Source organism: Carcharhinus amblyrhynchos, chromosome 2, assembly GCF_965287045.1.
Source record: "Carcharhinus amblyrhynchos chromosome 2, sCarAmb.v2.hapA, whole genome shotgun sequence".
Classification (NCBI taxonomy): Eukaryota; Metazoa; Chordata; class Chondrichthyes; order Carcharhiniformes; family Carcharhinidae; genus Carcharhinus; species Carcharhinus amblyrhynchos.
Window position 1 is genome coordinate 76,662,193 of NC_137325.1, and position 265,118 is coordinate 76,927,310.

The following is a 265,118-nucleotide window of genomic DNA, read 5'->3' on the forward strand; positions in this document are numbered from 1 at the left end:
TTTTCCATACCAGGCAACATCCTGGTGAATCTTTTCTCTATCCTCTCCAAAGCCTCCACATCCTTCTGGTAGTGTGGCGACCAGAATTGAACACTATATTTCAAGTACAGCATAACTAAGGTTCTATAAAGCTGCAACACGACTTGCCAATTTTTTGAACTCAATGCCCCGGCCGATGAAGGCAAGCATGCTATATGCCTTCTTGACTACCTTCTCCACATGCTTTGCCACTTTCAGTGGGGAGACTAGAGAAACTGAGATTGATCTCCAAAAGTAGAGAAGATTAAGAGGAAAATCAGTAGAGTTCTTCAAAATCATAAAAAGTTTTGATGAATAAATAAGGAAAAATTAATTCCAATGACAGAGGCATTGACATTCGAGGGCAAGGACTTAGTGCTCGATAAAAATAAACAAGGACAATATGAAGAAGAAGAAATGTTTGGGCAGAGCTTTGTTAGGTATAATGCAATGCTTGAAGGTGTGGTGGAAAAATTCAATACCTTTCAAAAAGGAATTGGATAAATAATTGAACTGGAAAGAATTTCAGGGCTCTTCCAAAGAACAAGCGAGAAGAAGCACAATTAGCCACCCCAACTGTACTATGCCAATATTCTTAAAATTAGATTACAGCTGATGTCAGACAGAGCTTTTCTTCATATACAGGGTTGTAAACATTTTGGAACTAATTGCCCAAAATGATATTGGGGTTAGGTCAATTGAAGATTTCAAAAAACTGAGATGGATATGTTGGGAAAGTAAAATATATGGTCTAATTGATTGGGGGAACAGGCTTGAGGGGCTGACTGGCCTATTCCTGTTCTTATGTTACTTTGTGTCCTGATTCGATGCTCAAGTCATGGTTGAGTTGTTCATTGGTTTTATATTTATTCTTCATGAATTTTGACACAATTGACTGACTTGCTTATTCATTTCACGAATCAGATAAGGATCAATTGTATTGGTATGGGATTGGAGAAAAATTTAAGAAAGGTTCAGTAAGGACAGTGCATGGCCTCTAAAGGACATTACTGAATCAGTTGGGTTTTCACAACAGTGTCATGGTCATATTTGTTAATACTAGATCTTTCTTCTAGTATTTTTTGAAACTGAATTACTGAATTCAAATTCTCAAACTGCCAAAAAGGAATATTAAACATATTATAAGGCTCCACTAGTGGTTCACGCTGAATGCTTTATCCCTAATCAGTGATTTCCTTAGATGTAACCATTCATGCAAATAAATATAAGTACTTCAGCAAGATGCTCGACTACACTACTGCACACATTAATGACTTTTGGACCTTGAATTTGACAATAATGAATCAGTAACATATATAGTGGTTTGCAGTTTTGCTGCATGCCAAGGGTCAAAAATCATGCATTGTGGTGTGCTGAGTGGCTTGTCAATCATAGGCAATGGCATCCATTTAACTTGTTTCTATTGCTGACAGATATCACTGGAGCAGCAATAATGAGCCACATTTCTAAAATAATTAGGTTGGTAAAATGATTCCTTTATGGCTTGCAGTTTATCAGGCAAACAGAGAATATCATACATCAGAGGAGGCAATGGCCTAATAGTATTATTGCTAGACTATTAATCCAGGAACTCAGCTAATCCTCTGGGGTAGGGGTTCGAATCCCAATGGCAGATGGTGAAATTTGCATTCAATGAAATTCTGGAATTAAGAATCTATTGATGACTAAGAAACCATTATCAATTACTGTAAAAAACCCACCTGGTTCACTAATGTCCTTTAGGGAAGGAAATCTGCTGTCCTTACCTGGTCTGGCCTACATGAGACTCCAGAACCATAGCAATGTTGATTCTCAACTGCCCTCTCACAACTAGGGGTGGGCAATAAATGCTGGTCAGCTAGCAATGCTCATGTCCAAGAATGAATAAAAAAAAGCAGGCCATTTGGCCCATTGAGCCTGCGCCAACAACAACCCTATCCAGACCCTATCCCCATAACCCCATGTATTTACCCTGCTAATCCTCCCTACTCTAAGGGCAATTTAGCATAACATGGTGGCACAGTGGTTAGCACTGCTGCCTCACAGTGCCAGGAACCTGGGTTCATTGTCTGCATGGAGTCTGCACTTTCTCGCCATGTTTTCTCCGGGGTTTTCTCTGGCTGCTCCGGTTTCCTCCCACAGTCCAAAACTGTGCGAGTTAGGTTGTTTGGCATGCTAAATTGACCCTCATGTCAGGGAGGTTTGCAGGTAAATATGTGGGGTTACAGGAATAGGACCTGGGTGGGACTGTGGTCAGAGCAGACTCAATGGGCTGACAGGCCTCCTTCTACACTATTGGGATTCTATGGTTCTATGAAATCTTATCTTTTGGCAAGATAAGCTGTTCTACAGTTCACACTAATTTCAGTTATTCTGCAGAACTGCCGGTACTTACGTTAAATCCTGTCACTTTTCATACACTTATTAATACTTTCATATTGTGATTTCAGTTCCTTGTACCATATTATTAACTAATAAGAAATGAGTCAGCTGAATGAGATTTATTGATATCGGAGGTTAAATTATGCAGCTGTTCCTTGCAGCTTATCAAGATAGCTATCTATTTTGCATGACTTCTATATTGGAAGTTCGGGCAACGAAAGGAAATAAATCATATCTTTAAATCTAAATAAGGCTTTCTCAATCCCTTGACTGCACTTCTGTATGTCACATCATGAGAACTCGATCTTTTTTGATTCTAGTTTTTCATTCCTCACTCTTTGTGACATTGTCAAAGCAGTGCAGCATTCTTTATGCATTGACATTTCCGTTAAATTAGTAAAGACAAAATTTGCATTTATAGAGCATATTTAACATTTTCAAGATGTCCCAAAGCCAAGGTATTATTTTTGAAGTGGATCCCTGTTATTTTGTTGGAAGACATATCATTCAATTTCTATACAACAAGGTCCCACAAGCAGATATGTTTTGGTGGTGTTGATTAAAAATGGAAGTTTGTCAGAACAGGAGAATTTCCTTACTTTACTTCAAAAGATTATTTGTGAATCCCTTACATCAAAAGAAACAGGAGCTTGGTGTAACACTTCACTGGAGTGACAGATTTCCCAAGATATTTGATTTGAGTCAAGAGGAGATCAGGGTCAAATTTCACAATGGGAAATCCTGAACATCTTATGAATATTTTGTAGTTCGTTTCCCACCCAACCTGATTGATAGGTTGGCTGCTTAATTGGCAAAAAGCAAATGGGAAACATATGCCAGTTAAATGGAAGACCAAGGGGGTTTAGAGTTTGATGATGGGAGGATCAGAAAATCGTGCAAATGGTTGGGGATTTGGAGAATGAAGGGAATAGCGAAGATGGAGGTGTCATGCCAAGTATAGAATTCATATTCCTAACTTTCAAGGTGCAGACTTTACACAATGTGGGCATTTTGAAATTGACTTTAAAAACTGGACAATGTAGTGCAAAGATGATCAGGGAGGGGCAGATGACCTTTTATGACTTCCGCACAGACAAACAAACAGCGCAGGTCTCTGGAAAGTTCTATAAACACAAATGACCATGGGTGGAATGCCCTCCCTATAAAAGGACATTCAAAATGCAAAACCACTTGCGAATTTGCACCTGCTATTGACTCATTACTTAGCAAAATTCAAATTCAATGGCCCACCAGATGCAACAACTGCAAACTCAATACTTAACAAAGACAGCTGTAGAGAAACCAGTTTATAACAAGCAGTTGTGAACAACCCATATTTAGCCCTATGACATAACTTTTGACTTTGAATCCTGTGTGTGTGGAGAATAGAAACGCTAATGTTGCGGCCACATGATTGAAACTGACTTCAGATAATAAATCATAATACTCCAAGAAGCCGGAAGAGTTAAGTTATTCTAAAAACTGACAGGAGAAGAGCAAAAACGGAAAATACTGAAAAGTCTTAGTGAGTCGACAGCATCTGTGGAGAGAGAATAAAGCCAATGTTTTGAGTCTGGGTGACCCTTCATCAGAGTTCAAGAAGAGCAACCATTCTTCCAGCAAAATGGCCGGAACCCTACCTGAACAACCAACCAATCCAGGCAATTTGGTCTAATTTGTATTTCCCTGCATAGATCTATGTCTATTGAAATTCAGTATCATAGAATTATCATAGAAACCTTACAGTGCAGAAAGAGGCCATTTGGCCCATTGAATCTGCACTGACCACAAACCCGTCCAGGCCCTACCCCCGTATCCCTACATATTTACCTGCTAATCCCTCTAACCTATGCATCTCAGGACTCTAAGGGGCAATTTTTTTAGCATGGCCAATGCATCTAACCTGCATCTTTGGACTGTGGGAGGAAACCAAAGCACCCAGAGGAAATCCATGCAGACAAGAGGAGAATGTGCAAACTCCACACAGACAGTGACCCAAACCAGGAATCGCACTTGGATCCCTGGAGCTGTGAAGCAGCAGTGCTAACCACTGTGCTACCATGCTGCCCAGTAGTCTCACAACACCAAGTTAAAGTCCAACAGGTTTATTTGGAATCACAAGCTTTCGAACCATTGCTCCTTCAGCTGAATGGAGAGATGAGTTCACAAACATGGCATATATAGGCACAGACACAATTGCAAGATAATGATTGGATGGATAAATTTGAGTCAGGTGGTGCTACACAAAACCAAAGCTTCCATATCTCCTGCCAGTGATATTTCAGTCCCATATTCTTCGGTAGAACCTACGTATATTGGGTAGAATTAGTATTGGGTATATTGGGTAAATTGGTAGAAAATGCATTATCCTCAAATTTGTGTCCCTGTATAAGTCTAACTTCATCCCCTTACCTTTGAACTTTAATTTTAAATTACATATTAAACATCTCCCTAACTCACTGCACAAGTTCTTTGTTGTCAATTTTTCATACTTCCTTCTCCTGGAAACCTTAATGAAATAATGAAATCCTACTCCTCTGTTTCTTGATATTCTTCTACTTACAGAAGCCATTTCTTTTCAGGATGCTCAGGTTTTTATTTTTTCAAATCTCACATAACACAATTTCACATTGTGTAAAACAGTGCCAAATGGTCAGAATAACCATATTTACAATAAACAACGTCAACAATTTGTTTTCTTATAATAGGGGAAACAGAGTTCGAACCATAAAACCACTGCAATGCGTGAAAGAGGCTATATGCCATACAGCCATTGGGTCTGCACTGACTCTCTGAAACAGTATCCCACCCAGGCTGAAATTTGAAATTTGCTGATGACACCAAGATTGGGGGAAAGGCAAATTGTGCGGAGGGTGTGGAGAGTCTGCAGAAGGATCTAGATAGGCTGGGCGAATGGGCCAGGAAATGGCAAATGGAATTTAATGTTGGCAAGTGTGAGGTGGTCCACTTTGGTAGGAAGAATGGTAGGAAGGACTATTACTTACGTGGCGAAAAACTGCAGCAGGCGACGGTGCAGAGGGACCTCGGGGTCCTTGTGCATGAGTCGCAAAAACCCAGCTTGCAGGTGCAGCAGGTGGTCAGGAAGGCGAATGGGATGCTGGCCTTCATAGCGAGGGAGATTGAATATAAAAGTAGGGAGGTCTTGCTGCAGCTGTATAGGGCATTGGTGAGGCCGCAGCTGGAGTACTGTGTGCAGTTTTGGGCGCCGCACCTGCGCAAGGATATTTTGGCCCTGGAGGGAGTGCAGAGGAGGTTTACTAGGCTGATACCGGAGTTGAGGGGGTTGAGCTATGAGGAGAGGCTGAATAAACTAGGCTTGTACTCGCTAGAGTTTAGAAGAATGAGGGGAGATCTCATTGAGACGTATAAGATGATGAATGGGATGGATAGGATAGATGTGGAGAGACTCTTCCTGCTCAAAAAAGACAGTAGGACTAGGGGGCACAGCCTCAAGATAAAGGGGAGGCGGTTTAGAACGGAGTTGAGGAGGAACTTCTTCACTCAAAGGGTGGTGAATCTCTGGAATTCTCTGCCCGTTGAAGTGGTGGAGGCTGCCTCACTAAATATTTTTAAGAAGCGGGTTGATGGGTTTTTGATAAGAGAGGGGATTAAGGGTTATGGGGAGAGGGCGGGAAAGTGGAACTGAGCCACAACAGATCAGCCATGATCTTATTGAATGGCGGGACAGGCTCGAAGGGCTAGATGGCCTACTCCTGCTCCTACTTCTTATGTTCTTATGTTCTTATGTCCCTTACGCCCAATTCACATAACCCTACATTTACCTGGCGAATGTACACAACTTTGGACTGTAGGAGGAAACAGAGCACCCAGAGGAAACTCTTGACCACAACCCAATTTCCTGTAACAGATCTCATCAATTTCTGCACATATTGGGGCAGAAGTTTTATAGGGGTTCCACTAGTTACCCAGTGGAACCTCCAGGCAAACAATTTGGGCTGCATGGCCACATCTCCAAATTTCCAGAGCTAATTTCTTATGGGAAAGAAATTAACTCCTGGACCCAGCCAGGATTAACAAGCCCAGACCGGGAACCGAAACTGCATCTCCAGAGAAAAGAAGCCAAAATTGGGGACAGAAGATCCAAAAAATCCCAAAAGCTACAAGGCATTTGATTAGGGCAAGACTGATTTCAAAGTTGTTGCAGCTTGCAGCAAATCTAAGGAATCAACACAGTTTGATCCCAATATAACCTTGATAGCTGCTATGTGTGTGTAGAGATAATGCATCCCTCAGAATTTATGTTCAGATGAATGTCGTGGGCCCCCAACGAATTTAAGTGAATTTTGCAGATCGGCCTTTTTGCTAAGGGGGAATTTGTAAGGTGGCACAGGCCAATTCATCCTACAGGTGGCTGAGCACCAGAGTCTCTGAGGGAATGGGCAAAGTGAGGCCCAATAATGTATCCCAAGTCTTGCTTAAATCAGGTGACACCTGCTAATAAGATGCTCTCCTACCACAGAAATTTACATTCAGCATGAAACTTGCATTGTCAATGAAAATGTGGGATGGAATTAACCCATTTTCAAAAAACAAATACTTCTATGTTTCTATGTTAAAGAAAATTACAGACCTTTGGCCCTCCAAGTCTGCACCAACCATGCTGCCCAACTTAACTAAAACCCCCTACCCTTTTGGGGACCATATCACTCTATTCCCATCCTATTCATGTATTTATCAAGATGGCCCTTAAAGGTCACTACCCCATCCGCTTCCACTACCTCCACCAGCAACGAGTTCTGGGCACTCACTACTCTCTATGTACAAAATCTGCCCCGTACATCTCCTTTAAACCTTGTCCCTCGCACCTTAAAACTGCCCCCTGGTAATTGACTCTTCCACCCTGGGAAAAAAGCTTCTGACTACCCACACAGTCCATGCTCCTCATAATTTTGTCGACTTCTATCAGGTCGCCCCTCAACCTCCGTCGTTCCAGTGAGAACAAACCAAGTTTCTCCAACTTCTCCTCATAGTTAATGCCCCACATACCAGGCAACATCCTGGTAAATCTTTTCTGTACCCTCTCCAAAGCCTCCACATCCTTCTGGTAGTGTGGCGATTAGAATTGAACCCTATATTCCAAGTGCGGACTAACTAAGGTTCTGTAACGCTGCAACATGACTTGCCAATTTTTAAACTCAATGCCCTGACCGATGAATGCAATCATGTCGTATGCCTTCTTGACTACCTTCTCTATCTGCAACACCACTTTCAGTGACCTATACAGCTGTGTATAGCTGTATACCCAGATCCCTTTGCCTCTCAATACTCTTAAGGGTTCTGCCATTTACTGTATATTTCCTATCTGTACTACACCTTCCAAAATGCATTACCTCACATTTGTCTGGAAAGGTCCTGTGACAGGGATGGAGACAGAGAGTGGTTTCCATTATGGTGGCAGATGGGAAATTGTAGCAATGCACGCTACATAAAGGGTATTTATTAACAAGAAAAACTGCTCAGAGGCCAACAACCCCCTGGATGCCCTGGAGCATCCTATTGGTTGTCTCAGTCCCTATATGTTTTCGGACTGTCTTCTGCCCAAGATTTGTATCCACCCCCAGGGGTGATTACCTACTCTGTTCCAATTGATCTCTCAAGCCAGGTAACCCTGTGTTGTCTTCAAGGAATGATCACCATAGAAACCAATATCTTCAGGCCTTGACCTCATTAATTTTGCATCTACGTGTTTGGTGCTGTACTCCACACAGGTGATACAGGCTTCATTTTGCACTACCCATCATCAGATCTGTATGCCAAATTTAAAAGGCACATTACTGACCCACTGACAATGGACCTCGTGAAAAAGAAGATGAATTTACAGGAACACTCTTGAGGCTGGAAGGTGGATCTCCTCGATGGCACTGAAACCGGAAGATTGGCCCAATAGTTACGCCTCACCACCCAGTGCTGCAGTGTTCCAGTGTGCAGGGTTGTTGGCAGCCACCATCCTAAACTCCAGTCATTCTTCAGGTCAGTCCAGACTTCCTTACACCAGGTTGTTCCAGATGTGTTCTCGGCCGGCATGTCTTCCCAGTGTTGTTGTTGATATCTGGGCATGGAATGAGGGTAGGTTTTCATCTGCATCCTACTAGCGGCTTACAAATTAGTTTCATGCTGGCCAGTGTGCTCCTGAATCCACCATATGGAAGAATCCGCAGGAAATTCACACCAGTGTAAAACCAAATTTCGGACCTCCTGCCTAATTCTTCCCCAGCCCCCAACCAACACCAAACTCATCAGGAGAACCTGCATGGGACAATTCCATTCATTGATTTCTGAGCAAGTATGAATGATCAAAAGCACTTCCTGTTATAAATAATTGCCCTGCTTTAACCTATCTTAGTTGTTAGTTAAAATTTCACTGATACCATTTTTGGTGCTGTTTTAGAATTTGCTCTTTGAAGTAAGTAGGCCGACCTATTTATTTTTGCAGACTTTGTGCAACAGTGCATCACAAGGTCACGTGCCCTGGGGAATGTATGTTTCAAATACCTCTTTGCTAGTGGAATGCCTCCCAATTAAATCCACGCCATTGAGCACCTTGCTTTGAAACAGGAAGCAGTATTAATTTCCATCATGGATTTTCTTTTTGGTTAATAAATCTTTGCAGAACTTACATGTTTTAGTTTTCTGATTCACTCCTCACCACCCCTACTCATGAATAGGAAGAAAGAAAGCAAGAATTTGCATTTCTATAGCCCCTTTTATGAGCTCAGAATCTGAAAGCACTTCACAGCCACTTCACAGCTCTTTTGAAATACAGCTGTTGCTGTAGGAAACTAAAATGGATGGGGTGAACTTGAACTTCCCTTATCAAGGTTACTTGGAGATAGGAAGACAGGTCACATCCCTTCTAAACCAAGAAAATTTTACTTCTGGGGCTTGTCCCTGCATGGGGAAAAGGCAGCGTCAGCACTGCCTGTTAAAATTAATTAATTTGGAAAAGGATTTTCAACTTATACAGATACACACTCACTGATCACTTGCACAAGCCAAGATATCAACAAGAAAAATGTTGCAAACACTATGGCCCATATAACTGCCTGTAGATGACTGTGAGCAGGGATGGGAACAAGCCAAAACTACCTATATGCATCAGAATCTCATCTGTACTAATTGTTCAGGTCAGAAACTCCAAAGTGTGTTATTGAACCCCCTGGTTCATAAGTTTTGCATCTTGAGTTTAGCTAGGATAAGCATGATATGTTTCAGTTCAGATATGATTCAAATGACCCAACGAGGAGCTTTTATCAAACAAAGTTTAATTAAGAATATAGTTAATGTGTATGGAAAAAAATTTAGCAATAACTTTATCAATTACAAACATTACCAAAACAACCTTGATAATGTATAACCCCAAACAAATATATCTAAAATGCTCCAATCAAACCAAAACCTTCCACAAACAAAACCCTTTAAGCAGATTCAACACAGTAAAGTCTAATGCTCATGTGATACAGGAATTGAGTTCTTTGGTTGGAGAAGTGAAAACTCTCAGTCTTGTAAGTTCTAGTGGTCCTCTTGACGTACCCAGAACAGTCTGAAGCCAGAACAGCTTCCCAGAACCCTAGGTAGACTCTGGCCAGCTGCCAACAGATTCTCTATTCCAGGAAGACATTCAGCTAACCTGCAGAATATCCAAAACCAGAGAGAGAGAGTTCTTTTCACCTTGCTTTCCCTTCTATAAACTAAAGCTCAAAACTGCAGCCAAACAGAAAAAAAACATTAAACTCCCTAGGAAGGAAAACAAAACCAGTCCAGAACCCATGACCTTCTCCCTTAACAATGTAGGGCCATAAAACTAATCACATAGTAAACATAAACAATCCCCATTTAAACCACTTAAGTAGCAATAAAAGGACTCCTCAGAAACAGCCTAATAACAATGACATCAACTGAGGTTGAGACCTGGGAGAACATGATTTTTTAAAGGTACACTAATGTACAGAATTAATTCTTATCCCTGAGTTTCCTACCTCCCAAGCTGTGCAGCAGGCATGAGCACACCCACATGGTGCAATCTCAAACTGTATTTAAAGAGACAGGCTCATGCGGGGATTGTGTGTGAAGGTCATGGAGGGATTTGAAAACAATGATGAGAATTTGAAGCATTGGTCCAGGAAACAGCATAGGACAGCAAGCAAAGGGATGATAGGGGAATGGGTTTTGGTGCAAGTTCAGACACTGGCAACAGAGTTTTGGATGACTACAAGTATACAGAGGGAAAAGCAGCACAGACTGTTATAGGGAATAGGGTTTCAGCAGCAGATAAACTGAGGCAGGGGAAGAGTTGGGCAATGTTATGGAAGAGGAATATATGGCCTTAGTGAAGGTGGTGGTGATATGTAGTCAGAAACACATCCTCATCAAGCTGGTCTGCAGTGGAGCGGTGATGTGGTGCTGCTGATGACAAAATCACCAACTTTGCCAATTAGCCTTTTTACCTCAACATGAATTTAAGTCTATTGCCCACTGGGGTGGTTTTTGCTGAGATAGTCGCGACCCCAACGCTAGGCATTATTCAGGGTTGGAAGTCCTGAAGTGACACGGCATCAATCATTATCTTCCTGGAAGCAACCAATGAAGAAGCTGCCTCTGGGAGCTTCACCTCATTAACAATGGCAAACAGGCCAGGAAACAGGTAATGTCCAATTGGAGAAGCTGTTGTGTATGGAGATGGCAACTTCACAGGAGAAGTGGGTGCTGAAGATTTAAGTAGGAATATCTGAGGACCCCAAAAAATGGAGTTATCCTCTGAAAAATTATAAAATTTTAAAAAGCAAGTGTGCCCACAACAGCTGCCACACCATCAGTGTGAAGAGGGAATCCCTCCAAAGGATGACCTGATACCATATTTACAGCACCCTGGCACTTGTGGCTCTGGAGGGTGATGGAGAAGATATTAAAGGAGGCTTCATTGGTGTCCTAGCCTGCCAATGGGAGACTGTTTCCAGGCAATGACAGTTTTCAGCCTCAGGAGGAGGCCTGCCCATCAGCTTCACCTACCTGAGTCCAAATGAGGACTTAATTAGTTTCCCAAGCAACCCTTCAATCAGATATAACATTGCTTGGCTGTTCACTCTGATCCCTGGTGTCCTGCTTCCATCACTGTGCTGTTAACACAGTTACACTTTTGTCAAATTTGGGGGAATGACATTTTTCAACCAATGGATGCAATGGCAGAGCTAATTAATAGGACATGCTATTAGTGGTCTGCTACATATAGTGAATCCCAACCTCCTGACTTAGAATATACCTCATCTGTACATTTCAGTTCTGCAATAGACAATATATCTTCCAATTGTGCCTTTAGAAGGCTCCAAACCTCCAATCAATTAAGAATTAATTAATTTTTGTGCTGTAGTTAATAATTTGAAGCTCATTAAATCAGTGCCGCTACATTTTCTTCACTGTCATCTGGAAACCTTTGATACATTACTTTTATTGTAGAGAATTTCCACAATTATAGATTCAGTTGTCTTATGCATTTATTGATCATCTGAACACCAACTCAACCTTAGTAGCAAAGAATATTCATTCTCAGTTGTGAAGGCATGCCCTTTTCATTCCTCCCTATACTTCTACATGCTCACGCTTATACAGGTTGATAACCTATTACTGATGTTTAAAATTCTGTTGTCTTACATTTAGCTACTTTTTCAAGAAGATTGTGTGTAGCTCAGGTTGAAAGTCATCAAACAATAATATATACTGTTATCACTAGGTGAGGACAAGTGCAGCATCTTCCCTACTTTTCCCTGTTTGTCAGTTAATTATAATAATGGTTTTGAAACTTATAAGACTGAAGATACCAATGTTCAGTGTATACACTTTACAATTTATGTGCTAATGACAAATAATTTAATCCAACAGGCCTGAGTTTAAACACGCAAAGGCTAGTTTGTATTGTACTAAAAATCCACACAGGTAAAGATATTAAAATATTTATGAAGTAAACCCACATCCAAACTGACACATCACACACACACAATTCAAGCTACAAAGCAGAGGTGGTTAACTTCTGGCCATTTAACAATAAAAGAAAAAAAATAAGGTTTTCAAGGATGAGTTCTTTGTTGTTGTTCATGGCTGAGGCCGTTCTTAAATTGGAAACCCTTGTTTTCTTTTCTGGAGACATTGCTTTGGATTTTGAAGTCTTTTTTCAAATTTCTTTATCTGCTGTACACAGTACAATATAAGCAGGCAGGATCCAGCCCAGTTGAGAGAGGAAAACAGCTTTTTCCTGCCTTCAGATGTTCCTTCTCTAGACTGCTTCAAAACCAGTAGGGCTTTATCACAAAAGGTCTTTCAAAAATTAATTCCAAACACCTGACAACTGGCCAATGATATGCGATGGAAAAGAATCAATGGTCCATTCATTTTAACAAAGGACATCCAATTTCCATAGTCAAAACCATTGCCATATAACAGAGGCAAAATTCCTCTTATGCATATTCAATTTCATGGGTTCTCCTTTGTTGCCTGATATTCTTGGAGACAGTAAGTCTGAGACTTTATAATCCTTGATGTTTTGTGGTGAAGTCCTGATAGAGGCATGTGAAACATTGCATAAGACTGTGATCTTGACATGTTCATTGTAATCCACTTATAGAATCTTCCAGTAGTTAGGTCAGCTTGCAGGCTCAACTGTCAAGTGACATGTGGCAGCCATCTTCAGTCATTGGTCTACTTTTAACAATTAAAACGGCCTTTCTAAAAAAATTTCATGTGTGTGAGTCCAGCAGGCAAAATTGAAACTTAGTATTTGAAATCAACAGATCTCCATAACAACGTAAAAGGGCTGTCTTGTCTTGCAATAATCTTATACCATAGAAAAATACTGACAATTATAAAGACATAGAAGTTATGCAATAAAGAAATGAATTATAGAGCTTCCCGTAATATTTCTAATAGCTTTTGAAATACATGCTACAACTGTTAAACTGTTAAACATGTTAAACTGTTCTAATAAATATATATTGCAGATCATACTGTAATCATCATGTTAGATATCAATAAATCCAACAGATTCTGCCAGGAAGGATTGTATTTTTAAGATTATGCAACCCACTTAACTATTCAAAGCATGGGGGGTGGTGGAATAAAACAGAAGTCTGTGTGGAAAACTGGGGATGAGAACCATTCTAATCCAAGTTTGATCAATGCAAACACATCAAATCAGAACAAAGATTTTGGTTCAAAAGATTAGTTCTCTTTGAGTTCAAGGTTAAAAATGATTTCACACTGAAAATAAAAGGTTATCAGATGTGTGTAATCCAATGTAATCCACAAAATACTGGGTGTATTTGAAGTCAGTCAAGAATTGGCATCATACATGTGTTGCAGATCAATATGATCACAATGCAGTATTGTTCATGAATTCAATGTTAGATACAATCACGTCTGTCCCTTCTCAGATAAAGCGAACATTAAACCGGAGTGCAGGTGGCTCATAGAAAAAGAGCTAATAAAAGGCTCAAAGGCCCCTCACAAGTAATTTTATTTTCAGTGGCAAGCACAAATCCTTCCTATTAATGAGACTATTCTCAGTCGTATTTTTCTTTGTTACTGGTATGGCTTGTCAGAATAGCATGAAGAATCACTTATATTCCGAAATGTTTCAACGAATCGTTATTGAAATATTTTAAGATGCATACTGCTGTTAATCTACAATTGAATTATTTTCATTTAATTCCTCTCCTAGTACTGTAGTGAGCAGCAACATAAACCCACTCAGCCATGCTCACGTGGCCGCAGGGAATGTCACTTTGCTGTCTTTGGAGCCTTCCTCATCTGCGGTCACAAAGACTTAATTAATTGATGCTCTGACTAGCCTCATCTTGACAAAAACATATGATGTTCAAATGTTAAACATGGAAGGAGAGATGAAACTGTCAGAAAAAGGTTGAAAGTAGTTATTAATACAGTTTTTGATAAATATCTATGCAGGCTCACACTGTGTCTCATCTGGCTGCATCTCTGAAAGTAGTTAATCTGATTGATGAAGATCCCATTTCAGATTATCTCCCCTGCTGAGTTTAATAACTGCACTTTTGCAAAATTCTCCATCACAATGCAGTGAACTTCAATCAGTCATGTGTTCCAGTCATGTGAGCACTAAGCCCCTGCAGATGCTCACAGCTCTGTCTGTTTCACTGTGATAGCAGCTGCAATTCACACCATAAGGGTGTGTGGGAAGTCATTTCCACCTCCTTGTCATGTACTGTACATCAGCAGACTTCAACACCAAAGTGGTCTGATAAATATCATTCATGTCAAATTCATTGCCGGGAATGCATGGGCATGTTTTGTTCAACTTCCAAAAGCATATCCATTCCTATATTGTTTAGATATTATATATATAAACTTGGGAATCAGTAAAGCAGCAATTACCTCTGTGTACAGCATTGTCAACAACTTTGCATGATCTTGCAATTAAACTCCAATTGCATTGCTGATTCTGCACTGTGGTAATAATATCTAATCACAGCCATTCTCATTCAACAAACATTGGAACTGAAGTAGACCATTCAGGCCATTAAGTATGTTCTACCATTTCAATTAGATCATGGCTGACTCTTTACTTTGACCCCATTTGTAAAATTTGATCATTCTTGAACTCAATTTTTTTAAAAAAAAGAGAATAGCAGCATTCATGAAGTGTGATATGGAATATGAGAAACTGGATGGATTGACAGCATTGCTGTTACTTATAGGCTCATTCGGATCACAGGGCTATATTATGCTGGCTGCTGTGCCTCAGGAGTCAGAGGGACCTCCATCTCCAGCCATTGTGGGAGGTAGAGAGAGGTGTAGAGTTCAATGTGTTCCTTAAGTGGAATTTGAATGTCTTGGTATTAATTAAAACTCGCTTGCCTGTTACTGGATGTATTCAAATCAAATTAAGATTGCATTTAAACTAAAACTGTATCACTTCACCCTGCACTGAGAGCAAAGAGCTGTAGTGTGAATCTATTTCAAAGCCTGATCTGGTCATGGAATAAACTGGAGTGAGAATTGTTCAGCAGGGAATGTTATTCTGCTTTGACCTGTGACTCCAGGATGCCACTACACCATCACATCACATCTTTAGTGCTGATGCAGAGTGAAATTACATTGTGCCGACGCTAGACTTATAGCGTAAACGAACAAAGAAAAACACATTGTTTTGTGAAAGATCTCGCAAAACAATTCACCTATAGTCACAAATGAAACACTACAATCATCATGAGCAAGGTTTTAGGCTGCTGCTGATTCTATTGGCCACTCAATCTGTAAACTGCTATTGTATCAAAGGAAGTGGTTTTCAGTGAGTACAGACAGTAAATTACTGTCAGTAACACTCATCTACTCAACTTCGAAGTATCTCCACATTTAAAGGCCTTTAACCTATTTAAAATAACAAGTATTTGCATTTTTTAAAGTAGCAACAACAGAAATTATGTCTGAGTAGATTAACTATTTATTAAATTGCAAACAGCAACTTTCGCTTATAATGTGCGCTGTTATGACCACAGTATTTTTGAACAAACCTGTAACTTAATGGCAGTAATGAAGCTGGAGATATGAATGTATCAGTGGCTTCATTAAGTCTGTATAATTTCTGCATGTTTGCACTTTCTGTCAAAGTAATTTTTCACTTGTCATGTATCTCAGTAATTTTTATGCACACACCCTTTATTCAATGGCTAAATAATAGGCTTTCTTCTAAGTAATATTCTAGGTCTCATTGTGCTAATACAGGTTATTTACCAAGTCTATTTTATTTTTATTGTATTTATCTTTTAGCGTCACAAGTAGGCATACATTAACACTGCAATTAAGTTACTGTGAAAATCTCCAGTCACCACACTCCGGTGCCTGTTCAGGTATACTGAGGGAGAATTTAGCATGGCCAATGCACCTAATCAGCACATCTTTTGGGCTGCGGGAGGAAACCAGCGAACCTAGAGAAAACCCACACAGACACAGGGAGAACATGCAAAGTCCCCTCAGACAGTGACCTAGGCCAGGAATTGAACCCGGGTGCCTGGTGCTATGAGGCAGCAGGGCTAACCACTGTGTCACCGCACAAAGTCTGCTGAGGTAAGGAAAACTTAAAAAAAACTTACTGTGCCATGAGGTTCAACAAGAGAGAGCAAACTCATGAGATATTGCATCACTCCCTGTGATGATCAAGACTGCGTCATTAGTATATCACTCTGCAGTGATATACTGTAGTGATTTCACTGATCTACCCAAACTGGTTCAGCTCCATTGGCAGAGATTGGGAATTTATGTGCTGTGGGTAATCTCTCACAACCCATTGGGCAATCTGGTCATCATCTGGATCTCTGGCCTGTTTGGTTGTGTGGCTGACTGCTTTCATTATGTAGAAGGTTGCTGTAGTTGACCATGAACTGCTTCATATCTGAGGAGTCATGAATGTTGCTGAATGTTGCACAGTCGTCTGTGAATATCCTCACTTCTCACCTTTTTATTGAAAGAAGGTAATTGAAGAAGCAGTTGAAGATGGTTGGGTTGAGGACACTATCCTGAGGGATTCCTGCAGCAATGCCTTGGAACTGAGATGATTGACCCCCAAACACCACAACCATCTTCCTTCCACAACACCTCAAGGATTCCCATTTTTGAGCTGCTAGATCTGTTCAAAGCCTATTCCATTTAGCACTGATAGTGACTCACAACACAATGGAGGGCATTCTCAATGTGAAAAAGGGACATAATCTCTACAAGCCCTAACCGGTGGTCACTCCTACTGATACTGCCATGGACAGATGCATCTGTGGCAGGCAGGTTGGTGAGGGTGATTTCAAGTATATTTCTCCCTTTTGTAGGTTCCTTTGCCACAGGCCCAACTTAACAGCTATATCCTTGAGGACCTGGCCAGCTCAATCGATCGTGGTGCTATCAAACCACTCTTGGGACATTGAAGATCCCGCACCCAGAGTACACTCTGTGCCTTTGCTACCCTCAGTGCCTCCTCAGGCATGGAAGATGGATGAGTATCGATTCATCACCTGAGGTTGTCTTCAGGAGATTTCCCTGCACATTTTTAACCTACTGCCATGAAACTTCATGAGGTTCGGAGTTGATGTTCAGGACTTTGGTGGCAACCCCCTTCTGACTTGTAGTCCCTTGTGCTGCCACCTCTGCTGAGTCTGTCCTACCGTGACAAAGGGCATATCCAGGGATGTTGATGGTGGTTTCTGGGACATTATCACTGTGCAAGTAGGACATGCAGGGTCAACAGGGTTGAATTTGCCATTGTCATTTACAATGCCTATATCTATGCCCAGTGGTACATCTAGTTTAATTCCTTTTTGTAGCCTTTGTAATAGTTCGAAACAACTGAGAGAGGACACTTAAGAGTCAATCACATCGCTGTGTGTAGGCCATCCCAGATAAAGACATTATATTGCCTTCCCTAAAGGACATTATTGAAACGGATTGGCTTTTACAACAGTGGTTCAATGGATTCATAGCCATACAGTCATACAGTCAATATGATCATAGAATCTCTATAATGCAGAAGGAGGCCATTTGACCCATCAAGGCTGTACCGACTCTCCGACAGAGCATCTTTCCCAGGCCCACCTCCATCCTATCCCTGTAACACCAAGCATTTACCCCACCAATCCCCTAACCTACACATTTTGGGGCATTAAGTGCCAATTTACCATGCCCAATCCACATCTTTGGACTATGGGAGGAAACCAGAGCACCAAAGGAAACCTACGCAGACACAAAGAGAACATGCAAACTCCATATAGACAGTCATGCAAGGCTGGAATCAAACCCAGGTCCCTGGCACTATGAAGCAACAGTGCTAACCATTGTGCCACCGTACCACCAAACACATTATACAGTACAGAAAGAGGCCCCCCTGTGCTGGCCAGCAAACATCTATCTATTCTAATCCTATTTTGCTGCATTTAGTCCATAACCATAAATGTCATGGCATTTCAAATGCTCTTCTAAATGCTTCTTAATTGTTGTAAGAGTTCCCACCTCTACCAGCCTTTCAGGCAGTGAGTTCCAGAGTCCCACCACCCTCTGCAAAAGTTTTTCCTCAATTCCCCTTTAAATCTCCTACTCCATATCTTAAATCCACGCCCCCTGGTTATTGACCCCTGTACTAAGGGAAAAAAATTGCTCACTATCTACCCTTCTCCCTATGTTCCTCATAATTTTGTATATCTCAATCAGGTCCACCCCACAGCCTCTATTCTAAGGAAAACAATCCCAACCTAGCTAGCCTCTCTTCATAACTGGAATGCTTCAGCCCAGGCAAGATCCTGGTGAAACTCCTCTGGACCTTTCTTCTCGTGCAATTACATCCTATTTGTAGTGTGGTGACCAGAATTGCACACAATACTCTAACTGTGGTCTAATGAGTATTTTATACAGCTCCATCTTAACCTCCCTGCTCTTACAGTCTATTGCCATTGCTAATAAAGGCAATATCCCACAGGGATTATTAACCATTTTACCTACTTGTCCTGCTGCCTTCAGGGATCTTTTAGACATGTGCCCAAAGGTCCTTCTGGGTCCTCTGTACTTCCTGCATCTTACAGTTTATTAATTAATCCCTTGCCTTGTTAGCCCTCCCAACATGCAGCACCTCACACTTTTCAGGGCCAAATTCCATTTGCCACTGTCCTGCTCATCTGACCAGCCCTCCATATCATCCTGTAATCTAAGGCTTTCATCACTATTTATCTCACCACAATTCTTGTGTCATCTGCAAAATAACTGATCATTCACATCGAGATCACTCACATCTAAATCATTCATGTACACTGCAACCAGTAAGGGACCCAGCACCGATCCCTCCTGTACACCATTGGACACAGGACTTCAGTTACAAAAACAAACTTCAACCTTTGAGTGAAGAAGTTCCTCCTCAACTCTGTTCTAAACTACACTCCCCTCTACTTATTTTGAGACTGTGCCCTCTAGTTCTGTTTTCTTTCTAAGCAGGAAGAATCTCTCTACCTCTACCCTATCTAGCCCCTTCATTATCTTTTATGTCTCTATAAGACACCCCTCAGCCTTCTAAACTCCAACGAGTACAGACCCAAACTATTCAATCTCTCTTCATAAGTTAACCCCCTCATCTCCGGTATCAGCCTAGTGAACCTCCTCTGCACTCCCTCCAAGGCCAATATATCCTTTCGTAAATAAGGGGACCAAAACTGCACACAGTACTCCAGTTGTGGCCTCACCAGTACCCTGTACAGTTGCAGCAAGACCTCCCTTCCTTTATATTCTATCCCCCTCGCTATAAAGGCCAACATTCCATTCGCCTTCTTGATCACCTGCTGCACCTGCAGACTGAGTTTTTGCGATTCATGCACAAGGACCCTCAGGTCCCTCTGCACAGTAGCATGCTGCAGCTTTTCATCCTTTAAATAATATTCCCTCCTACTATTATTTCTACCGAAGTGGATAACCTCACATTTGCTGACGTTATATTCCATCTGCCAGGTCCTCGCCCATTCATTCAGCCTATCCAGATCCCCCTGCAGACTTTCCATGCCCTCCACGCAATTTGCTTTTCCACTCATCTTCGTGTCATCAGCAAATTTTGTTACCTTACATTCAGCCCCCTCCTTCAGATTGTCTATGTAAATGGTAAACAGTTGAGGCCCCAGCACCGATCCCTGCGGCACCCCACTAGTCACCAACTGCCAACCGGAAAAGCACCCATTGATTCCAACTCTCTGCTTCCTGTTAGACAGCCAATCCTCAATCCACACCCGTGTGCTACATTTAGCACCTGTTGCAGCATTTAGCCTGCTTGACAATGGCATTCTTTTCAGATTAAAGAAGGCATCGAGTGCTTTAATTACTTCACTGTATGTGGCTTTTTCTTTGTCGAACCTCTACCTGCTTAAAATATCATCTGCTCAGCCACTCATCATGTATAATAGCGTACTGACCTGCTCACTGTTCTCTTTCTCATTGTGTCCAAATGGTGCAGTATCTGCCAATCATCAGCTGCACTGCAGCCTTCCTTCCCTTTGGTTGAGACATGTAACCTGCTTGAAGCTTCCTGATAATAGCAGAGACTTTTCCATACTTGTTCTTTCACTTGCCGTCTCTATATATTCTACTTCACCTTATTGTACATGTACAAGGCAAAATTTTCCCAAATAATGACTAAGGATTTTCCGGCTGCATCACTTCAAAACCGGAAAGTTTCACCCGAGGTCAATCGACCTTTCATGGTCCACTATCCCGCCTGCTATGATTTCCGTGGTGGGCGGGACGGGAAAATTCCTGCATAAGTGTCATTTTGGGTGAGAATACTGGTGTGATCCCTGTCAGCATGTCCAATGCTAATCAGATAGCAATTTTCTCACACTTAGAGAGGGGCAGAGACTAAACATGCTGGCAAGCCCAGCTACAAAGAGATCAGGCACCATTTTTAAAGAGCGCCCCAATCTTAAAGTGAAATTGACGATCTCTCTCTCTCCCCCATGGGACCCCCTGCCCCCCATCTCCTCCCCCCATTGAAGGCATGTTTCCCCATCACCCTCCCCAACATAGATCATCGGCATAGGCGCATGGAAGCCCTCCCAATGGGTCTCCCTTCATGCTCCCCCCTTTATGTCGCCCCCTTCCTGCCCCCCCTCAAGCCCCACCCCCTCAGATCCCACCCCCTTGGCACTGCACCCGACACTCTGGCAGCTCCCATCTGGCAGTGCCAACCTGGCAGTGCCCCAGACACCCTGGCACTTCTAGGTGGGCACTGTTCAGCTATGTCCCCAGGGCTTCAATGGCCCTGGAGCCCCCCCTCCTCTGGTGTGGCCATCATACCTGATCACCATTTTTTGAGATCTGTAGTGATTCTTGCTGGGTTCCCTCTGTGACCCAGGTCCAAAGAATTCAGGAGCAGGAAGAATATGGCATCAAACAGACAAGACATCGTTAAAGACTTATTTAAATATGTTAATCTGGTTCCTGCTCAGATTATGTTCTGGCATGGAGGTCGGGAAGATTGCAATAGGGTTTTGCACCAGTGCAGAATGCACTAGACCCATCACCCGCCATTCTCCGACCCTACGCTGCACCATCGCGATCTGCGCTGAGCGTGACGTGAAAATGGCAGCCAGAATACTTACAGAACTGCTGATATAAGAAAAATGTTAACTTTATTAAGAACTATCTTATTGTAGCTTCACCTTGCTATGATGTTCTACAAGAGAGAGCAGGATCATGAGACAATGGTGGTATTTTATGACCTTGCCCACCCAAGGCTCTTGAGATCCGTCTTGAGAATGTTGTTCTGAGAGTCTCATCCGCCCTGATTCTGGGGAAGGCAAGGCAGTAAAATTCCGTCCAATGTGCCACTTCCTGTGACGATGTATACTGTGTTTCACAGGTATGTCACAGTTACAGTTAATCATTTGTAGTACACTAACCTGTACTGAGAAACGACAAGTCAATTTTCCTATGGTGTTGTTTACAGCTCATCTAATTGGTTCGTATTTGGCATGGTCCAGCTAGTTAAAGGATAGGATACTAAAAAAAAATGCGGGTGAGCAGGGAGATAGGACAGGGAGAAGGAGGAGACATATAGGGAGAGGTGCAGGTAGAGAAATGACTTTAGACTCAAAGGAGGGAAGCAAGAAGATGGGCAAGAATAATGAAAAGAGTGGGGGAATATAAGATGAGGAGGTGAAGGTGGGGGGTGGAATGGCAGCACAAAGGGGAAATTGAGGGAATTGAGAAAACAGTGGGAGAGGATGGGACTGAGGAGAGGAAGGGAAAAGTGAGGAGGGGAAGGAGGGGAAGAAGTAGAGAAGGTTGAAGAAGGGGCAGTCAGATAGAAAGCAGAGGGATTAAGGCATAGACTGGTCAGCCATTGGGATAAGGAAAATCCAGCCAGTAAGTGTGAGAAAGTTAAATACCATCAGAGAGCAGTAAGGGTTTTTTGTAAAGAGGTGAAATGAAGCAGGGTGCAGATAACATGTGAGGGGCAACACAGCATACTGGGGATGGGGGGGCAGGGGAGCTTCACAGCCAGAAGGTTATATCTCATAGGGACAGTATTTATACAGTCTGACTTGGTCATGTGTGAAATCATCTAAAGACTAAACAGCCTTCCAAATAACTATGCATTGTACTACACAAAGAATGATTTATGGGCTGCTCTATCTGTGTTAATAAACTGCTTTGCTTCCTCCATTTGTCCCTCATTTAAACCTAGTGAAAGTGCTGTGTGGAACATAACTGCTAAATGTTGACATAGTCTTACACAAACTCCTTTTAAATACAATTTACGTGCCAGTGACCTTTGCACCATATGTTATGTGAAAATCAGGCCCCAGGTTTCCATTACAAAAGTAAAATACAGAAAATGCTAAAAATACTCAACAGGTCAGGCAGCATTTGTGGAGAGAGAAACAGAGGGCTAAATCTTAACAAGAAAGGCACTGTTGTTTCCAGCAACAAAACCAACATTCAAAGAAATATGTTGTTGTTTTCCATTCCCTAGAAAGGAAGTAGCAGCCTACTACAGCCTTAGATATTTTCAACAATGGAGTATTCACAACTTTTTTGGGTAGGAGAATTCCAAAGATTCTCAGTCCTAAGTGACTGTACCCTTATCATGCTCCCTTGTTCTTGGTTCCCAAGGCATGGGAAATAACCTCTTGATATCTACCCTATCCATGCTTTTCAGGTTTTCTTTGTCACAATTGTAAGCTTCTTTTTTATTTTAATCCTATCCTTAACTTACTTTGTACACTATCGATGAATCCTTTCAGTTGAGTTTTTGTCTTTTTAAAGAAATTCATTTTTGTTGAACAATTTTAATTGCTTCTTTACGTGACTCCTGCTGTTTATTAATTTTAGCTTTTAGTCTATTTAGCCAATCAATCTTAGCCAGCTCTCTCATCATAGGTTTCGCTTAAGTCTAAGAACTTTGTTTAGGCCTGAAACCTTTTGCTATCAAACTTAATGTGGAATTCATTTATATTACGATCACCTTTTCCAATGGATATTTAACAATGAAATTATTAATTAATCTTGCCTCAGTACAATCCTAGATCTAAACTAACTTTATCCCTAGTTGATTCTACAAAGTATTATTCCAGAAAACTGTCACAATAACATTCTACAAACTCATCTAGACTACCTTCGCCAATTTGATTGGTCCAGCCTATATGAAGATTAAAGTATAAAACATGTTGCATTTTCTTTACTACAAGCTCTAGTAATTCCTTGTTTAATGCTCTGTCCAAAGGTATTTCTCCCACCAGCATTTTCTGACTCTTGTTATTCCTAATTTTCACACTGGTGCAATTTCATTGCTAAACTCTCTGCTCTGTCCTGACACAACATATTTGCCTTCACCCAAATTACTACACTGGTCTGCTGCTTTGATTTTTTTTCTTTTCAATTTCTATATTTCCCTTCACCTGAACCCATATCTTTTAGTTTAAAGTTGGGGGGGGGGTGGATTCCAGCTCTGATCATGAAGGTGGCGGGGGGCTGGGAGGGCAGGGGGATTTGCCGGCTCAGATCACAGAGGGGGATGTTGGTTTTCATCATGGGGGCAGCCCCTGAGACCTCTATGATTGGGGGTGGTGGGGGGTGGGAAACGTTATTCTTTCCTCTGATCAGGGTGTCCTCTGTGTAGCCAGCTTTATGGGCATGTTTAGGCCTCATCTCTCAGCATGACAGCATGAAACACACCCCACCTGTTTTTTTTTTTGACCAAGTGGCGTAAGATTTGGGAAGAAAACGGCTTGATCTGCCAGCTTTCAGTCAGACCTTGACAGTTTGTCAATTTTTGATAAGATTCCACTCCAAATATTGACTTAACTAAGGGGTATGACTACCTTCTGGAATAAAGCACCCAGTTATCTCCCTCCTCTCTGATGCCCTGTAATGCCTATAGCTTGGCAACCCTGAACTGAATTGTTCAAGCTGCATACACTGAACCACAGTTATCATTATCCAGGACTGCAATGCACTCCACAAACCCCCATATATAGCAACCATAGCACAATACCTGTCCTGTAATGTCTGTCTCACCTTATTTTTTGTTTGATTCCTTAACTAAATTAAATCCTTAATTAGTATGTTAGTATGACACAGGGTCTTCTTTCTCCTTTCTCTGCAGCTCCATGACTGTGATGCATCTGAAGGAAACGATGGCAGATGTTGAAGAAGGAGGACTTTCCCCTCTTTCTCTGGTTGAAGAGACATCAGCTTTCTACATTTCAGCAGTCAGAGCTAGTAGACTGACTGAGTGTGTCTGCTTAGTTACTCACCTGCTGCTTGGCACAGCAACGATCGTGCACGTCCTCATGAAGGTCACAGTTTTATCCTCCCGAGAATCGAAGGGTCACATTGTAGTGATGCAACTTCCAGTGTGCTGCCTTTGTCTTCTTCTGCCAGTTTCTCTTGCAATGACTGCTTTGCCAGGCTTCCATGAGCATTATGCAAGGAGTTACATCACCTCTGTTCCAAATTGTGTCACTGTTGTTGTGCCATGTATTCTGCATTGTTGTCCATGAGCTCCAGTATCAACCGTATTGCCACACCACCGCCAATATAAAGATGTGGATTAGAGATATGGTGGAGAAGTTTGATCAGAAACAGTTGTTGCAGCCTATTGATCGCCAAGGCTTGTGCTGAGCACAGAGGTCTGCAGAGTGCTTTTAACCAATTATACTGTTATTGCACTCACATTTTCGTGGGGTTCAGTCAATGGTTAATGTTGCTGTCTCACAACGCCGAGGGCCCAGGTTTGATTCACTGTCTGTGCGGAGTTTGCACATTCTCTCTGCGTTTGTGTGGGTTTCCTCTGGATACTCTGGTTTCTTCCCACAGTCTGAAAGACATGCTTGTCAGGTGCACTGGCCATGCCAAATTCTCCCTCAGTGTATCCAAATAGGCAACAGAGTGTGACGACTAAGGGATATTCACAGCTACTTCATTGCAGTGCTAATGTAAGCCTACTTGTGACACTAATTAATAAATTTTAAACTTTACTTATATTTGTTTTACATGTGAATGATGTCAGCATATACATCTGTATATTGAAAATTAACCTTTGTGAGTAACTCCCTCTGCTGGTAACTTTCCGGTTCAACTACGTCATAACTGACCGAGGAAATTCAGCGTCTGACACTAACAAACGTGCTTCTTTATCAAAACTTCCTCAAGGTTCTAAAATGAATTAACAGAAGACTGCTGTAGTGCTGAAGCCTCTTTACATTATGGATCTTCTGTTCACATTTGTAGTCAGGCTTCTCCGAGACAACAGGGCTATCAGATGGAGCATTACTCAACAGCAGTGAGATAATGAATTAAGCAGAGTAAATAGGAGAATTTACTAAAAATACATCTTTCTAAATAAAAAATAAGCATTGAGAGTTGTTACGAGGCAGATCTTGCTTTCTCTAGGGACTGTTGGAGCAAGAGCTAATAAAATCATACTCAATATTGTGAAAGCAGTATTTTTAGATTTGTGATTGTCCTTTAGAATTTACAGGGTTTTTTGTAGAGTATGGTAAAATTCCCACCAGACATTTGTGGTGATGGTATACCTGGCTTTCATCACACAGGGAAACGCACATTTCCATTTTTTACAGATTCCACAAGCTCCAGAGATTTCTGATATTCCCCCAGGCTGAACTGAAGCTGTAATTGTAATGAAGTGGAGTGGAACATTCCCAGCCTCCTGTCCTTTCTCCTGTCATTCCACCACGGGGCATTCAAGCTTCCAGAAGTCCTCACTGAGCTTGTTGCAGAGATCTCCATGGAACTAAAAGGTAGGAGCAGAAAATGCATTTTACATTTTGAATGCTCACATAACAGATCTGTAATTTTAGAGGTTAATAGTAGTAGTCAGAAAGCCCCAAACCATTGATCAGGAATACAGCCAACTGCTGGCTTTCCTGTTGTCAAGAATAGACAGGAGATTTTACTACACAGGAGCCTGGCTAGGTGCCCTTCAATGTAAAGAGCTCAGAAAATGACTATGACCTGATAATTCAAATAAGAACTGCAACAAAACAGTTTTATTTCCTGTTTAGTCTGTTGTGTTGACTAAATTACCTAACCCACAAAGGGTAAACACAGCAGCCAGAGGCCAATCAATGCAATTATAGTGGCGGAAATGCAGAGATGATAACCAGGTACAAATTCAACAGTCACTTGGACAAATGTGGATTAATTAAGGAAAGCCAGCATGGATTTGTTGAAGGCAAATTGTGATTAACTAACTTGACTTAGTTTTTTGATGAGGTAAGACAGAGGGTTGATGAAGGTTGAACTGATGTATATGGACTTCCAACACAACAACGTAACAGACTTTGTCCAAAACATTGAAGCTCCTGGAATAAAGGGGACCATGGCAGTACAGATATGAAGTTATGTGAGTGGTAGTGAATTGTTTTTTTTTACACTGGAGAAAATGTGCGATGAAGTTCCCCATGATTTTGTTCTAGGACCACTGTTCTTCTTGGAGTATATCAATGACCTAGACTTGGGTGTAAAAGCATCATTTCAAAATTTGTGGATGACAAAACTTGGAAGTATTGTGAAATGTGAGGAGGATAAAGATGTAATTCAAGAGGTTATAGGCAGGCTGGTGGAGTAAGTGGACATACAGCCGATGAAATTCAATACAGAAAACTGTGAAGTGATACATTTTGGTCACAAAGATGAGGAGAGGTAATATTAACTCAAATGCACAATTGTGAAAGGGCTTCAGAAACAGACACCTGGGAGTTATATGTGCACAAATCATTCAAATTGGCTCTGGTTCAATCTCATCGAAAGTATTTGCCGGAATTTTACCGCAGCTCGCAGAACGTAATTCTCTGTTGGCCTCAGATGTGAGTTTATGAGCCTCGCCTGAGCAAGGTCAAAAAATACAGGCCATTGTGTTCAGTTCTGGGCACCCCCTTTAGTAAGAATGTGAAGACTTTAGAGAGAGTACAGAAAATATTTTGGAGAATGTTCCTAAGTATAAGGGACTTCAGTTAAGTGGATAGATTGGTGAAGCTGATGTTGTTTTCCTGAGGTAAGAGAAGATTCAGAATAGATTTGATAAATGTGTTCTGAATCATGATGAGTCTAGACAGAGTGGATAGAGAAAAGTTGTTCCAATTGGCAGAAGGGTCAAGAACTAGAGGAGAAAGATTTAAAGCAATTGACAGATGAACCAATGGTGACATGACGGCAATTTACTTTAGTCCAATGATTGGTTATTATCAGGAATAGCCTAACTAAGAGGGTGTGGAGGACCTAACCCAGGCTTTTAACAGGTAATCGAATAAAAACGTGTAGAAAACAAATTTGCAGGGCGACAAGGAAGGTGTAGAGAATAGCCAGCACCGCTGAGATGGATCAAGTGGCCTCCTTCTATACTATAACCATTCTGTGATTCGATGTTCCTAACACAAATGATTGTATTCTGTTTGATATGATAAAAGATCATTTTGAAATATTAAGTGTGAGATATTTTGCAGCATGTTTGATTAAAATGCACACAAAGTTTTTCTTCTTATGTTTGCAGAAAAGTACATTTCTCCCTTATTATCTGGCTAAGCTGAAGCACAATGTCATGGCATCGTCAGTGCACAGTAACAATGTCATAATAATCTTTCAACCTTGTGTGAAATAATGCATGGTACCTGCTGATAAGCAGCTATTTGTGGAAATGTCAAGTGGAATGCTTCCAGTAACTCTTGGAACTAATATAGATTTAATTCGAAAAGCTGATAGTCAGTAATTTTAATAACACTTGACAAAAGCACCTTTTAAACAACTATTTTGAGCTCTTCACTATCTGGTCCTCTGATACAAACTCTCAGCTATTCTGTGTGCCTGAGTTATTTGCACCACTTCTTAGGATTCCAGTCCCTTTTGGCTCATTCATACATTGCTTCCCCCAGAGCTTCTGGAATTCTATTTCTCTTCCTACAGGAAACCAACCTTTTCATAGAGCTTTGCTGGCTTCTCCTCGTACAAATTCTGTGTTTCTCTTCCTATCATCTTCTCTTTCAGCTGGATTTTACAGGGCGCTGTATTCGCCACACCTCCTGATTAAAATGTCATTCTTCTGTTCACCTATCCAAAATCCAGCTACTCTGCTGGGAACAGCCTTAATTCTTCCAAGGTGAGATTTCTGCCCAAATCTGTGAGCAAGTCTCCCTTTCGAGAATTAGTGTCCAATCTGATCTGATTTTCATTTCAACTTCATTTGATTTGCAATAGAAAAAATGTGATGCAAGAAAAACTTTTTCACACAACAAGCAGTTTGGATTTGGTATGCGCTGCCTGGAAGTGTGGTGGAGGCAGCTTCAATTAAGGCATTCAAGAGGCCATTAGATGAGTACTTGAATAGAAACATCATGCAGGGATATGGGGAAAAGGCAGGGAAATGGCACTAAGCCATAATGTTCTTTTGGAGAGCCAATGCAGACATGATTGGCCTTCTTCTGTGCTATACTAAATCTGTGACACTTTCCTTTTCAGCTTGATGTTCCAATATCCCTTTAAAATGAGCAGGCTGAGTTTATGACACTTTCTAACATGTCTAGCCAAAACACTGCACCAGAATTTCCAAACTCCAGTTAGTCATATATTCAATCTCCTGTTTTCTTACCATGTGTTAAATGTATTCTGAGAATGTTGGTATCTCTGGTGCTTTCAGAGGATATTGTTAAATTTACTCTTTCTACCAGATATGATTTAAAAAAGTCAATTTCTGTATTTCTCTTAAGCATCTTTTCAATGTCTTGTTTTGCGTTCTCTTCTTTTACCTCAAGTTTGAAAAACTATTTCCCTTGTTAGCCATTAAAGCTCTAGAGTGCATTGAAATCAATGTAGTCAGTCTTAACTCATCCCTACCTAATGTCAGTTCCCAACACACAATTCAGCAAAGTTTGCCATTTTAATGGACACCAAGGCTGGAATTCTTTGACCTCTCCTGTGGCTGGGATTCTCCAGTCCAGCAATGAATGGAGATATGGCTGAGCGCCAAATTCTCCATTCTGGTTGGCAGAGGTAGCAGGGCATCTGACATCGGAGAATTTTGGCCCAGTCTAAAATCTATTAATTAATATTTCTGGCACTGTTTTTCCTCACTTTAATGAATGCATCAGTCAAGAATGCTGATCTGAGGCAAAATGGTGAATATTAATTTGGTCCAAAATTAAAGAATAGACTATACATATATTTAAAAATATATGTAATTTCTTTTCATGGTGCAAGTGTTTGCGATCAAATTACATTTGTGACAATAAAATCTACTATACAAAAGAGAGGTCACTCAATATATCCTTCTAAATTTCAGCAGTGCCAAGATAAGTTGTAGCAAATGCTAAGGCAGCATTTTTCCTCTTTGTGTGTGAACAATAGAGGTTTGAAAAAAGGCAAGCTCCTGTATTACCATTGAACTACTCGGCATTCCTCATTCTCGGAAGCTTTAGCAAACCATTAAGGCATTGATCACAGGGAATCAGTCCAAATGTTGCAAAGTGGTACGATACAACATTTACTGCAAAGAGGAAGCCTTTGTGCTGCTCCAATAGTCCCGGTTTTCACAGGTTTACATTATTTTAAAAAATGGTGACACTACAACCTGGAACAAAATGTAATTAATCTTAAATTTATCTCTATGATGTCGTGGTCCGTTCCTTAATATTAGCTACCTCAGTAACGGTCGAATTTACAGTCAGTGATAGATCATCATTAGGTGGGTGGGATTTTCAACCACAGCCCATTCTTGACATAGCCTGAAACACAAAATGTACCCCAGCTGGAACTAAGGTGATCTTGTTGCACAACCTACTGCAGAATGAGGGCAAAAGTAGGCCTCCTGATTTTCAAATTCTGTTTTCTTCCTGAAAGCAGATAAAAGAGTGAATCTATTCAACTTTGATGGCCCTTTAGAATCAAAAGTAAAATAGAATTTCATAATCATAAAACAGGGTTTAACCATATTTAATTAACAAAACAACTTTTAAAGGAACAAATACAATATTTTAAGTAAAAGTAAGTACAAATGTCTTCATAAATTATAACGTTAAAAGAACTGGTGTGCACAATTAGTTGTATCCTCTGTGCCTCTTCCCCTGAGAAACTCCAACCATCTGTATGTAATGCAGATGATTAATAACAATCACTCTACAGTACACCACATTGATATATACATGGCAGTAAACTATATAGAGGTTGAAGTATAATACAAAACACTATAAAACTGCTTGGCCTCCCTACCACAAGCAGTGTATGGAAACATGCATCATTTCTTTTCTATATTCAGCGTCCTTGCTGGTCAACTATTTTATGTAAAGCATATCAGGCTGCAGTTTGCTCTACTGGTTATTAAATAAGTGCCTCTGAGGCTCCAGAATTTTCACATGAGTCTCCAAGAATTAAAGATTAATCCCTTGGACACTCCAGCGAGCAACACGTGAGAAAAAGTATGGCAGCATTATAAGTATTTTTTTTATTTTCTTTGACACTTCAGTTCAAGAATCATAAAAAAAATTGAAGTTGGATAAAAAGACTGACAATCAACAGTCCTCCAATTGGATAGCAAAGGATCTGCTCATTTTTCAATTGGTTTTGGAAGGCAACCCACCATTAGGATGGACGTATCAGGTAAACAGTTGCAGAAATGCAAGACAGGACAGTCGGAAGCGGGAGGCTGAGTGATGAAACCTCCAACATTACACCAAATTAGAGCTGGCAACCCTACATCCACTGGGCATGTCACAGACTCAGACAAGATCAGCACTGAAGGCAACAATGGCTCAATCCAGGGTAAATGTTGAGATTGCAACCCGCAGATTTTCAGGACCAGAAAACGTATGCAAAAGAATCTTCATTAGTATTGAGAAAATGCCATTTCACCTTGTATTCTTTAACGAATAATAATCTATGCATATATCTAATGCAATGAAGATATTTTTGCACCATCAAGAATGCAGTACTATGGGATTTTTCAAAGAAAATAATAGGGAGTATCTTAGCAGAATTCTCCATGTTATGTTTTGAATTATTAGATGGAATTGTTGTTGGGCTGATCGTGTAACCAGAATGCCTAACACTCTTTCACAAAAGTAAATCTTCTGTGGAGAGCTTGAGTCTAGAATGCACTCTTATGACAGCTAAAGGAAGTATTACAAAGACACTCTGAAGGCTTCACTTAGGATACCCACGCCAAGTGCTGGGAGAAACCCACTCAGGATCGCTGCACCAGGCATAACATGATAAAAAATGATGTGGCCTCCTTCAGAAAACATACATCAGAGGCAGAAAAGAAACACAAGGAGAAGAAATCCTGAACCAAAAACTAGTCCAAATTCAGTCGTCTATACATCCTATCATCTTGTAGCAGAGACCGTTGGCAGTCATCTATGTACTAACTGTAACCATACCAAACCTCTCAGAATTTGAACATGATCATCTTTGAGTGAGAAAGATTTTTTGCAATTCATTAATTATACTGAATGATACTAACTTTGCAGTTTGGCGTGATCTATCTTGTCTGTATATCTTTCAATCCAAAGAAAAATCAGTGATATGTTTGTGTTCAAAAGGTGAAGGATAGTATTTGGAAGTAGACGTCTTTTCATTTCGACCACCAGCATCAGTCCTCTGATTCTCATACAGGTACATTGAGATGATTAGTAAAGTTGCCTCTCCTTCTCTAAAGACACGCCTTAACCGCAACCTCAAAAGTCAATCTGGTGTACTGAATTGACCATCATTGTGATCTTTCTGGGTCAATTTACTGTAAGACTAAGTAGACTTTTCATTTCGGAACTTATTTCTACCAGGAATTTCGTTGGAGCATATCAAACTCATTAAAAGGAAGCCAGATAGAAAACAAATCATTTCGTAGTCTCAGACTCCTATAATAGACGGCTTCTAGAAAATCACAGGTAGTGTGTTCTCAATATTCTTGTAGCCAAATAGTTCCACATGATCTGGAAGAAATTTCACCCAAAACGAGCAAGACATTTTTGCTAATAAATTTGGCTGTGATAGAAATACTAACAGAGCTTACTGATAAAACAGTTCAAATCTTTTGCAATGTGACAGCACTATAAGACCATGGCATAGAAGTTGGTTTAAGCCTATTCATGCACACAAAATGGATGTTGCTTGAGAACACACATGATCATTTAATGTAACTAAGATCCCATACTGCTTCCCCATACTACTTTAAACAAAATAAAAAAACGCATCAACAAAATCTATCATTATACTACACTAACACACCTTCCTGCATCTTGTAGAAGGAGCGTACGCACAGTAACATGGAGCTAGCAACACTAATGGGAAGAATATTGATCATTCATGTGCTAACCTCACTGGAAAAACAAGTCTTGGTCATTGTCAGCAGGAGTTGGGCATCTGGCAAGATTGGAAGACAATCCTGCAGGGTAATTCTTCATTATTTCTCATTCCTTTATGAAGTAAATCTTTCTTTACATGTTTTGATATTAGTATATCTTTAAGAAAGTTTTTTTCTTTTAAATCATGATTTCTGCAGCTCTCACAGATTCAGTGTTTCTCAGTTCACAGCCTCAGTTTGTTTTTCTCATATTTGCCAGGCTGTCTACGAGGGTTTTTTTTATGGCTGCTTAAATGGGGGTTTGTTTATTGCTCCCGGGATGTTGATGACTCTGCATTGTTAGAGGAAAAGCTGGTTGGCAGGTTAGGTGATGGGAGTTTTTTCTCATTGTCAGTTTGAAGATGCAGGTTTGAGTTTTAGTTTTAGAAAGGGAATCAAGCTGAAAAGAAGTCTCTCTCTCTCTCTCTCTGTCTCTCTCTGATTTTGGAAATTTTGCTGGTCATCTGAAAGCAAGATCTTGCTTTTGTGTATCAGCTGTTGGTGGCTTGCCTTGAGTCCCTGGTGTTCTGGGAAGATATTCTGACTTCAAACTGTCCTGAGTCTCTTCAGAGAACTGCAGACTTCATCCAAAGGTCTCAAGTCCAGTATTATGTGAGCATTAGTCTTTGCTGTGTTAAACACGTGAAAAGGGTCTTTTGTCGATGGGATTGGTTTGATTGGAACACATTAGATATATTTGTTAAGGGTTATAATTATAGTGGTTGTTTTGTTTCTTGTTTGTAATTGATAAGAGTTCTTGCTAATTTTCTTTCCATACATGTTAACTATATTCTTAAATAAACTTTGTTTGAGAAAAGCTCCCTAGTTGGTCATTGGAATCATACCTAAAGTGAATCAAAAGATATCATGCTTATGCAACCAAATTCAAGATGCAAAACATATGATCCAGACAGGTTCCATAAAACACTTTGGAGTTTCTGACCTGAACCATAAAATGTAATGTCTTAGAGCTTGTAACTACTTTCAGAAACCATTCAAGTGTGTCTGTGTGCCCATGCCACTAAATGCTTACTCTTATTTGCTTCTTTCAGTCCAGATCTAGAAGGTCCATACAGTCCTTAGTGAGCAGAGAAAAATCAGATAAGATCTCCGGAATAAAGAACATCATTTAACTTTATACTTGCATGCACCAGCACAGAAACTATTTGTAGTTGAGAGTTCCTTTCACCAGAGTATTTTCACAGTAGGTACACAATGAGTGCAGTCAATGGTTATATTAATTTAAAATCATCAATAGATTTCATTAAATGAATCCTTAGAGGGCATGGAGATTAAGGTTTGAGGAAGATTATTCCAATTTTTAATTTATCTTGGTGAAAAACAATTTCACAAAGGAGACATGTTGGTTTGTATACAGTTAGAGCTGTTGGTAAGGAATTCTTTGAGCTCAATCATTTTAGGCTTAATGTACTGCTTCAAAATATTTAAGTATCCATTCCAACCTTTATAGGGACTGGGGCTTTTCTTTAGTTCTGGAGATTGTGACAGCCTAGCAACATGACCAATCTTGAGTAATTATAAGAAAACAAGTCGCCTGGTGTTGAAGCTTCTCAAGGAGGGTAATGCTTTCAGCAGTATATCGTTCCCAAGTGACTGTGCTGTACTCTAGGTGCAGTCTAACTAGTGTCGTTCCTGTAATTGAAGGGTGATGGAAGTTCTGTTTCACCAACCCAAGTACTTTGGATACCTTGGAGACTGCATAATGACTTTATGCATTCCACTTTAAATTATTTTGGATGTGAGTTCCTAGATAATGGCATTCTTTAATGACTTCAAGGGGATCATCAGGCATGGGGCAGTTGAGGACCATTGACGATTGCTGATTTGCATGATGTTACTTCTCTCTGTGTTGAATTTTGTAACAGTGGATGCAGAAACCCATGCTTTCTGAAACTATTAAAACAAAGTAGATTAGTTTGAAATAGGGACCACGATGTGCCTTATAAAAGGTATCACAGTCTGCCTCACTATACAAAGATATTGTCTGTATAAGCACATATAGAATCATTTTTGAACAAGTATTATAGATTTAGATCATAGATCATAGATCATAGAACCCTACAGTGAAGAAAGAGGCCCTTCAGCCCATCACGTCTGCACCGACCACAATCCTACCCAGACCCTACCCTCATATCCCCACATATTTTACCCGCAAATCCCTCTAACCTAAGCATCCCAGGACACTAAGGGGCAATTTTTTAGCACGGCCAATCAACCTAACCCGCACATCTTTAGACTGGATTTTTGTATTTTCTCGTGAGCTTTGGCCAATAAGCAATTTATCCCTGGCATAATGGGAAATAAGTTAAAAGCATTCTTTTAGAACAATGATGCATAGAGCATATACCCTATTATCAGGGGTAGATCACGGAGCTACAAGTTACCAAGGTTTTTGAAATGAATAGAAGGATTCAGCTTCCAGCTGCAATGAATAGAGATATTCAGCTTCCACTGCTAAGGGAACAAAAAAGAGATGAATCCCTTCTCATCCCCAGGACTGCAGGTATTAGGGGCTACCCTTGAACCTACCAGATTTGCATAGGTAAGATTACTGGGCAATGGGAGGAGTAGAATCTATGTGTTTGGTTGACCAATGAAGCCCTAATTCTGCTGGAAGGTTGAATGCTACTGGCCAAAGTAAATAAAGTGTATTAATGTAATTGGACCATCCAGTTTGGATGACAGGTTGGACAGGAGGATCGAATGTTTGGAAAAGTGTATCTGTTGTGCGCATGTGATGTAATATCAGAAAGACGTTGGATCCTCTGACCATCTCTCTCCCAATATGTGTTGGACAAATAAAGATTGTTTTTAACTGCATACTGTCTTTCACAAGTCTTTGTACTTCCTGAACTCAGCTGATTACAAGACCCCCCCCCCCCCCACCAAGTGGGACACTCAGAGAAAATCCCTTTACAAATCTCATTCCCAATATCTTGGCCTATTTGATCATATTATTTAGATCTTCCTGAAGACAAACCTCATCTACTGCTTCAATAATGGCACTAAAAACTAGGCAGCCGTCTGCAAAGAGTCTGATCTTGCTTGATATTCCACCCTGGAGGTCATTTAAAAAGAGAGCACCATGAATGGGCCCAGGATGGTACCCTGGGGGATGCTGCTTAAGACTGGTTTCCAGTTTGAGGCTTCTCCACTCGTTGTGACTCAATATTGCTGCTTAGTAAGAAATGTTGTCATCCATTACTTAGAATTCACTCAATTCCTTAATGATCTTGTTTAAAGGATAACTTCACATGTGGAATGCATTTGAAAGCCTTAGAAAAATCTAAAATAGCTAGATCTGTGGTGATGTGATTATCAAGGTTATAGTCAGAACGTGCATGGTAAGGGTCATTGTGATTCTGTTGATCTAGCTTTATGAAAGGCATACTAGTTGTCAATAAAGATTCATTAATAAGGACCTTACACCCCCCAGACATAGGGCAGAATTTTACGTATCCATTTTGTGGCAGGAAAAGGTTGTAAAATTGGGCATGATATGACTAGTGGGAATGATGCCATTTTCATGCCCATTCCCACCTTACCAAAAACAAATTTAATACAATCAGGAGCCCACTGGAAACAGCCGGGTCATCGGGCCTGATTTTACCATTTTCATTCTAATTGCTAAATCTGGGAGTAATTCAGATCTGACTTGGAAATCTGTTTTCAGGTGCTCCCATACACACTTAGCCTGAAAAAAAATCGCGAGTCCGAATCGCACTGTGGGCGGGGCTTATTACACCTAAAATGATCGGAGCTCTGAACTGCGCGTGCACAGTTAGAAAAATATGTGAAAAAGTGAGCCTATGTCAGATCGCTCCCGGGGCACAGAAAGCAGCTAAAGCGGCCCGGGAGCGAAAAGCGGGACCGATGGTCCCCACAGACATCACTGTCCCCCTAACCACCTCCCCCACTACCCAGGCCACTCGCAACCCCCGTCCCCTTTCCCTTCCACTGATCACCCGCAGAGTGGCAGTGGACACCCCCCTCCTACCCACCACCCCCGGGAACAATCTGGCCTCACTCCACTCCCCCTTCTCCCTCCCGAGAATGATCTGGCCTCACTCCCCCCTGCTCCCTCCAGGAGATAGATCTGGCCTCAGTCCCCTCCTCCCTTCCCCAAGAGGTGCACCTGACCTGCCTTCTCCTCCCTCCCCACCCCCTCACCAGAGAATGATCTGGCCCTCCTTCCTCCTCCCCTCCCCCCGCCCACCCAGTCAAACAACGATCGGGCCTCTCTCCTCTCTCCCCACACCGATCTGAGTTAGAGAGCAGTTGGAAGCACTGAACTCACCTCTTCAGCAGCTGGACCGCCTGAAACAGACTTTCATTCAGCATATCCATTTCGGCGCAGTTCCAGATTGGCGAATGCAGTGGAAAAAGGGGGAAGTGCTGATAAAGGTGGGCAGGCAGTTCATTAATTCAAATGAAACGCAAGCAAATGCATTTAAATCGCCGTTGCACCTGTTTCGGGTGCAAATCAGATCACGGCCATTCCCGAGCATCGGTAAAGTGGCCATTTGTGCGGACACGGGTGTGAATCGCGTTAATGGCCTCACACCCGACTTTACCATGTTTTTGTGCCTGAAAATGGGCGCAATGCAATGGTAAAATCGGGCCCATCAATTTGCATTCTTTTGTATTCATCACAATGTAATTAGTGAGCTTCACTCCCAATCACCCCAGCTCACCTGCCTTAACCACCTCACTCACTGCAGCTGGATCAGTCAGGAAAACACCTAAGTTGGATCCAGGTGCTTGTTCAGTGAGGGTGAGTGAGGGGATAAGCCTCCGCCTTCAAACTGCTGTGTGCTGCTCAGAGGGGGTTGTTTCATGGTAGCCCATGTTGTGTTTCAGGATGGCTTTTGCTATGCAACCCATTGGTCTTGCTGTTCTTTTGGTTGCTGCTGGAGCTAAGGAGGAGGAGCAGGATGACCGTGCCATTCATTGCTGGACGTGGTGCCTCAGGGCGATGGCAGAGGGGAGGGGGCGGCACCCACTCCCGGTGGCTGTGAAAGTGATGGTTCCTTAAATGTTTATGCCACCAGGTCCTTCCAGATCGCCAGTGGAGATCTCTGTGGTATTTCCCAAACATTTGTCCACAAGTGTGTCAAGGAGGTCAGGATACCCCATATGCCTGGGCTGGCTAGTAAATTGAATTTGAACTGAACTAGGGCCGGGCTGCAGGATTCGCAGCCATTGTGGAGATGCCAAACGTGCAGGGGTCTGTAAACTGCACCCACATCACCCTCAAGACCCCAGTGAAGAATCCAGTAAGACTTATGAATAGAAAGGCCTTCCATTCAATAAATGTGCAATTGGTTTGTGACCATCAGCTGAATATTATGCACGTCTGTCCCAGACACCCCGGGCAGTGTGCATGACAGCTTTATATTGAGGAGTTCTGATATCCTGGAAGCCTTTGAGGAGGAGCCCAGAGTGCAGGGATGGCTCATGGCGGCCATGGGATACCCGCTTCGGACTTGGCTGATGATGTCTATGCAGAGGCCTGAGACTGATGCGGAGACCTGATAAAATGAGGCCCACATCGCCATTCGTTCAACAGTGGAGCAGTGCATAGGGAGGACCACCTGCGCTCTTGCCATGGTGGCCGAGTCCTCAGCAATGGTCCACTGAGTCAGGGGCCATGTGTCAATGGCAGCAGCGTGCCCTCTGAGACTGGACCATGTTCTGCAGTCCCTTAGCCATGATCTGTGAGTGGGCCGTGTTCTCAAAGGCTGCTGCCACAACCCGCTGTGTCTCAGCGCTGCTCCGCTGGGTCTCCTGCAAGCTCTCAACCACCTCAGCCATGGGCCACAGAATCTCGATTAACCTGTTCAGTCCCTCAGCTGTGCCCTGCTTCGACTCGGCTGCAGCCCTCTGGGACTCGCTGTGGCATGCTGTAACTCGGCCATCGCTTGGATACGGCCACTCCATAGTGAGGATCTCCTGCCCCAGGCTTTCCACTGCAGATGCCACCCTTGAAGTGCTGGCCTGGGAACTGCATGAAAGCTTTGGGCTCCTCCCAGCAGCCTCACAGTTCAGTGTTGCTGTCAGCCCCTCCTGCATTCCCTGGCTCTGTTGCTGCATCTCCAGCAGCTGAGGGAGGAGTGATCGCAGAGGACCAGCATGTAGCCCGGGGCCAGCTGAGTCCTCACCCCCGGCAGGCACCAACATGCCAGAAGTCTCGGACGTTCTCTCCTCCACCCAATGTACATCAGCAGATGTGTGATGCCCACCAGTGAGTGACCCAGATGCCTCGCCACTAACTTGACCCACCAGTGTGAGAGTGATGTGAAACTGGTGCCAGCCTCAGAAATCCCTTCATCCACTTCCTCCGAGGAATATTCCGAGCTGTCAGCGACGGGGTGGGTGGGGGCAGCAGTTGGAACCACAATGACAGATGGCCCAGGTACATCGGGATCCCTTCCTGCAACACTGGACACAAGGTTAAGTGCGATGGAGGGAGAGGAATCTGGGCTGCATGCGACTTAACTTCAGGTTTTCTCCAACGGGCTCACTTCTATGCTCCAGCCTGACCATGTTGTCGCTAATGGTCCGCATCCCTCCCGTAAGCTCTAGTGCCCGCTCCTCAAAGAGGGTGAGGACTCGAATCTCGGGCACACAGTTTCCCCGTTCCACCCCCCCCCACCACCCCCGTCTTTGTGCTTTACTGGTGATTATGGACATTCTTCTCCTGTGGGGACAGAAGGAGCCGTGTAAAATCTGATGGCACGAGCCCTGCAGGTATTGGGGGTGGCCCTCAGAGGGCAAGGATTGGGGTACTCTTGGTGGGAGAAGGGAAGTGCTTGGGGGTCAGGGGCTGGAAGCATGTGAGACGGGGGGAGTCTGGGGGTCATTTATGGGGAAGATACTAGATGAGGTTAAACATTCATCCTTGCTGTCTGGATGAGATTATTCAATTTTTGTGGCACTGCTTCCCGGTTCTCCTGGCCAGTGCCCTGGCACTAATGAATGCTGCCACCGCCTCCCAGGCTGCATTTCCATCCCCTCCTCTCGGAGGTGTCCAGCTGGAGGGGAAGAAGGAGTCCCGTTTCGCTCCCATTGACTCCAGCATCCTGGCCTGATGAGCATCTGAAAAACAGGGAGGTGTCTTCCAGGAGGCCATTTCTTCCTGCACTGCCTGTCTGTCTGTCCATCCTAGGGATTTTTATGGGGCTGTCCCTTGTCAGGACAGATCAACGGCAGGCATTTTGGGCGAGTCAGGTGCCTGTTAGAGCATTCCGGCGAGTTTAATGCCATTTGCCTTGTTACCATGGAGGGGAAACAAAGTCAGCACTTGCAGGCGTGCTGATTGCAGGTGGGCGATTTGTACATCTGTGATGATCGAGGCCGGGGGAAAGAGGGGGTCATGTCAGTCAGCCATTGGGCTGGGGGGAGTTGATGAAGAGGCCATGTACAAGAGGGTTTGGGGAATAGGGAGTGGGGTCTGGGGGATTGGCACTGGGGGGGTAGGGACATCGGTAATGCTCGGGGGGACGGAGCGGCTGTACCTGGCCCAGGGGATTCTGTCAGCAGGACTGGTTTTTTTTTGCTTTTCTTGCGCATGAGCAGTTTGCAGCTCAGATCTGAGGTGCTGGTTGTCTGGTGAATTAGGCTCTGCCCACTGCCTCTAGCAGCAAGAAATATACCAACTCATATCTCCAAAGACCATATGCATAACATTGGGAGTGAAAAATCGTCCAAAAAATGGATCAACAACTTCCCTGTTTTCATGCTAACTGGACACTTAGAAAAAATCTCATAAAATTCCACCCATTCTCTCTTCCACCTTCTTTCACCAGGAAAAAGATACAAAAGCCTGAGGCTTTTGATACAAAAGCCAACCGACTTGAATGGACCTATCTCGTAATAAGGATCTCTCTCTACACCCTAGCTATGATTGTAACACCACATTCTGCACTCTCTCCTTTTCTTCTCGATGAACGGCATGCTTTGTCAAGAAACAATACTTTTCACTGTATGTTAATACATGTGACAATAATAAATCAAAATATTCTGCCATTCAAAATGTTTCATTATCTGACTGTCAATGATGTGTTCTAGCAAGTCACAGCAAACAGGAGTAAGCAAAATAGATTGGTACTTTGCTTGGTCAGTAGGGGATATATACAAAGAACAAAGAAAATTATAGCACTGGAACAGGGCTTTCGGCCCTCCAAGCCTGCACCAACCATGCTGCCTGACTTAACAAAAACCCCCTACCTTCTGGGGACCATATCCCTCTATTCCCATCCTATTCATGTACTTGTCAAGATGCCCCTTAAAAGCCACTACCGTATCTGCTTCCACCATCGCCCCCGGCAACAAATTCCAGGCACCCACTACTTTCTGTGTTAAAAATCTGACTCATACATCTCCTTTAAACCTTGCCCTCGCACCTTAAGCCTGTGCCCCCTATTAATTGACTTTTCCACGCTGGGAAAAAGTTTCTGACTATCCACTCTGCCCATGCCTCTCAACCTCCGTCGCTCCTTAATATCTTGTTAATTGGACAATTAGCTCATAACCAGTCGATGAGGAGGTCTCCTGTTTTTATGGATTGTTGAAAGATATACTGTAACATTGATACAAATGCTCCAGTTTTAAGTGCAAAGTTTGGGATGTTATTAGGATCAAAAGTTTTAAATTGGTCAATGTTCTGGAGGAGATTCTCAACACTTTTTGTTGTCATTATAACATCAGGCATTCCTGGAAGACACTTGGAAACTGTGAACTGAGAGCATCAGATTTTCCTTGTCAGCCAATAGTAATTTATCCCCTCAATGCAGAATTGGTATTCCCTTTCCTTTGGTTAATTAATTGCTCGAGGTCAAGTCTTTACAAAATGTGGTGCATGTCACTCAGTTTGCAACAAGAAGGTCAATGAATAATAAATTATATCCTTTTGTATTTACTGTTGAGCATTGTAAGTATCATAAAACAGCAATTCTTTTAATGTATAGCATCCTATTGGAGCACAAAATAGTCCACATGCTGCAACTCAGCAGAAGTGCCAAGCTTTATTTGCCATCTCAACAATTTTCTTGAATCTCAACCTCAGAAGAACATCACACCAGAATATTATTTCCATCCTCCTCAATTCATTCTTAAATCATAGAACTGTGAGTTCCTTCACAAATGTCACTGTCTAAGCAGGATCATACTGATCATACCGTGTTGTCAGAATTAAAGTGACAATTCATGGCTGAAGATGTTGAAAGCATTTTAACTCCCTTTGCTGATACCAGTGTTTGATGAAAGCTACACCACTTTATTCATATTAACCTCTCAGCAGAATCTTTATCCTTAGAAATCTTCCAAGAAATTGTCATTCTCTTCAAGAAGTGATTCAAGGTTTTATTTTATTCATTCATTCACAGGATGTAAGTGTCACTGGCTAGACCAGCATTTACTGTCCATCCCTAATTTCTCTTGAGAAGATGGTAGTGAGTGGTCTTCTTAAACCACTGCATTCCATGTGGTGTAGGTACACCCACACTGCTGTTAGCAAGGGAAATTCAGGATTTTGACCTAATGACAGTTAAAGAACAGCCATATAGTTCCAAGTCAGGACGGTGTATAGTATGATGAGGAACTTGATAATGGTGTTCTCATGCACTTGAAATGTTTGTCCTTCTAGGTGGAGACTGGGGATTTAGAAAGTACTATCAAAGAAGCCTTGGTTAATTGCTGCAGTATCTCGTAGATCGTACACTGCGTCAGTGGTGATGGGAGTGAATTTTGTAAGGAGGTGGCTGGGGCACCAGCCATTGTATTTGCCTGGATGAGCACCATTAAGCACAATGCAGCTCACGAGTTTTCCATGATACTCATGACTTGTGCCTTGTAGATTGTGGGCGAGCTTTGGGGAATCAGCAATTCCTAGTCTCTGCCCTGCTCTTGTAGTCACAGTACTTATATGGCTAATTCAGTTTAGTTTCTGAGCAATGGTAACCACCAGGATGTTGATAGTGAGAGATTCAACAATGGAATGTCATTGAATGTCAAGGGAAAATGGTCAGATTCTCTGTTGTTGGAGATAGTTGATGGGTGGGTTTCTCTGGCCTGATGGAGTACAACGTTAGCAAATGTGAGGTTATCCACTTTGGTAGAAGTAATAGTAGGAGGGATTATTATTTAAAGGGTGAAAAGCTGCAGCATGCTACGGTGCACAGGGACCTGGGGGTCCTTGTGCACGAGTCACAAAAACCCAGTCTGCAGGTGCAGCAGGTGATCAAGAAGGCGAATGGAATGTTGGCCTTTATAGCGAGGGGGATAGAATATAAAGGAAGGGAGGTCTTGCTGCAACTGTACAGGGCACTGGTGAGGCCACAACTGGAGTACTGTGTGCAGTTTTGGTCCCTGTATTTCAGAAAGGATGTATTGGCCTTGGAGGGAGTACAGAGAACGTTCACCAGGCTGATACCGGAGATGAGGGGGTTAGCCTATGAAGAGAGGTTGAATAGACTGGGTCTGTACTCGTAAGAGATTGGAAGGATGAGTGGGGGGATCTTATATGGAATTTAATGTTGGCAAGTGTGAGGTGGTCCACTTTGGTAGGAAGAATGGTAGGAAGGACTATTACTTACGTGGCGAAAAACTGCAGCAGGCGACGGTGCAGAGGGACCTCGGGGTCCTTGTGCATGAGTCGCAAAAACCCAGCTTGCAGGTGCAGCAGGTGGTCAGGAAGGCGAATGGGGTGCTGGCCTTCATAGCGAGGGGGATTGAATATAAAAGTAGGGAGGTCTTGCTGCAGCTGTATAGGGCATTGGTGAGGCCGCAGCTGGAGTACTGTGTGCAGTTTTGGGCGCCGCACCTGCGCAAGGATATTTTGGCCCTGGAGGGAGTGCAGAGGAGGTTTACTAGGCTGATACCGGAGTTGAGGGGATTGAGCTATGAGGAGAGGCTGAATAAACTAGGCTTGTACTCGTTAGAGTTTAGAAGAATGAGGGGAGATCTCATTGAGACGTATAAGATGATGAATGGGATGGATAGGATAGAGGTGGAGAGACTCTTCCCGCTCAAAAAAGACAGTAGGACTAGGGGGCACAGCCTCAAGATAAAGGGGAGGCGGTTTAGAACGGAGTTGAGGAGGAACTTCTTCACTCAAAGGGTGGTGAATCTCTGAAATTCTCTGCCCGTTGAAGTGGTGGAGGCTGCCTCGCTAAATATTTTTAAGAAGCGGGTTGATGGGTTCTTGATAAGAGAGGGGATTAACGGTTATGGGGAGAGGGCGGGAAAGTGGAACTGAGCCACGACAGATCAGCCATGATCTTATTGAATGGCGGGGCAGGCTCGAAGGGCTAGATGGCCTACTCCTGCTCCTATTTCTTATGTTCTTATGTTCTTATTCTTATGTTCTTATAGAGACTTACAAGATAATGAAGGGGCTAGATAGGGTAGAGGTAGAGAGACTCTTCCCACTTAGAAAGGATAGCAAACTAGAGGGCACAGCCTCACAATGAGGGGGGTGCAGTTTAGATCGGAGTTGAGGAGGAACTTCTTCACTGAAAGGGTGGTGAATCTCTGGAATTCTCTGCCCACTGAAGTGGTGGAGGCTGCCTCGCTAAATATATTTAAGTCATGGGTTGATAGATTTCTGATAGACAAGGAAATTAAGGATTATGGGAGAAAGCAGGAAAGTGGAACTGATCCACTTCAGATCAGCCATGATCTTATTGAATGGCGGGGCAGGCTCGAAGGGCTAGATGGCCTACTCCTGCTCCTATTTCTTATGTTCTTTCTGCAGCATGTTTCTCACAGCAGGAGGCAAAGTGCCATTCACTGGTAAGGGATCTTCTGGTCTCATTGCTGTCAATGGGATTTCCCATTAACTCTACCCTATGCTGCCGGGAGATCCATGGCGGCGGTGGCCATTGATAGGAGCAGAAAGTCTCACCGACGTGAAAAGTGGGAAAGTTCATTGTCTTGCACTAATGCTGGGAATGTTATTTGTCACTTCTCAGCCTGAGGCATCCAGTTTTTGCTGCACATGGACAGTGATAGTTTCTGTGTGTGAGTAGCTGTGAATTCTGTTATTATGCTTCTATCATGGGATTTGATACATACTTACCAGAGGCAATGGTCTTTTGTTAAAAACACATTACTTACACAGGAATACAAACAAGATGAAACAAGAATGAAGTATAACTGAAGCTACTCTGTGAGATGCCTGTCAGTCATCTTCCCTCAGTAAGCAACAGCACTGTTAAATAGCTCCTTATACATCAGTAGCTATTATTAGAGTTAATCCTGTACTCTACATGAATGGTGCTAAACATTGTGCAGTCATCAGCAAATATCCCCACTCCTGATCCTATGATGGAAGGAAGGTCACTCATGAAGCAGCTAAACATAATTTGGCCTAGGACCCTACCCTGAAGAATCCCTGCAGCAATGTCCCATGATTGAGGTGATTGACATCCAACAACCACAAGTATCTTCCTTTGTGTCAGGTATGATTCAAGAGAGTCTCAGCAGATGAGAGTGCACGATGGAGGAGTCTGCCTGTGTTCTGCCTGATGCTGTGACTTAATGAGGACCTTGCTCCAGCCAGTTCTGTTGGATTTGCACTAAGCCCTGCATTGCATGGCCCCATACTCTGGTGGGCATCATCAGATGTAGACCACATGGGCATGAGGCACCCTCAGCTCCCTTTAGGTGCCCCATCTCCTGAAAGTATCAGAGTAGGGCTCTTGGATGCCCACAGGGAGGCTGAGTGTTAGTCGGACACGCAGGGGCCTCCACTCAGGATACTCCAAGGACATGCAGTTGCTCACAGTCCCCTCTGCCTGTGACCACAGCAACTCCAGCAGCATAAGCCACCAAAGGTGCTTCTGTCCTGAGCAGTCACGGGCATTCAGCCTCTGATCTTCGGGTAAACGTTTTCCAAGGTGGCCTTCACAACACATGACAGCGCAGAGTTGCGGAGCAGAAGCTGATAGCCAAGTTCCGCACACATAAGGACGGCCTCAACCAGGATCTTGGGTTCATGTCACACTATCTGTAACCTCCATGACTTGCCTGGGCTTGCAACATCTCACTTACTGTCCTGTCTGGAGACAATACACATCTCCTTAACCTATGCTTAATGCTATCTCCAATCACGTTGTCTGCACCTTTAAGACTTGATTAGCTGTAAAGACTTGTATTCTAATCCATATTCTGTAAACTGAGTGTGTGCCTTTATATGCTCTGTTTGTGATCAGAAGTCCCCACTCACCTGATGAAGGGACAAAGCCCTGAAAGCTAGTGGTGTTTGCTACCAAATGAGCCTGTTGGACTTTAACCTGGTGTTGTGAGTCTTCTTACTGTGGCCACCTCTTTCGAGATGCTTTCATCCTTTGACCTAATATCTCCTTAGGTAGCTTAATCATGTTTTGTTTGACAAAGTTCCAAAAAGCATCTCAGGTTTCATGACGTCTTGGTGCTATGGATGCATAAGTTGTTGTTGCTGTTGTTAAAACCCACTGAGCTCCAATGAAAGCTAGTATTGGAACAAACCTTTATCATGAGTCTTATTGTGTTGCATCTTTGTGTGCTGTTAAGGATTGCCCATTTGCAGTCTCCCTCCTAATTACTTCACCAAAAGCAATGGAGACTTATTTAAAGAAAATAAACTGTAGTGAATAAATAAGAATTGTCTTTCCAAAGCTCATTCTGAAATATACATTAAGATTTCATACAAAATGCTTGGGAAAAAAAAGGCACTTTTAAAAAAATCCCTCTCCACTTCTTCAGTGGGGAAAAAGATACAGAAGTATTAGGACACATACCAACTGACTCAAGGACAGTTTCTTCCTGCTGTCATCAGACCTTTGAATGAACCTACCATATATTAAGTTGATCTTTCTCTACACCCTAGCTATAACTGTAACACTACATTCTGCACCCTCTCCTTTCCTTCTCCCCTATGTACTCTATGAACAGTATGCTTTGTCTGTATAGTGTGCAAGAAACAATACTTTTCACTGTACCCCAATACATGTGACATCAATAATTCAAATTGAATTAAAAAAATCTATAAATGCTGCAAGAAAAAGAGCATAAAAATCTGCTCAACCTAAACAGCCCTATCAAATTTTAGGATTTATTTGTATGTATTGATTTGAAGTCAATAAATTGGGAAATTGCACTATCTATTCATTTGAATATTTTTGTATCTACTCCAGGATCTTAATGAGAAAATGGTACAAAATCTGTGTAAGCACAGAAAATACAGTGAGCCAGGAAACCGCCAGCATAGGAAATGTGTGTATGATGTACCAAAGGCTCTCTTGTCCAATTTTCTGATCCCCTGAGATTATTCGGTGCTCATCCATTCTGGAAACTTTACCATCTTGAATAAATTTTACAAATTGAATTCCCAACACAGAGCTATGGCACTGTGACCCGTCAGGAAAACATACAGGGTTCACTGACATCCACACTCAGTCATGGTTGCTTAGGCCTGGGTCTATGGCTGTATATTGATAGCTTCTTTTTCAGTCAGTTCAGTAACTCAGTAAATATCTTACTTCTTAATTTGACTCACCAGTCATCAACGGCACATGATTTTCTCTATTAACCTTGAAATCTCCCCACAAGCTGTTTCTCTCCTATTTTTTTCAAGATATCCATTATTCAATTTTGGAGTGGTACATAGCAAAAGAAAACTCCTGAACAAAATCAATTAGCAATGCTCAATTAAACGCTCTATGCTGGAAACAAATAGTATAGAATCATAGAATTCTACAGTGCAGATGGAGGCCATTCAGCCCATCAACTCTCTACTGACCACAATCCCATCCAGGACCTATCCCTATAACCCCATGCATTTCCCCTAGCAAGTTCCCCTGACATTAAGGGGCAATTTAGCATGACCAATCCATCTAACCCACACATCTTTGGACTGTGGGATTCATTCCGATTCTTTAAGAAAATAAGATTTTGGGAAATGATATATGATCACTTTTGATAAGTACATCATGCTGGAGGTGAACAGGTGTTTCTGGAATTTTCCAATACTTTTTTGAATGTCTGCTTTCTATAAATTTATTGATTGAAGCACTTTCAGTCTTTTATCCCCCCTGAATAACTGAATCATCATCTGTGAAAAAGCACTGGCTACTATCTTAGCACTGTCATAGCAAATCAAATCTATGGTTACTCTCAAGATGTTTCATTACATTCTATTTGTTTGTATCTTGGTCGAGGCAGTGTGCATTTCATTATCTTCAATTGGTGGCTGCACTCTATGATTTGGTCGCATAGATATTGTGATTTACATTCCAAAGAGTTAATTATCAAGATAATATTTTTACAAAGTGTTAACGAAAAATGTTTTTAACAATCTCAACATGGTATTGGATACCCTTGCTGTTTATTTTAGGGATTGAAACAATGAACAGATTTTGTTTTGCACTCTCTGCACACACTGTTGTCTGCCATCTGCTTCAGAAATTGCTTTTCTGAGCCAGCTTACATGAAGCTTCTCGTTTATATTCATTCTGATAGTCTGATCACAGATAAAAGTTCACTCTAAGCAGAATCATGTTGCTTAATATGAATTCAAGTGCAACTTTAAGAAGGCACCACTCACAACAAAGCAAGTCTATTGAAATTATTCCAATAAATATGTTTGGAAACAAACCTAGATTTTAAAAATAATATTCCCGTTTCATTCCTTTATTTATAATGGTGTCCATAAGATTACCTGACTCAAACCTCAGCTCATCCACTGCTGAAACCCTAGTCTATGTTTTTGTTACCTCCAGACTTGACTATCCATATAATCCTGTTCAACCTCCCGTCTTTGTAACTGTTCATACCTGAAGCTCAGTCAAAATTCTGCTGGCAAGGTTAATTTTAAAATGCCTTCAAATCCTTCCAATCCCTCCCCCCCGCAACTGATTGCAGCCATGGACATTGCCCCTTCCCTGATTGTAGCTCTGGTCGATCAACCACACAACCCCCGATCACCGCTCTGGCCAATCAGACCCCCAATCAATGACCGATCATCACCCCCCAATTACTGTCTAGGCCAATCATCCTTCCCACCCCCAGTCACCATGCAGGCTGATCAACCTCCCACCCACCCAATCTCTAAATCAACTGATCCCCACTTGCCTCTGCAGAGCTCTCCCCTTCCTTCACTCCCCTCCGGAGCCTCTCCCACCTCCCTATCATGGCCCCATCCCCTTCAAATCCTGCCCCCTCAGGCCCATTCCCTTGGCACAGCCCAACAGGCAGTGCTAGCATGCCAGGTTGACACTACCAGGATGTAAGGCTGGCGTTGCTCAAGGGGCATTGCCCAGCCTTGCTCCTGATTACCCTGAGGGCTTCAATGGCCTGTATTCTCTCCAGCAAGGCCATCATATCTGGACCCCATTGGTGAGGACCTCAACTAGTGAGCAGGTAAGGGCAAGTGCACCCAGATAATATTGTCCAGAACTCAGTAATGATATTTAAATTAGTTAATGAATATTGAAATCGGCTTTGCGCCCTTCATGGGCATTAAGCTGATTTCACCAGCGAAACAGGGCCATCGTCGAGATGAAAACCAGGCACAAACCTGATTTTTCACCTCTCGCCTGATCTTACCAGCTCACCCTTCTGATCGACCAGCGGAGAATTGCTTGAATTGTTTACGCAATGACTGGATTGGTTCCTCACATTATTCCAAACAAAAATACATTACTAAGAACAAATGCGTCAATTTATCCTTCGATGTTCTGAGACACTCTAGCAGGTAACATCAGCAGGGTTCTTGCTGCTGGTCTCTCTTCTATTGTGGGATTTCTCTGTAATTACAAATGAATGATGAAATTCTAATGTCCATTGCTATTGCAATACAATTTGCCAGTTTGTATCTGAAAGCATCAAGGATGTGCACTGTCTAAGGGGTGGATGCAATCACTATTTTAGCTGCACTTTGCCTGATAGCACCAGAGTCAGATGATTTGCTTGAAATTTGGAATGTTTAAGCTGTCTTATGATTGTTGAAGAAAGGCTAAAGGCCCCCCGAGTGATCAGCATGCATCCATCATGCAGTTGGCTGAGGTGAATGCATCTCATCGCTATAATGTGTTACAAAGCATTTAGTGAATAATTTTAACAATGTTTTGATCTGAGCCTAGTACATCATCATCCCAGCCTGGACAACTGCTTTCTGAGGAAGGTGCTCCAGCATTACTTCCTGTGCTCCATCTTGAAAGGAATTATTCTTTGTTCCCCTCAGTCCTTGGCATTCTCCTCAGCTATCTCTGTTAGGAAAGACTGTAACTTGAGTATAATTATCAGAGGATCACCTCAGAAAATACTATTTGGTCCCCCAGGCTCTTCTGCCAACCGAAGTAGAGGGAATTTGATCACACAGATTGCACTATTAATGTACAAAGAAGTGGAAAATATCCCTTTAGGATGTTTGAACAGCATGCCTATGACAACTGGAAGCATTTTGCTATAAATTTGAATTGGACTTAAAATTTGATTACAAAGTTATACAGAAAATTCAGTGAATTCAATTGAAACACCAAAAGGATCAGGAAGATTTTTAGTTCAATCCCTTACCTACGCTGAGCTAGATTTTCTGATCTTGAGCAAGATAGGAATACCATCGTTTCCTTTCATGTCCCTAGATAGTTCGGGCAAAATCAAACAAAGCCCTTACAGTTGATTCATGGTAAAACACACCTATATCAGGTAAGAACTGAATGGGGTTTGTGATGTGCTTTTCATAAATTTTAACAGATGGTTCTGAGAGAATATGAAATATTTATGTCTTACCAAAGACTTTAGACAAAAATAACTCATGAAATCTATTTGACTATATCTGAATACACAGTCATACACTGGTACTATTGTGACTTCTCAGTCAGCTGTTCATTTTTTTTATAATAGACAACAACAGCAAACAAAAAATAGCAGATATATTTAATGTGTGCACCACTCAAAAGTTCAATTGGATTATTAAATCCTTCTTAAAGAGAACTTTAATGGGGTTGACAATGCAACAGGGACTTGATTCCAACATGCCAAACAAATTGGTTGGCAGTTTGCATAGAATAAATGAAATTACCTGAAGTAGTTTCAAATAGATTATTAGCTATTCTTTGTTTTGCAATTGTTGATATTAATGTGAGGACATATGGCAAAACCATAGTCTGTGTATTAGCAAGAAGTCCTCTTCAAATGAAGATTCCAGTATCAATGCAATAGAAGCGTATTCTTTTAAACTTAATGGAGCACATAATGAACACAACACTTAATGAAGTGACAACCCAGCTGGCAAGGAACCTGATTGAGTCAGGAGGTGACAGTCACAACATTTGCTTGAAATGTGCAAACAAATGCATGTAAAAACAGGCTTTGATTCGCCAAACTTTTACTGAGCCACTAAAAGACATTTTTCTCCAATTTGCTTACAAATAAACATACAGAGATTTTTGCCGAGGAAGTCAGCACCCTATACGTATCACAAATTACAGAAAAATGCATTTTAGCAGAATAGCAAAAGCTTTGTGATTTATTATCTGACTATGGGGTGAAATTTTTATTCATGATAAGACATTAAGTAATCGCAGGCTGCTGTGAAATGCAGTTTAGTTATCTCAGACTTTTCTTGGTTTTTTTAAATAAATAAATATTTGAATGTTATTATTTCATTTATATTGCTCCATAAAGATACTGATGGACATTCATTATCTATGGTACGATTAGAGAATATACCATAGATTTAGATCATTTAATTCTGTTCATTTAGCCCTGCAGAAAGAATGCAATTTATGCAAACTTCATTAAAATATATGCAGTGGTTTTGGTTTTTGGATTTTATACTTCATTGCTACCCATTTCTAACAGTCGAGTTAGTTTACTGTCCATCTTCCAATCCAAAGACTTTGTTTAGATTCAATCTTATATTGAAAAACCTCTGACTTTTCCACCCTTCACTGGATTATAAACTTGAAAATTGACATTCCATCTCTGTTAACCTTTGGCAGTGCTTTGGGGAAATTTTCTGTCCTTCATGAAGAGCTCATCTAATTACTAATCTATAATCCTTTTAATATGCTACGCTTGCCTGATTGATCCGTTGCCAGTCGACACAAGATTGCTAGTAGCTACATTAACCTTTTCAGGACTATGGTCTCACTTTCAAATGCTTTCTGCTGTCTTGTTTGACATGCCTTTTTTGTTTAATTCCCCCTATTCCATATCTACTGAAGACAGAGAGTTGTTTGTTGGTTGCACAGGAGGCAGCTTCCCTCTCAGTGCCCGCCCCAAGTGGCTATTATTTAACATGTGAGCCTTGGCAACGAATGTCAGCAGCCTGCTGAAATGGGGGGAGCATCGCAGCCAAGTCTGATTATATCATCACCTGACATAACAACAGAAGTAATTCCAGCAGGGCATTGCTCATTAGTGACTGGGAACCCTAGCCAATGTTAATTTCCCAAACTCAGATACCAAGACATTTATAACATCATAAATAATTAATCATCCATTTTGCACCAGCTATGAGAAAGAGGGTTGTATTTTTCAATTGATAAAGTAAGAAAGTAAGGTCCCATCTTTCATACGCTGTCACACTGAAAGACATGATCATATTTTTATTGTGCCAATCCTCTAGAGGTTACCTCTTTTATACAGTGATTATAGAACATATCGCTACAGTGCAAGTCTGCACCAACAATCCCACCCAAACCCTATCCCCTTACCCACAGATATGTACCCTGCTAGTTCCCCTGACACCAAGGGGCAATTTAGCATGGCCAAGTCCTACCTACATCTTTTGACAACATAACCTAACTCGCACATCTTTGGATTGTGGAAAGAAACCGGAGCACCTGGAGGAAACACAGGCAGACACAGGAAGAATGTGCAATCTCCAGACAGACAGTGATCCAACATCAGAATGGTGCTGTGAGGCAGCACCGCTAACCACTGTGCCACCGAGCTGATTATAGTTTGCTCCCCAACATTTTTGTTATATTTTAAGCTTTTAGGCAAATATGATAATGCACAGGAATTCTGAGATGGAAAATGGTAGTCGCATGACGTAATGATAATAAAGTTACTGGCCAATCATGGCCATTCATCTCCATCAATGAGTTTACAACAGAGCCAAGAACAAGATGAGGAAGATCCCAGTGTTAGGAAGACTTTGAGAATCAGAAGTCCAAAGGCACCTTTCTCATTCCAAACATGTTACATTTATCACATATGACGTCCAAAATTGATACAACCAAGTTAAAATAAGAGTGGAATGTATTTTAGTAACGTGACATAAATTGATAGAATTTGTTGAGCTGCAGTGAAGTAGCACAATAAAGGTCTTTGGTGTGTCCTGAAGCATAAAAAGTGCTGATAAATGCAAGTTCTTTTTCTTTTGAGCAATAAAGATACATCAAAAGCAAATAAAGAAAGAGCACCAGCAAAGATAACTTTTAACTGCAAAATGAGATGTAGGAGACTCTCTGTAAGAGGAAGAATTCTTATAAAGTGCCTCTCCAAAACCCAAGAATGATAAATAAGAGCCTTTATGTCGTGTAGTCGTCACTTAAGATGCTTGATTTTCCTCATTTTCTCAGTGTATTTTAGCTCAGCTTTAATTTAAAATGGTGAAAATGATTTACATTATTTAATAACAGAACTCAACAAAAAATTGAGACAAGATTCAGCTTCACACTGTTTCAAATTTAGAAACTAACTTTGAATATTGATAAGACATATCAAATTCTAACCAGAACAAACTTTGAACAAGCTCAGTGCATTGAGAAAAAGCCCATATTAGCAGGTGAACAAGTGTCTGTTGAACCTATAAGGGTGACTGTTCATATTCTGCCTGCCACGGGAAACATAGCAGGCAAGGGCAGACCATGGAAAGGTCTTTTGACGTTGGACAGGATTTTCTGGTTTTGGGTCAATCGTGACTGGAAAATCTTTCAAAATATTCATCAGAAGTATTTTTCAGGAAATATGCTTTACTGAAAACAAATAGTAAAAGGCTAACATCCAGCATGTGGTACATCACAATCACAATCACATCACAAAAGTAAAATAGAAGGAACTGTAAATCATTACATAGAGAGCGCAGTTTTAAAATGCTGCAGATCATTGGAGAAAGGAAAGATCATGGCAGGTTAGGAGTTCCATGATTCTGAAATCTTGAAAAATAATTGGTTAAGTTCAGTCAATTGTGCAATGATGACTAATTCTGCAATAGGACATGCCTAGCATGGAGCAGAGCTCACAAAGGGCACAGGTTGGAAGGTTAAGGAAATATAGCCTGTAATTTTCTGTCTATTAATTTTATTGGATGGAAAATCATGGGCATCCTGATTCACAATTCCTCAACTTGATCTCTTCTGAAGAGCACTCAATCCTCGAATCTAATGTCTGATTTCAACGCAGTAGAAATTCGCATTGGGATGGTGCAAAGTGTTGCCAATCCTCCATATAATCTACATTAATGACTAAAGTGAAGATACCGTGAGTAATGTGCCTAAGTTTTCTCTTGATACAGCTAGCAATTAGAAAGGCAAATGGCATATTGGCCTTTATTGCAAAGGGGTTGGAGTATAACATTAAAGAAGTCTTGCTACAATTGTACGGGGCTTTGGTGAACTACCTGGAGAACTATGTGCAATTTTGGTCCCCACATTTAAGAAAAGATATATTAGCATTGGAGGTGGTACAGCAAAAGTTCATTAAGTTAGTCCCTGGGATGAATGCTGTGATGAGAGGAAGAATGAGATGCAATCTGATTGAAACACACAAGATTCTGAAAAGGCTTAATAGGGCAGATGCTGAGAGATTGTTCCTACTGATTGTAGAATCTAAAGCATGGAACATAGTCTCAGGATAAGGGGCCAATCTTTTAGGACTGAGATGTGGGAAATTGCATCACTCAAAACATTGTGAATCTTGGGGATTCTCTGTACTAGAGGGTTGTGGATGGCCTGTCACTAAATATATTTAAGGCAGGGATTTCCTTTAGGAAATCAAGAGACATGAGGAATGGACAGAGAAGTGGAGTTGAATCCAGAGCAGCTCGAGCAGCCATGTGATCTACTTATGCTCCTATTTCTTGTGTTTTTTTTCCCCCGGATTGGCTTGGAGTCTCCAAGAATTAAAGATCCATGACATTGCTGTATGCAACTCTGGAGGAACATCACTGGGACATCAAAAAGCATTGGGTTTTTTTTGTCAATTTCTTTGAACATTTCTCTTTACCAAATACAAAATTATTGAAAGTGATAGGGAGAGAACATGGCAGGATGGAAAAACTGTTTTGCTGACAGTTAAGAATCATTTAAGTGGATAATGAGATCTTTTGCTTTCCAATAGGTTTAGGAAGGCAGTATGTCAATAGGATGGATATTGTGGTCAACTAATGGCTGGAGTCTGAGAGCAAGCCACATGGTAAAATCTCACGAATGCTTTTAATCAAATTGATAACCCATAAGATAGGTATATTTTTTGCAGTTTAAAAGAACCAAGAAAAGTAAGCCCAGAAAAATGCTGCCCATAGTAGGTCAATAAAATATAGAAAGATTCAAGAAAGGTTTTGATCGATAGAAGGAGAGGTAATGGAGGCTAGAGCAAAGAAATGAATCACTTGCCAGTATCCAGTAGTGAGAGTAATGTGTTCATCCCAAGAAGGGAACTTGGAGTTTTCTGTTGACGCACAGACAATAGAATGGTATTAATTGTAAAAAGCAAGTACTATTATTGAAAGTAAATAAAAGTCTTTATAATGACAAATACATTTTAATGATGACAGTTGTCCAAGAATATTAATGAGACAATCTGTGGATAATTTTAGGGGATCAAAGATGACTTCAACATGATTAATGAATGTCTTTGTAAAAAGGCTTCAGATAGCTGCAGGCCTTTTTTGAAATGAGTCAATGACTATAGATCAGTGTATCCCATTGTCTATCTCAGCTGCCTGTCTCTGCCTAAGTAACAATATATGTGGACTCACATATTTCCATTCAATTGCTAAAACTCTACTTCAGCCCCGTCAACGTGGGATGGTTTCAAGACAAGCATTAATATCACTAATGCTTCATGAGAGGGAGATTTGTTCTTGTATTGTGGGGAGAACTGTTGCAAGATACATTTGGTCTGCTGGCTGATACTGGAAATGATGCAGAGCTTAAGAAGACTGAGAAACCCCAACTGATCATGTCAATCCCAAACAAAATGCAGCAAATGAATCAATCATTCTTTTTTCATTATACAAGGGTGAACCTGTGGGTGCCTTTTGAACACAGCAAAATGTAATTTCTTAATGCAGATCATGAAATCAAAACAGATTATAGGCGGATGTTCATCTAATATTTTGTGCAGCTGAGCCCTGAAGAAAACGTACATCATTAATGAGCTTTTGGAAGTGGCGAAACACTTGATCTAGCCAAATGTCATGCAGTAGGTGTGGAAACTAAGCAACAATTCTCCATCAACCAGATAAATGTCAAGCATAAATTATAACGCTCTACAGCACAGTACTGTCAACCCAGGTCAACCTTGATTGTGGTCAAAATTATCCCATTACAGGATATTTTTCAGCAAAGGCCAAGGAATATTGCAAGGGAGGGCAGACTTCAGCCTGAGTGAGACAGAGACTGAGAGAGTATTTTAGGGAATTTGGTTCAAAGAGGGGATTAAGCACAAGGGGGAAAGAACTGATTTAGGTAATGTTTACTGTAAGAAGTGCAACTTAAAGTAGAGTGTTGAGAGTTGGGCAATTAAGCATGTAAGGGAAGGAAGGGATGGCTTCTAGTTTGTTAACTTTCTCAGCCTTTAGGAAGTGGTCTCACTCTGCTACAGGGAAAGAAGCTAGTTATTTGGTGAATATCTGGTAGGTGTTTATTTCTTAGGTTCAAAATAGTCCAGCAACTGGTGATGAGGTTAAAAAAAAGCAGAAGTAAATATATATACTTAGTTAAATAATATTGTTGTGTTAAAAGAAGTCCACTTGCAATTCTTTGTCCACCACATAAGGGTTAAAACAGACTGTGCTGCAGCGCAATAACACATCTTATAGGACAGGGTCTTCGGATTTGATCAGTGGTCAGGAACAGGAGAGTGTGACTGCAAGTGAGGCTGGTAAGAAGACTCAGAGGGCTGGAGCATAGGAGCTACAGCCTTTACAACTGTCCAACAAGGTTAATGATTTTTCAGCCAATTTGGATGAGAGTGGGGGCTGCAGGGTGAATGAGCCAACTGACCACTGTACCATGGTACAGAAAGTCACTCAAGTTGGGGGAGCAAAGAGGAAATGAAGTGGTAATAGGTGGTAGTATAGTCTGAGGGAGTGACACCATTCACTGCAGCAAAAAACATGAGTCCAGATGGCTGTGCTGCGTGTCCAGTGCCAGGGTTCAGGACGTCTGCTTGGATCTGGAGAGGAGCTTGTACTGGGAAGGGGAGGACCCAGTTGTTATGGTCCAGGTAGGTATCAATGGCGTAGGCATGCCATTGGTGCCTACCTGGACCACAACAATAGAAGCAGAATCTCATAATCTCTGAATTATTACCTGAGCCATGTGCAAATTGGCATAGGACAAATCAGATTTGAGAGATGAATGCTTGGCTCAGAGACTTGCATGGACAAGTGGGTTCTGTTTGTGGCGCACTGGCATCAGTACTGTGAAACGTGGGATCTGCACCATTAGGGGTGGTGACACCCTCTGGGGCTGGTGATCTTGCAAGCTGCATAGTTAGGGAAATAGAGAGGGTCTTAAATTAAATAATGGGGTCAAGGGATCAAATTTGGAAAGATGTAGGAAATCAAACAGCGAGGGCAAGGTAAAAGAGAAAAGTGTTAGTGTGAAAAATATAAAGCAGATCATTGGAGGAAGGGATTGAAAGTACCAATCTCAAAGTAAATCAATGGACCAGACTGGAGGTTATAAAATGAATAAAAGGACAAAACTAAAAGCTCTGTATCTGAATGCAGGTAACATTTGAAACAAAACAGATGAAGTGAGTGCATATTGAAATAAATCAGTACGATGTGACAGTCATTATGGAGACATAGCTGCAGGAGGGCATGGCTTGGAACCTTAATATTGAAGAATACAGAACATTTAGAAAAGACAGGAAATGAGGAAAGAGTGAAGGGGTGGCTCTGTTAGTTGATTACTGTATTAGCACAATGCAAAAGACCACCTATGTTCAAGAAACCAGGATGTGAACATGGTTTGGGTAGAGATGAGAAATGGTAAACGCAAGAAGTCACTTGTGAGAGTTTTGTACATGCTGTCTAACAGTAACCACATGATAGGAGCATAGGGGAAGCAACAATTGGAGCTTGGAGAAAGCTATAGCAATAAGTATGGGAGATTTGAATTTACATATAAACTGGAGAAAGAAATCAGATGTGGTAAGCTAGCCTGGATGAGGAGTTCATTGAATGTTTTCAGGGTAGTTTCTTAGAACAGCATGTTTTGAACCCAACTCATGAAACAGGAGTAATTCATCATCATCCCTAGGTAGCAGTGACCAAAACATGATTGAATTTTACACTCAATTTGAAGGAAGGAAGAGTAGGTCTGAGTGTTCTTACACTTAAATAAGGACAGTAAGAGGTTTGAGAGCTGAGCTGGCTAAAGTGAATTGCAAAATTAGGGTAACGGATAGGCCAGTAGAAATGCAGTGACAAATATTTAGGAATTATTTCAAAATATGCGGAATAGGTGCATTTCAATGTGTAAGGAAAGATCCAATCATTCAGCGCTGGAGTCTGAAGCATGTTTTTGGTGTGATGGAGAGCACTCCGAACAGAGACGCCAGTACAAGAATTTTATCTGTTTCAAATGCAGGAAGAAGGGTCAAGTATAAGCAAAACAGGTTGCAGCTGGAAATCCCACTGACAGCAGCAGGACTGCAAAATCCTATGGCAAAACATGCCACAAGAGTGGGAGGTGGGGTGGAAAATCCCACCTAAGGACTAGCAAACACAGATCGTAGGTCTGGGCACTGACTGCAAAAGGGTAAGGGATGCTTCCCTCACAGGTCCTCTTTTCCAATCGGGGATCCCAGAAAGTTTTCCCTGTTTGAGTGTTTCCTCAAATTGCCTGACATTTGCATCCCATCTCTCACACCCTCAGTATCCACAGGCCTTTTTCCTGGCTTGCTGAGAACCCCCATATTTAGCTAGCACACAGTTCCTGGCTCTTCTTCACTGAGATTGAATGCAGTGATGGCCATGGTCCTGGTAGCATTGCTCTGACCAGAGAGCTACCGGATATTCAGATTGCAAAAGCTGTCTGAGTTTCAAACAATGACTAGACAGAGTACTGGAAAGAGATAGAGAATCTGGTGAACTGATGCAATGACTGTAATCTCTCCTTCAATGTCAACAAAAAAAAGGAGATATTCATCGACTTCAGGTAGCGTAGTGGAGAACATGCCTCTGTCTACATCAATGGGAACAAAGTAGAAATAGTTGAGCACTTCAAGTTTTTTGATGTCCAGATCATCAACAACCTGTCTTGGTCCCTCCATGCAGATTCTATAGTTAAGAAAGCCAATGTCTCTACTTTTTCAGGAGACTAAGGGAATTTGGTATTTCTGCTACAATCTCACCAACTTCTATAGATGCATCATAGAAAACATTCTTTCTGATTGTATTACAGCTTGGTATAGCTCTTGCTCTGTCCAAGACCACAAGAAACTACAAGAGGTCATGAATGAAGCCCAGTCCATTACGCAAACCAGCCTCCCATCCATTGACTCTATCTACACATTCCGCTGCCTCAGAAAAGCAGCCAGTTTTATCAAGGACCCCATGCATCCCGGATATTCCACCTCTTCCATCGGAAAAAAGATACAAAAGTCTGAGGTCAGATACCAACTGACTCAAGAGCAGTTTCTTCCCTGCTGCCATCAGCCTTTTGAATGGACCTACCTCGCATGAAGTTGATCTTACTCTACACCCGAGCTACAATTGTAACACTACATTCTGCACACTCTCTTTTCCTTCCCTATGTGTGGTATGCTTTGTCTGTATAACACGCAAGAAACAATACTTTCCACTGTATACTAATACATGAGACAATAATAAATCAAATCAAATCAAAACTCTCAGAGGTGGGATGCCTCCCCAGATATGGGGAAAGACAATTCCTCAGAGCGTTAAATAGCTATGGGACCGTCAGCCAAAGTGGAGGTGATTTCCCCACTGCTGGTTTTGCTGCTGAGATGGGAAATCTTGTCACCCATTAAATTTTGTTTTTTTCGCATATTGATAGGCCCCCTTCATAATTACAGAATTACCCAAAACATTTCACAGTCAATAAAGTACTTTTAAAGTGTGGCCCCTGTCATGATGTGGGAAACACAGCAACTAACTGGAGTGTAGTAATCTCAAACACAGCAATATGATGATGATGATGACCTGTTTTATTTCTCCTTTGTGCTGTTGATTGAAGAATAGCTATTGATGAGGACATCAAGAATAACTCTTCAGCTATTTGGCAAAATAATGCCATGGAATCTTTTAAAGGAAGGACATCAATGCAGGACATGCGAAAAATGAGAAATGGTAGATGCATGACCAGGTCAGAGGAAGGGGAGAAAGAGGAAGGAAGGGGCTGGGGAGAAAGGAAAGAAAGATTAATGGTCCAATAACTTGTGACATTTGTAACATTCAATCATCTTTATGGCATTTGGACAAATAAGAACACTAAACTGAAATAAAATCAGAATCATACAGCAGCATGACACTGACAGATCAGCCCCTTAATATTAGAAAATAGAACTTGGATGAATTTCAACAGCAGATGTCTGAGATGGATTCTAGGAGTGCAGTGGATAGAACATGTGATCAACAAAGGAAAGAGAAAGGACTGAACAACATCTGGTTAACAGTTTTATCGCCAAGGAAAGACTCACATGCCTCAGTAAGAATTAGCAGCACTCGGTGACCCATTGAAGAAAGATCAGGCAGTAGATTGCATTTGAATTTAGTTCATAGAATGAGTCCAACAGTTGTGATAATGGAAACTTGCACACATGCGACATCTTATGTAGCAGAACCTTCACAGCAAGTTGGACATTGAATTCTTTCCCTAATCCTGCTCAAAGAAATGACTGAAGGCACAGTCAAAGAGATAGATTTGTTAATGAATGGTTTTTTATAAGTGAGTCTGTTTAATTGGAACATCTTGAAGCCAAATTACATGTTATGCATCAAGGTCCCAAAACAAAAATGCCTCAGTAGTGATTGAAAACTGTTCACATCCAGAGAGCTGTAAGGTGGCCTACTTCGTCTAATCTTTTGATCTCTAGGTGAACATCTTATTTTTCATATTCTCAGGAGAGTCAGCACCAATAAATTGGAATATTTTGTTATTATCAGCAACAGATACGTAATATATCAATAGAATAAGAAAGAAAAATAATACTAATTACTTCTATTAATAAAATTAATTAATACTATTCCTGGCTTGGGTCACTGTCTGTGCGGAGCTTGCATGTTCTCTCTGTGTCTGCATGGATTTCCTCCAGGTATACTGGATTCCTCCCACAGTCCGAAGAATAAGCAGGTTAGGTCTAGTGGCCATGCTAAATTCTCCCTCAGTGTACTCGAAGTATGGTGACTAGGGGATTTTCATAATAACTTCATTGTAATGTTGATATAAGCCTACTTGTGACACTAATAATTAAACTTTAAACTTTTAATGCTCACATTCAAATTTATAATTTGTCCTTATTTCTTAAGTATTCCCTTTTAGGACCACATTTTGTAAAATATATGTAATATATAAAATATATATTTAATAACAATTTATTCTTTGCAGCACAAAGTTGTGCACTAGTTTTATTTTATTTTGTCACTTATTTTACCTTACCATTCCATCACTGAACGCATTATATCCTAAAGAATAAAGATGAATCACAATGTACTCATTTTGCATTTGTTCTTTTGTAATAAATTATTACACCAATTTGTGGGTGGGGTGTACTGCACAGGGGTCAGTTTAGGCAGAACCAATTCCACTGAATCTTTAGTTGGGAATTTTTCCGCCCTGTTATTTTGAAAAGGTTACAGAAAGAGCGTACCAAGAAAGTTAGATTGGAGAGTGCAAACCCCATTAACGCAGCAGCTATTAAAAGAACTGAGGTTTGCCAAAAGTCAGAGTTTCCCTTTAAGAAGTCCACCTAATGTAGAATTCCATTATGGAGCTGCACAATGAAGAAATTATGGCTTTTTTTTAACGGTTGCCAATGTTCATAATGAAGTTTCTGAGGGAAGATGTCAGCTGAGTATGAATGGAGTGTAAACTCTTGTTTATTGTAGGCTGCACTTAGACAGTACAGATGGATGATATCTACAATGTCTTCCAATCAAGGCAATATTGCCGTCAAAGATTGTGCATCTTGTCCAGCAGGGGAAGCGATGGCCTAACAGTATTGTCACTGGACTTTAATCCAGAATCTCAGCTAATGTTCTGGGGACCCGGATTTGAATCCATGGCAGATGGTGGAATTTGTAATTGAATAAAAAAAAATCTGGATTTAAGAACCTACCAATGACCATGAAATCATTGTCAATTGTCGAAAAACCCATCTGGTTCACTAATGTCCTTTAGGAAGGGAAATCAGCTGTCATTACCTGGTCTGGCCTACATGTGACTCCAGAGCCACAGCCATGCAATTGACTCTCAACTGCCCTCCAGAAACTAGGCATGTGCAATAAATGCTGGCCAGGGACATCCATGTCCCACGAATCAAAAAACAAAATGTGTTGTTCATTCCAGATGCGTATAAAAATGATGTAGACAGCTTAGAGATCCTGCTTCTCTTGATGAGCTCGCTATCTAATTCACAGGTTTAGCAAAGTTATTGATTCATTTGAAATGAAAGTTCCAGGTGCTATTCCTGAACTCATTGAGCACCGGGGATCAGCACTCCTACAGCATTGGCACAACCTTCCCTGTCTCTGCTGGAGGAAGGAAGCAGGGCCATGGACCGTGCATGATGCAAAGATCATGACCCTTAAAAGAACAAGGACAACAACAGTGATTGCAACAATTATCGGGTCATCTATCTGCTGAGGATCATAGGAAATACATTTGTTCATGTTGCTTTTTATCAGGCTGCTGAGTGCATGTATTCCAAATCTCAGTGTGGTTTCAGAACGGGAAGAACTACAATCTCCTCAATCCAGCAGCTGCAGGAGAAATCCCATGGATGAAGGAGATCAAAATATACTTCCATGATGGATCTCTTCAAAGTATTCAACCATGTGAGCAGAGGCAGTCTATTTAAACTATTGGAGTAAATTGGCTGCCCTCCAATGCTGCTTAATGTGATCTCCTCTTTCCATGACAACATAATGGGTAAGGTCATCAGCTATGATGTGATCCAGAGATGGAGTAAAGCATTCTCTTCAGCATAATCTTCTCATTTCTACTGTCATATGGCTTCAGTTCATCCACAGAAGGCATTCACTTACACAGCAGAACTGACAGAGATTGCTCTCCTGAGATCCAAGACAAAAGTATGCCAAGTCCCCATCACAGAGTTGCTATATGCTATCAGTGCCTCATTAACATTCCACACCAAGATCCAATGATAAATGGATTGACTCTCATGCATGAAATGAGTTTGGTTTGACCATCACTATCAGGAAGAAATGGCTTGGTCCACTTCATAATCATATCCCCGTTCATCAACATTAGCAATCCAACACTGGAGGGTGTTGAAAGTTTTACATATCTGCATGCCACATTCATCAGCAATCTCTCACCTGATGCTGAATGGGATTTCAAAGCTGAAACTGCTATGTCCAAACTGAGTACAGTTGTTGAATAGCAACCTGACCGATGACATCATGCTTGTGTCCCCAGTGCATTCGTCTACAATAGCGATAGCAAGAAAACTTAGGCTAGCAGGAGAAAAGGCTGAACAGTTTCCATAATTGGTGTCTCAGATGCATTTTTGGCATTTCTTGGCAGGACAAGGCCAATACATCAGAGGTACTGGAGCATGCTGACTGCATCAGCAGACGGTCATTGCTAATCTATCAATATTCTCACTGTCTCAGTCACTTTCATTAGATGGGTAATGATTTTATATCTGAAGACATTCAATATAATGAACAGGACACTGGGTCATAACTTGCTGGGTGTCCATACCTCCACTGCAAGGACATCTGAGAATGAGGTATGAAGGCGGCAGACATTGACAGTTCTAATAGCCGTGATCTCTGGAGGCTGACTGCCAATGGAAGAAGTGAGCAGAAACAAAAAGCTCAGCTGGCCAAGAAGACGGCCCAGACAAAACCAAGGCCAGTGAATTATGCATCTTTTCAGTTACAATCATAGAATCCCTACAGTGCAGAATGAGGCCACTTGGCCCATCAAGTCCGTACCAACCACAATCCTACCCAGGCTCTATTCCCGTAACCCCACACATTTACCCTGCTAATGCCCCAGACACTAGGGTCAATTTTGCATGGCCAATGAACCTAACATGCACATTTCTGGACTGTGGGAGGAAGCCCACACAACATAGAGAGAAAGCACACTCCACACAGACAGTGACCAAGGATGGAATTGAACCTGAGTCGCTGGCATTGTAAGGCCGTAATGCTAACAACTGTGCTACCTTGCTGCCCATTGTCTTCATCTGAAGCAGAGTTTGCCATGACAGAGTGGGGCTTCTGAACCACAGCAAGTAATGCTTTAAACAGAATTGGCCTCCACAAGCCATCATCTCATTAGATGGAAGGCTGGCAGGATGGCATGGTGCACAGTAGTAAGCACTGCTGCCTCACAGCGCCAAGGACCTGGGTTCAATTCCGGCCTCAGGTAATTGTCTGTGTGGAGCTTGCACATTCTCCCTATGTCTGTGTGGGTTTCTTCCAGATGTTCCAGTTTCCATCCACACTCCAAAGTTGTGCAAGTTAGGTTGATTGGCTGTGCTAAACTGAACCTCAGTGTCAGGGGGATTAGCAGGGTAAATATGTAGAGTTACACTGATAGGATCTAGGTGGGATTGTTGTCAGCGCAAGCTCAATGGGCCAAATGGCCTTCTTCTGCACTGTAGGGATTCTATAATGTAGGGATGCACTCACATTTTCTAAAATGGCAGTTGTCTGTAGGAAAGCTTGGAAGGTTCCAGTGGAATGAAGCTTCATGTTCCGCAGACATATCTTTATAAGGCAAGTTTTTCTTGATCCAGATTTTGTCTGTGATTCATTATAGCCTGAATCCTGAAAATGAATTTTTAAAAATTGTGCAGTAGATGTTTCAGCTCTGCAGCAACCTCTTTTTAAATGGAGATGGTGCTAACACGTCTCCCCTGCTATGTGTAGAGGAGTCTATTTGCAGAGATCTTGATGTACTGACAGTAGTGGCCAAACAGGCCATTCCACCTACATTTATGACCCTTCAAGAGCTTGTCTTGCTCCTAACAGTGCAACATGCTTAAAACTAGACAGCACCTCTCCACAACTCAGATCATGCACTATCAAAGAAAAGTGTCAGGGAAATGATGCAAAAATGCAAAATATAAGAGCATCCAACAAAGAAAAGAGGTAATTACAAAAAAAATGGAAAACACGAATCACAGAAGAACTCTCCAGAGGAGAAATTTACAGAGTGTCACTCCTCCTCCTTCTCCCCATAGCCATGCATGTTATTGCTTTTCAGATAACAATCCAATTCCCTCTCGAATGCCTCACTTGACTCTGCCTCCAGCATAATCTCAGACAGGTGCATTCTATTTCCCAACCACTCAGTGCGTGAAAACATTTTCCCCTCATTGTCATTGCTTCTTTTGCAAATTAACTGAAATCTGTGCCGTCTTGTTCTCGATCCTTTCACCAATGGGAAGTTTCTCCCTATCTACTCTGTATGGACCCCTTGTGATTTTGAGTATCTTCTCTTTTCTCCAAGAAAAGGAATTCCAATTTTCTCTATCTGTCTGCATAAATAAAGCTCCTTATCCCTGTAACCATTCTTGTGAATCTTTTCTCTCCTCCTTCCAATGCTTTAACATCTTTCTTAAAGTGTGGCGCCCTGAACTGGATTCAATACTCCAGTTGAGGCCAAACCAGTATTCATACAAGTTTAATATTATGTGCTTACTTTTATATCCATGTACCTATTAATAAAACCTATGATATTGTATGCTTTATTTGCTACGCGCTTGTCTTATCCTGCTGCTTTCAATGACTTATGCACATATATATCTAGCTCCCTCTGCTCCTCCGCCACCTTTAGAATTGTACACTCTGGGCAGGATCATCTGGCTTTGCTCGCCCCAAGATCAGTGGAGCTTTCCATGGCCCACCCCTTGCTCTCTCCAATTCCCCTGGTGGAGGGGACAGTAAAATTCACCACTCTGTTTCATTTTAGCTCTCTGCTCTCTTCCTACCAAAATGAATTACTGCACACTTCCCTGCATTGAATTTCATCTGCCACTTGTCTGCCCATTTCACCAACCTGTTTATGTTCTTTTGAAGATCTACAATATCCTCCTCACAGTTTACAATGTCCCCAAGTTCTGTATCATTTGCAAATTTTGAATTTATACCCAATATACCAAGGTCAAAGTGATTAAATTGTATTGCAAGAAGAGCAACGATCCTAACACAGACCCCTGGGGAAGTCCACTAAAAGTGCAGCTCAAAAAATATTCATTAACCACTACTCTTTGATTCTTGTCATTTAGTCAATTTCACATCCATATTGCTACTGTCCCTTTTATTCCATAAGCTATAATTGTGCTCACAAGTCTGTCATGTGGAGATCCATGTATACCACTATACATGTATATTACTATACCATGATACTATACTAATATACTTCTGGAAGTCCATGTGTACTATATCAATAGCATTACCTCTATCAACCTTATCTGTTACTTCATCAAATAAGCTCCAGCAAATTCATTAAACATAATTTGTTGACTTTCCTCAGTTGACCCACATTCCCCAAGTGACTATTGTTTTGTCCCAAACTATTGTTTCTAGAAGCTTCCCCAACAGCAAGTGTAAACCTACCAGCCTATAGTTGCTGGGCTCCTCTTTACACTCTCTCCTGAGCAAGTGTGTAAGGTTTGCAATTTTCCTGTCCTCTGATACCCATCAGCAAGACTAAGGAGGACTCAAAAATTATTGCCATAGCCGCCATCATTTCCACTCACACTTTCCTCAGAATCCTTGGATGCATCTCATCTGGTCCTGGTACTTTAACAACCCTAAGAATAAAAAGTCTATACTATAGCTTCTCTTCATTATTTTTAAAGTACTCAAGTGTCTGAATTAACTCTTGTTTCACCATGCAGCATTTTGTTTCTTGGTAAAGACAAATGTAAAGCATTCATTTAATTCATTAGCCATGCTCTTTTTTGGTCCCCCATTGTCCCCATTCCTGCTGTAACCAGCTTTTACGATTTACATGCTTGTAGATGACTTTCTGGGGCAATCTTGAGCCCGTGCTCTCCTTCTGTGGGAATGGTGGCAGGACCTCAAATTCTGGCAAAAGCCTGAAGCAGTGAATCTCACTGGCAAGATTGTGATATCAATTTCTTGCCACACCACAGTGTACATGAACCTAATTTTTAATACATTCGAGCAGTTTGGGGAAGGGGGTGCCAGTCTGATCACAGGCTGACGTGGGGGAAGGCCAGCTCAGATTGCAGTTTTGATCTGGCACCCCGATCTCAGTGTAGCCAGGCTTTTCCAGTGTGTTTAGGCCTCAACCTTTTACATGATGAAATGAAATACACTTAGGGTGGGATTTTCTGGCCACACTCATCCCTAGGCCAGAAAGTTCCGCCTGAGATCAACAGACCTGTACATGTTCAGTGTCCTGTCTGCTATAATCCCTGTTGTGGGCATGATGTGAAAATTCCATCCCAACTGACAGTGTCGGTTTTCAGTCAGGCCCCGACATTTTGCCATTTTTTGTTAGATTCCACCCTTGGAATCTCTCTTGGCTTAGAACATAGAACATAGAACACTACAGCACAAATAGACCCTTCGGCCCACAAGTTGCGCTGATCATATCCATACCTACCAGGCCTATCTATAACGCTCAATCCCATTAAATCCCATGTACTCATCCAGAAGTCTTTTAAAAGACCCCAGCGAGTTCGCCTCCACCACCACCAATGGCAGCCGATTCCACTCACCCACCACCCTCTGAGTGAAAAACTTACCCCTGACATCTCCTCTGTACCTACTCCCCAGCACCTTAAACCTCTGTCCTCTCGTAGCGACCATTTCAGCCCTTGGAAAAAGCCTCCGAGAATCCACCCTATCTATTCCTTTCAACATCTTATAAACCTCTATCAGGTCGCCTCTCATCCTTCGTCTCTCCAGGGAGAAGAGCCCTAGCTCCCTCAATCTATCCTCATAAGGCACGTCACCCATTCCAGGCAACATCCTTGTAAATCTCCTCTGCGCCCTTTCAATAGCTTCCACGTCCTTCTTGTCGTGAGGTGACCAGAACTGCACACAGTATTCCAAGTGAGGTCTGACAAGGGTCTTATAAAGTTGCAGCATTACCTCCCGACTCCTAAACTCAATCTCTCGATTAATGAAGGCTAGTACACCATACGCCATCTTGACCACATCCTCCACCTGCGAGGCCGATTTAAGAGTCCTATGGACCCGGACCCCAACATCCTTCTGATCCTTTACACTGTTAAGAGTCCTACCCTCGATATTATACTCCAACATCTCATTGGTCCTGCTAAAATGAACCACTACACATTTATCCGTGTTGAAGTCCATCTGCTACTTCTCCGCCCAGTCTTATACATCTTATCTATGTCTTGCTGCAACTTCTGACATCCCTCCAGACTATCCACTACACCACCAACCTTTGTGTCATTGGCAAACTTACCAACCTATCCCTCCACTTCCTCATCCAGGTCATTTATGAAAATGACAAAAGGCTTATTCACCCTTTTCTTCTCTTATTTGTTTTATGTTTCCCCTCTGAATCTTCTATATTCAGCCAGATTCGCAGTTATCTACTGGCATCTATCATAAGCATACTTTTTCTTCTTCATATGAATGCCTATCCTTTTACTCATCCAAAGAGTTCTGGATTTGTTCCCACTTTGTGGGAGTATATCTTAAACAATTAAACTTAATTGTTCCCTAAAGTTTAAATACAATTAGGTTTCCCCCCAGTTAATTGTTCTTACTCTAAATTTTTCTTTGTCATTTTCCATAAACAACTTAAACCTTATTATGCAATGATCATCATCCCTGAAATGTTCCTCTCCTGACAGTTGATCCATTTGGTTCACCTTATTCACAAGATCCAGATCTAGCAATGCCTCCTTTCTCACGTGGAGATACTGGCATTGGACTGGGGTGGACACAGTAAGAAGTCTCACAATACCAGGTTAAAGTCCAACAGGTTTATTTGGTAGCACAAGCTTTCAGAGCACTGCTCCTTCATCAGGTGAGTGGAGAGTTGTGTTCACAAACAGGACAGAACTAGACACAGACTCAATTACAAGATAATGGTTGGAATGAGAGTCCTAACAGTTAATCAAGTCTTTACAGCTACAGACAATTCAAGTGGAGAGAGGGTTAAGCACAGGTTAAAGAGGTGCGAATTGTTTCAAGCTAGAACAGTTAATAAAATTTTGCCAGCCCAGGCAAGTCATGGGAATTACAAGTAGTATGACATGAACCCAAAATCCCGGTTGAGGCCGTCCTCATGTGTACGGAATTTGGCTATCAGTTTCTGCTCGGTGATTCTGCGTTGTCGTGTGTCTTGAAGGCCACCTTGGAGAACTTACCTGAAGGTCAGTGGCTGAATGTCCTTGACTGCTGAAGTGTTTCCCCACAGGAAAGGAACAGTCCTGCCTGGTGATTGTCGAGCGATGTCCATTCATCAGTCATCATAGCATCTGGGTGGTCTCCCCAATGTACCATGCCTCAGGACAGTGCTGGCCGAGTCACATGAGTATGTACCGTGTATGTGGTGGATGATGTTCTCATGTGAGATGATGTCATCCATGTCGATGATCTGGCAGATCTTGCAGAGGTTGCTGTGGCAGGGTTGTGATGTGTTGTCGTTGCTGTTCTTCTGAAGATGGGTAGTTTGCTGCAAACAATGGTCTGTTTGAGGTTGTGCGGTTGTTTGAAGGCAAGTAGTGGGTGTGGGGATGACCTTGGTGAGATGTTCATCTTCATCAATGACAGATTGAAGGTTCCGGAGAAGACGTTGTAGCATCTCCGCACCGGGGAAGTGCTGAACGACGAAGGGTACTCTGTCCATCATGTCCCGTTTTTTTCTTCTGAGGAGGTCGGTATTGTTTTTCAATGTGGTGCATCGGAACTGTCGATTGATGAGTCAAGTACCTTATCCTTTTCTTACAAGGGTGTCTTTCAGCATTGGTAGGTGGCTTTTGCAATCCTCCTACTCTGAGCAGATCCTGTGTACACAGAGGGCTTGTCTATAGAGATGGCTTCTTTAATGTGTTGAGGGTAGAAGCTGAAGAAGTGGAGCAATGTGAGGGTGGCACAATGGTTAGCGCTGTTGCCCCACAGCGCCAGGGACCTTGGTTCAATTCCCGGCTTGAGTCAATGTCCGTATGGAGTTTGCACATTCTCCCCGTGTCTGCGTGAGTTTCATCCATGTGCTCCAATTGCCTCCTACAGTCCAAAGATGAGCGAGTAGGTGGATTGGTCATGCTAAATTGCTCCTTAGTGTCAGGGAACCAGCTAGGGTAAATGCATGGGGTTATTGGAATAGGGCCTGGGTGAGATTATGGTCAGCACAGGCTCAATGGGTCAAATGGCCTCCTTCGGCACTGTAGGATCCTATGATTCTATGATTTTAGGTTATCCATGGGCTTATGGTACAGTGAAATGCCGAGGTGACCATCCTTGACGGAGATGCTTGTGTCTAAGAAGGCAACTGATTCTGGACAGCCTGTTGCATTCTTGGACACGCACATCTCCATCGACCTCTGCAAGATGTGCTGGATCATCGGTATGGATGCCATTGTTTCATGTGAGAACCAGGTACATGATACATATTCTTGTGACTTGGCCAACATTCTCTACTTGATACGCTGCAGGAAAGGATGTCATGAGGCATGGTACATCGGCAAGACCATACAGATGCTACAGCAACAGATGAATGGGTACTGCTCGACAATCACTAGTCAGTAGTGTTACCTTACTGTCGGGGAACAATTCAGCAGTCAAGGGCGTTCAGCCTCGATCTTTGAGTAAGTTCTCCAAGGTGGCCTTCAAGACACACGACAACACAGAATTGCCTAGCAGAAACAGATAGCCAAGTTCCGCACACGTGAGGATGGCCACAATCAGGATCCTGGGTTCATGTCACACTACCTGTAACCCCCACAACTTGCCTGGGCTCGCAAAATCTTATTATAACTGTTCTGCTTGAGACAATTCACACTTCTTTAACCTGTGCTTAACTCTCTCTCCACTCACATTATGTGCCCCTGTAAAGATTTGATTACTTGTTAGGACTCACATTTCAACCATTATCTTGCAATTGAATCTGTGTTTAGTTCTGCCCTGTTTGTGAACCCAACTCTCCACTCACCTGATGAAGGGGTAACACTCCGAAAGCTCATGCTACCAAATAAACCTGTTGGATTTAACCTGGTGTTGTGAAACTCCTTTCTCATTGGATTGGAAATATAGAGCTGTTGAAAATTCTCCTGACCACACGCTAGGAACCCTTGCTCCTCTCTGCCTTTTACATTAATACTATCCTAGTCTTTATTTTGTCAATGGCTCTCATTATGACTACGTTAATTCTTGCACCTCTGTAACTTCATTGCAAATTTGTTTCTCTAAATCTTCCCCACTAGTTGGTAGCCCATAGGGTACACCAAAAAATTGCACATGGCTGAACTTGCAACCTCAACTGGGCTCCCTTCCATATGCATTGCATATAACATTGACTTAGAGCACACTCAGTGAGAGTAAGGAATATGTTGTAGGTGAACTCAGAGCACAAAGACAATCCTGCAGTGGACCAAGCTACCAAACAAACACAGCACTTCCCTTGAAATCTTCAAGAGACATCTTTAGATTATTTCCATTTAAAAGTATTCATTATCAGAGCTACCATCTTAGCAGGTCATGTGTGGTTTACCCAGCACTACCCATACAATTGTCGGTGGGAATATGGATATTAGGCTGTGATGCTGACACAGCTAAAGCAGAAGCCCTGTACGAATTCTGCTAGTCAACACCGGAAGGTAGACATACATTTGCTCATAAAGACACCAGCTTTTGTCCCTCATTTTCATACCTTCATTGACTGTCCCCACCACATCCCCGACCACACCGAGGACATTGTGCTCCTTCCCATTTTACTCCTCCATATCGCCAACCCCACTCTACAACCTCTATCATCGCAGACTCACCCTTGCTGGTTCCAAGTCTCCATGCCAGAGTCCATTCTCCTGCTCCCCTTCCTTGGCCATAGGATTAAACAAGGAAGATCACTAAACTTACACATAGCTTTACAAATCACGTCACCTTTAAAGAATCATGAGCCAGGTGCCACAAGATAGTTATGCACCATTAGCTTTCTCCTGAGGATAGGACCTTATTGAAACTATTTCACATTAATTAGTATTCATAGTATGCCAATGTCTTACAAAAATTATTATGCAAAATACTGTGGATGCTGGAAATCTGAAATAACATCAGAAAATGCTGGAAAAACTTAAGCGATCTGGCAGCATATGTGGAGATAGAAACATTTCACATCCATATGATTCTTCTTCCTGAGCTCTGAAGAGTCATTTGGATGCAAACCATTAACTATGTTTCTCTCTCACAGATTATTATAAGTATGAACTTGCTACAGGTTAGTATACTATCCAACACACCACAAACACCACACTGACTTTATCTCTGCATCACAATCTGCTGTTGGGAAATCAAAATTTTCTCTTAAACCACCCCATATGTCATGTTTCCCACTCTTACCAGCCCTTAAAATCTCACTGTCAGCCTCCACTCTCTCCCCCACCCCCAATCCCACTATCCCACTCCCGCGTGAATAAGTGGAAGATTTTAGCCTTTTATTTCAATGCATTCAAAGCATTCTTTCTGGTTGTATCACAGCTTGGTATGGTTCCTGCTCTGCCCAAAACTGCAAGAAACTACAAAAGGTCATGAATGTAGCCCAATCCTTCACACAAACCAGCCTCCCATCCATTGATTCTGTCTACATTTCCCGCTGCCTCAGCAAAGCAGTCAGCATCATTAAGGATCCCACACACCTCGGGCATTCTCTCTTCCACCTTCTTCCATTGGGTAAAAGATACAAAAGTCTGAGGTCATGTACCAACTGATTCAAGAACATCTTCTGCCCTGTTGCCATCAGACTTTTGAGTGGATTTACCTTGCACTAAGTTGACCGCTATCTACACCCAATCTATGATTGTAACACTACATCCTGCACTCTCTCATTTCCTTCTCTATGAACGGTCTGCATAGCGTGCAAGAAACAATACTTCTCACTGTATGCTAATATATGTGACAATATTAAACAATTCAATGCAAATCAATGTTCTTCTCTCCTCTCCTGCAGCCGGTGACTCCTGAAAAGATATCAGTTCATTGTGTCAGCAGCTCTCTAGTTTCTACAGAACCATGCTTCATGACTGAGTCCAGAAAAAGACCTTCTGCAAGCAATTTAAATTTGGTTTCATTCTTCTACATTGTTGCCCCTTTGGACAGTACGTAACATAAGGAGATGGGCATGGCCATTCTTTAGATATTTTTATGAATATTGGGACGGCACGGTGGCACAGTGGTTAGCATTGCTGGTGAACACAGTGCCAGGGACCCATGTTCAATTCCCTGTTTGGGTCACTATCTGTGTGGAGTTTGCATGTTCTCCTCGTGTCTGTGTGGGTTTCCTTCGGATGCTCCAGTTTCCTCTCACAGTTCAAAGATGTGCAGGTTAGGTGGATTGGTAATGCTAAATTGTCCCCTAATGTCAGGGGACTAGCTAGGAAAAATGCATCGGATTATGGGGATAGGGCCATTGTGGGATTGTGCTCAGTGCAGACTCAATGGGCCGAATGGCCTGTTTCTGCACTGTAGGATTCTATGATTCTGTCCATCTGGCAAAAGAAAACGCAGGAATCAATTTGTCTTCAACAGAAAGTGATTCACAAAACTCAGTGCAATATATGTGCAGACTCCCTCCAAAGTCTCCATGTCCTTCTGGCAGTGTGGTGACCAAAATTAGACACATTATCCCAAATGTGGCCTAACCAAAGTTTTATATAAGTGTAACATAATTTGCCAGCTTTTATACTCGATGTTCTGACTAATTTGGTAAACATGCCATATGCTACCTTCACCTCAGTTTCCACCTATGCTGCCACTTTTAAGGATCTGTGGACCTGTACTCCTTGTACTCTTTCTGTGTGTCTGTGCTCCGGTATCTCCACATCATGGCCACCTGATAGTTCTGCCATTTATTTTATAGCATCCACGTGAATTGGTTCCACCAAATGCTTGATCTCGTATTTGTCCAGATTAAATTCCATATGCCATTTGTTTGCCCAATTTCCCAGCCTATCTATATTCTGCTGTATTCTCACACAATCTTCATCATTACCCGCAATTCCAGCTATCTTAGTACCATCCACAAATTTGCTAATCAGACCAGCTATGTTTTCTTCCAAGTCGTTTATATATATTACAAACAACAAACAACAGGGACGGTATAGTGGCACAGTGGTTAGCACTGCTGCCTCACAGCATTAGGGACACAGGTTCAATTCTAGCCTTAGTTTACTGTCTATGTGGAGTTTGCACATTCTCCCCATGCCTATGTGGATTTTCTCCAGGTGCCCTGGTTTCCTTCCCCGGTCCAGGGATATGCACGTTAGGTTGATTGACCATGCCAAATTATCTCTAGTGTTGCGGGGATTAGCAGGATAAATATGCAGGGTTACAGAAATAGGGCCTGGGTGGGCCTTGGTCAATGCAGACTCAATGGACTGAATGGCCTCCTGCACTGCAGGGATTCTAGCTATTCAATAAACGGTGGTCCCCGCACAGATCCCTCCGGAACATCACTAGTCACAGATCTCCATTCAGAAAAACACCCTTCCACCGCTACACTCTGTCTTCTATGGCCAAGCCAGTTCTGAATCCATCTAGCTAGTCCTCCCTTGATCTGTGCGATTTAACCTTTTGCACCAGCCTGTCATGAGGGACCTTGTCAAATGCTTTACTGAAGTCCGTGTAGACAACATTTATGGCCCTTTCCTCGTTTATCATCTTTGTCACCTCCTCAAAAAAACTCAATTAAATTAGTGAGACATGGGCTCCCTCGTATAAAACCATGCTGTCAGTCGTTCGTAAGACCATTCAGTTCCAAATGTGTATGGATCCTATCTCTAAGAATCTTCTCCAATAATTCCACTATCATTGATGTCAAGCTCACTGACCTATAATTATTCGGGTTATCCTTGCTACCACAAGTTGCACTCCAAGGTGCTCCAGTATAACTGAAATACATGTAACGTTCACCATATGCATTCAGTAGTCATTCGGCCTCAGCATTGAATTGCTGCAGAGCAGCCAAGAGGATCGTGGGCTGACTACTCTACCCTCCCACCTTTCAGCTGAGGGAGGTGAGTATGGGATACAGGGATCACAGTACCTTATAAAATCCAGCTCTTTTCAGCATTATTGCAAAGGGAAGTTGTTATTGGTGTCCAGCCAACACTTATGTATTATCATATTGCTGCATGTATGAGCTTGTTGAGCACAAACTGACCACCACATGTCATGCATCACAACAAGTGACTACACTTTAAAAGTACTTCACAGGCTGCAAAGCAATTTGATCATGAAAGGTGCTATGTAAATGAAGCATATTGTTTCTGAGCCACTGGAAGATATGACCAATTAATAACACATAAATATGGTATGAAGTGAATCTGACAAATTGATCATTATCTTTTTGTTCTTCCCCTTCTCACTTATGTTGCCACATTACCACAGTTCATGAACTCACAGTTATTCAAACAAATGCTCAGCCCATATATTTAGTCCTTACACTAACATGAGAAGGACACAGTGGGTCCCAAAGCACAAATGCGTCTAAAACCAGCAGGTGGCCAGGACGTTTGTCATTTTATTTTGCTGTGCAAGGGTTTGCAACAATCTTAATAATTAAGAGTGTGCACCTGGAGGATAACGTGTGAATGGCATATACATCAATGAATAATTCTACACACTCTTAGGATGTCTGCAAGCTCACAATATGTGCAGCTTTCACTTCCCGAGGGGCACAGAGACAAACTGTTCTCCATCATTTACAATTAACCATCACATTTTACTGTTAATTCCTCTTATTATTCAATGTTGGGCTGAAATAGTTCCATGTTATTTATTTTTTGAAAGATTGCCTTTAATAAACCTGCAAGCTAAGTGTCAAGGAGTCACAACCGTACTTAGAATTCTGTTGTGTGCTGAAATAGTCCAGTGACACAAGTAACTTTACTTGCAGGTACAGTCAATACAACATATGGCTTTTTTTATAGATAGGGATGCAGTATTGATAATTAAATAAATGGTTTGTAATGAAACTGTCACTGCACTAATAATGCCATGAATCATTCTTGGTGATCTGTTTCAGGAAAACTGACTGGTAATGACTGTCATTTTGTTGCTGTTTTCTGCTTTCGAATTACTGAAAGTACTGGCTGATTCAACTCAGCAGAAACACTGACATTAATAAATATTAACTGCTGTGTTTCTGAAGGCAAGAAAAAAAATGCTTAGACTATAACTGCAGCACTTTTTTTCCAAGTTATATTCTCCAAGCAGCATGGCTACTGGGGCTTTGACCACATTAGCAAATGAAAGATATGTGATTTTCCACCTATTCCCTGGCATATGTTACTCTTGGCTGGGATTTGAAAACCTGGTCAAACCTCAACTGGCTGCTCACAGCGGAAGGAGACCTTATGGTAATGTAATCGACATGGGAAGTTGGAAAACAATATGACTGAAACTACTTGGACAAAAATCAAATGACAACCTGTGCTTTTTATACAACAGAAAGGGCCATGTTTTCTTTCTTGGTCGAAAAAAATGATTAATTAACTATCTTCTAAGTTATTTTCAGCCTGTTTGGAAAATCACAAGATTTGATTATTTTGAAATAACATAGCACTGAAAAACACTAAAAATGAGTTGTAGGTAAGAAATATTTAGCCAATAATGACGTTTCTGCAATAATAGTCCTTTTCATACTTGTGAAATAATAAGCAGGCCGCTGAACCAGTAAACATGTACAAATGTTTAGCTCTGGAGTCATAAAGTCATGGTCATAGGGTGATATATTATGAAAAAATGACAAGTATTGGATGGTGCCTGTGTAAGTTTTCAGGACAAATCTTACGCCTCATAGGTATTCATTTCTATTCCCACGAGTTTCACACCACACCACTGATACATTCCCTCTGATTCGCCTGCCACTTAACAACTTAACAGCAGCAGGCAGTGGGGAGCTCCTTATAAACGATCCCTAGCAGTCCTCAGCACTTGTTCTGATCTTTTTCATTCTGACTTCACTGCCAGTGAGATTGGAGAATTTGGTGCTCAGCCAAAGCTCCATTCATTGCAGGGGGACCAGAAAATTCCAGCCTCAGGGAAGGTCAGGGATGTCCGATAAGTATTACTGCACATAGCCTGATAAAATGGTGGGGGGAGCCAGGGGGAGGGGTTATTTGCCCCATTTGCTGCTGGCGAGAATCCTGATGGCTTGGTAAATAGGGCTTCTGGGCTAAAACGGGATTACCACCAGACACCAAAGCATTTCTGAATCACCCAGCCCACCCGACCAGCCCTGATCAGGTTCCTGAAAGAAGAGGCAGGAACCTGATGATTATGCCAAAATGTTGATTTAAGTGTCATTAGCAGGCTTGAAACCTGATTTAATGCCCTTCATCAGCTTCCCTGGTGAGAATGGCACCTGGCAGGCTTTGGTGCTGGTCAATGTGTATCAGACGCATTGGACCCCAAGAGGGAATCAAGGATGTAAGTGCAGTACTCATGCACCCCTCAGCGACTGCTATTGCTAGGTTGCAGAGGGAGGGTCCCCCAAGGGTTCTTGGGATCAGGTGAGCTCAGGTGGGGTCAAGGGGTTAACATTGGCACTGTCCTCTGGGGCGAGAATGTAGTGCCTAGATTGTCTCATCTAGCCCTGGGAGGTGATGGCATATTGGGATTACCTCTAGATTATTATCCAGAAACTCAGCTAATGTTCTGGGGACCCGGGTTCAAATCCCGCCACAGCAGATGGTGGAATTTGAATTCAATAAGAGAAATATCTGGAATTAAGAATCTACTGATGACCATGAAACAATTATTGATTGTCAGAAAAATCCATTTGGTTCACTAATGTCCTTTAGGAAAGGAAATCTGCCATCTTTACCAGATCTGGTCTACATGTGATTCCGGAGTCACGGCACTGTAGTTGATTCTCAACTGCCCTCAGGCAACGAGGGATGGGCAATAAATGTTGGCCAGCCAATGACACCCATGTCCCATGAATGAATGAAAAGAAGAAACCTGAGGGGTTTGGTGGTGCTGTCCTCATCAGCAGGGGGGAGGGCACCTCTCTCTGTACTGAGAGATGGGGGCATCCTGTGTGCCTCTCTTTATGCATATTTTTACTTGCTAAATAATAGAGAAATTAGTAGGAGAAAATTTCTGCAAATCAAACCACTTTATTTTAATCCACACTGCTGTATGGTTAGAAGCAGAACTGATGCCTAACACCAAAGCATTGCACTGAACAGAGGATACTGTTTCCAAAACACAAATTAGTTGTTTTAGGAGAGAAAGCTTGCATGTAATGACAACACAGTGCTCAATTCGATAAGTATACTTGTAATGTCCCAGTTGGCATGTTCAGAAAGAAATGAGAATCAAATGGACTGCAAAACAAACTTGAAGTGCACTACTCATTAACACAGCAAGAACTTGATATTGCTATAGTTTAGTCATTCTTCACTCTAAGACCCTGGACTGTTCTTGACATCAAAGTTTTGCTGGCAAACTGTTCTGTCTAATCTTTCTACATTATCATCACTAAAATAAAGAATTACAGTTTGAGGAAGCAAATGCAGGTTTGCAGTCACATTTCCTATGTTACAATAGTGACTATTTAAATCCCCAAAAGCAGATTTGATTTAAGTGGAAAGTTAAATTTTTTTACTCAACATCCTAATTCTAATTTTAATGGAGAAGATGTGAAGGATGGGTGACCACTTAATGGATCAGTCATTGAAACCTTTTCAGAAACTTGTGTGCCTCCATTCTAACAATGATCCTATTTCAAATTATAGACAACCGGCTCTCCCAGGCCTCGAGAAACTCGACAGATAGAAGGAGGCAAGAAGGCCAGTTCCATGAGGTGAGTGTTTTTACATCACTGCTTGTGCATTAGCAGGATCAGGAGTGTTTCTGCCCAGCGCAATAAGTTTATCTATGAAACCCTCACCCCCTCCTTTCCTTCCATCATCTGTCCAACAGCCCAGCTTCATTATCTCTGCTAAAGCCTGCCCTGCAATCACTGCCTCCTTACACGCCCATCTTTCACCCCCCTTCTAAATATTCTTGCAGCCCTTCCTGGCAGACAGGCAACCTGGCTGTCAGGCAGGAAAGCTCATGAAGTTTAGACAAACCCATGCTTATCGATTTCACAATAATAACTCCACCCAGCATATCGACACTGGCAATGCTATGTAAGAACACATCTCAGAAGATATTAGGGCCTAAGTTACAGAAAAAGTACCTTATTGCTTGCAAAACATTATGGGACTACCTGAGGAAATGAAAGGTGCTTTATAAATGCAAGTCCACCTTTCTTTCTTTAACAACCCAGGTGTCTGTTGAACAAAAGCCCTAGTTTGATGGAAGTGTTCTTGTATCTGATATCTCTTGGAGGTTTATAGCATGGAAACAGGCCCTTTAGCCCAACTTGTCCACGCCGCTTTTTTTGCTTAAAACCCCTAAGCTAATCCCAATTGCCCGCTTTTGGCTCATATCCCTCTATGGTCCATTGGAAGAGGTGTAGCTTGTATTTGCATTGTGTGACTCACATTTCTAAGAATCCAACAATGTTGTATAAAAAATGTATGGTGACAAATTGAAGTTGACAGCAGTTTGTTCAGGATCCGATTGATCTGAAGAATATTTCTAGCATAGTTATAAAATTGTTGATAATTTGTTGGATCAGATCATTAATCCAAAGGAGATAGATGACAGTAAAAGAGATCTGAACAAATTAAGTGGGTGATTTAAGAAATGGCAGTGAGATTTCAATGTGAATAATTACAAGGTAATTCTTTTTACTACAAATAACATGGAACATGCATACATAATGAGTATGTCCATTAGTAAAGAAGAGATAGGATTTGGGTGTGATTATTGATTGTTCACTGAAAATATCCAGTTAATGCAAAGCTGTGATAAACAAGATTAATCAAGTGCTAGAACGTGCCTTAAGAACACCTGATTAAAACAGCTTATTCTAAACCTGAGTGACCAGGAGGCCACATTTAAAATGTGTGCAATTCAAGATTGACAACTTTCAAAAGAACATTGATGCATTCAGAATATTCGGTCAAGATCAACATCAGTTAATCTGGGATTTCAAGTCTTAAGCTTTTTTGTTCATAATGTATTCAATAAAATTGGGAAAACAACACTTTTTTAAAAAATGGTGGCCAGTAGCATATTTAATTTAGACTGTGATCAAAAACTAAACAATATGAGTACAAAATTCATAAACTCCTAATCGAACTTGGAGTTAAATTTAAACCAGCTTTTAGGAGAGTTGGAGCAATTAAATGGATTCTCATCAAAAGTAGTTAACAAAATGTCAATTATTACCTTTGAAAGAGATGGGTATCTATATGGTGAAGAATGGGATTAAAGGTTACAAGGTTTACTTGGATGTGCATGATTAAATGCTTTAATGCAATATAATGGTTCCTTTGCTCCTGGGAGCAGGGAAATGTCATCTGTGAAATGAAACTAGTCAGGATTGTAATGTTAAATTGATATCCTGGAGTTTTACCAAATTAATTTAGGAGTCAGGGAGAAGTCGCACAGAACTTTTATCTTGGAAGTTTTATTTATAGTCACTCAGCCCCATTGGAGGTGATAGAGGCCATAATAGTGCATAATTTTCATCCTTTAGTTGAATACACTGGATTTGATAATCAGATTCGTTAACACCAGTTCAAGCTTTTGATGATTTGGAGATGCTGGCATTGGACTGGTATAGACACAATAAGAAGCTCACAACACCAGGTTAAAGTCCAACAGGTTTATTTAGAATCACGAGCTTTCAGAGCACTGCTCCTTCATCAGGTAAGACAATATACTCACCTAATGAAGGAGCAGCACTCCGAGAGCTCGTGATTCCAAATAAACCTGTTGGATTTAAACCTGGTGTTCTGAGGCATCTTACTGAGCTTTCAATGAGACAGTGCATTCCAATACAGATGGTGAAATATTCCTCATAACTAAAGTCAAAGGAATGCTTCCTGAAATAGCTTCATAGGAAGGATTCTCCTAACTGCCCTTGCCAAATTCATATTCCTGAGTACAAAGATCAGGAAAAAAAGGTTGAAACTTATTGAGGCCTATTCACTGCCTAACTTAACTTACCATAGGCTTTCTACTCATGTGTGAACCAGGCTCTGCACCTACAACCTCAGTTTCCTATGATTTTGATGTAGTAGCACCCAAAAAAACCCTTTCCCCCCAAGTTAAAAGCAAATAAGATGAAGAGGACCAAAATTATAAGTCAACAACTTTTCTAAAAAAAAATTGGATTGTTGTGTCTCGGGGCCTGCTAATAATAATACCCAGAGTTTGTCGAAGTTAGTGGCCAGAAGCACAATTGCTGGTTGTCCCCTGTTCCAGGCATAAGGCTGTACCAGGAACAAGCTTGTACCCAAGGTTATATTGATGGTCCAGCCCACCAAACATGAAGATAGTTTGCTCCAGATAGGTGCAGCATGCTTCCAGCACACAGCACCCATCCAGTATCTGGGAGGAGGTGGCCACAAAACAGGGTCCCCTTTTGTGAGCACATTGCTAGAATATGTGAAGAGCTTCAATTACTCAGGAAGTGCTGGAACATTAGACTTTAGTGTTTTAGGTAAATATAGAGGCCCACATCCACATTCAAAACTAGTTATTGCCATGAAGGCTGTGTAATCCTGAGAAAAATCCTAAACCTAAAATATATTGTGATACCAGTATGTGTCATTGATTATGAACAGGAATAATTTTATAAAAGTCATTTCACCTCCCATCTTTCTGTTAAAATTCCACTTTCTCTGTCATTCTCTTATTTTCTCAACAACTCACATAAGCCTTCTCTCATTATTGTCTCCATATTTATATATCTGTTAACCTCTCGTTCTTTGGATCACCCTTCCTCTCTCAATTTCTATAAGAATCTCCTGCTCATTATGACCTCAATAATTTTCTGCATATCTCCCACTCTGTGTAAATAGGTATTGCCAAAACATTAACCATCAAAAGGAAGTGCAATATATTCAACGACTCATACAGCATGGTGGCAGCTAACACAGTGGTTAGCACTGCTGCTTCACAGCTCCAGGGACCTGGGTTCAATTCCTGGCTTGGGTCACTGTCTATGTGGAGTTTGCACATTTTCCTCTGGGTGCTTTGGTTTCCTCCCAAAGATGTGCGGGTTAGGTTGATTGACCATGCTAAAATTGTCCCATAGTGTCCTGAGATGCGTAGGTTAGAGGGATTAGTGGGTAAATATGCAGGGATATGGGGGTAGGGCTTAGGTGGGATTGTGGTCAGTGCAGACTCGATGGGCCAAATGGTCTCCTTCTGTGCTGTAGGGGTCCTATGATCTATGATGACATGTGTGTCCTATGCTTATTGACCAAATAAATTGAGAATTCTGCAAAGGCTACTAGCCTTTAATGAAAGAAGAGTTCCTGTCGAGTAGAAGAACATCAAGATACTAAAATGAAAAATGCTTTCAGTTGTCCCCTAACATTAGTTTAGTCTGACAAAGGCCAGCAAGAACAGAACAAGATTACCAAATTTCTTGGATGATGAAAAAAGCATACAAGTCCCATCACTATATGGTCCATCAAGTCAACTATACCAGGCACATTCACTGGCAAATGATTGAAGGTGAGTGCATTAGAAAGTAATATATAATGAGGGAAGCAGTGACAAAATTGTCTGTTTTCCAATAGAAAGACCAATTGAAAACATTTAATATAGGTGCAACAATTTTAGTGGCAACCCGTGTCATCACAACCCTTAGATTTTATACAAATGTCTTTTCCTGGTTAGGACTTGGAATCTCCATATTGTCAGCCCAATTGCTGTTCATTGATGCACCAGGGAGATCACAGATGTATTATTTAGAAAGGCTATTGTTGCTGGGCAACTGAAGCAGCATGAGAGGGTTGCAGTAGTCTATGCATCAGTGCGATTTTTTGGTTGTCCTGGCAATCATTCTTTGCACCCATATTCTACCCAGGCCCGCATTATGCAGAGGAGCTCTTTGCTCATTAAAGACTAATAGCCTTTGCAGAATTCGCTTCGTGAACCAAACTGGTTTTTACTCTGTTAATATGCAGATATGTTTCCCTGGGGGAAATGTGAACCTAGTCTACTACGCAGGAAACTAACATGTTCAGATTGGCAGGAAGTGTAAAATGTTCCTGGATTTTATTTTTGCATTGACCTCAGAGACCAGAGGCTGAGAGCTGGTTTCCAAGGCTATCTCTCCCCTATTGCAGCAGGAGCTACAGATTGTATATCTGGGGCTAGCACAGACTCCAGTGAAGTGCAACATGCTCTACTGGCACCTGCAACAAAAGGAAAGCTTCTGGATGTTACCACATCCAGATTCCAGAATCATAGAATAAAACCATAAAATGGTTGTGGTACAGGAGGAGAGCATTCAGCCCATCGTATTCATGCTAATCCTCTGCAAGAAGCACTCTGTTAATCACACTACACTGCTCTTTCCCTGTAACCTAGCAATTTGTTTCTCTTCACATGCCAATCGAGTTCCTTTTTCAAAGTTTCTGGTTCCACCAGACTCAGAGGCAGTGCATTCCAGATCCTAAATACTAGCTTTGTAAAAATACTCCTCCTCTTGTCGCCATTGAGATCAGTTATAACACATTACCAGAGAAAAGCTTTGGATACGAGAATGCAAACAAGTGATTCCTTGGTTGAATATCCATAAATTCTAGTCTCCAAAAATCTAAAGAACATAAGAACATAAGAAATAGGAGCAGGAGTAGGCCATCCAGCCCTTCGAGCCTGCCCCGCCATTCAATAAGATCATGGCTGATCTGTCGTGGCTCAGTTCCACTTTCCCGCCCTCTCCCCATAACCCTTAATCTCCTCGCTTATCAAAAACTCTTCAACCCGCGTCTTAAAAATATTTAGCGAGGCAGCCTCCACCACTTCAACGGGCAGAGAATTTCAGAGATTCACCACCCTTTGAGTGAAGAAGTTCCTCCTCAACTCCGTTCTAAACCGCCCCCCCTTTATCTTGAGGCTGTGCCCTCTAGTCCTATTGTCCTTTCTGAGCGGGAAGAGCCTCTCCACCTCTATCCTATCCATCCCATTCATCATCTTATATGTCTCAAAGAGATCTCCCCTCATTCTTCTAAACTCTAACGAGTACAAGCCTAGTTTATTCAGCCTCTCCTCATAGTTCAACCCCCTCAACTCCAGTATCAGCCTAGTAAACCTCCTCTGCACTCCCTCCAAGGCCAAAATATCCTTGCGTAAGTGCGGCGACCAAAACTGCACACAGTACTCCAGCTGCGGCCTCACCAGTGCCCTATACAGCTGCAGCAAGACCTCCCTACTTTTATATTCAATCCCCCTCGCTATGAAGGCCAGCAACCCATTTGCCTTCCTGACCACCTGCTGCACCTGCAGACTGGGTTTTTGCAACTCATGCACAAGGACCCCGAGGTCCCTCTGCACTGTCGCATGCTGCAGTTTTTCGCCACGTAAGTGATAGTCCTTCCTACCATTATTCCTACCAAAGAGGACAACCTCACATTTGCCAACATTAAATTCCATTTGCCAGTTCCTGGCCCATTCGCCCAGCCTATCTAGATCCTTCTGCAGACTCTCCACACCCTCTGCACAATTTGCCGTTCCACCAATCTTGGTGTCATCAGCAAATTTTGACACCATACACTCGGTTCCCTCCTCCAGATCATCTATATAAATGGTAAATAGCTGAGGCCCCAGCACCGACCCCTGGGGCACTCCACTAATCACCAATCGCCAATCCGAATGGCACCCATTGACCCCCACTCTCTGCCTCCTATTTGACAGCCAATCTTCTATCCACGCTAACACCCTACCCCCAACTCCAGAATCTAGAATTTTGAGCAGTTTTCTCTTTCACCTGGAACATGCTCACTCACCACTATGGTTCCATTCTGCTATGTGAATTCTGCTCAGTGCCAAATTTTCTGGGACATTATTCCTCTTTAAGCGACAGCACTTGAGCTGGAACATGGCAATGGTGGTAGGATGAGGTAGAGCAATATGGAGCAGAATCGTGTTCCTGGGATTTTTACAGCCTTTTCCTTAGTATTCTCTTCCTCTTCACCAGCAATTTTTGCATCTGCATTATAATCTTATGATCCCCACAGAGACCGATAACTTTTAAAAGCGATTTGAATTTCCAATGACTGATTCAAATCATCATATGAATAAAATATGAATGTCATATTTTAAGTCTTCTACTGGAATAAACAAACTGAAATCAACATTGGCAAAACGTTATTTCATAAACAACTAATGTACCAAACTGCAGTAAAATATCCCCCTTAATATCCAACATGACTGAAACTCCCAAGCCACATTTATACACTACACTACACTTTCTGTAGAATTGTAATCTTTGCTGAAGCCAATCCAAAGTTACTCCCAGCTTCCAACAGGCCCATTACTCCCTGTTTTTCTGGTTCATTACATCCAATATCTGTCAAAACTTGTTTCCTTCAGTCTTTTGAGAATCCCTGAATCAAATTCCAGCAGCAAGGTCCAGTGATTCATGCTCCCAGCCATGCTAGGGCAACTCTTCAGTGTCTTTAAATCTACACAGCTCCCAATTCTTGAACCAGAGAATACAAACCACCAACTTTCTACCTGGTGGCTAACAGAAAATAACCATTTTTCCTGGTGTACACAGCAATTGTTGTTTTCATGTCTCTCCATGGGACTTCATCTGTATACATTTTCTGAGACAATCTTGCAGCAACTGCCTTTTCCTTTGTCTCAAGGGGTTAAAAATTGGCACTTTGCATTCAGTAGCGCTTAACCTGGACCCCTGTCCACATGGCCAGGAACTCAGGTAGATTTATTGCAAAGGGGAACTAGTAGAAGTTACATGCTGCTCTCCACTGCTCTCATTTTACCTAAAATGAAAGAAAACAATTTAAAACTTAAACTGTTCTAATGCCTTCTAAAACCTTATATTTGTAATAGGCACAAAAAAGAATTTTTTTACCTTCTGCTCTTTCTCTTCATCAGCACCTTTATCTTCTCTGTAGTCTGTTCTTCCCTTTTCTGCATTCCACACCATTCTTCCAACTCTATTGTTGGGTTAGATCTACAGGAACAAAGACATTTTGAATATAACTCCCATGGGATTTAACAGATAAAGAAGCTACAGAAGCTTCTGGTGGTTTGATTCTGCACAGGGATGCGATGGTGGCAATTTAGGTATGTACAATTTGATCTGCCACCTACAATCTCTCACTGATCTCACTACCTCCCATGGCTAGAGCAGATTGTCTCCCCAGAAGATCTACAATCTGTTCTCTAGTATTTGATATCTGATGCGACCCTTCTGAGCACCAAACATTTCTGAAATACTGTCTCACATTTAACAGAATTGAAGAAGTTAGGTGAATTCTAGCATTTAAGGGGTGCCTCCCAGATAGCATTATTTGGCAGGTGTAATAGATCTGCTGGTTCCACCCTGTTCAGGTGCAGCAAGATGTTTTAAAACCCTACATGCAAGTAATTGCTGTTAGGGGGAAATAGTGATACATATTGTATGTTCTTGTGCCTGTGACCCTCTTAATCACAAATAGAGTTATCACAGTTACTTGTGCAGTTATTAATTTCAGAGTGTCACTAGTGTGTTGGTGCCTAAAAAAGAAAAATGAGAGTCGCTGCTGTTACCTTGCCTGCCCTCAGAAAGTCATTGAAATTTTTCCAAAACTGGTCTGCAGTTCTGAGCTGAGAGAGGTGATTCAGAGCTAATGTCCATTCCCTTCACACCATAGAACACACTCCTTTGTAGTTTCCACCCATGGGACCCGGCAGCCATTTTCTCTTTTATTGCATTTCATTCAGTAAAGTATGAAGGTCAATCTCATTGGCCAGAATTTTCCAGCCCTCCTGCTGGTGGGATCTTCCCGTCCAGTGAAGCCAATGGATATTCAAAAGACTTGTTACACCTGCAGCAGGGTAGCTCACCACAGCAGGGCTAGAAAATTCCTGCCATGGAAACTGGCAATTTTCTTTTCTGCCTCATATTCTTCAACTAACTGTTCAAAGAAAGGCGTAAAATCACGAGTCACACATTATAGCTACCGGACCGTGAACTCAACAACAGCAACCTGTTCAGAAAGGATGCACACAATCTAGATGGTTTACTACTGTAAGTATTGGGATGAAGGAAATGTGGGATACGCAAGAAGTCAGAGTTGGAGGAAAATGTATCTGTAGGACTCGAGGAAATTACTGGCTTAGGAAGCACCAAGGCACTAGAAGAATTTGAGAAAGAGGATTGTAGCATGCAGACATTGGTACACAGGAAGTAAATGTACTTCAGTGAATGAATAGGAATTGGTGCAAATTATGATGCAAACAGTTGAGATTTAGATGTGCTTAGGTTTACCAAGGGTAGAAGATGGAAGCTGGACAGGGAAACAATGGAATAGCTGCACCTACAGGTAATAAAAATCTAGCTGGGAGTTTCAGCAGAGAGTAATCGGAGGAAGGATTGGAGACAGACGATATTATGGAAGTGGAAATAATTTTGGTGGTGAACAGGTGAGTGTCAGCAGCTTGGACACTGGTTGAGCTGGGAACGAGGGGCCAGCAAGAGAAATAGTTGTGCTTAGTTGTGATTGTGGGTGGGGGAGGGGGTCGTGTGTGTGTGTGTGTGTGTGTGTGTGTGTGTGTGTGGGGTGGGGGGGGAGCAATGGGGATGGGAGGGGCGGCTGTGGCGGGGAGGGAGAATAAATACAATAAGCTAAAAAATGTCTGCACCCATTTTCAGACACAGGGGATCATGATTCATGATCATGATTCATAATCTGCCCACAACCCACCCTGTTGAGGCAAATGGAACATTGATTTCAATGCTGTCTCCTCATTTTCATGATTGCAGCATTCAGCCACACAGGACCCGCACTGCTGGTTGGTTGAAAGCATCTCCACAACATGGCTGAAAGTTTAACAGGAGGCTTAACAATGTACCAGGGCACGCAGGGGTTCGAGCTAGGGTCCCAGCTTGTCCCTCTTAAAGAGAAGCTGCATGGACAGAAAGGAAGATGTCTGCTAATCGCCAGTAAAACAACTGGCTGCAAGAAAACAAATAAATGCAGCATTTTTAAAATTCTTTCATGGGATATGGGTGCCGCTGGCTAGTCTAGCACTTATTGCCATTGCTGTGGGCATTTAAGAGTTGACCACATTGCTGTGGACCTGGAATCACAGACCAGGTAAGGATAGCAAATTTCCTTCCCTAAAGGACATTAATATCCACTGATGACATGTCTCAACAGGGAGGAAGAGTGAGAACTCCACCGCACTGCTAATGAAGAAACATTATCCCTTAATCCAATATTTGCAGTCTTCAGCTTAGATAGTGGCACAACGCAATCTTGAAGGTTAGTGTAGTGTTGGGCTTCCTTTAAACTTCACCAGTTAAAATTAACTACTTATAAACAAAGCAGTATCAATAATGAAAACGAAGAATTAAACACTGGGCATGATTTTACAGCCTCATTCATCCCAAAACCATAAAATCCCGCCTGAGGTCAACGAACCTTTCCATGTTCTTCCCCTCGCCCACTCCAATCTCTGTGGAGCCAGCCTTGCCAGCTCTATCAGACACATTCTGCCAGAATAACACTTCCATTCATGCCCCCAGATTCCTGTGCACTCAGTCCTAGAGAATCTGGAGGGAAAATTCACCTGTACAGCTGGAGAGCTACACACCAGTCATCACACTGAAATTGACACTGACAAATTTTGGAATGCTTCTACCTCCTGTTGTACAGTCAATAGGTTCTAAAAATCAAACTTCAGCAACATCTAATAATTGATTCTCTGTGTATTTTGTCTAAACTCTTTTTCTTTAGAATTTTGATGATATTGAACCAATGTGAATTGACTCTTCCAGGCTTGGATTTTAGAACAATTGTTTCTAATATATAAAACTACAATTGTTTTTCACAATATGACAACAGGTCACACCACTTTTGGAATCAATTTTGAGTTCACAGTCACAATAATTATTAATATACTGCATTAAGGAAGTCAGACAATGAGGATTAAAGTGGCCAGTGGACATGTTTAGAAACATTGGCGCAGTGCATTCTACAGTGTAAAATGGATGATAGCTAATCAGAACCCCAATTTATTTCTCTACCAATTTTTACTTCCATGGAAGTCAATAGAAATAAAAATTGGGATAGATGTAAAATGGGCTGCCAACCTGCTATCACCCATTTGACTCTCATGTAAAATAAAGCTCTACTCGCTTGGTTCTTTAATTGCAATTTTAAGACTGATTTGTCCTCACAAATGAACAAATCAGTCATGCATTCCATACATAAAAATTAAAATTTTAGCATCCCAAAACTCAATAATACTGACTAGAAGCTCTAGTCTATGCTTATAACTGTTTATAAGAAGTGGCTATTGTGTTCATCATCCTGATTTTAGTGTAATTATTGCAGTTTGTATTTCACTCCATAAGTTAAACATAGCCATAATAGTTCAGCGCACAATGACTGAAACATTAATTGATACACTAATTATGCCACACTGTTATTTTCTGCATTTTTTGTGCTAATCAACTGCACTATAAGGCACAATGAAGTAGGATTTAATACTTCCTACACACTTAAACTAGTCATTAATCTCTCCTGTTCTGTTATACATAAAATTGTTCTGATTTACAGGATGGGTAGGGAAACATTAATATATTCTTTGATGTTGTTGGGCAGGGACTAAAAAGGAGCAGCTAAAGTCTGAAAATTCTACTTCATCTGCAGCAACCTACAACTTGAAACTGGGTTGAACTGATTAAGCTTACTTAGAGGCAAAGAAAATGCTGGAAGGCATAAACCCTTATTTAGCCAGAGAATAATGAGGTAATTCTGCCTTGGGCCGGGGCCAATGTGGGAAAAATACAAGAGCGAGAAAGTTTAAATCAAAAATGAAGAGGCAGCATATCTTGGAAGAAATAAACAACAGGATAAGGTTAGGAGATTCCAGATCAGCAGCAGCAAATCTCCAGAGACTAACTACGCAGAAGAGGAAGACCCTACATCTGGAGATGTGGAGACAGTAGATGGACGTCTGGCCAGTGTAGCTCTTTTTCTTGGGTAATATCCCTCATATTCTGTGATTACTCAGGAATTGCCACGGAAACCAATGGGAATGCATTTTAGACTGTGTAGTTTTGATACAACTGCACGCTTATGTTCTAACCAGACTATGATTTATACCAATAATAAAGTGGATTACTAATAGAGGTGGGACTGCCTCCTCTTCTCTTTGTACCTAATTCATAATTGTTGCCAGTTAAGATATGGACAATTATGTAATCCTCGGGGAAATTTGAAATTTGAAAGTAGTATGCGGCATTTAAAGTGGCAGATACAGTGATTACACTATAGCAGAGAGCTGGCTGAAGAATAATACTAACATACATGAAATTTGTAATATAACTGCATTTACTAAAAAAAGGAGAATCCAAAAGATATAGGTGCAGTTTTAGAGAGCTTAACTGGAAAAAACAGGACTCTGAGTCACAGTGCAGGAATAAATTCCTGTTTTAATTTTTAGCTGTCATGGTCACCACCTATTCAGCGTGGATAAAAGGAATTTAATTACAAGAGTGATTCAAAGTGATACTTCATCTGAAAGAGAAAAAATTTATCATGATTATGACCATAAAATTCTTAAATCTGTTTGTAGCATGAGGCCACTATTCCTGACTGCCGCCCTTTTGCAAGTACTCGGCACTCCCAGCATTTGGCAGCCAGTGCAACATAAATCTTTAAGGGGAACACAGTTAACAAACTGTTATATCTAAATCACTAATTCCTCATCAAGCTGGTTCATTGATAGAAACTATAAACACATTTTCATTATAGGCAAATGCTCAGAAGTGTGTACAAAAGCAAACCAATATGCTTCAGGCAAATTTTGTGTAACTTAATTCTTAAAAAAAGGAGGAATCCATGGAGAACAAAAGCAAAATATCTAAAAGTACAGCATTTTAGATCAACTGAATTTAAATACATTTACTAAGCTAAATTGTCTAAGCTCAGTCAGGTTCCCAAAGTTCACTTGCTGGTTACTAGACTGGGAACCTGACTGAGCTTAGACAATTTAGCTTAGTAAATGTATTTAAATTCAGTTTATCTAACATGCTGTACTTTTAGGTATTTTAGTTTTGTTCTCCATGGATTTGTCCTTTTGTTTAGAATTAAGTTACACAAAATTTGCCTGAAACATGTTGGTTTGCTTTTGTACACACTTTTGAGCATTTGCCTACAATGGAAATTTGTTTATAGTTCCTATCAATGATCAAGTGTGTTGACTTTACAATATTCAGTTTAACTTTGCATTGGATGGTTTAACTTAAAAACTGATTGCATAATTGGCTCCTCTCTCAGATTGCAACAAACACAGATTACCATTCATTTTGATGCTGTTTGTTATATCTTTCACGTTTGCAAACATCATACAAGACTTGCATATCAATACAATGCCATGTCCATGTGCCTGTTCGACATTGCTAGCCTATTCACTAATGTACTCTTCAAGGAAGTCATAAACATTTATGTTGAGTCTTTATATCATGGTGATCCAGCAATGCTATCATCATCTGAATCTGAATTCATGGAACCTATAAAATTAGTAACTCACCTGTTGAGTTTAGTTTTAATCACACCATGTACGCCTAACTAGATGGTGTTGCAAAGTGATTCCCTGTGGGATCAGATCTCGCAAACATCTTTGTCGGTTTCCATGATAATAATGTTTTCAATGCAATGATATCTGCATATTTCCAAGATGTAGATGGATGTGTTGGGATTTTAGCACAAGATTTTTTGGCCTCCCAACTGTGTGTTTCCCATCAGTGGGAGGTGCTAGCAGGTGTCGTTTGCTAGCAGCTGGATTCTCTGACCCCTCTTCTATCAATGGAATTCCCATTAATGTCATTCAATGTCAGCAGGAAACCTGCAGATAGGGGCATACTGTTGGCAGGATGGGAGAATTCCAACCTTACAGTTACACGCATTATAAGATTTGCCTTATTGCCATCCTCCTAAATAGGGCTCAAGCCATGTGCTTACCATGAAAGCTTCATAGAACGTAGAAAACAGAACATTACAGCGCAGTACAGGCCCTTCAGCACTCGATGTTGTGCTGACTTGTGAAACCAATCTAAAGCCCATTTAACCTATACTATTCCAATATCATCCATATGTTTATCCAATGACCATTTAAATGCCCTTGATCTTGGCGAATCCACTACTGTTGCAGGCAGGACATCCCACACCGTTACTACTCTCTGAGTAAGGAACCTACTCTGACATCTGTCCTATATCTATCACCCCTCAATCTAAAACTATGTCCCCTCATGCTAGCTATCTCCATCTGAGGAAAAAGGTTCATGCTGTCCACCTTATCTAATCCTCTGATCATCTTATATGCCCCTATTAAGTCACCTCTTAACCTTCTTCTCTCTAACAAAAACAGCCTCAAGTCCTTCAGTCTTTCCTCGTAAGACCTTCCCACCGTACCAAGCAACATCCTGGTAAATCCCCTCCGCACCTTTTCCAATTCTTCCACATCCTTCCTATAATGCGGCGATCAGAACTGTACGCAATACTCCAAGTGTGGCCACACCAGAGTTTTGTACAGCTGCAACATGACCTCATGGCTCCTAAACTCAATCCCTCTTCATGCTGAAATAGGGATCAAAGTTCTTCCACAAGATAATGGCTACCCTAATTAGACTATTATTCATTGTACCCCTCAAAAATTTACAAATGGGCCTAAGGCTGCTACTTCCAGTCCTGAAAAGTTCCCAGTCATAGAGTCATAGAGGTTTACAGCACGGAAACAGGCCCTTCAGCCCAACTTGTCCTTGCAGCTCTTTTTTTAAACCTCTAAGCTAACCCCAATTGCCAGCATTTGGCCCATCGTACCCATGTAACTATCGAAATGCTTTTTAAAAGACAAAATTGTATCTGCCTCTACTACTACCTCTAACAGCTTGTTCCTGACACTCACCACCCTCTGTGTGAAAAAATTGCCGCTCTGGACATTTTTGTATCTCTCCCCTCTCACTTTAAACCTATGCCCTCAAGTTTTAGACTCCCCTACCTTTGGGAAAAGATGTTGACAATCTAGCTGATCTATGCCCCTCATTATTTCATAGACCTCCATAAGATCATCACTCAGCCTCTACGCTCCAGAGAAAAAAGTCCCAGTCTATCCAGCCTCTCCTTATAACTCAAGCCATCAAGCCCTGGTAGCATCCTAGTAAATCTTTTCTGCAATCTTTCAAGTTTAATAATATCCTTTCCCTAATAGGGTGACCAGAGTTGCACACAGTATTCCAAATGTGGCCTTACCAATGTTTTGTACAACTTCAACAAGACGTCCCAACTCCTGTATTCAACATTCTAACCAATGGAACCAAGCATGCCGAATGTCTTCTTCACCACTCTGTCCACCTGTGACTCCACTTTCAAGGAGCTTTGGACGTATATCTCTAGATCTCTTTGTTCTGTAACTCTCCCCAACACCCTACCGTTAACTGAGTAAGTCCTGCTCTCGTTCAGTCTACCAAAATGCCTCACCTTGCATTTGTCAAAATTAAACTCCATTTGCCTTTTGTCAGCCCATTGGCCCAATTGATCAAGATTTCACTGCAATTGGAAATATCTTTCTTCACTGTCCGCTATGCCACCAATCTTGGTGTCATCTGCAAACTTACTAATAATGCCTCTTATATTCTCATCCAAATCTTTAATATAAATGACAAATAGAAGTGGACCTAGCACTGATCCCTATGGCACACCACTGGTCACAGGCCTTCAGTTTGAAAAACAACTTTTTACAATCACCTTCTGGCTTCTTTCAAGAAACCAATTTTGTATCCATTTAGATATCTCACCCTGGATTCCGTGAAATTTAACCTTATGCAACAAGTTACCATGTGGTACCTTGTCAAAGGCCTTACTAAAATCCATGTAGACAACATCAACTACACTGCCCTCATCTACCTTCTTGGTTACCCCTTCAAAAAACTCAGTCAAATTTCTGAGACATGATTTTCCACTCACAAAGCCATGCTGTCTGGCCTTAATCAATCCTTGCATCTCTAAATGTCTGGAGATCCTGTCTCTTAAAATACCTTCCAACAATTTACCAACCACAGATGTGAGGCCCACTGGCCTGTAGTTCCCAGGCTTTTCCTACAGCCATTTTCTAAAAAAGGCACAATATTTGACACTCTCCAATCTTCAGGCATCTTACCCATGACTATCAATAATTCAAATATCTCGGCTAGGGGACTCGTAATTTCCTCTTTAGCCTCCCACAATGTCCTGGGATACACTTCATCAGGTCTTGGAGATTTATCTACCTTGATGTGCTTTCAGACTTCCAACACCTCCTTCTCTGTAATATATAAATTCCTCAAGACATCACTATTTATTTCCCCAAGTTCCCTAACATCCATGCTTTTCTCAACAGTAAACACTGATAAGAAATATTCATTTAGGATCTCACCCATCTCTTGTGGATCTGCACATTGATGCCCTTGTTGATCCTTAAGAGGCCGTACTCCCTCCTTTGTCTACCTCAGATTACCCTGGAAGGATAAGGTGTCTCAAAAATTTGAGCAATAGGTCAAACTAGCAATTTCATGTTGCTATGTAATACAACACAAATGGTATTTTCCACTGACAGGATGCTGCCATCAAACCAAATACACATTCTGCAAATCCTTTAAATTATCTGGAGGAGAATTAGGTTCCAACATCATATATGCCTGCAGGCCTGCAGATGAAGGAAGTTGGCCTGGGTGCATGCTTTGGTGGACAAGCAGTTGGAGCATAGGAAGCATTTGCTACACTGCCAGCAACAAAAAGGCTTCCCTTCTGTGTGGCAGTGCAATGTTTGTGCATGGCATCCAAATTGATGAAGCCAGCCATTAGAGGTAAGGGCTTCTCACCCACATGAATGCACAGGCAGCTGATCAGGCTCCAGCAGCGTACAAAGGAAGGCTGTACCACTTACGCCGGACTGAATAGACTGTACAGCACTGTGACTTCAACTGTTTTTGTAAAATTCTTTTCCATGATGTAGACATTACTGGCTAGGCTAGCATTTATTGCTCATCCCTAATTACTCTTGAGAAAGCGATGCTGATCCTGAGCCTCTGTTGGTGTACCTATATCACATGGACTGCAGTCTCTGTCATGTAGGTACACCAAAAGTATTATAGATAAGGGATTTCCAAGATTGTGATCCAGCAATAGTGATGGAATGGCGATATAGTTCCAAGTCAGAATGGTGCTTGACTTGGGGGGGACTCAGGTGGTGGTGTTCCCATGCATTTACTTACCCTTGCCCTTTAAGTGCGAGAGATTGCATGTTTAGAAGGAGCTGTCTAAGGAGCCTTGGTGAGTTTCTGCAGTGCATCTTATAGATTTAAAATACTGCTGCCACACTGCATCAGTAGGGGAAGGAGTGCCACACCAGATTGTTATATTTTAATGAACATTTCTGCCTTAAATTTGTAGCTTTGACCTTGATCTCTTCATTCTGAATTAAAAACATTTTATCACTTCTCAAAGGAAAATGAAAAATAAAACTCCAAAGAAGTAGTAAACCCCCTAATTAGGGTATAAGGTCTTTTATTTTTTCAGCCAAGGACAACCATAATTACAATTGCAGGGCACTAAGTAACAGTAGATCTTCACAAAGCTAATTACAGCTCCACTTCATACACTCTGCCATATCACCGGCCTCACATGATTTGCACCTTCCTCAGCCGTATTGTTCAATCGCAGCAGCAGTGTGAGCTGTGTAGTCTGCCTGCCTGACACTGAATCAAATTATACCTTACAGAGAGTTTCAATCACGCTCCAGCAAACCATATTGTACATTTCAGGCAAAGTGTTGGGTGTGCCTTGTCCTCAAAAGGGGCCGATCAGAAATTGGGCTCAGCCCCCTTGTATTGCAATTAGACACTACCTATGGTGTAATGTGTTACATTAATAAACAAACAGATCTTTATGTGCACTGGCAAACATATCAGTCAAGGAGCAATTTATCAACCAATACAATGATAACAGCATTGAAATTTATGCATTCACCAGACATGAGACCTGTGCTAAAGAGATAAGACAAATCTGGAGATAAAAAAAAGTTTCCGGCTACTATGTGACTTGTCATGGATGCGTTTTGCTGTAGCTTTGTCTGCGTGCTGTCAGCTGATAAGTTATCCCAACAATTGTGAAAATTATTCTGTTCTGGGACTCTGAAAGTTTTGGAACATAACTATTTCCCACTTGACATATCCAAACTGGTTATTCAATTCCCATTGACTCTAATAGAGATCTTGATGTGTTGGGGGGATTGCAGAGAAAAGAAGAAGATAGCAGGGAATATGAACTATTAAAACATGAAACTCATCAAATTATAACGTTAAAGAAAATGCAACAGCGTGAATACAAACATTATCACTAATGCAGTTCTTACAATGTAGAAAAGCATCTGAAAAACATCTGAAGGATCATCACAGATGTTTAATCAGTCAAAAGTCAATGCCAAGCCAGAAAGGAGATAGTAGAAGAGATTGGTTAGAAAAGTGAGTTCTGCAAAGCACCTTTCAGGAGGAGTGGAGGAGTTTAGCAGAGTTGTCACAAAGAATGAGTTCTAGACAGCTAAAAGCATGTTGCCAATGGTGCACAAAGTTGTACAAATTATGACAGGTTTAGATAAGGTAAACAAAGGTAGTTGGCAGTCTTTTGGCACCATGAATAATATCCTGGCCTCTCAGCCAGAAAAGCACGAGGTTCAAGACCCATTCCAGGTCTCAGTGGTCAAGGAAGATGTATTCATAGTGTGGCCAAAAAGGGTGAGTATCAACTTGCAAATCCTTCCAACACATGCCAGTGGCAGGTGGTAAGAGCAGAAGAGATTCCTGATCAGCCATGTATCTAAAGTAGGCAATGGCAAATCATTCCAATATCTAGTTAAACATAACCATGGACCATGAAGACCTTTGTTTCCAATATTCTCTTAGAGCATGATGCCTGAAGAAGAAGAAGAAGACAAAGAAAATTTGTTCCCATTAGCGAATGGTACCAGAACTAGGAGACATAGATTTTGGGTTTTGAGCAAGAGATGCAGGCTGAATTTAAGGGAAAACTTTCTAATGTGGAATGCTAATGGTCAGGGAATCACTGCCATCAAGAGTGGTGGAAGCAGAGATGATTAATGATTTCTAAAGGAAATTGGATGAGTACTTGAGGGAAATAGCCTTGCTGGACTAACAGGAACAGAAAAGTTGAATGGAACTGAGTGTGTTACTCTACAAAAAGATGACACAAATGCAATATACCAAAGGATGTTTTCCTAAGGCCCGGATCTTGTGGTCAGCAGGAAAGTGAAGAAGTTTGCCGCCATCTGTTGTAAAAATACACCCCTACATTTTTTGTCAGCCATATCAGGAACTTATTCTCCCAGATGAACTGTAGGTCCATCAGTAAATGAACTGGAGGGGCTGAGTGGCACATTCCCAGCAAAGTCATAACCCTTCTCACATCACAAACTGAAGAAGATCTGCCTTCAGCTCAACATTATGTAAGTGTTCTTAATCACCTGAAAATCTTTTCTTTGATGTGTTTCTAATTACAATTCCCCCACTGCCACTCTCACACCCACCAATTCCCCCTCATCTTCTTGCAACCCCAGCTCCCCACCATCATCCAGCACTTTCGTCTCTCCCAGCTTTCCTCATTCTCGCCTCAATAGATCCAGCACTTCTCCCCCACCCCCTCAACCTTTAGCATCTTGGCTCCCTCAGCAATACCCAGACAACATCTTGGCTCCCCCATACTTACCAGCATCAATCCAAGCTCCCCATAACAACATGCCCAGTTCCCTCAACTCCTTCCCCCTGCATATCCAGCTTTCCACCCCACCACTCCTGACCCTGCTCCCCCATGTCCCCGGATGGTGCTTATGGATGAAACCGAGGTGTTCCACAAAATGGTCACCCAGGGCTGAATTTTTCCAGCCCATTAGTAACAGGAACCTCAGTAGCGCAACTGTACTGGGCGCCCAATTGAGCGACCAAAGTGCCAATTAAGGCCCGCCGGTGGACTCCCAATATGTTTTTGAAGGGGGGAATAGTGTCCTCATTGATGGGCACTCTATGGTTCACAGAAGGGCTACCTGGTAATATTGGGCACCCTTTCACCTAACTGATTACTGTTTCACAGCAAGCCACTCACACCTCAATTACTGGGGCCTGCAAGCCTGGTTCTGGCTTTCCTGGATATACCTACCTGCCCTTTACAGGTGTCTCATCATTGAGAAGCCAACATCCTAGAGCTGCAGCAACAGCAGTGGATACCACTCAGATTGGTACTACTGAGTGAAAATGCTGAAGTGAAATTAAGAAGAAATTTAGGAAAGCAGAGAAGGGCATAAAAAGATAGTGGCAAGTTAAACCTAGGACAACACAAAGATGTTTTAGAAAGATATAAAGAGTAAGTGGACCAATGTAGTCTATTAGAGATCTGAAAGTAACCTGCCTGTGGGGCCAGAAAATACAGGCATGGTTCTTAATGAATATTCTGCATCTACAAAATATTCTGCATTCACAAAAGAGGGTGGAGGAGGAGGAGTGGAAGAGGTGAGCAAGGAGGAGGTGTGTAAAATATTGGATGTATAAACATAGCAAAAGAGGAAATATTAAGGGGTTTACACATGACCAGGCCTAGATTGTGTGAATTAGCTACTAAAAGAGGCAAGATTGGAAATAGAGGCAAGGCTATGATCTATGATCATTATTTTTCAATCCTGTCTGGTTACAGCTATCATGCCAGAGGACTGGCAGACTGACAACACTGTGCCTTTGTTTAAAGTGGAAGGGATAAACTGAATTAATAGAGGCCAGTCAGTTGTTCATAATCCACATCAGTGAGTTAGATCTAAATGTAGGGAACCATGATTAGGAAGTTTGAAAATGATACAAAATTGACCATATAGTTGATAGTGAGGAAGAAAGCTGACAACAGCAGGAAGATATATCAATGAATTGGCCAGATGGGAAGAAATGTGGCAAATGGAATTCAATCTGGAAAAGTGCCATTTAATATTATTGTGGAAAAAGGAGAATACAGAATAAATGGTAGAATTCTGAGAAATGTAAGGAACAGAGGGACTGTCCACACTTCGCTGAAGGTAGCAAGATGGGTAGATACAGTAGTTAAGAAGTAATGCAGGATGCTTTGCTTTATTAACTGAGGTGGAAAATAAGAGCATGAAGATTATGCTATAGCTTAAACTAGTTAGGACATAGCTAGAATACTGTCTACAACTGAGATTACCAAAAGATGCAAATGACATTGGTGAGGGTACAGAAGAAATTTACAAGGACGATGCCAGAAATTGAGTATTTTCCCTATGGGGCAAGATTGGATACGCTGGAATTTTTTCTTGAGAACAGTGGGATTAAAGGTGAGATTTAATTGAGATGTTTAAATTATGAGGGGCCTAGATAAGATGGAAAGGAGGAAACTATTTCCCTTAGCAAAGTGGTCACTATCTGTGGAAAGTAGGTTTCATATAATTTGTAGAAGAAATCAAAGAGAGCCAAAGAGTAATATTTTTGCTCAGATGGTCGTGAGGGTCTGGAACTCACTGGAAGTGTTATACAGGCAGAAACACTCACTACATTTAAAAAATACTTGAATAAGCATTTGAAGTGTTGTAACTTACAGGGCTATGGAACTGGAAGTTTGGATTAAATTAGATAACCCTTATACAGCTGGCAATGACAAAGTGGGTGGAATGACAGTAAACTTATGTTTCATCCCATCATCACCCAGTTTTCAACAGAGAATAACTGGATGGTGACCAGGAACATGACTGCAAAGTGGTCTTCCCTTTCCAGCGACACTGAACTATTTTCCCTGTTTTTAGAAACTTTATTTAAATACAACAAATGCAAATGATAGAAAGGCAAATTAAAAACTCTGTTTTTTTACAAATGATTGCCTAAGCAATTACCTCGCATTGTTTTCCATTCCTCCTACGTTCACCATTAAGCTTCCTTACTGAGTTATCATATAACACCAGAGGCATTTTACTAAGGCTGGTTTTGACACCAGCGTAAATATACCTAAGTACTCCTAAATCATCTGAATGCTGTATAGATAAGTCAGCAGGGGGAGCTCAGCTACATCCCTGAATAATAGTGAAAATATAGAGAATAAAAAAGAATTGTGAAAAGCTGAATGGTCGCATTTGAAATTGTCTGCTATAATGATGAATGAACAATGCTTGATTGCTATTAGAAAGAGAGAAAATGGGGCCAATAAAGTAATAGGAGGTGCCCACAGTTCCTCCATTGTTAAGGCATGTGAACTACATGGGCAGATTCTTGTGGAGCTGATGAGGTCTAGGCCATCAGCTAAAGAGACAGTGAGAAACCCATGTTGCCTCATTTTGGGGAGGCCCACTGACCACATCCTGATCCATCTTGGCACTTGACAGACCAAGCAGCAGACCATCCCCAAGAGCTTCTGGCATGTTAGAATCATAGAAGCATAGTGCAGAAACAGGCCATTTGGCCCATCAAGTTTGCACTGATCACAATCCCACCCAGGTCCTATCCCCATAATCCCATGTATTTACCCTGCTAATTCCCCCGACACTAAGGGGCAATTTAGAATGGCCAATCAACTGAACCCACACATTTTTGGCACATGGGAGGAAACCAGACGAAACCCACGCAGACACGGGGGAGCGGTGCAAACTCCACACAGACAGTCACCCAAGGCAGGAATCAAACCCGGGTCCATGGCCAGCGATCAGAGGAGACAGTGGTTGCTGCCAGTACGACAGCTACCCAAGCTCTAGGGTTCTCACTAGTTCCCAGGCCAGAGGTGAGTGATAGAAGACAGGAAATAGATCATCATGGGGAGATGCTGGCAGCAAGGAGATGTGGTTGACTCTCAGCAAGCCACTCTTCCATATGCCAGATCACATCATGAGCACTCAGCACCTTTAAACAAGAGGACAACCCCAACCCTCCACCCCCAAGGGGTCTGTAGGCCATCCCATATGAGTTTGTTTGTTTGTTGTGCTTCCTGCATGGTGAAACCCCTGCCCCTCATCCCCAGCCCACCTCCCACCCACTGCTGGGTTAATACCAGCAGTAAAGGGATGAGGCCCTTACTTGGGTATTAAGGACCTCAAATGGCAGTGGGGCAGGAAGGTCCTATTACAGACTTAATCAAGGTAGAGATAGTGGATGGGAATTCCCAGCTGCCACCTCCCCCCCCCCCACCTGAGTAAATGCCCCCTCCAACAGCAAATCTGAATATGATGCTACCTCATGTTATTGAGCACAGACACCAGGATTTACTCCATCCCTCATGTCCATATGTAGCTGCTACCAACATTTCAGACCTGGAGCATTGATAAATTTGCACATATTGGATTGAATCTTAACTTCTCAAAAATGTGAGATTTGGGTTTGTGTTAGAAATTAAAATGCAAAAAAAGGGAACTAAAGCTGCCTCAAACCCACTGTCTTCCAGTTTTAACGGAGGCCTGATAAGGAATGGGCAAGCAATCCACACTCAGGAATCAGGTTTGTCATTCAAATATTATAATGAGGCTACATACCTTCATTTTAATCGTCTTTCCTTTTTTAACTGCAGACGTTCGGGTTTCCAAAGCGTCATTACAGTCCAAAGATGTTTGGGTTAGGTTGATTGGCCATGCTAAAAATTGCCCTTAGTGGCCTGAGATGCATAGGTTAGAGGGATGAGTGGATAAATATGTAGGGGTAGGGCCTGGGTGGGATTGTGGTTAGTGCAGACTCAATGAGCCGAATGGTGTCTTTCTGTACTGTAGGATATCTATGATCCTATTTCTATGATTTCTATGAAACATGATAGCTTAAAGGAGGCAAGGCTTATAGAACTTCATTTTCCCCTCCAAACCACACACTAGCTACGAATTGTATTGGCCTTCCTTCACTGTCACTAGGTCAAAATCCTGAAACTGCTGCCTAACAGAACTGTGGGTGTACCTACACCAAATGGATGACAGCAAGGCAGCAGCTCACTACCACTTTTTCAAAGGCAACTAGGGGTGGGCAATAAATGCTGACCTAGCCAGCAATTCTCACATTCCATAAACTAATTTATTTGAATTTGTGCCTTTTACAGCATTGTTTGTGAGCTAGGAGGAGCAGTATACTTCCTCCAGGCCAAATAACTAAGTAAGTACCTTCGCCTATCCCTTCCTCCACCACAATCTGTCAGCTCCTTCCTCCAAATCACCATTGAGTTCTAGATGATCAGTGTCCATTTGGAGTAAGTGCTTTAGGGGATCCTGGGTAAAAAAAACACAATCACTATTTATTGTTGGATGGTCTTTTCCTCCAGAGGGGGCAAAGCTTTGTGCACTATTTTGGATTTGGGTTTTGTTTTATTATTTTAACGGCAGCTAGCAGCCTTTTTAGCAACGGCTGAAGTGTGATAACCTGCCATTGCAACTCTAGTGTTCTTCCAATGCATCAGGTGTGAGGATACCACTGAAACGTATAAAATAGCTAAAACATATAAATGATGCTTAGGGATGGCTATTCCATAATACCTTGTTAGAAGCCCCATGAAGCAGAAATCCAGCAATAAAAAATAATTTTTTCGTAAGAATTGCCAAAATGTTCTTTCAATATCAGTATCAATTGCATTTTAAAGAAATTAACCTAATAGCTTATGCCATAGTGATTCTATACTGCTCTCTCGGGTCAATCTTGATTGTTTGAGGTAATGTAAAATGGGCAACTAGTTTTTACATCCCTACTGGTATTATCCACTGAAGTCAATAAAAATAAAAATAAAATTAAGGAGAGAAGTAAAATGGACTGTAACCAGTCATCACCCATTTTGCAATGTATCGACTGGTATTCTTTTATACTTTTTTTACATGCATATTAAATCATTGATAAATTACAGAATGTGTCTATCCAAAAAAAGGACAGATCAGAGCATTAATGAACTAACTCTAGTTCCACGTTTGAACAGTTAAAGATGTGTGTACTGTTTCAATTGCAATATAAAATGGCATCAAAAAGTACTGCGTTTTCAGCATTTTTCAGAATGGATATATTGAAAAACATGACTGGATTCAGCTTTGGTAGCAGTTGAACATATTTGTCAAGCACCAACGTAGCAGCAGCTAACAATGTGGTATGCGCCACTGATCAAAATAAGTACCCAGTGATAGTAGTTACGTGAGCACTTGTTCTGAATGAAAATTTGCATTTGTTCGGGAGTCTGGCTCACTCTGCAAGATTGATTAGGCTAAGGTCCTGGAGCATACACACACACACACACACACCCATCAAATAAAGAAGCAAAGTCTTACAGAAACTTTCAAGAATTATTGATGTGACATAACTGGAGGGTATCCACATTTTCAAACTGAAATCTTTTAGTATTTTATTCCTATTTACATATCATATCTTCCAGAAATAAAATACTTTAATACAGCGATGAGTAATATGGTATATGTATACCTCTTAAATTGTTCCTTCACCAGTTACATTAATCTTAATAATTTTCTGTACATGAGTTTGTTGTAAGCTATAACGGCTACACAAATAAAAGGTTATTTTCCATTTCATTTGTTCTTTAAACCATAAACAAGCAAGAGAGACAGTTACAAGTTAATGTTCATAGGTAGCTCAAATAACACTGGATAAACTATATACAGTACAAACCATTCATACAAATGAAGACTAAGATATAGAATTCATTACAATAACATAATTACAGTAACTGTTTTCTCAGACGCCAATCATATCGCCCTCAGCCAGAGGGGAAGTATGGAGTGTCACTGTGGTAATTGTAATCTGGACACACTTTCTGCACTAATTTGTAATCTGTACTGTAAAATGAAATATAAATACATATGACTTTAAAGGGTTTGGAGCAGAGCCATGACACATGGCTTTGAGTCTGCTCCTGGTAACAAGTTTTTGATGGATCGTAGTTGCAAAGCGTGGTCTTCTTCGCCTTGTCCACTTTCTCATACTCAATGCGGCAGTTAAATGTCTTTGAATCTTTGGCATCAATCACCGTCTGCTGAGCCAAGTCAAATTCCACAATTTTTGTAGGAGGCACCAGGCTGACAGAAACATTTCCCTGGCCAGTAGAATTGTGGCGAAAGTAGACACTAAAGGTACCATTTCCATGGTCCACTATTTTGCCTGTGATGAGTAGGTTTAGCTTAACGGTTTTGATGTTGGAATGAAAGTCTCCCCAGCCAAACATTTTCTTGAACTTGCCCGTTTTGACTATAGGTCGCCTCTTAAGTCGAGGGCGAGGCTCCTTCTGATCTGAGGCATTTCGCAACCAATCCCATATATCCTGGTCAGAGTAAGGTACTGGCGTTTCATAGTGCAGATCCACAGCAGTAGCATTCTCTTTGCCAGATAATGTCTGTGAAAGCAGGCGGCTGATCGACAAGTCTTTGCTGCTTTCTGTCCATATGTGCTTTTGCGTATTCTTGGGGCTGTCAGTTTTTAGAAGTTCTGATTTTTGAGGATTATTTCCATGAACGCAAGTAACCTGTAAGTATGAAAAAAAAGTGAGATTTTTTTCTCAATAAATGTAAAATTTCTATGCAGATTTGTCAATTTACTGTGTCGACAACAACATTTTACCCACAATAGTAATTATAAAAAGATTAGCATCTATATCAGGGCCTAATCACAATTTTCAAAAATATTTCTTAAGTGTTTCAACCACACTAATTTCAAATATAGAGATTATTATGTAGACAAATGCATGAACCATTCCTCATATAGCAAGGCCCTCAAAGCAATAAGGTGAAATAGCTCTGATGGTGGGAGAGGAATAATAGCCAGGACATGGCTGAGGATCTTTAACATGCACCTAAGTTGCTGGAATAGGCATGTGAAACTTAACATCTCATCCAAAGGAAAGCAGTTCAAACATGCAGTCGTCCTCAATAATTGGGCAGCATTCTTAGGCATTGCTGGGATGGGAGGAGAAGTGGTTGAGAACTAAAATATTGCCACAGCTAGCCTGAATGTTCCCTAGCTCCATCCCACACCCAGGCCACCTTTCCAGAGAGAGAGGCCAAGGAAATGGAGGGTGGGAGGTATGTAGGTGGCAGGGCTGTATACCTGACATGACAGTTAGCCAACTGAACTAACTAAAGGCCTATGAAGGCCTGTTGTCTGAGGCCCTGTGGGATTTTCCACTTGGCCTCCAGCTTCCTGCTGGAGAAAGTACAGGTGCTGGAAAACAGCCTCCAGCAACAAACCAGGAGACCAACACCTCAGGCAGACTCAAAGCACCCAATTAGTCTGTTGGGGTTCAGCAGCAGCCAGAGATTGGCCCGTGGAGGTGTTGTCTTATCCCCTTCCCCCCTCCCCCAACCCACCTCCCGCCCGCTTCCCTAGTAGTGCTCTGTCTGCAAAGACCTTCTTTTAATAATAAACTTTGAAATAAAAAGCTTGTTGCTCTGTTCATTATGTGGAGATGCCAGCGTTGGACTGGGGTAAAACAGAAAGAAATCCTACAACACCAGTTTAAAGTCCAAACAGGTTTATTTGTAGCAAAAGCCGCAAGCTTTTGGGACAGCCTGTCCCTTCGTCAGGTGGCAGGGAGTGCTCTGTTCATTGGCAGCATGTACATAAGAACATAAGAACATAAGAAATAGGAGCAGGAGTAGGCCATCTAGCCCTTCGAGCCTGCCCCGCCATTCAATAAGATCATGGCTGATCTGTTGTGGCTCAGTTCCACTTTCCCGCCCTCTCCCCATAACCCTTAATCCCCTCTCTTATCAAGAACCCATCAACCCGCTTCTTAAAAATATTTAGCGAGGCAACCTCCACCACTTCAACGGGCAGAGAATTCCAGAGATTCACCACCCTTTGAGTGAAGAAGTTCCTCCTCAACTCCGTTCTAAACCGCCTCCCCTTTATCTTGAGGCTGTGCCCCCTAGTCCTACTGTCTTTTTTGAGCGGGAAGAGTCTCTCCACCTCTATCCTATCCATCCCATTCATCATCTTATACGTCGCAATGAGATCTCCCCTCATTCTTCTAAACTCTAACGAGTACAAGCCTAGTTTATTCAGCCTCTCCTCATAGCTCAATCCCCTCAACTCCGGTAGCAGCCTAGTAAACCTCCTCTGCACTCCCTCCAGGGCCAAAATATCCTTGCGCAGGTGCGGCGCCCAAAACTGCACACAGTACTCCAGCTGCGGCCTCACCAATGCCCTATACAGCTGCAGCAAGACCTCCCTACTTTTATATTCAATCCCCCTCGCTATGAAGGCCAGCATCCCATTCGCCTTCCTGACCACCTGCTGCACCTGCAAGCTGGGTTTTATCAGGGATGTCAATATTGCTAGCAACTTTTAAAATTACTGTTCACCTCTTAAAGGATTTGGCAGCAGGCAACAATCACTGCAGATTGTGGGCAATAACATTCAGAACAGAATGTCATTGCCTATAAGGCAAGGGCCTCCCCATTTTCTAAAGCTACTTTAAATATTTTGGTGGAAAAGGTTAGCAAGAGAAGGGATTTCCACAAGACATCAGGAAGATTCCCAGGCAAGCAGCCTAATGTGAGTGAGAAGGGAGCAGAAGCATTGTCCTGTGGGTATAGTCAGAATGCAGGAAGACAGGGCTAGCAAAAGTAAATCTTCTAACTCATAGATGTGTGCCTAGCTATCCACTACCTGTAGCCTCCACATTTTGAAACCTTGCTTCTCCCAATTACTAGCAGTCTCCTCAATCACTACAATACACATCACTCCTTCTGACTCTGCTACAGCACCTGCTGGAGATATGCTCCTCACTGTTACTCACTTTACTTCCTCAATCACTATCATTTTTCACACACCTGCAATGCTAATCTACGTTGACAAGCTCCTTCTCCAAACACATCACTACTCTGACTCACACAGTTCCTTCTTTGCTGTGAGGTGAGCTCTCACACAAGAAGGGAGCAGGTAGCCCCTGAAGAATAGCCACATTTCATCCAAGTTCTGTCACCACTGGAAGAGCAGGTGATGGATATTGTAAACAGGGTACAGACAAAAAGAGTGATATCTGGTGAGGCTGGACGACAAGTCCTGAAGGGTTTTAAACCCTTCCCCTCTTTCCCTTCTCACATGCTTCCTGATGAATTGCTGCTTCTCTCAGAAGCCAGTCATCAGTTTCTGTTTACCCACACTAATACATGCTAACCCATGTCCCTTTTTTCCAACTCAGATCAGAAAGGTCTACACATCCCTCATGGAGCAGAAGGTGAAAAGGGCAGCCCACATTTTCTTGTTTTTAAATTCAAGCAAACATGATTGAAAACCAGCAGTGGAATTGTTCATATGCCAATCTATTAATGGACAATTGCTATGTCAACTCCATGTCAAATGTTTGCAAATATGGTAGAAAGTCAATGTGATAGTAAAATATCAATTACATAAAGATTGATGCACTATGGATATCTGACACTAGATGGCAAAAGAGCATTTTATAAATATTGTACTGTAAAATATTTACAGAACATGACACAGCCATTTTAAGGCGCAATATATTAATTTTTAGTTTTTGTACACTTTGATTTGTTGAATCCAACACTGGACTCCTGAAAATGGGACAAAGAAATCTAATTAGAGAATCAGTTGCAATTTTGATGATCTAACCATTTAATCAGTAACAACCGCATGACAGCCCAAAGAGACTTATATTGAAATCTGCAAGTTATAGAGAAGAAAGCAGCTGCTGTAGAGACAATCTTTAAAAACTACAGGCAAAGGAGGCAGCTGCCATGGAGACACGCAGTCTCACAAAACTGCTGAGATGGTACAGAAGGAGAGGAAGCTGACAATGCAGCAAAACAAAGGATTTGCCTGACCATTTAAAACAATGCTATCTAATAAGGTGTGCAGCGTGTAGATAGATAATTGTGAGCTATTTTAGGAGAACTGTACTCTAGGAGGAAGAAGAGCTATTCTTAAATTGAACTGCTCCCTCCATAACATTTTTGTATTTAATTTCAGTGTATAATTATCCAATCTATGATCCTCTGATCAGTTCTCCAATTTTCATCTAAATTCATTGTTAACAATTGAACATTAAATTATAATTCATTTCTCGCTAGGATACTGAACATATAGAAACTGTTTCTGCTACGATGGCTTAATTTGAGGGCAATCACGTAATGATATACACACTTGCTTGAAATTCTCTTCACTATTTTGCTGAGACAGTAACCACCTAAAACAGGTTTAGATGTTTCTATACTAGAGGGAGAGGAATTCACATTGTGCATTAGAATACAATGGCATCTTTCAGAATACTTGCAGCCACGTCTTGTAGCCAGTAATTAGAATGGAATGCATTTTTGTTTACTTAATTAACATGAAATACCTATTTATTAAAATGAATGTCATCCTTTTTTTATTGCAGATTCAAACTGAGATGAGAAGTTCCCAATTGTAATATTATACACAGACTCCAACCAGCTATGGCATGATCAATTAATGAAAGTAGAAGGAAAAATGGATTTTACACACTGTAAAATCCAAACAGTTCAGTGTATTGCTATAAAACATGTCCCTTTCTCAGGCAATTGAAGTTCATTATCTCATCTAGTACAACACAGAGAGATAGCTACCTTCTTGAGATCTTCTGTAGGGCTCTAGAACGCTGAGTGATTTTAGCAATTGGAAGATCATGAGAAAGCACTTTTAATCTAGAGATAAGTGCTTTGTTGCGGCATTTTAATATTCTTGGTGGTTATTCCAGTGTATATAACAAAAAAAAGTAAACAGCAAAAATAAAACAAATGTTAAATGAATACAAATACTAAGAGAGTGCAGTGATTGAAGCTACTTATAAAATATGCAATGGAAACAATCTCAAGAAATCATAATGCTACAAGAGGATTTGATCAACACAAAAACAACACTACAAGGAGAAGATAAACCAATTGTGAATCACTAAGATTCATTGTTTTTACAGTAATTTTTAAAACCTCTTCTAATAGGCTACACTATAACTAAGGTTGTAACCTTCACTACTCATGTTTAAATTATGTGCATTAAATTAGAATAAAGTGCAATTACTGATCAAATTTGTAAATTTAGGTTTTTTCCAGTAACCACCAAAAATTGTTTCTCAATCTAATCTGTTTTTCTTTCTGTTAACAAAAGTGTATAACAAAAATGTCCAGAACAGTTCAGCTACAATTAATACTTATATTGATGTCTAGCATCTCAGTTCTTGTGTTTTAAAAAAATCATTTCATAATATTATTTAATTCTTTAGGGCTAGCTTCTCATGGAATATTTCCTTCCCTGACTGGAATAATTCTAAATCTGTGCAATATAATTCCAGATATCAATATGGTGAAGAAACATCACTGTTCTCAAAAAATGTTGATCGGATTTTATGGTTAGCAGTGAATAAATAGCATACACAGCTCATTGTGTTTATGTTTGCCCATAGATATCCACAGATTTTTTTTGCTTTCTGTTAGGCTTTTAGACAATAACTTGTAGTTACAAGAGAGTCAAAACAACTTGGCACCCACTGCAAAGGATCTAAAGCTTGTTTTAACAGGATAAGCAACTTCTGTCTGGATTTAATGATCGTGGTGGTAGGCCTAGAAAATCTGTAACTATTCCCAGGCATCCAAGTGTGATTAAAAGCCAATTAGGCATCCACCTGGTTCTGAAGGTTCCCAGGGTAGATGTCCAGCCTCTAAGAGCTGCTCAACAAACAGAGGATGGCCTTACTTCAGCACCAGCAATGTCCCAGGAGCAGTGACAACCGCTGGTACTACAGTTGACCTCTGGAGTAGCCCAGGGAGTCCAAGAACCCAGGTAAATGTAGTAGCCTCGTTGGGACTAGTCAGGCAGACTACAGTTGAGGGGGGGCAGGAACGGTGAAAAGTGGGGTTTAAAGGGTAGGGAGGATCATCCCATAGGTCTCTCTATTGGGCACAATGTAACTGAGCAGGAGAGCTCACCTAAGCTCATGGGAGGCCCACCAGGACCTGGTGGCGTGGTCCCCAGGTTACCTGCAATGGAAGGCTGAGGGCCTTAATTGGCTCTTTATTGGCAAGTGGCAACTTCAGTGGATAGCTCATGGATAAGTACAGCATTTCATACCAATCCATGTATTAATCCTTAGCGACAAGTTCTCCAACAACCTCACCATCATTTGTACTCAAAACCTGGGATATTTATATTTAACAGACCAAAATCTCATCAACAGGAAAATGTTATTACAAAATTGAACTGGAAAACAAATATGCAGCATTCTCACAAAACTGTTATAAAATCTAATGTTTATGATTTTTTCCTTGATAAATATATTAAGGTGTGTGATTCGTATGTTCTCATGAAACATTTATCCTGTGCCTTTGCTGTCTGCATTGCATGGTATCAGCAAAGCTAAGTTAAAGTTTATTTATCAGTCACAAGTATGGCTTACATTAACACTGCAATGAAGTTACTGTGAAATTCTCTTAGTCGCTACATTCCAGTGCCTGTTTGGGTTAATACGCCTAACCAGCACATCTATCAGACTGTGGGAAGAAACCCACGCAGACAGGGGGAGAATGTGCAAACTCCACACTGAAAATAACCCAAGCCAGAAATTGAACCCATATCCTTGGTGCTGTGAGGTAGCAGTGCTAACCACTGTGCCACTGTGCTGCTGCCAGTGCAGACTGCTCCTGGTGCCAATATGATGGTCTCCAAAAGATCGTTCTGCTTTACTTCTTGTTGTTCCAAATTTAAACAATTACTGCAGCAGAAATTGCATTTTTAAACTTAAAATGTTCAAAAATCTCATGCCACAGCTGGTCTCCTTTCAATTTCTACTGATTGCAAAGTGCTGATAGTTCTATCATCAGTTCATCGCAATCAGCAACAACTAGCCAACCTGTTATTTGCTTGTCAGCCTTTCGGCCAAAATCAAGCGTTAGATCAAGCACAGGATGGGGTGCAATGTCTCACTTTGTCAGCTTGGATCTCGTTTGTTTCTCTTATGGGAATCTTGAATTGGATTTGATTGGATTTTGAATTAGGTTTTTTGGAACAAGCAAGGAATGGATTTGGGTTTGCCTGGTCCACTCTGAACATTGACTTTGCAACTTTAAGTATGGAATAAAAAAATTTTAAAAAACAGTGTGTATGTATTGAGATCTATCTTATTGGTGTAATGGTTAACACATTTGCACAACAACTGAAAAGCTCCTGGTTCAAAACAGGGCAGAAACGTTGTGTGGAGCTCTGTCTTGCCATATATCACTGTTGAAGTACAGTTGGCTCTGCAGAGTGGGGGTTTGAGGGCAAACTACAAAAGAAGTTCTCACGGTATTGTATTGTTACCAATAAAAATATTAAGAGATGGAGCTGTGCTATAATTTTCAACTGAATAAATGGTATCATTGCTACTGTTACTTAGATGTATTCTCAGTTCAAATTAACTCATCTGATAATTTATGTGTGGATCATTGATTGCCCCGTTCCATTTCTGGCATTCCATTTATAAGATTTTGGTTTCCATATAATTACACAACAGTCAATTTCCACATGTTGACAAACTACTCAATCGATTTGACCTGTGAGAATTGAAAAGAGATGAGGAAATATTTACTCTCATGATCTTCTGCTAAATGTTGTTGCTCAGTAGCACAGCATTCCCAAGAAAGTCTCTTGCCTGTCTGGCTGCCTCCTTGATAAAAGTGAAGGGCATAAGGGAACCTTACTTATATATTTATAGAACAAAACTGTGATCAATATTTCCACCATATCATTATTCGTCAGTTATTTAGTTAATCAGCTGGAGTACTTTTACTCCATAGGTGTTATCTTTGCGGTATTGATTATTCTACAGTTCTTGAACCCCATGTATTAACAAATTTCAGTTGTGCCTTTTGAAAATAATTGGACATCCATCTACTTTTAGTTGGACAGGATAGAAAAGATTTTAAGTTTTAGAAAGCTGTAATAATCCTAAATAGCAAGGTGAGCTTAAAATAACTTTCAAATCAGTGACTGCGTTCTTACTGTCAGCATGGGCTATCTTCATTCTGAGTGGACTGCTGGCTCTGTTAATAACTCTGAACCTTGTTTAAGGAGGCTGAGGTATTGAATTGAGATTAGTGGTGTCCCTAACTATCATTGACGGAAAGATTGGGACTTCACCTGGTGACAGACTTAAATAGTATTGATTCACCTGTCATGAAACACTCAATCGTGCTGATTTGAGTGAAATATGATCATCTTCATAATTTGCAATATTCCTACCTCCCACGTGCTAATTCATGTCTTGTCTCCTCAGCAGGGCCTTCCAAATAGCAGCCATTGGTGTCATAAGAACATAAGAACATAAGAAATAGGAGCAGGAGTAGGCCATCCAGCCCTTTGAGCCTGCCCCGCCATTCAATAAGATCATGGCTGATCTGTTGTGGCTCAGTTCCACCTTCCCGCCCTCTCCCCATAACCCTTAATCCCCTCTCTTATCAAAAACCCATCAACCCGCGTCTTAAAAATATTTAGCGAGGCAGCCTCCACCACTTCAACGGGCAGAGAATTCCAGAGATTCACCACCCTTTGAGTGAAGAAGTTCCTCCTCAACTCCGTTCTAAACCACCCCCCTTTTAACTTGAGGCTGTGCCCCCTACTCCTACTGTCTTTTTTGAGCGGGAAGAGTCTCTCCACCTCTATCCTATCCATCCCATTCATCATCTTATACGTCTCAATGAGATCTCCCCTCATTCTTCTAAACTCTAACGAGTACAAGCCTAGCTTATTCAGCCTCTCCTCATAGCTCAACCCCCTCAACTCCAGTATCAGCCTAGTAAACCTCCTCTGCACTCCCTCCAAAGCCAAAATATCCTTGCGTAAGTGCGGCGCCCAAAACTGCACACAGTACTCCAGCTGCGGCCTCATCAATGCCCTATACAGCTGCAGCAAGACCTCCCTACTTTTATATTCAATCCCCCTCGCTATGAAGGCCAGCATCCCATTCGCCTTCCTGACCACCTGCTGCACCTGCAAGCTGGGTTTTTGCGACTCATGCACAAGGACCCCGAGGTCCCTCTGCACCGCCGCCTGCTGCAGTTTTTCGCCCCGTAAGTAATAGTCCTTCCTACCATTCTTCCTACCAAAGTGGACCACCTCACACTTGCCAACATTAAATTCCATTTGCCATTTCCTGGCCCATTCGCCCAGCCTATCTAGATCCTTCTGCAGACTCTCCACACCCTCCGCACAATTTGCCATTCCCCCAATCTTGGTGTCATCAGCAAATTTCGACACCCTACACTCGGTTCCCTCCTCCAGATCATCTATATAAATTGCCATTGAACCCTTGGAGCAATTCCTACTGAGGGTTTCGCATGCCTCATCCTTACCATGCAGCAGTACAGGTGCTCACACTTTGCCCAATCAGGCAACTTTTTGATTTGTCACCTGATTCACGGTTAACAAATGTGTGAGAGAAGAGAATGTGAGCTGAAGAACTCCCCAGAGAAAACTGTCAGGCTCTCAGCTGGACATACATTCTGGCACTGGATCCATCAATGAAAAGGATAATCAATAAAGGGCAATCAATAAGGGATAATCAATTGTGACATATAGCCAGACTTTCCAAAAAAGAAGGGCTTCCATGATTACAGACAGAATGGAAAAGTTCACATGAGTGGGTTCATGCCACAGAGCAGTGCGAGGGTGACTTCTTCTTTAGATAGATTGCCAAACTCTATTGAATATCAATCATACCAATCAAATATGGCTATGCTGGCCTTAACCACAAGCTGTGCAGACTCTGGATGCCAAAATATCTTCCACTTTAAGTAGCATGACAACACCTTAGTCTTGATCCCCAATGACTCTCCACAGGACCCTGCAACTATATCCCCAACTACCCGATGACCTCCAATATCCTAGCATACCGCCTTGAACAAACTACTCCAACAATCCCCAACCACCCGATTATCCTCCTGACCCTGACTACCCACACTCCAATTACCTCCACTAACTTCCCACCCTTCACACAACCGACGACCTCCAAACTAATAAACACACTACACAACTGCACTCCTGATCCCACAAATGCCTCCGAACTCTTTCATCCCAGACTAACTTCCAATAGCCTCCCTTCACCACCCCTCAAAACTCACACCTGAGTAAAGCCCACGCCAATACAAAAACCCACCATCACTCTTGACTACCCACCCACACCCTCATTATGCCATACCATCCATTACCCCCTCTATACCTCCCAGCTACCTCCTCGCCCAGATATATTACACATGAACCTTCTGTCTGTTAGCTTTTAAACAAAGGGACATTTAAGTTTACCAGAATGTGGTCATTAGTGCTGTAAAAAAAGGGCTTTGATTGGCCTCCCCAATGCCCCTACACTCCAAGGGAGGGACTCCAGGAACAGTTATGCTCCATAATTCTCAAGAAGCCCAGGTCGGAGGTCGGGGTGAGAAATGTGGAACTTCAGTCTAAGATAAAAAATAGGAGTGAAGTAGCAATCCGACAGTGATTACCACTCCTCAGAGGATTTGGTCCACAGTCCTGAAACTATTTTGCAATTTTGCACTGCTGGCAAGCAGTTATTATCACAATGAGAGTATGTTGAAGATTCAGAACTACAATGTAGACCTATTTCCTGCACAAAATATTTATCTGCTGGAAATGCGTGATTAGTAAAAAGACCACATGCCCTATTGGCCCTCTACTGTGAAGTTCAGCAGCCTGCAAAAACCAAGCACAAAGAATGATCACTTAGGCCAGGTATCAAAAAACTGCTAACGCTTCTGGAAATAAGCATCAAGTGAGCATATTTTAGGAAATGTACGACTCTGACAAATACACAAACCACACAAATGGTAAAACATACTCCGCATGAACAATTGCAAAGACAGACAATGATCGAAGGATTGAGGAAATACAGACAAACTGCAAGCCAAAAAAAATTGAAAGGGAATATATGCAAAATGTTCTCACAGTCACAACAGAAATAACTGGCCAGTTTAGTTTCAACATTCAATCTGATCCGAGTGCCGAGCTTTTGCAGTGGGATGACATGCTAAAGATGATATAATGGGCAAAGTCTTCTCATCTCCAAATCATCGGATACCACAAGTATGACTGAAGACATGCATCAGGATCTTGTGGAGGTCCTGACATTTGGACTTGCGTGGGAATTACCCGAGAAGTTTCAACTTCTGATGGGTAAGTCCCCTACACCCCAAGACCGTCTGCTGATGTCTCCATTTCTGCATTAGAGTGAGAGAATTTGGACAGTTCCATGGTACTCACCTGCGCAGGATTTTCCAGCTGCACTCGCAGCAAGCCAGAAATTCCCACCCGAGGTCAATGGACCTTTGCATGTTCTGCCCCCACCCACTATGATTCCCGTGATGAGTGGGACAAGAGTATTCTACCCTTTGCCCAGGAAATGTTAGACAGTTTCAAACCTAGACTAACATCTGGGTAACTACACATCTGATTCCTCAATCAACCCCTTGACCGCCCGTCCCCACCCCCCCTCCAACAATGCCCAAGGCTAAGCTGATCCAACTAGCTCCTGAAACCAAGCCACCCAACCATCACCCCACCCTCCCCCACCACCACCACCACCATCACCACTCCATCCAGTCTAATCGGACAACCGGACCTGACCTGGCCATCCCAAATGAGCCAACCTCACCAAATACCACTCCCAACCACTCAACTACCAGCCCTCACTACCCACCTCTCTCCCTCCTTCTGACCAGTCTAAACCCAACTATCATCCGCAACCCAGCCTGACTACTCCTCCAACCACCCACTATCCCCCACTGAACCAACCCAACTTGACTAATCCCCAATCTAACCCAATTACTCTCCCCCACTACCCCACAACCGGACCATAGATTCATAAAGGTTTACAGCATGGAAACAAACCCTTCGGCCCAACTTGTCCTTGCACCCTTTTTTTAAAACCCCTAAGCTAGTCCCAATTGCCCACATTTGGTCCATAACTCTCTATACCCATCGTACCCATGTAACTATCTAAATGCTTTTTAAAAGACAAAATTGTACCTGCCTCTACTACTATCTCTGGCAGCTTGTTCCAGACACTCACCACCCTCTGTGTGAAAAAATTTCCCCCTGGACACTTTTGTATCTCTCCCTTCTCACTTTAAACCTATGCCCTCTAGTTTTCAGTTCCCCTACCTTTGGGAAAAGATATTGACTATCTAGCTGATCTATGCCACTCATTATTTTATAGACCTCTATAAGATCACCCTCAGCTTCCTACACTCCAGAGAAAAAAGTCCCAGTCTATCCAACCTCTCCTTATAACTCAAACCATCTAGTAAATCTTTTCTGCACTCTTTATAGTTTAATAATATCCTTTCTATAAAAGAGTGACCAGAATTGCATACAGTATTCCAAGTGTGGCCTTATCAACGTCTTGTACAACTTCAACAAGACATTCCAACTCCTGTATTCAATGTTCTGACCGATGAAACCAAGCATGCCGAATGCCTTCTTCACCACTCTCTCCATCTGTGACTCCACTTTCAAGGAGCTATGAACATGTACCCCTAGAGCTCTTTGTTCTATAACTCTCCCCAACACCCTACCATTAACTGAGTAAGTCCAGACTTGACCATCCCCCCAACCCGACTTAACCATCCCCCCCATCCTACTCTTCTACTTGCCTGACCTAACTATCACCCCAACCAACCAATTACCCCTACCTCACCAAACCAAACTGATTACTGCCCCCTGATCTGACCTATCTACCCACCAACAACTTGACTACCCACTGACAACTTGATCACCCACCAACAACTTGACTACCCCACCAACCAGATCTGACTAACCACCCAGCCCCTACCCACATACCCTCATTTAACACCTTACTCAACTACCTACCTATCTACATTATTTACCTCAGCCATTGACAATCACAGCTATCTATCCCACCCATTCATCCATTCACCCAATCATTCATCCATTCACCTGCAGCAGCTAGTGCCACAAAATGGGATACACCCAGCTCTCCCCTCCCTTTCCCTCACTCAATTCTACTCCGCTCCAACAAACTTTCCGCCTGTATCTGGGAATCCAGGATCGGAAGGTCGCAGTAGGAAAATGTAGCATCATGGAGTAGGGTAATCTTTGTGCGCAAAGTCATTGCCAACACAGAGAATTTAGGACAATATTTATGCTCAGAACCGACAGAAATAAAAGAGACTTTATTTCAAAAGCCAGGAGTGAAATTTGGTTTGTTCGAAATCCCTATCAAACTCACCGTCTAAGGTCAAAACTCCCTTGGGACTTTCATCCACTTTCCATTGTGACAGAGAAAAAGTACAAGCCCACATTCAGTGCATATCTCCTCATATCTCCTCCAAAAATGTGTGGGTTAGGTGGATTGGCCATGCTAAGTTCCCCTTAGTGTCAGGGGAGTTAGCTAGGATAAATGCATGGGGTTATGAGTATAGGGCCTGGGTGGGATTGTGATCAGTGCAGACTCAATGGGCCAAATAGCCTCCTTCTGCACTATAGGATTCTATACATAAGGTTCACAAGCCACTGGCAAATATTTGCTGTGATGCTCAGTTTAGTCACTGCAACATTACCAGACAATAGTGATTTTCACAGACGGAAGCTGAATGTCATTTTCTTCACCTTATGTATGAGAGCTACCTACCTCAGAACCAAAGAAAATCAATAGGTTTCTGGTATTAAATCCAAACCAATGTCTACCTAACATTGTTTCCCAATTGATACAATGCAACACAGCAAAGTGCTTAATGCTGAAACAATGAACCTGTGTTTATTTCACAAAATGTATTAGACCCAGCAGGTTTCGGTGAACTGCATTTGAAAAGCTGAAGTTCAGAACCTTTGGAAGTGGTAGCAGTGCCCCAGAAAGAAAAATATAACATGAAATTGCATGGAAGAGCAACAACAGATAAACAGGTCAAGACAGGGACTCTGTGGGTTGTCCATTCTCCCAAAGACTGTTCAAGTCTGTAGTTTCTCAAAACCATTACTCTTTATTTATAGCAAGTATTAACACATTTGGGCCTCTACACGAGGTTGGAGCTTCTCCTTTCAAATCTCACCTTAGTTATATGATCTGAAATCATTATTATGTCAGCATCATGTATGTTTCTGATACATCACGGTGGCACAGTGGTTAGCACTGCTGCCTCACAGTGCCAGGGACCCGGGTTCAATTCAGGCCTCAGGTCAATGTCTATGTGGCATTTACACATTCTCCCCATGTCTGCGTGGGCTTCCTCCAGGTGCTGAAGTTTCTTCCCACAGTCCAAAGATGTGTGGGTTAGGTTGATTGGCCATGCTAAATTGACCCTAATGTCAGGGAGATTGGCAGGGTAAATGTGTGGTGTTACGGGAATAGGGTCTGGTGGGATTGTGCAGACTCAATGGGTTGAATAGCCTCCTTCTGCATTGTAAGTGCTCTATCCTCACACTTCATCCAGCTTGACCTCATTTGATACTCTCCAACTTTCTAACTAGCATGCTAAACAATCAATAACATGGAAAACTACCAAATGATTGACAAAGATGGCCGATATTCAACCTTTTGAATAATGAGTTATCCTCTCCCCACGCAATTATTTCTGCATTTGTGGCAGATGAAATACCACAAGGGAGTAACAAAGTAATATTATATGATTGGCATGATAAATTACAAGGATTATGAACTTGTACACTATAATACTCAAATGTGTAAATAGGTAATTGAGTATAAGTATTCAAAATGTACTAGCTGCACATGAAACATATTGTGAACAATCCAGTAAAGCAACAGTTACACCAGAGGAGCATTGTTCACCCAAACATCAACTCTCACCAAACTCACTTACTGCAGATACAACGCTGATCTGACCGAAAACAGGATAGTCAGAAGTACCGAGCTCACCATATGTACAATTGAATTCAGTTCCCTTTTTCAAGATGCAGTTATACTGACAACTAGGCATAATGAGATTGCATGTGCATCAACACAACACTGACAGCATAATTCACACCACAGCTTTCAGGAGATTGTAGGAATCTGCAAAGGATGTACTGTAGTTCCAAGTTTAAAAAAACAGTGCATGACAAAATAGCTCACTGCTTCTGGGTGCCTAGACGCTTACGATTGAAAACTGAGGGTAACCTACACTGCCTCTGGGAGAATATTGTAGATTGGGAACTGTACATCTTTATAAACCAGGTGGCACACCTCAGTCACAGATTCCCTGAACTGTGGTAGGCACTTCTCCTTCATCATGTCCAGGGAGCTGAATTAATTATATATGACCCATTGCATGTGATTCCTGTGCTCCTCAAGGCTCTTGTTACTCATCTCCTTCACCACAATGTGGATGGCAACTATGTTAACTCATGCTCACAATCATATCAATGACCAAATAAAACATAATATGTAATAATTCTCCTTCAAGATAAAGATACTTTTAGGTTTCCTCACTAAACAAAGACTAACCTGAATTGTTACTAGAAATTGAACGCCTCTCATAGCATCACCTGCTGACTAGATACAGTATTACAGGAGAAGCCAGCATCCTTGCACTTCCTATTAAATCTCAGTAAAAAAAATCACTTCTCGTTTTAAAACACCGTCCAATGATAACAACCATCAGTTATCTAAAATGTCTCAGTGCCTAGCCACTTCCAAATGCTGAACATACAGTCATACCTATAGCCTCAGCTCACAATCTACATAGGATCTAAAAACTGTGCCAATACTCAGGAAGGATAATAAGAGTTTTCACTGATCAATGAAAGGCAACAGTGTGATCCCTGTACACATTTCACATCAGCAAATGTGCTTTCTATTGGTATATACATTCTCCACCTGCATGCAATGTAAAATACAAGTTACAGTAAATGCACGTATAATGGAGACATTTTAGGTGCAAACCCAAACATTATCAGGAATTGTATCATTTAAGCCACTGAAACAAAATACGTACATGTAGATAGAATACTACACACAACTAAATTAATTACTTGAATTCTCTGCTAAGTAATGCAGGAGAAAACATAATCTTTCCTTAAAAAGGTATCTGTAATTACAAGTACCAACCAAGCAGTGAATTGCACAGATCATTCTTACACTGCAAATACTTGGATCGATCAGCTGTCAGGCTGAAGTGTGTGTGGATGTGATTTAGAAATGTACACTATCCAATACATGACCATAGTTGAACAAAGTACATATATTTTAAACTAGTGATTGAATTTTAACCAAATGAATTTATATTTTGAGGAAATGAGGATTTTTTTTTATGTATCATGCTTTTTGGGATGTAATGTGCACACTTGCATGTACTGGAACAAGAGAGAACATTCTACACAGTTGTATTAGCTTAAAGGATGTGAATGAGAGATTGAATAGACTGGGTCTGTACTTGTTGGAGTTTAGAAGGCTGAGGGGGGATCTTATAGAGACGTATAAGATAATGAAGGGGATGGATAGGGTAGAGGTAGAGAGATTCTTCCTGCTTAGAAAGGATAGCAGAACTAGAGGGCACAGCCTCAAAATAAGGCGGGGGGGGGGCAGTTTAGATCAGAGTTGAGGAAGAACTTCTTCACTCAAAGGGTGGTGAGTCTCTGGAATTCTCTGCCCATTGAAGTGGTGGAGGCTACCTCGCTAAATATGTTTAAGTCACGGGTAGAGAGGTTTCTCATAGACAGGGGAATTAAGTGTTATGGGGAGAAAGCGGGAAAGTGGAACTGATCCACTTCAGATCAGCCATGATCTTGTGGAATGGCGGGGCAGGCTTGAAGGGCTAGATGGCCTACTCCTGCTCCTATTTCTTATGTTCATATGTCCTTATCCTTTTATTCAGCTATCAGTGCATCTCATGATTAACACTATGGAGTAGATTTCCTCTGTGCCAAATGCATAAGGAAATGTTACATGTCTGCTTTATTAATAGGTATATGATTTTGTTCAAAAAGACATTACACAAGTTTCCAACATTGTTTACTGATTTAGTTAAATGATCCTAAAAGTGCCCATATATAGATTATGCATGAAACTGGTGAAGATTTGTAATTGACTAAAAACAGAAGTAAGGAAAGTAAGTTAACCCCTCCTCCCCAAAATTGGTGCAAAGTACCAACATACCCCAAACCCAACCATTTCTGGCTTTTAGGAAGCAGGATGGGTGTGGACAACCAACCAGTTATTGGGAGGCGGGCCCACATTATATTGATCAGGCTGTGCCTATTCTAATAATTGGGGCACTTGGAGAGAATTTTTGAGAGATTATAGTTAAAGCATCGTCAGTGTTCTCACCTACTTCCTTTAAAACCCTGGGGTGGAAACCATCTGGTCCTCATGTTTAGTCATTCTTCAGCACCACCATTATTTTCAACTTTATTGCTGGAGTTAATTCTAGTGAGTCCCTGTCGTTGATTCAGGCTCAGTTTTATTGAAGCGTTTAGCATGCTGTTCTCTTTCTCCCTTATAAACACTGGTAAAAATGTAATAACTCAATGTGGCTATCATTTTCTTATTTTCATTGTTTGATTTGATTCATTATTGTCACATGTATTGGGATACAGTAAAAATTATTGTTTCTTGTGCAGTGTACAGACAAAGCATACCATTCATAGAGAAGGAAAAGTGAGAATGCAAAATATAGTATTAGCGCCATAGCTAGGATGTAGAGAAAGGTCAACTTAATATAAGGTAGATCCATTCAAAAGTCTGACGGCAGCAGGGAAAAAGATATTCTTGAGTCGGTTAGCAATGCTGCTTTGAGTTTCTGAGAGGCCCACATTGCTCCTGACCACCCACCTTTGCGTAACATAATTGCAAGAAGAGTTTTCTGTTGAGTTGTGTATTTCTTGCAGGTTTTCTTTCATACACCCTTTTTGTAGTTCTTATCATCTGTTTTGTCACCCTTTGATGCTCTTTGTATTTCTTCTATTCACCAGGATGGGTGTGTATTTTTGCATTTTTGTACACTTTGTTTTGTCATTTTCACTTTCAATCTCTCTGACAAATATCAATGCACTTAACTCTCTCCTGATAACTTCATTTTGGAGTTTGGGTGATTGAAAACATTGTCTCACTCCCCTGCACTACAATCGCCATTTGATGCTACCCTGTTGGAAAGTATTTGAGCATGACGGCAGCCTAGGGCTGAAACTTTCTCTGGTTTTGGGAAAATCTGACCCACACACTTTCTGATCTCACAATTGGTCTATGTGTGACTTCACATGTCATTTTTATCTTTTTACGTTGGGTTTGTTTACATGGTACAATTTGTGAGCCATGAACCAGCGCAGAAAGTACGTGGTTGCACAGGTGGGCTGATTCAAAGGCCTGCCCCAGTTCTGGAACACAGTATCCCAGCTGCCAACAGTTTCAAGTCTTCTAAATCTCACTATTCAACCACCTCCCCCACAGCTGTTGCCCCTCCCTCCCTTGTCAGCCATGGCCACTCAGATGACCCTTACAATCCTATACCATTCCTTTATCATGTATCCTCTGTGACTTCTCAGATTTTCACATGCCCTTTCTATGCCCCTCCCCATATATCCTCCACTGCCACTCGGTATACATTATGCACAGTGCTCAGAATTAATGACTAGCAATTGAAAATCCCAGGACTTCAGTCCTGTCTTTCCAGCAGCAACCACAATTTCCCCAGTGGCACTGCTGAGCTCAAAAGCTGCCTGCCTCTGATTAACCACCAGCTCTCACTAGGCAAAACTTACATTCCCTGGAGTCCTGATTCCAGGGGGAAAAAATCTTGCTGCTGCCTCATTGACATGTGGTTCAATAGGCATTCTCGAAAAGAGGCAGCGCATGTCTCTCACTGGCTATCCACCTGGAAAGCAAGATGCCTCAACAAGATTCCAGCCCTCTATTACTGGATCTGCCTTCAGTGCTTTATCATTTCTGTGGTCTTTTCAGCACCTTACCTAAGGCATTTATTAACTCACTTATCTTCTGTCCAAATGTTTCTTTAAACCCTGCTGCTCCTCTTGTTTGTCTTTCCATTCTTCCATCACATCTAGATTGTACAGCAGCCTCTGTTGGTGCACTCAACATGTGAGATTCAAATCTTGAGAAGCTTTATCTTCTCAGTTTTGGCTTAGGAATTTAATAATCCAGTGATAACCAATTGACCCCTTCCTTCCCTTCCCATTTTTATCTGCTCTCCTGTCAGGAAATTTTATTAACACCTGTCATTCCAAACTTGAACCCGTCCAGGATGTTTTTCTCAGTGGGTATGGTCACAGCAAATACTTTGTTAATGATTCATGGACAAATAAATGACAACAAATAATCTCATTTTGAGGCTCCAGGTACATGTGGTATCAGAGACCCACACGAATCTTGAAATGTCCAGTTCTCACCCTTCTGACCGTGCACCACTTGCAATGCCCCACAGGGAATGATGGAACTAAAGGGCACCCGGTTCTAATCTTAAACAAGAATACAACCTTGACCTGTGTTTACATGATGTATAGTGTGCACATTTAGCTGAGGTTACAGCTTACAATGATTTTAACCCCTGCCTTGATGCTAGAAGCTGTGTTAATGGTGCAGTAAGCGCTTAGGCCAAAAGTTTATCCCATTCTCTGGACTTCCAACCTTACACAGAGTCAAAATGAAGTTTCCTTTCTCTCAAATTGGCTCAATCACTCAAAATGCTAAAAGAATGTTGTAGATTGTTGTACAGTGTGGATGTGCAGTTGGTAACAAGGATCATTCACATATAGAAGGAAAACTAGGTCAGTCCAGTAAGCAGAGAAGACACGGGCATGATACGATTCATGGGAGGACAGGAAGGCTAAACTGCATCTAATTTACTGCAAGAAGCCTCGCTGGTGAGGCAGATGAATTTAGAAGCTGATATTTTACAACCTCACTCAAGCGAGGCTCATAAAATCTCACCAGAGGACATCAGAGAATTCCATTCTGCAAACTGCACCTGCCCCAATTCTGGGGTGGATGTGGTGATAAAATACCAGCCAGAGTGTTAATCAGCATGTGGAAATATGATATTGTTGCAATCTACAATGACTCAGGAAACCCAAATGGAAAGGAACATAGGTTATTACAGAATGCAAAGTAAAACCACTACCGTGGTGTACACACACTAGTCCCCACCTGGGACTACAGTTCAGCAGACCCAGTCCTGGGCCTGCCTTGTTAAAAGTAATGAGTTACAGCTATACAGAACACTACTTGTTACCAGGGGAAATCATACTGAATGATCCCCATAGGAAGATCAACCAGTGATTCCCCATGGACCATGGGCACAATCACTGAGACATGATTGAAAGAAGGGCAGGATTGGCAACTTAACATTCCAGAGTACAGAGGTTTCAGGCATGATAGGCAGGGATGTAAGAGAGGAGGGGGCATTGCATTATTGGTAAAACAGATCATCCCTGCGGTAATGAGAGAGGATATCTTAGAAGGCTCTTCATGAGGCCATAAGGGTAGAGCTTAGAAAGAAAAAGGAGTAATCATTTTCTGAGATTATACTACTGGCCTCCCAATAGCAAGACAGGGATAGAGGAGCAGAAACATAGGCAACTCATGGAGCAATGCAAGGGGAATAGAACATAACATAGAACATAGAACACTACAGCACAAACAGGCCCTTCGGCCCACAAGTTGCGCCAATCACATCCATACCTACCAAGCCATAGAACTATCTGTAACTCCCAATCCCATTAAATCCCATATACTCATCCAGAAGTCTTTTAAAAGACCCCAGCGAGTTCGCCTCTACCACCACCGACGGCAGCCGATTCCACTCACTCACCACCCTCTGAGTGAAAAACTTACCCCTAACATGTCCTCTGTACTTGCTCCCCAGTACCTTAAACCTGTGTCCTCATGTAGCGACCATTTCAGCCCTGGGAAATAGCCTCCGAGAATCCACCCTATCTATTCCTCTCAACATTTTATAAACCTCTATCAGGTCGCCTCTCAGCCTTCGTCTCCCCAGGGAGAAGAGACCTAGCTCCCTCAACCTATCTTCATAAGGCATGCCTCCCAATCCAGGCAACATCCTTGTAAATCTCCTCTGCACCTTCTCAATAGCTTCCACATCCTTCCTGTAGTGTGGCGACCAGAACTGCGCACAGTACTCCAAGTGGAGTCTGACCAGGGTCTTAAAAAGTTGCAGCATTACCTCCTGACTCCTAAACTCAAACCCTCGATTAATGAAGGCCAGTACACCATATGCCTTCTTGACCACATCCTCCACCTGCGAGGCCGATTTAAGAGTCCTGTGGACCTGGACCCCAAGATCCTTCCACTCTTCAACACTGCTAAGACTCCTACCCTTGATATTGTGCTCCTTCATCCCATTGGTCCTGCCAAAATGGACCAGTACACATTTATAGGTTTATAATAATGGGAGATTTCAACTTTGCAATATTAACTAGAATCATCTTAGTGTGAAAGGATTAGATGGAGTGGAATTTTTAAAGTGTGTTCAGAAGAGTGTTGTGTGCCAGTACATAGATAGTCCGCCATTAGGGATGGGGCAGTGCTAGACCTAATACTGGGGAATGAAGCCGGGCAAGTGGTCGAAGTGCCAGTGAGCATTTTTGGGGGTAGCAACCATAACTCTGTAAGTTTCAAAGTCTTTATGGAAAGAGATAAGGACAGTCCAGAAATCAAGTGTCTGAATTGGGAGAAGGCTGATTTCAATATAATTAGACAAAATCTGACAAACATAGATTGGGAGCAGCTACTAGCAGGTAAAGCTACATTAGGAAAGTCTTTTAAAAATGAAATTGTGAGAGTCCAAGGCCAACATGTTCCTCCAAGCGTGAAGGCAAGGGTGCAAGTTCAGGGGACCCTGATTGTTAAGGGATATTGAGGGTTTGATACAGGGAAAAAAAGGAAGCATATGATAGGAATAAAGCAATAAAAATGGGGGGGAGTATAGTCATCGAGTCATAGAGATTTACAACATGGAAACAGGCCCTTTGGCTCAACTTGTCCATGCCGCGCTTTTTTTTTTAAACCCCAAATTGCCCACATTTGGCCCATATCCCTCTGTACCCATCTTACCCATGTAACTGTCTAAATGTTTTTTAAAAGACAAAATTGTACCTGCCCCTATTACTATCGCTGGCAGCTTGTTCCAGACATTCACCACCCTCTGTGAAAAAATTCCCCTTCTGGACACTTCTGTATCTCTCCGCCTCATCTTAAATCTATACCCTCTAGTTTTAGACTCCTCCACCTTTCGGAAAAGATATTGACTATCGAGCTGATCTATGCCGCTCATTATTTTATAGCCCTCTATAAGATCACCCCTTAGCCTTCTATGCTCCAGAGAAAAAAGTCCCAGTCTATCCAACCTCTCTTTATAACTCAAATCATCAAGACCCAGTAGCATCCTAGTAAATCTCTTCTGCACTCTTTCTAGTTTAATAGTATCCTTTCTATAATAGGGTGACCAGAACTGCACATGGTATTCCAAGTGTGGCCTTACCAATGTCTTGTACAACTTCAACAAGACGTCCCAACTCCTGTATTCAATGTTCTGACCAATGAAACCAAGCATGCTGAGAGACTTCTTCACCATCCTGTCCACTTGTGACTCCATTTTCAAACAGCTATGAACCTGTGTCCCTCGATCTCTTTGCTCTGTAACTCGTCCCAATGCCCTACCATGTAAATGTAAGGTCATCCATTTTGGTAGGAATCACAGCAAAATGGACTATTATTTAAATGATAAAAAATTGCAGCATGCTGCTGTGCAGAGACACCTGAATGTCCTTGTGCAGGAATCTCAAGGAGTTGGTTTGCAGGTGCAGCAGGTAATTAAGAAGGCAAATGGAATTTTGTCCTTCATTGCTAGAGGGATGGAGTTTAAAAACAGCTTATGTTGCAGCTGTATAAGGTGCTGGTGAGGCCACACCTGGAGTTCTGTGTACAGTTTTGGTCTCCTTATTTGAGAAAGGATATACTGGGACTGGAGGGGTCGCAGAGGAGATTCATTAGGTTGATTCCGGAGTTGAGAGGGTTGGCTTATGAGGAGAGACTGAGTAGACTGGAATTTAGAAGAATGAGAGGAGATCTTATAGAAACATATAAGATTATGAAGGCAATAGATAAGATACAAGCAGGGAAGTTGTTTCCACTGGCAGGAGAAACTATAACTAGGGGGCATAGCATCAAAATAAGGGGAAGCAGATTTAGGACTGAGTTGAGGCAGAACTTCCTCATGCAAAGGGCTGTGAATCTGTGGAATTCCCTGCCCAGTGAAGCAGTTGAGGCTACCTCATGGAATGTTTTGAAGGCAAGAATAGATAAATTTTTGAACAGTAAAGTAATTAAGAGTTACGGTGAGTGGGCAGCTAAGTGAAGCTGAGTCCACAAAAAGATCAGCCATGATCTTATTGAATGGCGGACCAGGCTCGAGGGGCCAGATGGCCTACTCCTGAACCCAGTTCTTAAGTTCTTATGTTATTATTAACTGAGTAAGTCCTGCCCTGGTTCAATCTACCAAAATGCATCACCTCGCACTTATCTAAATTAAACTCCATCTGCCATTCGTCAGCCCACTGGCCCAATTGATCAAGATCTTGTTGCAAGATAACTTTCTTTTCTGTCCAGTACGCCATCAATCTTAGTGTCATCTGCAAACTTATTAACCATGCCTCCTATATTCTCATCCAAATCATTAATATAAATGACAAATAACGGTGGATCCAGCACTGATTCCTGAGGCACACCACTGATCACAAGCATCCAGTTTGAAAATCAACCCTCTACAACCAGCCTCTGGCTTCTGTCATCAAGCCAATTTTGTATCCATTTAGCTACCTCAACCTGGATCCCATAAGATTTAACCTTATGCAACAACCTACCATGCGGTACCTTGTCAAAGGCCTTGCTAAAGTCCATATAGATAACATCAACTGCACTGCCCTCATCTACTTTCTTGGTTACCCCTTCAAAAACTCAATCAAATTTGTGAGACATGTTTTTCATCTCACAAAGCCATGCTGACTGTCCCTAATCAGACATTGTGTTTCTAAATGCCTGTGGATCCTGTCTCTCAAAATCCAGCAACTTACCCACCACAGTTGTGAGGCTCACTGGCCTATAGCTCCCAGGCTTTTCCCTGCAGCCCTTTATAAACAAAGGCACAACATTTACCACTCTTAGAGTGTAGTAGGGTGCTTAAAAAATTAAGAGGGCAAAGGGATGCTATGACATATCATTGGCAGATAAAATTAAGGAAAACCCTAAGGCATTTTATAAGTATATTAAGAGCAAGAGGATGACCAGGGAAAGAATGGGGCCCTTTAGAGACCAAAGGGGCAGTCTGTGTGTGGAGCCAGAGAACATGGGCAAGGTCTTAAATAAATATTTTTCATCTGTATTCACTAAGGTGAAGGACATTGTAGCTGGAGAGTTCAGTTGGGACAATGAAGTTCCAAAGCATGTTATCACGGCATTATTCAGGAAACATGTCAACTGTTGATGTATGTTTTCTTAAAGTTCTATGAAAATAAACGTTTAAATAAAAGTCAACATGTGTTTTCAGATTCTCCCATGACAAATTTAGCTCAAATATCAATTTAATAATGAGTATTTTCTGCTAAATTGAGGTTTTGAATGGCATACATTTTCTGATTTAATCGCTTATTTATTTTTCTGAAAATGTTCATTTATGGCTTGGCTGCAATGATAGAAACGACAAAGGTACAAGACACACAGGATGAATTTTTACCTGACAAGCCCGTTAATGTGAGAGAGGCTGGAAGAGAGTCAGGAACTTGATTTTTTTTCCGAGCAGACTTTGCCATGATTTTAATTCAGTCACACAATTAACATCCCCCTTCCAGGTTTCCCAACTAAACACAGAATATAAGCATGACAATGACCTATATCTGTCAATGGATGGATTCCTATTTAAAGGGACCCAGTAGATGTCCAAATAGCTGCATTCTTCATAGGTTCTCAAGAGAGCAGAAGAATGGGAGTGAGAGTTCCTGATTCTCTGATCCTTCCTGATAGGTCCCACTGTTGTCTATGAGAGAATGCGATGGAGTATGTCATCCCCAGGATGGAAGGAAGAGGCTAGTCTCTCAAGCCAAACAGACAGGGCTGAAAGTGGCCAACAAAATGATCAGGAAAATTATCCTTTCAACCTGAATATTGATCACAAGACATATCATGTGTTAGGAAAGGTGATGTCCTACTTCTGGGTGCCAACTCCCACACTCTAGACTTTCCCAGCATTCTCCCACACGATTTCTTGGAGGAACATACCTTGCAGATCCATTCGCTTATCTCCATCAAGCTGCTCCTCAGATATTCATCTGAACAACACTGACGCTCATCTGCATCTTTTTGCCATTTAACACCGTTCTCTCAAAATCAGTCTCCAAAGGTGTTTTCAATCTGGCCTCTCCACAAGTGCTGTAACTGTTTGCTTTCCCTCCTTGCAGGAGAGAGCATGGAATTCCAGGAAAGGCAGAAAAGTGTAACAGCCATCCTGCCTATTGCAGAAGAGAGCAGCAGGGTAGACATCTGTGACAATTAGATGTCACACTGCCACATGATACATGACAATCAATAATGTTGATTTTCTGTCACTACTAACTGAAATGTGGACATCTGAACAATGATGACTTCTAGCTTCACGCCGATATCAATACATGCCTTTCATCTGCTGTAGGTCCGTCAAGTATGACACAGAGTAGGATGAGGCTGACAGGTCCTCCGAGCAGGTTACTCACTATGAGGAACCACCATAATGTGACATGCATACCCTCCACCAGCTTAAACACACACAACAGTGGAGATTCCAAGGGAGATAGCTGGGTCGTCACAAGATGTGGTAAAGGAACAAACAGATACAGTGGTGGAAGGTTCCCGCAGAGAGCACACGACACTTCAAACTCTGCTCAGAGCAACAAGAGAATTACTGTGGAGCAATAGCTTCAGTCACAGTCGCACTCGTTGCATTCTGCCTTGACAGGGAGGCTGTGATGATACTACCACTGGACAAGTAACAGAAATAATAGCACTGTGGACGTACTTACATCACATTCACTGCAGAATTAAAGAAGGCAACACCTTCTTAAGGGAAATGAGGGCTGGGTAACAAATGCTGGGTAACAAATGCGAGCCAGAGAAGCCCACACATTGTGAACAAATAAACAAAAGACTGAGTCCACCCTTCCAAAGTGTCTGTCTCCAGCTCTGTTGATTATGTAGGGGCAGCATTGAGTTGATATGATCAAAAAGTGAAAGAAAGACCTTTTAGTTGCACAAGGGGTTTTAGTTGGTAATTATAAAAATGTGTGTTAATATAATACAAATTGTAGATGTATCATACATATTACTTCACATTTTCTTATTCTAGTCATTTCAGTAATTGCCCCCTGCCTTCCAAATGGACTTTTTATGAGCATGGTATGACCAGAGTGAAAAATAAAGGACATGAATGAGATGGGGGAAAATTGGACTCTGGGAGTGATTTGTATTTGGGGTGTTGTAGCTGGTTGTTGGTGGGTGGGGGGTGGAGGGAGGGATTGTGGACAGTAGGTTCAGCATTTCTGTTCCATGAGAAGTCACACGTACCAGTTATTTGAACAACACCTGGGTAAGCCCATCACAGGCTTTTCTGGCATTGAGCTAAGAGGCAGGTAACACTGTGGCCACATTAGGCTACTCCTCACCCTGCTCTTACTCCTCTCAGGATGCACAGCTGTCATTACCTTCCTCCTCTCTGCAAAGTTACATCATGTAATATACAAACATACAAATTAGGAGCAAGAGTACGCCACTCAGCCCCTCAAGCCTGCTCCCTCATTCAATAAGATCATAGCTGATCTGGTTGTAAACTCAATCCCACATTCTCACCGTTGCTAATAACATTTCATTCCGATCTCCTCTCTCCTGCCCATTGCTTATCTAGGATCTGTCTGGCTCTTCCTTAAATATTCAATGACTTTGCTTCCACTGCTTTTTGAGGGAGAGTTCCAAAGAGTCACGATCTTCTGAGAGAAAGACATTTCTCCTCATGTCTATATTAAATGGGTAACCCCTTATTTTCAAGTAGCAGTCTCTAGTATTAGGTTCTCCCACTCGAGAATTACCCTCTCCATACCCACCCTATCAAGATCCCTCAGGTTCTTAAAGGTTTCAATCAAGTCATCTCTTACTCTTCTAAACTCAAATGGATACAAATCCAATCAGTCTAATCTTTCTGCCCATTCCTGGTATTAGTTTAGAAAAACTTCTCTAAACTGCTTCAAATGCATTTACATCCTTCCTTAAAAAAGAAAGCCAATATATACATAAATGTGGTCTCACATACAACTGGAGTATAGCCTCCCTACTTTGCTTTGATTCCCCTCACAATAAATAATAACATTCAATTAGCTTTCCTAATTACTTGCTATATCTGCATACCAGCTTCTGTGATTCTTGCACAGGGACAGCTAGAATTCTCTGACTACACAAGCTCCACAATCTCTCAACATTCAGATAATACGCTGCCTTTTTATTCCTCCTGTCAAAATGGGCATTTTCACAATAGCCCATATTATGCTCCATTTGCCAGATCTTTGCCCATTCACTTAACCTATGTCCCTTTGTTGTATTCTTATGCCCTATTCACAACTTACTTTCCAACCGATCCTTGTTCGTCAGATAATTTAGCAACCCTATCCTCATTCCCTTCATCCAAGCCATTCATAACAACAGAACCAGTTGAGGGCAGAGCACTGATCCCTGTGGCCCGCATTTGCGACATCCTGCCAGCCAGAAAAATATCAATTTATGTCAATTCTCTGTTTCCTGTTAGCTAGCTAAACTTTAATCCATGCCAATATGTTACCCCCTACACCATGTGCTTCTATTTTCCACAATAATCTTTGATGTGGCACCTTATCAAATGCCTTCTGGAATTCTTATACAGTACATCCACTGGTTACCCTTTATCCCATAGCACATGTGGCTACTTCAAAGAACTCCAATGAATCAGATAGACATGATTTCCCTTTCATAAAACCAAGTTGACTAATTGTGCCTAATTTGCATGAATTTTTCTAAGTGCCCTGCTATAAGGGACCCGATTTAGCGGCCATGCTAGCTGCAGACATAATTCCCATAATGGTTGCTAAATTTTGCAAGAGATCATGAACAGGATTTGTGCCAGTGAGCTTACCAATCACCATTTTCCCAACTCCACTCTGATAATACGATCAGATTCATATCCAGGATGGGCACAAGCCAAATTAGCATATTTTATAATATATGAGACTCATTAAAGGGCTTAACACCATTTCTACACTCAACATATCATCCCACCCAGCCAGCATGGCGTTACACCAGCACAAATCTCTAATGGTTTCCATAAATGATGACCACACGTGGCACACACAGTTAAGTACAGCCTTCGGGTGGTGAGGGATATAGCCTGGTTCCCTGACTGCCCCTTGGCAATGCCAACCTGGCAATGCCTGGGGTGGGCTCTCTGGGGAGCCTCACTGAGGGAGTTCCCTAATGGATAATGGGGATGGCATGCCCTGATGCCTATGAGAGGGGGGGGCTGATGTTTTTGAGAGGGCATGGAGTCAGGAGGGGGACCATTGCATTACCATCACCATCATAAACATCACCATGCCTGGGGTGGGGAGGGGGCTGGGGCTTGCCCTGATGTCAGGGAGTGGGGGTGCCTCAGTGCTTGTGTGGTTGGTGAGAGGGGAAAGTACTTCAATGTCTGTGGAGTGGGCGGGGTGTCGCCCTGATGCTTGCAAGGTGGAGGGCGGGTGGAAGTTTAATTTCAGTGTAAATTGGATGCCCTCTAAAGACGGCACCCCGATCTCCGTGGAGGAGGCCTTGCCAGTTCTCTTAGGCCCCCTACCTGAATGACAGTGCAAACTGCGCCCCCAGATTCTCCATGCACTGAGTGCCAGAAAATCTGGACAGAAAACCCAGCTGTGGATGTGGAGAGATATATCCCAGTCTTCAGTCTGAATTTGCCACTTTGATTTTGGGAAAATTCTGCCCAAAATCTTTAACAAAAGCTTCTAACATATTCCCTATGACAATGTTAAGTTAAATGGTCTGTAGCTTCCTGCTTACTGTCTCCCTCCCTTTCTGTATAAAAGAGTTACATTAGCTGTTTTCTAATCTAATGTATCTTTCCCCGAATCAAGGGAATTTTGGAAAACAGATCCACAGCTGAATGCACTCTCCCAGAACAAATAGAGGAAGCAGCTGTGTAGTTTCACACCTTAAAGGTTTTCCAGCCTGTCCACTTCATTGCAAAAAGAATCCTCTCTGTGCTCTGATCTTGCAAACCTCAACAGATTCTACAAAGTTCGGGAAATCCACATGCTGGATGTTAAAGCCAGAATTAATTGGCTCTTAACATTTTCAAATTACAGATCTGACATCTCTATGGGGGTTTACCAGGCACCTCCAATTGCATGCCAATGAAAATCAGAAATGAGGAGGATCATTCTGGATACTGACATGGGCAGTTTTTGGAAATTTAACCTGCCCACATCTGAACCCGTTCCCCTGTCAATTAAAACTCTGCCCATAATTTCAGCATACTTTAAAATCACTTTGCTTTCTCAGTTATGTTTTGAAAAGCTATTTAGGAGAATAATTCCTTGCGTTGTGTTTAGTGAATTTCAATAAAATACATTTGAGATGTGTATCTAGCATCACTATCACAATGCAAGATTCAGAATGTTCCAGTATATTATTATTTTTCTTAATGTTAAATATCCTGCAGCTTCAACAGAAGGAATAAATCTCAGATTCAATTGTATTTCATTACATTCATAGATTATTGAATTCCCGTACTTTAGAAAGGAAGATTTTTAAAAAATGGATGGCTGTAAATAAAACCTTTGGAGTGAATAAAACATGATTGAAAGTTCCTCCCTTGCACAGATCAACATTCTGAGAAACACATTCCATGTGTTCCTATTGTATTAGCATTCAGAGAGGCAGGTGCCCTTATTATATCCGCATAATTTGGTAAGACAAATCAAGTTTATGTCTACAATCAGTTGCGGCCTAACTTCTTACTGAGCTTGACAGAATCACTTCAACAGCTACAAATTTGCTATGCTGCCACTTATAAGCAAGTCAAATGTTATCAATATTGTCTGTGTGTGTGTGTGTTGGGGGAGGGGAATGTTACCAAAAAATGGCAGAAATGGCCAGTATCCAGTGAGAAAACCCATGTGTTTCTCTCCAGAAATATCAGTTTTCTTTCGAGGTCTTATGACATTCTCCCTAAAGAAATCAAGGGGACATGTTTCACACTGTCATGTAGGAGGCAGGGCCTAAACACATCAGCATTAAGTACAACCCCCCCCATCCCATCCAGTCCACCATGGAAGTCTCAAGGGCTCTCCTCCCACCTTTGATTGGATTGGCACTTCTCTCCTATCCCACCAACCATTGGCCTCTTATCTCTGCCCTATCATTGCCCTCCCCCCCAACAGTTATTGCTGGTATCCCCTGATCCTCTATCTACATCTAGCCAACACTATATGCAAATGATTCAGCACCCCCCAACCCTCCCCCATGAGGTGCAACTGGAGTCTACCCCTCGGCACAGGTTGGCACAGGTTCACACAGGCATGGTGCCAACCTGGAAATGTCAACCTGTGCCAAGAGACAGTGCCAAAGGGCAGTGCCAGGCCACTGCTTGGCCATGTCCCTTTCCCCCCAAGGCTATACTTACCTTCTCCTCCTGCGAGACCGCAATGACAGGTTCACACCTGTTGTAAACCGTGCCGGCGTCAATATATGGTGGGGAGGGGGGTCAATATTTGGCGATGGGGTGTGTTAGTTATATTAAAATGTATTAAAATATATTTTAATCAGGTTTACACCCATTGTGAGTGCAAACTTGATTGCATCACCAGCAGCAGGTGGTGAAAATCGGAAGTCACCTTCTTCTGGTGAGATTTGCAATGCCAGATATCGAGATCCCACCACTGATCCCACAGACGGTGAACATGGGCTCACGACTCTACCCTGTAGGTCTGTTTTCTGTCCTGGTTAATGTTGTTGCAGGCTTTATTAAAATGGCAATTCCGAATTAGTCATCACCTTAATGAAATAACTTAAAAGTTGCAAATATTGGTCAATCAGAGGTCATGCAAATATCACATAGATCCTGATTTTACCATTTTCGTTCTAATTGCTGAATCTGGGCGCAATTCAGATCCAACTTGGGAAACTTGTTCTCAGGCGATTCCATGCGCACTTAGCCTGAAAAAAAAATTGTGGGTCTGAATCGCGCTGTGGGTGGAGCTTAGGGCGCCCAAAACGATTGGAGCTCTGAACTGCGCATGCGCAGTTAACAACAAATTTGAAAAAGCGCGCCTGTGTCAGATTGCTCCCGGGCCACAGAAAGTGGAGAAAGCAGCCTGGGAGCGAAAAGCGGGAGTGATGGCCCCCACAGACATCATTGTCCCCCTTATCCACCCAACCTGCTACCCAGACCAACACGCCCTCCTGCCTCCTTCCCCTCCACCGATTGCCCGCAGAATGGCTGTGGACCCCCTTGCCCCCCCCACCAGAGATCCATCTGGCCTCCTCCCCTCCAACAAGAGAATGATCTGGCCTCATTCCACCTCTCCCCCCTCCAGAGAATGATCTGACCCTTCCCCCAGAGAACGATCTGGCCTCACTCCTCTCCCAACCCCCCCACCTCAGAGGTACATCTGACCTGCCTCCTCCTCCCTCCCCACCCCCTCACCAGAGAATTATCTGGCCCGCCTCCCCCCTCCCCCCTCCACCACCAATCTGAGGCAGAGAGTCGTTGGAATCTCTGAACTTATCTCTTCAGAAGCTGGTGTGCCCAAAACAGACTTTTATTCAGCATATTATTTTATTCAGGGCTGGATGGCCTACTCCTGCTCCTATGTCTTATGTTCTTATTATGTCCATTTCGGCATGATTCTGGATTGGCGAACACAATGGTAAAGGGGGAAGCGCTGATAAAGTTGGACGGGCAATTCATTAATTCAATTTAAATCACTGTTGCACCTGTTTCGGGCATGAATTGGATCATGGCCATTAATGGACCTCAGTAAACTGGCCATCTGCGTGGACATGGGAGACGGTTGCGTTAATGGCCTCAGACCCAACTTTAACATGTCTTCAAGCCCATTATACAATGGCAAAATCGGGCCCATAGTCTCCAGATAATTTTTGACCTATATGCCTCTGCTTTCAGCTACCAGTTAAATTGCTCTCAGGTCAAACAGAGTGCTATTATCTACCACTAGCATGGTGGCACAGTGATTAGCACAATTCCCTCACAGCACCAGGACCCAAGTTCCCGGCCTTGGGAAACTGTCTGTGTGAAGTTTACATGTTCAGCATATGGTGCTCTGGTTTTCTTTCACAGTCCAAAGATGTGCAGGCTAGGTAGTTTGGCCATACTAAATTGTCCCTTAGGTGTCCCAAGATGTGTAGGAGGATTAGTGGGGTAAATACGTGGGGCTATAGGGATAGGGCCTGGGTGGGATGGCCTGTTGGAGAGTCAGTGCTGACTCGATGGGCTGAATGGCCTCCTTCTGCACTGTAGGGATTCTATGATATGTGATGATACTGTGCCTTTAAGGAATATATTTTATACAAAAGTTCTAATGAAGGTTGTGTTTATACTACAACCGGATGGGAAGAGTGTTCAATTATCTGGCCCCACTACTCCCTGGGTAACACCATTAGTTTGAAAGTTTAATTCCTTCACCAAAATGGCTCATTATTAACCTTCTCCTATATTAGACACAAAATAAGAGACTTTAACCAGTCTTCTTTCAATAAGCTCAGAATGATTGATTTATTGTAAAACAACACATTTTTAAAACGGGTTGCAAAAACTGGTTAATGCACAATTGTACCCTGGAAATGTAACAGTCAGCCCTTTACAAAATTACCCAAGCATGCACACACACACACACACACACACACACATACACACACACACACACACACACACGTACAAACAAACAAAAGACAAACAGCCCTCTGCAGAGTTGCGCTTTAGAGGATAGGCTTTATAAAGTAAAAGATAAAGTTAGATAGTTTCAAACATTGTTAATCTGCAGACAGGCATTCTTGATCTGCAGATCCTTTGTGAGAGGCTGGTCCCACTCGATATCTGGCAGTTCTCACCAATAGATTTTCAGCATGAAGGAAAATATAGCTAGATCAGTCCCTCTTATCTCAGCTTGTCAGTTTTGCAAAAGCAGACAAGTTCCATTGAGTGAGGATTCTTAGCTGGATATTGCCAAATGCTTTATTTCAGACAAGGCCAGGAGAGGGTGAAGTAAGCAGCTATTTATTTTCTCAGTTCAGTCCAACTGAATCCAAAGGCATGAGTCTACATGTTAATCATGTGGTAGTATGGACCAGTTAGATTTCATGTTGAAGCTGTATCCATAAATAATTCTTAAAAAGGAAGTGTATAATTAATTGAAAAGACTGAATATTAGAGGTAGAAAGAAAGCGGGAAACTGGGATTAGACAAGATGCCTTGTGTAGAGAAAACACCAATGCCATTTTAACATAATGTATGCAATAATTCTTTGCTGTGAAATTGATTGATTTATACTTTTACATTGTTAGCAAAGACCAGGACCTCACAAATCAGCCACTTTTAATTTTCACTTTGATTCTGATTTTTTGTATCTGACCAAACTACTCTGCCTTACAGAGCTGCCTGCCTTGCTCAACTAACACTGATCCAACTTGGTAGCTTTCTCCCCAACAAATCTCAAATGGCTGCAGTCACCAGCCTTTCCTTTATAACCAACTGTCCAACAGCTTCTAGCTACCTTGAATTGAACTCATTGTCTTGCCTCCATTCCTGCTCTCCCGTGTTCAAAGTAATACACTTATATTTGAGTTCTTCATGACTTGTCGATGGATCCTGCATGATTGCGTATAAAAGCACAAAGGATCATGAAGCATCAGTTTCTCTTAAATTGGCACAGCTTCATATTTTCGCACAGATCATTTTTAAACTCATAATTGGCAGTCCACGAATATTTCTAAAAGAAAATGTGAACATAATTCCTTTTTAAAATAATTTATAGATACAGCTTCAACATGCAATCTATATTGGCCTCTGGTATCACATGATTAACACGGTAATCCAAATGGCCCCCTACAATTTTGCAATGTTAAAATGTAGCAACGAAGTTCAACAGTTTCGGCTTTGAACATAATTGCTGAGTACAAATTGAATTGTGAGTGTGTATCTACATGTTTACGTGGGTAGATATTATTTACAGGTAATTGAGAGAGAGAGAGCTTATGACTGCATCCTGTGCCCAATGGAGGGACTCGCTGGTGGCAAGGTCACCACGGGAAGACATCCCTCTGCCTTTACACAGGCTTTCCCCTTTGCCCACCTCATTAGGGCCTTCTTGACTTGCATCAGTGATCCTGGTGACACTGCCAGTATTAGATAACTGCCAGCCTCTGAGTGGCAGGAAACTGTTAGAGGTGGGTAATTTCCTCTGCAGCAGTTGGGAACTCTGACAGCAGGCAGTAGACTGTCTTTTTGGGAGTTAATCTTGAGCAGGTTCCCAGAAATGTCCGCAGCAGGGTTACCACTGATTTCCCAGCCAAGGGATGGGCCTAGTGCCACAACCATTAAATTCCACCCAATATGTGGACACCTTGTAGATTTCTGCTCACGGCAGTCTTTTCCTCAAACATTACATGGTCCAAATATCCAGATTATTCCTGAATTGTTAAAAAAGCCAATTCAGAACGAGACTACAAACTCTGGGGCTGATACAAAACACTATACTCTACGTGTGTGATCACCCTAAAATAACAAAATATTCTCCTGTAAGTACAATCTGTCAATGCTGTATAATTACTTAATGGAATGTACAAAGATATGCTTAACTTTATTGCAGCAGGATTGTGGAAATAAGTTGACAATTCTCAGAACATATTACAATTCTCGGAAATATGTTGAGGCTTGCAAAACTGTCCTTTCTAAAGAATGGCTGCAGTTGTGTTTTCTCAAATGACCTTTAATGCAGACAATGATTTATAACTTGGGAGCAATTGCACAACCACCATTGAGACAGTTCAATATGAAGGAGACAAAAGGCAACTGCACCAGATGTGCTGTGGTCAAATGACTATGTGTAGGAGGGATATCTGGAGAAATTGCACCACTTATGATAGTTTTTTATTCATTCAAGGAATGTGGACTTTGCTTGCTAGGCCAGCGTTCATTGCCCATTCCTAATTGCTGTCAAAAATCCATAGAATCCATAGAATCTCTATAGTCCAGAAGGACACCATTCAGCCCATCAGATCTGCACCAACTCTCTGAAAGAGCATCCTACACAGGTCCCAGGAGTTCTGGGATTTTGACCCAGTGACAATGAAAGAATGGCAATATCAGGATGGTGAGCGGCTTATACGAGAACTTCCAGGTCGTGATGTTCCCAGGTATCGGCTGCTCTTGTCCTTTTAGATGGTAGTACTCATGGGTGTCGAAGGCACTGCCTCAGGAACATTAGGGAGTTCCTGCAGTGCATCTTTTTGTCGTACACACGGCTGCTGCTGTGCATTGATGCTGGATGGATTGAATCTTGATGGAAGGTGTAACAATTAAGTGAGCTGCTTTGTCCTGGATGGTACCAAGTTTCTTGAGTGTTGTTGGAGCTGACTCAGGAAGTGATAAACATGTGTAGAAATGGAGACTTGTGAAGCGTCAGTTAGAGCACATATACAGGAGATATATTATTCTGAGAGGCGTAAAGGCAGAAAGAGCAGAGCAATTGCAGACAAACAGCAGGTAAATTAAAGTTGTGTAAGTAAAACAAAGTGAGAAGAAAACACGGGCGAAACAAAATTGGAAATTAGAAAGCAAAGAGAAGATTCAAAATATATTGGCAGGTAAAATCAAAGAAAATCCTGGGAGGTATATTACCAGTACATGAAGAGCAAGAGAATTACTAAGAAAAAAGTAGGATGTATCAGAGATGTATGTGGTAACTTGTGGGTTGACTCAGATAATGTCAGCAGGGTTCTCAATGAGTACTTTGATTCTGTTTTCATTAAAGAGGGGGATGATGTAGATATTCTAGTTAGAGGAGTGTGAAATATTAGATACAGTAAGCATAGTGAGGGGAGAACTGGAGGAACTGGCATTACTGAAGTTGGATAAATCACCAGAGCTGGATGGATTATATCCCAGGCTGTTGGAAGGAACCAGGGAGGAAATAATGCTGCTCTGAGAATTATTTTCCAATCCTCACTAGATACAGGTGAGGTCCCAAAGGACTAAGGTCTGCAGATGTCATACTATTAATAAATGGTTTGTGACTGTTACCATGATGGCTGCAGAAGTAAAGTAACAAGTCAACAGATACACACAGGTACACCATGTAAAATAATAACTTTTGCAGATGTGTGTGAAATGGCTCAACATGGCAATCTGAAAATGAAGACCTCAAAAGTAAGCCTGTGGATATATGATCTCAGAATACTCATACCAAGAGAACAATTAATCTGAGAGTTCAATGAAATGGCAAGAAGGAAGATCGAGATTTCCAGATCATAAGTGAGACACAACAGCCACTCACCTCAGCCGAAGCAGGTCTAAAGCTTGGACTGGTAACCCTCAACAGAGGTTTACAATGTGTTGCAGCACACAAAAGCATTGACTGCCAAACAGATCCTAGAGGGATACAAAGGTGTGTTTACAGGGCTGGGACGTCTACCAGAAAAATATTATCAAGAACTAGATGAGAGTGAAAAGCAATTCAAGAATAGTTACTGCTGCCCTCAAGTCAAGTCTAAAAGATGGGTTCGAAGAGCTGGAAGAGTGGGGAATAATCAAAAAAGTGACAACTCCTACAGTCTAGATTAGCAGCATGGTAGCAGTAAAACAACCAGGAAAGGCATAAGTGTACATAGATCCATAGAATCAAAGAATCATTGAATCCCCACAGTGCAGGAGGAAGGCATTCAGCCCATTGAGTGTGCACCGACTCTCTGAAAGAGCAACCCTGCCGCCTATCCCCGCAACTTGCTCATTTACCATGGCTAATTCACCTAACCTCCACATCTTTGGATTGTGGGAGGAAACTGGAGCAGCCAAAGAAAACCCACATAGACACAGGAGAAAATGCAAACTTCAAACATACAGTCACCAAGGCTGGAATCAAACTCAGGTCCCTGGATCTGTGAAGCATCAGTGCTAACCACTATGCCACTCATGCTGTCCTAAAGGATCTAAATAATGCACTGAAGAGGTCATGACACACTACTCTATTCCAACCATCAACAACATTTTTGCCGCAACTTGCCAAGGCAAGTATCATTACTACTGTAGATATGAAAGTTGGTTACTGGTAAGTAAAGATGGATGAATGCAGCAGCTTTCTAACAACATTCTGGTTGCTATCTTGGAGTTACTGACAATTACACATGTTATTTGGCATTTAAGAACATAAGAACATAAGAAATAGGAGCAGGAGTAGGCCAACTAGCCCTTCGAGCCTGCCCCGCCATTCAATAAGATCATGGCTGATCTGTCTTGGCTCAGCTCCACATTCCCGCCCTCTCCCCATAACCCTTAATCCCCTCTCTTATCAAAAACCCATCAACCCGCGTCTTAAAAATATTTAGCGAGGTAGCCTCCACCACTTCAATGGGCAGAGAATTCCAGAGATTCACCACCCTTTGAGTGAAGAAGTTCCTCCTCAACTCTGTTCTAAACCGCCCCCCCTTTATCTTGAGGCTGTGCCCCCTAGTCCTACTATCCTTTCTGAGCGGGAAGAGTCTCTCCACCTCTATCCTATCCATCCCATTCATCATCTTATACGTCTCAATGAGATCTCCCCTCATTCTTCTAAACTCTAACGAGTACAAGCCTAATTTATACAGCCTCTCCTCATAGCTCAACCCCCTCAACTCCGGCATCAGCCTAGTAAACCTCCTCTGCACTCCCTCCAAGGCCAAAATATCCTTGCGTAAGTACGGCGCCCAAAACTGCACGCAGTACTCCAGCTGCGGCCTCATCAATGCCCTATACAGCCGCAGCAAGACCTCCCTACTTTTATATTCAATCCCCCTCGCGATGAAGGCCAGCATCCCATTCACCTTCCTGACCACCTGCTGCACCTGCAAGCTGGGTTTTTGCGACTCATGCACAAGGACCCCGAGGTCCCTCTGCACCGTCGCCTGCTGCAGTTTTTCTCCACATAAGTAATAATCCTTCCTACCATTATTCCTACCAAAGTGGACCACCTCACACTTGCCAACATTAAATTCCATTTGTCATTTCCTGGCCCATTCGCCCAGCCTATCAAGATCCTTCTGTAGACTCTCCCCACCCTCCGCACAATTTGCCTTTCCACCAATTTTGGTGTCATCAGCAAATTTCGACACCCTACACTCGGTTCCCTCCTCCAGATCATCTATATAAATGGTAAATAGCTGAGGCCCCAGCACCGACCCCTGGGGCACTCCACTAGTCACCATCCGCCAATCCGAATAGCGCCCATTGACCCCCACTCTCTGCTTCCTATTTGACAACCAGTCCTCTATCCACGCTAACACCCTACCCCCAACTCCATGCTCCCTGACCTTCTGCAATAACCTCTTGTGAGGTACCTTGTCAAACGCCTTCTGAAAATCCAGAAAGACCACATCCACCGGCTCTCCTCTATCCACCGCCCTAGACACATCCTCTTAGAACTCCAGTAAATTTGTCAGACACGACTTCCCTTTAACAAAACCGTGCTGCGCCTGCTCTATCAAGCAGTTCCCCTCAAGATGCCTCACTATTTCCTCCTTGATGACGGATTCTAACATTTTACCTACAACAGACGTTAAACTAACAGGCCTATAATTCCCCGCCTTTTGCCTGGCACCCTTCTTAAACAATGGCGTAACATTAGCCGTTTTCCAATCTTCTGGCACTTCCCCGGAATCCAGCGACGTCTGGAAAATAACCACCAAGGCATCCACTATCACCTCCGCCATTTCTTTCAGGACCCTCGGATGCATTCCATCCGGTCCTGGGGACTTGTCCGCAATCAGCCCCTCCAGTCTGTCGAGCACCACCTCTCTAGTAACAGTAATGTCATCGAGACCCTCCAGTCCTACCACCTTTCCATAACTCCAGAATAGTATCAACGCAGACAACATGAGATTGTCAGTAATCTTCCTGGAGTGAAAGCCATGGTGGATGATTTACTGATTATAGACGTGGAGACACAGTGGAAGAAGTCACAGCTGACCATGATCAGACTTTCACGCGACTGCCAGAGACAGCTCGCCAGGTGAAACTGAAACTGAATAAGAAATATTGCAACTGAAGATGCCTGAAGTCAAATATATAGATATATATTGACAGCAAATGGACCCTGACAATGTGAGGACTGTAGTAGCAATGCATCAACCAACAGATGTGAAAGCAGTCCAACAGCTTGTTGGTTTCATGAATACATAACAAAACTTTAGCTTAGCTTGTCATCAAAGTGTGAACTGTTACGCAAGCTCACTGCCAAGGCCGTGCTGTGGTATTGGGGAACAGAACAAGAAGAGGTGTTCACTTAAATCAAACAACTAGTGATGACAAGGCCAGAGATGAAGTACCATAATGTCAATGAGGAAGTCATCATGCAGAGTGACGCCAGTGAGAAAGATCTAAGCGCAACCCTAATGCAGCAAGGTCAACCCAGTTGCATATGCACCCAGGGCACTAATGCAAACAGATTGCATTCCTACACTCAGACTCAGAAAGAGTGCCAGGCTATTGCTTTCGTTTGTGAGCAGTTTCATCAGTACCTAGTACCTGCTTGGGAGTGAAGTAACAGTGGGGCCTGACCACAAGCATTTTTCTCAAACTATAATATCTGTTGCAAAACAGAAAGCAAAGAACATTACTGTATTTACTATGATATCATAGGGACTTGCCATATGAGCAAGGAAAACACATGTAGATCAAAGACATGTGCTATCAAGAGCAGCACTCCCCATGAAGAAAGTTGAGGAGCCTACAAGAAAATGCAACTAATCGGTGTCAGAATGCCTAAAAGCATACTTCAGTCAATATAGCACTCCATATATTGTGATGAGTGACAATGTCCCTCAGTTCACGTGTGACAAATTCAGTCAATTCACAAAGGATTAGGAAATTCAGCACTACATATCATCTCTGCGTTATCCCCAGTCAAATGAAAAGGCTTAGGCAGCAGCTAAAATCGCCAAAGAAACTGTCAAGAAATCGAGCAAATCTAGCACGGGCATACACGAGGTAATCCTCCAGTGGAGAAATGCACCAACTGAATGAAGGCATGCCGTGTAGTACAGTAAAAACTAATAGCATGCTACATGCAAACTGATTTGATTTGATTTATTATTGCCACATGTATTAACATACAGTGAAAAATATTGCTTCTTGCACGCTATACAGACAAAGCATACCATTCATAGAGAAGGAAATGAGAGAGTGCAGAATGTAATATTACAGCCATAGCTAGGGGGTATAGAGAAAGATCTACTTAATCTACTTAGAAGTCTGACAGCAGCAGGGGAGAAGCTGTTCTTGAGTCGGTTGGTACGTGACCTCAGACTTTTGTATCTTTTTCCCGAAGGAAGAAGATGGAAGAGAGAACGCCTGGTGTGCGTGGGGTCCTTAATTATGCTGGCTGCTTTGCCAAGGTAGTAGGAAGTGTAGACAGAGTGAATGAATGGGAGGCTAGTTTGCATGATGAATTCGGCTACATTCGCAACCTTTTGTAATTCCTTGCGGTCTTTGGCAGAGCAGGAGCCATGCCAAGCTGTGATACAACCAGAAAGAATGCTTTCCCTATGGTGCATCTATAAAAGTTGGTGAGAATCGTAACTGACATGCCAAATTTCCTTAGTCTTCTGAGAAAGTAGAGGCATCGGTGGGCTTTCTTAACTATGGTGTTGGCGTGCGGGGGAACCAGGACAGGTTGTTGGTCATCTGGACACCTAAAAACTTGAAGCTCTCGACCTTTTCTACTTCGTCCCCATTGATGAAAACAAGGCCATGTTCTCCTTTATGCTTCCTGAAGTCAATGACATTCTCCTTCATTTGTTGACATTGAGGGAGAGATTATTGTTGATGCACCCCCAGTTCACCAGATTCTCTATCTCATTCCTATATTCTGTCTCATCACTGTTTGAGATCTGACCCACTATGGTGGTGTCATCAGCAAAATTCAAAGTTGAATTGGAGGGGAATTTGGCCTCATAGTCATAGGTGTATAAGGAGTATAAAAGGGAGCTGAGATCACAGCCTTGTGGGGCACCAGTGTTGAGAATGATCGTGAAGGAGGTGTTGCTGCCTATCCTTACTGATTGTGGTCTCTGAGTTAGGAAATTCAGGATCCAGTCACAGAGGGAGGTGCTGAGGCCCAGGCCATAGAGTTTGGAGATGAGTTTTGTAGGAATAGTGTTGAAGGCTGAGCTGTATTCAATAAACAGGAGTCTGACATAGGTGTCCTTGTTACCCAGGTGTTCCAGGGTTGTGTGCAGGGCCAGAGAAATGGTGTCTGCTGTGAATGTGTTGCGGCGGTAGGCAAACTGTAGTGGATCCAGGCAGTCCAAGAGGTTGGAATTGATTTGTGCTATGACTAACCTTTTGAAGCACTCATAATGATGGGTGTCAGAGCCACCAGCCGATAGTCACGCTGCTTGGTTTTTCTTAGGTACTAGGGTGATGGTCGTCTTCTTTAAGCAGAATAGGAACGTCAGATTGTTGGAAAGAGAGATTGAAGATGTCTGTAAATACCCCTGCCAGCTGATCCACGCAAAATCTGAGTGCTCGTCTGGGTACCCCATTCAGGCCAGTCACTTTCCGTGGGTTGGCCTTTAAGAAAGCTGCTCTGACATCTGCAGGGCTTCAGGGTGGAGCGCTTGCTCTCACTGACCACTTGCTCAAAATGAGCATAGAACGCATTAAGCTCATCCGGGAAGGGTGCATTAGGGCTGGTGATTTTACATGCCTTCACCTTGTAGCCTTTAATGTCTTACAGACCTTGCCATAGTTGGCGAGAGTTGATGTGGCTAGCCTGGGACTCTAGGTTGGTCCAGTACTTCTTTTGGCATAGAACCATAGAACACTACAACATAGAAACAGGCCCTTTGGCCCTTCTTGGCTGTGCCGAACCACTTCTCTGCCTAGTCCCACTGACCTGCACCTGGACCATATCCCCCCACACCCCTAGAACATAGAACATAGAACATTACAGCACAGTACAGAACCGTCGGCCCTGGATGTTGCGCCGATCAGTGGAATGAATCTAATGACTCCCTAATCTAAACTATTCCAATGTTATCCATATGCCTATCCACTGACCATTTGAACCCCCGTCCACAACTGCTGCAGGCAGGGCATTTCACGCCCTTACTACCCTCTGAGTAAAGGACCAATCTCTGACAACCTCTCATCCATAACTGTCCAAGTTTTTCTTAAATGTCAAAAGCAAACCCGCATTCATCACTTCATCTGGCAGTTCAATCCACACTCCCACCACTCTCTCTGTGAAGAAGTCCCCCCTAATATTCTCTTTAAACATTTTCCCCTTCACCCTTAAACCATGTCCTCTAGTTTTTTTCTCCCCTAGCCTCAGTGGAAAAAGCCTGCTTGCATTCACTCTATCTATACCCATCATAATTTTATACAATCCTATTAAATCTCCCCTCATGCTTCTATGCTCCAGGGAATAAAGTCCTAACCTATTCAACCTTTCTCCATAACTCAGTTTCTCAAGTCCCGGCAACACCCTTGTAAACCTTCTCTGCACTCTTTCAACCTTATTAATATCTCTCCTGTAATTAAGTGACCAAAACTGCACACAATACTCTAAATTCAGCCTCACCAATATCTCATACAACCTCACCATAACATTCCAACTCAGTGCAATACCTCACACTTGTCTGCATTGAACTCCATCTGCCATTTTTCAGCCCAGTTTTCTAGCTGGTCCATCCCTCTGCAAGCTTTGAAAACCTTCCTCACTGTCTACTATACCTCCAATCTTTGTATTATCAGCAAATTTGCTGATCCAATTTACCACATTATCATCCAGATCATTAATATAGATGACAAACAACAATGGACCCAGCACTGATCCCTGTGGCACATCACTAGTCACAGGCCTCCACTCAGAGAAGCAATCCTCCACTACCACTTGCTCGCTTCTTCCACTGAGCCAGTGTCTAATCCAATTTACTACCTCTCCATATATACCTACCGACTGAACCTTCCTAACTAAGCTTCCATGCGGGACCTTGTCAAAGACCTTACTGAAGTCCATGTAGACAACATTCACTGCCTTCCCTTCATCCACTTTCCTGACAACCTCCTCGAAAAACTCTAATAGATTGGTTAAACATGACCTACTACACACGAAGCCTAGTTGACTCTCCCTAATATGTCCCTGTCTATCCAAATATTTGCAGATCCTATCTCTTAGTACTCCTTCCAATAATTTACCTACTACTGACATCAAGCTTACTGGCCTATAACTTCCCGGATTACTTTTTGAGCCTTTTTTAAACACAACAACATGAGCTTCCTCCAATCATCCGGCACCTCACCCATGGATATCGACATTTTAAATACATCTGCCAGGGCTCCTGCAATTTCAACACTAGTCTCCTTCAAAGTCTGAGGGAATACCCTGTCCAGTCCTGGGGATTTATCTACTCTGATTTGCCTCATGACAGCAAGCACCTCCTCCCCTTTAATTTGTATAGGTTCCATGACCTCCCTACTTGTTTGCCTTATTTCCATAGACTCCATGCCAGTTTCCTTAGTAAATACAGATGCAAAAAGCCATTTAATATCTCCCCCATTTCTGTTGGTTCCATACAAAGCCGACCACTCTGATCTTCAAAGGGACAATTTTATCCCTTACTATCCTTTTGCTCTTAATATACCTGTAGAAGATCTTAGGATTATCCTTCATCTTAACTGCCAAAGTAATCTCATGTCTTCTTTTAGCCCTCCTGATTTCCTTCTTAAGTAGTTTCTTGCACTTTTATACTCCTCAAGCATCTTATTTGCTCCCTGTTGCCTATACAGGCCATACATCTCTCTCTTCTTCTTTATCAGATATACAATATCCCTTGAGAACCAAGGTTCTTTATTCTTATTCACTTTGTCTTTAATCCTGACAGGAACACAAAAACTGCACTCTCAAAATTTCTCCTTTGAAGGCCTCCCACTTACCAATCACATCCTTGCCAGAGAACAGCCTGTCCCAATTCATGCTTTTTAGATCCCTTCTCATTTCTTCAAATTTGGCCTTTTTCCAGTTCAGAACCTCAACCCGAGGACCAGATCTATCTTTATCCATGATCAAGTTGAAACTAATGGCATTATGATAACTGGAACCAAAGTGTTCCCCAACACACACTTCCGTCACTTACCCTAATTCATTTTCTAATAGGAAATCTAATACTGTATCCTGTCTAGTTGGTACCTCTGTATACTGATTCAGAAAATTTTCCTGAACACATTTTACAAACTCCACGCTGTCTAGACCTTTAACAGCATGGGAGTCCTAATCTATATGTGGAAAATTAAATCTGCTACTATCTCAACTTTATGTTTCTGGCAGTTGACTACTATTCTCTGCAGATTTGCTCCACCAATTCTCGCTGACTATTGGATTGTCTATAATACACCTCCATTAATGTGGTCATACCTTGACTGTTTCTCAGCTCCACCCATATGGCCTCAGTAGACAAGCCCTCTAATCTGTCCTGCCTGAGCACTGCTGCAACATTTTCCCTGACTAGCAATACCATCACACCCTGCCCCAGAAATCTTTGGCATCATTGATAGATCTCTTTCTTGTATTGGTCAGAGTTGCTTGACATGAATGCCTCCAATCTGGACTTGAGCAAGCAGTAGATATCCTTGTTCATCCAGGGTTTCCAGCTGGAGAACACACAGATTTGCTTCTTTGCCACACAGTCTTCTACACACTTACTAATGAAGTTAGTTACTGTAGTGGCATGCTCGTGCAGGCTGGTCGCAGAGTTTTTAAATACTGACCAGTTTATTAACTCTAAACAGCCCCATAGGAAATCATCCAATTCCTCAGACCAACATTGAACGACTTACTTTGTCACAACCATTCCAATAGCAAAAAACCTACTGAATCCGGAAGTACTAAAGCAGGGGTGAGTGAAAAGATCGAGATGAAACGGCAGAACGCCAAATATCAGTTTGACCTGATTACCAAACTGTTTCCTGAGTTGAGAGCCAGTCAGGGTACAAGCTTCAGCATTCTCAACAGGAATCAACCCAACTGGAAACTTGAGTGCAGAAAAATTGTCACCTTGATTGTACATGGTGGAAGCGAAGAATATAAAATACAAATATACCAGCGCAACTGCAGGCATGTAGGCACAACTAATAAGCTGCTCCTTCACAGAAATCAGTTGGTCAGGAATGGATCACAGCTGGGTTTGATGATGGTTCTATGCTAAGTACAGAACTACTATCAATCCCAGAGATCTATGTGTCCCCACTAACTGCAATGGAACAAAAACCTTTACCACAGCAACATGGGAATGGCAATTTCTGGATAAGGAAAACATCTGGATGAACAGCCAATACCGACGCAAATACATACCATTAAGTGGCCTGACTGGTTTAAATGCAATGTTGGTACAGTGACTGACTAGTAAAACAAACAGTTTTAATGTATGAGAACAGTGGGTGTATAGTGGCTAACTTGGGTAACTCACAATCACACAGGATTATGCAAATATTTTTTCTGTTCACTAGGAAAAGGGGAATGTTAGTATCTTTTATATCTTTTGTTCAATATAAAAAGAAGAGATTTAGATTTTTTAAATATAATCAGTCTGATCTCACATCTGCCTTTACATTATCATGTGATTATGAAATGCAGTCGTCTCTCTGGTAACAGACATCTTAAGGCTGTACATTAAAGGCCTACAATGGTAACACACTGAAGTAGCACAGCTGTCTCTAAACTTGAAACAAGGGGGAGGCATGGGGAGGGGGGAAGGGGGAGGGGGGAGTGGGGAGAGGGAGGGGAGGGGTGAGGAGGGGAGGGGGAGGAGGGGAGAGGGGAGGGGGGAGAAGGTGAGGGGGAGGAGGGGAGGGGGAGGAGGGGAGGGGGAGGAGGGGAGGGGGAGGAGGGGAGAGGGAGGGGGGAGGAGGGGAGGGGAGGGGGGCTCCCATAATCTTGAAAACTCGAAATGGAACTGAATAGGAACATTAGGAAAGAAAAATCCAGAGTGGCCACTTGACTAAGAATACGCTCCCAGTAAGCATGAAACACATTTTGTGCCAATGTGGGGGTAATCCCCATGATTTGCTGTCAAATTTGAACTCTTAATAGGCAAATCTCTCTAAGCAGAGATTCATAAAATCAGCCATCATCTTCTATCACAATTGGACAAGGCAAACTGCAGGTTCCGTGGGAAGTCCCCGAGGCTGTTGTGTGGATGGATGCTTTGAGCTATTATTCAGCCAAAAGACAAAGTCAAGAAGCTGGTCATGCTGTGAGCTCAGGTACACCAGCTGCCACTGCAGCACACAGTTTCCCATTCAGAAAAAGCACTGAAAAACTGGTGAGAAGGCTAAAAACAATCTTAACTATTACCTTAATAGAACAATAAGAATTCATATTGGTTTAGATGAAGCAATGATTGTTTGACCAGGATGGCAAGAAGAAAAATTGCTGACTAAACCAATCAAATAACCAGATCAGCTGCAATAATTATGAACAGAGTGAGTAATAACAGATTGACCCTAATAAAATTGATCAGGATTACGTAAAATTTCCAGACCTCCGTACTGAATAGTTCTCATGAAATAAGCTGAAGCTGAGTTAGGTAAAGCTAGGCATTTGAGGAAGAAAAACACTTCAGAATTCCACATAAACCTCCTGTTTGCTCCTGCCAGTACTGTTTTTTTTAATTCATTCATGAGACATGGCAAGCCAGCATTAATTGCCTATTCCTTGTTTCCTTGCACTGAATGGCTTGCTAAGCCATTTGAGAGTCAACCACATTACATAAGAACATAAGAACATAAGAAATAGGAGCAGGAGTAGGCCATCTAGCCCTTCGAGCCTGCCCCGCCATTCAATAAGATCATGGCTGATCTGTTGTGGCTCAGTTCCACTTTCCCGCCCTCTCCCCATAACCCTTAATCCCCTCTCTTATCAAGAACCCATCAACCCGCTTCTTAAAAATATTTAGCAAGGCAGCCTCCACCACTTCAACGGGCAGAGAATTCCAGAGATTCACCACCCTTTGGGTGAAGAAGTTCCTCCTCAACTCCGTTCTAAACCGCCTCCCCTTTATCTTGAGGCTGTGCCCCCTAGTCCTACTGTCTTTTTTGAGCGGGAAGAGTCTCTCCACCTCTATCCTATCCATCCCATTCATCATCTTATACGTCTCAATGAGATCTCCCCTCATTCTTCTAAACTCTAACGAGTACAAGCCTAGTTTATTCAGCCTCTCCTCATAGCTCAATCCCCTCAACTCCGGTATCAGCCTAGTAAACCTCCTCTGCACTCCCTCCAGGGCCAAAATATCCTTGCGCAGGTGCGGCGCCCAAAACTGCACACAGTACTCCAGTTGCGGCCTCACCAATGCCCTATACAGCTGCAGCAAGACCTCCCTACTTTTATATTCAATCCCCCTCGCTATGAAGGCCAGCATCCCATTCGCCTTCCTGACCACCTGCTGCACCTGCAAGCTGGGTTTTTGCGACTCATGCACAAGGACCCCGAGGTCCCTCTGCACCGTCGCCTGCTGCAGTTTTTCGCCACGTAAGTAATAGTCCTTCCTACCATTCTTCCTACCAAAGTGGACCACCTCACACTTGCCAACATTAAATTCCATTTGCCATTTCCTGGCCCATTCGCCCAGCCTATCTAGATCCTTCTGCAGACTCTCCACACCCTCCGCACAATTTGCCTTTCCCCCAATCTTGGTGTCATCAGCAAATTTCGACACCCTGCACTCGGTTCCCTCCTCCAGTTCATCTATATAAATGATAAATAGCTGAGGCCCCAGCACCGACCCCTGGGGCACCCCACTAGTCACCAACCGCCAATCCGAATAGCACCCATTGACCCCCACTCTCTGCCTCCTATTTGACAACCAATCCTCTATCCACGCTAACACCCTACCCCCAACTCCATGTCCCCTGACCTTCTGCAATAACCTCTTGTGAGGTACCTTGTCAAACGCCTTCTGAAAATCCAGAAAGACCACATCCACCGGCTCTCCTCTATCCACTGCCCTAGACACATCCTCATAGAACTCCAGTAAATTTGTCAGACACGACTTCCCTTTAATGAAACCGTGTTGCGTCCGCCCTATCAAGCAATTCCCTTCAAGATGCCTCGCAATTTCCTCCTTAATGACGGATTCTAACATTTTACCTACCACAGACGTTAAACTAACCGGCCTATAATTCCCCGCCTTTTGCCTGGCACCCTTCTTAAACAACGGCGTAACATTAGCCGTTTTCCAATCTTCCGGCACTTCCCCGGAATCCAGCGACGTCTGGAAAATAACCACCAAGGCATCCACTATCACCTCCGCCATTTCTTTCAGAACCCTCGGATGCATTCCATCCGGTCCTGGGGACTTGTCCACAATCAGCCCCTCCAGTCTGTCGAGCACCACCTCTCTAGTAACAGTAATGTCATTAAGACCCTCCATTCCTACCACCTTTCCATCGCTAACACCCGGCAAATTATTCACGTCCTCCTCCATGAAGACAGAAACAAAAAAGTTATTCAACACCTTAGCCATATCCCCATCCCCTACCACTAGCTCCCCTTTCTCATCCTCTAAAGGACCAACGTTCACCCTAGCCAACCTCTTCCTTTTTATATATTTATAAAAACTCTTGCTATCCTTTTTTATATTAAGTGCTAGCCCAGCCTCATAGCTTCTCCTACCCTCCTTTATCAACTTCTTTGTCAATCTTTGTTGACATTTAAACCTTTCCCAATCCTCTTCTCGCCCACTGCTCTTAGCTACTCTAAATTCCTCCGCTTTTAATTTAACACTTTCCTTCACCTCCTTCGTTATCCACGGCTTATTACCTCTCTTCCTACTGTCCTTTTTAACCATCGGAATAAATTTCTGCTGAGCACCAAGAAAGATCTCCTTAAAGATCCTCCACTGCTCCTCAGCAGACCTACCTTCCAACGCACTCCCCCAGTCCACATTCGCCAATTCTTCTCTCATCCTACCGTACTCCCCTCTGTTCAAACAAAGGACGCGTGTCCGGGAACCCACTTTCTCCTCCTCCATCTGCACCAGAAACTCCACCATACAATGATCACTCTCTCCAAGAGGATCCTTCACCGCAAGGTCCCTAATTCTACCCGCCTCATTACATAGCACCAGATCCAAGATAGCTCGCTCCCTCGTCGGCTCCAACACACACTGTTCAAGGAAATTATCCCGGCAGCATTCCAAGAACTCCTCCTCGAGCCCACCTCGTCCAACATGGGTCGACCAATCAATATGCAGATTGAAATCTCCCATAACTACTGCCGTCCCATTCCTGCACGCCGCACTTATTTGCGTGTTAACAGCCCGCCCCACCTCCAGATCATTATTCGGGGGCCTATAGACGACACCCACCAGCGTCTTCCTCCCTTTGCTGTTCCTAATCTCCACCCACAACGATTCCACGTTCTGCTCTTTGGCTCCGATATCATCCCTTGCTACCACCTTGATACTATCCTTAATCAGCAGAGCTACGCCACCCCCTCTTTCCTCCTGCCTATCCTTCCTAAACACTTGATAGCCCTGTACATTCATCTCCCAGTCCCTGTCACCTTGCAGCCACGTCTCTGTAATGGCCACCAGATCGTATCCATTTGTGTCGATCTGCGCCACCAGCTCATCCACTTTATTCCGAATGCTTCGTGCATTCAGATAAAGCGCTTTCATCCCAGCCTTCACCTGGACCCTATTTGCCGTAACGCCACCAATTGGGACATCCTCGGCCTCTTCCCTTACCTGTACCCTATCCTTAACTTTAGACCTCGTAGCGTCACCTACCCTCGCACCCTCCCCCCCCTAATTAGTTTAAAGCCCTGTCTACAGTCCTCTTTACTCGATTCGCCAACACTCTGGTCCCAGCACGATTCAGACCAACCCCATCCCGCCCGAACAAGTCCCACCTACCCCAATACCGGTGCCAATGCCCCATAAATTCGAACCCATTCCTCCCACACCAATCCCTGAGCCACCCATTCACTTCCTTTATCCTGGCAACCCTACGCCCGTCTGCACTCAGTTCAGGCAGTAGCCCAGAGACGACCACCTTGTCGGTTCTACTTTTTAACTCCATTCCCAGCTTCTCATACTCCCTCCCCAGATCCTCAGTCCGCACTTTGCCTACGTCGCCGGCACCCACATGTACTACAACGACCGGGTTCTCACCCTCCCACTCCAGGTTCCTCTGCAGCCCAGCTGCGACATCCTGTACCCGAGCACCAGGCAGACAACACACCCTTCTGTGCACTTTGTCATTGTGACAAAGGACAGTGTCAATACTCTTCACCCCACTATCTCCAATCACTACCCTGGCTTTGGAGTCACATGTAGGGCCAGACAAGGATGGCAAATTTCTTTCCTTAAAGGACATTAGTGAACTAGATGGGTTTTTCTGTCAATGATTTCATGGTCATCAGTAGGTTCTTAATTCCTGATATTGTTATTGAATTAAATTCCATCAACTGCCTGTGGTAGGATTTGAACCCAGGGTCCCCAAAACATTAGCTGAGTTTCTGGATTAATAGCCTAGCAATAATACCACTCGACCATTGCCTTCCTCACACTATTGTAGGACTTCAATTTGACTTATTAGGGTGAAACCTCTTAAATGCACTTAGTAACTCTCAGTCACACAAATAGAAAATGCTAGAAAAACTCAGCAAAATCTGGCAACCTCTTTGGAGAGAGAAATAGAGTCAATGTTTTGAGTCGCTACGACTCTTCAGATGGATTTTATATTGTATAAAAGTAAAGCAAAATAGAAGAACAGTGATTGGTGGGAGCTGGGAGAAATTGCAACAAAGATGTTGCAACAAACAAGACAAAAAAAGCGTTTACAGCAGTGTGAAGGGCTATTGAATATGCTAATTGTGGCACAGAAGTAAGGTAGCAGAATGTGTTGTTGGGAGAACACAGGTCAGTGCTCAGTGTAAGCAAAACTAAAGAACAAGTGGCAGGTAGCCCAGTGGGGGACAGGGAAGGAGGGGTTTGTGTTGGGACAACTTTTACAGATGCACCACAGAAAGCATTCTTTCTGGTTGTATCACAGCTTGATACAGCTCCTGCTTTGCCCAAGACTGCAAGAAACTACAAAAGGTCGTGAATGTGGCACAATCCATCATGCAAACCAGCCTCCCATCCATCGACTCTGTCTACACTTCCCACTGTCTCGGCAAAGCAGCCAGCATAATTAAGGACCCCACAAACCCCAGACATTCTCCCACCTTTTTCTGTTGGGAGAAAGATACAAAAGTCTGAGGTCACGTACCAACCAACTCAAGAACAGCTTCTTCCCTGCTGCTGTCAGACTTTTGAATGGACTTACCTTGCATTAAGTTGATCTTTCTCTACACCCTAGCTATGACTGTAACACTATATTCTGCACTCTCATTTCCTTCTCTATGAACGGTATGCTTTGTCTGTATAGCGTACAAGAAACAATACATTTCACTGTCCGTTAATACATGTGACAATAATAAATCAAATCAAATCAAAATTGTTTTGGATAGAAAAAAAGAGGTTAGAATTGAGGCTAAAGGTCACAGTCTAAAGTTGTTGAACACAATGTTGAGTCCTGAGGTGTGTAACATGCCAAATTAGAAGATTAAGTGCTACTCCTCTAGTTTGTGTTGGGCTTCACTGGAGCATTGCAGGATGGATTCACCTCCATATGGGCATGAGAACAAGATGCTGAGTTGAAATGGCAAATGACAGGAAAACTGGGGTCATGCTTGTGGCTGAGTGAAGGTGTTCCACAAAACAGTCACCCTGTCCACATTTAGTCTTCCCAATATAGAGGAGATTGAATTGGGAACAGTGAATGTAGCAGACCAAATTGAAGGTGGTGCAAATTTTCAAATTTGATGATACTGTGCTATTGGTATATTTTATTTTTCTGTAGAGTACTTAAAATTCAATTTTGTTCTACAGGTAGCCAGAACTTCTGGAAGGAATACAGCTCAGATGCAGGGAGAGCATGATATTTACGCTTTTTAGCCATGGAGTGTTTACTCAGAATAGGGCAATGAAATCTTGTTTATAAATGAAGATTTCCCCTCGAGTTTTTGACTAAAGAGCTGGAATGTGGTTTTAGGTGATAATGTGTTAATGGGAGGTAGCAGAAAGAGAAACAGCTTTCTGTTCAGTTCTTGGCTGCAGCCGTTTCAAGACAGAAGACTGAAAGCTGCTCTGAAAATTAAAACCTCTCTGAAAGCTTCAAGACTGTTAACCCAAGTTATAGCAAGTTTTCTTTGGTTTGTTAACTATTTTAATGTTGATTTTAAGTCTATAGGAAGAATGTTCCTTATTTGGAACTGAAGTAGTGATAAGTTAGGAATTAGAATTGTTCCATTTCATTTTTTCTAGCCATTGTTCAACTGTAAAAGGTTAAGTTGCCTCATTTTGTTTGAGCTATATTTAATCTATGTTATGAATAAAACTTGTTTTGATAAAATATCCCTAATTTCTTAGTTGAATTACTCCTGGAGCAAAGCATCCTATCATCACATTTATGCTAAAATAAGAAAAATTGTTGGGGTCGAATGTGGTTTCCTAATCTGAATTTGGGTTCTAGCCTGGCACCCGAACAAGCAGCAGGTGTTAGCAGATCCCTTTCAAGACCACTGACTAACAGACGTCAGTTGCTTAAATTAAGGAGAATCCCCTTCTCTGCAATTGGTCACTCAGACCCATTCTTATGCCACAAAATTTATTTCAAGTCTTTGAATGTTCCTAGAGAGCTCACTTTGAAATCCCTTCAAATCCTTTGAAAACAGTTGTTTTCATTTAATTTCAGTCCAGCCCTATTAATTAATCTTTGATTGACAGCTTAATGGTTTTTAGACAGCATGCAGTCAGATTTGTTTATTTATCTTTTCCTTCATGCTTGAATGCACCTCAAGTACCATTTCCCCCCAAATGCCCCCCCCCCATTGTTCCTAACCACAATGTTTATAGAAAAGAGGAACTGAAAGTTGATTTGCAGTTGCCTGTGACATTCAAATCAACAATTTTGCATAATCACCAGGCTTCTGCCCACTCTGATTGGGAACCTAATTGGGACCAGCAAGGCTGGCCAGATAAATCAGAAACACGTTGACACGTGGCAGCAATCCTGTTCTAGCTCCGACACGCTATTCAGTGGGCCATTGGGATTCCTGCTAGAGGTGAATGGGGCCAGAGAATCCACCCCCGCTGCCCCCTTTTACATAGCAAATTTCCAACCATAGTTTAGTGATCCTTGGAGAAAGGAAATGTTCTACACATTGGAGATTTGATTTCAGACCCAGTTAAGTCATCAATAAAAACAGAAAATTTTACCGGTACATAGCGTCCAATTTGATGTCATTTATTATTTTCACATGTATTAATAAGCAGTGAAAAGTATTGTTTCTTGCACACTATCCAGACAAAGCATATTGCACATAGGGAAGGAAAGGAGAGAGTGCAGAATGTTATGTTACAATTATAGCTAGAGTATAGAGAAGATCAACTGAATGAGAGGTAGATCCATTTGAAAGTCTGACGGCAGCAGGAAAGAAGCTGTTCTTGAATTGGTTGGTATGTGTCCTCAGGTTTTTGTATCTTTTTCCCAACAGAAGAAGGTGGAAGAGAATACGTCTGGCTTGTGTGAGGTTCTTAATTATGCTGGCTGCTTTTCCAAGGCTGCGGGAAGTACAGACAATGTCAATATGTGGGAGGCTGGTTTGAGTGATGGACTGGGCTTCATTCAAGACCCTTGGTAGTTTCCTGCAGTCTTGGGCAGAGCAGGAGCCATGCCAAGCTGTGATACAACCAGAAAGAATGCTTTCTATGGTGCATCTGTAGAAGTTGGTGAGAGTCGTACCTTATGAGAAAGTAGAGGCATTGGTGGGTTTTCTTAACAATAGTGTCGGCTTGGAGAGACCAGGTCAAGTTGTTGGTGAACCGTACACCTAAAAACCTGAAGCTCTCGACCATTTCTACTTCATCAGGATTGATGTAGACTAGGGCATATTCTCCACTATGCCTCCTGAAATTGATGACTGTCTCCTTTGTTTTGTTGACATTGAGGGAGAGATTATTGGTATCGCACCAGTTCACCAGATTCTCTATCTCTTTCTTGAGTCCAACTCATCATGTTGCAGCAGTAGGCAAACTGTTGTGGATCCAGGCAATCTGGGAGGCCAGAATTGATTCATGCCATGACCAACCTTTCAATGCACTTCATAATCATGGATGATAGAGCCACCAGACAACAGTCATTAAGGCACCCTGCCTGGCTTTTCTTTGGTACCAAGATGATGGTCATCTTCTTGAAGCAGATAGGGACGTTAGATTGGTGTAAAGAGAGGTTGAAGATGTTTGCAAATGCCCCTGCCAGCTGGTCCATGCAGGATCTGTGTGCTCATCTGGGTACTCCATCTGGACCTGTCACTTTCTGTGAGTCGACCTTCGAGAAGGCTGCTCTGGCATGCGCAATGGTAACCTCAGATTTAGGTTCATCCAAGACTCCCAGGATGGAGGGAGTGGTCTTGCTGACCTCTTGCTCAAAACACGCATAGAATGCATTGAGCTCATCGGGGAGGGGTCTATCTGTCTAATCCCTATGTGATGTTCATGGACCTGAAATGTATCTCCTTCACTTTTTCTTTTATTTCAGAATTTCAGCATGTGCTTTTGATCATCTTTCTTCCTAATTCCATCAGAGCTCAACAAGAATTGTGTACACAATTGCACTGGTTGCCGATCTTCTCTCAGTGGTAGCACTCTAGTCTCTGAGTTTGAAGGTCATGTGTTCAAGATCCATTCCAGAAACTTACGTGCAATGTTGAGGGAGTTATGCACTTTTGAAGATGTTGCATTTCAAATGCTATGTAACACCCCAGTGCACTATTTGAAGATAAGTGGGAATGATGTCCTGGTTAATATTTATCTTTGAACCAATACCCCACCAAACGAAGAATTATCTGGTCACTTATCTCAGTGTTTTTTTTGTGGGTTCAGTTGGCTGCTGTGTTTCCTTCTCTAACAAATAGTTCAAATGAAATTCATGTGCTATGAGACCTTTTCAATATCTCATTACCTGGCAAGTTGTTTCAATTATAATAAATGGTAAGATCTCCTCTGTTTGAGTTGAGTAGGCACATGGCAGAGATCCTCCATTACTCTTTGTAACAACATTGGAATTTTCTATAATTGCCAGAAGTACAAAGAACAAAGAAAATTACAGCACAGGAAAAGGCTCTTCGGCCCTCCAAGCCTGCACCAACCATGCAGCCTGGCTGAACTAAAACTCCCTACCCTTCTGGGGAAAAGTAGAGGCCTATGCATTAAAAAGAAACATAACTAAGCAGTAAAGAGCGCAAGCTGGACTTAAAAATGGATGATATATTACTGCACTTGCAGAACCCATTATCCTCTCTCACTCATCTAACGATTTTAATTCAGGATTATTTCAAGCTTAACTGCGGACGGTTGGGAACCATTTCAGTAAATGACAAGTGCCTACTCAGTGGGGTTGCAGAGTATGATCACAAATGCTTGCTTAAAGGATAACCTAATTGGATATAATAATTTACCAAACCTAATTACTTATTAGATGTTAATGTGACCAGGCACTTGAGCTCTGTCCAAATACTGTCAGATATTAGTAAAGGGCTTGTGAGATGAGGAACTCTCACACTATTATTATTGGATAAAGTGAAAACTCACAATGTAATTCCCAGGAATATCAAACAAGTGCTGGTGAATTTCCTATGAGAAATGAAACCATTTAGATTAAGTTCAATCAAACTGCAGATAGTCAAATTCATTGTGGCAGGAGGGAATATTTAACATACTTAATTCATGGTTTTTCAATGGCTATCCATACTCTAATGGAAGAACAGTTTCCCTACCATGAAGGAGGGAGCTGGAGTAACACAGCAACCAACACCATATATCCAAGGACTTATACTATAAGCCTGTCATAGTTTAAAATGAAAATAAAATACAGTGCTCATGGAAATATTTGATTTCATATGACATAAGGTTGTGCTATATATATTACATAATATGATGGTTCTTCATGGGAAACCCTAATTTTATTATTGTCAAGCAGGTAACTGCATACAATGTAAGAGAATTTCTCCAAATATTGCAACTATTAAATCTGTAATTCAATTCAACAGATTCCTTCAACATCCAACAGTCTGCAACTTCCGAGACAGGTAAACAGCCTGATTCCCTCAGATTCTGAGAACTTTACCCAAATCATCAAATAGTTAGTACAAATTGAGAAATTAGAAATACATGATTAGCAAAACAGAAAAGACCTGACAGGAGAAATCCTGAAAGAGGTTTGACCCTCTAATTTCAATCCACCTACAATGGTCAAACACCTCCAGTATCCTATTAATTAAATCAATTCAGTTAAAGATCTTTCGCAGATTCATTTGTACAAATTGTTGAATAAATTATGTGATGCTACTTACTGGAGAGTAGATCATTGTGACACCAAATAGAGTACCACTTTCCCATTACATGTTTGATATTCCTGGGAATTACATTGTCCAAAAATCTCTCTTTTGTGTAACGGTGATGAGGTTATCAAAAGAGATGAAGCAAGCCATCAATGCTGTTCACAAGGTATGAGATCAGAATGGGGTTATTTGGAGAACTTTTATGAACAGGTGTTCAATGGACCAAATGGCTCCCTTTGTGCTTCAAATTTCTTGATGCTATGTTTATTAATGTTCACGCAGAATTGTTTTCCCAACACTGCTAGTAGCAAACTCATTAACTTAGAGCTATTTCTATATTCACACTGGGTAAATGCAGTCCCCAAAGATGTGAACCTAAAGAGACTTGCATTTGATACCAACAAATCTGTGTAGGGAAAAGGATGTTTTTTGGAGTAAAGAGGTTGGGAGCTTCAATAGTGCAGTTAAGACTCCCTCCTGCATATTAGTTTAGGACTTAATTCTCTTCTTGCTGACAAGGGTATATTAGGGAGCTGTTTTGACTGGGCTCAATGAAGAGTGCAACACTCGCAACTTTTGATTATTGAACTGTTAAAATAGAGCTGGAAGGGTCCAATTATAATCATATGAGAATCTGTGTATCATATTTTAAGACAACAATTTTGTGTATGATTGGCTATGTGCCAATTTCAGTTTGCACATGATTTTTATTTCTTGCAGTTTGTGGTTCCGTCTAAAATAAATAAAATGTAATTGTAAAATAGTTGTAAATGTGGTGCAACAATCAGTGCAGATATTGTTTTCCTCTCATAGTTAGGCCTTGAATTTTCTGTTTCCAACAAGTGTCATGTCAACACTATTTCAATTTTATTAATTCAAAATAACAATTAACCAATCTCTGTTTGTGAGCTGTACTCCTTCACAATGCAATTAGGAACAGAAGAACATGAGTAAACCATCCAATCCCGGAGCCAGTTCCTCCATTCAAATAGATCATCCCTGATCTATACCTCAATTCCAATTACCTGCCTTTAATCCAGATCCTTTCACAACCTTACCAATCAAAAATCTATCAGTCTGAACCTTGAAAATTTAAATTAGCCTAGCAGCCACAACCTTTTATAGCAATAAGCTCCATATTTCCTCAAAACTTTGTGTGAAAAATTGCTTATTGATTTCACATTTAAATGGCCAAACTCTGTTATTAGGATTATGCTCTCTTGTTCTGGAATCCCCAATTAGAGGAAATAATTTCTCTGTACCTACCCTATTGAATTAGTTGTCATTTTAAATGCCTTAATTAATTCAAAAGTAATTGTAAAATATGAATAATGTATGATATGTTATCAATTTACCACCAAAAGAGCTGGTGGAAAGCGGTAACTCATTCCCTCAACTAAAAGATTGCAGCGTGAATCAAAACATCAGTGGGCAGTGGGGAATTGTCTAAATTAAATATTATGAGATCAGGAGGCCAAATTGTAATTTTAACAATATTGAAATGTATAGGTTAAGATTAGTTAAAGTCCTCACTAATCAATCATTTGTGAGGTTTCAACTGACTATGTTGGTCAATGAAAAAAAAATTACACATTTGGATAAATGAACTCCAGTGATATCAAGCAAACTAATCATGAGAAATCAGAAAATTGAGGATGCTGAATTAACATTAGTACAGAAAGTCACAAACCCAGGAAATATCTAAAGTCTTGTCATTCAGTGTACATTAATTCAATTCTGTTTTGTTGCTGAATTCAGCAATTTCTATTAGTTGGTTCTTCTACTATCATTGACCTGATAACTTAAATTTTGTTTTCCAAATTTCGCCATCCGTATCCTCTCCTCTTCTCCTCCCCTTTCTAAGTGCTATCCCATACCAAGCATTCCACATGCAGTTCTAACCCTCCTGTACCTCATTCAAGTTACAATTCCCTAGATGTGAGGTGAAATGTTGCAACATTATCTACCATGTGTTGAGTGAGAATGTGTGTATATGTATATGTGGGTGGGGGTATATTTGCGCCATTTTTAAAAAAAAGAGTCCTGTATTAACACGCCCACTTGTACTAATAATGATTAGTACAAGAGAGCAGCATCCTGACTGATTTTCCCCCTCTCCAACCAGCTGAGATAAATTACAGTGCCCTAATTAATCCAGCACTGACCAAAGAACAAAAATAAGAACTACATATCTTTGTAGCATATGCACAATGAAATGCAATTTTTTAAACACAGCAGTAATAAAGAGATAAACAATAAATTTGTAATAATAGTCATACTTCTATCATTTTAATAGGATGTTGAAGATAAGGTTCTTCGATAAATATGGGATTGACATTATTTTAGTTTTAAACAATTTGCATTCTTCTGCATAGCTTTCCCTTTCATTCAGACTTTACTTGTGACAAAGCATACTAAACTAAACCCATAGCAAATTCTGAGAGACTCTGCTCATGGCAGTGTATAGACCTGATTTCTTGTCAAGGTCAGGGAAGGAATATCTCAGCAAGAATCTAAAATGGGGAGTGGTACCAAAGCCTTCTGAAAAAGGTGCATTAAATGATACTACACACAGCACCGAACAAAATTTTGGCATACACATTATCAGGATGAGGTGAGGTTAAGGTGATGGATTGCTAATCCATTGTGCTCTGCATGCTTGGGTTTAAATCCCATTCTTGTCAGTGCTCAAGTTTCCTCTCAAGAAAGGCCTCTTCTTTAGGTGGCACAGTAGTTAGTACTGCTGTCTCACAGCACCAGAGATCAGAGTTCAATTCCCAGCTTGGGCCACTTTCTGCACATTCTCCCTTGTTTGCATGAGTTTCCTCCAGGTTCTCCGGTTTCTTCCCACAGTCTGAAAGATATGCTAGTTAGGTGTATTGACCATGCTAAATTCTCCCTCAGTGTACCCAAACAGGCGCCAGAGTGCAGCGACTAGGGGATTTTCATAGTAACTTCATTACAATGTTAAAATAAGCCTATGTGTGACACTAATAAAAATGTAAAAAACTAATAAAAAGCTGTAAACCAAGCTCACAGGAATAACTGTTATCTATATGGAAATTAATATATACTCGTTGCATGTCAGACAAATAAATACCAGCTCTTGTTCCACAACTTCCCTTCTTTTTAAGGATTCATTTCTCTGTTAAGTTGAGTACACAGCATGGGATTGTTTTCTATGGTCAGAAAGTATGAGGTGAAACTCCCACATTTTAAAGAAGAACCTGAGGACCCCCTTGTGCTTTCCAGATCCATCAAACAGAAATAAATAGTTCTTTGGATCATAAACTGATCAGATCATCTGCAAAAATGTCAACTGCTCTACTCAAGTAGCTGATGAGCCACCTAAGTGTTGTTAGAACAAGAAGGTCACAGCAACAGCTGTGCAGTGCAGAGATTTGGAGCATTCCAGATGATAGAGCAGTACGTACAATCTATAAAATCCATGTTATAACTGAGCTATGGAGCAAGTTTTGGAAGCTGTCCTAGAAATGAAAGAATAGCTTTCCAGTAGTGATAGCGTTTAAAATAGAAAATTGGCTGAACTTCAATTTGCAGTAGATGGACAATGACCAAAGCTCTGACTCAGCAAATCATTTTGTATCATGTTCTACAAATAATTAAAGTCACGCTGTCTTCAAAATCTTGCTCCCTTACAATTACTCCAACAAAGCAACACTAAAAGGTTTTAGAGACAGATGGGTGGTCAGTTTATAGCTTTATGTTACATTTGCTCAAGTTATTCACCTTTTACCATTTTACTAATCACAGTTTCTGATGACTGACCTCCCTCACAGTATATGCTTTTAAAGCAGAAATTTTCTACTCTGCTTGTGACTGATAGCTGACTTGAGAGAATCTGCTGCTGAGTTCACACAGTTTGGCCCAGCCATTGTTTATCATAGGAGAATCATTGAAACCTTACAGTGCAGAAAGAGGCCATTTGGCCCATTGAGTCTGCACCGACCACAATCCCACCTAGGCCCTACTCCCATATCCCTACATATTTACCCACTAATCCCTCTAATCTATGCATCTCAGGACACTAAGGGGCAATTTTAGCATGGCCAATCAACCTAGCCCGCACATCTTTGGAGTGTGGGAGGAAACCGACAAAGACAAGGAGAACGTGCAAACTCCACACAGACAGCGACCCAAGCCAGGAATCGAACCCAGGTCTCTGGAGCTGTGAAGCAGCAGTGCTAACCACTATGCTACCATGCCGCCCATTTGGTTGGGCTATGGGTCTCTCCAGCCTCAATCCTCACACTCAACCATAGCCATACTTCTGCTGAATCTAGAAACAAGTAGTGGACAGAGTCAATCACATGCACAACCATTGTCGTGCATGTATAGAACATAGAACATTACAGCGCAGTACAGGCCCTTTGGCCTTTGATGTTGCGCCAACCTGTGAAACCAATCTAAAGCCCATCTAACCTAAACTATACCAATATGTTTATCCAATGACCATTTAAATGCCCTTAATGTTGGCAAACCCCTACTTTTGCAGGCAGGGCATTCCATGCTCTTACTACTTTCTGGGTAAAGAACCTACCTCTGACATCTGTCCTATATCTATTACCCCTCAATTTAAAACTATTCCCCTCATGCTAGTCATCTCCATCCAAGGAAAAAGGCTCACACTGTCCACCCTATCTAATCTTCTGATCATCTTATATGCCGCTATTAAATCACCTCTTAACCTTCTTCTCTCTAACGAAAACAGCCTCAAGTCCCTCAGCCTTTCCTCATAAGACCTTCCCACCATAACAGACAACATCCTGGTAAACCTCCTCTGCACCCTTTCCAATGCTTCCACATCTTTCTTATAATGCGGCGACCAGAACTGTACGCCATACTCCAAGTACGGCCGCACCAGAGTTTTGTACAGCTGCAACATGACCTCATGGCTCCAAAACTCAATCATTCAACGAATAAAAGCTAACACACCCTACGCTTTCTTAACAACCTTATCAACCTGGGTGCCAGCTTTCAGGGATCTATGCACATGGACACCAAGATCTCTCTGCTCATCCACACTACCAAGTAACTTACCATTAGCCCAATACTCTGTATTCCACTTCTCCTTCCGAAGTAAATCAGTTCACATTTTTCCACATTAAACTCCATTTGCCACCTCTCAGCCCAGCTCTGCAGCTTATCCATGTCCCTGTGTAACCTGCAACATCCTTCCGCACTGTCAAGTCAAATATAGGCAATAGGCTGTTCTGCCACAGGAGGAAAGCCTGCTAGCTCTAAGTGGCTGTGAAATATTGGGCATTGATGTTGGCTCCACCATACTGTGTATGTGCATGATGTATAGTGTAATCTGTTTAGATTGCACAATGTGTTTAAGTAACTTGTGATATGATGGAAATGCTCCTGCTAAGAGTATGCTAATAATGACAGACAAGCACTAAGATGCTGTGCATGCTCTGTAATTAATGAGAAGGAAACAAATGTAGGAATGTTGACAAGTCAAGCACAGTCTGCCCCACTTGAACTGTCATTATCGACAATGTATTTGCAACCCAGTCTCACACGTTACCACACACTTCTGGGGATCAACGCGGCAATCATCAGGGAAAGGTTCCAACACTAGTAATAAACAGCGGAGAGTGAAGAGATCTTTCAAAGTCTATTTTGTTAGCAGCAGATGCCAGACATAGCTGTTGGTAATTATGCGATACATAGGGATGTGGACTAACTTACAGACATTTTTGAAAGGAGAAGGCTGTAATATTTGCAGAGTGCTGCCAACTTACCTCATTGCCTGTGCTTTATAGTTACTGATGATACAGTGTGTTTGTAAAATGCAGCAACAAGTTATATTTATGTAGCATCAATAACATAATGAAATATCCCAAGCATTGTGAAACAAAACGTGACACTGAGCCACAAAAGGGGATATAAGCTGAGATCACCAAAAGCTTAAACAAAGAAATTGGATTTAAGGATTGTCTATTAAGAAACAAAGAAGTAGAGGGGGTGAGGCAGGGAGGTGGAGGAAAATAATTCCAGAGCTTGGAGCCTAGGTAACTGAAGGCATCGCTGTTGTAGTATGAGGTACATGTACCTTTAAGGAGGTCAATTTTAAACTGCTGGCAATCTCTGCTACCCCAACATGATATGAGGCATGCACCCCATGACTAGTTTTCAGTCTACAGACAGCAGTAATAGGAGGCAAATGTACTATATACAGGATTTTCACTCCTAGTCTGGGAATGCAGAGTCAGGATATTCCCTGGCCCCATCAACTTGACCCGAGAAAAAAAGAGGCCTGGAGATAGGGAATTTTAATCTGAGCAGAGTGGCTGAATTAGAGGTCAAGCCCATCGTTCCTGAATAATTATGGAGGCTGCTGGGTATGGAGGCAGGTTGGCCAGAAGGCCTGTCTCTGTGTTCTGTCACTGTGAAAGATTGCAAAAACCAATAAAACATCACTCCAGCGTTTAGCCCTCACTCCCAAATACACTCTTCATGCCCCAGCCATGTTCCTGTCACTTCCCCATGAATCCCTGTGCCCTTCATGCAAACCTATGCCCCTGTACTTGGTCCCATGGTGCCTCAAATCATCTAGACCACCTTATGACTCATTAATCATACTGCAAGGTCTCTCATACCCACTATGCCCCACTAGCCACTCCACTCACCCCTTCAGCCCTTCATTTATCTATGTCAACACATGCCTCTCAGATCTTCATAGTTCTTCAAAGCCTTTAGACAATTTAGTGTCAACACATGCTTGCCCCCTCCCCACCCTACCCCCAAACACCCTTTGCCATTATCCCCTTCATGCCAATTCAGCTAGTATCCATGATGGGCAAACTTCAGAAGTCAAGCTGACAAAAAATAAAGTCATGCATCGACTGATGGCATCACTATTCGAAAACAGAAGTCCCACTGATAAAAGTAACATCCAATACATTGAAACTGTTCAACTCATCTCAAATGAAAACAAAAATTCACTTAAATACATAATCCCTATCCTAATGAAAATAAACATTTTCCTTAAGTATCTAATCTTTTATGAAAACAAACATCTCTAATATATAACCATTTGTATTTGTTAATCAAACTACTCACTCAACAGGCACCCCACTGTGAGAATGTTAGGTTGGAAAGTTAATCACGCAGTACAAATTCTATAATGATAAACCTCAGGCTTCTGTCAATAAAGTGAAAGGGCTAACATGGTTTTACTTTAACCCTACACTTTTTTAAAAATTTCAAACATAGCAGCATTAAACCCCTATGGTAGCTTTAACAGTTCTAAAGTGTTTTTGGAGTTTCAATGAGTTTTGACAGTTCTTTGACAGTTTTTTTTTACAGCTTTAATGGTCCTGTAATAACTTTGATAGTTCCAAAGAATTTGTGTACTTTTGAAACAAGTTGCCCTTTAACAATCCCAAAGAACATCTGACCACTCCCAAAGAATACATTACCTCTCCCAAAGAGTACCTTCATTCCAACAAAGTGTATGTGACCTCAGGAGAAAAGAACTGATGTGAAAGCGAAACAACCATCAAGTCTCACTGTGTGTAAGTGATTCTGTAGCCTTATAGAAATTGTACACTCTCAGCTATCATTCTGGGATTCTGTCACACCTCACTCCAGCTAACAGTCACCAGGTCCCAGTAATATTGTTCTAATTTTGGAGAATTTAAGCAATATAAGTCTATCTGCACTGAAGCCTAAGACGGAAAGGTAATTAAATAATTGGATCTGGAAAATCTAACTTTAACTGAACTCTCAAACAGGACAGACTCCATTACTGCTATGGAACAGAGAGGCAGGGCAGTTAAAACACTGCAAGCTGGGCTGGGAAGCTAGAAGAAACATGTTTTTTTGTTAGTTTTGATTTTATTTCACTTCTGAAGCCTGTAAAACTCATTTCTTTGCGAGAGGAGCTTCAGTAACCCAGGGGAAAAGTCAGAAAGAGCTCAATCACAGCATCTTTGCAATAACTTATGACTATCTAATGCAGTGGCCACTAAAGGTACTATAAGTCAGGGCTAAATTAACTTTGAGCCATAAAAACAGCTGGAACAGCTGTCAATGGTCCAGATTAAGCTAAAAGCTAATTACAAAATATCCATCAATCCATTGGAAGACAATGGATCTTTTAACTGAGTTTATTTTGACTCCAGCAATGCATGGAGCTGCGTTTTCTGGACCTCAATATTTCTGAACCAGATAAAGAGGTCATAAAAATTAAATTGCTGTAGGCAATGATGGCCTCCACAGACTGTATGTCTAGGCTCTATCCAACGGCCATCTTAAAAATCCAAATCAAATATGGTCAACATTCGAAGGCAGGTTACAAGTCTTCAGAGCACACCACCTAGAATCCATATCCTTTTGATAATGACCTACAGAGACCACTGACCAATTCGTAAGTAGATGCAGAGACAACGGGCATGATTGCAAGTTTACCATGGCAGAGCTAGTCTACAGAATAATCAAGCTTGTTTTACCATCCACCCCAATATAAGTATTCAAAAAGATACATTGAACCAAGCCAAAGGTTACACCATGGAAGTAATATTACAAAGAAATGCAAGTCAAGCTCTACTAATGGGCTTTTAGAATCCACGGGCTTTCATAATTTATCTACCACTGGCATAATAACCAATACAGGTGAGCTTAATAAGCAAAGTGGGCAGTATGGCTTTATATATGCACCCAGAAATTGCCCTGCTTCGAAGCATGTGGCATCAGAGGACATTGGAAGCACGAGTATAGAAAACAAAGCCCAGAACAAGTGGTTCAACATCATGAAAAGCCACAACCAAATGCTAGACAACTACAACATTCCAGTCAGCTGAGAGTGTGTGTAAACAGCATCAAAACAAGATCCATGGAATGTTTAGCCAAACTACATAGTCAGATGATGAGAATGACGAGACCATCGACACACAAAATAAGCCAGTATTCAGCATGGTGAACACCAAAATTGGCATTGTGGTACCAAGTAGGAGCCTTTGGCACCATCAAAATGATATTCCCACAAATGTGGGGTCAGCACGACATATATGGAAAAGTGGATACCAGTGCAAGTGCAAACATTTTTCTATTTCACACACTGAAATGTACAGAAGCGGCATGTGATGGTTTAACCGACCAATGCAAACTCACCACCTACATTGGATCAGAGATTCAATCCCTGGTATCCATTACACTCAAGTGATGCTGAAAAACCCATCCCAGGGTGGAATTTTCCCATCCCACCTGCTACAATTCCCGTGACAGGCAGGACATGGACCATGTAAAGATCCATTGACCTTGGATGGATTTTCAAGTTTTGGAGCGTGTGCGGCTGGAAAATCCTGCCCAAATATTTTATGTTTTCAACACCACTGGTCCAGTGATTATAAGCCATTCAACATGCAAGAACCCGTCCTTGGTACTAATCATTGTCTCACCAAGACAATGGTGAACATCACAGACTAGAAGAAGCATCACTGGAAACCAAATGCCTATGCTGGGAGAAAAGAAGCTCATTCTGCAATGCAGGTGATCAACTAGACTGATTGGCACAAGTTGAGCTGAATATGTGTACCCATTTCAAACCTACATGCCTCATCATACTGTGGAACCAATGCAGAATTATTATTTGGCAGGCAAGTGTGGACAAATCTCCTCAGTCATCACTCACCAATGCTCCCAGGAATATGTGATGCATTACTCGAAAAATAAGGGAGGATGAAAGATGCCTGTGACCAGTATGTGAGTAATGAATTATCCAATCTAAACATCGGACAGAAAGTTTGGGTACTATACCCAACTGATGGCATATATAAATCATCAGAAATCATCAGCATAGGCTCAGAACTGAGGATGTATCATGTATGAATAACAAGCAGCATGAAAAAGAGGCCAAATCAGAGCAATACTGCAACCAGAAATACCAAGTAATCCTGTTGTGACTAAAATATGGTCTAAGATGCAGCATAAACATAGCATCCCTAACAAGTATTCTGAAAATGTACAGCAGCCTCCAATAAAGGTCACTGTGACTAGTCTGAACAAATGAGCAAACTGCTGAAACATTTCGGAGACTAGGAAATGTATTGTTTTGTATAATAATTTATTTAGACAAAATGTTATTTTCCTTTGCTGCCATAGAAACTGTATGATTACTCAAAGGTAAATCATTAGTTTAGAAAAAAAAAGGTGTGATACGAGGCATGTGTACCTTTGAGGATGTGTATCTTATTGCAGTCAATCTTTGTCATCTTCACAGGTTGTGATGTATTAGTCCCATGACTTGTATTCAGTTTACAAACAGCAGGAATAGGAGTCAGATGAACTACATTCTCTCCCCATTAACTATATTTGTATATTGTCTAATCTTCAAATAAAGAACACACCTTATTGTTTTAAGTAATCCAATCATATGATTAGTACATTTACATTGGAGAGACAAAATAGCCACCAAAGGGTGGAATAATTAAAATTGGGTGCAGAAAAGGCCAAAATTAGGTATCTTGGAAGGTTGTAGAGCCAGCAGAGATGCTAGAGATAGGAGCGGCAAGACCATGGAGAAATTTGAAAACAAGTGTGAGAAGTTTAAAAAGGAGACATTGTTTACCTGGTTGCCAAAGAGGTAAGTGAACATAGGTGTGATTGGGGAACCGGATTGCCGTGAGCAAAGACACAGAGAGCAGAGTTTTGGAAAATTTTAAGATCACAGTTTGAAGATTCAGGATAGACCATTTAGGACGGAGATGAGGTGACATTTCTTTGTCCAGAGAGTGTTGAGCCTGTGGAATTCATTACCACAGGAAGTAATAGATGCCAAAACATTGAATGTATTCCAGAGGCGATTAGAGAAAGCACTTGGGGCAAATGAGATCAAAGGTTATGGGGAAAAGGCAGGATTAAGTTATTGAATTGAATGATCAGCCATGATCATATTGAATGGCAGTGCAGGCTCGAAGAGCCAAATGGCCTCCTCCTACTTCTATCTTCTATGTTTCTATATAAGGTAGGTAAAATGAGAGAGAGCAGGCAGAAGTCCATTCAAATTGTCAAGTCCCGAGGGAACAAAGCATAAACAAGGGTTTCATCAGTTGCGATAGGGGTGAAGCTGAGTGAAGTCATGGAGGTGGATATACGTGGTCATTGTGTTGACATGAATTTGAGGTTGAAAGGTGGCTAACAGACTAGCTTCACCTTAGTTTGTTACCAGGGGAAGGAATAGAGCACAAGGAAAGGAATAAAGGAATGGAGTTTGGAGCTGAAATAGAAATAAATGGCTTTAGTTTTGCCAGTATCTAACTGAAGGAAATGCCTGCTGGATGTCATATTAGGCATCTGATAATGTTGCAACAGTGGAGGAATCAAGAGAGGTGGTGGCGAGGTAAAGTAAATAACCGGTCTTCTTAAGGAAATCAGCTTTATTTGCAGTGGTGTCTGAAAGGATTGCAAATTCCTAAACTCCATGCCAGGATAAAATCATCAATTACATCGTAGATTTATATAGTAAGCATATAAAAATTCTCAATTAATACTTGAGGGTGATGAGATGAAAATGATGGTGTAAGACAGCACAAAGTTTGGAACAAGAGTCTTGGAAACGGTTATACATCTGGAAGATCAGCAGGCTCTTCTGGAAAAAAGACTGAAGCTTGCAAGTGGAGATAGTGGATGGTGAGTTCTATAGTTTAGGTGCTTGAGGTATAAAGATGTGCCTTAAGTGTTAAAGTAAATAATTTGCTGAATCATAATTAGTCACATCAATGCACATCTAGAAGTTACAACATTGACGCACACCATTTAACATAGCCACTCCTTGTCTGTGTTAATCCTTCATGTGAATAAATAGTTTTAATCACATTCACAGCCCTAATCCCACATTCCTTGATCCCTTTGCCCTCCACCAGTCTAATTTTGATTGTTCACATTGTTCCTGTCTCAGCCACAAATCCTGGAAATGAATCCACAGCCTCATAAGACATTTCTCAGTCCTAAATCTCTTACATCCAGCATTGTTTCCATGGCTTCTTGAACTAGGCCTCTCAATTTTATTAAAAAAAAGTTTGTTTCTCTGAACCATGTTGCATCCTTTCATAATTTTTTAAACATTTCCATCGTATTGCATAATATTTCTCTTCTAGACTGAGATAGACAGATTTGTAATCAGTAAGGGTTATGGAGATAAGGTGGGAAAATGAAGTTGAGGATTATCATGTCAGATCAGACTTGATCACATTGAACAGTGGAACAGACTTGCTGAGTAAATGGCCTATATTTTACGGACTTATGGTGTCACTGTAACAAAAAGCACTCAATTTGTCAGCCAATGTTTTATTTTGATTTTTATTTTATTTGTGACCTCTTGGTTATTATTTTCTATGCCCTGAAATGAAAGAACTTCTAGAAGTTTCATCGAATTTCATACAGTGCAGAAGGAAGCCATTTGGCCCATCACATATATACTGACCACAATCCCACCCGGGCCTTATCCCCATAACCCCATTCATTTACCCTAGCTAGTTCCCTGACACTGAGAAGCAATTTACCATGGCCAAATCACCTAACCCACATATGTTTGGACTGTGGGAGGAAACCGGAGCACCCGAAGGAAACCCAAGAAGGCACGGGGAGAACGTGTAAACTCCACACTGACAGTGATCCAAGCCGGGAATTGAACTCTGGTCCCTGGCACTCTGAGGCAACAGTGCTAACCATTGGCCACTGTGCTGCACTGAGGCTAGGTGACAACCAGGCTATTCATTATGAGTGATTTTAATCTGTGTGTAGATGGAGAGAGTTAAATTAATCACAGTACAATAGAGGAGGAATTTCTGGAGTGCTTATGGGATGGTTTTCTGGACCAATTAGTTGAGGAAACAAGAAGAGAGCAGGCCATTTTGGACTAGATGTTGTGCACTAAGAAAGGATTAGTTGGCAATCTAGTTAAGAGAACTCATGGAGATGAGTGACCAAATAAAGTAGAATTCTTTGTCAAGGTGCATAATGATGTAGTTGATTCTACAGACCAGAGTCCTGAATCTCAATAAGGTAACTATGATGGTATGAGGGATGAATTGGCCATGATGGACTGGGAAACATTACTGAAAGGAAAGACAGTGGACAGGCAATGGCAGGCAATTAAAGAATGAATAGGCGAACTCCAGAAGTTACTTATTCCTGTTTGGCGCAAGATGTGTAAAGAAATTATGGACAAATGGCTTAAAAGGGAAATTAGAGATAGTATCAGATTGAAAGAAGAAGCATACAAATTGAGAAGAAAAAGCAATAGGCCTGAGGATCAGGAGCAGTTTAAAATTCAGCAAAGGAGGATCAAGGGATTGATTAAGAAGGAAAATATAGTATGAAAGTAAGCTAGTGGGGAATATAAAAACTGACTACAAAAGCTACTATAGATACGTAAACAGAAGAAGATTGACAAAAACAAATGTAGGCCCCTTTAAGTCAGAAACGGTAGAATCCATAACAGAGAATAAACAAAATGGTTGAATAATTAAATTTGTACTGTGCTTCAGTCATCACAAAGGGAGACATGAATAATACACCAGAGGTGCTGAGAGAAACATGTTTTAGTGAGGAGTTGAAGGAAATCAGCATTAGTAGAGAAATGGCTTTGGAGTAATTGATGGGATTGAAGGTGGATAAATATACAAGTCCTGATAATCTTTATCCCAGAGTACTTAAGGAAGTGGCCCTAGAAATAGTGGATCCGTTGTTGGTTATTTTCCAAAATTCTTTTGACTCTGAACTGGTTCCTTAAGATTGGAGGGTAGCTGATGTAATCCCACTGTTCAAAAAGGGAGGTGGAGAGAAAACAGGGAAATATAGATTAGTGAGCTTAACGTCGGTATTAGGGAATTGCTAGTGTCTATTATCAAGGATTTCATAACTCAGCATTTGGAAGGCAATTGTATAATCAGACAAAGTCAGCATGAATTTACAAAAGGGAAATCCTGCTTGACAAATCTATTGGAATTCTTTGAGGGTGTAACTAGTAGAGTTGACTGAGGAGAACCAGTGGATATGGTTTATTTAGTCTTTCAGAAGGCTTTCACATAGCAGACTACTATGAAAAGTTAGAGCACATGGGATTGCAAGTAATGTCTTGAGATGGATAGAAAGCTGGTTAGAAGATAGGAAACAAAGAAGTGGCATAAGGGGGTCTTTTGCTGATTAGCAGTCAATGACTAGCAGGGCTCTGCATGGATCTATGCTAGGACCCCAACTGTTCACATTATATATTAATAATTTGGAAGAGGGAACTGAATGTATAATCTCCAAATGTGCAGATGATGCAAAGTTGGGTAGGAGGGCGAGCTGTTAGGAGGACGAAGAGATGCTTCAGTGTGCATTGGACAGGCTGGGTGTCTGGGCATCTGCATGGCAGATGCAATGTAATGTGGATAAATGTGAGATTGCCCACTTTGGTAGCAATAATAGGAAGGCAGATTATTATTCGAGTGGGTGTAAATTGAGAGAGATGGATACTCAGTGAGACCTGGGAGTCCTCATGCATCAGTCACTGAAAGTAAGCTTGCAGCTTCAGCAATCAGTAAAGAAGGCAAATGGTATGTTGGCCTTCATAGCAAGAGGATTTGCATATGGGTATACGGATGTTTTGCTGCAACTGTATAGGGACAGCACTGGGGTCACCACATTTGAAATATTGCGGCAGTTTTGGTATCCTTCTCTGAGGAAGGATGTCCTTGCTATAGAGGAAAATAGCGAAGGTTTATCAGACTGATTCCTCAGATTGCGGATCTGTCATATGAAGAGAGACACAGGTTTAATTCCAGCCTCAGGTGACTGTCTGTGTGGACTTTGAACATTCACCCCGTGTCTGCATGGGTTTCCTTCAGGTGCTCCAGCTTCCTCCCACACTCCAATGATGTGCAGATTAGGTTGATTGGCCATGCTAAATTATCACTTAGTGTCAGGGGGATTAGCAGGATTATTATGTGGGGTTATGGGAATAGAGCCTGGGTGGGATTGTTGTCGATACAAGCTCAATGGGTCAAATGGCCACTTCTGTACTGTAGGGATTGCATGAACACACTGGGATTTTATTAGGCTGACAGGGGCTTTGCTGAGAATCCTGTCAGTTCCATGGAGATAGTCAGACAGTATCAACTGCTCTTCATGCACTTAATCAGCAGCCGTTGGACCATGATTGTGGTTCCTGATGGTGAAAGTTCCACCTACCAAGAGCTGCCAGCCAATTAGAGGTTGGAAGCTTCTCATTGCTGCCAGTACAAATAGGCAAGGTGGCTATCGGCAGCATTGCAGCTGTTGTCTTATGTGTCTGCAAGCCATTGTAATTTAAAGCTACTCAGCAGAGCAACTGTATATGTGGGACTGGGCAACAGCATTGCCCATGGTATAATGTATAGATTCACATAGTAATAGCCTCTGAGAGAGAACACTCTGAAAGCACCCTGCCTAGAGAAGTAGCTCCATGCATGATAATGTCTTGGATCTGTACATATTTGAAGATTAACAACAACAGTTCATGTTTAAACAGATAAGTCTCCAGATCCCATCATTAAGACATCAAAAGATATCTTATTATGACATGATTGACAACAGTTGCTCCAACATCAAAACACAACATGGTGAACAGCAATGATATGAAAGGCAGCATTTTAAATGAAGAACCCACAGCAGTATCCCAAGATATACAAGATTATAAACAACTGAAGTCAAACCAAAGAGATGAGTGTCCAAAAAGAAAAATTGGAGAAACAATTGAAGAAGCTTCACTACAGACCTAGACACTCAGGAGACCACCAGAGTGAGTAGAAGTTCATTGTAAGACCCTGAGTGATGCAGAGTCAAAGAACCTGGTCGGTTCATGAGACAGTGAGCAATAATTACAATTAAGAAGCAGTGCTTGTCATCGAATAGGTGGTGGTCCCAAGGGCACAGTGGATTACAACACTGGTGGGCCCGCTGCATTGAACTTAAATAAGTTACAAAAAATTAGAAGAAACCCCAGAGTGAGGACAAATTCCAATAAAGTACCAATGGCATCAAAAGACTACAGAGGAAAGCCAACAAGAGACTGCAGAGAAAAAGCAACAAAGGACCCAAGAGCAAGGGAGCCAGAAAACACCAAAGTGAGACAGAAGACCCCAGAGTGAGGACACCACAAGAGCATTATTATGTCTGTGCAATGAAATGCATAAGCCAAAGAGTTTAATACAGAAGAAAGAAATGGCTGAGAAGCAGCAGAAAGGCTCAGTAAGGTTTCTTGAAAATGCTAACAGAGTACCCAATTTGCAACAGTAGGTGTCAGTACAGAGTGTGCAGATGGTTGTGAATGAAGGAAAGCTACAAACAAAAGAAACAAAACATGGAAAAAGTAAATGAAGCTGTTATACAGAAAAATATTCACATCAGAGCAGAACCTGAAGATTTGAACCACAAGATTGAAGCTGAATCAATGAGACAATGCACTGAAATCCAGAGTGAGTCACCAAGAGCTCAACAAAGAAATAAATGGTTGAAAGAACAGTTGACTGTTCTTCAAGATCAAATACAAAATGAATGCATAACCAATCAGCAACATGAAGACAGGAAGGATGTCTTTCACAGCAGAATAGAAGCATAGCAGAAGAAACTCGAGAAAACTTTGTTGAAAAATGCAAGATAAAGCAAACATGCTTTGCAAAGAAAAGGAAAACCTACAGCAAGACCTTTGCACACTGCAAGAATCCGTCATGTCAAAGTGCATTCCTCTGGAATATTCCAGGAGGAAGCCGAAAACTACAAGGCACAGACGAAGAAACTGAATGAAGAAAAGGAGGCATTGAAAGGAAAAGCCATAGAACTTTCCAAACTGCAAGCACACAATGAAGCCATAAGTAGTATGATTAGGGAACTGAAACAAGGTAAGGCATAAGTGGAGACAGATCTGGCCAACAGTGAAACCAAAATTAAGGGCTTGAAAAAGTAAGCAACTAGAAGAAGAAAAAGAACTAGATGTCTTAGATCGAATACTGAGAACTATTGAGTTATTGAAAAATCAAACAGTTAACAAATATTTGGCTGAGATTGTGAAAAAAATGGAAATGAAGGTTCTATTTGCCAAACCTCCAGTAAAAACATAATGGGCACCATGGAAAGGAAGAGCACGAATCCAGTGTCCAAACAGAGCAGGTGAGTTGGTAATAAAGAGATGCGCAGTTCTTGGAGTACAAAAATTGAATTAAGTGGAGATGACCAAGTACCAAAACAAAGAGTACCACTACCATTCCTCCAAGTGTAATAGACCGAAATGTGGAAGAGCTATCAAGAGCTGTCAAGATTGAAGACTGCCTGAATTGATAATGTAAGGGCGGGAGGGTTTCTATTGAGAAGAAAAGGGGATGTTTCATCATGTGCCTATATGCCATTGTAATGTAAAGGTGCATGGTAGAACAAATGTTAATGTGGAACTGGAGGATAGCACAACCCATGGTTTGATATATAGTATTAGATCCTGAATAGATCACTGTGAAAGCATCCTGCATGAAGAAGTAGCTCAATGCATGACATTAACTGGGATTTATATATCGTTAAATATTAACAATAAACTTGTATGTTTCAATACACAAATTTTAAGAATCCAATAGTATGACAATGACAGCACAGGGATCCAGACTGTGTACCTCAAATTTAATCTAATTTTAAATTGTATTTGGATGGATAGTTTTCCTTGACCTTCAGACCTGACAGCTAAAGGGAGAAGGGATGGAGTGCCTTTCCAGTGCTGTTAGTAGGCCAGAAACAGTAGGAAAGCTTCTCCTCTCTCCCCTTGTCATAAACTACAACTATAAATGGCTGACCCACAAAGATAACTCTCTTCACCCCACTCCACAGTCAGCCTTTCCACAATTCCTCCTGCTCCCATCCATGTGGTCAGACTTCTCCATCATACGTTTCCCACTGAGCCATAATCTCCTCCTGACAGATCCAACTTTTCCAGTGCAGTCCTTCAGTCCTCCATGCTCCCTGGCTGTAGCCTCTGATCTCTCCCCCACCCCGAACCTATCAATGTCCCCCTCTATTGACCTTTCTGATCCCATTCTTACTAGCCTCTGACTTCCCACCCCACAAAACCCCAAGCCCCCAACCCTCACCATCACCCTCCATCCATTCCAACCCTAGGTCTGTCCAATCCTGCTGTCCCTCCTCACTGTTACCCAACTACAGTGCGATGCCACAGGCCCACCCCCCAATCAACCTGGGAAATGGGGACAAAAAAAATTTCCAAGTCCAACTGTTATCTTTGGCAAGACCTGAGGGAAAGCTGTTCCACTGGGGTTTCTCAAGAATACAAAAGTCCCCATTTGCCCATTTCCACCTCCCTGTAAATATCCACAGCAGAATGTGGTGAAGGACATATTTTTATAGCCTGATCTTTCCAGACACTGGAAGTAAATGTCATGCTCCAATAAGGAGGCTTAGTCATTGCATGAATGGATAAATCAGCTTGTTAATGATGTTCACGGTATCTTCCCAATGCCTAAAAATAGTGAGGGTCCATATCAAGAACTTGGTTCATCAAAATATTAAACTTGCCTATAATAAAACAATTAGCATATCAACTCAATAATCCTGCAATTCAATTATTACTCAGAGCCTTCAATGTCCTGTGCATCAACAGTGAGTAAATTAAAAGGAATGCAATCATCTGAACTATATTGTCCTCGACATATTTCTCAAGCATCTGAAAATCTGTTGGTCAGTCTAGATATTTATAATCCTTGAGGCAATAGTTCAAATCATATTCCAAGTTCTATACATCACAGAAATTAACTCATAGTTAGTATTTTTTTGCTTGAAATGTTTACAAATGAGCATTTAATTTATTGCTATGGAAGACTGTTCCATCTCTATGTAGATAACAATGCTGTAGATAAGAATGAAGCAAATAGAACAATAAATAGTGTACATATACAAGAAAATAAGAATTACTTTTTTTTTATATTTGGAGTGTTGCATATAAAAGCACTCTTCAAATCTTATATGGAGAAACAATAGTTTGAGTGTTTCAGTTGGCTCTGTACCACTTCATACCAAACACAGGATGGAAAGACTTTAGTCAGATACTTCTTTTCAGCAACAAGAATAAAATTCAAATAATTTTCTTCTGATTTTAAGATCAGGTTCAATAAACACAAATTATATCCAAACATGATTTCAGATACAGTTTCTGATGCCAAAGAATGCGCAAAAAGGAATTTCAACATTTAATGCACATTGTTACTCAAATAAATAAATGGTAAGCATCAATCATCATTGGTTTTCGTACATGAGCTAAAAATAAAGTGGCTAAAATTAATCAAGCATCACTCAGGAGGATTCACAGAAAAAAACTGAAACTGTGAATTGAGCCAGTTGATTTCCCTGAGCAAACAATTAGGATCTCCAGATGTAATACAGATAAATTTCCTGCCTTAATAGGTGAGCAACAGGCTTTGATAATCAGCTGAGTTTACAATGTCTTACTCAGGTTTAATATAAGTGGCACACATAGGGTGGGATTTTGCAGTCCCTTCTGCCAGCAGGATTTTCCTGTCCCATCATTGTCAATGGACTTTTGAACTGCTTGCCAAATTTACCACCGCATCTCACCACGACAGGACCATGAAATTCTGCCCATAGTATCTTGGTTTCTCTGACCAGAAACCAGATTGACAGGCAGCCCTGCAGCCATTTAGCAGCCTGAGGGGTGTTAATTAGCTGAATATAGGACTTCTACTCTCACTCAATTGGAAGTCCCACCTCAGTTCTGCAGTTTCCAGCCATACCAATGGCAGCAGTGGACAGGAATGGGATTACAAGCAGTCTCCAAATTCCAAGTCCCAGAGTCCAGGACCAGGTAAATGATCTTATGGAGCAGGCTCATGAGGTCAAACAGCATGCTCTTGTTCTTTTTCTTACGTTTTAATACCATTCTCAGCAGGGGTCAAAGTTTCAGAGAGATCAGAAATGTACCTGTACATTTCTGATTATAGTCAATGGTCTTAACACACTCCTGTGTCACTGATTCCGGCACCATTCTTAGTCTACTAAGACAGTCATGGAGTCCCTTCACATAAGTGAATTTGCTAATGCAATTAAAGCAAATAACATGAAACAAAAAGTCTCTCCAGTGCCTTCCATCTGACAAGCATCAACACTTTTAAATAAACTGTCAAAACTCATAAATTTATTTAAGATCAAACCAAAGTAACTATGCAGTAATAAATGAAAAAGGCATACAAACAGCTCAAAAATCATCTTGTTTAATAATGTCTTCACACATTAGCTAATTAAACATGGTTAATGTTATCAATGTATATTCTTTAGTTAGCTCTGCTCATAATGTCTAGACTATTGAACACCAAATGAAATATTTTACTGATTGCAAAGCTCCACAAAAGAGACATATTTCTGATTTCCTGCTAATTTCAACAAACACAATGATGATGACGATGTGTGTCGACTTGAGAACTTGTACAGAATTTTACTGACATAACAGTTAGTAAGAAATCCCATCAACTGAATCAAGCGGTAAGGCTACTTTGAAAAGGCTTTATGTCAGTGCCGAAATATGAAATTACAATCTAAAGATGGTGTACGCTTCACTCTTGTTAAAGTTGTGAGCTGAAGTGCAATGCGCACTGGATCAGTGTTCTTAAAGACTAAATTTTCACTGACTTTTAAATGTCAAGTAAAATAAACTTGAACAACTTATCAGATATTGTCCATTAAGATGAGATTTTCACAAAGTAGCAACTGTAGACTACAAACAGTTGTTAAGTAGATTGAGATTCCATATATATGTCAGAAGCAGAAGATTGTGTCTAAGTTTATTCTCACCTTGGAGAACAGGACTGGTTTTGGAATAGTACTGTCAACTACTACACAAATCTAGATGAAAATCCAGTAACCAGGCCTAATTGTTGCTGCAATCATATATCAGGTACAACATCCAATCAGACTTTAAAAACATAAGAGCCCAGGTTTTGCAGTGGTAATGATGGCAAAACTGTCAACGTTCATTGCCGTTACTCCACTGAAACAGATAACAGCTCCAAAGGCAGGATTTTCCAGCTGCACTTTCCCCAATAGGGAAAATCCTGACCAAGGTTAATAGACCTTGCATGATCCACCCTCTGTCCACTATGATTCCCATGGCAGGCAGGATGGGAAAATTCCCTCCAGGAGTCTGTACAGGTGTAAAGGAACATGGAAATCCAGAAGTTTCTGGCAATGACTTAATGCTCCTCCACAGGGTGAGCTGATGAGGTGTTCAGCAGCAAAAATCTGGAACAACCAGTAAATCTATGAAACCTTCAGCTTTCACGTGATCAGTCTTGTTACTAAAATGTTGAAAAGTTACAGGTTGTTAAATGAGCTGCAGTGGGTTTTTAGCAGCATGCTCAGTTCATAACTATTGCAAAACATCTCCAATGGCCCAGAAAAGCTTATTTTATATTTGTGGAATGTCAGATTTCTCCATTATCGTTAAAACAAAGGTTCCACGTTTTAAAATGATGTTTTTGAACTGTGCTTATAATATTTTAGCCCCTATCTTAATCCCAGCATAATCATATATTTTGCTCATTGCAAATGTAGAAGTGTTCTGTCCTTTTAATTTCCTGGTCTGTTGTCTGTGAGAATACTTCAATGTGATTTGCTGTTCATCCTGCTTTCTAGCTACTGGACATCCTGGAATTCTCACTGACATGCTACCATCGAAAAAGACGAATTCTGTACCACAGAGATCTCGAGATCTTTGCAGGCAGCTTTCTTTGAGGTCAGCAGTAAGCACCATTGCTTTGTTGCCAAAGACAATCCAGCCAAGAAAATAGAAGCTGGAGACTTATTGGGCTGAATGAATTATTCCAACTTCTATGATTGTGCTTAACCTTGCTCTCCACCTTAGAGAACAGGGCTGGTTTTGGAGAAAAACTGTCAACTTCTGCATACAAATCTGGATGAAAATCCAGTAACCAAACCTAATTACTGCAATCAAACCAAACCCAGCCCTGTAATCCAAGGTGAGAACAAGCTCAGACACAATCATAATGAGCCTAATGAGTCTGCTTCATCATTTACTAAGGGCTAATCTTCTACCTCAACTCCAGCTTACTTAAAGATTCCCTCGATTCCTCCAGTATCCAAAAATCAATCAATCTCTGTCTTGAATATATTCAACATCTAAACATCCACAGCTATCTGTGGTAAAGAGTTCCAAAGATTCACACTCCTGTGTCGAGATTAAATTTAACCGCCACTCAGTCCCAAATAGCCGACCCCTTTTTCCAAGACTGTGACCTCATGTTCTCCATTTCACAGTCAAGAGAAACATTCTCAATAAACTTTCCTGTCAAAGCTCCTTAAGAATTTTATTTGTTTCAATAAATCATATTCATCCACACTCTAAGGAATCCTGGCCGAGTTTACTCAATCTCTCCACTTTGGACATTTCCCTCATTCAGGGTTCAGTTCAGCGAAATGTTGTTACGCTCCTTCTAAGGCAAGTGTATCTTTCTTAGATAAGGAGACTCAAAACAATATACAGTCTGCAAGCCATGAAGGCTCCTGTATAATTGCACCTAGACTTGGTTATTCTTGATCCATAATCTCTTTGTAATATATTATTTGCTTTTCCAGTTGGGGTCCTAGCATAGATCCCTATGGTAACCCAATAGTTACTGACTGCCAGTCACAAAAAAAACCATTTATGCCAGCTCTTTGCTTCCGATCTGCTAACCAGCTTTCTGTCCATCTTAAGACATTACCCACAAACCCATGTAATTTTACATAATAGTCTGCTATGTGAGACCTTGTCAAAAGCCTTCTGAAATTCAAAATAAACCACATCCATTGTTTCTCTCTGGTTAATTCAGCTGGTTACATCCTCAAAGAATTCCAATTGATTTGTCAAGCATGATTACTCTTTCACAAACCCATGCTTACTTTGGCTGATTATACCACTGCTTATGAAATCCCTTCTAATGGATTCTAGCAACCTCCCTACTACCAGCGTAAGGCTCATTGGTTTATAGCTAGTGGGCTTATATTAGCTACCGTCCAATCTATAGGAATCATTCCAGATTCCAAAGAACTTTGGAAAATTGCCACCAATGGATCTACTATTTCTAGGGCCACTTCCTTAAATACTTTGGGATGAAGTTTATCAGTTCCTGAAGATTTATTTGCCTTCAATCCCATTCATCTGCCTGGAGCAGATGAATCGGCTCCATAAAAACAGAGCTGACTTATAAACACACCCTTCACAAAAAACATGATATGAATACATTTCTTAAAGGCACAATTCTTTTGTCCATGGTTTAATCAGGACTGAATCCAACCAATACCTAAATTCAGGATCAGTTACCAAGTTATTGCTGTAGGACTTCTATCACTTCACCAATGATTGGATAGACTGATGGAGGAATAATTGGCTGAATTGATTTGTCCTGTTTTCTGTGGTCAGGACATGTCTGATTTTCATGACTTGAAGCCAGTCACTTCTTCAAGTGAAGAAGTGTTCAGACTCAGCAGACCTGAGTTGGTTTAAACAGCTCAGTTAAACCCAATTTTTGATCCAAGTCTACACGGGCAGAATAAAAGCGGATCCGCCAACCCCAGAGACAGATTCTAGAGGGTCTTGGGACAGATAAGTGCCAAGGCCAGCTGGCTTAGAAGGGCTGCCTCAGTTCTCTGGAACTTATTCCCAGTTGCTTTAGAAACTGTTACATCCTCCAGCCCCCACCTCTTACATACCCTCAACCCCCCACCCATCCCACCTTATAATCCCATGGGGATAGGGCCTGGGTGGGATTGTGGTTGGTGCAGACTCGATGGGCTGAATGGCCTCTTTCTGCACTGTTGGTTTCTATGATTCTATGATTCCCATGCCACTCATGTCCCTCCATTCCAACTGATATGCCCACCCACTACCCATGCTCCTTCATACCTCTATACCTCCTCCATGGCAACTGATGCCCCCAATCCTATGGCCCTCATACCAATCATGCCAACTCAATAGCTCGTCATCCAGAATCCACCATGGGAAGATCTCAGGAGACATGGAAAAATAAACTTCCATCAATCTAATACAGTTCTCACCAAAGATCTCCCTCCCATTCATGGAACCAATTTGAAGCTTTCAAGTCTCAACCAGTTAATCTCTTAGAAAACATATAAACTTCTATTCAGACCCCACATCAAAGGTAGCTAGTTTTTTAACAGCCTCTTTAAACTGTACATCAAACTGCAAACTCAAATCTACCTGATGAATAACTGATTCTTTTGAAAGCCAGTCAAGCATTCATTTTTATTTATTGATTCGTGGGACCTGGACATTACTGGCTGACCAGCATTTATTGCCCATCCCTAGTTGCACGAAGGAAGTTGAGAGTCAACCACATTGCTGTGGCTCTCGAATCAGATGCAAGCCAGACCAGTAAAGGATGGCAGCTTTCCTTCCCTGAAGGACATTAGTGAACCAGATAGATTTTATCTGACAATCAGCAATGTTTTCATGGTCATCAGTAGATTCTTAATTCCAGGTATTTTTTACTGAATTTAAATTGGACCATCTGCCATGGCGGGATTCGAACCCGGGTCCCCAAACATTAGCTGAGTTTCTGGATTAATAGTTAAGCAATAACACCATTAGGCCATTGCCTCCCAGTGCGGTGACATAATAATAGCCCTTTGTGAATGTCAATGGTAAGGTCTATTAAAACTGCGTAAATATGTTTTTATTCTAATCTTCACCAGATGGCCTGTCAATTGTAACATTCCAGCAGAAGTTTTTTTTTTAAATAATTACCAACAACTTAAGCTTAAGTCGGAGAATGTAAATATCTTCAGGACATGATAATTAGACAAAACTTATCTACATTTCAAGAGCATTTATGTCTACTCGAATCATTTGTGACTCCCATTCGGTGGGTTATGGCCTTGGAACAACCAAAGGTTGGCTCTGACAAAGAGTCATCTAGACTCAAAATGTTGGCTCTATTCTCTCTCCACAGATGTTGTCAGGTCTGCTGAGATTCTACAGCATTTTCTGATTCTATATTAATATCTGTTTACTTAAATATTTTCTAATGTATTTCTAATGTATTCTAATGATTTAAATAATAATGAGGGGTGATTTTGAGCCCTGCATTAGCCGTCAGTGAGAATGGCAATGCTGAAAGAATGTTCAGTGGGAATCAGAAAAGGTAATTCCCTCTGGACAGTGCCCACTACTACCTTCCTGTCACTGGCAGAGTAACGTGAAATATACCATGGGAGTCCAGGAACCTCAATTAAATAAATTGGCATGTCATTAGCCAGCACTCACTTTGCAACTTTCCCACCCACTGAATAATCAGAGGGGAAGTCAGAGGTGAGGTCCCGGGCAGCTATCACACTCCAGGGTGTAAAAGGCACTGGAGAGATGTAGGGGATCCAGATGAGTTGGAGGCCAAGAGTGGGGTTCAGTCTCGGAATCCTGTGACACTACTGTACCTTTAAAAAATGTATTCTCTTTAAATCATGATCTCTGCAGTTTGTAAGTCAGCCTTTTGGTTTTGTTGTAATACTGGCTGCCTGCTTAGATGTCCTTTTATTGCTGCTCAAATGGTTTAAATGGGGTTTTGTTTATTTTTACTCTGGGCCTCATGCAGTGTCTGGGATTTTTATGACCCTGAATTATTGGAGAAAGAATGGTTGACAGGTGAAGTGACAGGAGATCTTTCAGTTTTAGTTTGGGCTGCTCGCTGCTATTTTTACTTAGAAGGTGTTTTACTGGAGGCTGGATGCAGTGTTCTGTCTCTCTCTCCCTGGTATTTTGGGAAGCAGTTCTGACTTCAAGTTTGTCTGTGTGAATGTCAAGAAAGCTGCAGAATCCAACCAAAGGACTAAATTCCAATATCATTTGAGCATTCTTATTTTCTGTGCTAAATCTGTGATAGTTGTTTGTCTATGGGGTTTGTTTGGTTGGAGCAGTAATTAACTGTTAAGGTTTATACAACACCATGGTTGTTTTTTTGTTTGTAAGTGGTAAAAGTTATTGCTAATTTTATTTTTATACATGTTAACTGTATTCTTAAATAAACTTTGTTTGATAAAAGCTCCCTCGTGGGATATTTGAGTTATATCTAAAGTGAAACAGCTTGTGCTTACCTTAGCCAAATTCAAATTGCAAAACGTATGATCCAGATGGACTTCATAAAACACTTTGGAGTTTTTGACCTGAATTATAACATTCCCAAGGGGGAAGGGTTGCTCACATGCCTTACCATCTGTTCACAACTCGGCACTTTAAGGGGGTCTGGCATGAAGGCAGTGCTTCCCATGTCCTTCTTGCTGGGCTTGTGTCTAAATCATCATTGAGCGAGTGTCCTTCCTTGGCGGGAGATTAGAAGTGGGTGGGTGAAGATTATTACGGAGGATGTGTACTAAGAGATCCCTGGGTGTGGTTCTGTGAGAGGCCAGGCTGCAGTGGTAGAGTGGCGATCTCAGGAATGAGATGCTTCCCTGCCTCCTGAGGCATGAGACCCTCTCATGTGAGAGGGCAATTGCAGTGTGTGTTGAACCCCACACTCAGGCAACAGTGTGACCCCAAAGAGGTTTGGCTACATGGAAGTTCAAATCCACTTCTCAGGGAAGTTTGACTGTCAGGAGTAAGTCTTGGTGTGCATGGCTGTGGCTGATGGAAAGCAGGTCAAATCTATAGCCCTTGTGACCTGGGAGAATGAGGGTGCCCTCCAGGAATATGCTCGACATGCTAATTGCAGTCTTCTCATGAATCAGCGGTGCCTTGTCAGCAATAAAAACAAGCTAGTTTCCAGAACCACATTACGTCCCTTCTTACCTGGGCCATACGATGAAGATCATTCATCTTTTAGCGGCACTACTATCCCATCCTCTTCTGTAGTGAGCTGGCTCTCACTTAGAGTGCCATAGCCTCCCAGCCTTCCTTGCTGGAAAGATGTCTGCACAATCATGGACACAGGATATCCCAGTTCTGCTGCACACCATCCAGGAGTTTGGTCAAGACTCCCTCCAAGAAATGTAATGCTGGCTTCCTGGCAGCCGTCCCCCGACATGGATCAGGAACAAGCGCTCAGGAGTGATGGGAGGCAATTATTTGGCGCTCCCCACTGATTGCAAAGATTAAGTTGACCCAGGGCAAGTGAATCAGAGAGAGGACACCACGAGCATGGCATGAATCATGTCGGGGGAAAAATGTTGTCAATGAGGCTCAAAGTTCTGTGTGACTAGCACCATTTTTCCTACTGGAACCAATACTTCGCCAAGTTGTGGTAAGATCTCCCTCATGATCTCTAGTTTTAAATCACAGTCAGTGTCAAAAACATTTACTTAATCAAATAATGTGCTTGAACTGCTTAAACTTTGACCTTCAGAAAATAGTGCGTCATTCTTGAATACCCTGTATCAGCATGTTAGGATCTGAATGCCCCGGACACATTCCCTGACGTATCTGTTTTTCCTCACTGACAGCAAAAGAAATTTGTGGTGACTACTTACAAGCCAGCTAAAGACTACACAAGCAAATTTCTTATCAACATTCCCAGCTGGAGTGGAGGAATGCTATGCCAAGTCCCCACAAAAAGGGAGGGGAAAAAGTCAAGATAATTTGCTCCCAAAAAATATTTTCTATAGTTGAGAAATGACCAGCTTTCAAGCATCTGATCATCATTTTAAGTTGTCCACTGGGATTAGACAGAAAGGTTTTCATAAAGTGCCAGGATTTAGTTTGCATAAATTAAGGTGTTTAGAATCTCCAAGAATTCTTACATCAGCTGCTTCTATTTAATGGGTTATACCTGATCAACACTTTTGGCAATTACCAATTTGCATTAATTGTTTCCCATAGGTGTAACATGAGCTGAAAATAATAAATCATCTGTCTAATTATATTAAACTTCTCAGTAAATCAACCAATCATGTAATTTGGTAATTTATTTCAAATCTACCAACTTCTTCTGTGTTAATAGTTCACCTATGAGTGAATAACTAGACAACAAATGCATACGTATTCCTCAAACAGAAGGAGGAGAATCAGAGCAGCTTGATATGTAACATATGTAAATTGCTAGGCTCTCGAAAATGACTGGAGGACGTCAACTGTGGTTAATAATCAGGCAATGGAGTTGGGGGGATGAAGCAAGGGAGTTGGGGCTGTGTTCCAGAAACTGGAGGGGGGAAGGTGTGATAGAGGAGGGGGAGGTGTAGGAATGAGGGATGAAGATGCAATGGGAGGAAAAAGGCAACTGGGATGAGTGGGGAAGAACTTGGCGGGGTGTGGAGGCTGGTCTTTAATGGGAATGGGGGCATGCAATGGAGACACCTCCCTTCCCACACATCACCCCCCCCCCCTCCATCCCCCCTCCCGCCCACACCCCCAAAATTGTGACCAGCTCATTGGGACGTGGCTAGGGAAGGGGAAAAACACTGGTGAAATTTTATGAGGTTCAAATCCCACCAAAACAGATGGTGCAATTAAAAGCCACAAAACCATTGTCATTAAAAACCCATCTGGTTCACTAATGTCCTTTAGGGAAGGAAATCTGCCATCCTTACCTGGTTTGACCTACATGTATCCCATGAATGAATTTTTTTAAAAATATGATCACAAAACATTTTTTGATTCTATGGCCACAACTTTCTGGCCATTCATGCTGGCAGAATCTTCCGCTCTTGCCGACAACGTACCCCTGTCATGGGTTTCACGGCAGTGAGGCGTGCATTCAATGGGAAACCCCATTGACAACAGAGGGACTGGAAGATCCCAGTGGCTGGCTGCCTCCCACTGCCTTGAAACACTTGCTGGTGGGTTGCACAGTAAATCCAGCCCTTTTTTTTGAAACCTGAATTTCATTTTGAAAGTAATTTCATCTCAGGATTCCTTTTCCAAAATGAGGGTTTCCATTGGAATTCATCTGAAATTAAGAAAACTTGTGAACAAGATCATGTCACTTTAAAAGTGAGTTATATTCAGCTTATATAATGTTTCCTCTATCTTTTGCTGATTTAAAACATTGCACTGGAAGCTAGCTCCACAGACAAAACAGGTCATGCTGCCAAATTGAAATAATGAGCAGCTGAGTTTCTGTTGATTGAGCTCACTGGTGAACCTTCCTGGAGAGTCTTCAAATGAAGCGCATTTTTAGCTGCACAGGCGCTAGTGGGCATATTTTAAAAACATTTTAAATATTTCAAGATAATTTAGTAAGAAACTAGCCTGTGTGCACTAATGAAACTAATAAATGGTTCAGTGTCACTTTTTAAAGTAATTTTCAGCGATATAACATCAGATTGCACACCAAACAAAATTTTGGCATGTTGCTACTGGCTATTTTGGAGAATTTTGACAACAGTTAGTGAGATAATCTAGGATAAATAGAAACATTGAAACTAGAAGCAAAAGTAGGCCATTTGGCCCTTCAAGCCTCCTCCACCATTCATTTTAATCATGGCTGATCATCGAATTCAATATCCTGAACCCCCCTTCCTCCCATATCCCTTGATCCCTTTAGCCCCAAGAGCTATATCTAATTTCTTCTTGAAATCAGGCAACTTTTTGGCCTCAACTACATTGTGCATAGTGAATTCCACACATTTACCACCCTCTGGGTGAAGAAATTTCTCCTCACCTCAGTTCTAAAAGATTTACCTGTTATCCTCAAACTCTGATCCCTAGTTCTGGACTCCCCCACCATTGGGAACATTCTTTCTGAACCTACACTGTCTAACCCTATCAGAATTTTATAAGTTTCTATGAGATCTCCTCTCATTCTTCTCAACTCCAATGAATACAATCCTAACAGACTTAGTCTCTCCTCATATGACAAACTTGCCATACCAGGAATCAGCCTGGTAAACCTTCACTGTATGTACACATAGAGCAACAACCACAATCCAAATTGATCCATGTTTTCAATAATTATTACATATTGAACACTAAATGTTTTTCTCTGTAGAAAAGTTTTTCTCCAAATGCATTTTACTTTTGAGATATTGGCCAGACTGTAGAATGGGTTCCCATCTCCTGATTTGCATTAGGTTGAAATAAAATGAGACTGAATAGATTGAAACTATGGACCATTAGGCAAGTGTCCACATTATAAATCTCTGTCTGAAATTTTGAACATAATTGTCACTAATTCCATCATGATGAATAGGTATTTTTAGTAATTGAAATGTTCTTGTTAACATAATTTATTCACCTGTGGTTGGCTGAACCGACAGATAAATGGTTAGCTCCTGAGTTATGATTTAATGCAGTACCCATTACAAGCCTGCATGATACATTCATTTCTTATACCCAAATCTGCTACTCTGATTTTCAATAAGCACAGTGAAAATCTCTCCCTTGTTTCATTTATACCAACAATGCTGAAGTGAGACACAGTCTCATGATCAAGCAAACATTTATGCAAGATGAGATTGAACAGAATGGTAAGAGGGTTACTAATTTATGTGGTGCCTGACACCATGTTTGGTCTGAGGTGCACAATTTTTTTTTTTCACAATTTGATCCATTTATGCCACAATACTGTTTCATTTATATCAGTAAGAGCTTTACATCTTTGTGCAATTTTTGTCTGCATGACTTGAGTTCTTAGTATCAGTTTAGTCAGACTTGCTGGCTGGAATTTTCAGAGGCCAATGAGAGCTGATAAGAGGTGGGGGAGGACACAATTTCACACTGCTGGCCAGCATGTGAGCTTGCTGGCACTATCCCACCCCTGCACCATTTTCAGGAGGCTGGATCAGGAACAGAACGGCTAGTCGCTTACTAAGCAGGTAGTTTGATGCATAGTTGGCAGAACCAGAACATAAAAGTTGCCTGGAAGCGACCATTCTGTGGCAAACCAGTGGGAATGGGTTGGAGGCAATGATCCAGGAAGATTCAGGGGTCTCCCTCTACTTATCTGGCCACAACCGCAGCAACTTGTGCACCTTCCGCAATTGCATTCCGACAGTTGTAGCCATTTTCTATTTCAAACCTTTTAAAAATGCTGCATGGATACCTCAAGGTAGAGCTGCCCTCCCTCTCCCCTGCCTGAAATGGCAGGTCACAGCTATTCCCATGCTAGAGACCCTCTTATTAATCCTTCAGCTTAGAGAGCCCATCCACTGTCTATAATTGGACAGTTAGTATGCCCTCTGGCCACTAATTGTCCAATCCAGGCAAATTTACTTTGGGTGACTGCTCCCAACACAGTGCAGGATTGGAACCCGCATTTGGCCCCAATGTCTGTGTTCCAGCACAAGATGGAAAATCATGTCCCTGTGGCAACCTTTACCTTTATAATTTTGTTTGTCCTCATTTAGAACGGTGGAATTCTCTCATTTTGAGACAAAGTGCTGTGGTGGGTGATTCTAGTGGTGCCTGTCCCACTGGCCCGAATGGTAGGATCCCGCATTAGATTCAGCACAGGATCCTTATTATTTGCGCACAGGTGTGTTCATTTTGACTCTCTCAGTGAGCTGGCAGCTGATTCATCCACTCCCCCATCCCCTCAGCCCTGCTCAGCTGACAGGTTCCAAGGTGCCACCACCACATTTAAATACCAGTCCAGAACACTTGTATCACTCACCCACCCATCTTCACCAGGCTGTGCAGGATGTCAGCAACCCAGAGGCAAAAGGTCAGCAGCCTCAAGAGGAAGTCTGTTCCTTGATTCAACTACCCTCCCCCAAGCTCTTCACCTGCAAAGCACCATACCCCCTTGGACATTCACCCACTGCATCTGGAGTCTTCATCCATCCCCTTCCAGTAAACAATGTGGTAACCATTTGACCCTTTTGCTTGTGAGCTTTCCTTGCAACCTTGTCAGAGTCCCCCTTCGGTCCCCTTGGTCTTTTCCTCTGCCAATAATTGTTCATTTTCTTTATCTACCTCATTGCCCCTCTGCCTGCCATGGTGAGCTCTCACCTTACCCCCCCCGGTTCTCACTTCCTTACTCAACTCTTCTTCCACATTTCCCCCCTTGTCTTCATCAGGCTACCACCTCACTCCTCACCCCATCCAATCCTCACCTCACACTCCCCCACAGTTGAACTCTGGGCCTATGTTGAGGTGGCTGCATAAGTCCCGTAGTCATGATGTGGACGTGCCGGCGTTGGACTGGGGTAAACACAGTAAAAAGTCTGACAACACCTGGTTTTAGTCCAACCGATTTATTTGATAGTAAACGCACAAGCTTTCGGGTTAGTCCCTTCGTCGGGTGAATGGAGAGTTCTGGCCTCACTTCAGTGGTCACGGGCATTCAGCCTCTGACCTTCAGGTAAGCATTCTCCAAGGCGGCCTTCATGACACACGACAGCGCAGAGTCGCTGAGCAGAGACTGATAGCCAAGTTGCGCACACATGAGGACGGCCTCAACAGGGATCTTGGGTTCATGGCGCACTATCTGTAACCCCCGTGACTTGCCTGGGTTTGGAAAATCTCACTGTACTGTCTGGAGATAATACACATCTCTTTAACCTGTGATCAGTGCTCCTTCCACTCACATTGTCGGCCACTTCAAGACTTGAACAGCAGGTTAGGTGTAAGGATTCGCATTCTAATCAGTAATCTGTAAACAGTCTGTGCTTTATATGCTCTGTCTGAGGCCAGAACGCTCCATTCACCTGACGAAGGGACTATCCCGAAAGCTTGTGCGTTTACTATCAAATAAATCGGTTGGACTGAAACCTGGTGTTGTCAGACTTTTTACTAAGTCCCGTAGCACAATGCTGTCCATGGCACCTGAGTGAAGGAGAACCCTATACCACCCTCGCCCCAGCCCCCAGCCCCAGGCACTGTACTGATCTGAGATGGTGACACAAGAAGGTGCAAGAATCCAGCAGCACGATGCTGTCCATGCAGACCAGTCAGCATGGGGATGGAGGCAGGAACAAGTCTGCATCAGCAGAATGGTGAACAGCGCACCAGAAGCAGCACAGCACTATGGCAGAAAGGTTCTGTTACATTCACCTCAAGGAGTCCGATGAACTGGGTACCACCTTGTGCATGCCACTTTTTAGGAATTGATGTCAATGTGATTTCCCATGAGTGTGATACAAGATTGGAAGGCCTGATGGAACACCAGCAGGATGTTGTCTTAATGAGAATTCATGTGATGCAAATGACACTCACAGCAGCAACCAGTGGGAAGAACAATCCGGCATTAACCAACCATTGGGAGAATTTCTGATTTTTTTGGTATATTCTCTGCTTCCACCTACCACCAAACTGGCCATAGGCACGATGAGAGATTTCACCCAGCGTTTTATCTCTGTCTGAATAGAGTGACAATTGGTTACCAAATGCCACAAAACACTCACAGTATCATAAAATTATTGAATCCCTACAATGCAGATGGAGGCCATTCGGCCTATCGAGTCTGCGCCGACCACAATCTCACCCTGGCCCTAATCCCGCAACCCCACACATCCACCCCACTAATCCCCCTAAGTAGAAAAGGCTTCCTGAATATTTTTTCATTGACTAACCTTTTCCTCAGTAGCTGACATTTCTGTATATCCAAAAATAAGAGAGTAAAGAAAATAAAACAACCAAAAATTACACTTCTAAAGCAGAGGCACAGCTGGGATTATCCGGTCTTGCTGTAGCGAACAGAGATTTGGCTGAGTGCCGCATTCTCGGTTCTTATTGGCTGCGATGGCAGAGCTTGAATGGCTGGAGGATTCTGGCTTTTCTGTCCATTCCACTACCACCCCTTTCAATTTTTCCATTGCCTCTGTTTTATTAGGCTGTTTGTTCATCACCTAATTTTGGTTGAGCTACAATTTCCTCCAGCTAAACATTGCAAAGGCCAAAGGAATCATCTTCAGTCCTTGTTAGAAACATATTACCCTTGCCACAGGTTCCATGCCTCTTCTCAACTATTGTCTCAAGCTGTTCCAGACTGTTTGCATTATATTTTGACGCTGAGTGAAGTTTCCAATCTTATATCCTCTCCATCACAAAAACTGTCAACTTCCTCAGTGAAGCATATTGGGATGCTTTTCCACATGAAAAACATCACATAAATGTTGTTTTAATGCTTGCATTTTTAGCTGAAGCCCGCAATCTCTCCACAAAACCAAGGGTTGGACTTAATGACCCAAAATTTCAGAGTATTTTTGACAGTGGTATGTCAGCATGTACCATCTCTGAATCGGACAGCAGCATCAGGAATTAGCATCAAACAGAAATCTTGAATTTGTGGCTTGGCATTCACTGCTCTGCCATAGGTTTCGCTGTGAATCTCCCAGAGCAAGAAATCAGAAAGATCAATTGATTTGGTATAAATGCCCTCTTTTTTGCCCTCTTGTCACCCCATACAATGTCATATCTTGCTCTATGAGATGTCACTGGGTCTTTACTGGGAATCTTATTGCTGAACAACTGGCCTGGCCCTGAACAAACATTGTTTTGAGTTTTGGAATGTCATTAAATATATCCATTATGATTTATTATTTGCTTTTCTTTACAAAAAAAAGTCCATGGTATTTCAGCTTCTACATTAAACCCATGTGTTTATCTCAATCTTTATATCATTCTGTAAGTTTTTTTAAGAAGTGATTTGAATATTGGTGCATTTCATTTCCTGGGTGGCTGCCTCTGAAGATTATTGAAGAGGTCTAAAGGCATCTGGATGCATGGAATTCTTACTAAACTATGTTGTAATCAATTACATGGCAAAAGGGTAATGTTCTCCCCACTAAGATCACTAGATCTCTCGGCACAGTGTACTTCGAAGTCAGCAGCTTCACCACTGATCGCAAAATCTGTGCCAATATTTTTGCCCAGGCTTACAACACCGTGAACTGAATTTGGATTGTGCAGTCCATGTGGTTACCTCAGATGCATCCAATCTATTTGATCATTTATATTTAGAATTAATTAAAGAAAAACTACAGCACAAATGAGAAAATTACTACTGAGGAATGCCACATTTTCATATACATATATTTCTGTGTCACACTTACAGTAACTATGAGGATATATTTGTTCAGGAAGTGGCACTGTGCGAACTTATGTTGATTCTCCATGGCCAGACACCACCATGGGCCATTACCGCATCAATCTGTCTGAAGAAATCTATACAAACTGCAACATTGGAACAAATGTTCCCCCTGTGCACTTTTTCGTTGCAAATAGCATGGAGAGTTGTGCATGCAAAAGAGAGGAAGAAAGGACAGAATGAGTAAAAGTGAAAGATAAAGAGAAGCATTGAGAATAAGGCAAAATGAGAGAATGAAAAAGGGACTGTGATCTATTGTGACTTCCTCCCAGTTGCTACTCTTCTAGGGTGTTCCCTCCCCATATTTAACTGCAACTCCAGCTGATCTGTACTCAGCTGTCAACTCCAAGCCTAAGTTCTTCACAACTGTCAATTCTGCCTATCTCTTTAACCATCTCTAGCCTGTTCCCAACTATCAAGTTCCCAGACTACCGTTCAAGACACGTTAAATATCATATTTGTTAAATCTTTTTACGTATCTTCAATCTGCCACATGTTGTTTATCATCTTTCTGTGTGCACTAGCTTTTAAAAAGGTTAAGAGATAAAGCGAATAGGTAAAGTAACATATACCAATCACAACATTTATGGAAAAAACAGGAGAAATTTCAGAATTGTATGCCTAATACACTGCCAAACTTTCCACAATACTGTGTGATAAAACTACAATTTGACTCCTTTAGTCATTGTAAATCATTGGTCCTGTTACAACATTTTTACATAGCACATCCACTAGGTTATAAAATACCTATCCTTCAACTCAGCATAAGCAATGGATGATTCACCAAAATGTATGCGCATCACTATTTGGATGCCACATTTTCACACATGTATGTTTCTGTGTCATGCTTAGTAAAGGAGATTAGAAGGATACTTAGCTTTGATGTACAGAAGGGCTCCTGTCATAATAGAAAATACCCTCTATTGTTCAAATCACACTGAAGCAATACAGTTAAGAGGGATAATTCTAAAATTATATCTGAGCACATCTGATGAACTGCATAGGACTTTCTCTGTTTTAGCTCATGTTTTAAAAGAATGCCAAAAGAGTGTTATTCGATTAATAATAGAACTAACAGAGCTACTAGGTGAGGTTGACTACTCTGGAACTTTGCACATTTTACAAGCCTGAGCAGTGATTTGACAGTGGTGTTTAAGATTGTAAAAGATTTGGAGAATCTGGATTCAAATAAATTATTCTGCCAGGAACCAAATTGCTGAATATGAGGTAGTCATAGTTTCAAAACAAAATAGGAAATGGAGATAATGGTTGGAATTCTCCAGTCATTCACACTGCACCACCACTGCCAGCGAGGCCAGAGAATTTGGCACTCAGCCAAATCTCCATTCACTGCAGTGGGACAAGAAAATCCCACTGGTGTGAACAGCCAGAGAATCCGTCCAATGTGTTTTCAATAAAAATTATACAAATTAGTAAGGGTAGTGAAACTAGAAAAGATGACAGAGCCAGAAAATACTAAAATAGTTCCGATCAGTAAACAAGATTCAGGGGTTAGTATATTCAGAATTGCATCAAGGTAATCTTGTGGGGCATTGGTGGGCAGATTTGATGAACCTCTAGCCTATTCCTTCCTGAAAATTGTTCTTATATTGCTATGTAACAGATGGGGAAAAAACATTGGCATTTGCAGCTTTTAAGGACAGTTAGTTATGAGGGATTATATTACACACAACTGTATTTTGTTTCAGAATAATGCTCTAGGATTTCTTGGAACCTTTCTGTGTAGCTCATGTGCAACCACTTTTTTCCAACGGACATTCACACAAAGATTATTGGTGCAGTTTAATGCTGAAAATTCGATGCATATGAATCTCCTCAATCGTATGCACCATTTCTTAGATACACCTGCTGAAACCCTCTGCTGCTCATTCACTCAGCTTTGCCCATATGCAAAAGGGCAGCTCTCACATAACGTTCCTGCATTTAGCAATGCTGTAAAAATTCACCCAAACATTCAGACCCAGCACAGCCTGAAATTACCTAATTGCAGTGCGACTGAGATTGCAGGTTTTGAAAATGATTTTGTTTTTGTTCATTTTTGTTACTAAGATTTGCATCGTCTGTAAGCATCTTAGTGCATCCAATTTGTTTTGCACTGCCACCCCACAAGATCAGAGGAACTAAGCAGCTGGAATTGTCTTCATAGTGAAGGATACATTTGTTCTGTGCAATAATGGTAAAGGAAGAGGAGAAGGCACAAGAGTCTCTGAAATAAAGAGCAGCCCACTCACTGTTACCTAATTAATGATACTGCTTTTGCACTAGTTTTACCTTACAGCAAAAGCAAATAGGCTCTGCAGGAAACTTCAGTTTAAGTTCCTATCAGCAACACCAGTTACAATCAACTTAAACTTCCTGCATATGTGATCCATGGAATTGTGAGGTAATGTATTATGCATAGTAAGGCATAGTGCTTCTCTCCTTATCAAGCTCTATGGGTGGAATTTTACTGCCCCATCGCAGCAGGAATCAGGTTGTAAAATGCAGCGAGCCATTCAAAGCTCCATTGACTTTGGCGGGAACAAAAGATCACACCAGTGGGAGAGGCCGTAAAATTCCACCCACTCCAAACTACCTTGAACAGTGTAATGGAACATCCATTTATAATAGAGAAAAATAATTCTAATTGCCTTTCGAAGTAAAAAGCACACAAATTGTGACCATCAGAATTTGTTCTTAAATTCTAGCAAGTGTCTTCAGCATAGACATATCCATAGATATATATAGTATTGCCTAAAACATAGCATATGCTGTGGGTAGAATTTTAAGGATGGTGAGCAATTGCCACTCACCATTCCGAGAGTCAAACTCCCATTGCTGCTTAATGCTTACTGGAGCATTGTTTGGCAGTGGATGGGGCTTCTGTCTTCCCCAGGAAGCAAGCCCCACTTTTGAGAGTTGTCAGCCAATCAGATTGGCTGACAGCAATTCAGCCCAGTCAGACACAGCACCACAGTGACCAGAAGTGGTACAAAGTCCTGGGACCTTTGAAAAGTTAAGTCCCAGGGGTACTGGATGCAGGACAGTAGGGGATGCCCTGAGGGGCCAGAGCAGAGGTCAACATGAGGGACGGGGGGATGTGTGGGATAAGCAGGGAGGGTGCCCCAGAGCTCCCATCTTCCGGGGATGAGGGCACCCCAAATCTGAAGGGATCTTCAGAGTGAGGCACCCTCCCCTTCCCAACTGAGATAGGGAAAAGTTTCCCCACCTTATGCACACTCACTCCCGCCAGCCTAAAAATTGAGGCTGGGTGGGATAAATGGTATAAATAGGTGAATGAGTGGGCTTCCTGCCTGAAGACCTGCCTGCCCAAGTGTGATATTGCATCTGGGTTTGGGTGGCAAGTTTCCAGAGAGAATCCTGTTCATTCAATTTTACACTCCTTCGCGCTTCAGAACCCATCGTGGAGAAAACATAAAAGTCTGCCCTATGTGTTTGTTGATGCTTCTTCAATCTAACAACTCTACTGCAGCGTGGCCAGATATACTGAACCATGTGATCATACTTGTGATGATATGGTTATAGTAATTATACATATTTGACAGTCCAACCTCCTCCAAATTCCACAGTGTCACATATACAAGTACATGTATTATACTGTTTATTGCTTCCACATACACACTGGTGCACCAAGTTTCCAAGGAAGCTGGAATATCTAATACATGCTGTACATGATTATAACTGCCTACTTCAACACTAGGTATATTGCACAGAGGCTCATACTCACACCAGTAAGTAGATACTGGTAGATTCCATTCAAAAATGTACCAACATTCAAAAACGATTTGCTATAGCACAACATACAAATATTTTTAAAATATTTATCCTTCCTATTTTGTTAAGATGTCACATCCATTTGTTTTTTTCTCCTCAGTGTTTGTCGTGCATGGGTAAAGCAGCATCGACAGCCAATACCATGAATGACTAATCTGTTCCAAACCTCTACACTTGCTGCTCTGAACCAGTTGCAAGAATATGAGTGACAGTCCAACAGGCATGATTGTTCCATGATGATGCGATATTTTCCCAGGGTTGTGCAGCTGTGATTAAAAATTCAGCTATGATTAATCAAGCACACATAGCCCAATGCCAATGTGCCATATAATATTTAATTAAGTTATTACTGTACCAATTACCCTACCAATTGTGAATTTTGCAACTCTATTAGAAACCTCAACAATCAGTCACAAGATTATTGCTGTGCACCAGTACTGTAATTGGGCAAGGTTGAATTGTTTATGGTGTATTTTACTTCACTTATTCCACTTAAAATTATGATGTTTAGAAAATGTGTTACTAGTAGAGATTATACACAGCCATTGTGGAACAAGAAACTCCTCAATTAGACTTTTTGAGCTTACTTGAAGAATATTAATCAGGACATCTACTTACTTTAAATAATGTCATGGGATCTTTTAGATCTGCTGGTACAGGCAGACAGGAATTAGTTTAGCATCTCATTGAAAGGATGACACCTTTGACAAATCACCCATCAACACTACGCTGGAGTGTCAGCTTGGATTGTGAGCTGAAATATCTAATGTGGTCTTGAATTCACAACAGTTTTGACCTATAGGTGAAAATACCACTAAGTAACAAGTTGGCACACATTAGACTCATGTATGTGATTCTGCACAGTGTATTTACAATCTGAAATATATCACCAATGAAGTGTTAAAATGCATCCCAACAGGGAGAAGAAAAAATTGAAAGCTAGTCATCTCAGGCTTTGCAGGATCCAGTTATGAAATGAAATTGATGAAGGGTCTGGCAGGAAATTTCAAATCTCTTCTCTGGAGAGGGATGCATTGTAACAGATTTCGTGAGAGAAAAGAACATGAAAAATGCACGCACAACTATTTTCTGTTTCATGAAATCAATGCATTTGCTCACCAAATTTGTGTATTAAGAGTTTGATATATGAGTGCAGCATATACCTAATTTTCTGCCACCTATAAATTCATATTTCAATGTCCATGCAGAGAAAAATAATTTAGGCACGATCTATTTAATAATGGTACCCACTCTAATGTGACATCTGACAACTGTACAATAAATAATAGGTTTAGTGAAAAAATAGAAACTACATATGATAATAAAATAGGATATCTATGAAACGTACTTGAATTACAGGTTCCTTTTAAACTGCAAAGTAGATTATTTATCTCTTCAATAATCTTCTTTCTGTTCAGAGACAGTACTGATTTTGCCACTTTGATGAACTGTGATGGTAGATACAATTCATGAATGTGGCAATCTGATTGGCCAATGGTAAAAGCCTTTATTCATTAAATTACTGTTATCTACTAATGGCAATATTGAAAGTTTCAGCATGTTTTATGATGGAACAAAAGAACTTGAACTGATTAAAGCACACGGCTGTGCTTCATTTTTAATCATCTAGCTGTCCCCCTGCTCCGCTATAAAGCTGAAGTATTCATTATGTAAAATCTATCCACTATCATAGCATCCCACTGTAACATTTTGGTACCTGTGATACATACCTACATTACAGATGAATTTAATTAAAACTGGGTTCTTAATCCCCTTATAATTTTGCTTTGATACTGGAAATAGCCTTCCACCACTAATGGTATCAATCGCAGGAACGTCCCAGTATTTTGTTCCTGTCTGTACTAACATCAGCTTAGGTGTTAGTAAAGATTGACCTCAGAGCCTCTGTATTACAGATATTCCACTCCTGGTTATATTAAATGATAACATTTCATAAAAACAAAGAAACATAGAAGAGCAGGGGGAGGTCATTTGGCCCTTTGAACCTGCTCCGCCATTCGTTAAGATCCCTCCAACTCAATCGCCTAATTCTGCTTTTTCCCCACAATCTTTGATCCCATTTGCCCCAAGAGCAATACCAGCCACCTCTTGAATACATTCAATTCTTTGGCATCAACTACTCCCTGTGATAATGAATTCCACAGGCTCACCATTCTTTGGGTAAAGAAATGTCACCTCACCTTTATCCTAAATGTTCTACCCTGACTCCTCCGACTGTGACCTCTGGTCCCAGACTCCCCCACCATCAGGAATATCCTCTCTGCATCTACACTGTCCAGTCCTGTTAGAATTTTATAAGCCTCTAGGAGATCACCCCTCATTCGTCTGAACTCCAGCAAAAACAATCCTAACCTAGAGAATCTCTCCTCATACATCAGTCCCACCACCCCCAGAATTGTTTAAGGCAAGGATAGGTAATTTTTTGAACAGTAAAGGAATTAAGAGTTATGGTGAGTGGGAGGGTGAGTGGAGCTGAGTCCACGAAAAGATCAGCCATGATCTTATTGAATGGCGGAGCAGGCTCATGGGGTCAGATGACCTACTCCTGCCCCTAGTTTTTATGTTCTTATGAATCAGCCTGGTAAACCTTCACTGCACTCCCTCGAGAGCAAGAACATCCTTCCTCAGAAAAGGAAACCAAAACTGTGCACAATACTCTAGGTGTGGCCTCACCAATGTCCTGTATAATTGCAACATTTCATAAAAACTGGATAAAATGTACAGAAATGAGATAGAGAATCTGGTGAACTGATGCGGCGACAATAATCTCTCCCTCAACAAAAACAAACAATAATGTCAACAAAACGAAGGAGACTGTCATCAACTTCAGGAAGCATAGTGGAGAATATGCCCCTGTCTACATCAATGCAAACAAAGTAGAAATGGTCAGCAGCTTCACATTTTTAGGTGTCCAGATCACCAACAATCTGTCCTGGATGCCATGCCGACACCACAGTTAAGAAAAGCCCACCAACGCCTCTATTTCCTCAGAAAACTAAGGATATTTGGCATGTCAGCTACAACTCTCATCAACTTTTACAGATGCACCATGGAAAGCATTGGTTGTATGTGGTTGTATCTCAGCTTGGTATGGCTCCTGCTCTTTGCACTCTCCCCTTTTCTTTTCTATGAACGGTATGCTTTGTCTGTATAGTGTGCAAGAAACAGTACTTTTCACTGTATACTAATGCATGGGACAATAATAAATCAAATCAGATCAAATAAATCAAATCAAAACATGTCAGCATTCAATGAGAACATTGAGCTCAGCCAAAGCTGAATAACCTGCAACTCTCCCTGTTCAGTCTTACTTGTGAAAAACATGAAGTTGGGTGTAGTACCGGAAGGTGAGCAATGCAAAGAGTACGGTACCTCAGAACCAGATTCTTCTGAAAAGGAGGTGGGAATCTAGATAAGAGGTGCAAAAGGTCGACGGTTGAATAAAAATTCAGCACAAGTATAAATTCTTCACTGAACAATTTGACAGCATTATTGCAAGGGGCAAGATTATAAGGTTTTCTTGTAGTCCTCGGTCAATGTTTTGTTAGTAATATTCTCATTACCATCAAATCAACTTTAATTTGGGATTATAATATGTCTTAATATAAAAAAAGTTAGGTATGAGTTATAAAGCTGTAATATAACATTAGGATTTGTTGACACCTACAGGTTATTCACAAAGATTTAGAATAGGAGCCATATGCCACGTGCAACCTACTGACCCCAGCAATCCATTCACAAAAACCAGGCAACTTGGTTTGATGTGAACTTATATTTCTTACTTGCAGATTTGTATCTACTTTAATTTGAAGTGTATTTGACTGTAAATAGCTATTAGTATCACTATTGCCTGAAATAATGGGTTATGGGTTTTCCTAAATCAGAGTACCAGAGTCCATTAGCATCGGTAGCTTTACATATGAAAAATAATAGGAATATTGATAGCTTGATTTAAAAATGTGGCTTTAAATATAGTGCATGCAATGCCATGATATGAGCAGGCCACTGAAGAGCAGGACACCCTTGTCCTATAGTAAATTAACTTATTTGCTGCTGTCCAGGGTTCTATCTATAATATCTGTAAAGGATGTATATTGCACAAAAGAGCATTTATTGTAACATTTAAGTTTCCGCTTAATTTTCCCCATGCTACAATATAGGTACAATAAGAGCTACCAAAAGCACAAAGGGTAAATATGACACATACTAAACATAGTCAGCACAAGGCCACATCAACAGTACAGGTAAATTTTTAGGAAGAAAAAAAATTAAAATCACACAAAGGGCTGGGTTGTTTTGTTGCCACTATGACCCTCAGTGCATAATGTTGTAAGACAGGAATCCAGTGCCTTTATCCAGCATACTCTGGGAAAAAAGACCAAATTGAACAGGGGATGCTTTTGTTCCTTATAATTTAAATCAATTTAACACTTTATAACAAACAGGCCCTGTGAATGTGAGGATCCATTGATATCATGGGTGAGATCTTCATAAATCCAGACCCAGTACACAAAATTCCAGATAAATATTGAAACAAACTTCTCCATCCTTAAAGATAATAATGTATTGGGCCCAAAAAGGGGGATGGTTATTGTGCAGAAAATGCAGCAAAACTCAACATAAGAGAAGCCAAACATGCCAGTTAGACGAAGTTCCTGGGCTGATTCATGACGCTGGTGTCACTGATAAGAGAAAGACTGATCACCTTTGCATCCAAGGTACAAATGAGTATTTGAGGTTGTACTGTTGTAATTGTTTTAATGCATTGCTTGTAATTTATGCTGAAAAAGATTAATAAAACTATCAAATCCAATTGCTGAACTCCTCTTTTAATCAATACCAAATGGGCAAGTAAGATTAAACCACCCCAGAAACACAATCAGCCTTAATAGAGTTTATATACCAAATAAAAAGTAAATGTCTCATCATGCAAACAATCACATCTATTGTTATTAAAAGTTTAGCCAGGCCTTCAGCAAGAATGCATTCAATTTAAAAGAAGTTAACAGATGGTGAAATTAATGTGTGAGTTCTTGGCTCAGTAAGAACAGGAGAAATTTGTTTAAAAGTGACTGATACAGTGAGGAGTCAGAAGATCGATCACTTGTGGGTTGAGTCATGCAGCCAGTCCTTCAGTAAGGATACATTCAACTGAAAAAAGCAAATATTTGAAATCCCAAAGAAAGGAAAGCAAAAAGGCTGTTTGTATTCAGAATTTGACCAAACTGTGCCTCCCAGCATTCCACGGAACCTTGTAATTGGCCTTAAAAAACTCTTGACACTAATCAAGAGATGGCAACGCCATCCAACAACATAATGGGCATTCATCTATCCAGTTAAACAATTTGTCCTGGCCATTGATCTTTTATTGTCAAATTATAGAACTATAAATAATGCTTTCAGGCTAATGACCTACATGGAGCCACTGGGCAGATTTTCCAGATTTCCCCTCCTGCAGCATGTTTTCCAATGAGCCGGATCTTCCAATGATACCAATGTCTACATCATTTTGCATGGCTTACTTATCTCGTCACTGGAGAACCTGCCAGGGAGATCGTCTTCAGTGGGATTGGAAGGTCCACCCAGCAAGAAGGGCTGTAAAATTTCACAAAGTGTCTGGGACTTTCCAGCTGTTCGCACCAGCATATCCCCACTGTGGGTTTCCTGGCAATGTGGAGTCCATTCAATAGGAAATCCCATTGACAGCGGCAGGACCAGAAGATCCCATCGCCAGCAATCGACATGCCAGCCTCTGCCACAAGATGTACACCACAGGAGGCCAGAAAATAGCTCTCCCCTCACAATGTGTCTAAATGTGTTCCCACATCCCTTGGAAATCCAATCCCAAAAAACTGTTTAATTAGAATGAAACCTGATGATGTGGTAACCAGGATTTTCTCATCAAAACATCTTCATATATTAATGGGCTATGAGATAGTTGTAATATGTAAGTAAGTACAATTTTGAGGTGGTTTTGGCAGTGAACATTGTCATGGGGGTGATATTTGGTACTTATAAGAAACCTGTGTTCAGCAAGAAGAGGGGGAGCAGAAACAGCAGGAGCAGTACTGTTCAGTTTGGACTTTCTCAGAAAAGAACTTGAATAAGATGATTGCTTGAAATGAAATGGTACAAATAAGCTTGAAGAACAGCAGTAACAGTGCAGCAACATTTTAGAAACAGCAACTCTTCAAAGATCAAGGCCATAATAAGACCACAAGTAATAAGAACAAAAGTAGGCCATTCGACCTCTCGAGCCTGCTCCACCATTCTATAGGATCATAACTGATCCAAAATTCTTCACATCCACTTTCCTGCCCTATCTCTAGAACCCTTGATTCCCTTACTTGATCAAAAATAGGGCAGAATGGTGGCAAAGTGGTTAGCACTTCTGCCTTACAACACCAGGAACCTGGGTTCAGTTCTGGTCTTGGATGACTGTCTGTGTGGAGTTTGCACATTCTCCCCATGTCTGCATAAGTTTCCTTTCAGTGCTCCAGTTTCCTCCCACACTATGAAGATTGCAAGTTAGATTGATTGGCCATACTAAATCAACCCTTAGTGTCAGGGGATCAGCAGGGTAAATGTTTAGGGTTATGGGATTAGGGCCTGGGTGAGATTGTTGTCAGTGCAGACTCAATTGCTTCTTTCTACACTGTAGGGATTCCACAATTATATGAAAATCTATATATCTCAACCTTAAGTGTAGACAAGGACTCTACACCCACATTTCTGTGGCAGGGCGTTCCAAAGACTCACAACCCTCTGAGAGAAGAAATTCCTCTTCATTTCAGTTTTAAATTGGTGCTCCATTATTCTGAGACTATACCTTCTGGTTCTAGACTCTCCCATGAGGGGGAGCATCCTCTCAGTATTTATCCTGTCAAGTCCTTAAGAATCTGATATGTTTCAATGAGATGTGGAGGAGTTCTTGGAATGCTGCCGGGATAATTTCCTTGAACAGTGTGTGTTGGAGCCGACGAGGGAGCGAGCTATCTTGGATCTGGTGCTATGTAATGAGGCGGGTAGAATTAGGGACCTTGCGGTGAAGGATCCTCTTGGAGAGAGTGATCATTGTATGGTGGAGTTTCTGTTGCAGATGGAGGAGGAGAAAGTGGGTTCCCGGACACGCGTCCTTTGTTTGAATAAAGGGGAGTATGGTAGGATGAGAGAAGAATTGGCGAATGTGGACTGGGGGAGCGCGTTGGAAGGTAGGTCTGCTGAGGAGCAGTGGAGGATCTTTAAGGAGATCTTTCTTGGTGCTCAGCAGAAATTTATTCCGATGGTCAAAAAGGACCGTAGGAGGAGAGGTAATAAGCCGTGGATAACGAAGGAGGTGAAGGAAAGTGTTAAATTAAAAGCGGAGGAATTTAGAGTAGCTAAGAGCAGTGGGCGAGAAGAGGATTGGGAAAGGTTTAAATGTCAACAAAGATTGACAAAGAAGTTGATAAAGGAGGGTAGGAGAAGCTATGAAGCTGGGCTAGCACTTAATATAAAAAAGGATAGCAAGAGTTTTTATAAATATATAAAAAGGAAGAGGCTGGCTAGGGTGAACGTTGGTCCTTTAGAGGATGAGAAAGGGGACCTAGTGGTAGGGGATCTGGAGGAGGGAACCGAGTGTAGGGTGTCGAAATTTGCTGATGACACCAAGATTGGGGGAAAGGCAAATTGTGCGGAGGGTGTGGAGAGTCTGCAGAAGGATCTAGATAGGCTGGGCGAATGGGCCAGGAAATGGCAAATGGAATTTAATGTTGGCAAGTGTGAGGTGGTCCACTTTGGTAGGAAGAATGGTAGGAAGGATTATTACTTACGTGGCGTAAAACTGCAGCAGGCAACGGTGCAGAGGGACCTTGGGGTCCTTGTGCATGAGTCACAAAAACCCAGCTTGCAGGTGCAGCAGGTGGTCAGGAAGGCGAATGGGATGCTGGCCTTCATAGCAAGGGGGATTGAATATAAAAGTAGGGAGGTCTTGCTGCAGCTGTATAGGGCATTGGTGAGGCCGCAGCTGGAGTACTGTGTGCAGTTTTGGGCACCATACTTACGCAAGGATATTTTGGCCTTGGAGGGAGTACAGAGGAGGTTTGCTAGGCTGATACCGGAGTTGAGGGGGTTGAGCTATGAGGAGAGGCTGAATAAACTAGGCTTGTACTCGTTAGAGTTTAGAAGAATGAGGGGAGATCTCATTGCGACGTATAAGATGATGAATGGGATGGATAGGATAGAGGTGGAGAGACTCTTCCCACTCAAAAAAGACAGTAGGACTAGGGGGCACAGCCTCAAGATAAAGGGGAGGCGGTTTAGAACGGAGTTGAGGAGGAACTTCTTCACTCAAAGGGTGGTGAATCTCTGGAATTCTCTGCCCGTTGAAGTGGTGGAGGCTGCCTCGCTAAATATTTTTAAGAAGTGGGTTGATGGGTTCTTGATAAGAGAGGGGATTAAGGGTTATGGGGAGAGGGCGGGAAAGTGGAACTGAGCCACGACAGATCAGCCATGATCTTATTGAATGGCGGGGCAGGCTCGAAGGGCTAGATGGCCTACTCCTGCTCCTATTTCTTATGTTCTTATGTTCTTCCAAAATTCCAATGGGCGGCATGGTAGCACAGTGGTTAGCACTGCTGCTTCACAGCTCCAGGGTCCTGGGTTCAATTCCTGGCTCGGGTCACTGTCTGTGTGGAGTTTGAGCATTCTCCTCGTGTCTGTGTGGGTTTCCTCTGGGTAATCTGGTTTCCTCCCACAGTCCAAAGATGTGCAGGTTAGGTTGATTGGCCATGCTAAGAAATTGCCCCTTAGTGTTGAGGGATGTGTAGGTTAGAGGGATTAGTGGGTAAAATATATAGGGATATGGGGGTAGGGCCTGGGTGGGATTGTGTTCAGTGCAGACTCGATGGGCTGAAGGGCCTCTTCCTGCACTGTAGGATTCTATTCTATGTCTACGAACAATGAGTAGAGTCCCAACCTGTTTAAGCTTTCCTCATTAAAAAATCCCTCCATCCCAGTGAACCTTTGCTAAAGTGCCTCCAAGAAAATACCCTTCCTTAAATAAGAAGGCCAAAGTTAAACACAGTGGTCCTCTGTGGTCGCACCAATACCTTGTACAGTTGCAGCAAGACTTCCCTACTCTAATTTCCAACCACTTTGAAATATGGACCAACATTCCATTAACCTTCCTGACTACCTGCTGCACCTGTGTGCTAGCTTTCTGTGTTTCATGCACAAGTATCCTAATCTCCTTTGAGATGCAGCTTTCTGTAGTTTTTCCTATTTAAATAATACTCTGTTCTTTGCCCTCTCTTCCAAAATGATTTTCCCACATTATACTCCATTTGCAAAAGTTTTGTCCATTCATTTACTTAACCTATCAAGGGCCAGGATTCTCCCAAAAAAATTCTAAGGGTCAAATTGGAGTAAATAGCATTGTTTATTTTTTCAGTGGGGCTTTCAAAATGAATCTCCTACATTCTGTGCGCTGCACAGATCATTAGCATGAATCAGTCCAGAAGTTCGGAGGCAGGGCCTATTCCTGCCGAAGAGGCTGAAATCAGCTCCCTGTGAGGGACCCTGCACATGCGCACAACTCTGGGAGACTGCTAAACAAGTCCTCCCAGCAAAAACATCACTGGCCTCAACACCCCATAGACATTGCTGGCCTCTCACTTCCCCCAAGCACATTGCTGGCCTGATTGCTGGGGTCTCACCACCCTCCTTCCCCAAGGATATCACTGGGCTGATTGTTGGTCTCGCACCATGCCCCCCACAAACACTGCTGGCTTCCCCATCCCCCAGTGATTCAGATATCGCCTCCCCATCTCTCACAGACCCAGACATCACTAGCCTCCCAGCCTCCCCATTCCCCAGTGACCCAAATATCATTGTACTCCCCATTCCCCAGTGATCCAGACATGGCTAGCCTCCTGGCCTCTTCATCCCACACTGACCCGGACATCGCTGGTTCCATCCCTGACCGAAACCGACTGCAGAGTGGCAGTAAGAACCCCCCCCAACTCATCAATCACCATCCCACCATCAGACCCTGCCTCATTATGCCCCATCCCCATTTACTTTGCCCCATGGACAGAACCAGGGAGCCCAGGCTGGCAGTGCCATGGTTCCAAAGCCCAGGGTCACACCCCAGGCCCTCTGGGGGAACTTCGATTGTCCCCCCTTCACTCTATTGGGGATGAGCCACCAGCTCTCTGCAAGTGGTGAGCTACTGTAAACCCTGATGGAGTGAAATACTCCTGGCAGGGGAAGAAGCTAGCAGACCCAAAGAATTCAGTCCCGGACCCGCTAATACCATTTAAATTACATTCAAATTGCCCCCTGCATATCTAATGCAGCTCACATCAATGGGAGATGTGCTCAGGTCTGGACGCCTAGTGCGAATCCCAAGGATCGGGTGCTGCTTAAATCTCCCAACCCGCTGTGCTAAAAATTCAGTGCAGCGGGATGGAAGAATCGTGCCCCACCCGAATTTTTACCGCCATGCCTGCCCCAGAATCAGGGCTGGCACAGCTCACAGAACAGAATTCTCCGTTGGCCTCAGGCAGGATCTTATGAGCTCAGGTGGGCGAGGCAGTAAAATTCCAGCACCTATCTCTTTGTAAACTGTTCATATCCCTCTCACAACTAGCCTTTCCACACATTTTAGTGTTGTCTGCAAATTTGGCTACAGTACATTTGCTTCCATCCTCTAAGTCATGAGTACATATTGCAAACAGTTGTGCTTCCAGCACTGACCCCTGTGAAACCCTACCGTGAAGAGTTAAAATGAAGCTGGAAGATTAGGTAGCATGAGCTAGAGAGGAGATCCTCAGAAGTACCTTGTGGTTACAGGTCACAAAGCTGAAAAAGAACCTCTCATCCCCACTTGTTGTTTCCTGCCCATTAACCAATTCTCTATCCATGCCGATATACTGCTTCCAATACCAGGCTGAACCTTTGAGTTAGGAGTATACAAGAGGACATGTGACTTCCCCTAGCTACAAGAGAATACCATTAGCATCTTAACAAAATCTCGGTAGTTCATAACAACATTAGTTGCTTCAAATTCAATCCATAAGCTTACGTCATTCTCATTGTTTCTTCACAACTGTGCTATACTGTCATGTTGCTCCCCATGTCTTAGCCTCAAATTGGCCATCCAGAGCAGAGCATTAGAAAATCCTGCAGGATCACTCAAGAGACCATCACATTGCAGTCAAAATGAAAACCGCACTGGTGAAGCATAGTAATTTAAATAAAAATTGTATTCAAATACTCAATAAGATCTCTTGGAATTGATAGTAGACATTGCATAAGTAGAGCACATCAACAATTGATGATTTACAGTAAATGCACCACTTACTTCATCGTTACCATAACTCACTACAATCTGTGACAACTAGAAGTATTACTGGAGTCAATAAGTAATTTTTTTCCAGAAAATATTGCACTCTACTTGCTACTTTTTAACTTCTGTTTCATAGTTATAAAAATGTATTTTTATAACATTCTGTGAATCAAAGGTTACATTGGCCTATAATTGCTTCACAATAGCCTTGCAAACATAAATCAATGTAATTTTAATTGCTTTTAGTTTTCATTACCAATGTTTTAATTTTATTATGATCATAGGATGTATCATTAAAAAACATTATGGATAGAGAGGAATAAAAGCTTTTGTAATATTTGAGATTCAAGCAATGAATGTAAACTAGACATCTAATACTATACATACAGGTTCTAAAATTGTCAAATTAATAGCTTACCTCTATATTTAAGATAATGATTCCTTCGTCTCTCTATTGCCATTTCATTTGCAAAACATGTTGCCACCAAATACCATGGATAATTAAATGCTTCACGAATCGCGAGGATTTTGCTTACAACTTTAGGGTTTGAAACTGCAGTCATGTGATTACTTTTACACCAATAAATCCGGTGTACGTGCCAATCTATAACCAAATCCATTAAAGTCAAAGCTTGTGAGCGCCTGTTTGGGGATTATCTCATATCCTGTTGTAAAACATATGACCAGAGTACAATTATATATTTCCTGTAAGCTTTTAAAACTTTGCACGAAATGTCACTCTTACAGGAACTCTCTGAACTTGAAGTAGATTTTACTTCTTTTGTTCTAGCCTGGGAATGCCAGGATTTTCTATCCAGTGATTAACATGGCCATGGTCACCCTTCGCATAGGGGCACAGACTGATGGAAGGGGCAAGAAAGTAAAGCATTGTATCTAACCATGAAGCCTAAAGTTGAATGTTCAGCATGCGCGATCAAAATCTTTTGACTATTCATGAGGATTAGCCAGAAAATCCCAATGTGATATTTGTCACAGTTACGAGTTTTAAAAGATTCTGATGTATGGGGGCTATATCTGTAATTTAGGGAAAGTGAAGAGGTTATGCAACCTGTTCATCTATGTGCCTGTCTGACAGCAAGCCTAGCTGGTTTGTTTATTGGGAGATTTAAGGGGGGTCCAGATTGCGAATGTGCAAGGTATTTATGCATGGAGACAATGGCAGAAGCTTGTGTGCTATCAATATCTCCAAAGTCCCAGAAATGATTTGAGAATGTCAAGTTGCAAACAATTGTGCTTCAAACTGTATATTTACTTCCAGAGCACTGGGATTCCAAGGATTGCTAATCAGCATTTCTACCGACTTCACCTAATCCTACTTGTGAGTGAAATTGCCATGGTGATGGCTTTTAAGATGGGAAAGGTATAGGGGAAGTCATTGCAATATTAGCTTACAGATTTTCTTAAGACTGAATATCACAGACAAGTGGGTTATTCTGCTAGAATCTGGGTGAGAGAGAAAACAACTTGAGACTAAAGCTTCCATGGTTCACTGGCCTGAATGTGGGTGTAAATTAATAGTCAGAAGGAAAAAAATCAAGTTTGTGAAGAGTTAAAATGAACGTGGAAGATTAGCCAGCATGAGCTAGAGAGGAAATCCTCAGAAATACTCTTGTGGTGAAGGACAGTCCTCTGGCTAGAAGTTACCAGGCTGTGAAAGGAAAAGAACAGAAGTAAATCTTTGAAAGCTAAGAATAATTTTGGAATTGATTTTGGGAGAACTGAGCGTCTACTTAAAGGACATTGCAACTTATGTTTTCTCCATTCTGGTGAAAATAACAAGGGAATATTCTATTCTGTGGTTTAAAGTATGGATTGCTTAAAAAGATAGTGTTTAGTCAATCCTGTTTTTAGTATATTGTTACAGTAAACATCTTAAAATGTGAAATCCTGTCTTGTTATTCTTTTCTGCTTTTAACAGGAAAGTCGAATTTATTTCTCACAAGCGATCAGTTGCTACAGAAACAGGGTCCTAACAGATTAATACCCCAGGGAGAGAAGGGGATTTTAATGTACTCAAGAATATCTCCTCTTGTACCTCCAGGAGCCTCTGCCATGGTGGTCTTAGTGCCAAAGCATAGCTAGTGATCTGGCAGAAGGCAAGGCTGGGAACCAGAAATGCCACGTTCACCTCACGTGTATGGTGCTAACCAGGTTGCACTAAGAGTGGGTGGAAACAGGTCTCCGACTCTATGGTGTGTATCATTAAATTCCTACACTGCAGAATCTGTGCGGACTCGACCCATCGAGTCCACACAGATTCTCCAACAGAGCATCCCACTCAGACACAATCCCTGTAACCCCACTTATTTGTCCCGCTAATCCCCCTAACCTACACACCTTGAAACATTAAAGGACCATTTAGCATGGCCAATCCACCTAACCTGCACTTGAGGTAATGAGCATTAGCCAGAGGCAGAGTCTGCAATGTCGATCCTAAAAGTGTGTGGCAGCCAGGTACAGCTGCGTGTGCAGCCAGGCAGGATATGTAGTTCCCGTTTAGGCTGCAAAGTAGATCGAAGTTTCCTATGAGTCAGATACCACTTGAAACAGGTAGCTCTAACATTGGCGAATTATTAACACGCACTCAAATGCTAATTTCCGATCCAGAAAAACCAACATCAACGTGAGGCATTACTGTGTCTCCCCACAATTCAAAAAAATACACGTACTTCACTGGCTGCAAGTGTTTTGGAATGATCCGAGATTAGAATAGACACAATATAAATACAGATCTTTATTCTAGAGAGAGAAGAAATCCTTGCACAAAATAGGATTGAACTGATCCAGCCACGGGTCAGCACAGCAGGCGGTCCTTTAATTAGGTTCCACCTCCTCGAATGAACTACTTGGTCTTTTGACAGCGAATTATAGAACTTCGCTGTGACAAGAGTGCGGAGATATTTGACAGTCCAATTAAATTTTGCCGGGTTTTTGTGTGTGTGTGCAATGCTTGACAGCGTCCACGTTGCAAACCACTTTTAGACAAATTAAAGACGTTCCCCGCCCCACCCCCACCCAGTGGTTGTCATTCCACCCCCACCACCAACATCCTCCCTCCCCCCTCCCCCCCCGCCCACCCACCTACTACTCAGGAAGGATAATCCATATCCTCCCCCCGCTGTTACTGAATGGGAGGAAGGAGAGAGAAGGGTCGAAGCTGGACTGAGCCCAGCAGCATCCTGACTGTAAGCAGGAAGAGACGGACGATCACTTTGTGGTAGAATCCGATGCTGCACTCAAACAGTGCGAGTGGAAAATCCACCATCCCAAAACATAATTTGACTGGAATCTCAGAAAATCCCCGTTGAGTGGCATGCATGAATCCAGCGTGTATAGAATTATGTTAATAAAGGCTGCGTATTGCGGATGTGAACAAGGTTATCTCTGAGGCGACAATCCTTACTCATCGATACAATCTCATAGAAAAATACTAATCCGAATCGCTGGTGGTAATAATAACCCTGTGGTTGCCAAGACATGCACAGTGGGTCCATAGTATAATAAGAAATGTGAAAATTATATAAATGATGTAAATAACGCGTGCTTATGTGGATTCGTATCGCTCTAGGATGTTGAATGGAGCAAAATAACAACGTGTTGCCAGAAAAGCCTCTATATTATTTTCACAATATACTCAATTACAATTACGTTTCATTGATCAAAAGCACCATGAATCACAGCCTGGTCTGTCAATAACAGTGCATTCAATGACAGATCCTCGTCAACTGCTCGCTCTCTGGAGGTGCGGAATGTCAATAGAAGATTAGTGTTCATAGGATTGTGGTAAATTACCTTGGATCGCCTCTTATTTTCAAATAGAGAAGACTGCAACAAGAGTCGCCTAGTGTCTAGCAGTGTGTATGATCACTGCGCTTGAGTGCTGATCCTTTTGAAAGGATTGCATTTGGCAGGTTATCTATCAGTCGGCCTGTCACTGACCAGCTCTTTGGAATTAACTAATAAGAGGCTGCTCGGAAAGCCTTTTCGAGGAGGGGGAGGTATTATTCCTAGATCATACGAAGGCAAACCAATTTTATGGTTTCACCTGCCACGAAAAATGCAACAGCCTCCTAAGAATGTACGCTGTATAGCATATATTATATGGACATTATGGACTAGCTTAATAAAGGTGGCGTTCTTGGGCAGTTTGTGGATTTGTGACCTGTTCTTGGTCATTGCTATCTCTGTTCTTATAACCCAAATACTCAGACATCTTATTACCTACAGCAGCGACTTAATTATTGCATTGTAGATTTATGGAACTATAAATCGCAAGAGCTAATTAACAGCTCATCGGAAAAGATAGATGTAGAGTTTGCGAATCCATGTAGGTTCGAGTCTTCGTGAGACGCAAATCCAAATCCTGCAAATGTGGTGAAACTTATTGTGAAATCATGAGAGTAAATTGTTAATGTTTCAGTTAAAAACCTCATTATAGCAGAGAAGCAGTCGTTAGCCAACTGTTCTGGGATACGCAGTTACATTACTGTGCATCTGAAAAAGAAATCCGGGGAGAGAATTTGCCTACTGATACCAATTAGAAACAGCCTCTAAATGGGTTACTACTAATTACCCTTTGTGTCATGTAGGTAACAGAACGGTGAACGAAAAAATAAACCCAGAGAACTGCAAAAGCAAGATACAATTATGAAAACAAATCGCGTAACCGTCCCTGTAAAATTATTCAGACATCCATATTGTAATGATAATGTTTTCAATGCACCAATGTGCATTAGTGCTTATTGACAAACTTCCTGGATAATTCAGATGCAGTTTAGCAGAATGTATTCAGTGTTTATTATAACCTTAGAAGCACCTAATTTCTGCAGAACAATAAATGCACTGCACATTTAAAATATGTTGGAGGCCAGTGTAATGGTTGTGGGGATGTTGGATGGGCCGTGAAAGCTCAGGCAATGCTGGGAGGCAAGGTCCTAAGCTTCCCGTTCTATTTAACAACCATTTTCCCATTGGAAACGAGGCAGTATAGCAATTAATTTAGGGTTAATGTGTCGAGGGAGTCGAAAAAAGGACTTGTACGATCTGGAGAATTGGCGTTATCTAGCAATGCAATTCTACGTGAAGGTGATCGCAGTAAACTGAACCCATAACTCCTCAGCCTCTTCGTTAGACGCCATTGGAACAGGCTTAGAAGGTCCTCACTATCGCCAAGACCTTTAGTGGTTTCCTGAAGTTATTAAAGGTCAGGTGGTTTTTGCATTAGGTTGTTTTTCATTCATTTACAGAAACAGGCATGTGACAGTTTACAAAGATTATTGTCAACAGTGTTAAAATCGACAGGATCTGGGAAAGTGGGTCAATGTTACAGGAACTGGAAACGTCACTTCACTGCTCAATGTGCGCAGCAAGTACATTGCTTCGGAGACTATCTCCTGTACCTGCTCTCACGGGAAGTGTGTTCGACAATTACATAAAATCCTTTTATTTCTGCAGTCTCAAAAAATTCTTGATTCTTATCAGTTCTGTTTTTATTCTGTGTTTACTCTGGTGGTTCAGAAGCCATTCACCAATCAAAGCTGCAGTCGAGGTAGGTTTTTTTTAAGAATCATTCTTACCCCCTGAAACTATTCCCACATGGTAACTGCCCTCTAGTTATCAGTTTGGTTTGTTGGCCCAGAATCAAAACCATCAACTGTTCTGCGGGGAAGGAATATCCCTTGCATGTTGAATACTTACAACACAGCACGGGCATCGCTCCAGGAGACCTACACTGCGCTTCTCGTAAAGTGGGTTGTACTCATCTCAAACGGATACAGGCAAAGCAGTAGTCGTCACAAGCAGGATGAATTTAGATAGGCCTGATTTATTATTTCAATTCTGATGAGCTGAGAAGCTGATGGAATTGCTAATATTCAGGTAAATGCAGCTCCTCTGCTTTTTGTCTTGCCTTTTCGGGTTGTGTGGCTACATATCCTCAGAACACTGATGGGAAAAGGACACTATCCTGAAATTTCTTACCTCCGCCTTCCATCAGTCATTCCTTTTGTAAAGACGTCAGACGCCTTGGTTTCCATCGTTCACCGTCATGAGATTAGAGACGAGCTGTATTAATATTGTTATAAGACTTTATTTGAATGGGCCTTTGCACCATGATATTAGTCAGTCTTCAAAAATACCAAGGCCCGAGAAAGGTTGCAATGGAATCCTTCCATGCGAGCCACATTGCGTCGATATCTCTGCACTCCTCCAACTTTGGCCTTTTTCAGCATCCTCTATTTTCATCGGCCCACGTTGGCAGCGGTTTCAGCTGCCTAGGCCTTAAACAGTGGCGTTCCTCCTTCAAACCTTCCCATTTCTGTATCCGCCATGAAAATTGCACCTTGAGACCGACATTTTTGATCAAGTTTAGTCAGTTACCCTAAAATTTCTCTGGCTTTATGCCAACTTATTTTTTTGACTGAGCTGACATTAAGTGACTTGGGTTGTTTCGTTACATAAACGGTGCTGTATCAATGCAAGTTGTTGTTGCCGAAGCAGCAGACAATTCCCAATCATTTCCGATTTCTGTGTAACTGTTCCAACATTAGGGATCCGGTCTGAGTCCAGAACTAAATGACTTTGCAATACGCTGTAAACTTGACCTGTGTTATAATTGTGCTTTGTGCTAATAAGAATGCGCTGATCGTTCTGGCAGAAAACGATGGCAAAATATCTCTGGTAGATTACCTTTTTTGATTTTGGGTACTGATGCTATGCTTAGACTTTCTATCTTGTCAACACTTCTGAAAGCCTTGTGCTCAGCGATATGTGCATGGGCAGTGTGGCCAATACTCCAGTGTAATGCCAAGAGGTGCAACCCGAACTCACAAATCTTAAAATGTCCCGCCAGCCGTGTCAAAGAGCACATGGAGAAGAATTTTAAAACAAAAGTGCGTGTCAGATGTCACATACGGCCGCAAGTCTAGAATAATATAAAAATGGCAGGAGTGAACCCATATAGGAAATGAGGAAAGTGAAGAGAGGGCATGAAAAATATCAGCTGGTAAAATCAAGATAAATACAGCGATGTAATAAAAAGTATTTAAAAATGGGTAGCTGGGAAAAGAGTAGGGGCAATTGGAGAACAAAAGGCAAGTGTGTGGAGATGGAAGATGTGAGCATGTTTCATGATGTAGACTTTGCATCTGTCTTCCAAAATGACAGTGCAAACATTGAAGTTAAGGAGACGGTTGTGAAATATTGGATGGAATAAACATAATGAGAAGGGAAATAGCAAAGCATTCAGTACTCTTGAAAGTGGCTAAACCACCAGGCCCAGGTGAAATATGTCCTATACTGCTAAGCAAAGGCTCCTACTATTATGTTCCAATCAGAAACTTACTGCCTGAAAGGCTGGTAAAGGCAAAAACCCTCATCGCATTCTTTAATTATATCTACACTTGAAATGCTATGGTCTACAAAGAACTTCCCAAGAGCAGCAAATCTTTCTGTTTCAAATAACTGTACTAGACCTTCATTTCAACGACATACGCATTGGGAAGTAGGATCAGGATAGGCCCTCCCACAAGCACTCTTTTTTTCCTGGCCTTGTTCAGTTCCCACTTTGGTCCAAATTGGGAAGCTGGTCCAGTTTCAGATTGCAGCGATGGATCAGCCTGATCTACCCATCAATAGATCTGAAAATACTATCCGTGGCTGAAAGCTTCAAAAGTACCAAACTAAATGCAAAATACTGCAGATGCTGAAAATCTGAAGGGAAAATAGAAAATGTTGGGGGGGGGGGGTTGTTCTCAGCAGTCCTGGCAGAATCTGTGGAGAAAGAAAGTGAGTTAATATTTTGAATCTACTATGACTGTTCAGAATTGGAGAGGTGGGTAGACCATTTCTACCTCTTCCCTCCGAATGGAGAATCGTATTGGATGGAAAAGGTTAACTCTGTTTCTCTCTTCATAGATGCTGCCAGACCTTTAAAAACATTGGCCAATTGCTCATCACTGAATAACTAAGTATATATGCGTGTAATGTGTCTCGTTACTCTTGCAGGTGAAGTCAGTAGCTACAATGATTTTTGATCACCACAGCTGAAGTTTGCTATTTTCCAAGACTACCATCCACTTTTTACATGAGGACCTGGATCAGAGAGGAGGTGGGCGTGGGGGCGAGGGGCGTGGTGGGGGAGGTGTGGAACTGCCTCATCTAGCATTTGCTGGGTCAATAGCCCAAGACAAAGGAGATTCCATGACTGGGTTGTTTGATTGCTGCTAAATCTTATTGCATCGTGCCATCATCCTAAAGTGTGCACTATTCAACAAATTATCAATCCATGCTGCAACCGGATTGAGACTACTCACAGTCCACATTGTAAATTCTAGACAGAATCTTAGATGCTTTCAGGTATTTGGTTTTTATAAGAAGTTGATTGGAATTACAGTTCACACATAGTGGACAAACTTTTGTGAGGGTGGGTAAATCAGCAAGGTTGTGATGAGTACAGGTAATTTGCATTTTAGTCAGGAGACATATACTTATATCTTATAAGGTAATATCACACAACTGATTTTAGAGTATTTTTTAGCCTTCGCCTTTACATCAATGTGGGAGCCTTTGTAAAGTTAGTCATTTCAACTGTTCGTCAATCTTGTGTTTTCTTGGACAAAAGTAGCTCTGTGTTTTGATTAGTCTGTTTTGGATCAAGTGTTATGGATCAACACTTAGCGGCGCCCAGAATGCAATTTTGTGGACTACACATTAAGAGTTGAAGCAAAACACACATTTGGGAGGTCATGTTCTGCATTTTTAACAGATTTACTTTGTGAACAAAATGTCGAATCCGCTTGGTGTATGGGAGAGAATGATGGGCCAAGAAAATTAATGCAGATGACAAAAGTGCCCAGTTCATGTCAGGCGATCCTTAAGCAATTGGAGTGTCCGTTTAGACAGAGTTTGGTGATCAGATTCTCAAGTGTTTACAATGTTTTACAATTTGAGTTGCTTTCCAAGGGACAATCGCTGTTGTTTGTAAGTATCGTTCTGTGAGAATGAGTTAATAGTGTAGTTTACAAGTTGTAGCGAGTTTGAGATAACATTGAAAATGTAAGTAATTTATCAAAACGAACAACAATGCGGTGAAATGTAACATGTCTAGGAAGAATCAGATGGAAAAGTGTACATTTTCGAGCAGCAAAGATTACGATAAACTGCTGTAGTAATCGTTCAACGATACGAAGTAGTCTATCCATTGGTTATAACTGTACTGGCCATATTACGTGGTAAGAACGGTTAATATTGAGAACGAGTCAATATTGCCATCTTCTCCCCCACCCCCACCCCATCCCGCCCATACCCCAAGAAAACCCACTCTTTAGTACTGCGGTGGTAAAGCACTCGGGTCATCTTCCAATTGCACAACTGAAGTAATCATAGAACTGGCTCTTATACTGTAAGGTGTAGTGCACTAAACGGGAAATGATGCGCGATAAAAGACAGAACAGATTGCTATAGTTAAAAACAAATCGTGGGACTTTATTCCTTCAGATTTAATTTGTTTTCATTGACAGTCTCTGGTTAGATTTGATTCCAATATCAAAACACAGTCGGTGAACATTTTTCCGAACTTCATAAAAGATGAGTGAGGCCACTCCACCATCCAGTTAGAAGAATCGCCAGCGTCCATCAAGGAGTAATTATGTTTTGCTATAGCTAGTGAAATATAAGCACACACAAAAGTCCTCACTTCCGTGTCGTCAAATGTCACAGTAGCAAATACAATCTGGATATTTGACTAGGGCAAATCGTTTATATAATGTGAAAAATATATCACATTCTAATGCAAGAATAGCAGTACAAATCGCCATCCGCCTCAACATTATTACTTAACGGCAGTTGTATTTTTATGCAGTCTTTTATTTTATTGTTTGTTCATTTGAAAGAAAAGGGCCAAATTTATAATATTATTCCCATTGCACTGGTGCTGCCAGGTCCAGACTGCCATCTGGAGCTGTAGCAAGAAGCGTGTTATCGTAGCTGTACACATGCAGCAACTTTCCAAAGCACCATTCTCCACCAAGAAATGGGTTCAAAAATAATGACTGATCTGGGAATGTGGTTTGCTTTGTCATGACGGTGTGTTTGCGTGTTGTCTTTTTGTGCTCTGCTGCATTGCCCAGGGCTTTGCAAATATGTTCCTGATGGCAGGGCCCGATAGGAGCCTATCTCTTTCTCTCATTACTTTCCCAAGCCTCTGAGTCTCGATAATCGGAATTAAAATACTTCAAGATTTTATCTGAGTGTCAAAACCAATTCGGTCATTTTGTTTTGAGGGTGGGCGAATGTATTTTTTCCCCCGACACAACATACCCCTTAATGTAACAACTGAAACCCATTCACGGTTGAAATAAGTCTTTCAGGCAAATCGCAACAAATAAAACGCGCAATGTAAAACTTTAGCAGCGTTTACGTTTTGGTAGCTTCAAACCAATTTGATCAAATTCAGGCCAGTGCTTACCCCTCTGAGTGGGGAACGCAAGCAAGGTTCTGCGTATCTTTATAGAGGGACGTAATTCTGTAAAATTTCAAAGGGTGAAATGCGCTTTTATTGTGTTACAGAGTTCAACAGAGATTGGGAATTTAAAAAAATGTCGCAGTGTGTCGGGCGGCGGCATGTTCTCATGTGAAAAGATGCACCGCGTCTCTTTTTGAATGGAGTGTGCATTTTCCGGCCTAGATAAGACGCCAATGGAATACTTATCCCTCTCCTGCTAACCTTCTTTGCATCAAAAAGCTACCAGGGAAAATTGTTGCTTTATATGCAAAGATGATTGCATCGCTGGGACACCTAGTAAATCAAAGAAATTACAAAATGACCATTCGCTTCAATCGTAAATCCAGAAGCGACATCTATCATTTTGTCTATTCCAGCGCAAGTAGCTGTAATTAATATCCATTAAGTAAGCATGTAATGCGAATGGTACAGTAAGCATCCACTCCACTATTGCATTTTAAATCGGCGTTAAATAGGTGAAGCTTTTACATGGTTGTCACTTGTTTGTTGCAGACATTGAAACGGGGAACTCAAATTCACATTTGACTTGTATACATGTGAATGTGCTGGAGCAACTGGCAATAATAAAATGGCCACAGAAATGGTGATAGAAAGCCCCTCGGCATTTGCTATCTATTGAATATCATGCTCCGTTGTTTCCCGGATGGAATTTTACTGCTTCGGGCTAGAGATAAAGTGATGTATTTTAATGGAATGTGATGGCAAATCTTTAATTAACAACACGGGAAAGTGGGACTGACTGCAATTCCTGCCAACGGTGAGATTACCCAAGCTTAACTGGCCTGTAATGCCACCCAGCACCTAACAAATGGCCGAGATCTAACTTGTACACTAAGACGATTGTGTTGTCTGAATGTTGCAGTTATCTTATCAACAAATGGTTCCTGGCAAATCTCCGATTAATATGCACTCCGAAATATTATATTAATTTGGATCCATGTCTCTCCGTCATTCAATCCTATAATCCTTAAATTTGGTTCGTATTCAAATATCTCTAGTTGGCTAATTCACTTGGAAAAGTTATTTTTTAAAGACGTGTTCTTTCAACCAGTTTTCCTTATCTTCTATTAAATGCATCAGATATCCTTGGCGTGTGTGTGCCAGAGCAACAGAGGAAATCGCTGCTAATATTCATCTTGGGAGCACTTTCATTAAACGTAATTCATTTGACTTTCAAGCTGAATTAAATGACATCCTTACAACCGAAGCTCCTTTTTTGCTGACGAAAAGCTAAATATTTTTATTTCACTTTATTGCCACTTTGATAAAATGCAGCTGATCAACATGACTCTTTGCTGTATAGAAAATGTCTACAACTGTGTGATAGAGCAGTTGTTTTGAGTTTAGCTTACAGAGGAGCGGGGTAATCTTGCACTGTACACAGGAATGCTTTCATTTTTGCTTTCTGCGTGCCAATGGCTGGGTCAGAGAGGGAGTTCGGCATGCAGGGATCATTCTGCTTCGAAAGGTTCGGTAGTCATTTCCGTAAAAGAGAGCGGCTTCCAATATTCCTGCTCGCATTCGCCAGGAATGAAACCGCCTCTGTACTTTGAAACGCGCGAATCCCAGAAAAGTACAGAACTTAGCCCATGGTAATAATTGTCTAATATTTCGATTTCTTGGGGTACCTTAATCAAATCTATTTGTTTAACTTGCGGCGCCCTCTGTGTACGCCCTGAACCCCAAATAACGTGGTTTTAGAGAGAAAGTAATGGAAAAATAACTGAAATCGTTTCCTCAATGCCATTTATTGTTTTATTGCAATGACATATCTAACTTATTCATGCACCTCCCTTCTCTCCACCACCCACCACCACCCCCCCCCCCACGCCGCACAGACATATAATTTTACAGCCAATATCTCAGCTATGTTTTCACAAGAGTGGAGAAATCCTGCAGCTCCTCAAAACGTTGATGATTACAACCGAGCTACATAGAATTCCAAGAGAATCAAATACATGAATACTCCCTTCCTATTAAATAAGCTAGCTAACAGGAATGCAAATGGCATTGGAAGCACTGAGAGTAAAGGAGTATTGAATACCTCTGGGACACCTGTCTAATATACACACATGTATAGATATGGGCCTCATCATCGCGAATACATTTACATTCAAATCCACAGACTGTTATGTAGGCATTTCCATTATTGGAAACAGCACTGTAGACTGTGGTTCCAGTTAAGATTGGGCTGCAGACTTGGTTAGCCAGGGGGGAAACACTTCACAGCGCCAACCACTGGCCAAATAGTGAGGAGTTACTTCATTCCCCGGGCACGCTGTCCAAGCCAAAAAAAAGATAAATGTACTACTGTAAAAGGGCTACAAAATCGAATAAATTACAATTCCCCTCACTAAAAATTAGAGTGAATTAAAAATATACCTAATCCGTTACCAGTGGACTGATGATAAAAGTCTGAAGAGAAGTTGATGGGGGTAAATTATTCTAACCACGCGATAGTCGATGTCCTGCAGGTACCTCAACAATTGTTTTTTTACAACTTTGGAAAATGAAGGTTTCAGTTATGTACTTATGGGATGTACCTGTTGGCAATTAGCACATAACGAAACGCTCCATTAATGTTGTCATAAATGTAGCCGAATGCATGCAGGACTATTCCAGGAGGGTGGTAATAAGCCACGGAGCCATCAAAATCACTGAAAATTTGGAAAACATCCACCAAGGGAGTTGTGCCATTTACTGTAGGGCAGTGTAATTAAATAGTCTTCAACCGTGATCAAACCAAATCCGACACGGCCTTTATATACCTGCGAAATGTATGAGAAATTTCGACAATGATACAGAACGACTTCAATTGTCCTTCTTGGCATCAGAATTATTGATACCTAGATTTATCCCTGATCTGTACAATACTGAAAAGGCCATTGGTTATTACCAACAAAGCATTTCTGTGGGCATCCCGCTATTTTTTGTTTGTTTGCACTTTATATTGTTGATATATACTATGTCCTCCCCCATCTCCATGTGAAGGAAATCCTTCGCACACCTTGCATCCTAGCTTGACCCTTGCTGAAGGAATGGCCCTGAGCTTCTGTCCATTCCGATAGCTAGGCGTGTGCCATATGTTGCCGTCACTTCCCAGCTGATTGTCTTCTTCCCTTTGTAAAACAGCTGGCCATTGCTTCAACATTCCTCCCCTGCCCGAGGCTTCGGTCTATCGGGTGTTTGGCTAATGTCCAGGAATGCTTCTTTCAAAGACTGCAGATAGCTTGTGAAAGAGATTTCTCGCCCTGGGATTCAGGGCAAATCGAAGTCCAACTCCGAAGCTGGAGTGATGGAAGGAAGAGGGGGGAGGAGGAAGGCGAGGTTGTTGGGAGGGAGATGAGATTGTTATGGGGGGAGGTGAGGTTGTGGGTGGGGAGGTGAGATGGGGGAGGGGGGGTCGGATCTGCTGTCTGTGAAAGAAAACTACCCGTCCCTTTCAGTATTACAGTTTTCCAATTTATTCTATTGTCAAGGATTTTATTTTCTTTCACAGTTACACGCTTTGAATATGACTTATTCAATTTGAATAAGTCTATATTTCTGTATTGTTCATCTGAAACAGACGCTGTAAAGTATGTGTTCCAAAGAAATGTAAAAGAGCTCAAAAAGTTGTCTTTAAAAGCTCTTCATTTCCGGGCAACATGCTTCGAATACAGGAATGTCATGCTGACATTGTAGCTTTGCGTCATTGTTAGGTATTGTAGCTTAGAAATACTCGGAGGATTACACATTTATGTCTGAGATCTGTCTATTTAACAATAGACATCCTTGTGTTTAAATTCAGCATGTCTTCGCATTGAAGACTAAATGAGCCTCACATATTGTCAATAAACATGTTATAATTAATTGTTCATCTAGTCTTCAAGTGTTTGATAGCCCCTTGTAAGATTCACCCGAAATTAGCCAATTATAGATTGTCGCTTTGTGATCTCTGTGTTTAAGGATTTGCAGTTTATTTTCATCCAAAGCTGTTCAATAGTTCGGCTCCTGCTCCAATTCCCTTTTCCCATTTAAGCTCTTAACTGTTATTTTGGAGTCTTTGATAAAATTATACTATCATTGAACATGTTGTTTATTTGACTTTTAAAAATACAATGCCTATACAATATTGGATACTTTCCCTTTGTATTATCACTGGAATCGCAATTCCACCATTAGAGGCGACATAAGATTTGGACTAACAAATCTTACTCTAAGAGCGAATTTGCACCAAGAAGGCATTACTGCTAATGAAGTCTGTAACTAAGCGATAATTAAATCAGCATAATCCTTACACTGAACGCTCCCTATTCACAATTTCAACAAAATGAATGCGGCTATGATGAAAACAGTGAAAACAATCACTGCGGCAATATTAGAAAAGATGGAATGCAACTCTAAAAGAAGTGCGTGGATGTTAAAGTGTTGGAAAGCAACCAAAGCAATTGGTCAATGAGGAACATCTTCCGAGATCCTAAATGTTAGTCGTTTTGAGTTAAGGGGTTCTGATGGCTTAAGCGTTTATTCTTTTCTCTCAGTTGATATGGACTGGAAGAAAAGGCCCCTTGCTGCGTTCCAGGAGTTAATCATCAGATATTTCCTTTGCATATGTTCTAACAAATGGGCTCCAGCTGACTGAATTCAACAACAACACAGTTATACAATGGAATGTAGATAATTATGGAGATACTTTTCGCTTCTCTTTTATTCCCATTCTCTTCATTTCACCACCCACGAACATTTCTCGAACATTTTATCCCTTCTCTTTTTGCCCCCTTCTCTGTGCCACTTCCGTGCTGCTTTTACCCCATTGTTACATTATTTATTTACTCGTTTTAACTATTTGAGAACACCCCAGTTAAAAACATTCCGCAGTCCCACCTGTACAGAATAACTAGGGCCTACAGATTAGCTGTTATCAGGTCAAATTTCAAGACCAATATCGCACAGTACAATTTACCAAGTAAGGAGAGTTAGAAATAAATGTTTATCCATTGTGCTGAAAGACGTGTTGGGTTCCCAGTAATAAAATATGTGCGTTCCTCGCCCTCAAATGTGCAGTTAAACATGTTCTTGAAGAACATTTTGTGATCCACAGCACACTCTGTCGACGTAATGTTCTAACTACAATCAGTGTTGTCTGTACTCCCATTTACAAGAAGCAACTCCACAGAGGCCGCCAGTATAAGTGTCCAAGGCTCCAGGCGTTCTTCCTTAAGACAAGTTTTCCTTTATAACTGGCAGAAGACCATAAAAGATCTATAGATACACGCTATCATAACATTAAAAAATCAAATCAAGGTGTTGCTGTGAATGGTTATGCGACATTGAGGACCGTCGGAAAATCCCTGATTCTTATTATATATGAGCTAAAGTAGGTATCTTGTGCAGATTGAGGTGACAGACTCACACTGGCGTTAATGCCGAGAAGCAACCAAAATAATTCCGCTCATCTACACAACCTACACAATTGTTACTCCGACCTGTAGAATGTAACTCTGACAGAGAGGGGGGGGGAAATCAAAGGAGCCCTAACAGCTAATATAGATTTGCCAGTTGCTACACTATTGTAAATATTCTCTCCGAGTCTCCAGTCAGCTCGCACCTAACAAATGAGAAAAATCTAGGAGGATTCATTTTCAGATCTAGGGAGTGGAATAAAAACTCTCAGATTTCCAATCATTTACAATCCTATTCTGTCACCGGTAGGTATAAAGCGCTGCATGTTGATCATAGATACGAAGTCTGCTGGAATTTAAACTGTTTAAATGAACCATTGAGCTCACCATACCGGGAAAGGTTACTACAGCCCTACAACACCCATTCACTAATTCAGCAGCAGCAGACAATGATTCCTTCTTCCAGATCCACAATGTAACCTGTAAATAGGTACAGCAGCTCAGCACTATAGCGTTTTAAATGTTGCATTTAAAAGCGAACGCAAACTTACCAGATAAAGAGTGCTCTGAAGGAGAAGGACAGCGTACCAATAAACAGCCTGCATTCTCCTCTCTTAAACTTCCTCTGCTTTCCCTTTGCTTCTTAACATAGATCCACCTTGTATCCGCCAGAGCAAAGAGGGATCTTTCACGAGCCTGTACATCTAAACAAAAATGAAATTATAGACCCCATGACCACTAAACAAGGTTAACTTCAGATAAAAAAAAATACGATTAAATGCGAATTAATCCAGCAAAACAGTGAAGCAATCTCATAATTCAGTGCCTGCCAAGTTTCAATTCAGGGACGATTAAATCTGATCATTGGTGATCAGCCCCTCTTTGCCGCCGCCTCAACTCGGTTCCAAACGCCAATCCTGCCCGGGCTGGCTGCACTCGAGCACGTCACTGCCCGTGACATCGGCAGCCGGCTGCCTATCAGCGGCCGGCACCAGCCCCCTGCGCCCCCCCCCCCCCCCCCCCCTCCCAATCTTAGCCTCAGTCCCTGTGTCAGCCACAGTGTTCAGCTCCAGCCCCCAGTCTCTGCATCAGCCTCCAGCCCCGGTCTCTGCATCAGCCCCCAGTCCCGGATTCTACATTATCGCCCAGACTGCATCAGCCCCCAGACTCTGTATCAACCCCCAGCCTCTGCGCCAGCCCCCCCCCCCCCCCCCCCCAGCATCTGTATCAGCCCCCTGCCTCTGCATCAGCCCCAGAGTCTGCATCAGCCCCCAGCCTCTCCATCAGCCCCCAGCCTCTCCATCAGCCCCCAGCCTCTGCACCAGCCCCCAGCCTCTGCATCAGCCCTCAGTCCCTTCATCACCCCCAGTCTCTGCATTAGCCCCAGACTCTGCATCAGCCCCCAGTCCCAGTCTCTGCATCAGCCCCCAGTCCCTTCATCACCCTCAGTGTCTACATCAGCCTCCAGTCTTTACATCAGCCCCAGTCTCTACATCAGCCCCCAGTCTTTACATTACCCCCAGACTCTGCATCAGCCCCAGTCTCTGCATCAGCCCCAGACTCTAATCAGCCCCAGTCTCTGCATAAGCCCCCTACCCCCAGACTCTGCACAGCCCCCAAACTATACATCGGCTCCTAGACTCTGCATCAGCCCCAGACTCTGCATCAGCCCCCCAGCCCCAATAAGAGGAAGGGCAGTGTATCAGCCCCGGCAAAGGTGCCGGGTCCGAGTGGCAGATAAACCCACAAAACCACCATGCAAATACAACGTATGCATGCATGTTCCACTTTTAGACAAGCTTTTCACTTGGTGTTTAGTTTTACAATGTTAGTAAATGCTTGCCTTGAGGTTCTTGACGCCTCTCTATTCATTTAGTTAATAGGTATCTTCACCACTAGATATGGGTGCTTCCAGAGTGCTGCTGGTAAATGAAAGTGTGTGTGTATACTACAGTGCTGCCTGTAGTACTTCATTTGTTTTATTCTTGTATTATAGAGTCACCATCTGATTAGTAATAACAATGCCCAATATTTATGCATGAACAATGGTCCTATAATTCACCAATTCTGCATCTATTGATTATAATTGTTAGATTGTTAGCGTTTCATCAGCGGAATTGTAATGTTGACAAATGTTATGATGTTAATCACATTGTTATTATTTCTGCAGACTGACGAGATTACTTTCCTCTCATTAAGACCTCACAAACTGAATAGATATCGTTCCAATGTTTATGTATTTTGCACAGATATTTGAACTACTGCGTGACATTATTTTGAAGGATCATGAGTACATTTTGCATTGTTCTGTACAAATTATTTTGTTTAGATGTCATTAGATGAACATCAATGCCACACTCAGATTTTAAGCATGCTTATTATTTTCACTCTCCTGACTTTGAAATACCACTCACGTTGTTTACCCAATCAACCTCCCTTTGAATTGATGTCATCATTATTAATAATATATAATTACCCGAGCGTTATCAGTCGGATAATAATACCTTACTGATTCACTGGAACTGTGCTAATGATAGTAAGGTGTAACCAGTCCTTCTCCCCACATAGATTACCTGATTCTTGTTCTGTCTCAGCAGAAGGTGCGGAGAGTTTTTTTTAAGCAATATTTTGTCCTCATATAAGACCATGGTTCTTGTAGAATTGCGCTGGAGTGCTAGCAGAGAGGGAAACACTCCTAACTCCCGGCTTCTGAGCTCTCTGGCATTTCGAAGATTTAAGGATGGGGAAATTCAACAAGGAAAGATTGCTTGTCTCCCCCTCCCTCCCTCTCCCCAACACACACACACACACACACATACACACACAGTTCACGCACCAGGAGCCTCCAGTTGCCCCGATTTCACAGCGGAACTCTCTGCTCAAGCGCCGGTGCGGAGTATCGCCGTTGCAAAAGTAGCAGCTTAAAGAACAGCGAAAAGGCAGCTTTGAGGGAGTTAGATTAAAACATGCATATATGAAAGCGACCTCCCTCGCTGCTCTCCATGAACTGGCGGGCTCTGGATTCGCTCTTCACATTTCCTTTCTATTAACCGAGGGTTGTATTATATAGAATGACGCAAAGACAAAGCCTTCCCTGGTATTTTTAACGTGAGTGTGGGGGTCCCAGTGCAAGATCTGGCTTCCTTTTAGCCCCAGGATAGAGAAAGGACTCCCTCAAGAGGACAAGATTCCCTACAGTCGAATATTACATGGTGAAGAAAGAGCTGTAGGTAGAAGTCACAAAACAGAGGGAATATTTAAAGTTCTGTTCAAATGTCCTGATTGAAGTATTAAATGGGAGGTGTTTCCGACTTTATCGGGGAGGGAATCTGGGACCAACGGGTCGAAGACACAGGGCGAGGAGGAGGCCACATATGAAGCTGCAGCCTGGCATCTTGTGACTATTTATGGGTAGTATTGGACTCTAAATAGTGTCGGCATCAGGGCGGGACTCCCGGCTCTCCTGAGGGCCTTGGGGGACGGCGAGACAAAACCAGACTCATTGCCGGGGTGCCAGTCTCCGAACTGAAGTCTGGAACGTGATCCTTTTTTTCCCAAATGCTGTGCTTATATAAATATGTTGGCACCAAGCGATTCCCGGGGCGCTCTCTGAAATAAAATCCTGACACCTTCTGTCATCATTAAACTCCCTGGCGGGGTGAGAACGGTAAAGAATAGTGTGTGAAGTCAAATAAAAACACTGGGAACCCCGTGGCATCAGTAGTGATGGAGAACCCGATGGAAAGGATCCCTTTGCTTCTGTCACACATTGTCAGATTATTCTCTCTCTGCAAATCACAGCCCAACACAAACAGCTCTGAGGGCAGATATCTCTTACTAATAATAGTCGAACGAATGTTACACACACAGTTTCATCCATCCAATGAAACAACATTCTTTTACAAATCTGGTTGTATTTCAGTCAAAACAATGGGCACCAAATCTCAGTGCGAAAACGCAGGAGTATTCCTGGCGCTATAAATAGAAATAGCTGGAGGTAAAATGTACTGGCCGTTCCTTCTGCGGACAGTTCCTGCCTCCAACACTTTTAACTTGTTTCAAGTCAACATTTCATGTTCCAAAGAACAAATTCGAAGGGGCCGAATGGCCTCCGATTCCTACATACCCCTGCTCATTCATTCCCGTGAAAACAAAACCGTTCACGGGCTCATTTTATTGAGGGGGAGGGGGTCACCCATTTGCTGGTTGTGATCGGATTTCTAATATGTTGCATTGTTTCAGGGATTTCTTCCAAAGGCGCTCCTCTTTATGCTCGGGCTGCCAAATGTGCCCCAGTGCCCATCTGTTCTAGTCACAGACGGTAAATCTGTACCTGCCTGGCATTCTTTGCATCATGTAAATACGGTTTAAAACGCGTTTGCACCGGAAAATGAGAGGTCCCTACATCACTGTACTTTGTAAATCTGACCGAATTAATATCTGTGTCGGTTAACATAAAGTGATCATCCCTGAAATTCAGGAATTGCTGAATTGCCACAGTCGACATCGACCACTGCTGGTACTTTCCAGTAAAAAGGAGAGATTAATTATTTCAACGAATAGTCTTCAGCCAAGCGACTCAAAGGCAAGCTATTCGCAGTCTTACAGCGCCTCGATGTGGCCATAAAATATAAAACAACAAAAAACTAAACTATTATTGCCTAGGGACTTTAAAATAGTAATTAAAAACACAAGCAAATAAAACAAAAAACGATTACAATTACTCAATGAAAATATCGCTGAAAAGTGAGATATGTCACCGATTGTTCTTCCATGCGTTAGAAATGCCAAATTTCAAACTATCACAACAATTTATACTGCAGGAGAAAATGGTGTAACATTTGATTTGATTTATTGTTGTCACAAATATTGGCATACAGTGAAAATTATTGTTTCTTGCTCTACAAAATATGCCATTCATACGGTATATGGTGGAAAAGAAAAGGATAGGCTGCAGAATATAGTGTTGTAGTTACAGGTAAGGTGAAGAGAAAGATTAACTGGCTGAGGTATTGCCATAGAGAAAACAACAGGGAACTATAAGCTCCCTAAGCCCCCGGTAATTTTAAAAAATCACAAGGGTTGAACACTTCGCTTTTTTTTTGCAGAGAACTGGTCCTTGCACAAGAATGTATGTTGCTTCGAGCAAGTGTAAATAAGCCACATGATTATCATCTGTCAAGCTCTTAATATACTCTCTTGCACATGCCTGCAGATCCAAAGATCATGAATATATCATCTACATGTCAGCAATTAACAGAGATTATTCATGAAGATGCCACTTTCTGAACCTTGCCCAACGTATGATGATCCTCAGGTTAATCACCTCTAGTTACCTATCCGCCTCAAAGGGGAGAGCAGTTTATGGTCACCTGGAACTATGGCAACTTTATCTTTTATCAGTATTATGCAAAGGATAGGAGCTTAGGGCATATCTACTGTTAGATGTGATTCTGCAATTGGGCAACACTTGCTAAACAATCACATGTGTGTTGATGGCTACACTGACAACCAATTTAAGGTCATCAGGAAAGTTCATTGCATGGCTTATTTGTGCATACTCAAAGTGACACATAAGAACATAAGAACATAAGAAATAGGAGCAGGAGTAGGCCAACTAGCCCTTCGAGCCTGCCCCGCCATTCAATAAGATCATGGCTGATCTGTCGTGGCTCAGTTCCACATTCCCGCCCTCTCCCCATAACCCTTAATCCCCTCTCTCATCAAAAACCCATCAACCCGCGTCTTAAAAATATTTAGCGAGGCAGCCTCCACCACTTCAACGGGCAGAGAATTCCAGAGATTCACCACCCTTTGAGTGAAGAAGTTCCTCCTCAACTCTGTTCTAAACCGCCCCCCTTTATCTTGAGGCTATGCCCCCTAGTCCTACTATCCTTTCTGAGCGGGAAGAGTCTCTCCACCTCTATCCTTTCCATCCCATTCATCTTATACGTCTCAATGAGATCTCCCCTCATTCTTCTAAACTCTAACGAGTACAAGCCTAATCTATTCAGCCTCTCCTCATAGCTCAACCCCCTCAACTCCGGCATCAGCCTAGTAAACCTCCTCTGCACTCCCTCCAAGGCCAAAATATCCTTGCGTAAGTACGGCGCCCAAAACTGCACACAGTACTCCAGCTGCGGCCTCACCAATGCCCTATACAGCCGCAGCAAGACCTCCCTACTTTTATATTCAATCCCCCTCGCGATGAAGGCCAGCATCCCATTCGCCTTCCTGACCACCTGCTGCACCTGCAAGCTGGGTTTTTGCGACTCATGCACAAGGACCCCGAGGTCCCTCTGCACCGTCGCCTGCTGCAGTTTTTCTCCACGTAAGTAATAATCCTTCCTACCATTATTCCTATATATTCATAGTCAGGCACCTATTTGCAAACAAAAGGAATACGTTCAAGCCTTATGCCTTTTTGAATTATGAGGAGCTTGGGGAGCCTACTGTTCCCTATTGCTTTCTCCATGGCAATAGATCAGCCAATCAGATGAGATTTGTCAACCAATCAGCACCCTTTTATCCTACAATATACATGTTCATTTGAAATTTGACACTTCTGTGTTTGTCTTGATGAGCGTGAGACAAAAATGTTTGGCACCATGTCTCTCATTTCAGCAGTACTCAAGTTCTGTATTTCAAACAACTGTTATTGTATATAGATCCGCATTAAAATCTTCTATCTAGCCTGTCCCTCACCAAGATGGAAAGCTCCACTTGAATCTGAATGGATCGAATGTCCTAATCATAAACAGCAAGAAACAAAGAAATAAATTACATGTATATAATAACTTCTACGTCAGGACTCCCAAAGTGATCTACATCAAATCAATTGCCTGTTTTGTAATGTCATTTTCATAATGTAGGAAGCTTGATAGCCAATGTGCATTCAGAAATAATCCACCAACGGTGATTAAATAAATTACCAGAGCATTTGTTTTTGATGTTGGCTAAGGGATAACTGTTGAAAAGGACATGGGTATAACTGAAGTAGTCTCTGAATAGTGACATGGTGCCCTTTAAATATTATGACCTCAACTATGAGTAGCATGGGGGCACAGTGGTTGGCAACGCCAGTGACTTGGTTTAATTCCCAGCTTGGCTCACTGTCTGTGTGGAGTTTGCACATTCTCCCTGTGTCTGCATAGGTTTTCTGCGGGTGCTCCAGTTTCCTCCCACAGTTCAAAGGCGTGCAGGTTATGTGGATTGGCCATGCTAAATTGCTCCTTACTCTCAGGGGGACTAGCTATGGTAAATGCATGGGGTTATGGGGATAGGGCCTGGGTGGGATTGGAGTCAGTGTAGAATCAATGGGCCAAATGGCACTGCACTCTAGGATTCTTCTGCACTGTCGGATTCTATGATCCTAAATCTACCTGACAAAGCAGGCACATTTCCAGTTTAGTGTCTTACCCAAAAGAGCAAAATTCCCCAATAGTGCCTTGAAAATTTACTGAAATCTCTAGATTGCAGCTTAAACCCATCATCATCTGCCTGAATGGAGAAATTGGGTGGAATTTTCACAAAAAAAAGGTGTCATAACAGCGCAAAACAGGAGTGTTGCATGCTTGTGTTTTGAGCAAGCTCAGCACTTTAATCTTCTGACATGTCAGTTTTTTTGATAGCTGGGGACTTTGTGCCAGCAATGAAGGATGGGGAGGTGGGGGGGAGGGTGGGGGGGGGGGGGCGGGTGGTGCGGTGGCAGCGTGTGGCTGGCGCCTTTAGAGAACCCAGGTATCATTGTGCAGGGCAACCCAATTTCCTATTGAACCAGGAGATCTCCTTACACACCCCTCCCCACCCCACCACCATGGAGAGCAGCCTTCCCATCATTATCTGCAGCATGGCCACATAGCCCCCCCAATCAGGGCATCAGAACCCTCTCAATGAATCCCTTGGCAAACCCTCAACATGCCCTCCCCATCATGACCTCTGTGGCTCACCACTGCATCCCCCCCCCACCCCCCCAGCATGCCCTCTCCACAGACCCACCAGCATGACAACTCCCCTTGTAAAACTCATCCCTCCCAACATAAGTGCATCTCCCATCATAGTCCCACTTCCCATCAGGCCCCATCCTCATAGGATTGCCCTGGCACAGTTATGATCAGTAATCTCTAAACTGTCTGTGCTTTATATGCTCTGTCTGAGGCCAGAACTCTCCATTCACCTGACGAAGAGGCAGTCCCCTCGAAAGCTTGTGAGTATTATCAAATAAATCGGTTGGACTAAAACCTGGTGTTGTCAGACTTTTTACTGTGTGTACGCCAGTCCAACGCCGGCATTCCCACATCATGACAGTTATGATGCCCAACCTAGCAGTGCCATGGTGCCAGGTGGACATTGCTAGGCTGAGACTGCCCAATGGGTACTGCCCATCAAGAACCCTTATCACCCAGGGATATCAATGGCCTCCAATCCCCCACATGGCCATGGCACCTGGCCTCTGCAACTGTAGTACAGTAGTGATCCAAGGGAGCACAAGTAGCCATGCCAAACCAGGTAAGTCCTTTTAAATGTTATCATTTTTTGTTAGTATCTTTCATGCCCTTTCTGAGCATGAAGCTGTTCTTGCCAGTAAAGAGGGGCTGGGAGGATAGCAATCCAATTTATGCTGAGTGCGAATCAGATTTTTGGCCTCGATGCTCACCACGCTGATTGATCAGTGGGCCGAGCTGATAAGATCATGCCTCTATATTTCAGGTATTATAGCAAAATTTCACCTCTATTCCAGGTGGTGTAAAAGATCTCACAGCAGTGTTTGCAAAATGCAGAGGAGTTTTCCCTGATGTCATGATCTCAACCAACAGCATTTAAACAAATTACTTGGTTATTATATTTGTGAGATTTTTGTGTGCAAAGATTCACTCCCACATTCTAACAGTGACTGCACTTTGAAACATTGACATCAGGACTCTGTGAAATATGCTATAGAAATGTAGATTTTTTTTCTAAATAATAGATACACTGAAATTGACATTCATAGTCTGTTTATGTTTCATGTTTCATGTACATTTTTGGTTCCACACCTTCATAGATACTGACAATATACACTCAAAAAACTCAGATTGTGACCATTGCAATTTTTAAGTGTTCCTGAATGTTTCTTATTTTTTGAATTCCATTGTGATCCAAAATCTTTGCAAGGAAGGATTTAACTTCTGACCTGGCATGTTGCTATTTTATAACTGGGACTTCCTACTAAGGATCCAAATTCAATGGCTTGCCCTTGCCCAAATCTGCTTGCCCACATCAATTGCTAAATGTAAGTGCAAGTATTTTACCATACATCTCCAAATCTGTTGCTGTGTAGGTCAAAATTGTAACCATTACATTAAGCCATGATTTGGAGATGCTGGCATTGGACTGGGGTGGGCGCAGTACATTAAGCGTGTGCAAACTTTATATCACTTTATATGCCAAATTTCAAGACATAATTCTTTACTTATGCAGTGAGGAAGGCAATGAGAAATAGATGAAGGAGGGGAAAGAACAGAGTAGTCCATTCTAAAATATACATGTGTATGTCAGTGATTGCATGTGGTATTTGAACCGTGCTATGTATATTAGAGCTAGTCAGTTTTACAAAGTATTAGTTCAGAAGTCATTTTGCAGGTGGTGTTTTCCTTAAAGGTACAGTTTTTACAGTGCAAAGAAAGGATCCTTAAATTGGGGTTAGTATTATTTAATTCTTTGTTCAAACTATCTGTTTAGAATGCAGCAATCAGCCTCACTTCAGTACCTGTGAAATGTTGTGTACTTGCGGCAGTAGAAAATGTACATCACAGATATGCAGCATCAAGCAGCATGTAAACGTACCTTGAATGGATGTTCAGAATGCTACTTTCTGGGGGATTAATAAAAAATGTGGGAGGTTACAGGCATTCTAAAACTTCCAGAAAATGTATTTGACATCCCAAGCATTGTGAAAATGCATTTGCACATCCGATTGGAGTTATACTACATCTGGTGTAAACTCAGGCTAATGTGACATGCTGTCTTCTCACACTGTTTCACTGTAGTGCACTCAGGAAACTGACTCGTGAACTATGCTGCTAATTATGCCTTGGTGCACATCCAAAACTGCTTTGCATTAATGTAAAAGTGTAGCATAACTGCACTTAGAGGTCTGTTAAATGCTTTTTCTTGAAGATTCAGACTTGTTATGAAGATCTCTGCAAATATTGATAATAGTTTAAAGAGAAATTTGAACCTCCAGTTATTAGGTGAAAAAAATGACATGTCAAGATTTCATGCTTTAGAAGAACTTTCACAGCATCAATGACAAAATACAAAATACTATTAATTAAACTCTATTTTCTTTTTGGAGGCAACTTATACTTTAAACAACCAAACAGAATTTTCCCTTTTCTACTTTTATTGACAACCGAAAATGCCAATTTTGTGATACCACTCATTCTCTTAAGTGCATATTAATTTCTTCTGGAACCAAAAGTTATTCACAACTTCCAAAAGTTGGATAGTTCTCCCTGTGAACTTTCCCTCTAGCTTCAGCCAGGTGAACCCTCCAGCCTAGTTTTGACCACACAAACTTGGATTTCACATTGGGCATGAGCTCCTGTCTGCATTCCTCATGGTAGGAGGTGCCATGAAATAAATACAAAGACATCATAGAAAGAAGGGGAGTGTTGTTTGTTCTTGGGTGATCTGCAGCCAACTGATAGAAGGACAGCCAAAGATTGATGTTGACCAGGCTTGCACCTGAAGCAGAGAACATTCTGACTGTGTTCATTCTCTTTAGCCTGTAAGGAGTCTCACAACATCAGATTAACGTCCAGCAGGTTTACTTGGTATCACGGGCTTTTGGAGTGCTGCTCCTTCATCAGGTGAGTGGAGAGTTAGGTTCACAAACAGGGCATATATAGACAAAGACTCAGTTGTTAGATAATGGTTGGAATATGAATCTTTAAGGTAATCAAGTCTTTACAGGTACAGACAATGCAAATAGAGAGAGGTTTAATCACTGGTTAAAGAGGTATGAATTGTCTCAAGCCAGGACAGTTAGTAGGATTTTGTAAGCCCAGCCGAATGGTGGGGGTACATGTAGTGTGATTTGAACCCAAGATCCCAGTTTAGACTGCCTTGCGCGAGCAGAACTTGGCTATCAGTTTCGGCTCGGCGATTCTGTATTGTTGTGTGTCTTGAAGGCTGTCATTGAAGAAGATAAACATCTCACCAAGATCATCCCCACACCCCCACTACTTGGCTTCAAACAACTGCGCAACCTCAGACAGACTGTCTGAGAAAAGTACCCAGCCTTCAGGAGAACAGAGACCACGACATCACACAACCCTGCCACAGCAACCTCTGCAAGTAGTGCCACATCATTGACATGGATGGCATGTGGGAACACCACCCACCAGGTACACGGTACACTGTCATGTGACTCGGCCAACGTTGTCTACCTGATACGCTGCAGCAAAGGATGTCCCGAGGCATGGTGCATTGGCAAGATCATGCAGGCACTACGACAATAGGTGAACTGACACCACTCAACAATCACCAGGCAGGAGCATTCCCTTACTGTCGGGGAATACTTCAGCAGTCATGGGCATTCAGCTTCCAACCTTCGGTTAAGCATTCACCAAGGTGGCGTTCAAGACTCACAACAACACAGAATCACTCAACAGAAATTGATAGCCAAGTTCCAAAAGTATGAGGATAGCATCAACTGGGATCTTGGGTTCATGTCACACTATGTGTAACCCCCACCATTTGGTCTGAGCTTGCAAAATTTCACTAACTGTCCTAGCTTGAGACAATTCACACCTCTTTCACCTGTGATTATCCCTCTCTCCACTCGCATTGTCTGTACCTGTAAAGACTTGATTATCTGTAAAGACTCGCATGGCAACCATTATCTTGTAATTGAGTTTGAGTCTGTAGATGCCCTGTTCGTGAACCCAACTCCCCACTCACCTGATGAAGAGCAGCGCTCCAAAAGCTTGCGATACCAAATAAACCTGTTGGACTTTAACCTTGTGTTGTGAGTTTTTTCACTGTGCTCACCCCAGTCTAACATCATCTCTTTACCCTGACAGTGCTCAGCCCCATTGCCACAGCTCAAACTTACGCCCCCCGCCCTCCCCCCAAGGGTTACCTGATTCCTTTCCTCCCTCACCATATTTTTCAGCGTGGAGGGATCGAGATCTTTGGCATTTTGTGTGGCTCACCTGTCCCATTGCCAGGGAATCCACCACAAGGGGTCACCTTTGCTAGGATCAGAAGATCCTACTGGGGGGAGAAGAGCCCCAAAAAATCCTCCCAAAGTCTTACAACATAATAATCATATAAACTTTGCACTTGTCACGTAGTAGCCAATCCTCCACTTTTGTAGAACAATTAAATATTAGACATTACAGGCATGGCTCTCAGTGTCTTTTTCCGATCTTGTGAAAATTTGTTTGTTATTGTAAATTTCAAGCAGTTGAAATAAATTAATTACCAGGAAATGTTAATATAACAAAGTCATATCATAAGATTCAAATAGCTGCCAAATGAAAATTGGTTTGATTCACAAATAAATATGAATATTTGACAAAGTAACATTTGTAAACTATAACTTAAAACATTTTATCAATCTGGAAGTTTAGTTATATCATGTCAGAACTGGATTTTATCCAAGATGCAAACTGATACAGTTGTATGTTCTAAGTTAGAAAATCAGAAATTCCTATGCAACACTTAATATTTGCATCCTTAATAAACTGATGCATTTTATCTTTCTTGGTTTGAATGGTAGAACAGTGCACTCTTGTCAAATCAGATTGTTAATCTCCACCCAAAACTTGTCCCTGTCAGCAATTACTTATAGGAGCAAAATTCATCACACTTATGACTCTGGATCCATTGTCAGGGATTTAACTTGTAACCTGCCCAAAGGGAAATAAGCATTCTAAATGCTGCACTACTGGGAGATCTTATTCTATTAAACTTTCAATCAAAGCAAATATCATTTCTCTTGAAAGAAACTGCTGGTTATTAAAATTCAAAACCTCATGACAAAAGATGTGAATTTGATGTGCTGGGTGTTGTAGGTTTGCAGTTTAGTAAAAGGATTTAAAATCCAAGAAAATTTCAGTCTTTAATATAATATCCCAACTGCAATTTTGGTTTTGCTGTTCTTCATGATTCCTGGAAAAGATATCAGGTAATCACTCAAAATTTTCAGGATTCTCAAGTGGAGAGTTGATGACAGCTTTCCCTGGGAGACTGCAGACAATTCTCTAAAATTAATTTATACTGGCCACAGATGATAGGGTTTGAATCATCTCTCATCAAAGAGTCCCAAGGAGCTAACCATCTCACTGATCACTGGAAATAATCATTGGATCAAGCCGGAAAGCATTAGCTCACTTGAGATTATGGACAACAAATTTGGCTCATTAGCACCTATCTTTTGGTGCCATAAGTGCCTTTAGAACTCCAAAATGGCGTTTGCAATGCATATGCACACTCGTGGAGTGAACTGCAATGCATGCCATAATAGTGCAGTACTGCAGTGAATGTCTGCTATAAGTCAGCAGAGAAGGAAGTTCATAATGTCAATGCTAGTTTGATGCCACAGTGTCATTTTGGAGTTTAATACTTTAGCTAAAGCCATTTCTTAACTTCACATAGCTAAATGGGCAATCTTATAGAAGTGGAAATAGGTGAATGTAATGATGGTGTATGTATTTGGTTGGTAGCTCAATTCAGAGTCAGATAGGACACTGAGGTTGAAATCAGTTGGGTGCAGCTTCAGACAATGGCCAGAGAAAGGATAAAATCAATGGAGAGGGAACAGTTTTTGTCACAGGAACAGAAAGACAGCACGTCCAGTCATCCCAATATTTCAGGGGAAGTTCCTGCTCAACCAACATTAGATGTCTGATAAGCAGTCTGACAAGTTAGGGACTTAGGAGGGGAGATGTGGTGGTGAAGTGGAGGTGGGTGCAATTAGCATACATGTGGAAACTGGCACTGTGTTTTCAGATTGTGTTAACAATGGGCAGCAGATAGGTGAGAAGTAGGAAAGATTCAAGGAAAGACCCTTGGTGAATACAGAGGCAACAGTGTAGGAATGGGAAGTTAAGCCATTGATAGAGATTGTTGCTGAGTAGATGAGTGGTGGGGCAGGAGTGATTTGAACAGTAGCTGAGGTTACTAGTATAATTGCTGAGTTATGTCATTTGAAGTCACCATTTTTGTATGAGAACTGAACATCTTTCAGCACTGCATCTAGGGCCTTGGAACTTGGCTTCTGCCTTTGCTTCGTAGAGTTTTATATTCTGGTTCAGACATGAAAATTACAGGAATATTGGAATATATATTTAATGCGCAAAGAGAGAAATCAAATTTTACTGAGTTTATGCAGATGTCTAAAAATCAGTGTTCTACCCAACTATTGATTACATAATCCTTATAGCAAAAACATGAGGCAAGCAAAATTGAGAGTGAGAGCAGTCAAAATCATGTTGATTGTAGATCCCCAGTTACTAACCAGATCTCTCCTTCACTTCAGCTGTAACACCAAAGTATCTCACGGTTCTCTTACACTTTAATTTTGAGGAGGGACAAGATAGCAGACTAACAGTGGCTTATTGCCCAGGTCAGAATGCCCAACCACAAGCTGACCCCTTTGTTTGAAGAAGCCTATCCAGGCTGTGTCAATATTTCTTGGACTTCTTCAGTCGCTTTTCTTCATGTGAAGGACCATTGCAACAGCTGAGCATCATGAGTTGATTGCAAGTCTAATCCATTGAGTTGACCAACTTCCAGATAAAGTTGTTTGCAGAAGAAGTTATGTAATCAAAAAGTATTATGTTACCCCACACCTATAGGCATCTTAAGGTCCTGTTGCTCATTATTCTGGACAGCTATTTCTTCAATTGGAACACTTCTGGTTCTTCCTGACTCTGTTATTTGGTTCCTCGCTGTTCCTGCCATGGATCAGCAAGTTTAATTTTAAAAGGCTGAAAAATCTGAATTTTTTACATCAGTATTATCTACAGTATTTCTCAGGGCATGATGGTTAATCTAGTCAAGCATTATCATAAAGTTTTTTTTTAGTATAGCCATTAGTCTTACAGCCCAAAGGCCATCTGCATCCACTGCCTTTTTAACATGTATTGGGACAGCCTTCTTTCACCCTGTAAATACATGGTATATCCGTCCTCCAATAAGTTCACCAATTTTAGGGACTGGAAAACTGGGAACTTATGTCCTCCCCACCCTGGGCCAATTCTCACTCTTTCCAAGTCAGATTTTCTTCAACCATGTCTTCTAGCACCTGCTGCAACGACAAGCACCCTCTCTTTAAGAAGTGCATGTTAGCTTTAAGAGGTGCAGATTCACATTGAGTGGTACTAACCACACATCATTTTAGTCTTTTGCTGAAGCATCAAGCCAATGAACAGTGCCATTAGCATTGGTTGGTTGCAAAAATCTCACAAGTGAACAGGCAGCACAATGTTGGTGAGTTGTCTGCATTTCAATCAATTGCTGCTGGTTAATACATTACAATTCCACCATTTTCTTTCAGGGCCTGTTCAATTTAACCCTGAAGTTTTCCTCCTTTAGTACAATTTAACCTTTGCCAGTCAAATGAAAATAGTGGGTTGGAGTGATTTACCTTTAGACAATTTAACTTTCGTTAAATTGGATTTTGTTAGGGGGAAATTATCTCATCACAATTCACCTGCAATAATAATCATTAAACACATCTCAAGCATTTAAACGGCAACAATTGTAAAGTTTAGTGCTGCTTAATGGGCAATACTCGTATCTAATAGCCCAATGGAAGTGAAATACTCACATTTTTCTATTTCTTTTCGCTGTGTAAACATTTGTAGTGATTAAACAGGAGTGGATCTGTAATCTGATGTTAACTAATCATTAACTTTCTGAAGTTAGTCAACTGATACTTATATTTGCACTGAATTAATGAGTGAGAAATAAAACAAAAGTGCATGGTGCAAAATATAATTCAAGTAATTGTAATAACTAAAGCAACAAATAAACTACTTGCACGTTCATACAAATAGCTCAAGTCTACAGAGAGTTTCCTCTCTGAAAGGTATCTTGAACCTTTTCTCTGCTTATGTGCCCTGGGCTAAGTCTAAATTACTACATATCTCCTAGCAATTTTGAAACTCCTGATTGCTTTCTATTGGTTTCTTGAGGTTACATTCAGTTCACTCCCAAAGTTTTTTTTTAATTCATACATGGGATGTGGGCAATGCTAGGTCAGCATATATTGACCATCCCTAATTGGCCTTGAGAAAGTGCCAGTCAGCAGCTTTCTTGAACTGTTGCAGCCTATGTGGTGTGTGTACAATGCTTTTAGGAGGGAGTTCCAGGATTTTGACTCAGCGACAGTGAAGGAATGGCAATATGTTTTCAAGTCAGGATTGTGGGTAGTTTAGAAGCAAATTTCCAAGTGGTGGTGCTCCCATGGTTTGTTGCCGTTGTCCGAGATAATAGCGATTATGGGTTTTAGAACATAGAACATAGAACATTACAGCGCAGAACAGGCCCTTTGGCCCACGATGTTGCGCCGACCAGTTAAAAAAAAACAACAACAATGACCCACTAACCTAAACCAATCCCTTTTCGTCCATAAACCTGTCCACAGACCTCTTAAACGCCCCCAAACTAGGCGCATTTACAACTGCAGCAGGCAGGGCATTCCAATCCCTCACCACCCTCTGGGTAAAGAACCTACCCCTGACATCTGTCCTATAACTACCCCCCCTTAGTTTAAAGCCATGCCCCCTCGTGCTAGATTTTTCCATCAGAGGAAAAAGGCTATCACTATCCACCCTATCTAAACCTCTAATCATCTTATATGTTTCAATAAGATCCCCTCTTAGCCGCCTTCTTTCCAGCGAAAGAAGGTTTGGAAGGTTTTACCTCAGGAGCCTTGGTGAGTTCCAGCAATGCATCTTGTAAATGGTACACGCTGTTTATCAGTGGTGGCAGGAGTGAATGTTTGTGAATGGGTTGCCAAACAAGTGGACTGCATTGTCCTGAATTGTGGTATATTCAGCAATGGTAATGCCATTGAATATCAAGGGGTGATGGTTAGATTCTCACTAATTGGAGATGGTCATTGCCTGACAGTTGCATGTGGCAAATGTTGCTTGCCACTTGTCAGCCCAAGCCTGCATATTGCCCAGGTCTTGGTACATTTGGACATGAACTGCCTGAGTATCTGAGGAATGGTAAAAGGTGCTGAACATTGTCCAATCATCAGAAAATATCCCTATTTCCTACTTTATGATCAAAGTAAAACTATTGATGAAGCAGTTGAAGATGGTTGGATGTAGGACACTATCCTCAGGAACTCTGTGCTTTAAGTAATTGACTGTAACAAAAATCTTTTCAGGCACTTCTGCTTTGAAGTCTAAATTTTAAGATACCACAAAATGCTATCAAGAACCTCTCTAGTAGGGTGGATTAGTTGAATTTTAATAAGCTTGAGATATTCCCAAGCAGTGCCATACGGAAGTAATCATTATTAAAAGATGCAGAACTGTGGAGTACTGCGAAGGAAATGCATGCGCAATTCCACCTTCCTTTAAATCACATATTTAATTTCAGAGTCTACACTCATCATTATACTAAAGATGTCTATTTACAGATGAAACACCAAATGCTTCACTACATTTTGCACCCTTATATTAATAATGATTGCATTTTATAACATATTGGCAGCTGTTACATGGCAGCCATTCTGTCCCACAAGATTCTATCAACTGATGTGACATGAATGGAAATTAACCCCCTCTTTTAATATTGTTGCTTCGAAAGAAAGTTGGCTAGACCTTCCCTGCTCTTTTACAAATTACATAATGGAATCTTCATCTGATCTTTCCTGGGATTTGGTTCCTTCCCAGTTATTGGAACATACTTCCAAAACTGCTGCAATTTCTCAATGTTAACCTCAATTAGAGATTCAAACCTTGATATGATGCAAGGCTATGGGAGACATGTTAAAATATCATGGCCCAAATTTTGCAGTCATGGGTAAATAACTTCTTTCCTGACATTACTTCATTCTGGTGTGAGGTCAAGCAACCAGCTGCAGTGCTACCATCAAACAGACTAAGGAGGCCTTGTATTGAAGCATCCTCACAAACAGTAAACAAGAAAATAACTGCCATTGATTATTCGTCACTTGCTGTCAGATTGAAACATATGAGAGTAAAGTAGAAGCATAAATATTATAAACTTTTAAAAAATGAAGATAATAATAGAGAAGTTTTACATTTCAGAAATATAAAGTTAATTCTTCAATGCCAGAAAGATTTTTCAGCAGTCAACATGAGCTCAGTGTGCCGGTAAAAACCCAATTACATTTCACTATTCCAGGCCTAACTTTTTCGAGCATGACTAACAGTGAAAAATTGGAAGCTCACATCAGTTCAAGTGATGTTTAAAGATTTTCACCTGCAGGAACTTCAACATCACACCCTGTAGAGAAGCAACTTATGAACTTTCGTGCGTAACTGCACATGTGCAGATGCCAGAAGCTGCTGTCAGCTCTATAGTTGTAATGATTGTGAATGCTGACAGATACACCATTATAGCAACTCAAAATACCATTAGCTTTCCCTGCAAAATGCAAGACTTTTTTGTGGGTTCTTCTTTGTGGGTCTCCTGGTCAACTGACATTAACTTGGCAAAAAAGCAGTGGAACACCAGGAAAAATGACACAAATATGGACATAAGATACCTGTGAGAATTCTTAAAGTTGCAAAGCCAATGTGCAGAGTTGATTGGGAAAGCCCTCAATCCATCTCCTTGCTTGCTCCAAAAACCAACTCAAATTCGAATTGAATTCAATTCATGGTTCCCACAAGAGAGACATACAAGATCCCAAATAATAAGAAAAGTCATTGCACCTGATCTTGGGCTTGTTCTGATGCTTGATCTTGGCCAAAAAGCTAAATTTACCCCTTACAATTTTATTGCGTAAGTAGTAGCTTAAGCATGGCTACAAAAATAGAAAGAAATTTGCTTTGAAAACCATACACTTAATGAGCATGTGCTTAAATATAGTTAACATAATAAATACATTTGTTACAATGTCTTCATTATTTCCCATTAATTAAGTGCAATAACATTAAGTTTATTAATACTGTAATCTATCATGCAGCATAGCAGTTTGAATTAATGTTTAAATTTATCATGTGCACAGTATCACAGTATCATTGAAGTAATAGAGATAGTACTTAATCTGGTTTATTTTACAAATCAATATCTTTCATGAGTTTAGCTTCAATCCAACATACTTCCCATTACTAACATTCAGGCAGGTTGATGTCATGTTTGGATCAGATGATGGGTACAAGAGAAATGAGGATCAAAATGGGATTTACTTATAGTATCATAATTGCACCTTGTGGAAACACAATTTATTCACACTAATGATCTGCCATTATTGTGTTGGCATTTGCTCAATAATGTCAATAAAGGGCTTGTTAATTACTGGGTAATCTTGTTGACCTTAAGAATTTACTAACACTTAATAATTAACAGCAAAAAATAATAATTGTGAGTGAGTTAGAGTTTTTGGGACCAATTTTCCAACAAGAAAGGAGAATTTTGGAGAGGATGCTTTGTCATGAATGTAATAAAAAAAATGAGTGTTCAATGGGAAAGGCAAGGACTGCAATGGACTATATTACTATTATGCTTTCATGTTTTGATTTCTGTAAAATGTATATATGTTTATTGTAGAGTATCAGTTGTGTTAACCTGAAAGAGTTTGAAAAATGAAACCATCTTTGAATGTTGATGGGTCTTTTTTTTCTTAAGGGGGAGATGTAACATTAGTGTACCTTTTAGAATTTTTTTTAATCATGTACTCATGCAGTTGTAAGCAAACTTTTTCAGTTTGTTTTTCTCGTTGTTGCCAGGCTGTCTATGAGAGTATTTTTATTGCTGCTTAAATGGGGGGTTGTTTATTTTTGCTGGGATGTTTATTACTCTACATTTTTAGGAGAAAAACTGATTGTCAGGTTGGGGATAGGAGTTCCTTTTCATTTTCAGTTTGGAGCTGTAGGTTTGATTTTAGAAGGGGCATCCATCTGAAAAGAATTTCAGTTCCAATGAATCCCTCCCTCTCCCTGGTTTTGGAAATCCTGTGAGTTTGCTGAAAGCAAGACCATGCCTTTCTAAAGGGGGGAATTGGCTGGTGGCGACTTGCCTAGATTCCCTGGTGTTTTGGAAGTTGTTCTGACTTCAAACTGTCCTGACTCTATCCAGGGAACTGCAGACTTCATCCAAAGAACAGAAGTGCCGTATTATGTGAGCAATAGTCTTTGCTGTGTTAAACATGTGAAAAGGGTCTTTTGTCGATGGGATTGGTTTGATTGGAATGCATTAGATGTTTGCTAAGGTTTTACACTATAGTGGTTGTTCTGTTCCTTGTTTGTAATTGATAAAAATTCTTGCTAATTTTCTTACTATACAAAAGTTCTTGCTAATTTTCTTACTATACGTATACTAGTGACTAGTTCCACACTAACCATATGGGAAAATGCAGGCTATATTCTTAAATAAACTTTGTTTGATAAAAGCTCCCTAGTGGGTCATTTGAATCATACCTGAAGTGAAACATTTCATGCTTATCCTGGGCAAATTTAAGATGCAAAACTTATGATCCAGGCAGGCTCCATAAAACATTTTGGAGTTTATGACTGAACCACAACAAATATTTTAATGATTTGTATGTTAGGCAGATTAGCAAGGTAAATGTGGGAAGTTATGGGGACAGGGTGGGAGTTTGGGCTTGGGTAAGATGCTCTGTTGGAATATCAGTGAGGTTCAATGGGCCAAATGGCCTCCTTCTCCACGGTAAGGATTCTATGATTCTATGAAATTTGATGTTACAGCTATAACAGAGACCTGGCTCAAAGAAGGGCAGGACTGGGTGTTAAATATTCCTGGATACAAGGTGTTCAGAAAAGATAGGTCAAGAAGAAGAGGAATTTTGGCAGTTTTTATTAAAGAGAGCAGTGATATGCTAGAGAGTGAGAGGATATCCTAGAAGGGTCAAGGAAAAACTTACTTGGTTAGATCTAAGGAACAAAAAAGGCACAAATCTATTGCTCAATGTAACCTAAAGGACAATAAATAGTGAAAAAGATGTAATTCAAAAATTTCCCATCCTGCCCACTACAGGAATCATAGTGAGCAAGACAGAAAATTCGGCAGACCATTTAAAGTTCCATTGTACCATGTTCCATTCTTTTGGCGTGCGCAGCCAGAAAATCCTGCCCATAGAATTACAGAGATATGCAAGAATTGTAAAGTAGTAACAATGACCAGCTAAGACTGGGATATAGAAAGCACAATGAGCAGAAGGGGCAAGAGTTTCTAGAGATTTTCGGAAGTACATTTTCAGTCAAATGAGGGAGGAGTTATTGCTTGACTTGATTTTGGGAATGAATTGGGCCAGGTTGATCAAGTATCAGTAGGAGAACATTTAGGGGACAGTAGTCATTGTATCATAAGACTATGATAAAAGACAAATAACAATCTAGACAAAGAATAATTAACAAGGGGAAAACCAGTTCAATCGGATAAGACTGGATCTTGGCTGAATAAATTGAAATCAGAGGTTGAGAGAAAAATCAGTAGCAGATCTATGGGCTACCTTCAATGAAAAGACAGTTCAGGCACAGTAAAAACATATTCCCTTGAAGGGGAAAGGTAGGGGAAATAAATCTAAGTTCCCTGAATGACAGAAGAGGTAGAGATTAAGATGAAGAGGAAAACGTGCGCTGATGATAGACGTTAGGTAGATAATACAATTGTGAACCAGGTTGAATTTAGAAGGTTCAGAGGGAAAATGAAAAGGCAAAGAAGAGGACGAAGAGAGAGTATGAAAAGAGACTGGCAGCTATCATAAGAGAGTTACAAAGGCTTTGATAGGCACATAAATAGTAAAATGATGGTAAAAATAAGGATAGGACTGATTCAGGATTGAAAAGGGGAATTATGCACTAAGGCAAGGAAATATTGAGATATTAAATTAATACTTTGTATTTGTTTTGACCAAGGAAGAAGATGCTACCCAGAACACATTGAAAGAGGAGGGAATTAATACACCAGAAGGATTTAAAATTGATAAAGAGGAGGTATTAGACAGGGTGTCTATAGTTAAAAGTTGATGAAGCACCTGAACTGGATGAGGTGCATCCAAGGATGCTAAGGGAAACGATGATGGAAACTGCAGAGGTACTAATCATAGTTTTTCAGTCTTCCTTGGATTCAGTTGTGGTGCTGGAGAACTGGAGAATTGAAAATGACAGATCTTTGTTTCAAAAAGGGTGTAAAGATAATAACTACAGGCTAGTCAGTTTAACCTTGTTGTTAAGGAAACAATAAAAATACTATTAATCATATGGAAAAATGCAGGCTATTTGCAGAAAGCCAGCATAGATTTCTTAAGGGAAAATTGTGTTTAATTAACTTGCTGGAACTTTTTTGAAGAGACAACAGAAGGGGCGATGAGTGCAATGCTGTTGATGTGGTTTCCAAAATACATTTGATATGGTGCTACACAACAGACTTGTGAGCAAAGTTCAAGCTTACAAAATAAAAGGAAGGGTAGCAACATGAATATGGAATTGGCTGAGTTACAGGAAACAAAATAGTGGTGAATGGATGGTTTTTAAGCTGGAGGAATGTAGTGGAATTCCTCAGGGAATAGTGTTGGGACCCTTGCTCTTCCTAATATATAGTAATGACCTGGACCTTGGTGTACAGGGCGCAATTTCAAAACTTGGAAGCATTGTGAACTGTGAGGAGGATAGTATATACATTTGAAAAGGCATAGACAGGTTGGTGGAGTGGGCAGATAAGTGGCAGATGAAGTTCAATGTGGAGAAATATGAACTGATTCATTTTGGTCGGAAGAACATGAAGGGACAACATAAAATAAGGAGTACAATTCTAAAGGGAATACAGGAGCAGAGGGATCAGCTTGTATGTGTGGATAAGTCATTGGAGGTGGCAGGACAGGTTGAGAGACCAATTAATAAAGTATAGAGGACTCTAGGTTTTATTAATAGGTTTTATTAATAAGCAGGAAGTTATATTGAACTTTTATAAGTCAATAAGTCAACTGGAACATTGCTTCCAGTTCTGGATGCCTCACTTTAGAAAAGATGTGAAGGCATTGGAGAAAGTGCAGAAAAGATTCATACGAATGGTTCCAGGGATGAGGAACTTCAGTTATGAAGATAGATTGGAGAAGTTGGGACGGTCTTCCTTGGAGAAAAGAAGGCTAAGAGTTAATCTGATTGAAGTATTCAAAGTCATGAGAGATCTGAACAGAGTAGACAAGGAGAAAGTGTTCCCACCGGGTGAATGGATTGACAATGAGAAAGCATAGATTTAAAGTAATTGGCAAAAAAAAACAAAAGCAACATGAAGGAAAGCTGGTTAAGGTCTGGGGCTCATTGTGTGCGAGTGCGGTGAAGGTAGATTTAATGGAGGAATTTAAAAGAGAATTAGACTGTTACTTGAAAAAGAAGAATGTACAAAGTTATAGGAAAAGAAGGCAGGGTATGATTTGAAGTTAATTGCTTGTTTGGAGAGCTGGTGAAGACACAATGAGCTGAATGGCCTCCTTTTGCACTGAAACAATTCTGTGATGTAGATTTGAGCCTAGTATCTGCACCTTCGGTACTCTCCTTTCTTAACAATATTAATGTGCTGTACTCAACGTATCCTTTGTGGTTAAAGCTGATAATTGGCTAGAAAATGATTGCCTGAAAAGCCCTTAGGATTTGGATTGTTCCCAATCTTGCAAACCTAAGCATGTTTCAGGCTGATGCATGCTCACTGATGAAGAGGAAGCCTGACCTTGTGTACTTTCTGCAAAGTCACCAGAAGAAGCAGATTGGACATTAATACTCAGATCCTTCTGTTCTTGCATCCCCTTTAGAATTATCCTCCTTATTTTACATTGTCTCTTCCTGACTTGTTTTTCCTACCAAAATGAACATGCTGCAATTGTCCATGGCTGCACCTGTTTCTGGATCCGCTTCACTGAATTGTTGATCTTTGGTTAAGTAGATGCCATTGCAAGAAGAATACTGCTGAAGTTCATAACAATTGCATCTCCTCCATTCAGCCAAGCTAATTAGTTATTGTGTCCATGAAGGAGGTAAAATAATAGTCTGAACATTCAGGAGTGATGTTGGCATAATGGCCTTTCCCGTGTGGAGATACATCAAACATGGCCTTGGACTATTTGATTGTACCAAGATTGACTGCAAGCTTTTGGTGTGTGCCTGACCAGCAAGATTTGCAGGTTATAGAATTGTCCACAGTTGCTGTTCTGTGTTTATGCATGTGCTTAACAATAATTCACAGTCAAAAAACTCCCTTATTTTAAAAGTCAGGTTCTTGGAATCAGAATCGAGCTATTGTCATCTGTAGGTAGACATATTGTATATGTGTGTGTAAAAGTTGACTTTTTGAAACAAACCTTAAGGCAAAATGTAGGAGATTGACTTAAGGACAAGTAATATTTTCAAGTCACAAAAACAGGAAACGCTGGAAAACCTCAGCAGGTCTGACAGCATCTGTGGAGAGAGAATAGAACTAATGTTTCGAGTCTGGATGACCCTTCATCAATATTTTCAAGTGTTTGAAATCCATGCATGTCTTTGGATACACTGATGCACTTCAGGGATTTTGCTTCAGTGCACTTTACTGCTGGGCCAATGGAGCATGTGTGACCTGATTGCTGCCATTTTGGAGCTTACTGGATCACTTCCACCTACTTCTCACTTCTACTCCTTGGATCAAGCTGTGGTCTGCCTCCCAGCTGACTGTCTCATCTCCTATGCTACTGGGTATAAACTTGCATGTCGATGTTTGTGTGACCACAACAACAAATTACATTTTATTAAGGTTTATTTGGTAGCAAAAGCCACTAGGTTTCAGAGCATTGCTTTCAAGGTGACAATGTGAATGGAGAGAACGTTAAGCACAGGTTAAAGAGATGTATATTGTCTCCAGACAGGACAGTTAGTGAGATTTTGCAAGTCCAGGCAAGTCGTGGGGATTACAGATGGTGTGACATGAACCCAAGATCGGTTGAGGTCGTCCTCATGTGTGCAGAACTTGGCTATCAGTCTCTGATATCAGTCTCTGATATCTGTAATTTAACTTGTGCTTAATGCTCTCTCCACTCACATTGTCTCTACCTTTAAGGCTTGATTACCTGTAAAGACTCGCATTCCAACCATTATTTTGTAAAGTTTGTGTCTTCATATGCCCTGTTTGTGAATAGAACTCCCATTTACCTGATGAAAGGGCAGCGCTCTGAAACCTAGTGGCTTTTGCTACCAAATAAACCTGCTGGACTTTAAGAACCCCAATACTCCTCCTTTCTGATCTCAGCATGAGTCAAACTATCTACACATCCTTTTCCAGACTCATTATCCACCAAGTCCTTCTTTTTGGTGAATACTGATGCAAAATACTCATCTAATACCTCACTCATTTAATACCTCTGGCTCCATGTATAGATTCCCTCCTTTGTTCTTGAGTGGGCCAACCCTCTCTCTGGCTACCCTCTTTCTCTTTATATATGTATAAAAAGCCATGGGATTTTCCTTAATCCTGCTGGCCAATGCTTTTTCATGACCTCTTTTAACCCTTCTTACTCCTTGCTTAAGTTTCTTTCTACTTCCCTTGTATTCCACACTTGCTTCGTGTGTTCCCAGTCTCCTAGCTTTGACAAATGCTTCCTTTTTCTCTTTGAGTAGATTCACAATATCTCTTGTTATCCAAGGTTCCCAAAACTTGCCATACTTATGGGAATGCGCCAGTTCTGAATCCCAATCAACTTACACTTGAAAACCTCCCACATGCCAGATATTGATTTGCCCTCAAACATCTGCCCCTAATCTACATTCTTCAGTTCCTGCCTAATATTATAGTAATTAGCCTTCCCCCAATTTAGCACCTTAACTCGAGGACTACACTTATCTTTGTCCATCACTACCTTAAAGTTTGCTGAATTGTGGTCACTGTTCCTGAACTGCTCCCCTACTGAAACATCGACCACCTGGCCGGGTTCATTGCCCAATACCAGGTGCAGTATGGACCCTTCCCTATTTGGACTGTCTACATACTATTTCAGGAAGCCCTCCTGGATATTCCTTACAAATCTGCCCCATCTATGCCCCTAACACTTAAGTGAGTCCCAGTCTATATAGGGGAAGTTAAAATCTCTCTCCACAACAACCCTGTTACTTTTACGTCTTGCCAAAATCTGCCTACATATTTGTTCCTCAATTTCCCGCTGGCAGTTGGCCTATAGTAAACACCTAACATTGTGACTATACCTTTCCTATTCCTGAACTTCACCCATATTGCCTCACTGAATGAGCCCTCTGAGATGTCCTCCTGGAGTACAGCTGTGACATTCTCCTTAACCAGTAGTGCAACTCCCCCACCCCTTTTACATCCCACTCTTATCCCTCCTGAAACATCTGTATCCTGGAATCCTGTCCTTCCTGCCAATCCTGTCCTTCCCTTAACCAAGTCTTTGTAATGGCAACAACATCATAGTTCCTGGAACTAATCCAAGCTCTAAATTCATCTGCCTTACCTGTTACACTTCTTGCATTGAAATAAACGCACTTCAGTCTACCAGACTCTCTCTGATTAGCAATACCACCTTGCCTGTTGTTTCTCTGAGTCTTATTGGCCCTACTCTCTGTTCCCCTTCAGCTAATTCACTTTTGCTTTGGTTCTCAGCCCCCTGCCAAACTAGTTTAAATGCTCCCATGTGACACTAGCAAACCTCCCAGCCAGAATATTTGTACCCTTCCAGTTTAGGTGCAACCTTCCTTCTTGTACAGGTCCCATCTGCCCCATAAGAGACCCCAATGCTCCAAATATCTGAAACCCTCCCTCCTACAGCAGCTGTTTAGCCATGTGTTGAGCTGCACTATTTTCCTATTCTGAGCCTCGCTAGCACATGGCACACAGAATAATCCTGAGATTGCAACCCTGAAAGTCCTACTTTTTAACTTCCTAAACTGTTGCTGCATCACTCTTCCTGTCTAAGTCGTTAGTACCAATATGCACCACGACCTCTGGCTGTTCACCCTCTCCCTGCTTTCTGTCCATTCAGAGACATCCTGGACCCTGGCACCAGGGAGGCAACATACTGTCCTGGAGTCTCTTTCACGTCCACAGAATCACCTATCTGCAGCTCTAACTATAGAGTCCCCTATAACTATTGCTCTAGTCCTCTTTGTCCCTGCCTGCTTAACAACAGAGCCATCTGTGGTACCACTGCTTTGGCTGTTGTTGGTGGTATACCCTGATAGCCCATCTCCCTCAATAGTATCCAAAATGGTATACATGTTAGAGAGGGGGATGACTTCAGGAGACTCCTGAACTGACTGCATGTCCCTCCTGGCAGTCACCCAACTATCTACCTGCACCTTTGGTATGACTAAGTCTCTAAAGCTCATATCCATGACACTTTCCACCTCCTTCATGCTTCTAAGTGTATCCAATGGCTGTTCCAATCTACCCATGTGTTCTGTAAGGAGCTGAAATTGGGTGCACTTCCTGCAGCCATAGTTGTCCGAGACACTGGAAGCGTCACGGATCTCCCACACCTCACAAGTGCAACACTTAATCCCACTGACTGAAATTTCGAGCACCAATATCTCCCAGAATGCACCATTGAAGTCCCTCAGCCACCTCTACCAGATGCTCTAACTCCTGTTTATCACTGTAGGTGATCTTCCACTTCCCACTTCTTGGTAAATGGTGCTTGGCTGAATTCTCCTAGAATGTACCAGTGATTTCCCACTGGCATGACACAAGATTGGAAGGCCTGACGGGACAGCAGCAGCCAGCTATTTTAATAAGCATTCATGAGGTGCAAATTAATGCAAATAGAATTCACACACCTGCAAGTGGAATGATCAACCTGCCATTGGGAGAATTGCAAAGTAATTTTACACCGGCAGGTTTCCAATCTTTTGGCTCTCGTCAGATTTTCCTGCCTGTTCACGTGGGCAAACCCAACGTGGGCTGATTGGCAGGATTCCACCCAAAGCGTTGCACTATAACAAGTTACTGGAGCCAGGGAATTTGAATGGCTATCATCTCTGTTTATAATACTCTGTCATAATATTCTCTCATTCATGAACAAGACATTGGCACATAGAAAATGGTATAGAGTAGGCCATTTGGCCCCTCAAACCTCCTCCTCTATTCAACATAATCACAGCTGATCCTCTATCTCAATGCCACACATCATCACTCTCCCCATATCCCTTGACATCTTTGAAGTCTAAAAAGCTATTCATTTCTTAAATATATTCAATGTTTTGTCCCTATAGTGATTTGTCCCTGTGATCGAGAACTTCGGAGGTTCATCACCCCCTGAAGAAAGTCTTCTCATTTCAGTTCTAAATGGCCTTCCCCATATCCTGCGGCTGTGACTCCTTTTTCTCGACCCTCCAGCCAGAGGAAACAATGTCTCTGCATTCAGTCTGTCCAGCCCTGTCAGAATTTTATACATTTAAATGAGATCTCCCCCCTCCTTATTCTTCTAAATGAATATATGTTCAGTTGACCCAATCTCATATGACAATCCAGCCATTACAGGAATCAGTCCCATGAACATACACTGTACTCTGTCTATGGCAAATATATCCTTTCTTAGCTAAGGAGACCAAACTGCACACAATACTTCAAGTGTGGTCTCGCCAAGGCCCTCAAAAGCTGCAAAAAGACATCCTTGTTCCTGTACTCAATGGGGTGGCATGGTGGTACAGTGATTAGCACTGCTGCCTCATAGTGCCAGAGACCTGGGTTCAATTTTCGGCTTGGGTCATTGTCTGTGTGGAGTTTTCACGTTCTTCCTATGTCTGCATGGGTTTCCTCTGGGTGCTCCAGTTTCCACCCACAGTCCAAAGATGTGCAGATTAGCTGAATTGGCCTTGATGAATTCTCCCTCAGTGTACGCAAACAGGCACCAGAGTGTTTTCACAGTAACTACACTGTGTTGTTTATGTAAGCCTACTTGTGACTAATTAATAAACTTTTTAAAGTCCTCTCGCAATGAAACCAACATACCATTTGCCTTCCTAATTGCTTGTTGTACCTGCACGCTTGCTTTCAGTGACTGATATACTATGACACCCAGATCCCTTTGTATGTCAACACTTCCCAATCTATCACCATTTAAATAATAGTCTGCCATCCTGTTTCTGCTTCATCAAATCACTGATGTATGTTGTGAATAGCCAGAGTCCAAGTATTAATCCTTGCAGGATCCCACTAACTGTCTCCCACTTTGAAAAATACACATTTATTCCTGCTCTCTGTTTCCTGTCTGCTGACCAATTTTCAATCCTTCCCAATGTATTACCCCCAATCCCATGTGCCTTAGTTTTGTACATTAACCTCCAATGTGATACTTTATCAAAAGCTTTCTGAAAATCCAAATACACCACATCCACGGGCTCATCCTTATCTGTTCTACTAGTCACATCCCCAAAAAACTCCAGTAGTTTTGGCAAACATAACTTCCCTTTCATAAATCCATGTTGACTTTGTCTAATCTTGTTGATATTTTGGAAGTGTCCTATTATTGAATCTTTTATATTAGACTCTAGCATTTTCCTTACTACTGGTGTTAAGTTAAACAGTCTATAATTCCATTTTCTACCTTCCACCATTTTTAAGTAATGGATTACAATTGCCACCCTCCAATCCGCCAGGACTATTCCAGAATCTACAGAATTTTGGAAGATGACAACCAATGCATCCTCTATTTCCATGGCCAATCCTTTAGTACTCTGGAATGTAGATTATCAGACCCTGGGAGTTTATTGGCTTTCAAACTCATTAATTTTTCCAACGCTATTTTTCTGGTAATACTAATTTCCTTCAATTCCTGCTTCTCACTAGGCCCTTGATTCCTTAGCATTTCTGGGAAGTTATTTGTGCCTACAAGACCAATATCATTTGTGGCCTTGGTATTGATATTGATTTAAAATTTTCTCTAGAGTGATATCACTTCCTGAGATCTTCCTATTTTGTTACGTAGTTCAAAGTTAACACCCATTACCTGTCCACTCAAATTGCAGATTAGCTGCCAACTGGAACTACCAACTATGACAGGAGTCTTACGTTTGTTCTGAAAATTAATATGAATATGAAAATTGAGATGTAGAAACAAATTTGTATAAAACTTAGTTCGACCACAATTGAAATATCGGGTGGGATTCTGCAATCTCGTTCATTCCTGTCCTGCTGCCAGTGAGAATGGAGAATTTGGCACTCATCCAAAACTCCATTCACTGTCATGGCACTGGAGAATCCAAGCCATGGGTGAGGTTGTAGGTTTCCAGTGATTGTGTCATATAGGAGTCCACACTATTGAAACAAAGTTGAGGCAATAGAGAGAGAACAATGCAGATTCACTGGGCTTCTACTTGATGTGAGGTAATATAATTAAAAATATTTGAAAAACTTGGACTTTTGTTGATAGAACAGGAAAGATTAAAGAGTTCTTTGATTGAAATGTTTAAAATTATAAAATGATGGGATAGAGTCAAGACGTTTCCAGTTGCTAAGGAGGCTAGAATGAAATAGATATAACATTAAATACAAAAAGTTCGGACAGAACGGACAAAACCAATTTTACAAAATCATGAGATACTACGAAAGTTAGTGAATAAAGCAAATATCATATCAACATTTAATAGGTTCAATAAGATAGTTGAAGGAAAAGAGAATAAAAAGATAAGGAAACAAAGCAGGCATGTAGAATTTAGATGACTGCTTACACAGAGGTCAAACACCAACATAGACCAATTGGGCTGAATGTTCTACTCTGGGCGAAAACGTCTATGAAACCAGTATAATGTTAAAAAAGAAGCAAGGTCCCTTTTTACTTGTAACAAAACTGGTGATGATTACCTGCTTAGTTAAACAGAAAATTAAACTTATCTATTTATATCATGCCTCAAATCAACCTATCTGCTATTATAAAATGGTGCAAAACACATCAACAATAGAAAATTACTAAAGGAGGTTTGACAACTTAGTTGAGCACCCTTAAACAATTAAGCTGTCAGTTGGATTTATGTGGCCCTCTTTTAAAATATTCCATACATCATAACCTAAATGTGATTGACCATATGGCATGGTATTAAACTAACTATTTTGGGGGCACTTGTTTACACAAGTGAGTTCAAGCTGTTAAACAGCTTTTACATGACAGGAAAGCAATGCAAATCTGTAGTGTAGGAAAATGACTTAGGCCATGCAAAGAAACAATGCAGTAATACAAAGCAATGGTTAATTTAATTGTGCTTTATAATAAGAACTGTCTTGATTCAGTACAGGAATTTTAGCAAAAATACATTCCACTGCTTAGAAAGTAAACATGAATTGATGTAAACAAAACTCAGAAGTCATAATACTCCTATGGGGAGTCAGTTATTATACTGCATTATCAAACTGAAATTTAGCTTTGTTTTCTATCTTCACAAACTGTATGTCAGTGGCAATTTATAGTCAATCAACTGTAAGAATCGCACAATTGTGAGGACAAGTAAAGTCTGGGGATTAAAGGAACAATGGAAATATAAATACAAAATTATCTAAGGAATAGAAAGAAAAGGACGGTGATCAATAATTATTTTTCAGACTGGACAGAAGTATACAGTGATATCTCCTGGAGGTCAGTATATGATCACTGCACCTTTTGATATACATAACTGGGTTTGAGTACACAAAGCATAATGTCAAAGTGTGAAAATGATACAGTCATGTACTCACTGTATATTTGCTGTATATTTTAGATGCCTAATTTATTTCAACAATGCAGCATTGACATGAGTTCCAAATGTACTACACATTTATTTACGATAATTTAAAATATCTCAGAACTTAGGTTTTCACACATGTCAGGTAGAATCCAGGTCACTTCTGGAATGTTTTTATTTTTCTTCAGCTCGTTAGCTCCACCCACAGACTTAAGCAATCAAGTACAGTTACATAGATCAGTGACAGACCAATATAACCAAACTCAAAATCATCAAACCATTGAACAGTACTGTTACAAAACTCAAACATGTAACAATGAGAAGGAAAATAACAAATGTCAGTAAGATATAAAAAGGCTATAACATAGGCAAAAACATTGTAGATGAAATTCAACACAAAGACGTATGAAGTGATACATATTGATAGGAGGAATGAGGAGAGGCAATAAATTGAACAACCTTACAGATGAAACAGGTATAGAAATTCCTAAGGTTGTTTCTACATGAATCATTGAGTGTGTCAGGACAAGCTGAGAAGGTTGTTTTTTAAAAAAAGCATATGGATGCTTGGGAGAAAATTGGATAGGGATCAAAAATGGGTGTTGGGATTGATATGCTGGATTATTCTGTAGATTTAGTGCTGCCTCCTAATTTAAATGATTGAAGCATTCAGCAAGCACTAAGTGCAGTGCCAAGTGGTTGCACACCGAAGAAGGAGGCAGCTATGAACACTGGAATCAGGCAATGACACACACAAGATAAACACTAAGGAAATGTACAAGGATGGTTAGTTGATGTTTGTATGCATATTTGATTGCTAAATTTAGTTTCAGATGTTTATTTTGTGTTAGCTGTCATATTTGCATTGCTGCTAAGAGAATGCTGTGTCAGTAACCGATGGAAGGCAAGATGTGGGACTTTGGGAAATTTAGGTTTCTTTAATTCCCTCATGGAATGTGAGCATCACTGGCAAGGCCAGCATTTATTACCCATTCCTAATTGCCCGTGAGAAGGTGAAAGTGAAAAGGAGCTTGCTTGAACTACTGCACCTATGTTTTGACTCAATAGTGCTAAGAAATGGGGATATAGTTCCAAATCAAGATGGTGTGTAGTTTAAGGCAGTGTTGTTCCTATATGTCTGCTGCCCTTGTCCTTCTGGGTGATTAAACTCGTGGGTTTGAAAGGTGCTGAGGCTTGGCCATTTGCTGCAATGCAACTTACAGATGGTATGCACTGCTGTCAATGTACACTGGTGATGAAGAGTTTGTCCCATGTTTTGTGGACAGAACATACCTGGGCAATTTTCTACATTAATGGGTAAGTTGTAGCATTTACTGACATTGCAGTCAGATAAGCCACTCATGTATAATCTGATGAGAAAGTGATTGTGTTGGTTGCAGCTTCCCTTCCTCTTCCTCTTCAATTTCCTCCTGTACCCCTCTGCTTGTCATATCCCTATTTAGAAAATCATAATATAATCAGTCAAAGTCAACATAGTTTTGTGAAAGGGAAATCATGTGTGTCTAATTCATCGAAGTTCTTCAAGAAATGACAAGAGGATAAAGAGGAACCTGTAGATGTGGTATACTTGGATTTCCAAAAGGCATTTGATGAGGTGCCACATTAAAGATAGGAGCATATGATATAGAGCAGAGGTTTTCAAACTTCTTTTTTGATGACTCACTTTTACAAAACAGCTGCAGTACTCCTGTTCAGTCACAATTTAAAAGGGATTTACTATACATTTAAAAATATACTTCTTACCTTTTCCTTTCATGAATTACACACAACTTGAATTGTATCAGGCAACACCAAGGTTTTCCTCTTCACGCTGGCTATGTCATCCCCGAGTCAAGAGATCCTCATTGGGGGCAGCACCGTGGCACAGGGGCCTCACAGCGCCAGGGACCTGGATTCGATTCCTGGCTTGGGTCAAGGTCTGTGTAGAGCTTGCGCATTCTCCCTGTGTCTGCATGAGTTTCCTCCAGGTGCTCCAGTTTCCTCCCACAGTCCAAAGATGTGCGAGTTAGGTGGATTGGCCACCCTAAAAATTGTCGTTTAATGTCAGGGAGACTACCTAGGGTCAATGCCTAGGGTTATTGGGATAGGGTCTGTGTGGTATTATGATCGGTGCAGACTCGGTGGGCCCAATAGCCTCCTTCTGCACTGTAGGATTCTATGATTGTCATACCGCCCTCTACAAAATGCATGCTATAAAACAGAACATCCTGCTTTTCTTTTGAACAGGATCACACAAGATCTGGTTTTCCTTCTGAAAAGGACCACAAAACTTAAATATGATACCCAGTGACCCATTTTCAACATCCCTACAACGCGTATGCGAGTCACAATCCCTACTTTGAACATCCCTGTTGTAGAGGGTAACATGGATAAAGGATTAATTAGTCAATAGGAAGCAGAAGTAGGGACCTGCCCTCGTAGGCATAATATTTATATGGCTGGTCCAGTTCAGTTTCTTGTCAATGATAACTCCAGGAAGTTGATTGAGTATTGCACTTTGGCTTGTTCCAAATATTTACTGTGGATCACAGTCTACAAGTTGGCTTTTGAAGTTTTGAAACATCCTACCAAAACGGAAGTTGACTTGCACCCTAAATGTAAAATGTGCTAAGCCTAGCAGTAAGGAGTGCAAATACTGGGAGTTCTTTCCCTTGAGAGACATGAAAAATGTATCTACCACTTACATAGGAAAATGGCAAAGTAAACTCTATTCTTCCAGGGAGAAAGAATATTTTCAATATGTTATTTGATACATCCACTTTGTCCTGGTGCCTTAGACATTTGAGCTGATAGAAAATAAAACAAATTGCTTTCTGCCCATTTAAACTGCACACAGCAAAAGAAACAAGATATGTGCCAAACCTATATTAAATTACATTGCAAGATATCAAGCTTTTTCCTTCCTTGCTAAAATTATCTATAGAAATAGAAAAACAACACAAGAAATCATCTATCTGCATTTGACTAATTAACACACATGTAACTCCATAAAACTCATGTTCCTACCTTCAAATCAATCAAAATTGTACACATTTAGTTAATATTAAAATTATTCATTCACACAACTCAAAGACTCTTTTTAAGCTTACACTGAAACTCAACCCCACTAAAACCCAATCCCAGTCACTTTTAAGGCAATTTTACTGTCCACCAGTGTTGCTGCTTTGAGCTTCAGAAAATAATAAGAAAACCACACAACTACTGCCAATTATGGCAATCCCCAGAGTTGGTGTGATAAAATATTCATACTCCAGCCACAAAGCATTGTCTGCTGGATAGTTTTACAGTCCATATAAAACACTAAGAAAAATATTACTAACCAGGATGAAAAGTTAACATACATTTATTATAAATTTGCAACACAATTTCAATAAATGAATTATTTTAATGTGGAAAATCATTTTTTTCATGTAATGTAATATTTAATGATGTTTCTCCATGGTATGATTCATGAATTTATACCATCATACTATTTCAACATCTTAAAAAGATTTTGAAACTGGTACAATCCAGGTGGACTGAAGAAATACGTTTAGCAAAGAATGAGGCCCAATTGACTTATATGCTGAGTATAGGCCCAAACATGCATTTTGGTGCCAAATAAATGGGATTGTCTTGTATGCTGTAACGACTTGTAAGCTGTGATCAATGGTATTACCCAGTCCACCATGAAAGGAATCTTCCACAGGCTAGACCAAGATCCCAATGGTGTGATGCTTCATAATATTCATGTGAGTTGGATAGTATTTGATGCTCCCCATTGGCTTGTTTGGTTGTAGGTGGGCAATTAATCAGGCGGGAAGGTGACAAGTTGGAATTCCGTCTGCACCTTATTTAAGTTTGTGTTGGTAACACTTATAGATGGCCTACCCATCATTTCACCAACTGAGGTTCTTCAGTGGGCAATTAATGCCCACTGAAAGGTCTCATCCTGCCACTACTGACATTAACCTACAGGTAGGTGTGGTTGGGTGGGTGCTTCATGAGGGAAGCATGGCAAATAAACTCATGCAGGGTTGTTTGTAGGCTTCTGCATGGGGTTGGGAGAAGCCCTCATTCAAAGGCATTCAGTGGCTGATGAAGGATTCCGGCATCAGGAAAAGGGCCTGCAGAGAGACATCCTGTTGTTGCTATTAATCCTCCTCACTTTCTCTCCCCCAATACCCTCTTCCAGGATGACCAACTCATAATGGACATTTTCACTGTGGGGTGGGTGAGGGAGTGTGTAGGAAAGCTGTCTTTAACAAGAATCCACTTAATGATAAGATTAAGTTGCATTCAAATCTGCCAAGATCAAGTTTGGTTGCTCTTCAGGAGGCTCTACCTCCACCTTGTAACTGTGGTGGGAGCACAGTGCAACCTAGTGAACCTTCTCAGGACTGCCTCCAACATCAATATACCTATCCTTAGATAAGGGGACCAAAACTGTTCACAGTATTCCAGATATGGTCTAACTAGTGCCTTGTATAGTTTTACTAAGCCCTCCCTATTTTTATGAAATAAAGGTCAACAATCCATTTGTCTTCCCTATTACCTGCTGAGCTTCATGTTCACTTTTGGTGATTTATGCATAAGAATCAGCAACTTGCTCTGTGCTGCAGCTTTTTGCAATCTTTCTCCATTTAAATATTATTCAGCTCATTTATTCTTCCTACCAAAATGCACAACTTCATATTTTCCTACATTATTCCGTCTGCCAAATTTTTGTCCACTCACTTAACTTGTCTATATCTGCCTGTAGACGCTTTGGTTGGAATTTTACCACCTTGCCTGCCACAGGAATTGGAGTGGCTGAGGGGCAGGCGATGGAAAGGTCTGTTTATCTCGGGTCGAATTTTACCATTTCAGGATGAGCGAGGCCATAAAATCCTGTCCTTTGTGTCATCCTCACCACTTGCCTTTCCACCTATTTTTGTATCATCTGCAAACTTGGCAATCATACATTCACTTCTCTCATCCAAGGCATTACTAATTATGGCCACAGCACTGATCCCTGTGGCACTCCACTAGTTACAGTTTGCCATCCTGAAAATACCCTTCTTATCTCAACCCTTTGTCTTCTGTTAGTTAGCCAAATCTTTATCCATGCTAATATACTAATCCAATACTATGGGCTGGTACCTGATTAATTAGCCATTTGTGCAGTATCTTGTCAGACACTTTTTTGGAAATCCAAGTATATTACATCTACAGGTTCCACTTTATCTATCTGCTTGTTATCACCTCAAAGAATTCTAATAAATTTGCCAGGCATGATTTTTAAAGCTGCCAATTAAACTGCAAACAATTTCTTTTGTTTCTTTTTTGGGGCAATGCTGTTACTTTAGCTGGCCAACTCTGTGCAGAGAAAAATGAAATTTACAGCACAATGAATATAGAAACATACTGAATTCCCAAAAAATTATTTAAATACACCCTATCATAGTGTCTGCAGCCTTTTGGAAACATGGTCATGAGACCAATCCCCTTCAGTAGTCTCAGGCTTAAATTTTGCTAATTTTTTTTGAGCTTGCTGGGTTCTGCCAGGCATGCCCACTGGATAATTTTGGGAAAAGTTCCATCCATGACTTTTCAGGTCTTTCACATGAGGCCCCAATAACCAGTGCCTGTCCACCAGATGTTTCTTTTCTCACTCAGTCACTCAGACCGAGACCCCATACACTCCTCACTCTTCCTTATGTTCTATTTTCTGGTGGTCTTTCGGGTCAAACCAAGTAAACAAACTGAAATTACGTTTGAACAAAGAAAAAGGGGGCAGCTCCCCAAAAGGAGGGGGAACGGCCCGAACAGAAACAAAAGGTACAAAGGAAACTTAAG

General features: G+C 41.6%; 1 protein-coding gene across 1 annotated transcript; it reads right to left on the reverse strand.

The window, feature by feature from the left end:
- Nucleotides 1–103,981: 103,981 nt before the first annotated feature.
- Nucleotides 103,982–228,326, reverse strand: LOC145361071 (neurexophilin-1). Its single transcript, XM_080216645.1, has 2 exons — nucleotides 227,982–228,326; nucleotides 103,982–105,085 (listed from the first exon to the last, which is right to left on the reverse strand). The coding sequence occupies exons 1-2, from the start codon at nucleotides 228,033–228,035 to the stop codon at nucleotides 104,324–104,326; spliced, it is 816 nt and encodes a 271-aa protein (XP_080072771.1). The 5' UTR covers nucleotides 228,036–228,326; the 3' UTR covers nucleotides 103,982–104,323.
- Nucleotides 228,327–265,118: the final 36,792 nt, after the last annotated feature.

Bases quoted from the DNA above. Each gene is read 5' to 3' on its own strand.
- LOC145361071 (XM_080216645.1), bottom strand. From the start codon at position 228,035: ATGCAGGCTGTTTATTGGTACGCTGTCCTTCTCCTTCAGAGCACTCTT. The intron at 105,086-227,981 runs GTAAGTTTGCGT...TCATACTTACAG, and splicing joins TTCAGAGCACTCTTTATCTG to GTTACTTGCGTTCATGGAAA.